This window comes from Chironomus tepperi, unplaced genomic scaffold, assembly GCF_022539635.2.
Source record: "Chironomus tepperi strain 1889 unplaced genomic scaffold, CSIRO-AGI_Ctep_v1 contig_479, whole genome shotgun sequence".
NCBI lineage: Eukaryota > Metazoa > Arthropoda > Insecta > Diptera > Chironomidae > Chironomus > Chironomus tepperi.
This window is the reverse complement of record NW_027226601.1, coordinates 662,229-950,586: the sequence shown is the minus strand read 5'-3', so window position 1 is coordinate 950,586 and position 288,358 is coordinate 662,229. Positions and strand designations below refer to the sequence as shown.

The 288,358-nt window shown below is 32.4% G+C and overlaps 28 protein-coding genes and 1 long non-coding RNA gene across 36 annotated transcripts; 12 read left to right on the top strand and 17 right to left on the bottom strand.

Moving 5' to 3' along the window:
- Positions 1–22,254: 22,254 nt before the first annotated feature.
- On the bottom strand, positions 22,255–27,923 carry LOC139099665 (short-chain dehydrogenase/reductase family 16C member 6-like). 2 transcript variants are annotated; one of them, XM_070652190.1, is made up of 5 exons: positions 24,030–24,061; positions 23,719–23,970; positions 23,153–23,501; positions 22,720–23,083; positions 22,255–22,664 (listed from the first exon to the last, which is right to left on the bottom strand). In XM_070652190.1, exons 3-5 carry the CDS (start codon positions 23,434–23,436, stop codon positions 22,368–22,370), a joined length of 945 nt encoding a protein of 314 aa, XP_070508291.1. In that variant the 5' UTR covers positions 23,437–23,501; positions 23,719–23,970; positions 24,030–24,061; the 3' UTR covers positions 22,255–22,367. The 2 variants fall into 2 exon arrangements, with proteins under 2 accessions (XP_070508291.1, XP_070508292.1); XM_070652191.1 differs by lacking the exons at positions 23,719–23,970; positions 24,030–24,061 and adding an exon at positions 27,757–27,923.
- Positions 27,924–30,455: 2,532 nt separating this feature from the next.
- Positions 30,456–41,977, bottom strand: LOC139099615 (short-chain dehydrogenase/reductase family 16C member 6-like). Its single transcript, XM_070652127.1, has 4 exons — positions 41,829–41,977; positions 31,533–31,850; positions 31,083–31,446; positions 30,456–31,018 (listed from the first exon to the last, which is right to left on the bottom strand). The coding sequence occupies exons 1-4, from the start codon at positions 41,852–41,854 to the stop codon at positions 30,758–30,760; spliced, it is 969 nt and encodes a 322-aa protein (XP_070508228.1). The 5' UTR covers positions 41,855–41,977; the 3' UTR covers positions 30,456–30,757.
- Positions 41,978–47,249: 5,272 nt separating this feature from the next.
- LOC139099681 (calaxin) lies at positions 47,250–50,622 on the bottom strand. Its single transcript, XM_070652209.1, has 4 exons — positions 50,260–50,622; positions 47,868–48,215; positions 47,537–47,566; positions 47,250–47,475 (listed from the first exon to the last, which is right to left on the bottom strand). Exons 1-4 carry the CDS (start codon positions 50,475–50,477, stop codon positions 47,250–47,252), a joined length of 822 nt encoding a protein of 273 aa, XP_070508310.1. The 5' UTR covers positions 50,478–50,622.
- Positions 50,623–58,320: 7,698 nt separating this feature from the next.
- On the top strand, positions 58,321–107,060 carry LOC139099610 (uncharacterized). Its single transcript, XM_070652123.1, has 5 exons — positions 58,321–59,210; positions 105,299–105,874; positions 105,942–106,412; positions 106,478–106,547; positions 106,606–107,060. The coding sequence occupies exons 2-5, from the start codon at positions 105,348–105,350 to the stop codon at positions 106,714–106,716; spliced, it is 1,179 nt and encodes a 392-aa protein (XP_070508224.1). The 5' UTR covers positions 58,321–59,210; positions 105,299–105,347; the 3' UTR covers positions 106,717–107,060.
- LOC139099647 (sodium/potassium/calcium exchanger 5-like) lies at positions 80,661–84,089 on the bottom strand. Its single transcript, XM_070652171.1, has 6 exons — positions 83,615–84,089; positions 83,216–83,548; positions 82,479–82,814; positions 81,903–82,355; positions 81,124–81,326; positions 80,661–81,052 (listed from the first exon to the last, which is right to left on the bottom strand). The coding sequence occupies exons 1-6, from the start codon at positions 83,769–83,771 to the stop codon at positions 80,825–80,827; spliced, it is 1,710 nt and encodes a 569-aa protein (XP_070508272.1). The 5' UTR covers positions 83,772–84,089; the 3' UTR covers positions 80,661–80,824.
- A 473-nt stretch (positions 107,061–107,533) lies between the features above and the next one.
- Positions 107,534–108,319, top strand: Bin1 (histone deacetylase complex subunit SAP18). The gene is made up of 2 exons (XM_070652085.1): positions 107,534–107,681; positions 107,746–108,319. Exons 1-2 carry the CDS (start codon positions 107,610–107,612, stop codon positions 108,214–108,216), a joined length of 543 nt encoding a protein of 180 aa, XP_070508186.1. The 5' UTR covers positions 107,534–107,609; the 3' UTR covers positions 108,217–108,319.
- Positions 108,237–109,682, bottom strand: LOC139099576 (mitochondrial amidoxime reducing component 2-like). 2 transcript variants are annotated; one of them, XM_070652084.1, is made up of 4 exons: positions 109,549–109,682; positions 109,416–109,469; positions 109,261–109,327; positions 108,237–109,209 (listed from the first exon to the last, which is right to left on the bottom strand). In XM_070652084.1, the coding sequence occupies exons 1-4, from the start codon at positions 109,553–109,555 to the stop codon at positions 108,333–108,335; spliced, it is 1,005 nt and encodes a 334-aa protein (XP_070508185.1). In that variant the 5' UTR covers positions 109,556–109,682; the 3' UTR covers positions 108,237–108,332. The 2 variants fall into 2 exon arrangements, with proteins under 2 accessions (XP_070508185.1, XP_070508184.1); XM_070652083.1 differs by having other exon boundaries at positions 109,261–109,339; positions 109,549–109,673.
- A 1,627-nt stretch (positions 109,683–111,309) lies between these two features.
- LOC139099670 (synaptonemal complex protein 4) lies at positions 111,310–141,255 on the bottom strand. Of its 2 annotated transcripts, XM_070652193.1 has the most exons (8): positions 141,059–141,255; positions 134,056–134,217; positions 127,568–127,669; positions 117,783–118,036; positions 117,630–117,717; positions 116,444–116,611; positions 113,272–113,448; positions 111,310–112,585 (listed from the first exon to the last, which is right to left on the bottom strand). In XM_070652193.1, the coding sequence occupies exons 2-8, from the start codon at positions 134,167–134,169 to the stop codon at positions 112,520–112,522; spliced, it is 969 nt and encodes a 322-aa protein (XP_070508294.1). In that variant the 5' UTR covers positions 134,170–134,217; positions 141,059–141,255; the 3' UTR covers positions 111,310–112,519. The 2 variants fall into 2 exon arrangements, with proteins under 2 accessions (XP_070508294.1, XP_070508295.1); XM_070652194.1 differs by lacking the exon at positions 116,444–116,611.
- An 8,061-nt stretch (positions 141,256–149,316) lies between these two features.
- Positions 149,317–150,943, top strand: LOC139099673 (lipopolysaccharide-induced tumor necrosis factor-alpha factor homolog). 2 transcript variants are annotated; one of them, XM_070652198.1, is made up of 4 exons: positions 149,317–149,415; positions 150,177–150,308; positions 150,373–150,592; positions 150,667–150,943. In XM_070652198.1, the coding sequence occupies exons 1-4, from the start codon at positions 149,412–149,414 to the stop codon at positions 150,710–150,712; spliced, it is 402 nt and encodes a 133-aa protein (XP_070508299.1). In that variant the 5' UTR covers positions 149,317–149,411; the 3' UTR covers positions 150,713–150,943. The 2 variants fall into 2 exon arrangements, with proteins under 2 accessions (XP_070508299.1, XP_070508298.1); XM_070652197.1 differs by having other exon boundaries at positions 150,370–150,592.
- Positions 150,911–151,884, top strand: LOC139099674 (lipopolysaccharide-induced tumor necrosis factor-alpha factor homolog). The gene is made up of 4 exons (XM_070652199.1): positions 150,911–151,044; positions 151,107–151,253; positions 151,455–151,659; positions 151,724–151,884. Exons 1-4 carry the CDS (start codon positions 151,041–151,043, stop codon positions 151,767–151,769), a joined length of 402 nt encoding a protein of 133 aa, XP_070508300.1. The 5' UTR covers positions 150,911–151,040; the 3' UTR covers positions 151,770–151,884.
- Positions 151,885–152,007: 123 nt separating this feature from the next.
- LOC139099675 (uncharacterized) lies at positions 152,008–155,401 on the top strand. Its single transcript, XM_070652200.1, has 6 exons — positions 152,008–152,985; positions 153,043–153,101; positions 153,168–153,288; positions 153,881–153,903; positions 153,969–154,028; positions 154,193–155,401. The coding sequence occupies exons 1-6, from the start codon at positions 152,067–152,069 to the stop codon at positions 154,544–154,546; spliced, it is 1,536 nt and encodes a 511-aa protein (XP_070508301.1). The 5' UTR covers positions 152,008–152,066; the 3' UTR covers positions 154,547–155,401.
- On the bottom strand, positions 153,968–157,605 carry LOC139099593 (putative fatty acyl-CoA reductase CG5065). Its single transcript, XM_070652101.1, has 7 exons — positions 157,316–157,605; positions 156,499–156,632; positions 155,734–156,446; positions 155,241–155,363; positions 155,058–155,177; positions 154,730–154,994; positions 153,968–154,669 (listed from the first exon to the last, which is right to left on the bottom strand). Exons 1-7 carry the CDS (start codon positions 157,380–157,382, stop codon positions 154,580–154,582), a joined length of 1,512 nt encoding a protein of 503 aa, XP_070508202.1. The 5' UTR covers positions 157,383–157,605; the 3' UTR covers positions 153,968–154,579.
- A 6,997-nt stretch (positions 157,606–164,602) lies between these two features.
- On the bottom strand, positions 164,603–173,166 carry LOC139099656 (protein stoned-B-like). Its single transcript, XM_070652181.1, is given in 8 exon segments — positions 164,603–165,739; positions 165,798–166,008; positions 166,068–167,429; positions 167,487–167,552; positions 167,607–169,762; positions 169,765–171,013; positions 171,072–172,170; positions 173,055–173,166. Coding segments are annotated over 7 exon segments (6,258 nt in total). The 5' UTR covers positions 172,144–172,170; positions 173,055–173,166; the 3' UTR covers positions 164,603–165,597.
- A 2,005-nt stretch (positions 173,167–175,171) lies between these two features.
- LOC139099660 (uncharacterized) lies at positions 175,172–175,806 on the top strand. The gene is made up of 2 exons (XR_011545333.1): positions 175,172–175,372; positions 175,520–175,806. It is a non-coding gene; the product is annotated as an uncharacterized lncRNA (long non-coding RNA).
- A 226-nt stretch (positions 175,807–176,032) lies between these two features.
- Positions 176,033–179,639, bottom strand: LOC139099689 (phenoloxidase-activating factor 2-like). Its single transcript, XM_070652215.1, has 2 exons — positions 179,259–179,639; positions 176,033–177,225 (listed from the first exon to the last, which is right to left on the bottom strand). Exons 1-2 carry the CDS (start codon positions 179,600–179,602, stop codon positions 176,178–176,180), a joined length of 1,392 nt encoding a protein of 463 aa, XP_070508316.1. The 5' UTR covers positions 179,603–179,639; the 3' UTR covers positions 176,033–176,177.
- On the top strand, positions 177,395–179,233 carry LOC139099690 (mitochondrial import inner membrane translocase subunit TIM44). The gene is made up of 3 exons (XM_070652216.1): positions 177,395–177,513; positions 177,643–177,759; positions 177,819–179,233. The coding sequence occupies exons 1-3, from the start codon at positions 177,511–177,513 to the stop codon at positions 179,001–179,003; spliced, it is 1,305 nt and encodes a 434-aa protein (XP_070508317.1). The 5' UTR covers positions 177,395–177,510; the 3' UTR covers positions 179,004–179,233.
- Positions 179,640–180,681: 1,042 nt separating the features above from the next.
- LOC139099672 (speckle-type POZ protein-like) lies at positions 180,682–182,115 on the bottom strand. Its single transcript, XM_070652196.1, has 2 exons — positions 181,862–182,115; positions 180,682–181,803 (listed from the first exon to the last, which is right to left on the bottom strand). The coding sequence occupies exons 1-2, from the start codon at positions 182,020–182,022 to the stop codon at positions 180,876–180,878; spliced, it is 1,089 nt and encodes a 362-aa protein (XP_070508297.1). The 5' UTR covers positions 182,023–182,115; the 3' UTR covers positions 180,682–180,875.
- Positions 182,116–182,285: 170 nt separating this feature from the next.
- LOC139099686 (NCK-interacting protein with SH3 domain) lies at positions 182,286–185,822 on the bottom strand. The gene is made up of 6 exons (XM_070652213.1): positions 185,642–185,822; positions 185,499–185,559; positions 185,303–185,426; positions 183,555–185,121; positions 183,289–183,461; positions 182,286–183,215 (listed from the first exon to the last, which is right to left on the bottom strand). The coding sequence occupies exons 1-6, from the start codon at positions 185,694–185,696 to the stop codon at positions 183,024–183,026; spliced, it is 2,172 nt and encodes a 723-aa protein (XP_070508314.1). The 5' UTR covers positions 185,697–185,822; the 3' UTR covers positions 182,286–183,023.
- An 83-nt stretch (positions 185,823–185,905) lies between these two features.
- On the top strand, positions 185,906–189,234 carry LOC139099688 (arginine/serine-rich protein PNISR). Its single transcript, XM_070652214.1, has 7 exons — positions 185,906–186,702; positions 186,765–186,860; positions 186,925–187,027; positions 187,283–187,318; positions 187,953–188,044; positions 188,104–188,347; positions 188,503–189,234. Exons 1-7 carry the CDS (start codon positions 186,016–186,018, stop codon positions 188,988–188,990), a joined length of 1,746 nt encoding a protein of 581 aa, XP_070508315.1. The 5' UTR covers positions 185,906–186,015; the 3' UTR covers positions 188,991–189,234.
- A 185-nt stretch (positions 189,235–189,419) lies between these two features.
- Positions 189,420–190,840, bottom strand: Tango14 (transport and golgi organization 14). The gene is made up of 2 exons (XM_070652142.1): positions 190,410–190,840; positions 189,420–190,188 (listed from the first exon to the last, which is right to left on the bottom strand). The coding sequence occupies exons 1-2, from the start codon at positions 190,735–190,737 to the stop codon at positions 189,686–189,688; spliced, it is 831 nt and encodes a 276-aa protein (XP_070508243.1). The 5' UTR covers positions 190,738–190,840; the 3' UTR covers positions 189,420–189,685.
- Positions 190,841–192,295: 1,455 nt separating this feature from the next.
- On the top strand, positions 192,296–193,565 carry Xpac (DNA repair protein complementing XP-A cells homolog Xpac). Its single transcript, XM_070652132.1, has 2 exons — positions 192,296–192,490; positions 192,654–193,565. The coding sequence occupies exons 1-2, from the start codon at positions 192,387–192,389 to the stop codon at positions 193,345–193,347; spliced, it is 798 nt and encodes a 265-aa protein (XP_070508233.1). The 5' UTR covers positions 192,296–192,386; the 3' UTR covers positions 193,348–193,565.
- Vps8 (vacuolar protein sorting 8) lies at positions 193,356–197,847 on the bottom strand. Its single transcript, XM_070652133.1, has 6 exons — positions 197,665–197,847; positions 197,360–197,587; positions 196,351–197,293; positions 195,443–196,224; positions 195,171–195,389; positions 193,356–194,956 (listed from the first exon to the last, which is right to left on the bottom strand). The coding sequence occupies exons 1-6, from the start codon at positions 197,764–197,766 to the stop codon at positions 193,436–193,438; spliced, it is 3,795 nt and encodes a 1,264-aa protein (XP_070508234.1). The 5' UTR covers positions 197,767–197,847; the 3' UTR covers positions 193,356–193,435.
- Positions 197,848–199,219: 1,372 nt separating this feature from the next.
- Positions 199,220–201,635, bottom strand: Dph1 (diphthamide biosynthesis 1). Its single transcript, XM_070652136.1, has 4 exons — positions 201,448–201,635; positions 200,709–201,053; positions 200,329–200,651; positions 199,220–200,144 (listed from the first exon to the last, which is right to left on the bottom strand). The coding sequence occupies exons 2-4, from the start codon at positions 201,025–201,027 to the stop codon at positions 199,440–199,442; spliced, it is 1,347 nt and encodes a 448-aa protein (XP_070508237.1). The 5' UTR covers positions 201,028–201,053; positions 201,448–201,635; the 3' UTR covers positions 199,220–199,439.
- A 415-nt stretch (positions 201,636–202,050) lies between these two features.
- On the top strand, positions 202,051–203,285 carry eIF3g1 (eukaryotic translation initiation factor 3 subunit g1). Of its 2 annotated transcripts, none has more exons than XM_070652164.1 (3): positions 202,051–202,171; positions 202,296–202,653; positions 202,714–203,285. In XM_070652164.1, exons 2-3 carry the CDS (start codon positions 202,302–202,304, stop codon positions 203,175–203,177), a joined length of 816 nt encoding a protein of 271 aa, XP_070508265.1. In that variant the 5' UTR covers positions 202,051–202,171; positions 202,296–202,301; the 3' UTR covers positions 203,178–203,285. The 2 variants fall into 2 exon arrangements, with proteins under 2 accessions (XP_070508265.1, XP_070508266.1); XM_070652165.1 differs by having other exon boundaries at positions 202,123–202,205.
- LOC139099641 (monocarboxylate transporter 2-like) lies at positions 203,283–244,860 on the bottom strand. Of its 3 annotated transcripts, XM_070652161.1 has the most exons (10): positions 214,396–214,994; positions 209,519–210,134; positions 206,103–206,214; positions 205,797–206,033; positions 205,308–205,535; positions 205,132–205,237; positions 204,903–205,074; positions 204,736–204,839; positions 204,499–204,668; positions 203,283–204,416 (listed from the first exon to the last, which is right to left on the bottom strand). In XM_070652161.1, the coding sequence occupies exons 2-10, from the start codon at positions 210,042–210,044 to the stop codon at positions 203,804–203,806; spliced, it is 2,268 nt and encodes a 755-aa protein (XP_070508262.1). In that variant the 5' UTR covers positions 210,045–210,134; positions 214,396–214,994; the 3' UTR covers positions 203,283–203,803. The 3 variants fall into 3 exon arrangements, with proteins under 3 accessions (XP_070508262.1, XP_070508264.1, XP_070508263.1); XM_070652163.1 differs by lacking the exons at positions 209,519–210,134; positions 214,396–214,994 and adding an exon at positions 244,085–244,860; XM_070652162.1 differs by lacking the exons at positions 209,519–210,134; positions 214,396–214,994 and adding an exon at positions 228,155–228,993.
- Positions 244,861–246,638: 1,778 nt separating this feature from the next.
- LOC139099679 (serine/threonine-protein kinase Nek5-like) lies at positions 246,639–247,885 on the top strand. Its single transcript, XM_070652206.1, has 4 exons — positions 246,639–246,759; positions 246,819–246,858; positions 246,920–247,441; positions 247,506–247,885. Exons 1-4 carry the CDS (start codon positions 246,710–246,712, stop codon positions 247,770–247,772), a joined length of 879 nt encoding a protein of 292 aa, XP_070508307.1. The 5' UTR covers positions 246,639–246,709; the 3' UTR covers positions 247,773–247,885.
- A 6,481-nt stretch (positions 247,886–254,366) lies between these two features.
- Positions 254,367–255,382, bottom strand: LOC139099592 (sphingolipid delta(4)-desaturase DES1-like). The gene is made up of 2 exons (XM_070652100.1): positions 255,081–255,382; positions 254,367–255,024 (listed from the first exon to the last, which is right to left on the bottom strand). The coding sequence occupies exons 1-2, from the start codon at positions 255,380–255,382 to the stop codon at positions 254,367–254,369; spliced, it is 960 nt and encodes a 319-aa protein (XP_070508201.1).
- A 1,761-nt stretch (positions 255,383–257,143) lies between these two features.
- Positions 257,144–259,188, bottom strand: LOC139099611 (sphingolipid delta(4)-desaturase DES1-like). The gene is made up of 3 exons (XM_070652124.1): positions 258,797–259,188; positions 258,350–258,726; positions 257,144–258,286 (listed from the first exon to the last, which is right to left on the bottom strand). The coding sequence occupies exons 1-3, from the start codon at positions 259,096–259,098 to the stop codon at positions 258,000–258,002; spliced, it is 966 nt and encodes a 321-aa protein (XP_070508225.1). The 5' UTR covers positions 259,099–259,188; the 3' UTR covers positions 257,144–257,999.
- Positions 259,189–259,786: 598 nt separating this feature from the next.
- Positions 259,787–285,562, top strand: Hecw (Hecw ubiquitin protein ligase). Its single transcript, XM_070652178.1, has 8 exons — positions 259,787–260,039; positions 260,106–262,347; positions 283,128–283,325; positions 283,484–283,608; positions 283,675–283,834; positions 283,913–284,025; positions 284,330–284,915; positions 284,993–285,562. The coding sequence occupies exons 1-8, from the start codon at positions 259,919–259,921 to the stop codon at positions 285,081–285,083; spliced, it is 3,636 nt and encodes a 1,211-aa protein (XP_070508279.1). The 5' UTR covers positions 259,787–259,918; the 3' UTR covers positions 285,084–285,562.
- The last annotated feature ends 2,796 nt before the right edge of the window (positions 285,563–288,358 follow it).

Below are 288,358 nucleotides of genomic sequence, written 5' to 3'. Positions count from 1 at the left end.
AATTCAAATTTTAAAACATTTGTGGGATTTAAATTTCAACAAATTACTAGAATTCAAATGTTAACTGTTTTCTAGAATTCGAATCTTAACGGTTTTCTGAATTCGAATTTTAAAAATTCATCAAAATTAAAATAAAACGGTTTTAATGAATTTTAATTTATTGTTAATGTACAAATTCAAATTTTAACGGTTATGTAAAACAAAATTCAAATTCTATCGTTCTTTTTGTAGTTCAAAAAATGTGTATAATTCTTAATGTTAGATTTTAAGAAAAATATTTGTTAATTATGACTTTATGCTGATAAAATATTGTGTCTTGAAAGTTGTGAATTAATTTAAGAAAATAAACCGAACAGACAAGGTGCATGTTCATGATTAAATGAGTATACTCATTTATAGCGTTGTAGCTGAGTGAGAGAAACAAGCTTGTTTTACTGCCCTTGGCTGGAATTTACAAAGATAAAGGCGTCCTGGTACTCCAAGTGCAACATGTGCAACAGGAATGCCAATTATATGTCAAAGCTGAGAATTTAAACAAGTTTTGTGATTCGGTCAGCAATAGAGTCAGAAGGAAAGCCTTTTGTAGCAAGCTAGACTCAAAGTCGGTGCATGATTAATTTCGATGAGTATGCTCATTGTCTGTTAGGGTCAAATGATCTAATCTCTCCATACACTAAACATACCATCCAAAAATCAAGATTTTCCAATAGAATTTGAATTAATATTTAAAATTCCGTTAAATTTCATTACAAAAATTCATTTATTCACTTCATTAACTTCCTCCAAAACGAACTTAGCGCTCCATATACTCAAAAGAATAAGACATGCATTCCATAAGACGAAAATAAAAAGCTATCGACTGTTCAAATCACAGCGAGGAAAAAATCCGATAAGAAAATGCTTCTTGAAAGCTTTTATAGTGCCATCATAAAATGTGCTTCATTCAGTCTTCCTCACAACACAAGACGGATACGCTGTGGAAATTGAATTTCATCTACAAAAAAGCAAATTATGAGTTTTTTATACAACAAAGTCTTATTATTAGATATTTTGGAATTTTCATAATCGAATTTAGTTCCACTTGATGATTTAATATCTCAACATTTCCAATTTTACTTTCATTGGCACTTACTTGACTACATTGTGCACTATAAAATCTATTAAGCTTCAAACTGTGGGATTCATTTTCATTGGAATAGGTCTATAAATAATGCAAATAGCTTGGCATTGTACATGATATAAAGCGTATGATAAACAAAAGCATGCATGGATGTATTTCACATCCTGTGCTATAACTGGGATCCATTAAGGATCCTGTGAGTTTTAATTGAAACAAAAACTATAGCACCGAGTTTTTTATGCAGCATAGAAAAAAAAATATTTTGAATTGAACCATTAAAATTCTAATTGGAGCAACACTTGACTGTCAAGCACCAAAATAGCATCCTCATAGCTTCATAAAATCCATCCAAATAGTAACCTTAATTAAGTTGTTATCTCAAGTTTAATTGATATACATGACATTGACGTTAGGTTTCCATGACATGTGCAGATATTGAATTGCTTATTATTAGTCATCGAGAGATATTCAGCCGAGACATATAATGTCATAAGACATGAATAGAAATTAATATTTAATGTGTTGTGTGAAGGAGCTTAAATTTTGTTATCGAGATATAATTGAACCAAGAAGGAAATTAATTTTAGCAAATTGTGTGATTTATGTTTTTGGCTGTTTGTAAATGATGATAGTCTTTGCCTTGGGGAGTTTGAAGATTCAACATCTGAGGCATCATCATTTACGCCGTCTGACACTTGTGGCTGCGGGATGTTTGGTTAAGTATACTTTGAATTAGGAGCGAAGCCCGAAATTTTAGAGATTTTTGAATGGAAAGCAATAAAGCTTTGCCATTTTTGAATGGAAAGCTTTGGTTACTAGATCGGGATAGCTGCTCGATACATGGACCCATGTGTATGAGCACAACGTGTTCGATTGAGCACCGCTATGTCGCCGTATCAACAGTAAGATGCAAACTGGCCCTGATGGCTGATTTCAACCTGTTTTAACTGCAAATTACATTTTATCGTTTGGGAAATCAATCGACCATAGTTGACTTGGCCTAAAATTTGTATACAGATCAATTGTGATCTATAATCTACCTTAGTTCCCCATCAAACTGGCCAAGCTAATATTGGCCATATTATGGACAGCAACGTATCCGATCTCAAACTCTTCATGGCAATGTTCTCCATTACAACTTCCGGAAGGATGAACATCATTTATGAACAACCCCTGATGTAAATTCCTGAAATTATCAATCAATATAAATGAACATTTTAATCCCTTTAGTTGGTTATTTGAAGATACACAGCTTGTTTATGTTTACAACAATATTGTTATTAAATTGAATATTGTAGTAAATCCCAAAGGCTAAATTTGTACTTTTCAAGGAAGCTCATTCAACCGAATGAAACACAGTTCTGAAAACTCCTTTATCTCCTTTTGGAACATAACAAATTTTACCCAAGCTCGCTTACAACTGTTACAGCTGTTAATGTCAAAGCCTGGGAGAATTTTCTGTATTAATAGAATTCTACTGAACAGCTCCTGGATATACCTGTTGAAAAATTTTTGTTATTCTTTTGTTCTGATGAAATATTTGTTCGGATGATAATAAATCTTTTCATCTAGGCTTATCAAAAGGAATAAAAAAGTTTTTTGTGTCATAAAAATTTAATTTTTTCTTGTGAAATTGAAAAGTTTATTTAAAGGAAAAAGATGAGGATTTATGTCAGACTTTAATAATGTCAGCTAATTAAGAGGTTCTTATGTACTCAGAATCTTTCAAAGAGACTAGGTCATGAAACATATTTGGATTCTTATACACACTCAGGTCTAAATTGTCTTAGATGTCATTGATATGAAGCAGTGGTGGGAAATCTGTTTGCCGCGGCACACTAGAGCGTCGCCAAAAACTTTTAGAAATGCAATAGAAACCATATGCCGTTTCCAATTCTGGTTGAGACTTATTACCAAGGTGTGCCGCAAAAGAAAAATGTTGATCACCAGGATATACTGAAATAAAAGACTAAGAAACTCAAAATTTTACAATATTCTGGGTTTATTGGCAATAAAGCAATCATTCTTGTAATAAACCAGGAGTGTACTTACACAGTGCAATTCTATGCGTCGGTTAAAAAATATTTGCGTGTCATGCTTGCGTCAAAAAGTGCGAATATGCACCTTACATCAATCAGTTACCAAATACCCAGAATTATCCCAAATCGGCTAAATTTCGGTTATTGTCAAATTTAGAGCTTATTATATCGATTAGCGCCAAAAATCAGGCTTTGATCCTTAGGTTTTTCTGTTTCTTTATTCCTAAACTCTATCTAGCTAGACATTTGAAATAGAAATACTACATGAATCCTTATTTCATTATCTCCAATAACAAAAGTCGGTTAATGGATTCAGAATCCCGCGCCATGTGTGATACGGACATGGACGAATTCAGTTGTAATCCAACATCATGTTTGAGTCAAGCAGGTCTTTGCCCGGATCTTAGATCAATTAACTGGCTTGTGCTTTTCAATAAACAATATTACAGCGAGATAAAATAAAAAAATGTTAACATAAACATAAAAATTTAGATCAAAAAATTGATGTAATTAAGCAATGCTTTTTAAATAGAAATTCATACAAAAATATTTGCTTTTAAAAATTGGTACAAACAAATATTTTCATGAAAAACATCAATTTTCCTTTAAGATTTTTCTACAATTTATTTCAAACGGTTTGTTTTTCTGATGTCAAAAACATGAAATGTTTAAACATAAAATTATATTTAGAATCATGTGAAGTAATTGAATATTAAATACGACATCATATAAGTTGATTTTCCCAATAAATTTTCATTAACTTCAGATGAAAATTCAATAACAATAAATTTATATTGAAAAAATAATTTTCCAAGCAATAAAATTTCAGTACGAAAAGAAGCCAAAATTAGAAAGACAATTATGCTTCCATTAGCATAATTGACAATCAGTTTTCCTAATTAATGAGATTTTGTGCCAAAAAAAAGTCTTCTCTTGGGCAATGACAAACAGGAGGAAGTTGCCATTTCCTTCAATTAGGATTTTTGTAAATTACTGTTAATTTAATTGACGTGATTCAATCAGATATGATTGCAGTTGTAGATGAGAGGAGATATTGATAAGTTTTTGGCAGGAAGAAGGAAGGTCGTACTTAACCTTGAGATGATCGCATTTTACGATGTAAAAATTGGTCAATATTAGCCTTCATGGTGTCGTTAAAGCAACTTCGCGTCTTATTGTTAACCATGTGACGTTGCGACAGCTTAGCAATCACGTTGAGTTGTTAGGTATGTCAATTATTTAATTTACGCCAATCAAGGATGAATCTAGAAACAGTTGAGAATGAACAATGCAACCTTACAAGAAAGGACACACTCTATTATGAATGAGGGTCTCATCCTCCTTAGGCTTCATCTTCAGTCTTTATTACGACGAATTACGGCTCTGGCATGGAGGTCACCTTTATTTGCTATTCATATGGATGCCACACGGAGACGGCTTCCATTTGGTGTTAAGTAAAACAGCTTTAGTCGAACCTTAAAAAGCTCGATTGCAGAGCCTTCTTCATGTGTGTCACTCGGATGACCTTAATATAAAAAGATAGACACTCCAATCGACAATAGTGTACTTACTGCACTTTCATATAAATTCAATAAGTACAGCACTTGTGGAGTGTCTGACCCTTGCTTAATATCGATCGCATTCCAAAAACGTTCATTAATTATCAGAAACAATTAATAAAACTTACTCTCCAGACCTTCAATCTATCAAATTACATCATTTTTTGCCACTAGTGTTATATGCATACGCACATGTAAATATATTTGTAATTGCAACCTTTTGTATTCAAACTCAATTCATAATAAAATAAAAAAGTTGAAATATGTTGTATATCTGCTATTGTTAACACTAAATGCTGTAATCATGCACGTTAACTTTGTATTCATATGAAAAATTTATGTTCTTATTAAAGGATGTTCATTATGTAAAGCTATTGTTAACAGAAAAAATGCGAGAGAAATGAATAAACAACTTTTATGATAAATTTAATTATATTTCATTAATTATGTATAATTATATGACAATTCAGATATGAATTGTGGAGTTTTAATGTTTTTAATTGCACTGATGATGCACAGTATCCATTTAATTAATCCCTTTTATATTGTCAGAGATGAGATGAGGAATCAGCTGTGAAAATAAAAGCTGTCGACATTGTGAGGGTGTTATGAGGTTTTCCACATAATTGATTGTTATTTCAGGGATCGATGTCTTTAGAAGTGGCATAGTGCAGTATACGTGTAGCATTTTATCATACTAGGTGTACCACTACACTGTTCTTCCGGTAGTGTGGACAGAGCTGAAGTTAAACTCTGAAACTGATCAATGGTCAAATGTATATAATGGAAACAAGATATCTATAGTTGTGGAGATTGATGGGATTCGAAGATAAAAGTTTATATTAAAAGCCTATCAACACATGCTCGCATGTAGAGAACGATGATATGGATAAGGGATGAAGTTTAAAGCCAACTACTTCAAAATTAAACTTGAACAAAGTAGAGTTGACAATTTGCAGACGACAATCAGCAAAAGCCCGCTGAATATCACCTACCGTCGGCGATCAGTCATCGTCGATATTTTAAAACAACAAATGGCCGAAAGCAGATTACTAACTCTAGTCCAAAGCAGCGATCAACTACAAATTAAAACTGAAAGACGCCAAAACAGCATAATCCTTAACCTAAATAATCAGTCAACACCCCCAACTTCCACCAAATAAAATAATTAAATTTACAGCAAAACAAAACAATACATTCACATTACTATAACTTTACATCATCAAAGTAGCCATAAAGTCTACTGCAATACTATCTATAGACTAACAAATCGTTCCAACGTGAATGGAAGCAGATATACGAATTGTTAATGCTTATATGAATTCAAATACATATAAAAACCCGAAGATGAATGACTGAACAGTGATGTGAAAATTACAAATTGAAATGTATCATAGCTGAAAGACACTTCAGGCGACTCAACTTCTTAACTGCAAAAGAATGATTCCGCAGTTACATTTTCACACAATCTCTACAAATTTTATAGTGCAATGATTCACAATTGTTTTATTCCATTGAGGTAGATTATATGCTTTTCTTATCTTAATCCATTCCATAATGAATTATTATTAGAAATGAATGAGATTCAGTAATGAAGAAATGAGCATTAAAAGTAAATGAAATGGAGCTTTTTATCATTTTTCTTGTTCTTGCCAAGTTCTTGCATTTATAGAGGTTTTATGTCTGATTTTCTCATGATGCTTGTTAAGCTATTTGAATGTTAAATCTCTTGATAATGGAATGATTTATTGGTTATACGGGAGGTGATTGAGTTTAATTGATTAGGTATGGTAAGATTTGAACTTTGATCTGAGGTTTTTTTGGATATTGGATATTGGGAAGAATAGCTTCCCGACTAGCACAAGTCGATTAATAGATTCATAATCCTGTCTTAGGTCTGCGTGACATTGAATTGATGCTGAATTCAGTTTAAATCCAACAACATGCCAGAGTTATACTAGCTTGGTACCAGAACTTAGTTCGATTAATCGACGTTTGCTATTGAGGCTCTTGGTCGACTTTGAGAATTTTATAGAGCTCGACCAAAAATCACAAGCCTGCAATTTTCGGCTATTACTTGATGTTCTTCCAAGACTGCAGGCAAGGAGCAAACCTATAATTTTCAGCTGTATCTTACAGTTCGTTCAAGGCTACAGAAAAGCTGCAGGCCTATAATCTTATCTTCAGACAAGCAGTTTTAGACGAAACCTTGAATATTTTGTAAGGTTGAATTGAATTTAGTCAATTCCGAATTCTGAGTATAAGAATCCCAAACTTAGCATGCATCAGTAAGTAACAAAATAAGAATCTTTGATTGATGAATTTTTAGTTTTCAAGCCTTTTTGATGTCGGATGAAAATGGAATTTATAACACTTTAAGAGACTTTAAGCAACATTGAGGCAGTAGATCCGAATTATTCCGAAAAACAGAATCATAAAAGAATCATTTCATGCCCAAATTCCATCAACAACAAATACAGCCTCAACACCAGCAATACGTCAATATTAATAAGAAGATTTGTCGCAACTTTCAGACAACATATATTGGACATACCCAAAAAAAACAATCTCCGCACCAAGCCAAGGCAATTCACGAGAGAATTGACAGAATTGTCAATGATATCAAGGCATCTGATGCATAAGCTATACTTTTTATGCCGACAATGGCATCACATTGTGCAAAATTAATAAAGCAGTAAAGCTATTGTGTTTAACATCCAAGTCAACCGCTGTCACTTCTTCTACTTCTTCCAAAAAAAAAATACTCTTACTTAATAAAGATAAAATACGAGATTTTAATACCTCTAACCTTTGTGACAGTTCCTGTCTTATGGGAATGCATAATTTAATTAAAAGAAAACCGGAAAATTAATTTGTGATTCACAAAAAATGATGAAGAATGTCTGTGGATGAAAAGTCGATGCACAAAAAGCACTCACGTACTTGAGCACGTAAGAAGCACATTGAGTGTTTGAACTCAATATCCTGTAGAAGAATTCAATAAGTTCAAGTAAATATTTTGAAAGTAAAGTGCCTGCCTCAAAAAAAAAGCTCAGAAGTGTGCCTTTTTTTAACAGTTGCCACTTCCAACTAAATAAACATGAGTGCCTTCGATCGTTATTTATTCTACCAAATTGTTATTTGACATCAATAAGATTCCCTGTAGGTCTTTACTGTCTATTACTTGAGAATGTATTTTTATCAGGCCATCTTCGGGGCTCATTTTCGCATGTGTGTCGCCTACAGCTTCTTCATTAGAAAATTAAATCTCGTGTGTAATGCGTCTAAAACTTTTCTATTTCCTTGAATGAAATTTAATTAAGGAACTCTCGTGTTCTAATGCTAATGGAAGAGTTCAACACGTTAAAATGCTTTTTTCGCTTCAGGATGAAATTTTAAATGAAGAATGGAATGATAATCTGCTTACTTTCTTCTTCTAGGAAAAAAGCTCCACTTTTGATGTACAACAATATAGTAATTAGGTATGTGGAAGTAAAGAGTGATGAAGAGGATTTGTCAGATTTGATTTCTTTGAAAATTGTAAGACTAGAGTCTTACTTACTTAATTACTGTAACCGTCCTGATTTTATGTGAAACTCAGGTTGCAAGAAAAGACTTTCCATCTTACTCTGTTGCCGGCTTTGTTACCTAGTTCGTACAAATTTATTGCTTTACTACAGGAAGCTAAACGAACTAAACTTCTTAAGGCTTCTTCAAGAGCGGAACTGAAAGGCACATTATTGGGGTGGTTAATGCAGCGTTTAGTTTAACTGCACCATCTGCAGCCTCACCTTCTCGCAGTGAAGACTATCAGTTCAACGCACATAGTGTTTTGGAATCGAACGTGGCTCGGGCAAATGTAAATTCAAGCGAAGAGTACTAAGAGAGAGCTGGAACAAGTCAATTAATCGATCAAAATTTCGTAACCAGACTGTCGTGACTTTGGCTTGGTACCTCATTCGTTTTAAGTCCAAAAATTTAGAGTCTTGCAAATTCGGCACCAAACTGGCATGTCTCTGGTTTGATACCGGATTCGGTTTAAGGCCGAAAAATTCCGATTAGGATCGATTAATCGATTCAATTTATACTATTCGAGACTATTGTTGATGTAGCTTTACTCAGACTGAAGGGCCCAGCCTTATGAGCTGGAGGCACTGCGATTTTTAAATCTGTTGTACCACACCCTTTAGACCTACAGTTTATAGTGGGATCCGAAGCACTTGCAAGCTCTGCACATTGCAAAGACACGAGTACGTCATAAGACCTGATGTACCCTGCAATGTACCTAGTTACAATTCATGTGCGCAAGATTTCGTAATGAAAGTCATCCAAATACTAGTATATCCTTGTATACCTAGCAGTGGAGACACATTGTGTGCCAAAGACCTCAAAACTCCACCCAACACACGAACCGAGCTTCATAACTAGAACGGTGAAATGGAAAAAGAGCTTCGAAAATTAGACATGGCCTGGGATTGAACCCAGGACCTTTGGCACGTAAGGCCAACGCTCTACCATTTAGGCCACTGATGCCATTTCACTCAATATACACACATGCATTATTTTTGCTTCGTAGAAAATCAGAACAGTCTCATCCAAAAAAGTGAATGTAATAAATGCACGACTCCTATGTACGCCTATGTCGAAGTTGTCAAAATAAAATCAATTTCATAAGAAAAGTCTGATTAGTCCTAAGTAAATAATGAAAAAAATCAACAAGTTCCATAATGTTTCTATTTATAGAAGAAACCAAAACTTTTCAAGACTTTATAAATTCTTCAAGTTCCTCAAATTCTTCATCTGTATCATTTGTATCGTAAAAGTGCATTCACCCATAGTAAAATTCAGTCAAGTTAATCTGGATTCATTCCAGCATAGAAATCATTCAAATAGCATTCAATTTTCTATTTTCATCCCCAAAAGCTTTTATACTGCACGAATTTAGTAAAGGATGAATCAGAGATATCTGTCGGAAATATCAGCATTTTCTCACTATTCAGTCTTCTATTGTTCCTGTCATATCCACGTTCTACAGAAAATATTTCCATTCTCCTTTTGTTTTCTATTTGCCATCCTTTATCCTTTTTCATGATTCGTGCAAATAGTTGCCATTACCGCTTGGTTATGTATGTTGTTATTACCTACATAAAAGTGTTGTTTACTGTACACATTGAATTGTGCTGAATTGTGATGGTTCTTTTACACTTTATCATCCATAAATATTTAAATACATCCACTTTAAGTAATGAAGTCATACGTGATGGTTCTCAACCCTTTTTTTATTAATATTCGATTGGATTTTAAAAGAACTATTAAAGTCTTTTTTGGTACAATAGAAATTGATTACTTTTATGGATGTATCACATTGACTTATCTGACAGAGACGGCAAAAATGAAGATTAATGGTAATGTTGTGACATCTGAAACTAAAAAGATATCTGATTTAATGCTACAAAAGGATTCAAGATTTTGCAGAAAGTGTCTTGATGGAAGAAAAAGGATTCAAAAATTAAAGTAAGGAAAGATTTTTTGAGGTTGGGTGACTTTAGCTCTTAGTCGTAGGGGTTCGAAATTTTGCTACGTTTGTGATTTGAAAATGCGAAAATTTGGAGCAGACATCTGTCTGAATTTTTGAGTAAGTTAGTAAATGACTTATTATGCACAGTCCAATGCAGAGTTGTCAGGATTCTAATGAAGAGATTTCCTCACTAGATTAGGGACTCCTAAAATTCTAACAATTCTTTTAAAAAATAATTTCTCAAAAGTGCCTAAGATTGAGTCTAAAAGTTATTGTTTGTTGATCTCAAAAAATAAGATGCATGACCTTTCAAACCGCCAAAATTGCACTTGCTTACTTATTACGTTTTCTGTACACATCAACTGTGATTCATGACCTCCCCCAGATGAAGCTTAAAGCAGGCTCTCTCGCTAGCTTCCGTCTATCAATTATCAATATTAAGTGCAATACTGTCTCTTTCAACCAGAGCTCGAAATCGATTCGGATTTTGTCGAATTTTGGATTTTTTCACTCATTCTAACTTCGAGATTTGCTTTCAACTTCCAAGAGTTTTATCGTCTACGTTAGCCTTTACCATCTATAAAGTCGGAATTAAACACCTTATTCAATTGATCCAGACAACTCTGGAAATTGGCAAGTAGAAGCCGGTGATAGCGCCAGTCTTAGCCGACTCCTGTGGGAGGTTATGGAATACTGATCTGTACGACCAGCGAAGTAAGTAAGTATTCAATTAACTTCTACAGGTCTTGTGAAAATCATACCCAGACCATCGAAGCCTGTTCACTTCAATTATTGCACGTATCACCTTCAATTTATTCAAAGAAAGAATCGACATACCCGAAATAGATCCCAAAGCATTAATTAAATGAAGTATGAAAAAAATATTTCCAAAAATTCAGCCAATGCTGAAAGAGAAAGATAAAAAAAATCCTCAAAAGTCTCATTTCATCTTCAACAAAATATTCACCACGTGTACAATAAAATCGAAAAAAAATTGATTTACATCTTAAGCATCACCGTTCCATTGGGCTGCATTAAATAATAAAAAAAGGAATGAAAAGGCAAACATGATTTCTATACCAAATACTTTATTTTTCAATTTTATTGTGATTGTGAAATGTGTACAATAACATTCATATAGCTTTTTAAAAGGATTTTTACTACTCTATATTGTATTGATCTAAATTTTCTTCTTTATTATCAAGCTACCGTCACTAAGGGGTCAACATTTAGAATTCACATACAGTTTTTCCTTATTTGTTTTTTATTTCTTTTAGTGTGGTCCATCGATGTGGTTCATTTATAAATATATATATATGCTTATATGCTTTTTAGACTAAGGTATAAAGTAAGAACGAGAAAGTTAAAATCCGAATACATTTTTGAAGGATATGAAGGAAGAATAGAAATGTGAAACTTTTTTTTTTATATTGTATAAACTTTTCCTTAATACCAGAACCATTAAAATTCAATTTTTTTTTCTATACTACTTCCACTGACCTTACAATCTTTCAAGATATGACGACATAATAAGCGGAAGGAAAGAGAACTGAGAGAAATTTTATTAGGAAGATAAGAGGACAGATGTTGTGACAAGGAAGTATCGAGGATCATTTTTGAAATTGAAGCTGAGCTTTTTGATAGTCTTATGCTGTATTTTATGAACACTTTAGTGATTAGTTGGTTGGTTAAGTTTGCTGATTTTTGAGATCAATTGCGATTCATGGCTTTTAGGGATGAATTTTAAATATTTTTGGGGTTTCCTTAATTTTCTTCAAAACTATGGCTTAGATGAATTCTTGAGGGAGAAGTTCTTTCTTGGATGGAACCGAAAAGACCAAAAATGAGGCTCATAAACATCAAAATCGACGAAGTCTCCATATAAAATGTACCGATTATAGCCTTAATTGAATATTACGCTGCTTGGAGCCAGATTTTGGATCGATTCACCGATTTGAGCTATTCAAGCTGCTTGTTGTTTAGGATGTGTGTATTTTGATGAATAAGACTGCTCACAAAATTGAACATGCTCAATTATATTGATTGAGTATACTCATGAACACTCCCATTTAGATGAGAATGCTTATTATCTGTAAGGAATAATTAATTTACTTCCTCAAAAAAGATTACCTCACAAGCCATGACTTATCAACCTATTTCTTGGTGTTAATTTGAAATTGGTGTATAAATTGATCTTAAAAATCCCTTCCATTTCAGCCCGATTTTCAAAAATCACCCATCAAACTTCTCTCTCACATTTAGTAAAACAGCAAGAATAGGAAAAGTTTATTAGATAGAGAAACATGAAAAGACAGTGGAATATTCATCCATTTTCTTATTCAAAAAAATCATCTAAACATTAATAAAATATTCTCGTTTCTTATGATATTTCTCGTAAGCGATGTAACACAATGCCAATGTGATGAGGATGGCAATGAGAGATGCCATAAAAATAGACAGATAGTAAATTTCCTCATTTATGTCATTGTACGAGCGTCCTGTATAATAGAAAAAAAAAAATCGGAAGTTAAAATGGATGTTGGAAATGAGACCATATTTAACTTAATAAATTACCTCCCGTAGCATAACTATTTGAATAACCTGTCTTTCCCGCAAGCCGTCCGCCAACCTGTAACAAGATACAGCTATAAAAGTCTTTTGCGACAAATGGCAACAAATGTTTCGTACCGGCATTTTTATAAGCAATAAATTTTAACACAATTAACTCAATTTTTCTTTCCGTCGAGAGTTGCTTCCAATAACACGATGTGCTTCACATTCTCTTCAAGGATCTATTCAAATGAGAAAACATATATCATGGTAAGATTAAGTATGTAAATACGCACTGATATGTGACAAATACAATGATTTTTTGAGATACTGATAAAATATTTATATTGGAATTTTTCACAGCAAGTGATTCAATATACGGAATCATGTAGATATGTTAAAAATAGGAAAGAAAAAAGTTGAAGGATTTTCTTTTTTGTGTGTGCATGAATTATGGATGAAATATTCATGGAAATATGAGAATAAATTTCAATTTATTAAGAGGTTCTCAGTAAAGATGCGTACGAGATTTTTTCAATTTTAAGAAAATTGTAATTTTTAATGCAGCTTGATTTTGTGGAGTCAGATTTATTTTTTTGGTACGTACGTCGACCTTAAATGATGTTTTACGTAGGATTTTGGTTTACTGGTATGAATTATCTAGGAATGAGTATCAGTCCTACAAATATTCATTTTGGCCCTCAACCTGATTATACGCTTTAATGTGCGGCAGTCTAGCTTTTTTAGACGATACTCCAAACTGGAAGGCACAAAACGTCGTATTAGTCAAAAATCCATTTTCAGGACAGCGTGACACTGACTCCAAGCCAAATTCGATGAAATCCGACCTCAGGTAAAAGTCAAGTCGACCTATGGCTGGAGTTTTGGTCATTTTCACGTCGTGTGCTTTTCTGGTTACATCTCTCTATGAACCAACATTTCCTACATCTGTAGAAAAAGTTAAGCGATTTCAATGTACTTTTGCAGCTTTTTCAACAATTCAACGAATCAATTAAAATTTGCGTACATCAGGGCGTACATTTTATCTGAATTTTTGACATCAACGACATACATAAAGTCGACTCGCACAGCTCGAAGTCGACTCAGAATTTCTATTGAAAAGTTAACTCGAGACGGCTCGACTTCATGAAAAATTCAAATTACTTTAATGCAAACTATTGAGATGTATTCCCTCTAGAGAAGCACATATGATCCTGCATATAGAGTGGAAATGACAAAAAAAAATCTGGCGCCACTTTGGCGGAAATCATGCCTGGAATCAGATTCGTTGAAATTCAGCCTCTCTAAGGTCATATTTTTTGTCTTTTCTACATCATACGCCTTCCGGTATTTTCTATAATAAGTAAATAGCCCATTAACAAGTGAAGCAACTCTTCTCTCAGCAACAAAAGGACTTTTAACCCCGCTTAATAATTTTTGTGGTTCCCTCAACATAAATTTAGACAATCGAATTTTTCGCTGAATTTGACGCCATACTTATTTTAAACATCCTCCTTTAAGCTTTTTTCGTAATGCCAAATAAATTTCATTTTACAGAATGAACCGTAGGAAGGTGTAACAATGAATAATACTTTGAGTTTAGGTATCCTTAGAAGTTCATAATCAAAATTACAAAGAAGATTGAAAAGGTTTTGTAACGTGAGTCACGAGGTTTTATTTACTTTTGCAAATTTATTAAAAAAAGATCATTTGGTTCAAGTTTCATAATGGTTGGATGCTGTAGGCTGACCATCTAAATTTCACAAGATATCGGTTACAGTCTTTATGGACAGATTTGATTCATTTTACTTTGCTGGCCTTACAGATCAAGTGTGATCCATGGCCTCCCTCAGTCGGCGCATGAAACTGGCTCTATCGCTGGCTACCGCTTGCGAATTATCAATTCCAAGTTTGAGACTTAATATTCGAATAACTATTTTAGGAACTTTCAAAAAGTATCCAAAATGATTGAGATTTCTGACTCAGAAAGGAGTGCAAAGGATGGTGATGCGCAATACAGATGTTCATCGCCCTTCAACCACTCCTCCCCAAGTACCAACTCCACCTCTCTTTGGTGCATTCTAGCTTTGCCAAACCGAAGATGCTAACAGAGATGGTTAATTGTGATTGTGAGTACTGACGAGCCAACTCCTTCCAAATATCACGAAACGTAATAAGAATAGTCAACTGATAGACGACAAACGAAAATCTAACTGACAGAAGTCCTCGAAGAAAAGAGCCGGCTTTAGACGTTCTCTCCTAGAATCAAGAATTTCACCAGCGTCTCGGATAAAATACAGCAGATATTCACTCTACATAATTGTCATGCCACCCACCCAATATTTAAAAATCCAACAAACAAATATTATTATCAAAAGATATCTTCTAAGAAATTAAATCTCGCAAAAATCATCGTTTCCAAAGTATCAAAAATGCGAGTTGTCTAGACGTCACAACCAACATATCTAGCCACATTGTCTCACGTTTATTATATCAACATACGACGTAGTACACGAGTCATTCAAGTAGATAACATTTAAATTCACCCTGAAAGTAATATAATATAGCACTGACATGAACGTCAATCTTGACAAGAAAAAGGCCCACGTATGATAAAAGATTTTACATTTGAATAACTCAAGGACATTGTTGTTCCTATTGTGAAATTTATTCACTTATGTGCTCAAACTGTACTTTGTTCCCTAGAGAAGAAAAATCGGAAGTAAGCAAATGAAAAATATTTTTTATGCTTATTTCCGTATATCCAATATCACGTAATAATGATGACTCTAACATGAGAACCAAAATGTAAGCAATAATATGAAAATTTACAGCATGTTTGTCATATAAAGACAAGTCGAAGGCAATATTAGATATATTCATGCCTTTTAAATATGCTATGTATGTAGCATAAGAGCAATAATAATACTTAAAGCACATTGTATGACACATTTCATTTACTTCTTCATAACCTTTTTTTATTTTCATAAGAAGCTCAACTAGTTCTGTTGTGTAAGGCAATTTTCTGGTTATCATGCGATGAATAAATTTGGAAGATGTAAACAAACGTAAAGATGAAGCTTCACATATGCTGATAATCTGGTGTGATAAAAATCACTTTTTAAGTGCTTTTAATGCTGAATTAAGGAGGATGGGAAGCTGTATAGGCTATAAATAGCAATTCCGAGAAATCATCATCCATGTTGAGCAGGAAATTGACTGAATAATTATATCATGCTCTCTCTGGACAGTGCTTTTATGGTATTTGAATGTTAACAGATGTGTACAATCATCGACTTCTCAGAATTTTGGTAACAAATTATGGAGCAGTATTAATATATTTCCTAATAATTCATAAGTTCTATAATATGTTCAGACATGATGAATGTTTTAGTAAAGTTTTCTTGACATTAGATCTAGTAGGATGAAATTCATGAGAAATTTGGTTATAGGAACTTTATATGTTTGTGTATCTTATGCATATATGTCTATTTTTGAGGAGATAGACTTTAAAGTAGACTCCTGACTCTTACGCCGGAGCCAGTAATTGGAAACCTTTTTTGGTCCACAGCAGAACTCAGTGAGGGGAGTGATTCGTAATATAGGTGTTAACAGCCATTCAGCCTCTCCTACATAAGTACCTTCTCCCACCTCAAAGATCTCAAAACAACACCAAATACACCAAACGAGCTTTGTGAATAGAACGGTGAATTTTTGGTGCATTCCTGTCTATACCAAACCGCCAACCGAACCCACTCTTGTTAAACATTCAATAGCCACGAAACTCAAGAAGAAGAATCAACGGACACCTTAAAGAGCCGAGCAACACAGGTTATCCCCCACTGCGCTAAGGTATCAAAGAATGAGTGTAAGTAAGGATTCCTAATGTCGAGACTTCTCAGGAAGTCGAGAATTTGAGAATTTGTCGGGAATCCTTAAGTGAAAGCTAAGCAAAATGCCATCTTAATTTATTAATATATTCTGAACAATATCTCTGGTATGGTTCCATTGATCCTGCTTTATTTACAAGCATTTCTTTAAAATCACAATTTTTTAAAAAATGATAAACTTTCCATTTACTTTAAAGCTTAAAACCACAACAATCGCCATTATTTCACACTTATCTGTACAACTTTCCATCAACATCCATCACTATCTCACCATTAAATGGATTGAAAGTGTAAAAGAGATCGTCCCAACAGTGACAGTTGTGGGACAACCCCTTAATCGTTTAATCTGTTGTTGAAAAAAAATCTGGGTGGAATATATTTATCGTAACATTTTAAAATGGACAGAAAGGAGCACAAAAGTAAAAAAAATTACATTCACAAAACATAATGTAATTGTATTCAAGAAGTTTCCTTTGATATTCTTTCTGTGAATGCAAATGCTTCGGGTAAATACTTCCGTCGTTATTAGTGGTGTTGTTGGAAACTTAGAGATCATTTTGAGCTTGAAGATGATGGTTTTTAGAGATGTTCTTTTGAAATTTAAACTTGATATTGTTCTTGTTTAAGTTGTGATTTTTATGAGTATTTAGGTATTTAGATTAAGGATTCTGGATAATTAAAGACTCATCCTGTCATATTCTGAATAGAGCAAAAATTTCTGTAAAGTATTAAAGACAAACTTAAATTAGTCCTTAAGATTATTCAAGCAAGTTCTTTCATCTAATTTATCAAATTTTCCTAAAAACGTCTATTTTTGACTAGACATTTATGAAAAGTGATGCCTTAATTTTTCAATCAACAAATTCTCTAGAAGAAATTTAATCAAAAATTATGAAAAAATCCTCCATAATTTCACTTCCGAGCGACACAGTGAAGAAGGTACCGTCACAGATAATGTCACTAAAGACGTTTTGAGACCTGATGTATTCAAAAATGAATCTGGTTACAATTCGTGTGCCCAAGATTTCACCAGGAAAATCATCCTAAAACTAGTTCATCCTTGAGGATAAAGCAAGTAGCGTAGACACATTATGTGTCAAAGATCTTTTCTCAACACTCAACCGAGCTTCGTGACTAGAACAGCAAAATGGAAAAAGAGCTTCAAAAATTAAACATGACTTGGGATTAAATCTAAGACCTTTGGCACGTAAAGACAATGTTCTACCAGTTAGTCCACTAATGCTATTTCACTTGATATCGGTAATTTACAGACGAAAGTTAGCGATAGAGCAAGCTTTAGGAGACGTCTAAGGGAGGTTGTTGAGGTGATGGATCACAATCGATCTGTTAGATTGGCGAAGTAAGTAAGTAATAATGCTATTTTACCACCATACCGGACAATTTTAAGAAGCCTTCCATTTGGTGTTAAGAACCTAGCTTTGACGAAGCTTCAAAAGCTCCATATTACTGCATTCTTCATTTGTATCGCTCGGCACTTCCTCCCACCTTGACACCAGCAACACATCAAGACAAAAAAATGAAATTATTTCTGATAAAAATAAAACAACTTACGAAAGTTGTTGAGTTTCTAAGTCTATGTCTTTTGTATTTATTTTCGAAAGGTTGGTGCCTTTTTTTATGAGCACGCAAATTCTTTTGGGAAATGAAAATTCTTTCGACTTATTTTCGCATCTATCTAGGCAATTATCATATCCTTTTTGTCTTGTAAATTTATTCAATAATTTTTTGTGAAACTTTATGTTTCTGTAATGAGTCGATGTTGGAGGAAGTTTAAGATGTGGGGATGGATTGTTGATTTATTTGAACATAATTTACAATAATTTATTGTTATCTGATGAACAATGTTGTAAAGTTCAAGAGTATTGGGGGTTACACGTAATTTTGTAGACACCTACTTATTTTGACATTAACTGACTAAATTATAGAGTGGAAATTGTCGATGTAAATTATGAGAATGCTAATTTTATGTACAAATTAATAGGGAATTAGATCCAGGGTGAAACAGGATGAAATTATTAAGGTATCTATGAGTGGAGCAAGCTGCAATTATTCAAATGCGTGCCGTAAGAATATTCAAAAATTACTGAGTTTAAGATTTTGTTATGGAGCTCCTGTTTTGGTTCATGATTAGATTACAAAGCGTGATGTTGGAGATGTGGCAAGGAGGGTAATAAGAGAGGGAGACATGGAGAGGAAGTAGAGTGGAGGGTCGGATATAAGGTCTAAAAAAGCCATTTTTAGCATTACTTAATTTCAAGTTAATAACTAGATATGTATGCATATAGTCGACTAATACCAGGCCTGTGCTAATTTCAGCCTACTCATGATATCTTAATGTAGGATCCAAAAACCGAACCCTGAAAAACTCAGAATTTCATCACAAAACTGTATTATTGTCAGAATTAAAGTGTATAGGAGGTTCCAAACAGAATCATATCTTATTTTTCGGTCAAAAATGTAATTCAAGCTGCTCTAGAACCTTTAATAGGCTAGCTTTTCAATCTAAAACTGAACATCCACAAGGTCCACACAGATCTTTAAATTAAAATACTTGAAGCAACACTCATAAACCTAAAGAAGTAAGCCATTAAAGCAAAACATAATTCTAAATTACCCAAGGTATCAACATTTGAATAAAGTCAACAATACTTCTTAAGATATCACATTCAACATCCCCAAAATAAATAAATTAAGCACAGTAAATTTGAATCTCCGCAAAGCAAATTTACTTTCTATTATCCAATAAAAAATCTTGTTAACCTTTGAAGAATCCAAGGTAAATTAAATTTGTATCCATCTTCATTACAGAGTTAGAGCTGCATCACAACACTTTTAATTAATTCCTACACATTCCATCGATATGCTTCCAAAAAAATTCACTAATTAAGCATTAATTTGTTCGTTTAATTTATTTGGAAAGCAACAAAAGTAAATTGAATGAATTTTATTCCTAATTAGACCCTTTCTACCCGAAATGTATGTGTGTATGTAGAACCGACGATAATTTCTTATCTTCTTAATCATGTAAATTTTTTTGCTCATTCTATGTGAAACTCCAACACCATGCTTGTAACTGCACATAAATTTTGTGGTAGAACAATCTTGATTAGGAATTCTGATGAACTTTATTTAATTTTGTAAAGTTTCAGTCTGTGGATTTCTGGTGTGGTATGACATTGGGGAGAGGAAGTGACACTTGCGGTTTGGATTTATTTTAAATTACTTTGTATATTTACTTGAAGTAGTTATTGCACTTTCAAGCATGATTAGATTGTAATATTGCAGTGTTGTTCAAACTGAATGTGTTAGCACAGTGCGGTGCTGTAGGACAAGCTCAAGTGTGCCGAGAAGTAATGTCAAGCACGCCAAAGTATGCCGTGGGTCAATGTAGTTTTAATTGCCCTATTTTGATATTGAACACAAATTAGAGATCCTTACAAATTTAACTAGATTTTGGCTATATATTTGAAAGATTATTAAGTTCTAGAAATTGAGTTACAAAATTGTATCCAGGAAGAGTTTTTGGTGTCTCTTTTAGGACATAATTCTCCAAAATTTAAGGATCTTTCCAACCTTCCCTCATTTGTTTAGGCATCTCATGTTATCATGAGTAACACAAAATGAACAAGGATCCGAAACGGAGCTTTTAAGACTCCGATAAGCCTCTTAGAAGGAAGCTGTCGATAGAGACGGAATAACGCTTGGTATTGGAAATTGGCAAGTGAAACCAGCTATAGAGCCAGCTTCAGGCGACACCTGTGGGAGGTCATGGATCATAACTGTTCTGTACGCCAGTAAAGTAAGTAATTAAGTAAGTAAGCCTATTTTAACACCACCAAATGGAAGCCGACTTCAAAAAAACGTTAGCGGAGCCTTTGAAGCTCACACTTATATCGCTTGGTATAAAATTCAAATATTGGCTTCGCTAAGTTTCATATTTGTAGTTTGTTTAGAAATGATCCCGAGCGTGACAATGCGGCAATCTTAATTTTCCGTCATAAAAATCGGTCGAAACTGTCCACACAATCTCATCAGGGCAACTTCGCAACTAACTGTTAATACGACGACGCAAAAATACCTTAGCAATACCCTGTGCTATTCGGGGTTCCTATCCTTTTCAAATAGAAGCCAAATGATCCAAAAAAATCCACCAATTTGTACTTTCCAACTGAATAAATCTCAACAGACAATTACAACAGTTAACTCAGCAATACAATCAAGATTAGAAAATGCTGAGTCTGACAAACAACTTCCATAAATGAACTTATTTAATTTTTAAACTTTAATTTCCTTTTTTTGTGCTTCTCTCAGCAAGTCACACGCGAGATTGAAGTAATAAAAGTTTCAAAATTTAATTATATCGATTGGATATACTGTATGAATAAGCAAATTATAGTTAACGTCTGATTGAAAAACTTTTGTGTAGCTTCCGTTCGGATCTATTCAATATTTAATGGAAGTCAATAGTGAAGTTGTAAGTTAAAATGCTGATTAAATCGTGGATGTAGCTTGAACTTGATATTAAAATATTCAATAGCTATTCTTATCACTAATGGATATTGTAATATCCATCACCAACCTTATAATAGATGTAAATTTCATTCAACTCAATTTCACTTTTTTTACGAACGTGAGTAACGGAAATTGGAAATGAAATAAAAATCCAGCACGAAAAGAAGTTCCAACTTAAGCTCACAGATTGTAAATGAAAACTAAAGTTTGAAAATTCTTCGGTATTTTCACACAATATGTTTGATTCACTTCTGTACAGCATCACTTCCAAAATCAAAGCTTTTCTGTATCTTTAAAGCTCAGGAAATGTTGGAAGTAAGGATTATTTTGGAACATTTTTAAAAATGGAACGAAGTTGAATTTGGAATATTTGAAATTTTGTGGAATTGTTTGAGAATTTGTGGTAAAATTTGAAATTCAAATTTTAAAGTTTGAAGATTTTTGGTGAACATTTTGAAGATTGCTGGAATTGAGTCATTCGTTCCATGTTTCGAATTCAACTTGAGGCTTTTGCTGTATGAATACTTTTGAATTTTCAAATATTATGCTTGAGATTGTCAAAGTTTATTAGGAATTTTAAATTTCCTGTGATTGTTTGTGGAACCACCACTGATTCTTCAAGGTTTGTAAGGTATGAACTGTTACATATGTGCACACAGGAACATGTTTATAGAACTGAATTAAACCGGAAAGCACAGGACGTAGAAATGACCAAAAATTTAGATCTAAACCAACTGAACTCTAGCTTGAGGCCGGATTTCAATGAATCTGATCTGAAGCCGAAGTCACGCTGGCCTGAGATTTTATTTTCAGTCATTACCACACCATGTGCCTTACGGGTAAGTAACTCGAGCAGGACAATACGACGAATTTGCTGTAAAATATTTTAAAATCTGTCAGTCACGGTGACATTAGGCTATTTTGCGTCTTACTGGTAATATAGAGACTTCCCGTACCCTAACAGACACTCTATGCTGTTCGAGTAAGTAACAATAAAATTGAAAATCCAATTCAAAAGTCTAATTTATTTCACATAAATTCTTCATCAATTAAACTACATTTCCTCATAAATAATTCCATTTTTTCAGCCATTACATCCTTTCAATACAAAATTGCCAACAGGAAATATTAAATTTCATCATCCAAACTTCCTCTTTTCTATTTTGATACTTCCGCGAAAGCTTCTTCCTTTCCATTCTTATTCAATATTGGAGCACTATCCAAAAATTCAGTAACAAGAATATTTGCGGCGTTTGGAAAAATTCGAAAGAATCGAACGATATGAAAGAAGCTTCTTGGAACGGAAGCTTCCTCCAGTTCTCTCCTTTGTGCTGAAATAATTGATGCTGCTGTTTCTTTTGGGTCTAATAAAGGCATGAGACGTGGAAAGCGAACTTTCGCTTGCTGAAAGAGTCCTGTCTTGACCATGTATGGGAAGACTGTTGTTCCTTTAATCTGGAATTAAGTAAGTGAGTAAGAGTTGTCAAAAAATATACAGGACATGATTTACTTTAGATTTTCCATTGGAATTGAGTCGAAGCTCCTCAAAAAGACATTCCATTAAGCCTCGTACAGCAAACTTTGTACTACAATATGGAACCAAATATTTAATTGGAAGTAATCCATTAATACTCGATACAGCCACAATATGTCCATAATTGTCCTCAATCATTTTCGGTAGGAATGCTTCCAACATCCAAAAATGAGCAAGAATGTTTGTCTCAAAAGTTTTACGAATTTGACCTTCCGTATGCTTAAGTAATTCATTGTGTGGCATAATTCCGGCATTGTTGACTAAAATTGTGACAGTTCCAACATCTGAAAGAACTTTTTGTCCAACTTCCAAAACTTTATCACGATTTGTAATGTCGACGCTGAATGAAAAATTTGTTTTTCAATGGATAATTTTGATTTACAGCATGGAAAATTGTTAAGGAACTTACGTATATCCAGTTGCATTTCCACCATTTGATTTAATAATGTTTACAGTCTCATGATTCATTGCCTCATTTATATCCCAACAAATAACAATTGCACCAAGTGCTGCATATTGTATTGACATTTCCCTGCCAATTCCATGTCCAGCACCAGTAATTAAGACTATTTCTCCAGCTACACTTTTTTCTTTGAATGTTAATGACTTGTAAATTGCTTTTATTGACGTGAAGATGTAGTTGAGTACGAGAACAATTATTTCAATTGATAATGATAAATATTTGAGAACCATCTGTGGAACTTCTGCTGTTTTATTTTGTGCGAATGTATATAGACTCAACTGCTGTCAAAACTTTACTGAATTATTAACAAAAAAAGAACATTTTTTATTCATTCAATAAATTGTTGCAAATATTGCTTCATCAGCATAAACAATTGTGCATTGTTACTGAAAATTTGATAGCTCGACAAATATTTTATTGGAATATTTGTGAAGAAGTTTTTTGTTGAACAGTTAAAAAGTACGAGGGAGAATTGAATATATATTTTGAGTGTTCGTTCAGAAGTTACTTACTGGCTTATTTTGCTGGTTGTGCAGATCAATTGTGATTCATGACTTTCTATGATTGTCGCTTAAATCTGCTTTTATCGCTGGATACTGCTTGTCAATTTGCGATTCTGATACCGATACCCGAACAGTACTGTTCGCGAGTAGAAATGACGACGCGGAAACTTTGAAACGCTGAAATAAAAATCATCCAAAAAACACCGAAATTCTACTAATTCCAAAATAGATTTATTTCAAGGCGTATCAGCTAACGTTTCACTATTGAAAACATATAAAATAATTAATTAAAAGCATTAAATAAAGCAAAAATTGCTTACAAAAATTTAGTGCGTCTTCTCGCTTTCACGGTCAGGACAAAATTTGCGTATTTCCTGTAAAATGGGGTAATTTTCGTACGGATTCATCAAATTGAATGCAAAAAGTACGTTAAACAATAAAATACGCGACAAGTATAGAAATTAAGCAAAACTTAATAAAATTAATTACGCACGTTAGTAATCGACTTTCATGAAAATAATTCGTAATTCAACGTTATTGCTCAATCAATAACATTCTCCGGGGAGGAGGACTGTTCGCTGACATGATATCCAGAACACCTTTATTCATGTAACCATCAATTTCACGATTATTGCCTTTGACTAACTGTCTTTGCTTGCGATGTATTGGTAACTTGATAGATGAGGGAGGTTTTGGATAACGAATATGTGAGGGACGTCGAATGACTGAATGATCTGGAGCTATACGACTCATTGTTACTGCTGTGGATATTGGAACTTGTGGAGGAGACGACCGTCTGGCATTTTGTTTTGCCGTTGTTGTGAATGGATGTGACTTTCTTGTCTCAATAAATTGCTTCAACGCTAACAGCGGTATATTTTGCTTGTCTAATTCACTTACTTTAACATCCAGTGAATCTTTCGACTTAAAATTAGAAAATTCCTGATTAGTTACACCTACATGTACTGCTAAAGCTCGACTACAATTACTACTGCTGGTTCCAGTTGTTCCTCTAATCTCTGATGATAAAGAATTCTCAATATAATCACCACCATAAACTGTTATACCTAATTTGGTTTCTAATGCAACTGGTTTTCCTGGACCACCTTCAATTAGTCCTTTGATACTTTCAATACAGTATGCATGAGGGCTGCCAATCAACATGACTGGTTCCTCATTAAAATAGCTGTCAAAGTTCACGTCTTTCAAATAAGGGAACAATGACTTCATCTTATCCATGTCCAATGATCTAGCTGGCAAATTAAACTCATCAATTGCATAACATCCTTTCAGAATTATTGGCTCAGAATTTTCCAAAATTCCTTGCAATTTCATATCAAATTTAATTGCAACATATTCTCTAATTGTTTTGTCTGTCCATGTAACACTTAGAACTTCAATTCCTTCAATTCCTAAAGCTTCTCGCAAATCATTCCTAACAAGTGTAACTTCTGAAGCTGAATCTCCAACAGCATATGCGACAACAAATCCATTAGATCCCAAAAATCTATTTTTAAACATTTTAACAGTGCGTGGTAATTTATCGGCGACTTGATTAATTTGAACCGTTGACACAGAGTTTGGAATTACATTATAAACTCGTGCTGGTGGACCTCTGGATGAACTTGCACTCGAAAATTCATTAATGCTCTGAAGCTGCGCATTCGCTCTCTGAATTGCATTTGCTACTTGTTGTTGATTTGACATTTCAACATCCGGTTGGCTCGGATTATTTTGTGGTGCTGCATTGTTGACTTGTGTTGGTGCATTATCATTTTGCGTTACAGCATTCATTACTTGTGATGCGTGGTCTGTATTATCGCGCGTATGTGATCGTCGCTTCAAATAGCCACCACTCGATCTGTCACACGCAAAATGTATCGATGCATGATGTTTTTGAGAACATCTTCCAAATTTGCCTAACTTCATACCGCAACTTACTTTAAGTTTGCACTCATTAGCCATGTGATCTTTCGATATCACACAATTTCGGCACAGTCGTTTATCATTAATTGCTCTTAATCGTTGTCCTTCTGACAGCTCTTGATACTGGCTGCACTCTACCGAATAATGACCAGGTTCATTGCAAAATTCACAATTTTTGCTAACTGCCTTAAGTAATTGCATGTCGTATCCCATAAAAGGAGCAATTTCACGATCTCGAACTTCAAATTTGTAGCCTTTATCATTCCAAAATCCAGTTGAAGTTGATTCACTACTAATAGACATAACTTGCAATGTTTTTGTCTTCTTATCATCCTTCTTGCCTTTGTCCTTTAATTCATCAGGTTTCTCATCCAAAATTAATAATCTCTCCGTTAAATAATCATAAATAGTGTTGAGACATATAACAATTTGCTTTCCTGGATTATTTCTGACGTACATCTCCTTACATCTAGCCTTATCTTCATAATTAAATTGTTCATAGATTAATTCCGCTAATTCATTGGAATTCAAATATCCCGTTTTAGCGTATGTACAGGCTGCAAAATATCCCTGCAATACAACTCGAACTTTGACTGCATCCTCTCGATAAAGAGTTCCAGGCAATAATAGACTTTTAATGTCATTGCCTTTAAGACGTACCATTGTCATTGGATTACCAAATGACTCTTTCAAAATATCCATAACTTGCTTGAGTGTAAATATGTCAAATACATCCTTCACAGCATCAAAAGCATCTCCTTTCAGTGCTCCACGAACATGTAACTTAATTGTTGGATCATCATATTTACACACTGTACGATATCTGTTGACATCCTGTTCGAATTCAAGCCATTTCATCACGTCTCCATTAAATTCTGTAATCTTTGGCATTGCACGACGAACGGTTGCTAATTCCTTTTCACTTTGAATACGTTCCTGACAATCAGTAAATCTGGACAAAACTTCCAACGTGCTCGTATCTCCTTGAGAATTATTCACTGATATTTGTGGCGGTCGATTATGATTAACGTCCTCAGAATTGCACTTCCAACGAGTTGATTCACTATCTGGCGAATTGACGTTTGCAGCATAAAATGTGCTCATAGAAAAGGAATCACTGGGAACTGCTGGGTCTGTATTTAAATTAAACGATCGACTTGACTTGTCTGCATTCATTTCCTTACGCAAATTCTGCATTTCATTCATCATTGAGTCAAATCTCAATTTTGCTTCGTTCCTTTCTTGCTCAAGAAGTCTCATAAGCTGCTTACTTTCATTATTTGCCTGCATCAAATCCCTTTGTAATCGTTCAATTTCACTACTGGATGTTGAAAGAGTTTTTTGCTTCACATTCTTACTGGATCTCTCAAATGAGTCCAAATCACAAGAATCGAATTCACCATCCGTGTCAAACTCATTCTCAATACTGTCAATTGTCGTGTCTCTCATAAATCGCTTTCTTCTTGTAGCCATTGAATTCTTATATCCAGATGCTTTATAATACGTGACAGCCTGTGGATTCATAACATTGTCTCGACATGCCAAACATAACCACGGAACTGCTTCCTCAGCAATTCCTTCTTTACTTAAACCAACACATTGAACATGATAAACTTGATTACATGTAAAGCACAACATCATCGGATTAAACTCATACTTTGCCGTCGATGGCTGTAAATACTCAGCACTTCTTACAGGAAGCTTGCATTGTAATGCACTACACTTGAATTCCGGCTTAATCTTCGTTCCTGGTAGATAATAAGATCGAATTCTAGACATCAAATTGTCTTTTTTATCGACTTCACTAATCCATTCTGGATTCAACTTTCCATCCTTAAAAACTTCCATCGTAACAACAAAATTCCTTGAATATCCACTTCCTTATAAATCACTCAAATCCAAAATCCTCTCACACTTCCTAAAAACTGACTTCAATTCCTCAAATGGAATAAATTGTATGGCTCAAATACCACCGATAACTATTCGCTCAAATACGAATTAGTTAACGCTTAATTGACGTGTTTTCAAATAAACAGCGGTCAATTAATAAACTCAAAGTCAAATGCTCTAACCTCACCAAAGAAAAAAATAGAAAACTAGTTAATTTAACTATTTTCTTACCAAAATTACAGGACAGCTAAAATCTTTCAAATGCTCTTAAGTCACTCCACGAAGTACTTCAGCAGCAAAAGCTCAATCACAAAGCTTCCAATAAATTTTTTGAAAAATGTTCGCGAGTAGAAATGACGACGCGGAAACTTTGAAACGCTGAAATAAAAATCATCCAAAAAACACCGAAATTCTACTAATTCCAAAATAGATTTATTTCAAGGCGTATCAGCTAACGTTTCACTATTGAAAACATATAAAATAATTAATTAAAAGCATTAAATAAAGCAAAAATTGCTTACAAAAATTTAGTGCGTCTTCTCGCTTTCACGGTTAGTTTCAAGAGGGGTAAAACTATGAAATTATGCGAGGGGATTGAAACTTTATAAAATGGGGTAATTTTCGTACGGATTCATCAAATTGAATGCAAAAAGTACGTTAAACAATAAAATACGCGACAAGTATAGAAATTAAGCGTAAAACTTAATAAAATTAATTACGCACGTTAGTAATCGACTAAATTCATGAAAATAATTCAAAAATGAATTCAACGTTATTGCTCAATCAATAACAAGTACAATGCGGTGAACCGCAAAATGAGTCAAAATCAACCGTCAAGATGGTACCTTGATGGTACAAGACAATTCGCGTTTTTTCGGTAAAACGACGTCACGACACCATCAGGACAAGTTTGCGTGTTTTCGGTTAATTCGCGACGTAACGGTGCCCTAGTGAAAACGATGTGCTGCTCAGGGAGTTCAATATTGTCTCGATCAACGGCTTCTTTCCAATAGTTTGTTGACCGCCAACGTTTGATCAAAAATAAGGTTGTTGTTAGATATTGAGAAGTCTTATCTGGTCATTAACTTATTGAGTTCGCGGTTACTTTTGAGAGTGCTTTAAGCAGAATTGGCCCATGAATTTTCTGTATTTAACATGCGCGGAAATGCAGTTTTGGAGAACAATAATTTGAAGTTATATAATGCCATTTGCTTTGCTAAATTAAACAATCCCGAGCAGCACAATCGAGTCATTAGGACATCATTTTGTCCTCGTTGTTGGCAAGATGCAAATGTGCCATAACGGCAATTTAACTGCTGATTGCAATCAATTTTCAAGCCGAACAATGCAGTTCGCCACAATATGCCGCTCGGACAACAAACAGTTAATCAAATATAAGTTGACAAATTTACTCATAATATTTACGCAGGCATGTTTATGTCTGCAAATGAAATAAATCAATACTAATTTTAAAGTGTTAATCAATTCTTTATTCAAAATAGTCTGTTTACTCAGACTTTTTGCAAAGTCATTATGAATACGCGTATAAACAACGTAAAGTTCTTAAATGCGCATTATTGTTGACACCTGAATAATTGATATTAAATGTTTGATATTGGTTTGGATTTCCCCTAGATTTCCCTAATAAAAAAGCTACAAAAAACCCAAAAAAACATCTGCAGAACAATTTGTAAATTGCTTAGAGGTCTAATGAAAGATGAGTCTTTTGTTAAAAATTTGGGAATTTATGAAAGACCAGTCCGAACAGCAAATGGCGGTGAATTTGATATTTTGTAATAGCGTTCGACTGAAAGCTGCCATCAAAGCTTCTTCGGATGGTCATCCCGAGCGGACAGCTTGAAATAATGTCTAGTTAATAATTAGATCTACGGTCGGCTCCAGAAAGCTCCATAAAATAGATCATTAGTCGACCAAAGCTCAACTTAGTTAAATGGCAACCAGACATTTACAAAGTTGTCCTATCATGAATTGTTATCAGCTGCCACGCCAATATGTCTGTATATCAACCTCTTGTTCGTCAATGCGGGGACGATGTGGCGCTCAAACGGTGCAAATTCCTCAATTCGATGATTTTATTCAAAATATGTTGGAATATCCACAATCCTAGCTGAATAAAAATTTTACAAAAGAAAAAAACAAGAAGAGATTTTTTTTGAAAAAATGTTGGGAATTCCCCTAAAATGTTAAGTAATGACTATTGAATTCAAAATGATCTTTAAATGCCTTTGATGTTTTTGTTAAAATATCGAATGATGACAAAACTGGCTGAAATTATTAAGGATTGTTTGGTTTTTCAGAAGATTGACCTCTTGATTTGAAATGTGATCTTTTAAAATTTAAATAACATCCATATTTTAAGTATACGAATAACTCACAAAGTCACTTAGTTTGTCACACATTTATCATTTATAAACATTTATCATTCTAAATGTTCACCTTGTTGACTAGATTTTTAAATTTTGTGACTTTATTTTATATACCTAAAAAATTTTTTGGCAAAAGTCGCAAAAAATTCCAAATTTGCAAAATTTATAGGACACAGCAAAACCCGAGTGACAACAGAGTGGACAAAAATACGCTGTAACAAGTTGAGGGCTAACCAATGTCCAGCTCTAACATACGATCATAAGCTCAATGAGATTGTTACAGTACCTAGTGAGCATGCTTTTGGTATCGTAAGAAGCTGATTGAACATATGCTTGCATGTTAGGGCAGTTGATGACTTGTACTACATTTGTTCCTAACATACGAGCATAAGTATATTCATTGGAAGTGTAAGATGCTCATTGAGCATATGATTGCAAGTTAGGCTGGATGCAAATGAAGAAGGCTCCTCCACGGAACTTTTCAAGGCTTGGCAGACATATGGACACTAAATTTGTATTTGCTGTTAATAAAAGACACAAACATTATTTTTCAGAATACAGAAATCTTTATTCCTTAATTATTTCATAAAATTGCAATAGATTCACATCCAATTGCTATCGATAGACATACATACCCACAAAAAATGCAAAAATACTTTTAATTTGTGATTAACATTAAAAAATTTGTTAACTTATAAAAATCTTTCCTTAACTAATATTTTGTAGATGTGATGAATAATTTCTCTAAATTGTCAATTGTTTGCTTGATATTCTTTAAATATCACCAACAATAATAATTATAGATCCTTCAGTACATGATATGATGAAATTACAATAAATTAAATTTACATATCCGATTCAATTCCGCTATCGAAGAAATCTCTAACTAATGCACTAGCTGTAGTTGGGAAATTCCTAAGGAAGGAATTTAAGAAGAACATGTATCTAGGCACAGTAAGTTCAACAATTCCACGTCTTTGAGCTGAAACGATTGAAGCAGCAACCTCTGATGGCTTCAACAGCTTCAAGAAATTCTCAAAACGGATTTTGACGCGTTTGCAAAGTCCAGTGTCGACCATGTATGGATAGACTGTCGTAAACTTGATCTATTGAGAGAATTTTGTAATTAACAATCAAAGGAACCAGACAAAACTCAATAATCATCCTTACCTTTGACTTTCCATCTGAATACAATCTCAATTCTTCACCCAAAGCTTCCATCATTCCGCGTACAGCAAACTTTGATCCACAATAAGGCACTAAATTTTTAAATCCAACAATTCCAGCGATACTCGATAAAGCAACAATATGTCCACGATTTTTCTCAATCATACGTGGCAAGAAGGCTTGGAACATCCAACAGTGTGCGACTGTATTGATCTCAAAGACCAAACGGATTTCCTTTTCTGAATGCTTGAGCATCTCATGTTGTGGCATAATTCCTGCATTGTTGATCAAAATTGTGACGTCACCAACTTCCGTAAGAACTTTGCTGGCTGTTTCCAAAACTTTTTCACGATTTGTGACATCGACGCTGAAAAATGAGTCAGGAAATAATTTTTAAGTCAACTGACCGTACCTCAAATGTCACTAAACTAAAGATTGATGTCTAATACTTACGTATATCCATAAGCTTTACCGCCTTTCGATTTTATTTGTTTAATAGTCTCAGCATTCATCGCTTCATTAATATCCCATCCGACAATTGTAGCTCCAAGAGCTGAATATTGCAATGCCAATTCTTTACCAATTCCATGTCCTGTTCCTGTTATGAGGACAATGTCATTGGCGACATTACGCTCTTCTGTGCCTAAAAGTCCATAATAAAGTTCAACAAAAACACGGAACCAAAATTTGACGAGCAAAAATGCAAGGTCGACGACAATGATGACTGAATTGTACAGTACGGCACCAGGTGTGCTGTTTGTGTCTCGATTTCTAGATGGAGAAATAGAAAAATTTGATGAATATATTTTTCTAAGAACAAGACTAGACGATGTTTCGATCATGTTGACTTTTTTTGTGCGACTGAATTGTGGTACTCAGACTTTTTCTGCATTAAGATAAATTTAGCATGGCACTGCTAATTGGAATGCTATAATTTTTATGAATTCCTTAAGATATATTTTGTTAATTAAGTTAAATAATTTTAATTTAATTAATTTTTTGGTATATTAACCTGCTAAATGTGAATATTTTTAATTTGATTCTGAGAAGACCCAGAAGATTCTCTGTTCCGGTTCCTCGTCTAGTCATGGTCTATATTATGACTAACATGGTTGGGGTAAATGACTTCCCGAGTATCTTGAAGTTTGATTTTATTTGATTCATTTGGGTATCATCGAATTGGAAGGAAAGTTTAGTTATGTTCCGAAGATCCTGAGCTCAATGCCAGGCATGGGAATATTAGAGTGCAAGAGTGCGTCAAACCATCATTTGGGTATCATCAAATTGAGACCGAATTTTAGGAACTTTTGGCATTATGTTCTGAAGATCCTATGCTCAATGCAAGGCATGGGAATATTAGGGGGGAGGGTGCGCCAATGAACCTGGGTTCAATTTCTGACAGTTTTGTATTGAGATGGGAAGCAGGTTTGTGAAGATAAAGCTTCTCTTTTTCGAGCAGAAGCCGACTCAAAATTTATATTGAATCAAGTCGATTTTTGCGATCCACAAGGAGGAAATTCAACCACACGCTCGTATATCCCCCTCAATAAATGTCTGCCTACACCACCGACCCCGGGTCATGTCTAACTAACGAACCATTCTCTTTATTTTGTAGTGAGTCCTACTCATGACAGACTGAGCTCTTCGAATATTACATAGAAGGTAATACAGATATAATTATGGAACTCCTCCTTACCTAGACCTTTAATCAGTGATAAACAACCTGTGTGGCCTACTAGTGAGCTGCTCAATTATTTCGGAAATGCCATGAGCCATGAGCCGTATGCCGCGAGCAGTTTCGAGGCTTACCACTAAGGTGTGCCGCGAAAACTTGCAATTTTTCCATTACTGCCTTAAATAATCCACAAGACTCAAACATAACCATCCGATTTAACATTGAATTTCACTTTCATTTTAAGGTCGATGACCAATTCCATCAACAACTTGTCGGCATTATATTCCGTTCAATGTCAATGATAAATTTTTATGCAAATTATTTGTGTGCTAAAAACCTGCTTCATATGATTGTACTGCCACAGCTTATTATGTGAATTAAATCTATTGACTGCACAAATTATGCAATAGACAGTCACACATGTGCAATTTTGCAACAACAAAGTAGAAAATTTTATTACATTTAATTAAGTTCAATATCGAATGATTCAGCGGGTGTTAAAGTGCATTTCTGTTATTTTATAAAATGTTGCATTAATGCACAGATGATGATATGCATGATGTGATAAGTAAATCAGATGGAACGTGTGTGATTCATTGACAATCAAATCAGTAAATAGTGAATGGATGTGAAACAGGCGTCTGAAGGTTACTTAGCTGACTGTTCTTGACGTTGTATAAAATGGTATAAAAATTGATTTTTAATTCTATATGCTATAAATGGAAGGATAACAAGTGATGAATCGACACTGAGAATGTTGTAATAAAGGAGGTGACTAGCTCGACGGCATTAGATTCACTTTTATGGCTTAGGAATTTGCAGCACATTAACTTTGATGATTTATATGATTTCAATCGACATTGTGCTTACTCAGTGATGGGCAATCTGCCACTAAACATTTTTGGATATTCCACAAGCCGTATGACATATGCGGTTTCGGTCGAGGCTTACCACCAAGGTGTGCCGCGAAGAATAAAATGAAGCCCATCACTAAACCCCACTAAACAAACTCAATCTTAACTTGTTTACTTCAAAAATCTTAATTTAGACATTTAAATGCAATAATAATGTAAATTAGCTTTAAAGCTAGAATTGGCTTCGTCACAGCTAAGTCACAGCAAGTTTAGTTTCCCATTAAAGTTCTTAAAAATGGATTTTTAATGATTAAGAATTTAAATTAGTGTTAAATACTTTAAACAGATTAGTAACGTAAATAAACTGGTAAATAATGTAATTATTTGAATTAAAGGTCATTAGCACTCGTTAGCCTATGATAAATATTGTTTTTACACATTTTTCTGAAGAATTTTTGAGAATTTCTTAAGTTTGGTGGGATTTAAATTGAAATATTAGATGTAATTTAATGAAGATTGTACTAAGAAGTGCCAAAAATAGCTAATCCACGATTCGGATTTTACTAATAGCTTAAAGACAGCATATAAACACTCTTGCATTGTTAGAATCCCCTATGAATGGTTCAATATCCTAAATTACACTTTGCTCTAACCTTTGTGTACCAAAAGATCAATAAAGATCAAAATCAACTAAATTTTGCTTACGTAAAACTTTAAAGACGGATCAAATTCCAAATCAGCAAATGTTCAAACCAATCAGACAATACAATCATTTAACATTATTCCAAATTTAATCTTCAACACATCGAATCAGTTAAACAATCACTTCAAAATTAAGACCTGTGATGAGACTAATATGATTTTTTCAAGAATCTCACCTTACTGTCTGATTCAACAACGTCAATGTTATTCAATATTCAAGAAATGGAATTCAAATCATCCTCATAATAGACTTAAAATCTATCTGAACAATATGAGGAACTTAATAAAACCAGAAATATTTCTTATGAGTCTACTTCCATCATTAACATAAAATTGATATTCAAAATTAACAGTGAATTGGCGAATCATAAACGACACATGTCATACGTGTCTAACTTGGTCATCTTTCCTTATTAGTAAAATAAACTTAACTTTTGTTTAAAAGTTCCGAAAAGTACGCGGTACTCAATTATATTAAGTGATTTGTAAATACCAGAAAAACTGCGGATTGACATCCACATAATAATTGATCTTGACCATCATCTCTTTTAATTCTAAGCCGCTTCTGATTTTGTTTGTTAATTAATGATTAACCTTAAGTTTTAAAATGCTAAATGTTATGTATATGTGATGACAATGGTTTGAACGTAATAAAAGACAAGGAATAATTTGTTGAAGTCTTACTTTATCAAAATACTATGCTGCAATACATGTTAATTACAGGCAGTTATGAAATATTTTATGTAATTAAAATTTTAATGTATAAGATTGTAGATAACACTGAAGATTTAGAGTTTAGAGATATGGTCTGATACTTTGATGTAAGATAAACTGTAGATAAACATAAAGATGTACTTAAAACATGTGTAATTCAAGTAAGTAAACATACATAGATCTTAATTGAAGACAAAACATTGAGAAAGTCTCCTCACTAATTAGTGCTACTGATCGATTCAAAGTCAGCTAGCTTAATTAGAATCAGAATGGTCAGATAGACTCTTAGCTTAGTATCATTGTTTAATTATTGATTGTCTAAGCATCACCTAGTCCAAGACATGCTCAGACATAAGTCAAAAATGTCTGTCTATGCTTAACCCGGCTTCGTCAATGCATGTTTAGTTTTTAAAAGCAGCCATAAGCTATTCAAACCAGCAAAAAATACGGTTCGCTGCATTGTCCCATTCGAGAATATTTCTGGAATAATTAAGTAGTCTTGGAAATATCTCTACTTCTTTATAATTTGATTCCTAAGTCCGAAATCATTACTAAATGTCAGAATCTTGATCCTAATTAAAGTCTTATTGTTTCGTGTTGATCATATGGCATTCAAAACTGTTTGTCTATCATTTTACGCATTAGACTTCACGATCTATAAAAAGATCTGTCTATTAATAGTTTTGCTTTGCTTAGCAATTCGTTTTTTGCAGATTTTTATATTTTATGAATTTTCAGAGTTTTTTGCAAACTTCCGTTGCAATTCTCAAGAACTAATTTTAATATTATTTCAATAAAAAGATTATAAGTTTTGTCTATTCAGTAGAAAGATTGCCAAATGTTCTTGCAGATGTTCATAACTGTATTTGAATCCCGATCATTACTTATTGAAATATAGATACTACAACGACAGTGAGGTAGCTTACCTAGAAGCAAGTGTCAGTCAATTCGGCATATTTAATCGATTTCAGCAAATTTTGTTACATTCTCTAAGTTAGCACCACTTGATTCTAAGTATATCGCATACTTGACACCGTGATGGCATCATATCAACATGTACAGATCGTGTATGAATATTGCAGAAGGAGAGTTTGACATTTTCATTTTTCACAGATTTTGCAAAAATTTATAGCTCAAAGTCAGATACTATTCGATTAGCATAAAAATTTCAAATTTAAATATTGGCCTGTAGGCTGACTTTGCTAATACTAAATTAATTCCTACGACCTCAAACAAACCACACTAATTTATAGCACTAAACTTTTTCAAAGAGCCTTTATATTCATGACATATACCACAAAGGTGAAAATTTGTCACTCAGTTCACTTACAAATTAGGTATTCTGCGGTTCCAACACAAATAGAATTTTAAATCCACTAAATCATCAACACTCCTCAATTAGTTGATACTCCTCGTGATCTTCAAGACGAGAAGCAGCAAAACACTTTTTAATCTTTAAAGTTTCTTCTTTAAATTCTCAAAAATTAGCATTCAGTTACGCTTATGATGAATTTTGCGCGAATTGGAATGACTTCAATATTTTGAATGTCATTAGCACCAACTGCTTGTTTTCGTAAACACAAACTATAATTTCTTATTTACTTTACTGCCGGTACACATGCTTGTGCAGCACATGATGATTGAAACGGAAAGTGCTTTGCATTAATTATAGACCTACCTCAATATGAATTGAATATTATTAAAGCTTTGATCTTCGAAGCTATCGCTATCGCACGTATACACAGTGCCTAGACAGCATAAGTCTGCAGGGCATATGATAATCCAAAAGAAGAAAAAAAAAATATATTTTTGTGAAGGCTACGATCGTCGTCAGACATGTGAATGAACTTGAAGATTTATTTCCGAATTTTTGTCTGATTCTGTTTTTGTTTCAGCATTTTTTTCAAGCATATTTAGTGCCCTTGCCTTTAAAGAACTAAACTCTTTTAATCGACAATTTTTATTGTGCCTGTAAACAGCTATTGTAACTACATATCAATTTGTATTCGATCGATGAGTTAAGATTGTATAAAAAATATGTTCAATAATATAGCTACTAGGCATGCATCGAGTGCACTGACCTGCCATAAATTAAATTTGATCGAATGCAGGTATGAAGCAATTGTTTTAATTAGATGGCAGTTGATTACTTAATGTGCATGCTCAACTTGATCACCTTGAAATCTGCAAACACAATCGTTCTTGTAATGAATACTTGTTGCTGTAATGGATCTGTTATAATCGATAGTTTTCAAGACTGTTTGGAATGGAATCAATTTTTTATGGCAAAATATTCGTAGAGAATTTGTGATGGAAGCGCTGCTGTTGGTATAAAGTGTTGCTGGATTTTGTTATTTAATGTTTTGGGTTATGCACTATAGGAGTGCCTTAAGAATGGCCAACAAAAATGTTTTGTCTAGTTACTGAATCATTGCCAGTTCGACAAACTCACTAACCAATCAGCCTGATTCCTTAGTAGTCAGGCAATACGCAAACTGGTCAACTAAGTCACTAATAAGTCTATCAAGTAACTGCATAGTCAACTAAGTCATCCATAGCCAATTAAGTCACTACATAGTCAGGCAAGTCAATAACTGACCAACTTTGTCACTAGAATTTCAGCTAATCCACTATAAAGTCAATTTAGTCACCATTAAATCAACTAAATCACCAATGATCAACTAAGTCACTATCTAGTCAATGTAGTCATTGGTAAATCAGCTATGTCACTAGGTAGTCTAGCAAGTTATTATCTAACCGGCTGAGTCACAAGAAAGTCTACTAAACCACTAAATGTTCAGTCAGATCACTAATAGATCAACCAAGTCACAAAAAACTCATTGAAGTATCCCAAAATCAGCATACCCTTTTTAGCAACAAACAACTGAACCTGCACATGTGCATGCCTTTATTCGCTTTTTTACGATCCGGTTTGTAGGTTGAATTAATGCCTAATATGAAAATATATTTACAATCTTGACTCTTGAATATTTTGTAATATTTAATTTCGTAACTCAAAAATTAGAACGAAAACAAATTGTGAAATAATTCTGTGACCTTTACGCGTGTCGAAACATGGAATTAATTAATTCGCATTCTGTAGCTTATTTCGATGATAATAAATGGATAATTAGATGTTTAAAAATGAATTAATTATGATTCTGGCAATGAATTCCATGAAGAATGTTGAGATGTAGACTATGCAGCATTATTCATATTTAATTAATTTAATTAACTCATTTATAATTTGATTGTTACGATCGAATCAGTTTCAATTAAAGCTATACTAAATTGAGAGCTTGATCTATTGCTCAAGATTTGATGCGGTTGATGAACTCGATGAATTTTTGTTTCGGAATATATTGAGCATTTTGCTATCAAGTTTTCAATTGTTTTCACAATTTAGTCGTCAAGGCGCTGATGTATACATAACTGCATTAACGACCAGGCATAAAGATGCCCTGAAGACAAAGTATCAATTGATTTTGGCCAATTTTTAGCATGTTCAACGATATTTGCCACAAATTAAACAATTTATTGACCCAAAAATACACTCGAGGCAACTATCCTGCCTTTATATAATAAATAATCGACCCCTTTATGTGACCTTTTATTTGTACAACCTTGCCTTACGTATGTCTAGCCAACATTCCAATCTAGCAACTTCTATTGACACATTATCCCCCAAGCATTCATTAAACAATCTTCTGGAAACCTCTACGTAACTTGGCATAGGTTAGTTCCTCTTTTGGAGTACCCTTGATCATGGAAATTGCTAACGTAATGCTAATAATTATTAAATTATAGGCAGTTGCGTATAGTCATTGAAAAGAGTCATTTGTTTGCTTTCCGGCTATACTTAAGACCGCAAATTCTGCTGAGAGGAATTTTTGTATTCATTTTACGTCAATTCATTTTCAATCCAAGACAGAATTATCTAAATTGTATTGAATTGAAACATGTACAGGTAATTATATTAGAGTACTTTGGATAGAGTACTATGTACAGAGATGTTTCTGGCAAAAATAACATTAATGAAGTACAAGACAGAATTATCTAAATTTGTATTGAATTGAAACATGTACAGGTAATTATATTAGAATTCTGATTGAAAAATAATATGAATGTCGAGAAGGAATAGAAGGTTTGGACGTAAACATTAAAATTATTCAATCTGGAAGTAATCTATTCATTAAAAAAAAAATGTTCTTGAACTTTAATTTGGTAACGTTTTGTAATTAATTATGTCCTTGATTAATGGCATTTTAAACTGACCAGATTTGTTCTATAAAAATTAACGAAGTGTCAAAGTAACAGAACTTGTCTTAGAACAAGTTCTTAAACCCAATAAGAAGTTTGCATAATGCAAATAGATAGGTAATACCTGAATTAATTAAGACTGTCTTAGAGTCTGTCAAATCAAGAATTTAATGTATCAAAAATTCTAATTTTATTCAGTTTATAGCAAAAACATTAAATGCTGATTTTTTGGAAATTCCTCTGATTTCAATGTTAAACTAGAACAACACATGTCGATTAATAGATCCAAACTCAAACATCAGTGTGGTTCTGACTTGGTGCCGGATTCCAACCGAATCTAAAGCAAATCCTGCACATAAAATGGTACCGGATTCAGTTTAGAATCGATTTGAATTCGACACCAAGTTAGAATCAACCCGGTTTGGAACCCAATTTTTGATCATTTAGTCTATTTATAATAGTCGGGAAATGGCTTTTAAATGGACATCATACCATGAACAACCTAGTTTCAATGATGCATTTAACAATAATTTGACGAATTTTTGAGTTTTGAAAATTTCATACTCGCTAAGTGTTCCCGATGCGGAGATCAAGACTCCCCAGATAGTCTCGGTCTCGATCTCTGTGTAAAGAATTTGATGAAAATTTGTAGAGATCGAGTATTCGGGATACTTCAATATTCGCACACGCATTCGAATAAATTCGAACATTTGTTGATCACATTCAAATTATTTTCCAACCCCACTTAAATTTTGTATTAAGCTCTTCCATTCATTACAAAAATTAATGCTGATAAATTAACCAGTCATTCTTTTATCCTATCATTATTAATTAATTTAGTCATTTTTTTTTCAATACTGCGCAATTCAGTTCAAAATATTCTATGCAAATATCCACAAAAACAATGATTCCAGATTAACGATTAACACGTTCCATTCCACTGCATAAAATTTAATTTTGACAATGTTTTCATCCAAAAATATCTTTCCAAAGAAATCAAATTTGCATTCTTGTTTAATCTTGGTTTAATCACTATTGAAGATCAAGGCATGCTTATGGTAATTTTGCAATAAACAGCACATCTCATTTTATCAAAATTGCCTTCTTTTGGCATGTAAAATCAGAGTTCAAGCAGTTGTTGAATTAAATCGTAGTTAAAACACATTCAGCACTTAATAATTAGTTTTTAAAATTCTAATGGACGTTGAAGGACAAACATTTAGCTTACGTCACCATGTAGACACGCATTACTGTTCCTACTTTGTAATTACAGTAACTAAAAATAAATTTTTTATTGTCCATCGTGAAGAATTTTTTTATGAAAATTTCCATCATTAATAATTTAATTTGTTAATATATGCACATGTCTTTTGTTTCTGGACTTCCTACATGCACGAATGCGAATGAGTATTTGTGTTTTTAAATCTTAAGCTCCGGAAAAACGAGTTGAAATTCATTTTAATGTTAAGATAATATCGATGAATGCAGAATGAATTCTTAATAATAATGAAACAACTTTCAGGATCTGTGCAGACTGTTGAGAACTGGATTTTTTTTACTATAAGATGGTTAATGAACGAGAAGTTGGGAATTTAGAATGTTGAATAAGAAGCATTGGAAGTGTGTAATAACAGGTGGATTTGCTTAATTACAAACTTTAGGTACAGTAGTGGTATTTCTGTAATATATATGCATACAGTGTTCCTGATAAGGTTACAGACAATGAGAACACTCACTTAAATGAGCGTGCTTATGAGTATACTCAACTAATAAAATTGTGCATGCTCAATTTTATGAGCACACTCATATGCATTCTCCTTGAGTCTGTTTGGAGAAATTTTTAATTTTGCTACGGCACACCTTAGTGGTAATCAATGACCAAAACTCCACAAGTCATGCAACTCATGAAATTTCAAGCAAAGCTTGCAGTCGAGTCGACTTAATTCCTATTTTTCACACAAAATCCGAGTCGATCTCGAGTTCTGGGACTGGAATTTCTAGTGAGTACATTGTCTTGCATCACAGGTCACCCACAACAGCTCTATAGCAAGTTTTAGTTCATGGCCAACAGAACCATCAAAACAGAAATGCATCCTTGCAGCAATGCATTAAATATTGATAATACTTTCATTGCCATTCTAGCTTCCAATAACAAATATACACTTGAACCTTTTCGACGTCATTTCTTTACGATAAAAATTAAATAAAACTCCATGACACGTTTTAATTGTTAAACATCAATAAATTCCTTGATATGCTATACAGCCATTAATAAGTGGTTTTCAGTTTCATGTGTCCACTGTTCCATATGACTTATTGCTTTATTTTTAATGATAATATGGTCGAGCAGATTTAGTCAGTTCCATATTGTATTTCAGAATCTGAATTTAGTCACAACAGGAAGAACAGGCAGCAAAAAATAGCCAAAAGTTAAGCACCGTGCACAAAAATATTTTTTTAGTTCTAGTCCACTGAGAAATAAGAATCGATCGATAATTTGGAAGCACTTTAAATGGCTTCATTTGGGTACTCATAACTACTTACAGACGTGATGAACTTTCCGATTCCATTCTATGATGAAATTTTAATCTATTTTTGTAATTTATTTGAAATGTTTATTTTTAAGCACGCGAGAATTTTCTCAAAACTGTCTTGTGCCGCACACTGTTTCGACTGAACTGACTCGTGCTCGATACTGCATCGAGAAAAGAAAGAAAAATATTGTAAATAATTCTCATGTGGTGAGTTTTTTTATTAATTTTCAACACATGTCGCATATTCTCACCACAGTCAGCGTGTTTACACTCAAACTCGTTGTCATGGTAAGCTCTATTCTATGTTTGTATGGACTTCTGCATTTGTGTACAAAAAACATATGTTTTGGCCGCAGAATTTTAATTTGAGTGGTTTTTTTGTTGTGTTTTTTAAATAATTTTTTTTGTATATATTTTCAGGTGATGGTTTCGATTAAGAGTTTTTTGCTCTGTTTGGCGACACGTTTTGTGTATCCGAAAATTGGACTTTGAATAACAGGCTTCGTTTAATATGAATTTATTTGGAGCTAATGATAGTAACTTACTTTATTCAAATTAGAGTGATTTAATTATTTAAATATTGAATTTTGTCTAGTTTTTGCATAGATTTAATAAATTCAGTCACAATATTTTTAATTTTAAATAATTTATTTTATTTAGATTATAACTAGCTCTAAATGCTTCTAATTTAACCAAAATATTCCATATATATTACATGTATTAAATATTCCTTAGGAACGCTAATGTAATACATGTGGAACATTTTGATGGCATGAGCTTAAATGTCATAAGCATAGCTGTTTGAAAAGTGGAATTTCCAATGCCCTTGATCTCAGTATTAGTCTCGAGAATTTTTTAAGACCAAGACATAAGAGAAAAAAGCAGAATAAAGTCACAAAATATAATTAAATTTCAATATTTTACAAGAACTTTGGAGCATTATTTCTGCAATATCGTTCATATTCAACTAAAATTCTTTATATTTAGCTATTGTTCTAAAATTATTCTATTAAAATTTTAAATTATTATTAAGCTTATAAATTGTCACTACGCAAAAAAGGATTGTGTCTAAATTCAAATTCGAGTCGCGTCCGTAAATTTTGATGTATCATCTCTTAATAATCTCTGATTCTTGATCAATACATTTACCATTTTCAATAATGCTCAGATTAGAGTATTGCAAAGTTGATCTAAACCAGTAGTGGACAACTTTTTTTGTGTTACGGCACACCCGTGAATTTTTTTCGCGTTTCATCACATCAAACTAAAGTGTTACGCATTCGTTTAGCCGAGACAAGTTTTTTTAGAATTTCTTCTTTTCTATTAATTTTAACGAAACAACTTTTTTACTATATTAAATCTTATTAAAAATGTCAAATAACAAGCATAAGTTAAAGACTGTTAAGTTAGGATTTTCACGGAAAACTGAAAAAAATCGAAAATTACAAAACAACAATATTCGTTTAATTCCAATTTTGAAATTTTGATGATTGCATAATCTAACAACGTTTTATATTCTTACACTAACTATGAATCAACAATGCTTAATTTACTATAGCAAAACTACGTTTATGCTAAAAATTTAAATTTCATGGCGGCAAGAACCTCATGATTTTTCAAGATTTTGGCAAAACTGTATATTTTCTTGAGTTTCTTCAATAAATCTTACTGCGTTTTCATTAATCTTTCAGATTATATAATTGTTACTATTTATGTAGATTAAAGGGAAATAACAAAAACTTTTAGTTACTTGATAGTTTTATTAAAATTTTTTTCTTTATCTTAAATTTTTTGTTATATATCAATTATGCAATTAAAACTAGCTTTTTCATATAGTATTTTATTTGAACTTCAATAAGTTAATCAATGATTAATGAGGGATTTTTCAAAAAAAAGTAAAATTCTAGTGTCATGGTCTATACTTATGAAATTTAGTGAGTTTCCTATGAAAAATTTTTTGTTTCTTCCATGACACTAGAATTTTAATTTTTTTTGAAAAATCCTTCATTACATCATTGATTAACTTATTGAAGTTGATTTATTAGTTAAAATACTATATGAAAAAGCTAGTTTTAATTGCATAATGCTGATATATAACGCCAAATTTAAGATAAAGAAAAAAATTTTGGAATAAGCTTCAAGTAACTAAAAGTTTTTGTTAAATTTTTCCAATCTACATAAATAGTAACAAGTTATATATTATCTGAAAGATTAATTAAAACGCAGTAAGATTTATAAGAAACTCAAGAAAATATACAGTTATAGTGCCAAAATCTTGAAAAATCATGATTTTGCCGCCATTTTGAAATTTAAATTTTTAGCATAACTACGTAGTTTTGCTATAGTATTAAATGATTAAGCATTGTTGTATTCATAGTTAGTGTTTAAGAATATAAAACGTTAGTTAGATTATGCAATTTCATCAAAGTGCAAAATTGGAGCTCGAGTCGAATGCGTATTGTTGTTGTTGTAATTTTCAATTTGTCTCAGTTTTCCGTGAAAATCCTTCTTTTAACTTATGCTTGTTATTGACATTTTTAATAAATATAAAAAAGTTGTTTCGTTAAAATTAATAGAAAAGAAGAAATTCTAAAAAAACTTGTCTCGGCTAAACGAATGCGTAGCACTTTACTATGATACACAACATAATGTTTAATAGATTGAATATCCCGAGCGAAATAAATGAAGAATGTTTCCACATTAAGCTTTCAATGCTCCACTAGAGCCACCGAATGGAATCCGCCTCTATATGGCAGCCAAATGGATTGTTCCGTGCTATTAAAAAACCAGGCTCCGCTAAGACTAAAATGCTTTGTGAAAGAGTTTTCTTCATTTGTGTCACACGCGGTTCAACAGTTCAACATTATGTTGTGTACCAAAGTACACAGATTGCCCACTAATAATCTTGGCTTCAAGTTCTAGAAAAATTTATTCGTTATTTTTAAAAGCACTAAAACTGATGGAACATTAATTTTTGCAAGCTATTTGCACTTCATGGATAACTTACGCATTAAAACTTAATTAATGAATCTTAAAAAGCTGCACAAATTACTGAAATACAATAAAACAAGCCTAAAGCAATAAAAAGAGTCCATCAAAAAGTCAATGGCAATGAAAAAATTACTTCCAGTATAATTTACTTCCAGTTATGCGTATCGGATGTTTCTTGGCATCATCAACGAAAACGAAAATGTTTTAAGAAGGAAGAAAATGCTGCAAAAGAAAGAAGACGACCTTCAATAAAAATAAATCGATTTCCTTAATGTTTATTTTATTTATTGGAAGAACATTCTTATACAGTATTAAGCTATAAAGGGGTTGTTTGGATGTTATGTAAGGTTAGAAGTGGATTTTTGTGGTCCCTATATTTTTTGTGATGTATACTAACGTTTTGCAGCATAAATAAACTAGTACAATCTCTAAGCGTTACATAATATCCGAACGACCAAATCTTAGACATTGAATTAAATAATCTATATAAATGCCAGAGGACGAAGTCATCATAAAAGTTTTAAATGCAGATGCAGCAGATACTTTAACAGAGCTTATGCGAATGGAATTTAAACGATTTTTAAACAATTTTAAGCTATTTTCAATCACTCCCAAATAGTCCTAGTCAGCTTTTTGATCCAAAATCAGACACTAGATCGACTCTAACATGGTGGCAGGTTTAAATCCAAGCCAAGTCATAGTCATGCAGATCAAATCCAACACTATAACAGAGTCACGCCGACTTGAGGCCAAATTTAACATCCATCAACTTATTCGTGTCTGATAAATGCTAAATAAATTTACTCTAGCCACCCTAAACTATTCACTTGCCTTTCACCACGCTCGCGTTCATTTTTGGAGATTTTTATTGTATTGTATTTATGTTTGCAACAAAAGAACACGAAATTAAACGAAAAGCTCATAAAAAGCGCATTGAACTTTACGAGGATTTTATTATTCAAATTATGACAATTTGATTATTTTATTTTATTTCCAATATCACGAGATATTTAAATGAGAACTACTTTATGTCCTTCTTAGCGCGATTTCTATGGATGAGGAAATTCGGAGAAGATCCAAAAAGACTTTAGAAATCGCCAACTTTTGGGGATATTACTCCCGAATCTTAACGGGTAAAGAGACCACTTTTAGGTACCGTAGTGGTCTGTATTATGTCAGCATGATCTTTGCCTGTTAACGAATAGCATAAATCGGGTTATCGATCAATAATCCGGCTCCTGATAGTAGTGGCTCTGCATTGACCTTGGATTTGTTTTACATTCGACACAATGCAAAAGTCATGTCAGCCTGAAGCCGGATTTTAGATTGTCTAACAGACATGTGCTAATCAGATCTACCTTATACTCATTTGAGTATATTTTGAGTTTAGAAGGAGAAGGAGAAGTCAAATGATTGTGAGAATGTAATGTCGTGAGCAATGTGCGTGTCATATCGACAACACACTATACTATTACTGAAAGACCGGTCTCTCTGGTGAGAATTGAACCCAATTACTTCCAAATAAAGTGATAAAGATATCATGTATGTTAACTAACTACTCGACCACATAGACTTCATTCTCGCTTCGTAGGTTCGCCTATTTATCGCTTAATACCCCAGATTATACTCTGCTCAGACACCACAGAGATATATCCACGGGTATCTACTGTCATAAAGTATTCTGACTAGAACAATGACACAGAAAACAATGATTCAAAACAGCTATTCATAAACTCCATTAAATTATGTTCCAAAATAAATTATAAAGCCTATAGAATCTAGATTCTAGATAATCCGACAAGTTTCCTTGTCAATGATAACATTTATTGCCAACAAAATATTCCATTTCATTTCTGACCCGATTCTACAAAAACTTTGCGTCTATTTTTACACGCTCGCATTTATTCATTTCAATTATTTCATAAAAAAAGGCATTTATCAGAAATTATTGGCATGAAATACAAAATAAAAATAAAAAACAATTTAAATCATTTCACGAAATCAACAAACAAACTCAACTATGTTGCTATAATCTTCACTAAACATTACTAAAATATTTTCTAAACGATGATTAACATAAATGCAAATCTAATCGACCCTCGTGTACGATAAAATGATAATGGCGTTTCCACGCTTTTTCTTTTCCCCCTTTTTTATTGAGTCAGTGATAGCCAAACTGTACTTTTGGATTTGTGGAGTCAAATTTGTCACGGGAAATACCCAAATGTATGTACATGTCTGATGGGAAAACTTGTTAATTTCCTTAAGAGTTTCCGTAGTTTCCGTAGTTTAACTTCCACTGCTCCAGGGGGTATTCAGGGATAGGAAGGGTTTGGGGGTCAAATCCCCTCCCTCCCTTATCGACAACATATTTTAAATTGCTTTTGCCTGACTACACCCCAGCACTGCACCATATTAACAAGAATTTATGAAAGAATTTTTACTGCAATGTAGATAAAAAGCTATTTACAGCACCGTCGGTGGGTAGTACTTGTCCAAATGCTTCCAATAAAAGTATATCAGCTTTTACTGCCGTCGTATAGTCCAAAAAACTTACTTTACCGTCTTTATCTACATCGAATTTTCTAAGTGCAATTTCAACTAAATCTTTGACACTTTCTTCTCTCGTTTCATCATCGTCACCAGGGTGTTTCATTAGTGAGTTCCTGTATTAATCATAGTAGATAATTGTCATGCTATACAGCAATAATAATTAATATGTTTTACCTTAATAATGCAAACATTTCGTCTCGCGTGCTAAGAAGTTCATAAAAGAAAAGTATTTTGATTAGTTTTGGGTGGGAAAATATTCCAGAAGGGTTAAATGGGGGGAGACGTTTGGAAATGATGTCACTATGGAATTTTGAGGTTTGATTCCCAAACATCCCCAAACTGCCAAGAAAATTCTCAAAAAACAGTCAAATTTGACATTTTTGAGCTAAAACTGCTTAGAGATTCTCCAAACAGTTAGACGTCATTTGCAGTCTATCCCCCCATAGCCGTCTTCTTCGTGAATTGAGTCATTAACTCACAATGTCATTTAAAGTATCAAACTTACATAAAATTATCATTATTAAGATCATAAATTCGGAAACAAAACTGAAGTTTTTCAGTCAGCGTTCCTTTAAGAAACACAGACAGTCCACAAATCCATCCCTCAAGACGTATCGGAAGTCCTTCAAAGCCTTTATCCCACGTACAAAAAATTCTCTCCATCAGCGCTTCCTCCGTGACTATATCGAATGTGCTATGCAATAACTCACGAAAGACAGACCTGTCAATTCCCTCAATCGATGTACTTTGCTTGTTGATCATCATGCCTGGATTCATTGCAAGTTGTCGGCTTGTTATTGGACAATTTGATACTAATTTACGGTATATCCTTGATAAAGTTTCTAACTCATTTCTAGACAGCAAAAGGGAGAAAAAAATGGGGAAAAAAATTAGTTTTTTTAATGTGAAAAGTTTTGCGTTTCATAACTTTTAATTTGGATATTAAGGAACAGATTGTTTCCCTTCCCGTGACTCAATTCTCTATTTTTTGTAGAACGCATAATGATAGACAGAACGGATAAATGATATTCCATTAAGGCAGAGGTGGACAACCTTTTAATTTTTGTGGCACACCTTGAGAGTAAGCCTTGACTGTACCTGCACAGGACATATGATTCATGGAATTTCCATGCATTAGACACAAAAACTTTCAAATTAAAATGTTTTATTGATGACTTTTAAGAAGTTTTTGAGCATTTTGCCGAACAAATTTGTAAATGATCATTAATATTAATAAAATATCCTCAATTAATAGGGACGTCCTTGAAGTTTGCAAAAGTTTATGTCTTCCTTTTTGTTGCAAAATTTGTATGTCTTTTGGATTCTTAATGATCATGATGAAAGGGAAGGGTTTGTAATTGATTTAGTTTGGAAACTTTTATTTGAGCTATAAGATTGATGAGTAGTAAACGGAACTATGTGTGATATGTGATGAGACAAACTTCATCGTCATGCAAAAAGTTGGGCTTGTAGTATATATTACTAGGAGTATAGTAATATATTGTTTGGGGTCGTACACTTATGAAGCTACGCAATAAAATAAAGAGAAGCAATCAGTTGCAGATTTTAGGATTTTTTGTTTCTTTCAAGTAGGGACTTGCGACCTGTATGCGGAATATTATAAAATTTTGACAAAATTCACAATTTCCGACACAAAAATAGACCAAAACTGCCATCACCATGCCACCAGGGCTAGTCCACGTCTTTTTTCAACGCATCGATATGACGGATCGTTTAAGTCTCTTTAAATAATGCACTAACTATCCTTAAGCAGGCCAAATATCTGCTAAATGTATTGGACTTCCATTAAGTGTCATAATTACTTAAATAATCCACAGAGAAATATTTTTCATTTGTATCGCTCGATGTCTAAATTGTGCTGCTCCAAATTATCATTCCTATGTTAAGGATTGTCCAAAATTACTTCGAAATATGGCATTAAATAGTCATCGGAACACCGCAGCATTCTTATATTATCAACAAAAGATTACAAATTCTAACGGTGTCATGACAAGACAATAAACATAAAATGAGATTTGCAGTAGCATGTCACTCGATGAAAAGATCACATGACAGTATGAAATGTGTAAAATTAAATTAGAGCATTGCATTCAACTCCAAATACACCTACTAAAGCTCTGATTGATAGTTCTTTTCTTTTTTTTACTGCTTCAATTTCCAGTTCAGTTTTCAGTTTTCAACACACATTCTGTAAGTTCCATCACTCGATATTACAATAAATTCTCGCTTGAACACATCCAACCCTTTATTCCAGAAACTAATCCTTTTCAATTCAAGTCAAGGACCTCTAAATATTATTTATTACTCAATAAATACTCCCAACATATGTAATCACTTGCTCCAGAAATAAAATTGTCTGATTCTAAGAACCCATCGACATAAATTCACAATAAAATCACAATCCAACTTGTCATATTCCATAACAATCCATAAATATATATATCCACAAACAAACAACTTGTACCTTTACATGATTTTGACACATATTTACATGTAACATCGATATAAAATCACAATAAATTTTCTGATTACTTTGCCCTGGGTAATGATACATAAATTACGGATAGAATGATCGTCCCTATCCTTATAATCTAAATATATGTCATATCTTGCCAGAAATGAACATACATGCAAGACTCAAATTCGCACACGACAACTGCTCAGTTAGAAGTAATGCAAAAGTAAACGATTGTTGAAGCATGAAAACTTTTTCTTTTTTATTCTATGTCAATCAATTGTTTTTCCAGCTCAATCAAACATTTTCCCGATGAGTTTCCGTTATGCTGTACGTGTCATCAATTTTAGTCACAAAGAAGCCAACGGCAAGCAACAAAAAAATCAATTCTTTTAATATTATTTCCATACGCAATACTCACTTATTAAAATGTGTCTTCCGCTTTAGACTCTCGAGTACTTTTGGCTGTAGCTTGCCAAGCTGCTCATCCATTTTCGTTAATTTCTTACCCTTCTTTTTCTTTTCACCTTTCTCAGCCTTCTCTTTAAGCTGCTTACTCTGACGCCGATTACTTAAAAATATGCTTACCGATCGCAGCAAGACCGTGCCTGATGTTAATGCTTGACTCATTTGATCCATGGTTTTTTTTTCGCTTTTCTCTTTCTCTTTTTTTTGTAGTTTGTTGTTGTTGTTGTTGCTAAGTTTATAGATTATGGATAGGGTTGAAAAGTAGAGTTTGTGTGCTCTATTTGTGAGATAGTCGCTGTTTTTTGCTGCTTATACCTTTTTTTTTGTATTATGTTTCTCTGCCTTTAAGAATTTATCCTTTCATTTCCATCGTAAAGCGGAGCGGAATAAAGGAATATGTGGAAAAGAAATAAATAAAAAATAAAAAGTTTCTTTTGTTATTAAACAAAAAAAAATAAAACTCATTTTTTCGTGGCGTGAATTGTAGGAAAAATAAAACTTTTCTTGTTCCTTTCCTTTACGTAAAAAAGAAAAACTGAAAATCATTCTTTGTTCCATGTTGTGTGAAAAAAAATTGCTGAATCGCTCATAATTTTCAGTTTTCTTTTTTTGCTTTAAGAGTGCCTCATTACTATAATATTAAGTTTATTGTAAATATTTGCAAAGAACTTTCGAAAAACTACTTCCTGTGTTAAAGTAATTAATTTGAGTTTTTAAATTCTTGAATCAACAGTGAATTTTTAATAACCGTAGTAATCTATCAAATAATTCAAAAATAATAAAAGTTGAAAAATAACATAAATTGTTAATCAAAGTGTTAAAAGAAGGCTTTCAGGAGACTTTTCATAGATTGAAGCATTAATCATTGAGATAAAGACATGAATTCACTGGCTAATTCATCAATAAAGGTACGTACTTAGTTAAATAAGCTTAAGAACTAGTTAAATACTCCGAATTCTCACATGTCCGAGCGACACAAATGAAGAAGGCTCCGCAACGGAGCATTTAGAGCTCCGCTAAACCTCCTTTACTAATGCCAATAGAAGCTAAGAGATTTAACGGAGCCTTGAAAGTTTTTTTCCGTGGTGGAGCTTTCTTCATTTTTATCGCTCGAGATGACTCTTAATTTGACCGATTAAAATGCATTTTTAGAGTAACAATTCAAAAAGTTATCTTAGCACCCCGGGACAGAACTTGAAAAGGCTCGGATTTTGCTTCAAAATTCGACTCACGTTGAGTTGACTCCGTATACTATTCTAGTCTACGTCGAGCCAACTAGGATAACTATTTCCCCAATACAAGTATCTGATTAGGTATCTAAAAGCAAGGACAGACTATGACAGACTATCTATTTGACAGAAATTTGGAAGCCAATAAAAACGGCTTCCATTTGATGTTAACAAAAAAGCTTTAGATTCTTCATTGCCCTGGTAAGCTCCATCATATTTACCGGCAAAACAAAAATTTGATGTCATGACAAAATCACCCATAACCGATTTGTCACAAGTTTGATCTTATCATTTCCATTGCAAAGATCTGCGCAATTTATCCTCAATATCCTCTAACATTTACAATTCCTGCATCAATTTGATTGATGACATACAATGTCTATACCGCTATCTAACCTAGACAATCTTGTCCCCAACCTTCAAAATTCATCATTTTTATGGCTTCTTTTGTAGTCGTCAATGTCCCCTATCCATTCATTTTGTCTGCATTAACATGTTCACAAAAAGAAGTCATAAACCTTAAGCCATCAATATATGCCAATTATAAGTTAAGAAGTAAGCATTTTTAATGTATTCTAGACCGATTCTAGACATTAAACAAAATAGTTCTGTAATCACTCATTCATGAATAATTGACGAATGTTAAGGAACATGTCTTTACATAAAAATATTTATTGCAATATCTGATTTGATTAGATAAATAATTGAAGTCTTTTCATGAGAACAAACATGTTGCGTGATTCAAAGCATATCCGCTGTTGACAGGCGATTGAAATTCAATGATTTTGTGTAGCGAGGCGTTCGTTTGTGATGTAAGACTTAATGAAGGAAGGAATTCGAGTGGAAAAAATAAGTTATAGGTTGTTGGGAGGTTAGTGCCTATGTGATGCCTAGATCTAACTTATTTTTGTCCACTCAGGGAATGTAGAATTTAACAGACATTGAAAGTGCTTTCAAGAACAAAGTAAGCTGAGAGCAACGCTCACAAACATGCTTATCTTGTATATTTTCGGTGAGTAAGCTCTCGAGAGCATGCTCTTGGCTTGTTATGAAGAGCTTAATATATATTTTTGCATGATATTACTTGACAGAAGGCCCTGAGGGTAGGGATTGATATTCAGCTCATACTCAAAACTTTATTTGGGACTGAACACATTGTTAGAAGACTAGATGAAGCAAACAGACAAAGAGATTGCTTTTAGGTACAGTAGTAGTAGTGGTATAGTTTCTTCATCAAGGAAGCATGATATTTGTCTGTTAGGGTTATGTCTGATATTGTTGTTGCCAAAAGAATATAAAGCCTCGCTATGTCACCCAAAGAAATCTTAGAAATTGGATGTTGACAGAGACAGTGAATCATTTGATGTTGATAATTGACAGCCAGCCATAGAGCCAACTGTAGACGTCAACTAAGAGATACTATAGATTATAATTGCATTGCATGGCTAGTGATGTGAGTAGGTAGGTAACCAATACTCAATTAATTCGATGCTCAACATTCGAGTATTAGAAAATCGATCAAATATCAATTCCTGGCTCAGGTGATCCAAATCTATCAGGTGATTCTAGAGACGTCATTTGCCAATGAACCTCAAAAAATCAAAAGTGCCTCGATATTTCCGTTTTCCCCTTCATTAATCGCTTGAAACCACAGACAGTCGTAATAATTCTTTTTATGTTCATGTCTCAATGTGGTTTGCTTCGTGCACCTTTTTTGCCTTTTTGCTACCCCTCATTCTCTCCCCTTATGCTAATTCTTTTTAGTATCTGTGAAATGTGTTTATTTTTTATGATGATAAAACATGCAATTGTGACTGCTTTAAGTGGGTTATGTGAGTAACATCCGTTGCATATCGTTAGGTCACGAATTGATCAAACGTAATAATAAGTCATTCAATCTTTTTTTATTGCCACAAGTCATAAAATATTGGAACTAAAATCCATTAACAAAGATAACTGATTACTATTAGTGGAAATAAGCTCATTATTGAAAAAGCTCATAAAAAAGCTCACAATCGATAAACTTTTTGCCAGCCAAAAGCTCACTGCTTGTTGATTTTAAGTTTCATTGTAACTAAGCTTTTAGTTGCTACGATTCACAGCAATGACGTCATTAAAATCACACACAAAAAAAAAGAGCAACACTAATGAAATTAACAAAAACTTTTAGACACTTTTTTTGGGGGAGATGGATGGGATTTATGGATACACAGTTGACTGATCTGCTGGATTGTCACTTTCTAAATTTTAATTTAATTTAATTAAATCGCGTCAAGAACAAGAAAAGTTGTACTTCCTGTCAATTTAAATTTATCTCATTTTAAAATGTGGAACAGCCAGAAAACTTTTGTTCCTGACTTTTTTTGAGGGTGGTAAGACTTTTACATGGATTTCCTCTTAATGCCACTCACTTTTCTTACCCAACTTCCTTTATTTCCACCTCAAACTTTGTTATTTTTTCACTTTTTTTGCAACAGCAATCGACGTTAGTTTGTTGGAACTAAGCAATGATTTTTTTTAGCCAAGGAATTATCGTCTAAGTCCGCAATGACTTGGGTGTAAATTTCTTATGCAAGAAAAATATTCACAAAAATTTCTTTTTACCTTTCGTCCTTCCTCTATTGTCTTGAGAATTGGCAAAATAAAAAAAAATTCTCTGACGTCGACTTTTTGTTGATTATTATTTTTTACGGTCGTCATGGAATCGTCAATCAAATGCTCCACTATTTTATATGTTTGCGATGGCACATGTTGAACATAAATAAATACTGATGATGATCATCATCATTTTATAGTATCAAGGTAGATAAAAGCTTTCCACTTTTGTATGCAGAATCAATAGCAAATTCATAAATCGCGTGTGATACTTTAATATACATTACTTTGTGGATGTATAATATAAACAGATAAAAATAGAATTTGTGGCAAATGTAATTGACTGTGCCATGGTAGAATGATTCTTTGGTAAGCTCAAATTTATATGCAAAAAAACATCTGATGCAATTTTTTTTTGTGAGTCGAAAACAATGGCAAGTAGTCGCGCAATGTGCACATTTTATGTAAATTTTACTCAATTAATGAATTGTTGACATAAATCTCTTCGTACGAACATAAACATTCGCATATTTTCCAAATAGGATGATTGGATCTATTAACATGAAATTGCCCTTGTGACGTATGCAGTAGAGTATGTCTTTTGAATGGCTTGTGAAAGTGAAATTTAGATACATTAGTGCAGTTGGGGGATAGTAGGATTGAGATGAATGTCTCTGACTGCAACATACATCATAAGACTGACACATGACTCACTTTTGTCCGTCATTGAGGAATTGCTTCAACTTTGTATATGCAGCATTATCTGCTGTTTATAGTTTGGGACTAATTCATAATCATCCTACACCATGTTGCTTATCGGGTTCTATGTAACTGCAGCCACCAAAACAAAAATCTGTGTCACTCGATACTTTTTCAATGAGCATTACAATAATAGACTTCTAATGCGTGAATACATTTCAAGTAATAATTTCTTAATTAGATTTACTGTTTAATTGTTGAACATAAAAACACAATTTTTTAGGTCAGTCATCAGTTTTATGGGCATTTTATAGAATAAGGAATTTTATGGCACATTTTCTTATTGTTGCCTCGAGAAATGATCATAAAATTTTGTTAAATATTAATAAATGTTATTGTTTGAGTCTTCTGACTAACTTTCTGGAATGGGTAGAGAAGAATCGAGTTGTGAGTAAGAGTATGATGACATAATCACTTCTTTTATGGACACTTGAATGTTTTTGAAAGTGAATTGATTGTTATCCGAAAATAATAAAATTTCTATTGACCATAAAAGGCTTGGGAAGCATCTTAAGAATTGAAAATTGAGAATATTTGAGTTCTAAGTTTGTAGCACAAGTTTCGTTTTCAGTCGCAATAATGGACTGAAGACAGTCATCGTTCTGAACAGCACGACTGTATGACAGAATGCCTTACTAGCCATTAGGGCGTAAAACAGCCTCCTTGGACGCTCAGGCATGGTGTCGTCAGAGCTCATCTACGTAATGATCTCAAAACGGCAAGTAACAGTACACTAGCGACTATATTGAGCTTCCTGTTTATCATGGCTTGTTTGCATTAATCCATTCCCTTCCGTTCCTTCGAATATCATCAAATAATCCCTTCAATCCCATCCAAAACCCTTAAAATAGCTTCATGACACCCATGAAACAGCAAAATTCACATGCGACATAAAAACTTTTATTTTATTTTCCTACAAAGTCACCAAGTGCACTCATCAAATCAATTTTCAAGAACAAACAACTTTCACGTTGTGAATTCTCAAGCATCAAAACTCACAACAAACATTTCACGTGCATTATCTCTTGACAAACTTTTCTCAATAAATCTCAATCCTTTTTGTTTTGTGCTATCTCTGAACATAATTTTTTGATATGGAAATCCCTTATCGCAATGTTTTTCGTCATGATTTTTATGTAAAATTGAAGCACGTGTTGTAAGCATTAGTCATAAAGAAGGAGGTAGAAGATGTTTTATTTCTCATCAGGCTGGATGATAAGAGAGTAAAAAAGATATAAAAATTGTGCTGTGATTTATTGCTGAAAATTAATAAAATATGCTGAGGAGCATAATGTAGTCATGAATGAGCTACTTCATCGACGACCCGAACAGTACAACTTGTTTTCTAAGGTATGTCGTCATATTGACCTTAGATCGAAAATTTGGGCTGACCGCATCATGATGGCTGATTTAGACACAGCAGAACAGCACAGCGTGTTTGATAGGCAACTGATGTGCCGCCGAAAACGAGAAGATGCCTCAATGACACACTTGTTAGCGTCAACACGCGAAGTTGCCCTGATGGCACCACATTATATTGCTCTGGCTATTTCAATGCCAAACTTGTGGTTCACCGGATTTGCCACTCGGGCATGAGAATGTTATAATTTAATTGAGGCTTTAAGTGCTCTATCAGTACTATGGCAATTGTCTAATGCCAAAAAATAAGATTTGTCGCAGTTTACTGCTCGGGAATCAATCAAAAGTGATTACTTTACCAAGAATATTCACAGACTTAATTACTTAAAGCTACCATCCATATCCAGACATTAAATATCAAAAACCAAAAGAACCACCAATATGCTGATAAAAAATTATCTCATTTAATCAGCTTTTGTGGCATAAAATTTTAATTGAGACTCGCAAAGCAGCATAATGTTCATTAATAATAAGCGACAATAAGAAAGTTGTAAGAATTTTATGGGGATTTACGGAAGAATTTTCAACAGTCTGATGTCGTGTTATAAAATACCTGAAATTAATTTGCGGTATTTGCTCGCAATTAAAACTGTTGTGTCTTATCATTTTTACTCTATTAAGCTCACTTGAGACAAACGCGAGACTCTTCATAATCAATTAAATTTTTTTATTTCCAACAAAATTTTGTGACTCATCAACAATCAAACGTGTCTTTTATTAGTATGTGCTTGCTACCGCATCAGAAATGAATCACTTATAAGCTGGTAAAATCAACAATGATGCCGGTAAATTAATGAGAAGTATCAGTGCCTGTATATTTTGTTTGTAAATAATTTTTTTAAGTCGTAAATAAGGTTGTGCTTTGTGATTTGTTTGGTCAGAGGTATGTGCCGAGCTGTGGATGAAGGACAGTGGCTGTGGATTAGCAAATAGAAGTTGAACCTAGACAAGACCTAAGCGTAACCTAGACAATAGTCATAAGCGTAACCTGGGCGATCCTATCCGTAACCTAGACGAGGTCTAAGCGTAACCTGGGCGAGGACTAAGCAAAACGTATAGGAGCAATACGTAACCTAACCGGTCTAAGCGTAACCTGGGTGAGGACTAAAAGCAACCTAGGCGAGGTCAAAGCGCAACCCAGGCGAGACATATGCGTAACTTAGGTACTAGACTTATCGCGTTACCTAGACGAGTCCTATTTTAGATGCACAGGTTGTCCGTATCTTTCAGTTGTATCTCATAGCTCGTCCAAGTCTGCAGTTTTGGACAAACCCTAACAAATTGAAGAATTTTGTACAATCAATAGGAAGGGGAGGGGGAGGGGTAGTTGGTTTGACCGCAAACCCTAAATACACGTTTAAATGTACTCTACCATAAAGATCCTTACTTTACACAACGAATAATTGCATTCAAATAAAAATAAAGACAAGTCGTAAATAGGCATACAATAACAAACAATGCGTCACTCGGTCTCACCTGCCTACCTTTAACATCTCTTATTTTTAATCACTCTCCTCACATTGACGGACATTCCATTTTTATGAATTAATACTTTTTTTTGTGAACATTTCAATGAGCAATTCAAATGAAAATGAAAATTTATTGTGTGAAAAAAAAAATGAGGAATCAAGCAAAATGTCTTTAAGTTCAATGTAAAACTAAAAAAAAAAAATAAATTTGCAATTATTAGCATGGCTGAAAAGAAAATAACAACAATTATTCATCAAGTGTCTCTTTAAAATAATACAAAATCCTCAATATTACTGACATCAACTTGTATTTGAGTTGCGCAATTGCATTGTTATACGTCCAACAACATGTAACAGCTGAAAAAACATTGATAAAACATTGGAATTTCAATGTTTTAATGAATGTTTTTATCAATTTTTTTGCCGCTCAACCATTTATTTTATATATTCTCCATTTACCAACTGCCTCAATGCTTTTGCGTTTTGCTTTTTTTGTATTTTTTTTTATTTTGTATCCAACATTTTAGTTTGCATTCGCGAGTCAAGTGTGTTTCACGGCTAAAGTATTTACACCTGGAATTTAAAAAATATTGTAATAAATTGTGTATTTTTTTCTATATTCTTTTAAAATACATTTTAGTGACTATAGTCAAGCTATATTGTGTGTGAATAATAAAATATCAGTAAATAATGACAGAATAAAGCATTTGCTATCAAAATTTAAAGAAATAAAAAATCAATATCAATTATAAGAGAAAAAAAGAAAAATAAAGGCAGAAGAGAATATTATTGTGTGTATAAATCTATAACTTGTGAATTTTTTATTACGTATAAAGGCACGACACAACAAAATAAAAATTTTCCCAATATTTTTTCATTGTGCAATAATAAATTCGATAAGAGAATTATTTTTTTGGAAAGGGGGAAGAAAGTAATTTTAAAACTGTAAAGTTTATTGACATAAACAAAGTGTGCAGTCAGGAACAAAAGAAAAAACTTCCAAGAAGTTATTAGACATATTGAAAGAAGTAGAAAAAAAATCGATAGCATATCTGTGAGACTGTAATAATTCTAAGATAATGTGCAGCTGCACTGATTAGTTTTGCAAACTTACTCACCTTATAAGCTACATATTTTTTATAGCTACAAAGTGAAACGGACGTTGAAATAAAGGTTATATTGCAAATCAAGAATGAAGAAAAGAGGAATAAAAGAAAGAAATAGAGAAGAACAGCATTAACCGACATCAGCGAAGGAGAACCATAAGAGACAATAAAGACTTTTTCAACTATGTTGTGCTGCTTAGAACAATGCTCGGTGTTATTTCGCATGAATAAATAAACTCTTAAAATAAATAACAAAGCCAATTTGCAAAATTTTTTTGGTGCTTTTTGAAGACAATTCTCGATAACTACAAGCTGAACATCATTTAAGTAAGTAAATTATTATTCATGGCACAAAGATGACAAACATATAATTGAATGAAGCGCATCTAATTTTGTGACTAAAGACACGGACGGATCGGTTTGCCGTCAAATATGCTTCTTGACTATTTAGTACGTCGATACTGTTACATCAATTACCAGACTTTAACCCAAAAAATAAAAGAATTTAATTACGATTGTTTCGGAAAAAGCAAATAGCCAAGCTGCTCGTTATCAGGTTGAAACATAAAAAAATATATATATTTGGGCAATAGCACTAAATCACTAAAATAATTTACCGAAATTGTATGAAATGGGAAGTTAAACATTAAATTGGGAGATGGATGGATTAAAGCGAATTTTTTCGGGTTAAAGTGTTTTGGGGAATTGCTGATTGTGGTAATTAGAATGCCTTAGAATATCTGATTCTGATGTTGGTTGCTAGGGTAAACTGGAGGCAACAACAAGTGCTCACCATATCAAAATTAGATACAATACAATGAAAATGCACCTGCAATATTAAAAGCAGTAACTAAAATAGTGATGAGCAGCCTGTGTGCGTCCAAAATATTTTGGAAATCGTAAACCATATGCCGTGTGTGATTTCAGTCAAGGTTTATCACCAATTTTTCTAGCGAAGAATAAAAGATTAAAAGAAGACAAAACAGAAAGAAAGACCACCACCGAACTTTGGTATGGCAAACTGTTAATAGGGTACATCATAAACATACTCGAGACAATACTAACTAGGGAAACATATCCGAGAAACTAACCGAGCCCCAATCGTCAGCTTAATGGAAACTAGAAACTTGAAACTAAAAACAGAACATTTTACCGTCAGATACTTGATAAACTCAAATTTACGGAAAAAGAATTGTGATGGTCGCAATCTAGGTTCGAATCCTTTAAAATTCAAACAATTTTATATAATCGGATATCATGAATTTGTATTTTTTGTCAATTTAACTAGAATTTTTTTGTGATTAAATGTTGCGGGGCGCCTTGTTTCAATTGCCATTTAACTACTGGACACAGTAATACTTAGAGAACGTTTGTTTCGACCATCTCATCCATCATAATGCTTAAAACGCAATCATGAATTAAACTGTATACTTCTTAATGTGTGTTCCTTAATAAAGTTCTAAGTGCCCCTTTAAGCGCTACGTAATTTTCGAACGCTCCTTTAACAATCGAGTCAAAAAATTTAAAACCCAAACTTTCTTCAAATCTACTAATTTATAAAGCTAATTCCACAAATTTTTATTGTAAACGCAACATAATTTTCATCCAAAAATCATAGAATTATTATTAAAACTAACAAAAAAATATTTGTGTCAAATACCGAGCGTGATATTTTCTCAAATTTCAATAAAAAAAGAGTCATTTATTCTGTTTTGACTCAATTTGACGTCATGGTAGCCGAAAGAGAAGCGCGTAAAAAAGAAGAAGAATGGAAATAAATGGATGTGGAAATGTCGGTGCGACAGAACATTTTAAATTCAATTTTAGGTCTATTGAAAATTATTTATTTGTCACTTTTTTTAACCAAATACACGACAACAATTCACAGCTTAACAATTTACAAGTCGCTTCTTTTTAATTCACTTTAAGTGCCTGCTACCTTTTTAATGATACGCTATCTGATAAGCGATCTTTTTCAAAATTTACGACATTCAAATGTACGTATCAGTATACAGCACGCATTCGGGCTACACAAAATGTGTAGAATGACTCATTATGTTCCATAAAATTGCCTTATAGCCTTTTTCATGTACTCGATATAAATTTTGTTGTAATTTGTCTCCAATGAATCACTTTGTAAGATTCGATGATGTAAAAGCTTGTTTGCTTAATATTTAATGGGGTTATGAGTGAGAATTGATAATTGTTGGGAATATTTTGGAAGTATTTCAATTGTTTTTTGAAAGTGTTTTTTTAAACAGATTTTTTAACGAAAATTACATTAAAAATTTAACGGTTTTTCAAAATTTTAAAAATTCAAAGTTTTCAACGGTTTCTGAAAATTCAAAAGATTCAACGGTCAAAATTTTTAGAAAAAATTTGAATTTTTAGAAACCGTTAAAATTTTAAAATTCCTTTCCAACGAATTTTTGAGCATTAATTATCTTTATAATATCTAGTAAGCCTTCATTCAACACAAATTTATGCTGAATTGACAATTAATTCCATAATTAATTTCCATCTATAAAATCCCAAGCATATATTAAGGCATTAAAAAAGCAAATATTTGCACATGATTTTATCATTCAATTTTCCCTCAAGTCCTTTTTAATCCCTCCCGCATCATAATTTTATGTGCAAACATCTGACCTTGCATAATGAGGTAACAACCGATATCATGATAAATAATACATAAGTGAAATAAAATGTGTAATAAAGCCGCGAGCTGAATTTACTTCTTCATTTCTTTTACTTTTGTTTCCATATTCACATTTATGCTTATTTCTCTTTGTGTAACATAAATGACGGACGATTGCGGTTGAGGACGGGTGTTGTGTTGTAAAAGATTGCAGTATTACATCACGTACATTTTAACCCAAAATATGATAATGTACCGCAATGAATTATATAGAAGTTTTTTTTTTGTTGAGGAATTGACTTGATAAATGATCGAGGAAGTTTTCGGGTTCCTTTTTCGGGTATGGAAACATGGGAATTCCAGCTTTTATGAAAATTAGAATTTTTTGAATTTTACATGACGGTTATTTTCGGCATTAATTTCAATTAATTTTATTTTGGCAATTAAGAGTCAAAAATTGGCAATTCCTGTGCTGCTCAGGTACCCAGACCAACTATTGACTCAGACATAGGAATTCCAGCCTTTATGGTAATTGCCATTTTTTGAATTTTAAATGACGGTTATTTTTGGCATTAATTTCAATTAAATTAATTTTGGCAATTTTAAGTCAAAAATTGACAATTCTTATGCTGCTCGGGTACATACACCAACTTTTCAAGATCCAGCAACGATAAAGTTTTGACACAGCATCAAAAACTTTACAAACTGTCTCAATGAACATGTTAAAGTACTTACAAATTGCCTGAACCAGAGAATGTCATTTCATGCAGCACCAAAGATTATCAAAATCAGATGAAAAAGCATAAAGAAGAATTAATGCTCGTACAAGTTTAGCATTCGCTCATATTGAGTCATTTATTGCATGTAATTTAAAACTTTTCATGTCATATAAATAAATGTCTAACACGTACAAAAATATAGTGAACCTCAGGTGTAAAATATTCAGACTTATGAAGCCTTTTAAGCTCAATTAGGAATGAGCAAGTGTCAATCGTGAGCATGAGCATTGAGACAACTTGACAACAGAATTTAATTTCAATTCAGTCATTAAATGAGACAAATTTAGAGACTGGCAACATGAAAATTTGGCAATTTAGACAAAATTGAAATGCACAAGAAGGAAATTGAATTTTTGTCTCGATTTCCTGAGTAAATTACACACATGATTTTGAAATTAAATATAAAAAAGTTATTTTTTGCAATATTGTACAATGTGTTAAAGCATAATATACTGAATTTTTTGGGGGCAAGTTAGGAAGTTATTTGAGAATTAGGATTAAAGCGCATTATTTTTAAATAAATTGGGAAATAAGGCATGATATGGCTAATGATAAGTAATTTAATGGATAGTTGCAATATGTGTAAGGTCAATGGAAACAGTCCATCTGCCATAGAACGTTATCTTTTGCAAGTTTCCTCTAAATCAAGTAGATCAGGTAGATTAAGGAGAAACCTGCGACAGGCAAGTCCTGGAACATAAATCAACCTGTCAACAGGTAATGACAGACAAAAACCTGTGACTGGTCATCTTCAATCAAAACCTGTCACTTCCACCTATATTTAATAGTAATCTATTCCACATATACGATCTTGTCATATAGATCAATCGTAATTCATGACCTCGATTATATGACGAAAGAAGCAAGTACTATAGCTAGCTTCAGACTGTCAATTGACAATATCAACCGACACAGATCAAGCTTGAGTACATCCGAAGAACTATGTGATCTCTTGTCCACTTTAAAGTCTGATTGGAACCTAGAAACATACCCAATGAACTTCTCGCTCATTTTATCCAACTTAACCCCTCATACCACCGACTCACATTAATTCATAATCGATAATTCAGTAAACTAATCATGCAAAAAAGATCACTTAACCACACTCATTTCAAAACTCAGTGTTAAAAGCTCCAAAACTATGTTAGTTGCAGCTAATTTCCTAAACCATAGAAAATCTTTAAAAATATCCAATTTTTAATTATGCACAAAAAAAATTTTTGACATTTTTCTCGGTCTTGCTGAAAAATAAAATTTCATGCGCAATTTATGTGGCTTACTTAACGAGATTTCACAAATTCTTTGTGGTTTCATAAAAAAGAGTCCTAAAGCATTTTAATTTTCTACAAAAGGAATTTACAGCAACACGCACATCCGAAACCAATGTAATGTAACTTTAGAATGCAAACAATGAAGAAGATTGTGGAATAGCTTAACAGGCAGTGAGCATGAGCAATTCATTGAGCGTGTTCATGAGTATACTTCAGTGGTGCACAATCTGTCTGCCTCGAGATATTAGTAAACTGTCAAACATTTCTGAAATTTGTCATGACAATTGAGCATGCTTAATTTTATGAGCATAGTCATGAGCATATATGCTTACTTACTTCAATGGCTGTATAGATCAATTGTTATTCATGGCCTCCTTCAGATGGCGTCTAAAGCTGACTCTATCGCTGACTTTTGTTTGCCAATTCAGTCTATCAATCAATTCTTAATACAATACTGTCTCTATAGACATGCAATAGCCAAAGAGACAATTTTTAGGTACCGTGGTGCTATTCCTTTACCATGAAAGCATACCTGTTAATGGACATGCTGACATCTTCCATCCAAGAGTTCTTTGGTCGTCTACGAGTCAGTCTTTGTTTATTCTGGAATTGTATATACAAGAACAATTTAACTTCCCGTATTTTACTTTTTACATCATCCAAGCAGACAGTGCTTGTTGAACACAAATAACACAAAAAATTTTATATATAATATGTGATATTCTTTTTATTCGCCAATAATATTGATTGATCGTCTTATGAATGGGAGGGAAATCGATAATCACATTTTTTTTATGTTTCTACAAACTATACTTATATATTAATAACGATCGATTTTCATTGTTTCCATCCTCATGTTCTTCCGCTGGTGGGAAGAAGATAAAAAGTCAAGGCACTATTTTTTGTAAGCTTCAAGTAATCAATTTAATGAAATTGTTTGGAAGATTTTTGAAGATTATTAAGCATTAATGGAATATTTATCACCGTCTTGATTGCTTCTTTGGAAATATGAGAATGATGGAGGAACTGGGGCAAACAAGAGAACAGCATGAAGAAGTTTAAATGAGGAAAAATTAATTTTCAAAGTTTTTTCTGTTTGTGGATAAGTTATTAGGTTTCCAGAATATTCATTTAGCAGAGATGATTAAATTAGGTTGAAAAACTTTTGATTTTTTTGGTAAAGTATTTATGGAGCTTATGCAGGTTGGATTGTGTAAGACATAAAGTATTGAAGTTAAGATCCAAAAGTTTTCAAAACCTTGAAATTAAATGATTTTGTAATTATATGAATTGGTTGTAGCAACTGAAGACTTCAAGACAATAATCTTAATATAGACGATGTAATTGTATTGATGAACTTAATATAATTTACTTCTAATCAATTTGTTTAAAGGTTCAAATCCTATCAGTAAACTAATTTATTTAATTGCTTGCTTCAGATCGATTTTTTTTAGCACTCTGAATCGTAAGCCGTTCATAAAGCGGTTTCTCCTGTTCCAAGCTAAATCCAAGTTCAAATGAACCGTTGCATTTAAATCCTGGATACTTTCGGTTGTCAATTTTCAACATATTATTCATATTAGAGTTTAAAACTCGACTTAAGACTGCTAAAATCGATTAAAATTTGTTGAAATTGTGTGAAGTATAACATTTGATACAAATTCCAATCAATTTTCAAATTTAATTCAGTTTAGCTACGACCAGTGATTTAAACTGTTCCAAAATCTTGAATACCCCTCTGAAAGTCCAAACCTTCTAAATTCATCCAATAATAATGCAACTATGACTCAAAGCCTATGTACATCCGTGGACAACCTGTGTGCCACCAAAATATTTTGGAAATACCATAAACCGTAAGCTGTGGCCGGTTTTGGTAGAGGCTTATCACCAAGGTATACTGCGATAAATAAAAAGATGCACACCACTGACCTACATAATACCTCTCTTCTTTAACTTTGTTACATTTGTGAATCTTACTTCATTAATTCTAATTTAAGAAGCTTTATGAAATTCGTTACATATACATTTTAATTTATGTAAGCCATCATTCTAGAACAACCTTTAAAGTCCATCATTATTTACGCAACATTCCTAAACCATAACAAGACATCACGTAATTATCATTAGAACCCTAACGCGTGCCCTTGTCTGCTCAATCTCAAAAACTCAATTCCAGTGCAAACAAGCAATTTTACAGCTCAATTGTAATGCGATCATCATTAAGACGATTAAAAGTTTTGTTTGTAAATTGAGCTATAATTAATGATTTTTTTTTTTTACAACTGAAAGAAAAGACTGAAAAAGTTACAATTGTACTAACTCACGACTCTCATGTTCCAATTGTAAATTATAAACAAAAAATTAATAATATTAATATAAAATATAGGTATGCTAATTAAGCGATGAGTGTGAAAATTTCAATAATAACGTAAATAAAAGAATGAATAATTCCCACACTAAAAATCACGATATATATTAATGACTGGCCCGAGCAACACAGTATGGCTCAATTTTGTGCAAGCTTTGAGAAAATGTCAGTAATGGAATCGGTTGGAAAGGTTATTGTAGTAAGCTAGGCTCCACATCGGCCCATGGTTCCAATATGTAGTTAGCAACCCGAACGACACCAACTGTTCAATTTTGTACAAGTCTTGTGATATGGCTAGCAAAAGAGTCAGATGGAAAGGCTTTTGTAGTATCCTAGTCTCCATATCGCGATAATACAACCCGAGCGACACAAATTTTTGCAATGCAGTCGATTATAAAGGTTATTGCAGAAAGCTAGGCTCCGAATTGAAGCATACTTATTTGCTTCCTTGGCTGGGGCACATGTGGCCTATTACGGCCAGAACGTCTCAAGTCGTCTCGAATTATAGTTACAATAAGTAGTAAGTACCCGATCGAAACAATTACGGCGAACTGCATTTTTCACCATAAAAATGGGTCAACCAGTCATCACGATGTCGTTGCAACTTCGTGTCTTACCGTTTATACGTCGACGTAGCAAAGCCCTCCCGAACACCATGTGCTGTTCGGGGTTAACCCATGTAAATCAGCACAATAGAGAGGATATATAATTAGGTTGTGATACATTTTTAATTAAAAAGATACACACACGTACACATCATTGATGAGTGCCATGAGCCATAAAATCCATAAATTTAGTCATTTCGAAAAAAATGCTTAACGCACCTTTAAAGCCACCAAAAAAAAAATCATGCGAAATTCTTCACAGATTTTAAAACTCAATTTTATGGTTTCAATAAATCGATTTTGTAAATATTTCGTTGTCGCAAGTGCATATCGTATTACCTTACGTATCTATATCCATTGTGGCTTGAAAAATTTAAATCACGTTTTTTTTTTTATTTCTCTCTCTTGTGAGCTTTACGAAATCTTTTTTTTAAAGCTTTATTGCCTTACTAATTATTATAACATACATAATAAAAAAAAATGCTATGGCAATTCTTATTGTATCTAGTCTAGTTAGATAGACGTGCATGTGTGATTTAATTGTAAAAAATTAAACCATTTCGAATATTCTACAATTCGTACATACATGGTTGTATCACGCATTTATCTAAAGACTGCTATAAAATAAGGTTTCCGTATAAAGTCATAACTTAGTTCGTCACATCGACCTTCGACTAGTCAATAATGGAAGTCCAATGCTAAAAATCGTCAACTTTTTTTTTGATGGATACTTTCCGATTTCACTTCACTTTGCTGGTCACGCAGTCAATGACATCGACATAAAAAATTTAAAAAAAAAATTTCTTCTTTCCTTTCTGTAAAGTCATGGCAATTTATCCTTTCATAAATAAACAATCAATAGATTGACTGTTATGTAGCTATTCCCGATCTGGACATATATTGATATGTTGCCATCATGGTGACATTGTGCCCGGTTGTTTAAGCCTAGTGGCTATTACTTGGTTCTAAAGTTACTGCCGTCTAGTTGCTAAGGAGGCAACAGTTCAATGTATGCCTGTCTGATCATGTCCCGAGCAACACAACCAAATCCCAAAATCAGACGACAATAAACAGTCACGATAAGATGCAACCCTTAATACCAGCAACTTAGTAGTGTCCTAGCAATCACCATGTGCCGATCGGTATCATGTATTATACTCAACTGAGGGATGTGATATAAAAGGCTTGTGGCTATAAAAAGAATATAGAATTCATGACATTAAAAATGATTTTATATATTTTATTTTTTCATTATGGGAATTGTGGTGATATATTGTTGATGTAGATAGGTATGTGCTTGATTCTTGACTATTTTGATAGAGCTTCACTTTAGTGACTTTATAAATTGGGATAAATGATAATATTTGCTTTAAACCTTAAACAATGCTTATCAAATGCTGGTCTACCTTTAAATCACTTTGAGAAGGCTTTAGGCTTTTTGGGTTCTATCTTCAGATCTGGGAGGTGGGCAATAAGTGATTCAATACAACCCCTACTTACTTTGTACAGAATTCTAATTCTATTCTATTCTTCTATTCCTGAAAATACTCAAAAATTTCAGACTCAAGTACGAAAAAAAGTTACAAGCGCCATAAAATCAGAATCGCGTGCAAACCTTTTAATTAACTTTTATTGCTAAAGTTCAAATCACGATTTTCCTGCGAAATTCACTCCAACCAGCCAAACGGCACGTTTAGTTCATTCTACAATACATTCCCCTAAACTGTCTCTTCATCAATTTCCTCATTAAATCACTCATACGGTCGGTTCTATAATCCTCAATTAAAGAGAATGAAAATCACCTCGAGCAAGTCATATGCATCCCAAAATCGTCCATAACAATGTTATTTAATCTTCTTACAATATACATTCCATCCTTCAAAATTTATTAAACTTCCCATCTATAATACCCATATATGCATCATGCAGACTTACACTACACTTTTACATTCATTCTAAAGTTTTATGACCGTATGATAAATGTATACAGGAAAAGAAAGAAGACTTCAAGTTGAGATTGATGATACCATTACTCTCATGACATTGGAAATTGAATGATGTTTATTCAATTAAATCAGCAATTGAACTTCACATTAAGTAGTCTTTGGAGATTTTTTTTTTTCATTGATTTATTTTCACGTTAGTCAATGCGCTGGACAGTGTTGTTGACTAGGAGTGCCTGGTGTTCAATATACTTTGAGGTATACAATGCTCTATGATATGACCTAGGGCACTACAACAATGAGTGGTTGGATATACTTTTGAACTACTAACTGGGTTGAACCCTATCAATACTCATGGACGGCTAGACTATAGTAAATTTCTGGGTATACCTTTGTCTGAGTAAACCTTACTCATACTTCAATCCATATCCTAGGATAAATTGTTCCAGCATAAAACATTGAATTATCCAGGTCCAGTCACCCAAAAGAATCTATGGCAATTTAAAAAATTACACAAATCTGTTAAATGATCCAATATACGTACCCTTGTCGTCATGATTCTAGCTTAGTTCCAAAATTGATTTAAATCTGCCAACATGGCAGAGACACTAGGGTCTTTTTGGATCAATTGACCGAATTATGCTTTTTGGGTTTAGACTTAAAGCAAGAGTAGGAAATGAATCAAAATTGTTAAAACTGTGATTAATTTGTTCTGTAATCTTGACCTGGACATTTCTGAGTATTCATACTAAGTCAGTATCTTGTCGTCTAGATGTCTGCACTCAGAGTGACATTTTATTTCGATCCTGGCAAGCAACTATGTGTCCATTGAAAAGCTTGAGTCTAGACTTGGTCTAGACCACAACCAGTCAGATAACAACCCTGCATGCACATTTACAGATCATCTTCATCATTTTGAGATCAAATTTGAAATTAAGCTTCGTGCCGTCATGAAAATTACAAAAAGAACTAGCAACAAAACGTAAACAATTTGTTTTTAATAACATGATTCATGAATGAATATTTTTTTTTTCTTTTTCGGAACAAAAGCCTTGAAATACACATGAAAAAAAAAGAAATTGTATTGAAAGCAGACAAATTAAAATATGTATGAATGGATATGAAAAAGAAGTAAGCAAAATGTCTATTTTAAAAACCATAACAACCGACAAATCGGAAACACAACTTGTAGTAGTTCATAAAACTATTGAACTTATATTTTTTTTCGGTATATGCTTTACATTCGTTAATGTCATGTTTTCTTTCACCTTTTAATTGGATTTGATTTCAGTTACTGACTGTAGTAGATTACTGGTTTGTTGCATTGTTCGAAGCTTTGCGGATAAGATTTCTGCGGTTTTCGGTTTCGTAAGATATTTGGATAATATTGATTCAATAAATTTAGTTGAATATGTAAGAAAGTTGTGCGATTTTTTGCTGGTCATGAGTAGCTATTGACGTCATTTTGATACATTTGTCAATTTATTTGCAATTTATTGATAGCAAGTTGTCACAATTCAATCATATTTTAATATTTTTTGGCACATTCCTAGGTGATAATAAGCTTAGAGAGAAGAATGCGAGAAGAAGGCGTTCAAACCTCATTAGGGGTATGTATACCCGAAAGGATACACTCGTGAGTTTGGTATTGTGCTGGATTTTACCAAATCTGGCGATCCTTCTTAGAGTCACGTCGACCTGTTACATTTTCACCCTTTTCTAAGCCGTGTGCCTTTTGTGCTAGAGCCTGTACCCCTGAAGTGGCATTTTAGATTGACATCAGATATTTCACACAACTTCTGTCAAGTCCATGAACCTAAAACTTAATAATTACAAAATTCGTCCAAAAATAACTAAAAGCTCACAAAATATATCACATCAACGTGCTCAGGATACATAATACTTTCATTTTTGCGACGTCATGTCATTCGAGAATGATGACGAAAATAGCACATATCGACAATGTGTCGCCAATATGTTGTTGCCAAAGGTATCAATCATGTACACTTGGCATTCATTATAAAGTCTTTGAAAGTATTAATCCGTATTTATCAGTTTCCTAACGTTTGCTTTAAATTTGTCCGAGTAGCCCAATTGAGGCGGTAGGGCCCCACTTGACTTGGAAGGGCGCAATTGCATATTCTAGTCGGTTTGTACAAAAAATTGAGTTTCCTGCATCATCCTGCATTCTTCCTTTAAAAAACGTGTCTTTTTACCCGATTTTTACAATATTTAAGGAATTTTAGGCCACCCTGCCCTAAATTATCCATAGAAACCCTCTTATAAGATACAAGTCCATTGACTCCAAGTCACAATACATCCAAAACTTCTATTCAACTTCGGAAACCAATTAAAATCCCAATAAAAAAGTCGAAGCAGAACAACATCAAAAGGAACTTTTGAATAGCGACGATGAAGTAAATAGTGCGAAAAGAAAACTAATGATGATTAATCAATGAAATGATCATGGACAAGCTCTTTTGACTGTATTTCTTTTGATAAATATTTGGTGCATGAAATGCTTTTGTAAGGTGCTGGTATAGAGTTAAAGTTCACGAGTTTAGTGAATAATTGTGGAAGATTGGCAGTTAAATTAAATTAGGAATTTATTGACTGAGGAATCTGGCATGATGTATTTAACGAAATTGGTGGAATCAAGGCTTAATTATTGGCAATTTTGTAGCAGAATTTTAATTAAAATTGCTGAATTTGGAATTTTGGAATGTCTTAATAATGAAGAATATTCGAGTTAAAAACTGCTGAGCTACAATGTCACTACGTGCTAGTCATTCTCAAAATCATGTAGCATGACACATGCTAAATCTAATCTGACCATCAATTCAATCAGACTGTGTGAATAATTCAAGTTTTATTGCCTCTGAGGATCAATTTAACCCAGATTAATTTCAAAAATAACCCAAATTCACTCCGATATTTTTCGTACTTCTTACTTCATACTTTTTTAAGCACTGCTCATCATTAAGACGTTATTTCAATCCGTTAATGCGTGGGCATGAAATAATGCATTATTCAGAAATTAATTTTTTCATTCATTTAAGTGAAATGGTTCAAGTTTCTATAGCTAACTTTAAAAACTGTTAATGGAGATGTCCTCATACTCTACATTGGATATTGTAGGGCGTTTCAAAAGCTTCTGAAAAAGGCAATTAATATTTTTTATTGTCCATTCAGTTAAGTGACAGATTTCTTATTTGGAATTCAGATGTGGTAAGGACATGATGCTTTTTGTAACATGCCCAAATGCTGGTTAATGGAGAGTATGGTATGATGGGTTATTTAATAAGTGATGTCATGGAAATTTAAGACTTTTAGTAGGATTCAGTTAAGAACTGTAAACCTGCATTTCTTTCATTTTAGACACACATGCCTGCAATTTTAGGTTGTACCTCAGAAGTCGTCTAAGACTCCAAACCTTCATTTCTTGCCTGTTTATCTGCAATTTAGTATGATTCCTAGATTATCAAGAGCTTCTCCTCAAGTATAATGTGTAATAAATATGTGACAGCCTCAGTGGAAAGTGGAGTCTATTGGGATGAGTTTGTAGTATAAATCCTGATCTAAAGTAAGGCATTTGACTGCTGATATTTGTTTAACGAGTGAAGGTGCACCAGACTTTTCGAATCAGTATAATTACAGTTTATAGTGGGATCAGAAGCACTGATTTGATGATATTACAGATTGTAGCCTATGTAGAGATGGGGGTATTGAGCTTGACAAGGAAAAAGACTGTACGGCTCATATTTACTTCATATGATTCAAATGAATTACCGAGTCTCGATACTCATGAACCCAGGATCGGTATTCCAATAATTAAATACAGTAGTACTAAACAATTCAGTCACTGACCCACTTCAACTCACGTGTTGCCCTCGATCTCCCTCAAAATTAGACATGATACAAATATAAACCTTCTAAGAAATTCAATTTTAAATACCATTTATGCAAACAGCGAAAACAACTTAAAAACTCATTTAGTAAATTCACGAAACTGCATTAAATTTTCATCGTTGAATTCGTCCACGGTGTTTTGTTAATGCCAGGAAGTAGCAGCTCAAGCTTAGTATGAAAAATAAACGAATTTTCATTTAACAAAAAAAGCTATATGCAAAATTTATTGTTTGGTGTGAATGCCTCGCATAATAACCTGACCCACATAAATTATAAGCATTTCGGAACCAGCAATTTAAATATCCTTTATGTAGGAAGCATTCAGATGCTGGGATTGTTGGTGTGTTTTTTTTTTTTGTAAATTTTTCATTAACACAAATGGAATTCATTTCAATTTTTTATGGGTAATAACTTACAAGCTGTTAAGCATTAAGATTCACACATTGTGCTTTTGTGTTAATTTGATTTTTTGTGCTTATTTGGCAATAAATTTATTGTTTATCATCAAAATTGACTTATTTGTTTTTATTGACCAATGTTATTGTATATCCAATAACGTCCATTTCTTACTTCTGTCATGATGCAAGCTATAATGAACAAATTTTTTTAATTAAATTTCAATTCACATTATCTAACTCATTTACATATAACTTAATTTTAAATTTCAACAACATATTTTTGCAATACCCTGAAGCTTAATTTTAATGAATAGGATATACAATCAATGTAAAATTTAAGTCAATTTGTGCTTGTCAATTTTGCAAACTTTTTTGGCTTTTTTTTAAACGAAAAAATTTTTTCAACATATTTTATTCATTTTATCAACGACGCAACGAGATCAGAGTTGATGAATTTTTGAGTAGCTGCTGGAAGCATAATGACAGTCGATGTCATTTTTAGCTTTTATTTCTGCCTGCAGCGAGGAAAAGTGATGTGATTTTCAGCTGCTGAGTAAATTGTTGCTAAGTTTGTGTGATTTTTAGTGAAATTTAAAGGTAGTCAGAGTTGTGGAGTTGTTTTTGGTGTAAGAGGGACTTTTAAGAAGACGGGTGACTATAATAACAAATCCAGGGCTGAGATTTTGTATGAAAAAGTCGACTAGAGTCGACTTTGACCTCTGGACAAAGCACAGTATCAGAAATGCAATTATAAATTTGTAAAAAAAAAAATCATGTGAGGGTTTAGGAGTAAAATATTGAAACTAGTTGAAAGGTTTAGGATTATTTGAGAATTATAACGGTAAGACGCAAATTTAACCTGACAACACCGTAACAGCTATTCAATGAATGATTCTTTAACCAGGTAACTTGCTAAAACTAAATATATGAGTGTAAAATTAAGCAAAAATTTATAATTTTGAACCATACAATTTGATTAAAAAATGGGTTCGATTCCCAGCTATAACATCTAATTCTGATCAGATTTTGTTCAGCATCCGTAAAGGTTTATTTTTTAACTTAAAGATTTTTTTGCAAAAAATTAGACATAAATCTTCATTCATAAATTAGAGGTCGTTTGCTTATTAAGTAATACTAGGGAGGAAATGAAGGGTAGGTCCTTAGTTTAGATATGCTTTAAATCAGTGGTAGGCAATCATTTATGTTATCCAACTCACTTTAATAGTAATCCACGACCAAAACCGTGTACGGCTTGCAATTCATTACATTTTTAGTCAAATTTGGCAGCACACTTGTAAGCCGCGGAGCACAGGTTGTCCACTATCTAGGGAGGATGAAGATCTCAAAATTGTCCATACTTCGCATCTTACTTATTATGGTAAACAACCCCAAATTTACTAAATTTATCCACAAAATCACATCCATCAACTCTGCACAGAAAAAGAAGTAATTTACATAATTTCAAAAACAGAGCTTTATGTACATTTCATTGATTGCGTCAAACTAAGTAAACAAATAAAAAAGTATATATACACAGCAGAAAAAAAAAATCTGATGTATGCCTTCTCGTAACGCTCGGACTTACAATGTTAATAAAACAATTTTTTTTTAAGTAATTTATTTTTTGTTGTTCAAATAATTTTTGCGCAAAACAGCATTTAAGCGCCATGTAATATGCTGCGGGTATTGTTAAACTATTGAATAGAAAGTAGATCAATTTACAAAAAAATTTGTTTCTTTAATTTTACCGAAAAAAAAGCTTTAAAAAATGCAATAATTTTTTCTGTGTCTTTTTGGTAATTTTTAATGCTTCAATTGTTAATTTTGGGTCACTTTTTACTTCATCTATTGTGCCGCATTTCTTGTTTGTTAAAGCTTATTTTTTTTCACATAGTAAATTATACATAAAGGCTTTTGTAAAATAAGATTTGCACAGATTAACGTCTCTTTGGAAAACAATCAGACAGATAAATCTCTCATTTGTCATTAATTCTTTGACTCTCTCATGTGTGTGTCCACGCGACACAAATATTCATTAAAATTAATTTCCTCGCTTGAATGAAAATTTTTTTATTTTTTTTTATCTATCGTAAATCAGAGAAAAATTAATGGAAATGAAAAATCTCACTTTTTTACTTGCCTATGCGAAAATTGAATTAATTTTCAATTTTGTATGTAGTATGTGTGACCCGGGGAGTATATAGTTTGTTAAAAAAAAATTCGAGGTAAATTGTCAATTTATTTTATATACTTGCTAGGCTATGAGTGTGAACTGGTCAAAATGATGAAAATTGATGAAAAATTAATAAAATGGAATTTTACAGTTCTTCAGGCTTTGCGTTCAGGGCTTGTAATGTGTGTTCTATTTTCTACAGTATGACATAGGATATAGTCTAGAATCTCTAGATTATTATTACCAAAGCCTAGTATGTTATTCCTTAACAGGCAAAGCTTGCTCACCTTAAATACACTAGATGTGCATGCTCGCGAACATTGCTCTTACCCTACTCTTAATGAGCACGCTCTTTACTTTTAACAGCAGTAAACCACTAGGTTAATTATTCCTAAAATATGCCCCTTGATGTCAAATAGGCAAATATAACGTTAAAATTTGTGATTTAGATAGCCTAAAATCTGTAATTTTATGGATTCAGTCCCTAAATTTACAACTTTTTGGATCATATCTGAAAGAGTGCACAACAATTTGTTGAGAATCATTCCTTAAACTGGTAAAAAGTAAACTTTTTTTTATCGCCCATCAAGTTTATAGTAGGACTGATGCATAAAACAGTAAATTTTAACTATTCAAATCTAAGAGATCCGGAGCTTTGAGTTATATGCGTTTTATGGCTAATGACAGTTTAACTAATGAGGGTTCGCCAAACTAGCGCATTCAAATCTAGGCCTAAAATTTATGGTTAGATCCAAATCCCTTTTTTGACGACATTACTGTCTTTAAACTACAAACAAAAGGCTGTGAGTCGCATTTCTCGAGTCACTTCAGTTTACCAGGAGTAATGCATACTCTAAAGCATTCCTTTATTTATTTTCCAACAAAGTCCACAATTCCCCTACAAATATCCACTCCTTACGCATCCACATCTCGGGAACAAATATTTTTTCTGCATTTTTCAATTTTTTTTTTCACTGTTCATTGCCTGACTACGAGAGATCGATAAATTTAATTTTACTTTCAATTACTGAATCATGAAAACGAAAGAGCTGTACATCAAATAATTCAATCAGAAATTTACTTTATATTCGCAATTGAACAACATTTTTTTTTTATTTTTTATTTCTGTTGTACATGAGTGGAATCAGACGAGAGCAATGCACCCATATGATGTAGTGAATTCAATGAATCTCGGCTGCTATTCACAGCTATATGTAAAATAAGCAATAATAGACTTATTTTACTCGAGACCATGATCAGTTCCTTCCTCTATTAACAATAGCATGTCACTGAAATGGACAGAGATAGAATAGGAATTGACACATTTGTGATGAAACAGAAATGATGAAAATTACCGGGTATAAGACATAAGAGCTGTGATCCATTGTGATTAGCAATGATTATTCTTCAAAACAAACTCATAACACGATAATAATGATGATTATCACATTAGTTTTCATGGTCAATTGCGAGCAAGTGAATGGAGACTAAGTCGTAGTTATTAACGAGAAGCCATTAAAAGCAGATTCAATCTGTATTTAAAAATAATTTAACAGAAATTGCTTTTATTGTGCGATTGTGCCAAAAAAAAAAATTGTTTTCTTAACTTTACTTTTATGTAAGATTGATTTTGTCATCATCCATAAATGTGCTGTAAGATTTAAATTTTAAGTAATTATTTACGATGAATTTGGCAATTTGCATTGGCAAAATGTTGTACTTGAAAGCTTTGTTTTTTGTTTTTGGTGAATTATTGTGATTTATTGTGCAATCGTGCTCGATTTTATGTTTTTTGGAGTTGACAGAATTATTTCAGTATGACTTAATATCCTCTTTGGTAGCCTTTGTGGGATATGTGTAGCAATGCTGTGGAACGTTTTAATGCAAGTTTAGAGCTTGAACATCTAATTACTGTATTACTGGTCAAGCTGACTTAGGTTTAATACCCATCAAAGTAAATTCAGTTATATTCTACTCAGTATGCTCCCTTGGATGACACTTGCTTGCTTACTTCGCTGGTTCAAATGTTTCGGATCCCTCTATAATCTGTAGGTCTAAAGGTTGTAATACAAGCTATTATTAATCGAAATACCTCCAGCTTATAAGGCTGCGCCCTTTAAATAATATATAATTTGTTTGCTGACTTCCAATTATCAGTTCCCAATGCCAAGTACATCACTATTTCTATCAACAGTTTCGTTCCATGTGTTCTTAGGCTGCCTACATGATTAATTCGATAATATGACACCATATTTGTGATCCAAAAGTGTGATTTCAGCGAGAGTTTAGAGATGTGTCACCACGACAATCCGACTATATCTCGACCTACAAAGACTACTTCAAAGTTGTACTAATGAGAGTCTTTTGGGTCAAAGCCCCGTTGGACAAAAATCCTATATTGTCTATTATTTGTTGACACATCTCCAATATACACCCCTAACCCTCATATTTTTGCTTTTCCAAGCTTTTGCTGATCAGAGCTCGAAATCTACAAAGAGCTCTGCTGAATATTTTCTATATGTTGTTTCTAGCCACAAAACCCATTTCTAACATTGAACAATGCGTTTATAAGAACTAATAGCTTTAAATTCGGCTAATTACAATTATCAATGTCCATAATTAATCAGCACAACACTGAAAAAGATTTAACAAATTACTTAGATAAATTCTATTCAGCCTCAATTCCCCAAACCACAAAAAATATCTTTAAAATCTCATTAACAAAATTATTGAAAAACTTAAGCAATAAATAACCATTAATAATACTGACAAATATTCATTGTGAAACCAATATTCAATTGCTAATGTCTTTTTAATTTTCAATCCAAAGAAGCTTATAAATCCATAAGTACAGAGCTTGATTTTAAATTACAGATTTTCCAAGCTAAATACTACAATTTCACACTAATTTTGCAAAAATATCAAGTTGAGGTTGATTACATCTATAAATTATAAAAGCACAACAAAAAAATCAGCGAGAGTTTAGAAATCATCAGTTAGCACTAAAGTGACATTTCACGCAACATTTATGTCATCTTTTTACGCCAAATTATTTCAATTTTTTTGAAGCTCTTAAAGGCTCATGGCTGTTTGAACAAGATGACGTTTAGTAGATGTAATAACATGATAGGCGTATGATGTGCGATAGTTGATGATTTTAATGCAGGGTCAATATACTTTGGATGTGTGGAAATAGAGGTAAAGTTGAGTGATTGACAATGTTTTAGATTTTGAGGAAGATTATTGAGAAAATTTTGTCAGTTTTGAGTCATTTGAAGAGTTTAAATTAGTTTAGAGACATTTATTACAGATTGAGACACTATTGGCTGAATAAAGCTGTGAAATTTTTATATTCACACCGTTTTCACGTGTGAATGTATTGAATTTGTTCAGATTGAAAAATCAGTTTTTGGATTTTTCAGCAAAACTAAGCACAATTGCAAGTTTTGTTCTAGCGCAAAAAGTTTGTGCCTGGAATTTCTCACCATAATCAAAAAACAGATTTGAAATTGGTTGAGGCATTGCTGAGAAAATCGAAAAATTCACTTTCTGTAAGCAAGCAAACAAACAAACAAACAAACAACCCGCTGGAGACTGATTTCAAACATGTGCCAAGCGAAGCTTTGATGAGCCTGATTCCTCAAACATTTGCCAAGCGAAGCTCCTAGTTTTTATGGACGGTGTGAATATATCCGCATTGGGTTTCTACCCGATACACTAGTTATGTTTGGGTATCAATCGAATTATAATGATATTAAGCCTTAAAATATTGAACAATTTAAAGTATTTTCATCTGATTTACGCTTAATTTTGGGTGATTTTAAAGCACTTAAGTGACTTAGAGTAGTAGCAATGATGAATTAGTCAGAATGCAATCATGAGTGACCTCCTACTCCAGTTCTAGACAAGCAACATACTTTATGTGATATACAACGACATTAATTGTTGCTAAGAAAGATTTAGTCAGATTTAGAATGTTATAGCTAGTCCTAAACAAATTGCATCATATGAAGAATGTTACCGCATGTCATGTTATGGAAAATTTTGATTTTTTCCAGTATCGTCTGCATACATTCCTCTAACAAGCCGTAGTTGATAGGTGCCAAAGTAATTTTCTGGACTATGCAATCTAGTTAAGGCTCATGTCATACAACCGACACAAATGTGCCCTGGAAACTATATTGTGCTGCTTAGTTGTTGATTATTAATTACTTGCATACTTAATTCAATGGTCGTACAGGTCAATATTGTGATCTATGGCCTCCTTACCTAGCAACTGCTTTGCAATTTCCAATACCAAATTGCAATACTGTCTCTATCATTAACTTCCGTCTATGAGTTCTTTGGCCGTCCACGTGATCTTTTGACATCTACATAGTCAGACTTAAAGACATAAATTAGCCTTTTACGGGAGGCTCTACAGCTCTTGTTTATTGGTTCAGCAAATATCAGATCAGCACAAACTCTTACATTTCATCATCAACCTTTCTGAAGCAACTCATGCCAGCACAAACCAATTCATATCATCTTACATATCACTTACAAATAACCTCCAAAGAATCTAATTTACCAAAAGAATAAAGCCTATTAGTTCCACCAAAAAATTACGTTGCAAACAGCTCCGGAAGCTAAACAATCATTAAAAGCATCTTGAAGAATTTTATAACCCACAACAAAAAAAAAGAAGTATTTCTTTGCGTTTACTTGAACGGAAAAGGGAAGCCAATAAAAATTATTACCCAACCTACTCGTGTGTAATCACATTTTTGATTCTGCAAAAAAGAAGTCACTCACAACCGTCATCGTTAAATTGGTAAAAAGTAAATTGAGTCATCAAATTGTCTCTGGATAGGAAATCAATTATTTTGTGCAATCGAGTCATTTCGGCTCCATTAGGTTAATGACTCGAGATGATATTGAAAAAAAGAAGTAAATTTAATTTTTGTGGTCATGGAAACAAAAGAAAGCATTTCATTAATTTCACTTTCATTTGATTTCCCATGCCGCAATGTTTTATTGTAATTTCTCAATAATTTGATGAGTATGGATATGAAAAAAAAAAAACAATTTGTATAGACATTCCACAGAAGTTAAAGAAACCACCGACTTTATCAGAAAAATGAAAAAAAAATGTAATAACAATTGTAAACATTCATTCATTAAATACAGTATATTGTAATATCTATGTAATATGCAATAGCTATGTAATATGTCAGAGACCTAATTTTCATTTCGATAAGCATAAACAATGGAACTAAATTTGTGTGTGCGATGATTTCCACGTACAAATGGTCTATCAAGTTTAAAATTTATCGCAATATATTCTTGGGGGTCATTCGTAAGTGATGTATGTTGATGTATTCATGTATTGACCTCTTGTATTGTCTGTCATGTGATGCTCATGCAAAATCATTGTCATATAAGCTCTAAGTCATCTCTTTATGAAGTAAATGACGTCATTACTAAATGATCCCCAATCCGCTACATGTGCTCCGTATCTCGGTAGATGTAGGTCATCAAAAAGTGACAAAGGTTGATGTTTTGACTCCAATGTCCTCTGTCATGTGAATTTCAAAGCTCTAACTCCACCTAACACTCTACTAAGTCATGGACGTCATTGCTGAACTATCCCTACAATACGCTACATGTGCTCCGTATCTCGGTAGATGTTGTATTTTGTGAAACAATAGACAGTAATTTATCATATTTTATTTTTTCCTTCTTTTCTGGCCCACAACATAAAGAATAGCTTATGCATACATAAGTATTATGTAGATTAAGGTTATCATCGGTGGGGTCATGTGCTGAAGTCAGCATTTTATAGCTTCACATTCTAACCTTATTTTTGCATTCATATTCAAATTAAGCCATTAATCGCTGCAATGGATGGAAAATTCATAGGAATAAAAAGATTCATTTCCAGCATAAATGTGAATATGAGAAATATTAGATAAAATACTGAACAGCTGATGCCAATATTTCTATCCAACTTGAATCTGTTGATGATGAATAATAATATGAAAATAAAGAGTGTGGCTAGCAATGAGATTGCTGAATACGTGATTCCAGTTGAGGCGAGCGTGATCTAAAACAAAAAAGAATAAAGAGAATAAGGATCATAAATCCATGATACACAAAAGAATTTTTAATGCTTACCGATGGCTTTCCCGAAATCAGCGGAATAATCATTGTTCTTGCTGACCATGGAAGTCCCAAACACAGCAAAATATCAAAGATATTCGAACTAATCGCATTACTGATTGCCATATTGGCATTTCCTTTTGTCGTCATAATCACTGATGATACCGCTTCAGGTATGGATGTACATGCACCAAGAAATATTATTCCCATAATGCTGTCTGTAAAATTGTTAAAGAGAAAAGAAATAGAATTAAATTAATTAAAGTTTTTTCTGTACAGCACTGCTAAAATAATTAACTAAATTGCTCTGAATCACGACATGTTGATAAATTCATCCTCACTCAGACACACAGACATGGTAGGAAAGTTTTTAGACAATAATAAAAAATAATTGCTGGATCTGTAGATTGGAGGGGCAGGGTTGGGGTTTTGGGGACTTGGTATTGATTTTAAGAGAATTTTTGGAAAAAGTACGGACAACCACAGGATATACCTTAGTCTACAAATGCGGATAGAATACACTGATAGGCAGTGAACGCTTGGCAGTCACTTATTAACTACATAAATGTCACTGTCAGCATTATGGCCATTGTGTGCTATTTTGGCTTACCCTACTATCTTAAATAATCAGTACTTAGAAGATACCCAAAGAGTCTATATTGACCATTCCATCCTAATACACCCCTATGGAACTTTATCAATGCCTCAATCTCATCAACATGTCATCACTAGGCCTACCCAACCACCCAACTCTGTCTCACAAAAGAGCAAAAAAAATATCCCATAAAACTTACCAACATTAGCAATCATTGAAGCAATTAAATAGCTTAAGCAGAGTATCCATGCCACACAGTTGATAAATGTGACAACGTAAAACTTTTCATAGCGTCTACAATCGGGTATTGTACACCACAAAATGAAAGTTATTGGCCATTTTAGAATGAATAGAAGAAGACTAGATTTTCTCGGTAGTTTCCATGGATTTGTTGCACAGTCATCATCATCATCGTCTAATTTTTCATATTCCACAACTAAATTGATGTTATTCGCGTCTAAGTCTATGGTGTATTTACGATTCTGATTATGAATTGATTCATCACGCACAAAAAGTGGACTGATTTCCGTTACTTTATCGTCATCGTAATCATCAGCATAATACAGTTGTGATGAAACCTTTGAAAATTGTATCTTAATTATTCGTGCAATGAGCTTCATTTTTTCAGGTGTTATATCGCTGCTGTACATCACTAAGTGGAGAAATAAAAGAGTAAATCATCAGTTTAATGCAAGACACAAAAGAGAGGCGAGGAAAATCATAAAAAAAAAATCGGAAGTTATGGTTTTCTCGCTCTTTTTGGATTATTACTTACTGATTAAGTAGATGCCATATCCAGCGACCATTAAAGCAGCTTCATGCCACATTATGAGATGATCATAAATCACAACGATGAGTCCAATGATAGACAGAGCATAAAAAATGCAGTCTCGGCTGAGTAGATATACATCTATTTTGTGAACTGACCGTGTCAAGATTCCGCAGCATGCTGTGATGACTAAAATATTAAATATAGATGAGCCAACGACTGTTCCTATGCCAATACCACCGTCCGAGATGAATGTTCCTACGCAACTAATGCACAATTCTGGCATTGATGTTGCCATTGACATAAATGTTCCAGAAGCGAGTTCATGTCTGATATTTAATTCTGTGGATGAGGATATAAATGGAAAATGTTAGTAATTGGTTAAGAAGGCGCAGTTTAGGGATTGTATGAAATGTTATGACTGTTGGCATGAGGGAGATAAGCAATTTCATAGTCTAGAGATAAGAGACATGAGTTCGAATCCCATAAAAAATTCAAACGAATTTTCAATGATTTTCTGAATTTCAAGCTTTCTGAGCATTGACTAGACATCATGCTGCTTACTTCAGACATGTCTGTTTCACAGCAAATCAGTCAAGCCTGAACTCAGACACCAAATTATGACAAAAAGTAAGCAACAAATTGCACAAAAAAATCTTTGTCTCAAAGTCCATACAAGTGCGGCTAATAAATTGGAAGCCATAAATAATATATAAAATAATATAAAATAAATTAATACATACTATGACAAAAAACATGAATCGATGCCATAAAATATTCGTCGCAAATTATGGCTAGCATCCAAAAACAATAACATGACACCAAAACTTGTGCTATTATCCTACTGGTATTCTTCTTTAGAGCATTAGTACCATTTTGAACAGACTCATTTATTGCTAATTCAAGAACTGCTTGACTTCCATAATAATTCAATTCTTCCGGTTGTGTAAAGGTATCATCAGTTCTATTATTATTATTTTGTGTGTATAAAACATGCTGTGATTGTATGGAATATGTATCTTGACTATTTTCATGATCACTCATACCCAACAGTCGTCGTTGTGATGATGTAAAAACTGGTAAAAAGTAGATTATAGTCACTATGACTTGATTTTTATAAACAATGAGCAATTTATACTTACCAAGAGATTTCTTATCGTCGTCACGATTGCGTTTAATGCTCACTTCATCTTCCGTCACATCATTTATGATAAATATTCGTGTAAGAATGAAGAAGAAGCATGGAATCAGTAACAATGATATCCGTACGCAAAGTGAAATTTTGAGTTTATTTAACATTTTTACTTTTTTGTTGATGATTGTCTTTCCTGAATGAGTTGTGTAATTTTTATGGTACTTAATGAACTAATTTACTAGCCTTAATATATTAAAACTTTGTTGACAAACATTTTTGAGATCTTATGAAAGAATCTCCAAAATCTGTTTATTGAGATTCACTTGATTTATGTCACAATCCATATTGACATAACTGATTCTCATCGATTCAGCCTACACATGACGCACTTATATATATTAAAAAGATGGAAACTTAAATCTAAAACACGCGCTGGATGAGCCTTAAATGCTCATCACATTCGAGTACGAATGACACTTCTGGTATTATTAATTCTTAATACTGATTTCGTTTTTTGAAAATGACGTGCATTTATACTGCCTCAATACATTCATAAATTACAGTAGATGACATATACGTTAAAAGGACATTGTATATTTTTTGTTATCAGTGATTCTATTGTTTTGATGATTTATTGTAACGGTATTTTGGAATTTGAAACCTGCAAAAGTTTAAATGATAATATTTTTGGGATGGAACTTACTCAGGTAGAAAATTGAGGTAGGATTATTTAGATTCTGAATTTTCCATGTGTCAACATGCTGTAAAAGTAAAGTTTACATTGTAAACAAGCTTTTAAAGCGCATTTTAGTCAAAACTTAATATTTTGCAACTTTGAAGTTCAATATTGTTAATTTAATAACTTATTTACATAACATTCGAGTATTAAAGATTAGAACTATGAATCATTAAGTTTTCACAACCAAAATAGTAAACAAAATTATTTTCTTTTGTTTACATTCTCACATCAAATGTTTATCATTGAAATTTACTCTAATAATCTACTCAATTGGTAATTATTCATTCAAAAACTACTTCATATGTATGAGCAAAGAATAAAGTGCAAAAATTACTTGCTAAATCAGCTTTTAGAGTGATTAATTCAGACAATTACTTTAGTTCTATAAATTTTATAGCTATTGTAAATAAATGCGGGAAAAAATTCGATCCAAAAGTGCGGGAAAAATTCAAATCTATGAAAAAATAACTGTATTTACATGTTGTCAGGTTTAAATGTTCCTGACTTCATTCTCAAAGCACAATCATGCTTCATTATTGTCATATCATCACATTTAGCGATAATACTTGACATTTTACTACAAAACATACAAGAGATGAATCAAAAACTTCCAAATGTTATCTCGAAAATCAGCAAACAACTTGAACTTTGTTGAATTTTAATTCTCACCGTAATCAAAACATTATTAATGTATTTTAAATTGAAATGTATACAATGAGACTCTTCAACACTGATTCAGCACGTCATTAAAAACTTAATGCTATACTGAGAAAATAATTTATCAATATTAAGTGATTTAAATATTTATACATCGTTACCTAACGTGCCCTATTTCCTACACAATGAGCTAAAGGGGGGATTTCCATCAATTCTCGCACTTGAGCATGTGTATTTCAACACTAAGAATGTACTTATTATCACAAGAGATGTAAATAGAAACATAAAGATACATTTCATTCATAACATGACTAAGAATAGGAAGAAATATTGCTGGAAGTGCAAAGTGGAAAAAGAAATGCGATAAGAGGTTTTTTACTTTGTTTACTGTCATCTCTTCTATTTCCATCCTAGAAACAAAACAAAAAATATGTATCTTGTCACACGATGCTTGTGTGATTCAAATAGATGTTCCCAACAGTGTTGGTTGTTGGGTGGCTGTAAGCATGTTTCTGATATGAATCTACATATGTAGCACAAGCTGGTGTTTGAAAATTCTGATCACAGAGTTCTAACAGACTATGACTGTACTAACATTGTGCCATGATGTCATGTTGCATGTTGCTTAGTAGCATGATAACATGTTGGCATCATGGTATCATATTATCGTCATTGTCTGTTAGGTTTCTGCGATCAGAATGCGTCTAACACTACACCGTGCTTTGTAGATTCAGATTAGAAACATAGTCACAGCTACACAACAACCAACACTGTTGGGAGCATCTGTTTAAATCATACAAACATCGTGTGACAAGATACGATAAGATGGTACCATGTGACATACGTTGCATACTTGCATGTTTGCATCATGTTGTCACGTGATGTTCGTTATCTGTTAGGTAATGGTCATGTTAGTATGCTTAATGTCTGTTAGGAGGATTTAATCTGAAGTGTATATCCCACATATAACAAAGAATATGATAAGTTCCATTCATAAAAATCGGATGCAACATTATGTTGTGTTCTTAGTGTGACGTGGTGCGCATTATCTGTTAGTATGCATTTTGTAGATGCATCCCTGACTTAGGCATCAAAACTAAAATATGTCCAATACCTAGAAACCAACTCTGTCTCCTCCATATGTAGAACATGAGAATTTTCATAGGCACTAGAGAGGCTCGTGCTATTTTAATTAGAATTGCAGTTTTTCTTTCAGGAAATAATTATTTTTACATACTTACTTAGCTTTTGTCATTCTTAGACTCATGATTTCAAAAAAAAATCTCAACTAATGCATTTGTCTCAGCTTGTTGACTCTTAAAGCGGCCTAGTAACAAGACATGAGAGAAAAAAATGTTTTGTGTCTGTTTGCATATTAATTAATTACGGGTTTCAAGATTTTGCTGATAATATCTCAGTTGGATGTTCCAACAAATTAATTTTCTCTTTATGACACTTTCTGTGTGCTTTATCTTTTAGGTCGATTTATTGTGGGTTTGCAAAAAAGAAGACATTTTGTGACTTCATTAAGCTCTTTGTAATTGTAGGGAAATTTTATGATGTTTATTTAAGAAGTATCACTGTTCAGCTTGATTGTTTGCAATTTAAATTTTGATTGTTTACCCAAATTGACCCTAGAAATGTAGATTTCTAGGTTTATAGTCATTTTTCCGGTATAGACATGCAAATTAGCCACTTTTGTATTTCTGTTGACGACACAGATGACTCGATGTCACCCGAAAGACACGCAACATCCAAAACATGCTTCATTCACATTTATGTCCAATATTCAATAGTGCCTCAACCTTTGAATCACAGATAACCAATATCAATCACTCAATTCCGGATAATCTTCTTCTCACCGGATTACGTAAACAGTGATTAATGACGACTGTAAATTACTTGGGTACTGAACTGTACATCAGCATATTCTATTGTCAACTTGATAATTACTTTTCTTTTATAAATATTTTAATTGTCAGCATTAATTTGAATTTGTAATTTTTATGGAAATTGAGGCTATAACAATAGCTATGTTCTATTCTAGTTTATGCAAATTAATAATGGACATCAAGGTGAGGTGACTTATTTGGAGTGTTCAAGTTAATGTTAGATTCTGGGGCTTTTTTAACGCTTTTTATTGACTTGTAGATTGTGTACGGGGTTGGATGTCATATATATCTTTGAAATCTCTGCAATTATATGCTTATTTATTAGATTTGCTGGCCGTACAGATTAATTGTGATCCATGAACCCTCAGATGTCACCAGAAACCAGAGCTCAAATTTAACTAGAATGTTGTATGAAGTCGAGACGACTTGAGGTGATTTTCAAATACAAACTTCAAGTCGACTTCGAGCTCTATCTGAAACTAGCCCTATCCTTAGCTATCGCTTGCCAATTTCCAATATCAAATGCAATACTGTCTGTGTCAACAGCTTCAGACAGAAGGATTGCAAAATTAGATCCGATTAATGCATATAATGTTCTTAATTATCTGAATTTTAGGTTAGATTAGCTAGGCAACTATTGAGTTCATTTTGGAATCAAATCTCAAAAATAGAAAATTGTTCATTTTGGTAATTTACAATCTAATACGTTTCCTTTTACATCCACAAAAACTGCTGAAAATGCCAATCTTATCTGAAAGTAATCATCGTCCATCCATATCAAGGCATCCCTCAAAATAGCACAAAAGAAAACCTCATCAAAAAAAAAATTACCCATCCTGCTAACTAACCCACTTCAACGATGATAAAAAGTTTTAATATTGAAATTTAAGCATCACCACACAACAATGAAGCAAGTTTGAATGAGAATCAAAAGTTGTCCTTATTTTCCATGATTAAAAGAAAAATTTATCCGAGCATGAAATTTATCTAGTCTTTTTATAAATAAGTATGCATAATAAGGATATGACATATATGTATGATGACGATGACAAGCTATAATACAAAAAATCCTTTTCATTTCATCATTTATCAATTTCACGAGCAGTATGAGGAACTAATAAAAAGAAAACAGAAACCTTCAATTGAGTTGTTGATAAAGCACAGCTTCACACAAGCATGTTGAACATTTAAAAAGAAAAAAAAAAAAACACATAAAAAAGGTTCTTTCCTGCAGAAAAACAAGCACGAACTCTCAAAAATGCCAATGAGAAATGATTATATTGCGAGGTGAGCAAAAGTATTCAAATACTCATTCGGTATTTATTTTGACTTGTTCACACGTAGTTTTAGTGCTGTGTTTGGCGAAAAAATAAAGGCATGACTATAAATATGAATAATAAGGCGCATTTTTTGATGATAAATGAGGTATGATAAAGTCACAGAAATGAATAATATTTGCTGTCATGTGAAATTTATGATTCATGGAAGTTAACGGTTTTGTAGAATTCAAATATTTAACTGTTTTTGTAGAATTTGAATTTTCAAGTTTTCAAATTTTTAAGCAGAAAAAATGTAACGAACTTTTAAAATTTGAAAATGAAACTTTGTAAGTTGCAATTTTTCTATTAAATCTCACAATTCTGGTTCCAAAAGTCATGTATTAAGCATATTTTGCCTTAACCCCGAGCAGCACAATACGGCGAACAATAATAAAATCCGCCATTAAGCTGCCGCCAGGGTAACTACGTGTGCTACAGTTAATACAGCGATGTATCGGTGCCATAACGGACAAGATGTACTGTTCGGGAATTTTGGAACCTCCCAGTCAGTTCCAATTACAAACTGATCACATAACCTTAATTCATCACTTCTTAAAATTCACATAAAAATATTTTCATTGCCGCCGGAATTTGAGCATGATAAATACGGAAGTTTTTCGCACCTTCAAGTCTATATCCAACTATAAACACATTTATAATTGCTAAAAAGGATGTGAAAACAAAGCATTTGTGTTGAGTAATCCCTTACTTATGCTAAATAGCATTTAATTATTGTCATTTCTCTCACTTTTATACCTTTTAATCCATTCCTCTAAGACTAGTTACATAGTTATAATATCAAGTAAAAATTTACATATTTTCACGCCTTTCGTTGCCTTTTTCTTTTCTACTTCTTTTCATGCTTTTAATTTGACACAAATGAGATTTTTTCATGTCGTTCGCTGTCTTTTGTTTCAGTTCCACTGCGTTGTTGTCTGCGTCTAGATGTGAAATTTTTAGCGTGATTAAAAATTCTTCATCACTCATTTCTATTTCTATTATGGCTATATAAAATTACATGTTGTGGTTGGAGGTGCGAAATAGACTAAGATACACAGCACAGCACAATGACATAGAAAGAATTTTTGATGAAATGGAAGTGAAATCGTGTGATTAAAAGTGAATATGCAAAAATGTGCATTAGAAGAAATTAAAATTCAGTCTGATTCTGTTCTGAGAATTCAACTGTGCTGTACATGAAAGGTTTATGGGATTTGGGGAGAAAAATTCCACTTTGCGTAGGTATGTACATGTGCTGTCTGACGTATGTACATTGCTCTTTGTTTTTGTGCTGAATAAATAATGAAAGAGAATCCTAAGCAAATGGGGATAAAATGTTGAGGCTTTATTGAGTTTTTGGATTTGGATAGAAATTGTTTGGAATCATATGGATCTTGAGCTTTTTGGATTACGTAGGTATGTAAGTTTCTAGAATGTAATGAGGTTATTTGAATTGAAACAAATATTGTTGATAAGTTTGAAATGTTTTTGGGATATTCAGTGATACTGAAAATTGCCAGAACTGCCTTAAATCTCAAATTCAAGATGATTATTACCTCCACAATCTACATAACGTATTCACCAGGTTACCGTCTGGTTCACGTGTTAAAAAAACGTCACGCAGTCTTCCCGTACAACCTTAGTTGCCATGACGGCATTTTTTTGTCTTACTTCGACCCATGCTCTCGATATCTTTCGTTTAAGGAGCAAAGGGTCATATAGTTGAATAGATGCCACGGTCAAACTAGTTTTTAAGGCTAGTCAAATTTCTAAAAGCACTGCACATTGGTGTAACCCCAGAAAGCACACGACTTAGGGTCAGGACGGCGAAATTCAAGTCTTATCCCAGATTTAGCTGAATAAGCTTATCCTGTTCTGAGCTAGATTTTCTGCAATTTCTATACCGTGTGCCTTCCGTCTTCACAGAGCATAATTGAGATCCACTGCCCTAGAGTATGACTATAGTTCATCCTATAATATCCAACAAATCAAGCAGAAGAATCAACCCGACAGCAAATTAATGACACTTAAACTTTTTGACTATCCATCTTCAAATTTGAAACTGTTTTTTTTTTTTTATCAAGCTACACGTCTCGATAATGCAAATTTTTGCCTAAGAGGCTTGTTAAACATGCTATGCGGATCATTTCAATAAGAATACTTGACAACAATTAAAATGAAGTCTATTTGATGACTCTTAAAAATACATAATTGCTGACGTACATTTTTTTCGTCCCAAATGGTTCAAGATTTTATTGACATTTAAAAGGTATCCGGTCGTGTGGCACAAGGGCAAAAAAATTTTTGTACATAAATTGCTGTAGGAAGACATGGGTCTTAATTCTGTATACCATTAAAAATTTATGCTTTTGAAGCTGAACAATTTTGTTGTTTAAGGAGATGGAAATGCGTGGATTAACGATGGAATTTCGGTACGAAAGGAGAAGTGTGAATTTACTATTGCATATGGATTGCAGAAATTCTAAGATTTTGGAATAGCTGAATACGGTTTTTAGGTCAATTTAGTAGCTACTCTTTCATATGACAGCCGTATAACCTAAGAATTGAGTAAATTAGGTACCAAAGTTAGTATCCGAAAATCACAGAAAAGCACAAACCATCCAGTAAGCAGCAAGCATATCCGAACAGCACATTATGTTCGCTAGACCACCTGTACGCCGTCGTATTAACTGTAAGTCTCGAAGTTGCCTTGAAGTCACTTTGAAGACTGATTTCTTTATGCTACTCGGAATAGTAACAAGCATAACAGACAAATCCACACTTGACGACATGTCAGCATCCAACAACATTGTACCAAAGCATTATAATACTTCCATGTTGTCAGTACAAGTGCTACTTAGAAATACTTAATAATAATATTACAACTGATTCAAAGAATAACAAAACGAAACAGATTCACATCGTCACTAATTAAGCAAAGACTCTTAAGAACTTTAGTCTCCGTTGAGACGACATTTTTCTTATTTTTTTCATGAATTGTCTGTCGTTCTTAGTCATTCTGTCATTTGAATATGAGAAAGGGAAAGTTAATTAGAGTTAATGGAAAATTCGAATGGGTTTTTGGAGATATTTTGGGAAAATAATGAGGGGGTCGTTGGTAAGTGACGTCTGTCAATAGAATTGCAATTTTAGATGCTACCTTTAGAACAGGGATGGGTACTGCACAGGTTGCACATCACTGATAGAAACGATTTATCATTTACGCGCATTACACGCATTACACGCATTACGCGCATTACGTGCAATACGCACATTTATCGGAAAATTGTAATAATCTCGTTGCAGCTTCTCTTAGTACGTAAAGCTCTTAAGTACGTAGCCCATACATCAAAGACGTCACTTTCGAATAATCTACCCTGAATTTACGTTATAAGCCACTACCCGTTACTAAGCCACTGGCTTAGTAAAGAAATTTGACTCTGGAAAAATTTTGTATTTGTTAATAAGCCACTACCAAAAAGTCATTAATTAAACTAGATAAAATAAATTTTCCGATTTTAAATGACATATTTCATTATGAAAAATCTATAAGGACTAGAAGGAATTAATTTAATGTATTTAATTTTTAAGATTTTAATGAAAATTATCGTTTTTTCTTCATTTGTTTACATTTTTTTACTAAGCCATTACTCTTTATTAAGCCTTTTTTTACGATTTTGAAAACTTTTTTCTTCCGATAAGCCACTGGCTTATAACGTAAATTCAGGGTACATATCAGCCCCATTCAACTAAAATAATGAGAATCTCATTTCAAAACACTTTCATGTCATTTTCCTAGAAGATTCATACCCAAAATTATTCTCAAACTTTTTCCATTTTAATCTCTCTTTTTACTCTCTCGTATAAAACTAACTTTAAGTCTGTACTTTATGAGTCTGAAGATTGTTGTCATTGTTTTATGTTTCTGTGGATTATGGTAGAATTAATTCAGTATGAGATCATTGTAAAGTGATGACAAAGAAGACATAAATAAATATATAAATAAATAATAAAAGTCTCATTAGGGGGATCCATAAATTACGTCAATCCATTTTTTTGGGGTGATTTGGGATTTTGTCTCGAGAACATACGAGCATATGCTCAATGTGCATATCCTCAAGTGTATCTTACCCTTAACATACAAGCATATGCTCAATGAGCTTCATTGGTGTCGTAAGGTGTTTAATTCGTACCTTAAGGTGCTTATTGAGCATATGCTTTTATATTAGGGTACGCTTCCAATGAGAAGTTCACTAGGTACTGTCAGATATTTATTGACTTTGTGCTTATATGTTAGGACCCCAGGGACGGTTAACTTACTACCCCCACCTCATGATTACCTCCTTACCTTCAATATTAGACGTCATTCATGAACGACCCCCTAATGAACGTAAAGTCACACAGGCACACAATGCACTATATTGCATTAAATTTTATAGACATGAAAAATGTCCCCCGACTTAATTTTAGGGAAAGGAGCAAGAAATTAAATTAAATTTTCCGTCAGTTATGTACATAGACACAAAAAGAAGCAAATGTAATTGAATTATTTGCGAGCCAAAGAGACTGAATACGATGTGGCAGAAGTAGCAAGATGAGATTGTCATTGTTGAAAAATTATGCTTTACTGTATAATGTGTCATGTTTTCATCTTAATTGAATTATTAAATGTATATATGTATACATTTATGCACGAGATGGAAGATATTTTTTAATGTAATTTTTATGATTTCTCATTTATCATTTCGAGAAAAGACGCATGTCATGTGAATTGTAAATAGCAATGGCTTCTATGTCACTGCATTTCGAGGATTTTGAGAATGTAAAATAATGTGGGAAGAATTTTGTAAATTCATTAGGAGTTGGATTGTTTTGTGATGGAGGTAAATTAAGATATGAGTAGGTAGGAGCTGGTAGGAGCCGGTAGGGGCTGATAGGAGCCGTTTATGGCCGATATGAGATGTTGTGGGCCGATAACTGATGGTTGCGGTCGACAAGAGCTGGTTGAGGACGATAGGAGCCAATTGGAGCCAGTAGCAATTGATAGGAGCAGGAAGGAGCAGATAGTAGTCGGTAAAAGCTGGGAGGAGCTTAAGAGGTCACCTAAAGGAAGGTCTTAGTTGGAAGTCACTAGTAAAATTAGAATATTAGGGATTTAAAATCCTTTTATGCTGAATAAATGCGAACTTGTTGAACAAAAACGATTAAAGGGTCTAAAAATACAATAAATATCCTTAATGACGTCATTTATGAATAGCCCCTAACTTAAGCATAGATTGCATAAACATTTCCATACATACCCATCAATTCTAATATCCCAAAAAATTACTTCCTCAGATCACACAATTCCAACAAAATCAACAACCATTGCAATTACACAAAACTCAATCCGAGAATTGAATTTCCATGTCGTTCTTGTCTGTTTTACGATGAAAAACAGCAAAGACATCTTAACGTCGCTCGATTTAATTTACAGGAAATCGTATCATTTCTAACATTTGCATTTTTCATTAAACAACATAATGTTGATACCAGAATGTGATTGAATGCTTCATGTAACATGGAAATGTACAAATAAAGAGAGACGTAATCTGAAGCCTTTGATGTGGAATCAAATGATTTACAATGAAATTTTAATTAAATCACTGTATATTATTATAATAATGTTATTTTAGGAATTATTCATTGATGTCGATAGAGATGGTTGCAGGGAGGTTTGATAAAAGTTAGAGATGAAATCATTTTGACCTGACAGAAAAAAGTCGTTAAAATTTTCAATTTCTAAAAAACGCTGAAGATTTTGAATTTTGAATAACCGTTGAAATTTTGAGTTTGAGAAAGATAAAATTTGAATTTTAAAAAACCGTTAAAAATTTGATAATTTTTACTGAAATCTGCGCCGTTTTCTCCACCTCCAAAAATCATTTCCAGCTTATCCATAATATTTGATCATTGAATTAGATTTGTGTGCGGAAGTAACATTTCAAATTGCTTCTATTTTGTGATTTAAAATAGAAAACAAATGTTAATGAAACCTTAAAGATATAAAACATTAAAAATGGAGCAATTATGTTATGAACTTTATTCACTTTCACCGTCATTTACTCATTTATTATGTATCGTCTTCATGTGTAACGATGTGATGATATCATTTAAAGGTTGAGTCTTACTGCAGTTTATTTTTAATGACTTTTTAAATGTGAGAATCAGTGAGAATGAGCATGAAGATGTAAGATTGTTGTCATGAAAGTTATTTTAATAAATTGTCGTCGTTTTTCAGCTCATTATGCTGAAAGATTTGTTTGCTCAAGGCAATGATTTGTGGATCTTAAGGCAGGAAGTCAAAATTGACATAATTTATGAATTTTAATTAAAATTATTTAATTTTGAATCAACCTCGACATCAAAGTGACCTTAGAATTCAAGATCCAATTCCAATTTCATCGCGAATATTCCATTTTGATCTTCTTTGTTCCTTACTGTTTACCAAAAATTTAAATTAGCTTCTGTGACGCACAGGAAATTCCCCAAAATGTTGGAAAGAACTCAACTCATTCCATAGCTCTATAAATATTAATTCACATCAAATTCCTTAGAAATGAAAACACACAGTAATTATTGTAATACAACTTGAACTACCGACAAAAAGGTCTTCGTAAAGGAAGTCCATTAATTGCATGTATTACATTCGTTACAACAACAAATTAGTGCAACTTTTCTTTTTTATTTTGTAGACAAACTTCTTGTAAGTTTTGGATATACTTAGACTTTTTGTACTTAGTAAAAAATATCATAAGTTTGCGTTTTATTCGTCAATGTTCATGAATTTTTCCCACTTAGCAATCAGAGCATAGATTATGGTTATTTGTGTGCTTTTGTGAGCTTAAAGATATGCGACAAAAACCGCGAAAAATATTAACAAGAAAAAGAAGTAAGATTGTTTTTAAATGTTATGGTTTAGAATAAGCAAGGCTGTGGATTATGAGATATTGATCTTTCGGAAGATTCAATTGGATTTTAGTAGATAAATTATAATTAATTTTTGTGCTAACAAAGGTTTTAATGAAAATTATAATTTAACGGTTTTTTCTAAATTCAAATGGTTTTAATAGTACGTTCAATAAAAAACAAAATTGTAGAAATTTAGCCGTTTTTTGGTTTGTTCAGTAAAAGATATTCAAAAATTCAGCGCTTTTTGTTTCGTTCAGTAAAAACTATTCAAATTTTTAACGTATTTTTGTTCGTTCAGTAAAAATTATTTGAAATTTTAACGGTTTTTGATTCGTTCAGTGAAAAATTCAAATTTTTCAATTTACTACCCCAAGACTCCAGATCATCAAACTCATAAAATTAAACTGTACTTAAATGAAGTCAATTCCGATGTGGATAATAAAATTTTTAATCCAAATCTTTGATTGCATCATTTACCACGCAATTGGTGGTCTATCCAACTCTATCCAATACCAAAAAAAATCCCTCAAGTCAAATTCTTCATTCATGGATTATTAAAACATTTTTTTACGTAATTCACATAATTGAGTTAAGCTTAATCCACCGACCAGAAGTATGAATGTCTCATTATGTCTTGGTAAATTAAATAAAACCATGAACTTCCTAAAATTATTATTTTTTTGCGAATGAGAATGAGAATTTGACATTTAATTGTCATGCACCATGTCTACTTAAGTCACATATACATTATGTCTAAATTATTTTATAAAGTATACATTTCATATTGTATGAATTACTAAGCAAATGGGTATTTTCATGTCAAATTATGAACGGTTCTATTGTTAAGTAAAAATGGGAAAGAGAAAAAAAAGTGAGTCAATGTAAGTATTTAATAGGCTGTTAAGTTGACATGAACATGAATGTTGGGATGGAATAAAACAATTTCATAAAAGAATTAATTTTTGGGAAGTGTCGACGAACTGTTGAATTAAATTGAAAATTAACTTGTTTAAATATTTACTCATTTTGTGTTTTTGAAACTTTTTTATTATTGTAGAAACTGTTCATATTTAGATTTTTGGGGTGCGTTCATAAGTGACGTCGAATTAGGAATTTGATAATTGATCATTTATCCTGTCCTTATTCGCCTTTGGGTTGTGAAGGGGTATGAAACTATGAAGATTATCTATATCAGTGGTACCTGTGCCGCGGTACACTAGTATGTCTCCAAATATTGTTGGAAATATTATGAACCATATGTCTTGTGCGGTTTCTGTCAAAGTTACCCCCCACTGCCCTAAATAGTCTTCAAAGTTTCATACCCCTTCACAACCCAGGGACCTGTCTTTTGGTTTAGTTTGCTCGAAAAACCTTAGCAAATTGAAGAATTTTTCCAAAAAGGCAGGGTATGGAGGAGTTCAACCTTCTTCCAAAACCACTCAATACAAAACAATTCACATCATCACCAAATACCCCCCAATTGATTTCAATTTGTTAAGTGAAATACGAACTCGATCATTGTTTATTTATATTTATATAAACTCTTTTTTTGTGTTGTTCGAGTCTGGTTATGGAATGCGTGGATGTTTTAAAGTATGCCGATAGAGGTGAATGAATATTTTATTGTTATTGTTTTGAAATGCAAAATTTAATTATTTTCTGTGATGATTTTTTGGGATGTTAACAGGTTGGATAGAGTTTTTTTGATGGAATTTACCAGAATTTACTTTAATTGTGGTAATTTTAGCCGGGTTAAGTCAATTAATCACGAATAATTAGAAGATTATATTGTTTGAACAAAATAACGGTCATTTTGAATCTGAATTTTTAATTGAAAAGATACTGGAAAATTTAAAACTTCAAAAACCGTTAAAATCATATTTTGCATTAAATTTACTGAAATTCACATCAAATCATTCAAAATCAACACAAACTTTAAATCCTTTGTGTATCCCTCTTATTTACTTAACAAACATGATCCAATCAAGCACCAAAATCATTTATTCATCAGCATACTTGCCAATTATCCATTAAAATTCAGCATTCACCAACAAACATGTTTAAAAATTAATTTGCTGACGAAACGATTTCAAAACAGACTAGTCGTGTCCAATTTTTCGTTCTTTGCCAAACAAAGCTTTCGTCTCAAGCTCAATCTGGACGAGAAATAATGAATATTTAAGTAATTTTTCACAGAAACTCTTCAAATGATTCATTATTCATAATTTAAATTAAACTATGAATAATAATCCAAATTCATCCATAAAGAAGCATCAGTTGATGGAATTGGGGTTGTTATTGAATGATGTGTAACATGAAGATGGAGCCGTTAAAAAACTTTGAAATTTTAACGGTTTTTGGTGCGTTCAGTAAAAATAATCCAAAAATTTACCGGTTTTTGGTCCGTTCAGTAAAAAAATTTCAAAAGTTTAACGGTTTTTGGTGTGTTCAGTGAAAATTATTCAAAATTTAACAGTTTATCGTTAAAAAGCTTTCAATTTAAAATACGGACGTCATTTATGAACAAAACATTCGCATTTTTTGAATTTTAACGGTCAATTCTTGCGAAACGAAATTTTAAGTAAAGTAAAACTGGAATTGAACAGAGAAAAAAAGAATGATCTTAATGGATGGTTGAGAAACGTAGGAGTATGATTAATAATAAATTATACAATGACTCGACTGGCACAGATATTAATGAGCGTTTCTCAGCACGTTCAGATTAGTGTCTAAAAATATTTTAATTTGGCATTTAATGCGTTTTCACCATTAATAAATTAATTAAACTCATTTATTATTAACAATTAGAATTCGAAACTATATTTTTATGTGCCATACTATATCGATTTATTATTTTCGTCCGAATAATCTCAGCACAGCTTAGACAGCAATAAATTTTCTCTGTGATAACAAACAAAGCAATAAACTTATCGAAGACAATTTTCCATAATGCAAATGCTGCATGAGAAGAAAAACTTTCCCATTGCGTCATCAAATTCTCATCTTGTTAATTTCTTTCTCTTCCTCGTCGCATCTTTTTGCTGTTGTCAATACAGAGCTTGAAAATTGCGATGCTTGCATGTACTGTGAGAGTGAATATAGTGATAATTATTGTTAAGAGATGTGTGAAAATTGATATTAAAATTAAGTTTTTAGATCATAAAAATTCAAATTTTAACGGTTTTATAATTCAAGTCAGAATGAAGCTGAAGAATGAAGCAGAAAATTGTCTTGGTATACAGCAAATCAAAAGGAACACCTGGTTTGATGATGAATGTGAGCAAGCTGTTCAGCGAGTTATCGATGCCAGAAAAGGGAGAGTGACGAGAGCCAAGTCAGAAGAAATAAGGAAGCTTCAGAAAGAGAAGAAAAGACTGCTTCAAAGGAAGAAAAGAGCGTATGATTTAAAAATCATAAGCGATGTACAAGAAGCGCTCAGCTCAAATGAGTCCAGGAAATTCTATAAAGCCATAAACGAAGCGAAAAAGGCATTTCACGCAAGAGTTTCGGTATGTAGAAGGAAGGATGGCAGTTTAGTATGTGACAAGGATGGAGTCCTGGAACGATGGAAGGAGCATTTCAATGAGCTTCTCAATGATGGAGTGGAGGACACTGCTGTACAGTCAAGGCACCCGTATGATATTGATGATGGGAAGGAGTTCGAGCCTCCGTCACTGGATGAGGTAGCAGCGGCAATCAGTGGCCTCAAAAATAATAAGGCACCCGGTATTGACAACCTGCCAGCAGAGCTGTTCAAAACCGGATGTGATGAGCTTATTGATACACTTCATCACCTGATTGTTAAAGTTTGGACAGAGGAGAGGATGCCGGATGAATGGATGACCGGTGTGATATTCCCGATACATAAGAAGGGATGTAAGATGACGTGTTCCAACTACAGAGGGATCTGCCTCCTCCCATCAGCGTACAAGGTGCTCTCGAAAGTGCTAGCAATGCGACTTGAGCCCCTTGCGGAAGCGTTCTTAAGCGAGTATCAGGCTGGCTTCCGACGACAGAGATCGACCTCGGACCAACTATTTGGCATCAGACAGATTGTTCAGAAGAGCTACGAGATGAAGGTGGAAACGCATCATCTCTTCATTGATTTCCGAGCGGCCTACGATTCAATTGACCGAGAGGGACTGTGGCACATCATGGCAGAGTTCAACTTTCCGCATAAGTTGATAAGGTTGCTTAAAGCGACACTTGCAAAAGTATCGTGTGGCGTGAAGGTCCAAGGCTCAATTTCAAGCTTGTTTGAGTGTAGGACCGGACTGAGACAAGGTGATGAGTTGTCCACTAAGCTGTTTAATATCGCTCTTGAAGGTGTCTTTCGAAGAGCTGGCCTGGAACTAAAGGGAACGATATTTACAAAGTCAACGCAGCTACTTGGGTTCGCGGACGATGTGGACATTGTTGGAAGGAATATCAGGTCTGTTACCGACGCCTTTTCCAAAATGGAAAAAGAAGCCAACAAAATCGGCCTCCACGTTAACGTCGATAAGACAAAGTTCTTGATGGTGTCTGCTTCGGAAAGAACAAGGAAGCTAGTCGGCTCACATCTTGTCATTGGAGATAAGAGTTTCGAGGTAGTCAATGAGTTTGTCTACCTGGGAGCTATTATCACCAACAACTTCGACACGACTATGGAAATTAAGCGAAGGATTTTGGCAGCCCAGCGTGCTTATTTTGCAGTCAGACACCTACTAACGTCCAAGAGAATCTCGAGACTCGCAAAGGTAACCATGTACAAGACGTTAATCCGCCCAATTGCTCTGTATGGCTCGGAATCATGGAACATGACTGTTGCGGATGAAAATGCTGTGGGTGTCTTCGAGAGAAAAATTCTTAGAACCATCTTTGGCCCTAAGAAAGAAGGTGACCTGTTCAAGTGCAGGAGTAATGCAGAACTTTATCAGCTCTTTAGGGATGCTGATATTGTAAAGCGAATAAAAGTGAACAGGTTGCGTTGGGCTGGGCATGTTATTAGGCGACCTGAGGAAAGCCCATTAATTAAGGTCTTCAAAGCTGACTTTCTGGACGGTAAAAGAGCCCGTGGACGCCCAAAGAACTCTTGGAAGGAAGCTGTCGATAGAGATAGCAATGCACTTGGTATCAGTAATTGGCAAGTGGTCGCCAGCGATAGAGCCAGCTTCAGGCGACTCCTGTGGGAGGTCATGGATCACAACTGATCTGTACGACCAGCGAAGTAAGTAAGTATGAAGCTAACTTCATGTGAGAGAAAATTTGAATTTTTGAATTTCGTTGATTCTAAATTTCTAAACAACCTTAAATTTAAATTTTTGAATTCCGTTAAATTTGAATTTTTGAATACCGTTAATTTTGAATTTTTTTATTCCGTTAAACTTTGAATTCTTCGTTAATACATGAATTTCAAGCTCTAGAAGTGCAATTAAGTGCCATACCGTTTAAAAACAGATGAGTTTCATGAGTAAGCACATCCAAAGCTAGACAAAGCAACCGAAAATTGCTCAAAACGATTAAAAGCCCTGAAAACTGTCACCAACTATGCGACAAGTTCATCATTACAGACAATTACAAGTCTAGTTAAATATTTTTATTGCACTATTGTCTTCATCACTTTCATAATGTCTCGTCATCATCCACATACGCAAGCACATTTCTTACAGATGAATTAGATTTGATCAGAAAGCGACTGAAAAATTGTTGACTAAGTAGAAAAAAATTGCGATGTTAAATCCATTCCATGAATAAAACAATGGAAGAAGATGTTATTCACGTAATCGAGTGCCCGATGAGCATATTGTGCAGACATCGTTACTAATAACATTTTTGAAGTGGCGCAAAATTTAATAATTTGTGCTTTTAAATAATTGAAATATTATAAAATACGCAATTAATAACTATTTTGTGTAGTTTAAGCAGCATGATGGCTATGTCGAAAATATATTCATGTAATTCTCACTGTTGAAGGGAGAAACCTTCTTTCAGACGTAACGAGTCGAATTGATTCTGTGACCTTAAATACATTAACATCGCTTACCAATTTGATTATTGTTATTATAGGATTTTACTGTACTGGTCGATTGGATAGTTGAATATAAATTTAATTTTTTTAATCCGAAAATTAAATTTTAATCCTTGGGTTAAATTATGATCGTCAAAAATAAACCATGATGATCAAATTCGATTCGCAGGATTAACGTTAAATGTATCTAGGGATCAAATTTAAGTCTAATAATCAATTTCGATTCGCAGAATGAGATTTAAATGGATTAACTTATGAATTATCTTTGAACCACAGGATTTAAAATAAATCTCAGGATTTAAATTTAATTCTTACAATTTAACCTAAAAATTCTGAAAATGATTCCAAAACAGACCAATACTCAATACTATACAGAAGATACCTTAATAGTAAAATTCAATTTAATCCATAAATATTCCATAAAATTATTAAACATTAGTTGGATACGCGATTTTTCACATCATTGAATGTGGGCAGTTTTACTCATTAAACCTTAAAAAATAAGCATTTTGGATATAACACCATTTCACCATACGCGTAATGTTTAGAAAAATAAGGTAAAAACCTCATCATTAAATCTCTTTCATCATTAAAGTTTTTCTTAACCCCACGCAGATTCTCCAAAAAAATAAAGTAACATCAAAATCGCTTACTTAGTTCCATCTTGGATGTCAAGTAAAAATTCTAGGCGTCTATTTGACATTAGAAAGATTCATGACCGTAAAACATTGAAAAAATATGGAAGTTGTAAGACGAAGTCTGATTCATTGCAATGAAAATAAAAATAATAACATTGAGTCTTTGCACGCACTTAAGTTGATGATTTACGAAAAATATGAAAAAATTGTCACATCAGTCAGATGGTTGAGACGCTTTTCTGTCGACTGAGCTTAGTGCAAAACAATTTATCAAAATTAGAACTTTCAATTTTAACGGTTTTTGAGTTTTCAAAATTTAACGACTTTTTGAGATTCAAATTTTTGGAAAGTTCAAAAAAGTTCAAAAAAAATTTTGAAAAATTATTTGATTTTCAATTTATTGCCTATTTAACTGCAATTAAGGCACGATGTAAATGCTCTTAATGCACAATAACCATCAACCCACACAAAGTAATCAAAACAAAACAATCCAGTCCACAAAATCAAGCTAAAAGAGACAATACTAACAAGAAAAAAACTCAATCATAAAATGAAGAGCAAGCAACTGTCAGAAACAATGAGTTAGCTACCTTTTCGCTTGCATGAGCTCTTCAAACTCATTCGAGCTTAAAATTTGTGTTAAGCCCTGAAAGATCTCTGTCGCTTAGTATTGTTTTTTCTATGTTTTGTGATTATCAGTGGAAGCTTCTGTTTTGTGCTCATAGAAAGCAATTTTTGAAGACTTGAATTGTTAAATAAATTTTATAAATTCTCTACACGCACAATTTTTTTGTGGATAATTCTATTTAAGATAAACGTTTTATTTTATTGTTCCATGCGAATCACTTCTTGAGCCTATTTATTCATGCCTTCATGGCTGTTGTTATTGTTCCTAACTTTTTATATCAACAAAAGTTGTTTTTTGTTTGGAGAAACTTTCGATGCCGATCTTCTGAAAAATTGTGCTCATTTCTTGTCTGTATATTGGACCAACAATCGATTGAAGTGCATATTATTGGTGTTATTTATTGCCATGATACAATAGCTTGCTGTTAAGGGTTTATTGACGCATTTTTCTTATCGGAAATTGGATTTTTTGAGAGTTTTGACAGTGCTGGATCTTGAAATTGATAGCTATGACAGTAAATTATGAGAGGAAATTCTAAATTTCCTGGAAATTACAGTCATAACCTGTCTGTGAACAAATCATAACCTCAAAAATCAACATCCAGAGAACCTCAAAAAGTAACTGTCTCAAGTCAAGCCCCTTCCAGACATCCAGTTCATCCTGTTACTTTTACTTTCATAACGCCTTAAATGATACAGTTCGAAGTAAATTACCCGAATGAGCCTTTCAGTAGCATTAATTTTAATACATACAATAAAAGTCTACACATGATGATGAATTGCATAATTTATTTTGGCTGTCTTTCGTACATTCAGAGCGTGTTTTGGATGATTGAAGTTCTTCTTCTTACTCACTCTGCTTTTTGATTATTCCGAAAGAAAATTTATGTTGTGGAAAGAAGAAAAAGTGACGTCGAAATGAGATAGGTTACATGATTAAACTGATGGTTCATATCATGCAGTAAAGTGGATTTAATTCTTTATTTACTTCGTGCTTGAATTAATCTCGTGTGTCTTAAAAATCAAAATGAGATGGAAAGCAATGGAAAGTGAAAATTATATCAAGATTTTCTAATAATTATTGAGCATTAAAAGCTGAGAAGTTGAGAAAATTGGAGGAAGTGAATGGATGTTAAGTTTTAAAGTGCAAAATGCACAATTAAGTGATGTAATTAGCAAGAATTTGTAAATTAGAAAATAACTGCTTTTAAAATTTTGAATTTAACAATTGAGGGGTAATTCACTTATGTCATAATGAACTCATTAGTTGCAATACCCGCATCAATATTTTTATTCAGTCTCTTTCGAGACTCTGAAGAGTAAACATCAAAAAGAAGCACAAACTACGTAATTAATCAATTTTGAGCCATCTATTCAATCAAATTGAAAACAAAATCCACTCACCAAAATATTAATGATCGTAGTAAACGATTAAAAATACTCAAAAATAATTTGTAGCACATTTTCCACCTTTTATTTATATCAATCAAAATTGGCAAGAATAAGAAGTAATTTCAATGAAAGTAATTTGTACGTAAAAATCATTATTATGTTCAGCACGTATAAAAATTTATTATATTTAACAAGTCATAAATCAATAAGAAGTTTTCTAGCAATTTACAATTTCATGTGCATACAATAATCAAAATCAGATTGCATAATTTTCCGTGATTTATATGACAATATTTTATATACAGACCGGTCGTGCGTAACATGCTTTCATTTAAATTATATTTAAGATTCATGTAAAATTGACTGTGATTTATCTGTATGAATGAGAATGCGGAGCGAATCTGAGATTGATACATGATTTATATGCGTGAATGACGTGGATTATGTGATATGAGGCTGTGTTGCTGAGCTGATTAGAAGGCTGTAGAGAGTGTATCGAAATATTTTGTTAGTCTAAATTGAATTTAGTCTAATACTTTAATTTCTTAAGTATAGGAGTTTTTTGTCGGGAACTAAGAATTAGGGAATGTAAAATTTTAAAACAGGCAAAGAGCGTGCTCATCTAGTATATTTAAAAGAGTGAGCAAGTTCTCGAGAGCTTGCTATTTGTCTGTTAGGGGTAAGTTTATACTGTAGAGCTTTTATAGAACGGATCTGGATGTATTTTAACTGCCTAAATAATTGGAACGAGAGCTTACATTAATACTGGATCTAAGATCCAAAAGTTTTCAAATGGAAATTACCCATTAGTACAGAAATGAGATTATGTGCTGTATTCTAGAGATTATATATGCATAATATACCATGATGTTGATTAAAGAATTGCTCTTAAGGACAAAATCAAAGCTATTTTCGAGTTATAGAAGCGCTGTCGCTCGATTCAACAGAAAAGATAAATAAATACTAATAATAATGCAAAGTCAAACTAGAAAATGTCATGTAAACAGCTACTTCCAATCAAAATCAAACAGTAAACAATGCTACTTTCAAGTCAAACCTCCTAAACTTCCTGCAAACAATTATAAATTTCCAAGTCATAACCTTATCATTTTCAAGAAGCATAAAGGATGTCAGCATTTATAAATCCATTGTCCGTGTCGCTTATATTACATTTAAAACACTCAATTTCAATATAAAAGTCAAAACCGCAAACCAAAACAATCTACGTTATTGTTCCTCACACCTACAATTAGACACTTGTATAGCATACAGCGAAGTATAATTCATTAACAATGCAATGCACAATTAACAATTTTAAAGGTCGGCTGATTTAAAATAAATAAGCTTTGTCGTGCATCAAATAATCAAAATCAATTAGCAAGTGGCCAATAATTACGCTGCTGTATTTTTATATGATTAATATAAATTTAAAGCTTAATGCAATTCTCATTATTGATTCATTATAGGCTGAAAATTTTCCACATCAAGCTGAAACGATACACATTGAATTATAAAATGACATTTTATTGGTGGAATCATTGGTTCTGGATAACATGCTGCACATTACTTCTCATCCAGCAACAGCATCAGTCAGCAATTTATGCAATGCCAGCGTCATTTTCATCACTAGAAACGATATCGACATCATTAAAGTCAGCATTAGTCCAAAATGATAATTCATTCCAGCAGACAAATGAACAGCAACAGAAAGTAGCGTCCGGTAGTAAATCCGCTCCAATGACATTCGAGACATCTGACACTGATGATCTTCATGGTGGTGCCAGTGAAATCGATGCAGAAAAGATTGCAAAAACGAGTGAGTGGCTTATAAAGCCGAGCACGAAAAATGAATCAAGTAATACAGCAGATAATAAGCCAAAATTCGTATCCGTAAAATTAGAAATGAATGTGAATAGCCCAAAACCCGAGGATATAATTAAGTCATTCAAATTATCCAATGTAAATAGTACAAATGAAAATATTTCAACAACAATGCCAACTACGATGTTGAGTAGTGTGACAGATTCAAATGCCATTTTAAGGTAAATTTTCCATTTATTTTTTGGGACACATTCCATAAAGCTAATTTTCCCCGCATTTTATCCACAGTTCCATTAATACATCAACAACTCAAACCACAAAACTCATAAGAATTAATGAAGAATCTACATCACCGAATGATGAACATATCCTTACAGTAAAGTCATTAAATTTATCAACGACAGACGTAACAGAGCCTAGTGATACGAATGATACAGTTGAAATCGTCATGACTGATGACGAATCTAATTCCACTGAAATTGCAGAGCTTTCTGAGAGAAAATCGAAAGGACTTTTGGGTGGATTTAGTGAAGATCCTAAAATTGTCAACAACATCAGTTCCAGATCAACATTTCAAGTGACCCATTTGAGTCAAAGTTCAACAAACGATGATAGATTATCGTCGGAAGCTTTATTCGATACAGATACGGACAATGGTGGAATCACAATGAATGCTGGTATCATATCTATTATATGTGTAGGGATTATTGGATCCTTATCAGCATTTAGCATCATGTTTGTCTATGTGTATAGGAGGAGGTTTGTTATTGTCAACAATATAGATGATTTATGTTATTAAAATGGAATATTTTCTTCATTGATAGATTTCTGAATAAGCCACAAGCATTAAGTGAACCTGATTCCAGTGGATACATAGATGACAGTACAATACGGGTAAGGATATAGCTATTGTAAGCTACTTATGATTTTAAACAATATTTTTTCATTACAGGACAACTCAGATGAACTGTACAGCTTGGACAATGACTCATTTCTAAATTCACTAGAGGCAATGACAATTCAAAACTATTGGACTGATAGTGTCAAACATACCAAACTTTAAATCAGCAACAACTATACTCTTGATAAAAAACAAGATTTGCGTTTGAAAGCGAGAATCAAAGTAGTTACTTCGTATTAGAATAAAATTTTAGACTATAACAATAATTTCCAGATACATATACATTATATATCATGAAGGAACGTGTAAAAGACATACCTAACTATAATTAATATATATATGACTAGATTTTTAAAATGTTAATTGTATAGTGAATTAAGTTTATAATTTCATTTCCTTAGTACTTAATGATAGTAGCAAGAATATTTACATATAGTGTTAACTGTTATAAACAATTGGAGTGAGTTTTATATCTCTTTGAGATTACTTCAGCAAGATGTGATTTATGTTTTAAAATTAAGAATGAATATCAATGAAACTTTATATTTTGTACATAATTGGAATCGAATATACTTAAATTAACTAATAAATTAATGATTTAGAAAGAAATTGCAGTTGTGTTCTTCTTTAATTAATTAAAGTCTATCAAAATGTTTCAGCTGACCGTTACAAGCATGACCAAAAATTTTACACAAATGTTTAACGGTTTCTTGAAATTCAAATTTTTGATTAGCACTTTAGCACTGCTAAAATTTGAATTTTTTCCGTTAATTCTCATTTTCAAAAATCTTTCAATTATCCAACTTATCTCTCTCAATGTAGACTAATTATCAAAGATTTCCATCATAACTATCTCTATAACTCAAAATAAACACGTTAAAACAGCTAGAATTAACAAAAATATCAATTTGAAAAAAGTTTCTAAAATAACGGTTTTCAAAAATTCAAAAACTTTTTTTTCCTTTATAAACTTTTTTAATTCTGTAAACATTTTATCGATAAAAATTATTGATTAAATTAATAACAGAAATACAGTATATTGAATACCATTGACCATGGCAGGAGTTGAATCAATGATTGTAGAAGAGAAACCAAAAGAAAATCGCTCAGAAATTGACCGAGAAAAGGTAAATTAATGAAAAATTAATTATTTCATATCAAAATTTTCATTGCCGCATTTTACGTTTTTAGACATGTCCGTTGCTTCTTCGAGTATTCTGTTCCTCATCAGGCAGACATCATTCAATGAATGAATATTCTCATGGAAGTACGCCATCAAATGAATTGCAAATATATACATGGCTTGATGCATCATTAAAAGAATTAACACAACTGATCAGAGACGTTAATCCAGATACACGAAAGAAAGGAACTTACTTTGATTTTGCACTCGTCTTTCCTGATAATCGTTCTGGATCATATCGTATGCGTGAAATTGGTGTTACATGTAGTGGACAAAGAGGCGCAGATGATAATAAGACATTAGCTCAGGCAAAGTTCCAGATTGGTGACTATTTGGACATAAACATAACAACACCAAGTCCTAATTCTGGAATGAGATCGAAGGATCAACGAAATGATAGACGCGATAGAGACCGAGATCGTGATCGTGAGCGAGAACGAGATAGAGACCGTGACCAACGAGATCGACGACCATACTAAATTTAATTAATTCATTTAAGTATTTTGCATTTTTCTTATAAATTTTCTCCTTTTATTTTGTAAAATTGAAAGTTTTGAGTAAAATTTCTGGATTTCCTGTAAACTTTTTTTGTCATTTAATATGAAACATAAACGGAATCGCCATTTCTGATAGTTCCAGCTTGTCTTAATCCCAAATGAATCCCAAGTACTGGAGAAGTAGGGGAAATATTAGGAAATAGTCGATACTTCCTCAATGTCTTGAGTGGCTCTTCATTTTTGTTCCTTTCACCACTTGACGGATCGATAGTAGTAAGCGAGCATCGAGTACATGGTTGAATAACTTTAAAAACTGCGTCATTGCCAATTTTTACAAACTTCCAATAATCTTCATCCCAAGCATCTGGTCCTTTAACAACAAAATTAGGACGAAATTGTAGTGGCGTAACTGACTTTTCAAGTCGAGAGTTTAGTTCCTCCACAGAATTAACATTCATAATCATGTACGATGTTTCATCATGCAATGATCCAGTATCAATTCTATCGGCTGTCTTAAATTTATATCCTTTTGGCACAATGTGAGGCTTTGGTTCCTTTGATGGATAGAAGATAAGCCTGAATCCATCATCCTTATTGAGTAGGAATTTTGAGAACCATTTAGCTGCTTCATCACCACAGTCTATGACTGTTGCTTCGTCTTTCCAAATTGTCACAGTCAAATGTTCCTTGTTATTGTACAGTTTTTCGATGTCAATTTGAATCTCGTCCATTCCAGGTGCTAGAACTCTCATAATATTACCCTTAATTCTTGGGGTAATGAGGACCATTCTCGGGTAAGTTCTTGCAGACACAAACTCATTGTTTGATTGACGGATTACCATGAATGTTCGGTCTCTAAGATGCCCATTTTCAGGTCCAAGATTGCTACATTCAAACTCATTTAAGACAATCGGTCCACAAGACTTGATTGGGAAGATCCATAGATTATGAGATATTACACCGACTTTCTTCCATCTGAAGCATAAATACATGTTTTATAGATAACAATCACCTCAATATACATACTTCTTAGGCTTTTCCTTGTAGAAGCACAGCTGATTCTTCTTCATATAGTAAACAACACCGCCGGCAACTACGCAAGCCGCTTAATATGCAAAGAAACAACAAAAATCTTAATGATATTTAAATTATCAAAATCTGATGTTGACCGATGTCACTACCTATTGTGGCTATTGTCATTTTAGTATGCGGATGGGACAGTATCTCAACAATTCCTATAATAAATGATAAAGTCAAATTATAAGGCAATTGATGATGAAATAATTATGCAATTTAATAACTCCTGGATCTTACTTGACATTTTAGAAGAGCAAATACGTGCTTCAGCCTCAACAAAAGTGTAACTCAATACTAAAATACGTAAATAGTCCGCCGTATGATTTTACAATCTGCAGCTTGTTATCTATTAAACAAAAGTGTTCGTAGCTTATTCGGAGTGTGTTGGTGATATGCGCACGAATATTAACGAGTATGTGATGAAGTAAATAGTAAACACATTTGACCTTCGAATTCGGCGTGAATTTATGTGTTGGCGGTGCTGAATAGAGAAATTGAGCATATCTTTTAGAATCAATGTCTTATCGGATGATACAGTATGTAGGAAGATAAAGGTTTCGGAAGAATAGATACTGATTTTGTGCTGATAAATGAAATTTAGTGTGATTGCCTTTGTTGCCAAGTTGATAAGATGCATTAAAGTACAGATTAGCTATAATAAAGGTGAAGGAACCCAAAAAAAGTCACATATCTATTTTTAAAACCTTAAAACTATTAACGGAAATTTAGAATTTGAAATTTCTGGAAACCGTTCAATTTCTCAATAACTGTTGTATAGTTCTCACAATAAGTAAACAAAACATCGTGCATTTTAATTTGTGTCCGTTTTAATTAAAATTTTATGTATAATTAATCATGTCGGATAGAAACAACAATCAGGAACTGAGGTTCAGAGATAAATTTCCAAAATTGTTTAAATTATTCAATAAAAAACCACCAACGCCACCTCCACCACCATTTGTACCAATAGAAATAGAATCCAGTGATGAAGATGAAATTATCGAACCTAATGATTACGGCATAAAAGGATTAATTAGTGGATATGAAAGATGGAAGTTTAGTAGTAAACAAGGATTAAAATGCTTACTTTCGATTCATAAGCTAAAGGAAAGAGCAAGAACATCCGAGACGTTACTTCAATGCACCGATTTTAAGGTTAACTGCAAGAAATTACAATCCATCGAGTACATATTACAAGCCATAATAAATGATGTATCTCTGGTCCAGGCACGCTTACAGCATGAATTAAATTTTCAAAGGGCTTTACCACGACCCTCTACTGATCAGATAATTGAACAGCTCATGTCAATGGAAGGCTTCCTCGAAGTGCTTAAACTAGCTTATGAAAATGATCTGGCGATTAAGAAAAGAGTTATTGAAAATATTGCCAATACTGTCTCGCATCAAGAATCTCACATGCTGTTAGCATCATGGTATTGTCATTTAAATACCCATGAAATTCTCAAGCTTATTACACAATTAGAAATTTCTTCAGATCTTTATGGCATTAAATAATATTAAGTTTCTAATTTGTTATTCGTTATTTGTTACTAGAATATACCTAAGAAGGAAATAAATATTTCTTGTTTGTTCTTCAAAAAATTCAACGGTTTTTATTTGAATTTTAAAAAATTTTCAACGGTTTAAATTTGAATTTCAAACTTTACTTTTTCGTTAAAATTTAAAGTTAGAATTCTGAAACATAAACTAGTTATTGTTCAAATCATACATAGGAGATCACGGATACGGTCGCAGAATTCATAGAATACAACGCTAGATACTGATGTGACGAAATAAAGTTTCAAAAACGGTTCGGAAGGAACGTTCAGTAAAAAAAATTGTGAAAGCGACTGAATAAATTTCAAAGAATATTTAAATCTCAGAAAACCGTTAAAAGATTTTTTTTAGATAAAATAGAGTTAAGGTAGTTCCTGGATCTCAAATGACCTGTAAAATCTAAAAATTGAGCTGCAATTATTCAAACTAAAACACACATCATCCATTTAAATCATCACGCTTAATCCAGCATGATTTCATTTGAAATTTAGTTTTATTTACACTCGAAAAAATAATTCATTTTTTTTCTTACATGCATGGCTCTTTAAATGTTTTACAATTTTTCTTACAAAAACATTAAATTTTTGTAACATAATAAAAATTTAAAATGAATTGTCAAAAAATAAAAGTTCTTTTTTTAGCAATAAAGCTTCGAAAGTTGATACAAAAAAATAATAAAATTAATAAATTATTCTAACAAAAGTTTTACTTTAATTGTAGCGAATTTTCGTAGGTTTTTTGATTGATGGTAGTTGGCTGATTCTTAGTAAGATGCTTAAGATTGGGTATTGCATTCAATTTAAGTGTGACTTAACCTAACCTCAATCTTAAGCATGATACATATGAATACTGAGAAAATCCCTAGACAATGAAAATTTTGCGATATATTGAGGTACGAATGAGTATTTTTCATGGATATACCACGAAAAAAAGTCAACATAACCTCAAAAAATCTTTAAAATTTCCATAATCCAGGGAGAACCTATCTATTTACAAATGTCATATTATCTCAAAATCAAGTAATCTATTTAAGGTGGAAACAAAAAGTGATGCAGGGTAAAAAGTTGATTCTCCCCTGAACACATAACCTCTCCCAATTTATTATTATCTTTTTACATAATTCATATTGCTTTTTTTTATCAAATCCTACACTTTCATTTGTTTCCATTAGTTCGAACAATCATAAATTTCACATGTTGTCCTTAATTGTTTTCTTTTTTTACATAACACCACAGTCATTGTATTGAGCAAGAGGTAAAATACAAAATTATACAAAAATGATAAAAAATAAAAAAAAAAATAAAATGCGAAAAAAACCACTTTTTTATAAAAAATTTACAATAGTATTGATACTTTTTCGGCAGATGTGCAAAAAACTTGTGTATTGTGATGTAGTTCCTAATTATAATAAGCATAATAGAAAGATAATAGTTGTGCATGATGAAAAAGGAATAGGCAATGAATACAAAGTAAAACATATAAATTCTTCAGCAATAATTAAAGCTGATCAGATGAAAAATAGGGACAGGAGTTAAAGGCAAGAAGACGTAAAAGATTGGTTAGTCTAATGAAAAATAAGAGAATTTGAGCAAAAGAAGATTCGTTGATGGATGAGCATTTTTGCTGAGTATGAAGATTTCAATGTCATTTCTTAAATGAGTGCTGTAATTAGTCGGGCTTTGAAGTTCACGACTCGTTCACTTGTTTGGGCGATTCGCTAAAATGAGATATTAAATTTAATTAGAGTTTATTGCATTTTTCAATTATTTTTTTTGTGTTTTTGAATGAAATTGTTTACGATTCGGATGAGAATTGATTTGAATAAGTTAATCACGTAGTTCTTAATTGCTATGTTGCAGTTATAAGTCGGAATTTGATGAATCAGTACTTAATTAATGCTTGAGATTCTATTTTATTCGAAATTTAGACATTTTGTACTAGAGTTTTGTCAAAATTCGAAAATTTGTACTAGATTGTTTATTAATTGAGTCAAAATTACAAAATTGTACTTCAAAAAACTAGATTACGTCAAAAAAGACTAGATTATACCGATTTTTGCCTAATTGTACAAGATCAATCTAGTCCAAATTTTGAACTTATCTTAGTACTAATTAATCTGGTACAAAACGAGTTTATCAGGATCATTCTAGTACAAAACAAATAATTTAGTATTAGATCTTACAAAACAAAACGTACTAGATTATGATAAAGTGTACTAGAATATGTGAATAATGTACTAGATTTTACACTTAATCATTCAAATCCATTAAAAATGAGAAGAATAACCAACAAATTCAAAATGGACAAGCTCAGAGACTAGCTTATGCTTCTCAAAAACCTAAATATCAACATCCAAATCCGAATCCCATCCAAAAACAATCAAAATAGTCATCAAAAACTTACGAGAATCAAGTCTTGAATGAGATTAGATAATCCACGATTGGCAAGAACAAACAATCTTGTAACAGGTCCGGGAATACCTTCCGTATATCCATCACCTTTACCAACATCAGTTGATCCATCAACAGGTGCATTTGCTCTCTCATCTTGTTGCTCTGATCCACTGCTTCCACTCACTAACTGTAAGAGTAAATTAATGCTTAATTTAATAACATGATTAATGAGATTCCAAATAGACATGAAGGTGCATTATCTAACTCATCATTCAGAGCTATATCTGTTTAGATGTTTTATTTATTAATAAGACGGCATTCAATTGTAGCTTGAGAGCTTGTATGGAATGCAAATTATTTCTAATTCATAAAAAAACACTCAATGTTGATTAAATTTTTCGTGAGGTCGAAATCGGAGGCCTCATGTGGATGCATGAAAATTAAATACCTGACCTTTAATAATAATGGAAGATTCCACCTTTCTTTTCCTTTAATATTCATCACATGTTATGCATTATTGTTTATTTATTTTTATAATATCATGTCCAATTCAATTTATTGTGCACTGTGGATTAATGTATTCAGCCCGATAAACACAATGTGTTGTCAGGGTAGCGTCATTCTGAACTGCACAATGCCTTAAAAGTGGGTTGAAATCAATCACTACGGGGCTGTATGCACAATTTCAGTCATACCGTTCATACGGTGACGCAGTAACAGTGTCGAAGCAAACACGATGTGCTGTTCGGGATCTCTAGCAGACAAAGAGACCGGTTTTAGGTACCGTAGTGGCATTTCTTTGCGGATGGTAAGAGATCTCAAGGAAGACCGAATAATTCCTGAATTGGATGTGTAGAAAAGGAACTTAAAGTCCTTAACATTCCGAACCGGCAGAAGTTGTCGAAGGGTAGTGTCGGATATAGACGTTTTCTTCTCATGGCAATGGGTTCATATGCGCCCAAACCTGGGAAGTAAGCGGTATTTCTGTATCATGAAAGCAGGCTCTTCACATGTTAGAAGATGTACAGAATTGACGGAAAAACATCACTGAGTTGTGGGGAAGAACTGTGAAGCTATGACAGCCGTAGTGTGTTGCCAGGGCTATTTGGACATTTCATATTCCGACTTAAAAATAAATCACATCTGGCTTGCTATCACAGCAAATTTAAAATGCTATAAAAATTCAGTATTTTCATTGATTCATAAATAATGAACTTGATGTACTTGTCGTCCATGAGGAGGAATTATTTTAACAATGTCCCGAACTGATGTTTTATTGAACCATTTATGGAAGTCTTAAAGCAAGCACCTCTTGGTACTCTTTGTGTATGTTCTCCTTGAACAATTAATTTATTAGAGCAATTAATCTTCACATAATGTAGCTTAAAAGATCTCAATTATGAATCATTTAATTTAATAATACTTCCATTTTTGGCAATGATTCAATTAACGGAAACACTTAAAAGCCTTTAAACTGCTTAAAAATCGCTCATATGTGAATTACTCAAAATGAAATCCAATAAAAAAATTGACGGTCGGTGATTTATTTGTGGATTTTTGAGAGATTTATGACTGACTTCAGATGACAACAATTAGTAAATTGTGCATTTTGTGGCCATCAAAGTTTTGGCAGCTTGTTAATTTTTATTAAATATTTTTCACCTTGATTGTAGATTTTTGGACTTTCAAATTTTGAATGTCACTTGACATTAATCCTAATATTTCAACATTTAGATCAATAATTATTATTAGATAACATCCAGCATATAGTCCGAGTTCAATGCGTGATATATGATATTTAATCGACTATCCTTCATAATAATCGAACATTTAAATAAGGTTTTGTTCCAAATTCGTACATTTTTGAATAATATTTCATTAATCAGTCGAATATGGGAAAATAAATGTACGCTTATGAACTGTAGGTGAGAGATAAGATGAAAGTGAATGCACGACTTGTTATGTAGAATTACAGTGTTGCAAAATAACAATCCGTATCTTATACATACGTTGTCGAGAATTTACGAAGTTCATTTGAAATCTCAAAACATTATGCGTAATCCAAGCTGGCTTAATCATCTTGGTTCGTCTGTTTTCTCAGACATAGCATACCCTTGCCAGACTATAAAGTTATTTTCAAGTGTGGCATGGTTACTAACAAGGCTCTGTCGAGGGTTTTAGTCCTTAAAAACAAGCTTGAAATTGCCCTTAACTTCACAGAAATGATGGGATTGTTGCGATGGAAGGCTTTCAAAATTGAGCATGTTCAATTATATTGATTACGTTTGCTCATGAACACGCTCATTTAGGGGAGTAAGCACTAGGGATTTCCCGGGATTCCGGTATTGAAAAATCGTGCACAATCCCGGGATCCCGGTATTCGGTTTCGAAATCCCGGTATTGAAAATACTAGTAGACACATTGTCTGTTAAAGACAACTATCCCTAATTAATGGTAGGCAGATAGTGGTCATGTAGTATCCAAGAAGTAATATTTACATGAATTACTACGCCATATGGTACATACTTGGAAGCAACCAATAATATGGCTACCAGTTTCCTGTCATGAATAATTTGTATTAATCGAGGGATCACAGTGTCATCGGAGAATTTTTATGTCATTATGACATTTTGATATCAACATAGTGATGTAACGATGCCTTTCCAATTATTTTGTTTCTTTTGAACTATTTATATCCTAGTCATATTAATAATACAGTTTACTAATGTCATCAAAATCACCGATATCAATAAACATCAATTGATTGCTTCCTCAAAACACACCGAAAAATTGTAGGAGTGTGTCTACATTTCATAACAATCACTGCCTAAATTTAAAATTCAAATTATTTCCCACACTAGACTGTGTCGTGCCAATTTTGATGAAAGTTTTTTATCGTAATCAGCAATATGTAACAGACAAACATATTTAAAATAGCAATAATGCATGTACACGATCATGTAAAGGAAAAGAAATAATAGCTACACAAAATCGAGTGATGCAATGAAAAGGTTGAAAAAAAAAATGAAGAATAGTGCGTAAAAACGTTTCAAGCATAAGCTAATACAACTCAAATGACTTAAAAAATAAGAAGTAGAAAATAGAAAAATTTAGGACAGGAAAGTTCCAAAAAGAGAGCTAAAAATAGAGTATAGACCAGACATAAAAATTTCTAATTTTACCGAACTAAAGTTGCCACTTCTCGCTGATCGACTCAGACTCGAATCGTCATCCAAAGTATCACCATGTGCATCAATATTGATATTTTTAATTGCTGAATCAAGTGATTCTGTGCCAGCAACTACACGAAATGCACTTCCAGCACCGCGTGCAACTCGATCTGCTGTTTGCTATTATTTAAATGAATTTTATTGATTTTTTTTTTGTTTTGCATTGTGAAAGACATATTGATACTAAATAGCAAATGGTTTGGTGGTTTTATGGACCATAATCACAACACCATTAATGAGAAAAAAATCATAAAATTTTATTAATAAAATAATGAAATAAAAAATCCTGGTCAGTTGGTGACTTTATTTTAAGTTTTAATAGACAAATGAGGAAGGAGAAAGAGGATTAGTACCCGTCAAGTAAAGCAAAAAGAAAGATAAGAGATAGACAAAATAAATCAGTTGATGAAGAGAATTTGCCAATTGCATCACTCACGATTATTTGATTTTATTAAAAAGATTCCAAACAGTTTTTATTAATTTTTATTATTTGAGTCATCCTGGATTGGATGATATGAGCGCATTTTCCGCTGAACTGATCAGTAACTCAATAATGGTTTTTTGTTAAAAGGATCAAGATTCGTTAAGTATGCATTTTAATTAAAAGTATGTATTTAAAACATTTTGGAAGATAATACGAATATTTCCGAAGATAATACGAATTCGTATTATCTTCGGAAATATTCGTATTATCTTCGAAAATGTTCGTATTATCTTCGAACATTTTGAAAGATAACATGAATATTTTCAAAGATAGTACGAAAATTAATCAGATGATTTTTGAACAAATCAAGACAATTTAGAAGATCGTCAAGTGGGTTCAGAAGGTATTCTTCGAATATATTTTAAATTTTTCGAATATTAAAATTATTTTCGAAAAGCAATTTAAGCCATTTCGAAGATAATTTGAATATTTTTCAAGAATTCAATCTTGTCCAGAAGATTATTAACAAATAACAAATAAATGGATCCAGTCCAGTTCATGCGCCGATGAATTAACATGATTATTTATGACTGACTTATGTATCATCAGCCACAAAAATTTATAGAATTTTTTTGGTGCACATAAAAAATTTTGGTGATCAATGAATGAGAAAAATCATAACAAAAAAAAGACACACAAAGCATTAATACTTACTCGAATGATGTCAAAGAGGAAATTTCCAGAGCCACCGCCTGATCCTGAACTTCCACTTCCACTAGCTTGTGCACCAAAATTAAGGAATCTGTTTGGATTCATAATTAATTAGACTTATTGAGTGTCCCACAATTATTAATTATCAATACAAACCTTTTGCCACGATTCTCATCATCCTCAACACTATCAAGTGTTAGCTCATCAACAGCTGATGATGAATTTTCAGCTGCTTGTGCTTGTTGATCTTTAACTCCTTCCGATGCCACAGCCGGTTGATCATTGTTAATTTTATTATCTTGGTTATTGTTAAGATTAGTAGTTTCACGTGCAACGCGAATTGTCTCAAGGAATGCATCTGAACCAGCACTACTTGGCTCTAATATATTTTGTTCTTCAACAGCTTGCACCTTGAGTTTATTTATGTTACAATAATGTATGTAATAATTCAATTTAGGATTTATTTTTGTGTATACGTCCAAATTGATATGTGAAGTGTCGGATATATGTGTGTGGATAGAAGATAGAAGAAAAACACAAAAAATGAGAATAAAATACATGAAATTAAATTTAAAAGGTAATTATAAAAAATGCTTAAGCTTATGAAATCTCAATAGCATACAATGGCCATGTCTGCCTGCCTATCGAATCACATATTTAATAAAATAGTCATTGTTTGCCATTAAATTTCTTCCTTATTGCTTAATATACATTTAATATGCTCGATGAATGATATTAATAACAATTGAGAGTAATTAGAGGTAGCAGAAGTAATAATAAGAAGACAGAACTAATTGCTCAATTCTACATTGAGAATTGCGTGAGGAAATCGAGTTGATTTATAGACGAGACAAAGGATGTGAGAATAGAATTGAATAAGATGAAGGAATAAGATGAGGATGTAAATTATTTGAATAATTATTACAATTAATTCTTACAGCAAGCTATAAAGCTTAAAAGAATATGTTTTTTAAACCCGAGCAACATTTTCTGTAACTTGTAGTAATTTTGAATTTGTGGAATAAGAAGTACCTAATTTATAAATTCTTGATAATAAAGTGTACAAGATTAATATAACAGAATTAAGTCATTCAAGACACATTAAAATTCTAGCTTGTCAGAGCTCGAAGTCGAGTCGATCGACTCAAGTTGGTTCATTTTTTGTAGGACTCATTCGAGTCGACACATATCCACTTGAGATCTTTGCTTGTAATATGACTAAGTCGGTACAACCTCAAACAGACAAGGTTCACGTTCATGAGTATGCGCATAAAATTGAGCATGCTCAACATTATTGATTGAACTTACTCATGAACATGCATTGTTTGAGAATGTTGCCCCACGCGACATAATGAGCCTTTCCGGATCAGCAAATATTGAAATGATGACACCACGCCGAGAATGCCGTTTACTTAGAACCAAGTGGCAGCCAAGTGGTTGTTTCGGCCAAATGGCTGCCACTTGATTCTAAGCATACTACCGCCTCATCGCCGTGGTGACAACGTTTCAATATGTGCCGATCAGGGTTTTGAATGTCTTTAGAAAGTATGAATCCAAAGCAATTTCAAGAGATTTCTATAGAAATCTAAATATTCAACTTTTTGTCATGAATTTAAATCTTATTTTGCGAATGTCAATCTTGATTTACCGCAAAAGTTTTTTTAAATGCCAATTGCCAAATGACTCGAAGGACTCGAAAATAACTGCAAATTTGTTGATATTTTACAGTTAATTAAATTTGTTTTTTTGTATGCTCAATGTAAAGCAAATCGATGATGGCCAAAAAAAAGTTATGCTTGCTCAATAGAAACTTATAAAAAATAAATGATAAATGTGCGTCAAATCACCAAAATTAATATCTAAAGTGCTATTGTTAATTATTATTTGATCATGTGATTTATATGAGTTAATGCTAATTAGACTAAAAATATTAAAAGTCATCTAATGTGTTATGCGGAAATAATTAGTTTGAAATATTTGTATTGTGTATATATGTGTGCATGTACTTGTGTCACTTGATATTTTTTTTGGGTATATCCATCAATCTTCAATTATTTCTAGTTTCTTAAAAAGATTTTTGTTTGTAATTTCTTCATAAAATAATTTTTTTTACATTTTATTTCATAGAAAATCTATAAAGTATGATTAAGGAAGTATAAAGCAATTATTCGTGATATTCGTTAAATTCGTTCAATGATTTTTCATCTGTTTTTTTATGTCTAGATCTTGAAAAGTAATTTTTTGTGTTTTCGAATGCCGTGCTTAAAAGATTTGTTTCAAATTGGATTTTATATCCACAATTGTGATATAATCAAAAAATTAATAATCTAATTTCAAGGTGAGAAATTATGATTGAAATAATTTATCCAATTTATCACATTAAATCCTCTCTTTGATCTGATAAATGTCAATCTCATAACCTCACCTTGACACTTGGTTCTAAATTATATATTCAATATGTCCATGTTTTTCATCTTAATCATGTGTAAATATGTTTAAAGTATTAATTATATACAAAATCTTGGAAGTGTTGATATTGGAGTTCCAAAAACTTCTGAAATTTGCCGAATAATGTCAAATTTCTAACGGAAAGTTTTGAATTTTAACGACAAAAATTCAAAACTTGACGAAGAAGTTTAACGAAACTTGAGGAAAAGTTTCAAAATTTTACCGGAAAAATTTTATAATTTTGACAGAAAATTCAAATCTTGACGAGAAATCCGAAGCTTTAACGGAAGCTTGACGGTCAAAACTTGACGAAAAATTCGAAAACTTTAACGGAAAATTTCAAAATTAGACGAAAAGTTTCAAAATTTAACGGAAAAAATGTTACAAATTGACGAAAAGTTTCAAAGTATTATCAAAAAAATTCAAATTTTAACGAAACGTTTCAAAAATTTCTACAAGATTAGAACTGAAAAACTCAAAATTTGACGAAAAATTTCAAAATTTAACAGAAAACTTAACTAAAAATTCGAAAATTCAACGAAAAAATTTAAATTTTCATAAATCTCCACATCAACACTTCCATCAGCATTCCCAAATGTCACACAAATAAATTATCTAAATGAAAAATCATCATCCTCAGTAGTCTGTGAGCCAACAGTCGATGTCGACTGATTAAAATCATCTGAATCTAAAAGATTAATGCGTGCAGATTCTGTTGATATTTGTGATGTGCTTGTTGCCGATGAGGCGGTTGATGTGCTTCCATCGTCTTTCTCTGGTGCAAATGTCGGAAGTGAAATATTTACTTTATCCTTTGACTTATCATCATCGACCTCATTATTATCATCATCGTCACTATCAAAATCATCGAAATCATCATCGACGTTATTTTTACTTGTCGGCGTTGCTGTGTTTCCACCACCCAAGCCTCCACGCAAAAGTATCGGCCCAATTGTTCGTACCACAAATTGTATAAGCATTTGCAATTTCTGCTCGAATAACTATTTATGTCCAGGTATTATTTATGTACATGTGTGTTTTTTGTGTATTTTTTATTTACAATTTATAATCGAGACATCGAGTATATACATCGAAATTGTTAAATAAATAAGAAAAAGAAAATTATGATTTAATAAAACAATATTTAGTTATTTATTTTTATTATTTTTTTGCTGCTTGAGATGTGTGGACATTTTGTAGTCTTTGACATAAATTTTATGGATGAGTTCTCAGATTTCTCGCTAATAAATTTAACATTTTTATTGTATTTAATTAGTTGTAAGTTAATTTAGCCATTGTATTAATTACAAGATTTACAGTTAACATTGGAAGCAGTGGGAAATTTGGAACTACGGTGAATGCTTTATTTATATTCACTGGATTAAGATTTCAGCAAGAAATTCGGAATTTCCAAGTGAGGAAAACTTGTTGTGAAATTCTATTGAGAAATAGCGAGTTTGTGGACGTCAGGAGACTGATTGTCATTAAAATAGCTACAAAAACAGGATTATGATCCGTTCTGACGTCAATTAACTTCATTTGTTAACAAAATATCCAAAATGAAACCTTTCAATCAAGTTCAATGCTCAACAGAATAGCATGTATCGCATAGACTTTGTCAGAAACCACATAGACTTTGTCGCGTGGCGACACAATTCTCAGCATGTTCACTGTAAATCTATAACCAAGTTACTGGAACAAACTTAAAATCAGCTGTTCACTATAAACAGCATTCAATTGAAACTATATTACTAGGAATGAGACTTGCCAATTTTCATATAAAGTACTGTCATAACCAGCAATTTGCAAAATATTTTATATTCACAAATTAGTTAGTTAACACCCATCAATAAACAACAGGAATCTCTTAATGTAATACTCGCTAATCTTTCAAAAGAGAATGTAAAACATTTTGCAAGTCTGGGCTCCGATTCAGACAAAAAAACACTGCAGTTTTTTTAGATACAAAACTGTCATCTCAATCTGAGTTTCATAACAATTTAATTAAGAAATGCGGTAAGCCACAGTGAAAGTGGTTAACATTTGGAAATGGCTTATTTTTTTGCTTTACTAGGAATGGTGTTATCTGAATGTTGAGATTTACATTAGATTTATGAACGACAATTTGATAAAAACTGTTATGCTTAATATTTAGATGCAAAGATAATATTAATTAAGCTTGAAAGTTAAAAGCAGTAAAAATTGTTACTTTATTCGTAAAGTACGCAGTATTACATGTATTATGCCCATTTTCACATACATTATACACAAAATATTGATAAACGTTTGTATGCGCATTGAAATTTGTATTGCACTTTTTCTTGTACATAAAACTAACCAGTGCGCACATAATGTAAGAAAATAAGCAAACTTGTTGTATAATGCGTAAAATTATCACACAATGCGCACATTGTCTCATAGTACGCAATAATAAAACATAATACGCATAAATCTTCGTGAGAATACTTATAAATTATCGCATAATACGCGAATAATCGACTCATTCTCATCCACAAAAGCATTCCACACATCCCGAAGCATATTAATTAGTTAGACGAATTAATCAATTAAATTTTACGCAAACAAATCATAAAACAATATTTTATAAAAAGGCGACAATTTCTAATGAACAAACCTACATCAACAATTATTACAGAAATTTTCGTAATCGACATTTTTCGTTTTGAAAAATAATAAAAAGTAGCTCGAGTTTAGTGCAATAAGCTTTTATTATTGTTACCTCATTTTAATGCCATATGTATATCCACAAACGTATAGACAATAATAGACACAACAATTGCTTTTCTTTTATATGCTTTTGTTTTCTTCTCTTTATTTTTTGGACGTCTTATGCTTTGTTTATTAGCATATTATTTAAATTTGGAAAGTACAATCCAGTCAACCGAAAATATAACGTCTGTCTTTATATTTTTTTGGCAGTAATTAAGATATTAAATCTTTTGTAAACAGTAAGCCACAATGCAAACTCGGTTACAAAATATGGAATTCTTCTTGAGTTGAGTTGAAGAATTTCTTATCGAATAAATTCCATTAAAATTCACTTTCTCTTTATGCTTAATAAATGGCACAATTCGTATTTAAGAAGAGCGCATTATGTGAAAATTATGTATATTTCGCATGTAAATTTTAATCGAAAGGTCATGGATTGAGTTTTTGGAAATTACATAATTGAGATCAATTTCACTTTAAATTTTTGACAGACGTTATATTTTGAATTTATGAAAGTCGTTATTTTAAATTTTTGAATGATGTTATTTTTTGAATTTTTGAAAACCGTTATTATTTGAAATTTTGAAAGTCGTTATTTTTATAGAAAACAAGTCATAAAACTCAATTATTTGTAATAAGCTTTTTGCCATAATTTTGCATTCCAAACACACAATAGCTAAATTTCACCAATCCATAATTCCCCTTATGCCACCCACGAAACCACGATTAACGATGATATCAATACATGCCGCGCCAAAAATTATCCAATCCAATAAATCGTTTCAGTTTCATTCAAAAAGTAACACAAATCTCATAAAGCAGCATTTATGTAAGTTTTGAGGTTTAAAGGAACTCAAAGTTCGGTGACCTTATATGAATTGACTTCGAAATGATCGCAATCATAGCCAATAAACATTAACTTTGGCTGAATATATAAAATTAGCATGACAAAAGTGGGTCAATTGTTATCGTCGTATGCACAGCACAACATATGTGCATATATACAGCACAAAAAAGTTGAATATTGGTAAGACAGTGCTCGATATATTTCCAATGTATAGTCATGAATATGAATAATGGACAGTGTAATTTTATAGGTACGAACATAGTAAAAGTAATCTGGTTTTTCCATCATAGCACATGCAAATACGCTGAATTTAAGGCTGCTATAAAATTCTGTGTTTTAATGTTTTGTTTCGAGTAAACAAAAAAGTTGTTAGTCATGAAAGTTGAAGTCTGTATGCTGTATATTTTGCTATTAATGACAGTAATTAAATCATTTTATTTTTATCACACATTCTTACTTTAAGTAGGCTTGGTAGTTATACTTTAATGGATATTCAAATTTTTTTTGACCTTTTCTTCGTAACGTACATTTTTATTTTAAAATAAGTTGAGTTCGAAATGTTCGAATGTTATGTCGAAAAATTGGACTTTGAGACGGGCACACTCTGATGCTACCTTTCATTAGTTGCATCCCTTATTAGATAACAATTGACGTCAAATTGAACAAAGATTAATGACTTAATTACATCCACACATGAAGTGTCATTAAATGTTAAAAATTACTTCAAATACTGAGAAAAAACAGGATAATTGAACTTGAAAATTCTGAAATTTGTTTAATGAGTTAACAAGTATTAATTAAGGTTTAATGATCTTGTGTTCTTTATATATCAAAATGCCTTGATAGCTTAGTTGGCAAGGTGCGGGATAGAAAATTGTTGTTGAATTTGGAGTCATGGGTTCAAATCTCACTACAAATATAGTGATTTTTCAGAAGTTTAGATACTTCAGCTTATAAGCAGCAGCAATTTAAGATGTAAAATAAAGAATTGAGCAACTTGAAATGTTGGAACCGGGATCATGATTCATGTAGTTAATAGACGGAGAAAGATACAAGAGCCTTAAGTTCTCCAGATACTGGATCGAACTTGAATATTTTGTAAATGAACTGAATAATTCGAACGAGACCTAACATGGACACAAGTTCAAATAACTGGATAATTAGCTGCTGGACACAAACAAATGTTGCTGACGATAGTGCTCTGTAGATCTAGGTGCTGACGTCATGATCACTAGTGTGTTTACGTAATTTTATAAAAATGCCATGAACCGAATGTTGTGTGCGGATTTGATCTATTTATATCATCAAGGTGTGCCGTGGCGCTAAAAAGTTTAAACAGCACCATGTTACGTAATTTGCGAACAATCCCTCACCAGTTGATTTTGGAAAAAAAAAATCTGATCATAAATTCCAACTCCTAATTAAAATTTCATCTTTTTTTGCATCTTTGCATCTCAATTTACACATTTATGCAATTTCTATAGCCAACCAGATTGTACACGGACTAGTGTATCACTTTTGGAATTAATTTATGTCCATAAAAAATAGAAAGATGAGAAGAAAAAAGCACCGTTCACAGGCTATGATTCAATCTTATCCATCGAATTGCATAACATGTCCGGTTCTTATTAAATCTTCAATTAAGGCAGTTTAAGTGGATTTAAGTTAATCTAGAAAATTAATAACTCAGTTCTGCATAACAAATTAAGGCACAAGTAATTACAGTAATAACTTTTTAATGACTGCTCTAATTTTCGTAGCTTTATGTCTTAGCCTTTATATTCAAAGAATTATTTTTGTGCTTAATTAAGTTGACTATTTCTTCTGTTTCAACTTCCATTAATACCCAAAAAATTCGAAGGTCAATTATCATTTTTTTATTGTATATCCAACATATTGTCTAATTTTAAACCAATTTTGTGGTAAAAGATTTTCGTAACACATTTTATAATAATTTTTTTTTTGTGAAGCTCTCAATTCACAAAAAAAGGCACCAACAAAAAAAAAAAAAAAACAATTTACAAGTTTATGCGATATGCCGTATTTACTCTCCAACGAAATCGAAAGTTTTATTTTTTGCATTGCATTGGAACTGGTTTTTTTTTATTACTGCATTATGCATTAAGAAATAAGCTCAGGGGTTGTTCTTATATGATGTCTAAATGAAGGGTGAGGAAAGGGGTTGTGAAATTGAATGACACAAGCTCCCTTATATGAATCCTACCCAAGCTGCTTTTATAGTTTATAGCTTTTATAAATCGCGGCACACCTTGTTGATCAGGCTATGCAGAAACCGCAAACGACATTCGATTAGTGGCACACTTGCGTTAGTTGCTCACCACTGTCTTATAAGAATCCTACCCTAATAGCACAAATCGGTCAATCGATCCAAAATCCAGCACCAGATTGGCGAGACCCTGGGCAAAATCCTGGCATGCTCCAAGATTCTAATCGAATCTGTCACCAAGTCTGAGTCGTGGTGGCCTGGGTTCAAATTCTTGATCGATTAATCGACTTGTGCTATTCAGGCTATGTACGACTGTTGCTGACTTTCAATAACTGTTGCATCAAACAGTATCGATTGCCCTAACAAGTAAAGATACCGCTATCAGGTACCGTAGTGGCATTTCTGTATCATGAAAGCATGCTCTTTGTCTGTTAATGATAAGCCTAGTCAACTTCAAATGACATAGCAGGAATAAAAATTGAAAGCAAAAGTGCCTTTATAGCTCACTTAGAAATGTGCGGGTTACGAAAGTTGGTGTTGAATTTAAACTCTCGGGTTCAATTCCCATCACTGACCTAGTGATTTTTCGGAAGTTTTAATACTTCGGATCATTAAATTCAACTAACTAAGGAACAGATTTATACATCACTGACGCACATCCCCTTACTACCTCTTGTATATTTCTTTAAGGAGATCAGTGTGCGAGTATGTGTCATAAAAACTAGTTTACCAGTTACTCGATATGGCCCTTTCAGTGATGGCAGATCTCAAGTAACCTTAACCTCTAACCTTACCTCATGCTGCTTACTTTTTTATTAGCAATTAATTTTTATACTAATGAAAAATTTCACGGTTTAGTGAATGCAGCACTGTCGCGGATTAATAAAATTTACTTTTTATTATAAAAAGTCAACGTAACTCCGCTCAATGACTAAATACATTCATTTGTACTTTAAAAAAGTCAAGGATTGACAGCAAATGTCCCAAAAAATTCAATTCATCAAAATCATCTTGACAATCATCAAAGTTTCGTTACTACCCATTAAGCATTAAAAGGATGATCTTTAAACTATTGTGTTTTTTTGCAAATATTTAATGGCACAAGCTTTTAACAAGTTACAATCAAGTGTACAAAAATATACAGAGATGGCATTTTATGACGCAAAATATCACACAGTCGATTATTTCAGCTTTATGCTTGCTTTTTTGTCTCGAAATCAATTTGTATACCCTTCTAAATCCTAACAGCTAACAGACTTTACATAAGAAATACTTAAAAATGATTTAAATATCACAAAATGGTTTTAAATTAATGACAGAAAATTAATTAATTCGATGACTTTTGAAAGGAAATGTTTGAACTAGTGACTTAACGTCCCGAGTGACACAAACGAAGAAGGATCCGTCACGGAGGTTTTAGGGTCTGTTAAAGCTCTTTATTAACACCAAATAGAAACAGTCTATTTGACAGATATAAGGATGACAAACATAGTCAGGCTTCCATTTGTTGTCAATGAAAGAGCTTTGGAAGAGCCTTTGAAGCTCCATAACCGACCCTTCTTTACTTGTGCTCCTCGGGTACAAACAAATTGATTTTATTATATATACACAATCGACTCTACTATTGTAAATATCTACATATTATTAAAAAATTGTTATTAATTAATTGGGATTAGTTCGGATACTCACTTTTGATAGCTGAGGGAATAACTCGCGAAGAATTCCAATTGTTCTCTTATTTCTCTCATTTATTGTTCCATCGCTTTCGGCGAGTGTTAGAATATCTAGTTCCTGTGGGATAAAAATAGAATAGAATTAATAACTTGTTTGGGAATTTTTGAGTTTTTTGGATCAAGTTTTCATTGATTTATTTGAATTCTAGATTCAGTTTTGAAAGATAAGGTCTATGGTCAGAAGAACTGTCAAGTTTATTTAGAATAACTGATAGATAAAGCAATGAACTTTACTTTTCCTGTAGATAACATTTCTAGTTATAACCTTTAATTTACGTAATCAAAAATCCAGTTTCAAGCAAGTTTCTGCAAGTTAATTCTCAAATAGAACAGGAATTTTAAACTATGAGCTTAAGAACTGATTCTGAATAAGTCAAACATCAACTCATACTTCCAAAATTAGATTTAATGATCATATCATGATCAATAATTCAATTTAAATACAAACATCATGAAATATTCACGGTTACTTAGATCTTAACCACATTTTGAATTGCATGAAATAGTTCTGAATACTTCCTTAAACATTCTCATTCAAAAACCTCAAGAGCCCATCAAAATGCGTCAATCTTTAATTCTTCGGAGCTGTTGAAAAGTTTACGAGTGGTTGACGAATTCTTGTTGTTAAATACAAACAAGATTCGTAATAATCTTATACATTAGTTTTTAATTTGCACACAATTTTAATCTTTCTAATTTTCGTAATTATTCACGCTGAATTAGTTGAAATGAATATGAAGCGTGTCTAGTTTGATTTAAAGCTACTGTTGAGAATTGTTTGTATTGTTTTCTTTGTTGGTATCTATAAATCTACAAAGATGTAGATGTGAGATTGATGTTTATTTAATTTTCTGAAGCAATCTTGATTTTTAGCAGCTGATTAGGTAGTTCTTTTGATATAAGACTAGGAATTTGATTATTGAGACGTAGAATTTGATGTTTTTACTTTTAAATTAATTTATTTATTCACAATAATGTTTATTCTTAGGAATTTAAAAACAAACTTAATGTTTATATGAAGGGGCCAAAAACTATGAAAGGGGAAAATCAACTATTTCTAATTATGGATACAATTTAAATATTAAATGACAGTTGATAAATTCTCAACACAACTACATATTTTTGTGGTTTTTGGGGAACATTTAAGTATTTCCACAGTAACTAGTGGTACTGTTGCTCTCAGAATATTATATTTGATGAAATTAAAGTTCCTGAGCTTTAAAAATAGTAAAATTTGTCTAAATCGGATCATTTTGACAATATTTGCTAATTAAAGACACTCATATGTCATGGCTTACAGTTTAATAACTTTTCTTAATAAAAACTCGACAAAAGATCAAAATGACATTAAATTTAAATACCAAAGTGTCAAGTCTGATCAGGATTAAATGAGATTCAAATTATTTCCGTCATTTTGATCTCCTGATGCTTAATTTCGTGAATAATTCTCTTGCAGACTCCAACAACAATCATTGCTAAATTCCATTCTAAACAGTCTCTAAATCAGAACGAATTCGCGCCTCAAAACAGTTTTTTAATTAATTGCCGTCAATTGAAATTCAAACCTTTAATAATTTAGTAGTTTTTAGCCTGTTTACATATGTATCATGGAAAACGAGATTATAATTTAGTGACATTGACATGCATTTGATGCTTACTTATATACTGAGAAATGATTAAAATTACCATTATAGGAAGGTAAGTACGTATATAAGGCATCTTTCTGCCTCGTAAACTCAGCTGCTGTAGCTACTAGCTAGCAACAATAACGCGCTTGAATAATAAAAATTATAACTTACGAAATTGTATTTGAGCTTTTGCATTTTACCCTTGAAAATTTATATTTCACATGTTGATGATTGCCTAGCAATTGATTGCATCAGATATGCATAATAATGATGATGCATGTACTCGTGGGAATTAGTGCAAATTTCTTTTTAATAATATTATTTTTGTGGTATTTAAATTATCCAATATTCATCTTTAAATTTACAAACGATCATGCACAATAATACAAAGCATTATGGGATCTTTCTCATTCCACCTTAATCGCATATTGTACCTGCTGTTACTTCACTTGATCACACATCTTGATTTACGTAAATATTTACACATCATTAATGAATATCAATAATTGCATAAAGAATAAATTGCATCTTCAATTGTGCTGCTCATGTACATATATACAGTTTTGCTAAATGGCATGAAACGGCAATCAAATAATTAATTTTTTATTGCAGTTCCTGATCATAAAAATGCAATGGATGAGTTATTGTTGAAACTTGGAATTTTTAAATGTGATTTTTAAAGCGATTAGGGTGAATTAGAAGTGGGGACTGTCACTTAGAAGAGGTGACTGTCACTTAGAATAGAAAACTGTCACTTAGATGAGGAACATGTCACTTATTACGAAGACCACTAGACGAGGGGACTGTCACTTAGACGAGGGGGATTGTCACTTAGACGAGGGGTATTGTCACTTAGACAAGGGGGACTGTCACTTAGACGAGGGAACTGTCACTTGGACGAGGAGATTGTCACTTACACGAGGGGCATGTTACTTAGACGAGGGGCATGTCACTTAAATGAGGGACTTGTCATTTAAATAGGGACTTTAGAAACTTAGATGGACTTGTTACTTAGAATGAGTGTGTAGTTTAGTTAAAAGTCAAAACTTGTTCAAAATAAATATCAACCTCAATGACCTCACCTCCCAAAAATAACCATTCAAAACAAAGGCTTTTCTGCCTCCCATCCCCATACCGAAAACAAACAATGCTGTTAATTCCAACAACTACACAGCACAATAATGATTTTTATCATTTAATTTAATCCAACATATATCCATTACGTATACGAAGCGTGACAAAATGAAAGCGAGAGTGAAGATCTCTTATTGCCCCAAAAAATATGATCATGGCTTGTACCTCGTCTTTTTAGGTCACTTTCATTCACTTTTTTTTTTGTTCTCTTGTTTCGTCTTTGTGTGCCAAGAAAACAACAAAAAAAAAAAATAATCAGGTAAAAGACCGAATGAGAAAGAAGAATATGACCGCTTACAGCACATTATTACACAATTCATCATAAAGTATTGTGCACAGTGGATATAAAAAAAAAACTCGTTAATGCAATTGAATGAGGCTTAAGTGATAGAAAGAGAAAGAAAATTGCGACTTAAGAAGGTCAGGCTTTATTTTTTTTTTTGCGTGTCATGTGAAATGACTTCCGATGTCACGTTATATGACTGAACATCATATGATCAAATAAATGACAGATACATGCTTATTGTTGTATGCTAAATAGCCAAAATGTGATTTTCAAATTAAAATGTTAGAAAAAATGAATGCTCAAGGCTTGACTAGACCTGAGCATATCAATTACATCGCCCTCAAGGGAATTATTGTTGTTGTTGTTGCATGATTAAGTAATATGGAATCAGCACTTGATTATGAGAAGCATTAAACCTCAAGACCTTTAAAACAATTGGCTATTAGACTTAATAAGATGGCTCTTAATTCATATCAAAAATATGTTGGACTAGACCATCTCGAAATATGAATTCAATTGACATTATGAATTTTTTTGGAAGGTCCATTGCACATTACATGATGATGGAATTTTGCTTCAGGTATTATGTTGATATTTGAAGGTTGATGAGACGTCTAGACCAGTGATGAACAACCTGTGTACTACGAAACCCTAATGTGCCGTTAAAATGCCATGAACCGTATGTCATGTGCGGTTTTGATCGAGACTTGCCACCAAAGAGTGCCGCGAAATACAAAAGGTTGTCCACCACTGACATCTAGACCCAATCATTGTCCAAATTCAAAACCGTCTCTATTAATTTTTTCCACCTTCTTCATCATAATTATACATTGTAGTCAGTATGGCAATAAAAAGTTTCATTTATACCTAGTACAAGTTGTCGACATGACATAAAATTAATAATAATTACTTAATCATTTAAGTGTGCAAATTCCAATGCAGAAAATATAAAGTATCAACAATATAATGTAAGTAATAATAATTATCATAATCAGTAATTTCCCACTCATTTCTTTTTTAGCTGTAGCCAAAAACATGTAACAGGCAATTCCAAAAATATTGTAAAAAAAAAGTTTCGAATTTTTTGATTATTTTGAGGAAAATAAGCAATATTTATTAAGGAAATGAATAGTTTATAGTTGGTGTATAAATAGTTTATGGCTGGCAGTAAACAACACTTTTTAGATTTTTAACTTAACCTGACTTGCTGAACAAACTATTAATTGGTTTACTTAATGGATATGTAATTTCTAGAGGAATCTACTCAATATTCAACATGTCATGGTCTTGAAACAAGACTGATTGATGTGATTGGTAGGAGTGTGGATGAACTCTGATAAGTCAAGGAAAGATACAGAATGGAAATAGGAATGGATATTAAATGGACTATGAACTCAGTTATAGATTGAAAGTATCCAGAATATTACAAATCTGTTATTCGACTGAAAATCCAGCTAAAGACTGACGTGAATCTAGATTTGGTACGAGGAACCGAGTTTTAAAACGACACCATCTTCGTGGTCATGTATCTTTGAACTAGATTTAAAACAACTTTAGGGAATTTTGATGTTCGAAAGCCATAAAAAGTCCAAATCCTGATTTAGACACTTTCCCATAAATACCTTAGCCAATGTCTATTATCTATGCATGCGATGAATGTTTATTTCTATCAATTTAACTTTTAATTGGCACTAATTCGCTTTTAAACACTATAGTATCCAATTTAAAAATTTACAGCACTGTGTATTAAGGTTTTTGTTTACAATTTTATGAAGTTCAAAATTTGAACCTAAACTTTGTAGAATTTTCAAAATTTAACGGGTTTTGTAGACATTTGAAGATTTTAAAATTCTCGAAAGTATTCTCATTCTAAACTCCTGAATTCATTGCCATAATTCATATTATACACATCTACATCTGTGAAATCATGATCTATCCCAACATTCAAAACGTGTACAACTCATGTGATGTAATACCTATTAATGTCCATTTAAATGATTCTCAAAAATGCAAATATTAAGCTTCATTCTCATTTATCGATAACATACTAATCACAAAAGTCATGACTTTAAGTTATTCCACCTATTTAAACCTTATTAAGTCAACAAAATCAACAGTAGTGTCATAATATTTACCGAATCTAGTCAGAATCAGAATTTATAAAAAGTCAAACAATCCCCAACAATGACTATTAGGATTCAATGTTTGCGAAACATGACTGATGTAAAATAAGCTATTAGGTAAGCGATCTGATCAGTTATCATTCATCATCCTCACTTTTACTTTCAATGAGCTTACGTGTCTTGCAAATAATTCAAATAAAAGACAGAGAACCTCCATAATAAGCTTTAATTCTTCATTGTATGCAGAAAAATCACTTAAAATTGCAATAGACGGAAATTTAGAAAAAGAAGCACAAGCAGACAGTCTACATCGATGTTAGTATTCATCATTTATTGCATAAGTGAAAGTAAAATGATTGCTTGTATGCGCATCATGATTCACATTCTGCTGTAATCAACAATCATCATCATTTAAGCCTTTATGTCTATTTTGTTCCAAAAGCCATAAAATCGCTTTGCAATTAAAGCACAAAAAAAATGTCTATTATAAGTCATCTCATAATAGAAAAAAATTAAAAACAATAGACTTAGATGTGCCAATAGACAATGTACATAGATCACAAAAAAAAAATGAGCAGCAATATGTGGAATGTCAATATTTGGTATACATCAAAAGCACGCGTATGTGTGGACAGGTAAATAATGACAAATTGCTTACATATAAGCCAGCTGAGGAGCTTGATGCTTACGCAAATGAGGCTTCTGTCCAAAAAAATCGTCAAAAGTACTTTTTTGATCAAACAAGCTTGTTGACATAAATTAGATAAGACAAAAAGTCATATGACATAGTTATGTTGCCGACATGTGAATTATTCAAGTAACGAATTGTGTTAATTAATTTGAACTTCAAGCTACCGGCTATACGCGAAATTGTTTTTGAATAAATATTTGGGAATTTTGGTGATCTCAAGGTAGTGCCTGAGCATCTACATCAGTGGTGATCAACTTGTGTGCCGGAGCACACTTGTGTTTGAGCATATACATTAGTGGTGCAGAACACATGTGTCGCAGCACACTTGTGTCGCAGCACACTTGTGTCACAGCACACTTGTGTAGCGGCACATTAGTGTCTCGCCAAAAATTGTTCAAGATCCAATGAACCTTATGCCGTGTGCGGTTTTGTTCGAGGCTTATCACCAAGGTGTGCCGCGAAACATTAAAGGCTGTCCACCACTGATCCATGTACAATTAGGGCTGACTCAAAGCTTGATCAGTTTCAATCCAACTGTCGACCTTAATTTTATAAATATCAATAAATCAATCATCTACTCACCTTATTGTCATTAAGCGGAATATTAATTAGGTCTATTGATTCCTCTGGCAATGGCACTGGATTTGAATGTGCCATACAGAAAATCGCAGCTAGTACAAATATCGTCAATTTCATCTTTGTATTTATTATGTATAAATTTTTATTAATAAACTAGATTAAATGCTGTAGAGGAGAAAGAGAAATAAAAAATGACATTGAGTATGGTATGGAAGGTCGTGTCTTGCTCTTTTTTTATCTTAAGGGTTACAATGCAGTAGCTTATATTGAGGTTTAATGTTTCAGAAAATAAAAATTGCGTGATTTTCATTTGCAAGTATTTAAATAATTGTAAGTATTTATTTAAAGCAGATGGGGATGTAGTCTTAGTGCTGAGGTTGTGAAATTCAGACAAGACATGTGTGTAATCCAGTGGTGGGCAACCTGTGTGTCGTGATACAATAGTGTGTCGTCAACATTTTATGGAAATTCCATGAATTGTATGCACATGTGTCGAGGCTTATCATCAAGATGTACCGCAGGAAACAGGTTGCCCACCACTGCTGTAATCCACACCAAAATTGCTAGTCTACCGCCTCCCCTTGTCCCAATTTCTTATGAAATTTCATTGCAAAATTTCTCTTATTAATTGCACAGTCCTTCGGCAGGATATTGACTATGCTCAGCGCTAGGTCACAATAAATCAATACAAAAAGGCAATAAACAGGTAAAATTCAAGATTGAAAGATTCATAATTGCATAAAAAAAAGGCTTCGTAATGCATTTTAATCTTGAAAACGATGCTTCACTCTCACCCATAGCAATTATGTCCAACAACTTTACACTTTTAAGATTTCCACAGGTAATGACTGAAATTATTTGCTGGACGTGTTGATGCACGTATGAAGGAATAGTTATTGAATTTATTTCTATAAATCATATTAAAGTGTGACATAAATCTTTAAATGTGTCTTGTGACACTGACAAAAGGGAAGTTTCTTAAACCTGCTCAACTTGTTTTCGCATGTAAGACATTCTATTTTTAATGGTGGAATGTACCATTGTTGGACAATGTTATTGCTGTGTTAAAATTGTTTTTTTTTTTTTTGCTACGATTTTTTATGCAGGAAGATTAAAATTGGTACTTGGCTATTTTGACATGTTTTAAGTAGTAAATGTGCTGGTTGAGACTGTAATAGGTTGTCTTATTTAGCAACAGTCTCATTGACTTAGTAATAGACTGTAAAATTGATACAATTATAAGAACTGACGATTTTTTGCTGTGTTTTGCAGGTTAAGTAGGATCGACAGCAGTCGGAAATGTCTAGTAATTTTTTTTACTGCTTTGTTTGAATGGCACGTTCCCGAAAGTCAATTAGGCCTGCCTGATGGCGCCTGAGGGTGTTTATTTCAAGAGCAAGTAAAGCGTTGACTGAAAGGCAATGTTAGATTGTCTGAAAGAAGTTCAAACTCAAGTTGAATCGTTGTCCGCAAGGCAACCGTTAATTTTGGCAACATGACAATATGAGACATTCAGAACAGAACCCAAAAATTATTGAAATTTGACATCTAAAACAGTTTTTAAGTTTCTAGATAAAAATGAGTCAAATCTAGTCATCAGAGCTCAAAGTCGACTAGAATTTTATATGGAAATTTCGACTTGGCTCCATATATTTCGAGATGACTCTTAGTTCTCCCATATAGCACAAGTCGGTTATTCGATCTAAAATCTGGCACCAGGCTTTCTTGACTTTCTCATGGTGCTGGAATTGAACCGAGTTCGGAACCAAGTTGCCTGATTTTTGATCATTTGCCCAAATTGTGCTGTTCGGGTCAGAAGTCGCGTTTAGTAATATTAAAAGTCAATCTAGTAAACTCTCCACAGCTTAACGTAGCCGCAGCAAGCACAAACACCTGGAATTCCAGAAATTTCCACTAGACTCAAAACATTTAAAAGTAATAATTTTTTTTAGCAACTCTCAATTGCCTTATAAATTGCATGTTACATAACACATCACCTACATTTACTGACTAATTGTACCAACAGTCTCATTGACTTAGGATCACAAAGCTTAACCATCACTGTGCAAAAAATTTAATGTGTACATGTAGTGAAAATAATTCAGAAGGTCAGTCTTTGTGCTATCGTTCAAGATCCTAAAGCAGGTAATTTGATTGAAATATCTTAAAACACAAACTATACAGAATTGAGATTCAATGGCAATGGAACTGGATATCTTAATTTTTTGCAAATTTTTTAAAAGCACACTTGAGCAACGGCTTTTTGTTTTTTGGAAGCCAACAACAGCTAAAGCTGTTTAATATGCAGCAAATATTTACTGCATTATTATGTTTCATGCCGACCATAGCTGCTGCATTGCATAATCGTTGCGCTCTGGGGTTAAAATTAGATTAAGATGAAAATTGAGATTTTCTAAATTCAAATTAAAAGAATTTGAAAGTTTTTTTGTTGTTGTTGGTTGATCCCATTTTACAGTTTGAATTTTACTTTTTGCCACTTCTTGTAGTTACACATTATGGCATTCAGCCTTGACTGAATTATAGAAAAATTAATATGAAAAGCTTGCCCGAGTATACAAAGAGCGTGCTCAGTTTTGTGAGCACGCTTCTGAGCATGCTCAAATTCATGTTTTACGTGCTCACCATAGCATGCTCAACTGAGCACGCTCATGAGCACACTCTGAATGTGCTCTCGAACAATATAAAATATTTTTGAGCGTGCTCAGGTGAAACGTTCAACTGAGCATGCTCATGAGCATACCAAAATCAAAATTTTGATGTGCTCACCTGAGCACACTGCTGAGCATGCTCTTGATCACATTTAAGCATTGTGCAAAATGGCATAAATATTAGCAGGATTGAGCTGTTCGGGTCAGCATGCTCGTGTTTAGTAATATATAACAAGTCATTCTCCAAAACTTTTTACAGCTAAAGCAAGCTACAACAAGCAAAATCCACCTGAGAATAATCCAGAAATTTCCACTAGACTCAAAACATTTCAAAGTAATAATTTTTTCACTCTGAATTGCCTTTTAAATTGCATGTTACATAACACATCACCTACATTTACTGACTAATTGTACCGGATCACAAAGCTTAACCATCACTGTGCAAAAAATTTAATGTGTACATGTAGTGAAAATAATTCAGAAGGTCAGTCTTTGTGCTATCGTTCAAGATCCTAAAGCAGGTAATTTGATTGAAATATCTTAAGAATTGAGATTCAATGGCAATGGAACTGGATATCTTAATTTTTTGCAAATTTTTTAAAAGCACACTTGAGCAACGGCTTTTTGTTTTTTGGAAGCCAACAACAGCTAAAGCTGTTTAATATGCAGCAAATATTTACTGCATTATTATGTTTCATGCCGACCATAGCTGCTGCATTGCATAATCGTTGCGCTCTGGGGTTAAAATTAGATTAAGATGAAAATTGAGATTTTCTAAATTCAAATTAAAAGAATTTGAAAGTTTTTTTTGTTGTTGTTGTTGGATATTTTACAGTTTGAATTTTACTTTTTGCCACTTCTTGTATTACACATTATGGCATTCAGCCTTGACTGAATTATAGAAAAATTAATATGAAAAGCTTGTTGGTAAAATGAAGTTTGTTTTTACAAGCCTGATATATTGAGTTGATTCTGTCAAAGGTAGGCTGACCAGAGGATTTTCGTGAAAAATTGGGAAACTTTTGGGATATGTTGGATTTCCTTAATTTGTATTAAGTTCTTGACTTGTTGGAATGATAGGGACCAGAGGATTTAAGGCACTTTGAGGCTTTGTCGGGACACAGCAGTAAGCATCCATCATCCCGCTAAAATACAGCAGATGACCACATGGCCACCCTAGTCAAAGGTGCAGTTTGTACAGGAAATATTAAGAGATGAAATGCTATTGCATTACATATATCAGGCACGTGTTCATACAAATTACATTGTAGCTTAATTAGAATTCATTTGAAAGCAAAACGAAAATCACGACTTGTTGAGAGCTACTTTGAATCAAATTGAGCTATTTTGAGTCAAAAGATTGATGGATATTAAAGTTGAAGTCATTGGCAGGTGCTAAAAATTGCATGGTGCGTTTCATTGACTAAAGAATAATCTTATGAGAATTAGACTTAATTGATTGATCTAATAAAGTCCGTCGAGTTCCGATTAATTTGACAATTTAACACATAAAATTAACAGCTTTGGATTTGGTATTTAAGATGCAAATGGAAAAGTCATATATTTGTGAATGTGAAGCGAGTCTGAATTTCTTTTATGTAAGTATCAGAGTCAGGTAATCTGATAATTTGGTTCGTAAAAGGTCAGATATTAACGATTAAACATATTCACAAGTTGGACATATAAAATGTGAACATTTTGCAAATTCATGAATCATGTAATCAATATTAAGGATCAATACCCCAGTCAAACCCCAGTAAGTAGAAGATCTTGAATGTAACTCAAATAATATATGAAGTCGAGTCAATTTGAGTCAACTTTTTGAGGTTCTTGTCGAATTTAAGCTCTGCTAACCAGAAAATTCAACAGACAACAAGCAACAGATCTGCAACAGTATTTGCCTGTGAATAAGCATTGTCTGAAAACAGGTAAGACTTGTGGCAGATACGGTCTGCGAAAGGAATTGAAAAAAAAATTGCCTGTTCGCTGGCAGTGCCTTTAACAGGTCGCATGCAAAAAACAAGCCTTTTGACAGGCTGCAACTCTGGTTGGAATATTTTGGGAGTCGCGGCCTTGCTTTAGTGTTCTACTTTTTGCAATAAAATTCCCAAATTTTTCGGACTTCACTTGCCAACACAGCTTAAATAAATCAATCAAATCCTATTTTTAAGATCACTTTAAATTTCGTAATTAAAGGAATGTTATTTTAGATTCAGCAATACAAAGCTCATGTAGGCGTTCTTACCAATCACTCTGCAAATTCACCACAATTATGAGTATCTGTATTGACTCAGAAAAAATATAATATTATTAAGTCAATTATTTTGTATCACAGCGATCTCTGTTACCGAATGACTTGCACACAGAACACGATATCAACAGACTCTTGCTGCATTTACAGCAAAAAAAAAGTTGACTGCCTTGTCGTACGTTGAAAAAAAAAATCCAGTTTTCTCAATTACACTTATATGGAGCAATTTTTGATTTACTTAATTCTGACTGTGTTGTGCCTTACATTGGGTCTTAAAAATATTTTTTTTTTTTGCATGTCTGAAAGTTTGCGGAACTTTGGCAATTGCTTCTTATCAGATTTAATCGAGTAATAAGTTTCATTAATTTACGCAAACTGACCACAAGGTCGTGTAGTTATTTTCATTCTTATAGCCAAAAGCTGCAAAATGCAAAGTTCATTTTAATTAAATTTAACCTCGACTAAGCTTTAAAGGCACTGTTTTTATAGAAGTGAATTTCTTATGAAATCATAATTTTTCGCGCATGATTGAAGTACTTTTTTGGCTCTCATAAAAAAAAGAAACGAAAAAAATGCGGAAGCACAGCAGTTAAAAAACACGTTCAATTCACTTCATCAAAACTGTAAATTAATTAAATTATTTTTTGCCGGTTGTTGTTTATATCTTAAAAATCCAAAAAATAGTGCAAATTGCAACATTTTAAGTGAAATTTTATATCAAATGACAACTAATTCACACGGATGGATGTCAGTCACGATGAAGACGTTGCGCAAATAATTACGAGATAATAAATAATAAAAAAAAAGTGTGACATCGTCCGAAATGGAGAAAAATAAAGTTTGTCGCACGATAAAAAAAAAAAACGTAAAGACACAAAAAAAAAATATAGAGTGGATTTAAGCAATTAACGACACAACTTGCAATCACTGCTTGCCTGCTCATCATCTGTATATTTACGCTGGACTCATGTTTAATTACGAAAAATTTATATTTTTTTTAAGTCACGATCCCGAGTGGCACTGTTGGAATTGGATTTCGTGATGATGATCCCTAACAGGAAAGAGACTGCTTTTAGGTTAGCAAAGAGACTGCTTTGGACTTTCAGTATCATGAAACAATGATTTATGCCTGTCTTTTTGAGGTATATTAAAGAAACTGAAGCAGTAAGCAGGAGATACAAAAAATGCATAATTTGTATAGGCACTTTGCCATATACTCGAATAACCTCCGATGGCACAGTGGTAGAAGCATGCAACCATATACTGATCAAATCCTACTAGGAATCCGTAATTCCGAATTATACTTTTTTCTGCTAAATCAACAGTCACAAATGAAGGAAAACTGTGCCACAAAGTTTTAAAGGCTCTGATTAACTTCAATTATTAATACCAAATGGAAGCCACTTCCTTTTAGCGTCCATATTAAGCCAAAATAGATGACTTAAATTTAGCTTAATATAGCAGAAATAGACGGCTTCACTATGACGTAATAATCAATTTGACTATATGGACTGCATGGCTACCAAACAGATTAAAGCCATCAAATTCATCCGTATGGACGCCAAACGGAGATTGCTTCCATTTGGTGCCTATAAAAGAGGTATGTCGGATCCTGAAAAGCTCCGTAACAGAGACCTTCCTCTGTATCCTCTGTATCACTCGGGCATGAGATTAATTTAATTACTCAATATATGTCCCCATCGTTGGTAGGCATCCGATGATACTTGAATGCAAAATGGTAATAATTTGTTACCGAGAAAAATTAGTTAAAAATATCACGTTGAAATATGAGACTGAGCAATGAGCGAGCACATGCAAAAAAGAGGTTGATACTTGCTGCACACACACTTGATACTTATTTTTTTTTTATTTATAATTTTAGTTATTCAGCTTTTATTGCATAATTGCTTGAGTTTTCATTTTCTGTTCGCATCTTGCATTTAACTCAAAATTAATAAGGCAAATATATATCCAAAGTCAATATTTTAACATTGATTTTATTTTTTTTTTTTTTGCACTGTTATTAAACCTCATTATAAGCTACATCATTTTAGTCACAGACAGTTCATAATCCAAATTTTATCACCTTTTTCAACACCTTTCAAATAATTTTTTTTTTCTCAGAAATCCAAAAAATTTCTTCACCGTTCACAACATTCGTGTTAATCCGTCAGCAATCACAATTCAACTGAACAGCCTTAAATTGTAATTAAACTTTAAGCACTAAACAGCCAAGATTTTTTTTCAAAAAAATATTTCTTGTTGTTGCCTGTTGTCTGCACCACTACTCGAATGAAAATGAAACTTAAGACAGTTTTCTGGTAAAGCAGCAAGCAAGCAGCTATTGAAAGTGAGATCGTGTTAACATTTTTTTTTACTTCACCACAAAGCTTTTTTTTGTTGTTGTGACGTAGACAAAAAAGCTTTGGTGAGTTTTGTGTGTCTGTGTATGGTGGGGGCTATAAAACATTTTTGATATTGCCTTCTCGTTCTTTAATTTTTATGTAGTTTGAGCACTGCTGACGTTGATTTTAGAATATTTGTCGTATGAAGAATCTCACGGGAGAAATTTACGTAAATATTTTTATAGAATTAAGCATAAAAAAATCCCAAAAAAACTTGTTTCTTGCATAATTTTTCTGACTTGGAATCAGTCATTGACTTCTTTTCTAAATTTGCTTATACTCTGTGCAGGAATTCTTATTTAACGGAACAGGTTTTGCGGTGCCATTAACCAATGCCGCTAATCAATTATGTGTCTGTTGCATTCATATAAAACTTATTGTCCAAAAGTTCCTTGAAATTGCTGAATTTACAATCTAATTTCAATTATTGAGTGTATCCTACTTGAGATACAAATGGAAGTTGTTCAATATTGCTATTGTCAATCACAAATCTCAACGATAAAGTAAATAGATTATTACTTAATTATTTGAGTAGATTCAGGGCTGTTGTATAGCTATTTTGGGTAAGTCATGATAATCTGAGTTGATAGCTATACGGTCAACATGACTGTGAGTCTTGCAGTAGCTTAGTAACTGAGGTTATATCCTAAGGGATCAAGAATCAAGTTACGCGATACTAATTCCAGTGTAGCTTTATCCAGACATCATTTAGCCTAGTCTCGGCCTATTTCTAAACTAACAGGCAAAGATCATGACCTCGAGAGTTTACTAACTATAAATATACCACAATAGTTGAGCATGCTCGTGAGTGTTGCTTTCAGCTTAATCTGCTCGTGAGACCACGCACTTTGCCTGCTAGCTAGGGTTAATTACTACGGTGGACATACAGATCAATTGTGATCTACGGGCATCCATAGACGGCGTTTGAAGCTGACTCAATCGCTTGCTACTATTTGTTAATAACCAAAATCAAATACATTGTATGGCTATCTATTTATGTAAAGCCATGTATTCAGAATAGATCAAACCTTGATGACGTTAATGTCGTCTAGACCTTAAATAGCGCATAACTGTTGTATTGCATAATGTGAACTCCTTGGCTTATTTTGGTTCAAACTTGTTAGTTCTCAACAGCACACATTGAAATTCTCGTGGCGATCAATCGAATAATAATATTAGAAAAAGCGACGCCCGCATAGTAGGGGCTTTAATGCTGCAATAGTCATGCAGCTTGATTGTAAATTCCAAGCAGACAAGGAGCATGCTGATGAGTATGCTCACTAATTTGAATATGCCCAATTATTTAGATTGAGGATAGACATTAATACGCATTTTTAAGTAAGTATGCCCATTGTCTGTTAGAAATTGCGATGTCAGCTTATCTCCATGTAGACCTTACCTTGATGTGAGGTGATCAGGTAAGAACTTCCTGGGCGTCTTCTATAACAACTCTGAATTCCAAAACCATAAAGCTTCGTCGGAGCCTGCAAGTCATTGAAGTTTTTTAAACAACCGAAAAGGATTGTCGATTGTTAGTCTCGAGTATTCTACATTATGTGATTTCAATTAGCCTAACAGCGAATAAATATTTGTTACAAAAGTCAGAGATTAAGTAGAATACATGTCAATAATCTTTGTGTATTATGAGACATGTTGAACAAAAGTATGTTGAAAATGATTAATGATAATTAATATGCGACACGAGACGTATCCCACCATCAAGAGGTTAAGCTTAAGCCTTATTCATTTCAAAAGTGAACTTTCGGGTCGCAAAAAAAAAAATTGTGCATTTTGAAAGTAATTTCAAGTAATATTATTTTATCGCCCATTACTTTATGTATTTAATCACATGTTACAAGACAAGCTGCTTTGAAAATTACTTTAACTAACTGCTGCCTTAGTGACCGATTAAACAGTGTAGATAAATGTATTTAAATTTCTTAATAAAATGATCTAATTAATTGTTTGACACAGTCAACGTCGATTTGTCGGCACTAAGCATGGACAATTGGCTTAAACAAAATGAATTTGCAAGCTGAAAATTCTGCCGAAATTCAATTTCGAATTCAATTCTTGTCAAAAGAATTGCAGTCATTTATGGCCACGTACAAAAGATTAAAAGCTTATTGATTGTTCACTTTTTATTACAAAAAAATTTGCATGCAATATCAATAAAGCGACTGTCTGTTGCTTCATGTTTATTGCATTCTTTGCGAATTTATTTGGTAAATCCGATTTGATATGCACAAAGGAAGTACTGCAATATTTTTAACAAAAAAATTTGAAAGTGGACCTTGTGAAATGTTTAGTTTAATTTAACTTATTTATGCTGTTTTTTAAGGATATGTCGATAAACATTTAATTCAGCATGTGGGTAATTTTTGAAGCAAATGAAGGCAAAACAGGAATAAGAAGAATTGAAACTTAAAAAAGTAAAATTTGGGTTTGTTTGAGTTTTTTATGACAAGCAATTAAAATGGCTATTTTTAAATATTTTCAAGGATTTTAATGAGTTGATTCTAGTCATGAATTAGTTAATGACTTGATATTGGCCATAAATTAACTTTTGATTGATTATTATTGGTTGACAGTATTTTGGATGTTTTGTTTACGTCTTTCTGGATGTTTACTGAGAACGAAGATATAAGTCAATAGCAATATCCCCTAACAGACAAAGAGCATGTCCTCGAGAGTTTGACGCTCTTTCCTTGCTAGGGAATTTGATAGAATTGTGTATTTCATATTAAATAGGGCCGTTCCTTTAGCTTGCTTACTTCGCTGAAAATACAGATCTTTTAATCATTGACTTTCCATAGATGCTAGGGTTGTATTTTACCATAATGAAAAGCGTAAATTTTTCAAAATTTTTTTTCCGTAATTTCGAATTTTTTTAACCGTTACTTTTACATTTCATTGTATTAAATAGGGCCGAATTTTTCGACAATGGAATTTGATCTTTGAGAACTTCATTTTATTTGTTCTTTGTAACTTACGTGATCTATTGATCCATAAAGTTTATTACGTTATTCAAATGGGGCGAGGACGGTCCTGAGTTTTGTTATGCATAATATAGAGGCTCTTCATCTATTGTATCTCTTCAAGAAAGGATGTTCCCTGGAGATTTAGTTACGCAGAGAAGAGGAAGTCGAAAACTCTATATTTGACGTTACGTAATAAGTAAACGACACCTAGGTAAATGTCCAGCAACAATGTATAAGACGCTATGTTTCAAAGCTTACATTCATAGAAAATGAAAAATCCAGAAATTCTGACGCAAACAAAAAAACTGGTTAATTACACTCCTGCATAATAAACTACTTTTTTTTTCTCGGTACACATAAGTACGATCTTAGTCATAACAATTTTTTCGGAAGCTGTTTGACTTGATTGCAAATCAACTCGATGTTTCTACATACATATATGTATCAATAGAGTCAAAGACACAGACATCAATAATTACACAGATTTTTTAGATGTCAGGGATCATTACGTGAGGAAAGGTGTTTGGTGTGCAAGTTCAAGGGTGAGTGCATGCAAACGCTATATTTAGCACTATGGCATTAATTAGCAATTGTTTTCAATTCATTCAATATCGCTAACTTCAATCGTAAAAGCGGACGTAGTTGCTTAATTCATGCGAATAACAAAAACTTCTTTCTGTCGAATTCTGAACTTGAGATTAGCGTGAGAAATTCAACTTTCGACTGTCTATTGTCTGACTGTTATGAGTTAGAAATGCGCAAGCCTTAATGTCATTTATTTGTAATTTCATTCGGCAATTGATATTTTGGAAGAGATAATTTCACATACGCGCATAAATTTCATAACAATATTAACGACTTGCTACTTATTTCATGACTAATGGATTAATATTCCATATTTTACAGTCAAGCAAACCTCATAACGATCTGATCATACTGTGGAGCACTATCGATGCACCTTCTACACGCATAGTCAATTAATGAAGAATTATCAAAGCCTTCAAATGACTTATTAAATTATTCTTGGTAGAATGACTTGCTGGCTACGATTCCAAGCAAATGTCGATCATTGATTTTTTATTTATTTATTTTCTTATCGTTTATAAGCAACTGAAGGTCGTCTACAGTTTCACATGTATGAAAATAAATATGTTTAAAAAAAAATTCCTGTGAAGGTCGTCAGTTATACATTCTCTGCTAAAAAAAAAAGCTTATTAATCTCTGGTCGACTAAAATAAATAAAAATAACTCAGACCATGTTCATGAAGTTAATTTGTTGTTTTTTATATGGATGAAATGATTGAACGTACAGGATGGCTTTGGTGTGAGTTGTGTAGCACTGAGAACTAGAGTTTTCGATTATACATGGCTGTACTTGCTATATGTTTGTGTTTATATGCTTACTTTAAAATGTTTATACTTTAAAGTGTCCTAAAGAAGCATATTTGTACTGTAGTCTAGTGATTAGGTTCTTACTTACTTACATCGATAGACGTACAAATCAATTGTGATCCATGTCGTTCCACGGATGACACCTAAAGCTGGTTCTTTCGCCGGCTTCCGCTTGCCAAAGTGATTAGTCTAGATTAATTTAGATTTTAATTCAGGTCCCTAGTTTCAGGTCAAATACAAAATACTCGAAATTATATTCTAAGACTTGCTAGATAGAGTAGCCCATACCCTTAAATGTCATTCCAAGATATATAGATGTGTACATACAAAGTATACTCGACCATACTTATTAATTAAAAATATTGTAAAATTACATTCAAAAATTTTCTTAGAGATTCAGTTAGATTAGTATACGGAAGGGGGTTGAGTCCCACACTATGCAATTTTTTTCCAAGTTTTGTTCCGATGATCAAAAAATTGAAAGATTTTGCGTTACGTAATAATTGAACGAACCTTCAAAACTTGATGTCTTAATTTTAATTGATTCTAAAGATGTGGGTAGAGCTTAAAATTTCAGTTTTAATCTCAGTATTACGAATTATATAATCTTCAGTAAAAAAATAGTATAAGTATCCTTTCCCGAGCGGTAAAATGTGGTGAACTGCATTTTTCGCAATAAAATTGAGTCTAAATCAGCCGTCGTGGTGTTCAAGCCGCAGCATGCAAAATAACCGGTTTTAAGTACCGTAGAGGTATTTCTGTTCCTGTGTAGCTATGCTATCCAAATCAACATCGACCTCTGCAGTCACAAAACCTTCCCAAATTGATTTAAAGTGGTCAATTTGTCATTAAAACTACGAAAGTGTATAAGTGACTAAAGCCGACATTCGCAACATTTGAAAAAAAAAATCGACACAAAAAAATAAGAAGACATAAAAAAATATTGCTGTAGGTTAGTTCAAATGGAGCAAATTAAGGTGGACCACAAACAAAATAAGTAAGGTAAACCGCACCATCACGATGTTCCAGAAATAATTAAATCAAAATCACCGACACGTCTAAAACCACTAACTGATTCCGCCACAAAAGAGTGAGATGGAATGAGATTTATGTTGATTAGAAAATTGTAAATGAATTCATAAGCATGACAGCAATTTGCTTTGTTCCATAATACGCCAAATATTAACATGTCAATCTTTATGATGCATGTCGCGGTTTTGTATTTAATTCTTCATGAATCTTAATTAAATTTTAAAGTTAAAATTGAATTTTCTTATTTAATGTTGAGCAATACTTAAAATTTAGTGCCTAGGACAGTGGTGAGCAACCTGTGTGTCGCGGCACTCTAGTGTGCCGTCAGAAATTCTTTGAAAATGCCATGAACCGTACATCGTGTATGGTTCCAATTGAGGCTTACAACCAACGTGTGCCTCGAAAGTAAAAGGTTGTCCACCACTGACCTAGTACGAGAAACATTCAATCATTAAATTTTATTTTTCAAGACATTTCTCTAGAAAAAATATTATAAGTGATTTTTGTGGCTGTTGTGTCATATTTCGCAAGACGAAATTGCAAGACGAGGATGTGAAAAAATTGTTACATAAAAAATAATATCGAGAGCATAAATGGGTCTTTCCATCATTGATTTATTGCCATTCTTACGACAGTTAATGTTCATTTAATAGTGATGGATGATGTCCAATCAAGAAATTGTCTTTGGACGCTCCCTGAAAAGTTTATGCTTAATTTAATCGATTAACAAGGCGTAAATTATCATGTTGATGTAAATTACTTAATTCGTTCCCATTTGCAAGATTTATTAAAAACTTAAAAAGTTGTTGATATTGATAATAGACTTAGCATGTTCACACATACAGAAGTAAAGAGTTTTATGAACTTTTTGATTGCCCTGAGAGATTAAATTTTATTAATCGTGATAATTGTTTTAAGTCTGGCTAATCATAGCTTTCTTGAACATGATAAAGAATTTAGTGGGGATTATGGAGCTTTTAAATGTTGATGCTAACATGATGTATTGCTAGGTAGTCCATCTACACTCTTAAGCAGTCTTTGACCATTTTTCAAGCCATTACTTACTTATTTACTGCTATCATGTTCCTATGTGGAGCTTAGGTTACAACAGCTTTTTCAAGCCGTGACACTCTTTGATTCAAAACTGTTTAACTGTACATCTTAGGGTCCTTTACGGCACATCAGTATGCCGTAGAAAGCATTGCGAGTGAACTGTTAAAACAAGTAATTAATTGAACATTAACTTGACTTTAACTGAAACGCAATTTTGACCACTTGGGCTAATTAGGCACTAATATCTTAATATATATTTTGGACTATCACTTTAATGCTTACACATGTAAAGCTTGGACAACATTTCCGCAAGACTCTAAACTTTTTCAAATCACTCGAGCGGCACAATGCATCGAATCGCATTTTTCGTCGTAAAAATTGATCGAAATATCTCGTCCCGAAAAGACAGGAAGCATAATCTTGAGAATGTTCACAAAACTGTGCATACTTAATTATGCTTACATCTCTATTGTACGCTCAATGGCTCTTAGGGCATCATAGTTTCGTCCTTACGATTACGGTTACTGTTCAGACTAAACATTCAAATTTTGAGTAAGAATTTTTAAATAATCTCAATTTCTACTTAATGTCAAAAATGAGCTATTCAAGCAACTCTTTATTCAAACTCAAATCACATACCTGGCATATACATACAATGCTGGACTTCTATTAAACACAAATCAGGATATTTATAAAAATATCAAATGTCTTAATTACTACTTTCAATTAATAGCTTTAGTATACAACTCAACCTAGGCAAACAAGTCAATAAGAAGTTTAAATCAATGAGACACAATGAGCCACACCTCCTACAAGCAAAAATAATAAGCAATAAAAATGAGTGAAAAAAAGAAAGATTAAATAACAGATTCTGCCGTTCATTTACTTCATACTTACCTGTATGTTATGTAAATCCATTTGCAGAAACTAAGTCAACAATTCATCTGCTTCAAGTGCTGGTCATAAAATGTGGAACGCAAACTGTCGTGTCAATTGCATGGATACTTTGCACTATATCTAAGACATTTGCCGCACATGGATTAATACTGATTGATGGCGATAATGAGATATAGAAGAATATGTTACATGGAGTGGCTTAGTGTGTAGGCTTTTCATACAAATTGCTGACCAGTGTGTGTTTTGATGTTGACATATCAAGTGCTGGTCATCTATTACTTTACAATAGACAGGACGATGAGTTTGTTTATATAATTTGTGCTGATTACTCAAGGAATATTACAGGATTATTAATTAGCAAAACATCAATAAATCACGATGTTTCCATGCAGGTCCTGATCCCCTGGAAATGATCTATTAATTTCTAATAAACATAATTAAAAGCATGTGACTAAATAAACATTCAGTATGTACAAAAATTACCTCTTATCATCTTCTATTTTACTTATAAATAAAGAAGGTCACACAGATGCGAATTGATGATTAATCTCTTAATTCACTGTCATTTATTTTGAATATTGTTCATGAGCTCTCGCAGATAAGTTTGAGATTTTGAACAGAACACATTGGACATTCAAGTTTTTCATCAGAATTGTGAAATATTTTAGACTGTAATAAAATGGGTTAGTAATTATTTTTACACCACACGACTAGCTGGATTGTTCCAGTATGAAATAATAATCAAATTTGATAATTTAATAATTCTTAAGAAAAAGTAATTAAGGAAGAGATTAAGATTATTTGGGGAATTTTTTGTAAATTGAAAATATTCAATCAACAAGATTAAAGTACCCAAAAATGTAGAATAAACACTGCAAAGTTGGCAGGAATCTATTTTGAAATCGAATTCAAAGAAGTCTGGACTCTTCGTTTTTGAAGTCCCGGAAGAAGAAAGTCCGGACTTCCCTGGAGTTACAATTTGATTAGAGTCCAATGGAATCCAACTCCCAGGGTCTTACCAACTCAGAAGCAATGTATTAATCAGGGGTATAGCTTGTAACAAATGCAAAAATTGTGCGAGTTTTGGATTTTTGGCTCGAAAATCCTTAGTAAACTGAAGTTTTTTTTGCAAAAGAAGGGAAGTAGAGGGTTAATAACTAAACCATTCTCTCCATCCTCCTGAATCCAGGTACCCCATGGTATCCATGCTTGCATGCAGAAGGCCAAGTCGGGCGTAGCTGGTTATAGTCGACTAAGATCAACTAAGTCGACTAAAGCCACCTTAATGAAATCAATCAAATTCGTTAATCGACTGAAGCCAGCTAAGTTTTAGCCGATTCTTAATCTGCTATATCCAGCTAAATACCCTTCGCTCTCTGCTAGCATGTCTTTAAATGATCACTTTTGCAGAATTACTTTAAAAACAATTCAAATTAAATTTCAGACCAAATTACACAAAGCGTTGCCATTCGTGACGAATCAAAGCCTCCATCATACAACAATGTTGTCAAAGCAATTCCAACTCAGTTGCATACTATACCAGTTGAACAAGAAACTAAGCCAAATAAGCCTACATGTAAGTCAGAAATTGCGATAAACTAAAATAAACCCCTACATAAAAAATATCATTCTAAAAGCAGCACCAGCAACAACAATTATCGTCCAGCAAATGCATCCACCATGTTATGGACCAGAATCACAAAATGTGACATGTCCATCATGCAAGTCACAGATAACAACAAAGGTCAAAGATAGAGTTTCATTTCGTACGCATGCAGCGGCATACTTGTTATGCTTAATAGGATGCTGGTCATGTTGTCTAATTCCATATTGTGTTAGCTCATGTCAAAATCAAATGCAGTAAGTGAAAGGGGGAATTTCCATTAAAAATCAATTTTTATTTATTAATTCTTTCGTCAACTTTTTTATTGCAGCATTTGTCCAAATTGTGATGCATATTTGGGTATTTATAAGAGCTGAAAATTTAATTAATCAAAATGAATTGTTTGGCAACTTTGGAATGGATAATTTAATTTCTACTGGCACCGACAACACCACATACACATATTAGAGACTTGCGGCAATAGACATATAGTATTTAGTACATAGAATATGGAAATTATGAATATGAGTATATTATTTTTTTCATACATACTTATAGCATCCTTATCAGTACGAAATAAAGTAACAGCTGAGAGTTGAACAAAGGAAGTGAATTTCTGTATTTTGTTTTATTCTGCATCAGTTTGAAATTATAGTCTGTGCAGTTAATACATTTAATTTTTAGAGAATCTATAAAAGCTGAAAAATGGGTAAGCAGCCTTGATGCCTTGATACACAAGCATCCAATAACTATTTATATCCTCCATCCAAGATAAAGGCAAGCAAAAGACGAAATTTAATGAATATGACCCTCCAGTCATGTATCCAACTACTTCCTACCTTCCACCACCTGCTTATAATCCCGACATGACACAACAGGCAGAACCACAAAAGATTTATACAGTATCTCATCAAACTGGTAAGTTCCTTAACTTTTTTGCTGACTCAGCAAATAAGATGCAGCCATGAACTGCGCATATTTAATTCCCATCGCTTAAATGTTACTTTAATGTCCTGACTGCAATGACATTTCTGCAAGATTATTAGGAAATAATTAAATTTGCAGACAATAAAGCCATTTGCAGACAGGCAATTTTAATCAATTATCTTCAAATTACAGGAGTGCAGACAGTCATGATTCAACAATCACCAATTACTTATGGACCAGACACAATTCCGATGAATTGTCCATGGTGTAAAGCAGACATTTCTACAGAAATCAAGAGCGTACCGACAACTAAAACTCATATCATAGCTGTGCTCCTTTTGAGCGTTTGTTGTTGCTTAATTCCCTACTTATGCAGTTCATGTCAGTCACAGCATCAGTAAGTGATTGATCTATAGATGATTATTCAGCAGATTTAATCATTATCTCATCTTTATTTGCAGTTATTGCCCTAATTGTAAGCGATTGTTAGGTTCCTATGATGGTTAGGCTGATGATGACGAATAATGGAAATTCCGCAGTTCCAAAATCATGTCTTATCAAAATTTTGTGTACGAAAACAAAAACATCGGAAATAAAAAGAGACTTATTAAGTTATTATTAATTCAATTTGCATAATTCCTACATCCATTCATGCTTAGAATGTATTTTTTCCATAAACGAGTCACAAAGTGCACTTGTGCATTTCACTGATGAAAGCTTGCAACATTGTATGAAAACCCTTAATTAAATGTACTTTATAAAAGTACCATCAATGACTCAAAACTCTTCAGTTTTCATTTGAAAATGAAACTTTACATTTACTTTCATGTGCTTAGTGCACTTACAGTGATTATTTTTAGTGCACGAATTAAAAATTCAAGTCCTAATGTCAGTGATATCTTACAGAAGATACAAAATGCTTCAAATGTTAAAGATTTAATGACAAACTTACAAAAGAACATAAAACGTGCAGCATCGATGGGAATTGTCATGGGAACTATAAAAACAGCTAGAAAAATGGAAACAAATATATTAACAATAATTCACGAGTTCATTAAGACCCTTCAAGGATCAAATATGCGTCAAGCAGTTGAAAAGTACCAAAAAATTGAAGACACAATTGAGCGAGATAAAAAGGCATTGGAAATTCTCACGAGTGCCATGAATGTTGCAATGGGTACTGAGACAATCAACGACTACCGACAAGCTCTACATAAAATGTCCAATAATCTTTCAAAGTCGGCCAAGTCACAGATCATACCAAAAGATAAGAAAGAGTTAATGAAGCAGGCACAAAATAATGTAAACAGTCATCTACAATTTTTACGTAAAACTATGAATGCGACAGTCCACGAAACAATTACTCATATGCAGCAGCCAAAGAAAAAGTCGGAAATCAGTTCCACACCGTCAACTATTACATCGTCATTGGATTCTCATGCAAAAGATATTTTTAAGCATGAGACATATAATTTGCCACTTTTGTACATTCGCATGCCCATTTGGCCAGTTCACCAAAGCAACTTAGAAAGTTTTTATCGCTTTCGTAGGCAGAACGACGATGATGCAACGGCCAATGCCATTGATGGTGATAGTCCAAATGAAAATGAAAAGGTCGACGGTGATAATGATGAGGATGAAGAATTTGGTGATGGACTTGACTCACCACTCGGTGGAGGTGGTCTTGCTGGATTAATTGCTGGTTTAAGTGGTGGTGAAGAAGGTTAGTAAGCTGTTGAATAATTAGATTCATTAATTCCTCAATGGATATAATTTTTAGGGTCAGACGTCGGTGCTCTTGTCGGAGCTTTATCTGGAGTTGTTACTAACTTATTTGGCGTAAATAATTTGATTTTCATTACTCAGTGAACTTTCTTAATAATCATAAATTATGTAATTTGACAGCCAAATGGATTAGATGTGCCATCATTGATTAGCACAGGCACATCACTTCTCGCTGGATTATTGGGTGGTGATGAGAATTTTGGAAAAGTTCTCGCTACATATCTTGGAATTGCAGTTGAAGGTTGAATAATTTATTTTAAATTTCTAATTTTTTAGCGCATTTTTGAAAAAGGGCAGCTTGATATTACACTTTGGGAGTAGACAAAAATAAAGTGGAACTAGAAATCAACTGGATATTAACTCGACATTGACTAGTTCTGATGTTTGTGCACTCGGGCTTTGTTCGGTCGGCTGGCTGGTTGAATCAGTCGTGAAATCTCGACATTTATACATCGTTGCTTGCTCTAGTTTGAAGCATCAGCTCTGTGCTATAGAAATATTACGTATCGATTAGTCTGGAAGCACAAAGCCATATCTAAACAAGTTAATTAATGGTTTTTCATTTCATAAACAACGAAGTATTTTAAAGCGTTGCTTCAATCCATAAAGAAATTTGAATTTGCAAAATCCGTTTAAATCATAAAATTCCTTCATCTTAATGAAAGTGACTTGAATCCTAGTGGACCTGACTTTATGGGCACTAATGTGACTAGGAATTTTTTGGATCTTGGTTGATAATCAGGGAAACTGATTTTCACTCCCACAAAAATGCGCTTTATTCACTCAATTAAGTCAAGTATTTTGTAATATTTTAACATTAATTATATTTTTAGGGCTCTCGGGAGGTGGAGGTGCTGTAAGTAACAATAATGAAATATTTAAAAACCAATAATAAATACAGTTTTTTTTTTTAATTTCAAGGACAACAACGGAGCATTTTTCGGTAACTTTGTCGGAACATTATTTGCTCAATTAAGTGCGGTAATTACATTTCTTTATTCCATAAACATTTTTTAAGTTTTCATCTCAATTATCGTAATTGATTTTTCGATGATCTGTAAACAAAAAATTACACTTTTTCAAGGACCTTCCACATATTTTATGTCTAACTAAGCATATTAAATTTGAGAAATTTGTCTTTGTAGGATCCAGAAGAAGACGACGCTCCACCAAAGCCAAAGATATTCTTTGAGAACTTTTTGAAAGGATTCGATCAGACTAAACAGAAGCGCGGAACTAATGAGCCATCAAGCCATAGGAATTACATATTTGAGTTTCTATCCAACATCATCAGTTCCGTTGTTGGCGGCATCACAAATTTGATATTAAATTCATCACTTGGATCATCTGGTGGCAGTTCTCAAGGTGCTGCAGATCTTTCAGCTGGAAGTTCACAAGGATCACATGCAGGGTCAGCATATGCATCACAACAATCATCAATGAGTAGCATGAAATCGCCAATGCATGGGAAACCAAAATCACATGTTAGTAGAAATTAGGAATTGTTAAGTTCTGTTATAGTCAGCATGAAGTTATGAAAATATTGACAAAATTATGGAAAATAGTCCATAAAGTATAGCACCAAGAATTATCAACTTCAGCAGTCTGTCAATGATAAATAGCTAGAAAATAAGAAGCACACATCAATGTCAATCACTTTACGGATGTTTAAATGCTCTTACGATCTTCATCGTCGTTCTTCCATTCCTAAAATCTTCATATTTACTTCCGTCACGTAGTAAATACATGTGACCACCTAAGAGACAATCTTCCATATATTTCTCAATATCAATTCCATCTGACGATACTTTATACTTCATCAGCTCATATTCATTCATTCTCGATCGTATTTGAATGACATTCGAATTGTCAAAAGTCCATTGATTGTTTGCAAATATTTCGATGGTTTTGATTCCTTTTGATATTTTTTTGTGTACTCGCCAGAGGCTGAAAATGTATTTTTAATCAATTTATGTTAAAAACTTAATATATAGCAATAAAATAATTTACAATGGTTTAATTTTGACACAAAAGAGCACAGAATCAATTATAGCGGCTGGTATCCAATGGTAGAATAGACATCTCGTTTTGTGTAGCCATCGATACTTTGTCAATGTTAGATTTGGAAACCTATTAATAGACAGAAATGTTTTACAGAAATAAGAATAACAGCAATCAATGCGGAAATCTTACCACAATGCCTGACTCATTGGGTATTTGTCGATACAAATTGTTAAGCCTTTTGCTAAAATTTGTCCCCATGACATAACAATCTCATTTGATGTTGTAAAGTTAAAGATGTATTTATCTTGATTCCTGTCAAAATAGATGTTTTTAATTAGTAAGTTGAATAGTTATTTAAGTTTTGTGATAAAGGCGCATTTTTTGGATTTTGGACAACTTTTAACTTTTACTCAACCGCAATTTTTGGCTCTTAAGTACAAGACATCCCGAGTAACACATCATGAACATGATGATCATAACTCGATCGACACAAACTGTTCATGACAATCAATAGATTGCCAATTTAAGGTTAGAAGCTAAGAAGCTATCGTTTGACTGTCAAGTGGCTGTCAACCAAATGCCATAAAAAACTTGTACCGATCGAGTATCACATGCCGCAACAAAACATACATTGCAACCCAAAAAATCCTAAAAAATCAGCAAATCATCAACAAACACTTACTTCAACGACAGATAATTCCATGTACACATCATCATCCCATGTATCGCAACATCCACCGGTATAAAGTCACCATAATATTTGTCATTACAATGTATACTGCGTATCACACCTTTACCAATTCCAATCAGTAATCCACCAAGTCCATTATAATCATTAACCCAACCAGGTTTTGGATCAGACAATGTTGGCGTGATTATTGACGGACGTACGATCATAACAGGTAATTTATGAGTCTCAAGTGCTTCGACAACAATTACCTCAGCAAGTGATTTCGTAAGCACATAAGTGTTTGGTATGAATTTGTTCAAATATTCATTTTTAATGAGTTCTGCTTCATTTTCCGTTAATCGATCAACAATGCTCATTAACTCATGTGGATTCACTGATGATGGATAAGGTATTTCAAGTAAATTTGATTCATGTAAATGACAATACGCTGTAGATATATGACAAAATAATTTTATGTTTCTACATTCACGAGCAAGCTTAATCATCTCTGATGTTCCACGTAAATTGAGATTTATTGCTGTCTTCAATTTCTCATCAAATCTTGTCGTAGCCGCAAAATGAAAAATCATTGTCAATTTTTCACAAAGTTTCTTTCTAATTTCAGCATCAATTCCTAATTCTTCCATCGAGCAATCACCATCAACTACTGTAATTTTTGTTATAAGTTCCACATAATTTCTGCTCTGTCGTAATGTGTCAAACAGCTATAAGGACAAGGTATTATTGTTTGTATTGTGAAAGAATTGAAATGCATACCAAATTGTCCAAAAGTTCAACGAGTCTCTCTTTTGATGCCTTTCCTCTTTTTGGTCTGATTAGGATGTACACTTTTGCTACTTTTGTTGCTCGCAAGAGTCGCTCGAGAAATGCTTTACCCATGAATCCAGTTGCTAAGGATGAGAGTAAATGTTGAGAATATATCGGAAGCAATTAGACATTATCAAGAATAACTTTCCAGAGTGAACATAAAACTGTTAGAATTAGTCATCAACTAGATATTAGCTTGCCTTTGACTAGTTCTAATGTCCACTCGGGCTTATAGTTTGAATGAGATTCTTATTATGGACTTTCAACGGTACATCATTGGAAGTGCAGTAGTAAGCAGGAGATACAGAAAAATGTATAACTTATGTATAGTACTTTGTCATATGTTCGTTTAGCCTGAGAAAGCTCAATGTTTGGAGCATGCGACTCGAAATCGTAGGACCTGGGTTTGTGTCCCACTCGGGATCCGCTATTCCAAATTGCATTTCTCATGTCATGTCAACAGATTTGAAGATATTTCACTGCACCAAAACATTTATGACAAAAATACAGCACTAATTGACAATGTATCAACCAGGAAGGTATGATTAGGCACTTTTGCATCAGAATTGGAAGGATCATCCAAAACTGCAAGCTTGTCCAGCCTTAATTTAAACGAGCTATCATGACGAAGATTGCAGACCAGACAATGCAAACTTGCAGTTCTTGGTCATTCCACTACAAAATTGTCATTTGCCAATTCACTTCACATTATATTGTAAGCCTAATAATTAAGCTATGTGAAAAAGAATCAATTCTAATTCCTTACCTCCAGTAACAAATACATGATGACCTTCAAAAACCCGTGAAATTCTATCCTCATTGTTGTTCTCCATGTTGCAAAAATATTTATACCTAACAACAAGCCAAGAACGTAAACAAAACTTCAAAAAAATAAATAAATAAAAAAAGTTATGAGCTCTTTACTCCTCAATGTGATTCTAACAATTAAGCAAATTTTCTAAACTGTTCGCAACTATAAAATACAAAAGAGCTTTGCAAACTGGAATGCCACAAGTGCCCTCATCTCAAATTTGGTGAGAAAAAAGTCGTGAAGAATCATTTACGACGTCTTTTTTGTGTTTTGTCTTGGAAGGGCCATTTTGAAGGTTTTATTTCATATTTTTTTACGTCTTTGTCTGATCACATCGAATGACTGATTAAGTAGCTACTCTTGTAACTTAAACTAACTGTTATTGCACAGACTAATCAGTTGTTTAATTAAAATACTGCGTAACTCACAATATGCGGTCATTCATTCATCACTTTTTTCTCGTAATTCTATTAATGAATGCATCATTTCTTTGAATAAATGAATAGATTATAAGATCAGACGATGGAGATTACTGTTTATTTAATGCTTCGGAGGAAACGACTGTATGAATTTTATTATCACATTTTGGGGGCTATTAACAGCTGTATGATTTATATTGTGGGAATTTTTCACTTAAAATTTCCTTGCATTTTATGAATGCTGTAAAACATAATGATGAGACCTTGCAAGGTTAAGTTGTAAAGATTGACACCTTTAAGTAGGTCAATTACTTGCAATGACCAGCATTACTCTGTTAACTGTACTATAGAATTCCATTATGAATTTTGATAAGTTTGGAATGAAACACTGGAAAGTTGAACCTTAATTTTTCATTCCAAAAGAGAAACATTTTTGAGCATTTTAAGACTCTTAAGCCTCTTGTCAAAACTTGTTTACAAAAGTAACACAACAGTAACAGAACCACTGTAAGAAGTTAATAACAAACAAACTGTCATTAGAATTACATTTGTACTATAGACATAAGATTAATTATAAAGGCAGAGTGGAATCGATGGTGACGAGTCATATAAAGGCGTATCTGCCAGTGTCAGAGTAAAGGTTCTGTGCCCAAATAGTTAAGCAGAAGCTGTGTCATTATCTTGTGAGCAAATTAGTTCGATTCCCACGAGAAACCCAACGTTCAATCATTATATAGAGTGATGTGGATATGACAACGATTCGCACAATGCTTACGCAATTACACCAGAAGTATTATGGTCCAAATATTGACCAAACAGCAGTAGTGCATGATTAATTAAATGATATTTTAGCACTCGTACTTACTCGGGTACATGCCTTTGAATGACAAATACTAGAACAGCAGTGCGTGGTCATACGGAGGGTATCACAGCGTCGCCGTTTAACGGTAAGACTCACAGATGACTCATAACACTGACAACACCGTAAAGGCTCATATCGACCAATTTTTACTGCGAAAAATTCGGTTTTCCAAATTGAATAGCTCGGGATATTTAAATAGCAATCAAAATAATCTGCAGATTTTATCAAACATCCAAGAATGCTTATTAAGTGCCATAAAGAAACCAGCAATCATAGCCTAAAGACGAATGTTTCATCATTTAACTCGAAATACCAACCAACGACCTTTTTCAATAACACACAATTTCTTCATAATTAATATCGTCTTAAATCAATTTAAGATACAATTAACATGTACATCATGCATGCATTCAACATCCCCAAACAGCAAGAAATCAAAACATTTATGTACATACCTGTTGGTATTTACTTAAAGCTGAAATAATCAATCAGTTAACAACATAAATTATTGATTGATGTCCTTTAATGGTGTTATGATTGCAGCATACTTTTGCGAGTCACTTTAAGCGTTGAAATTATTTTTTCAGCACCAATGAGTTCCAAAAAATAAATCATTTAAAGTCATTTTTCATAGATCATGACGTATGAATCAGAGAACAATGTATAAAGCTCATGCGTAGATTGAAACCATCTAAATGTTAAATGTGGTGTTGAGGATATAATTGATTTTATCATTGATACTGCTCATGCTGATTTACTTCACATGCTGTATGAGCTGAAAGTTATGAGATATGATGGAATAATTGGTGTATTGGGTCGTTAATAAGTTACAGACATGAAACAAATAGGATATTAGGGTTAGATTCCCATTTTGACACATGATTCTCGGGTATGATCTATCAAATCTATGCATGTCAATCCAAATCACCTCAAAAATTTTCCCAAAAAGTGAATAAGAGTCAATGTCGTCTCCTTTATTGCCAATCTCCGTAGTTCCTGTCATAGTCTAGACAAATTACAAGACAAATCTTTAAGAATCTTGTTTACAGCTGTCAAAAATACCGAAAATCATCAATTCAAATGTTCTGCGTCAGAACAAAAATAATAAATTTCCAGGCACCGAGACTTTGTGACTCCAAAACATTTTTTCAATTCAAAGAAGAACATTGATTCATTATTAATAAATCGTCAGCCAAGTGTACACTAGAGAAATAATATGCCAAAAATAATTATGTAATTTAATAGAAGAAGCTGCTATATGTCATGCATAATGACATTGAGCACATCTTTGACATTTTGCTGAAAATCCAATTAAAACTTTCACAAAATTGGGCAAATTTAATAGACGATCCATTATTTGTCTTTAATGAAATGTTCATAAATTGCAATGCTTAAGTCTCGTCTATTAACCTAAATATTCATTGATTGCAATATGTTCATTACCAAATAATAGACCCAGGCAGCACAATGCTATGAACCGCATTTTCAATTGTAAATGGCCATAATGGTGTCACCTAGCTCAACGTGTGGACGGAGAATTTGTACAAACTATGTGACATAGCCAGCCACAGAGTCAGATGGTAAGCCTTTGGTTGTAACATGTGCTGTTCGGGAAAGATGCTTGAGTTTTTGATGAATTTACGGCAATAAATAACAAATTGATGCTACATCCTAAACTAAATATGCAAAATTGCCAATCGAGGAAGTTTTGATGCTTCACTAAATGGCAGTAAACCAATAAAAATGCAGTTTGATTAATTTTATTTAATATTTCTTTATTTTTCACTTCTCATAGGTTCTCATTTATTCTGGGCAGATATTTATTTAATTTATTTATTCATTTAAACTGTCTTCATATTAATATCATTATATATTATTTAAAATTTCATCATTTTCTAATCTTTGCATTCCTTTAAATTTTTTTTTTTAAATACATTTTTAACATTTCTTATGCTCTTATGATTAATGATAATATGTTTGATGAAATTAGTTTAAATGTCGAAATGGGGTTGGGTTGAAGATTTTGTTAGTTGAGTTGGTCGTTGACCCAATGAGCATGCTTACTAGGTACCGTAAGATGGTCATTAAGCATGTGCTTGTATGTCAGGGCTAGCTGTCAAATCCTAGCGAGCAAGGAGCGTGCTTTCAAGAGCAGAGCAAGCTGAGTGCAACGCTCAATAGCATGCTCATCTAGTACATTTAAGATGGCCATGCTCTTGGCCTGTTAGGGAACGTCGGATTCTGGATGTCGATCTTAATGCCAGTGTAGATAATTTTTGGTCATCTGAATTAACAATTGCATTAACACTCAAGTAATTTCTACTTTCTAATCAACAGAATCAAACTTACAAGCTCAATAGAATGTCATCAACAAGTTATTGCTATCCAGCAGTTTGATTTATCCGGTCTTGTTAGGCTATAAATCACAATAATAAATAACAAGACAATTGTCTACGTGTTTAACTCCATTAAAACTGCTCTAGTTCATGACTTGAACTTAAAAAAAAATCTTTTCTTTCGTGCACTTGGTCACTTCCTTTAACTTGTTAATTCATTGCATGGTCACAACTATTTATAAATTCTACAATTAAAATCGTGACTCTAAATCAATTCTCAACTAACAAAATCTTACAATTCACCATGATTTTGAGCTTAAGAGCTTTCCAATTTTAACTCAAATAGCATTTTTTTTAGTTCCATTCTCTAGCAGCGCATTGATCATGAGTCATTTACTCATTTTATTCCTTTTTTTTTTTGTTAAACAATTAAATATGTATGCATTATCATTTATTGCAATGTTTCTTAGTGTTTTACTCGATACACCACGCGAACCGCTCCTTAATAAATTAGATCACGTAATCACACAACATAAGACATTCATAAATTTCAAAATTTTAGTTTTTTTGGTAAATACTTTACGTGATTAAATGTCGATTATTATTCCTTTTTTTTTAAGTTATTAACATTAAGAAATTAAATATATTTTTGTTTAATTATAGTATAATTATAATGTGAATGCATTTATATATAGATCATGTATATGTACTCTCTTAAATATTCTCATTATTCTTATGTCTTGCAATGATTTTAAATTTATATCTTGTAGGTAATTTAATGATAATAAATATGACGATGATTCATCTTGTTTCTCGTATTTTCTTTAACGATTATTATTGCATTTATTTTCTATTTTTTTATGGAGCTAAAAATTACAGTCACAAAATCAACAGCATTTTATCATAATAACTTCTTTTTTTTTGTTTCATTCACAATAGATTTATTCTCTTTTTTTTTTTAATTCATAAATTGAACAACAAAAGGAAAAACATTTCTCATTTTATATGGTGATTTGCGGATTTTTGGGTTTGGGTTTTGTTGATCTGGTGCAGCGAATGCTGTCGGAATTTAGAAAATATTGAGAATTTCAGCAAAATTTCTACTAACATAACCTCAAATCTGATCCAAACCTTAAAAGATATGAATAGATCAAAGGTATACCTAAGTGTCCATATAAGGTGTATCTAGGGTAGCTTAGGTCCTTATTTAGATTCATACTTAATGTAAAGCTGATTTTTAATTAGGGATAGTTCTAGTTATCATATGTAACATAGATATATCCAGAATAGACTAGACTACGATAAGTCGGTCTTATGACTAGTAATAAACTTGACATTTGTGGTACTTTCCATATAATCTGAGGTTAATAACAAGACGTAAGTTCCGCTCTCAAAATAATTAAATCACGCTTAATCTCATATAAATTAAAGAGCAAATCTCACATATTTAGTACCCAATTTCCGTGTCATAATCCTGTCACTAAATCCTCACTAGATCTAGACAAATTTTCCTCATATTGCTGTAATCCTTCAATACTTCCAAAACCTCAACAACATCCTCTCCAAACCAACATTAATTTTTCCTTTATTTTAATTTTATCACATCAACAACAAAATACTGATAAATTGTGTGAATTAGGATCGAGATAAGAATTAGAATAATAATATTACGAGATTATCGCTAGTATTTATTGTCAAAACTAATTTTGTTATAAGTAGCGAACTTTTTCATCATCGTAGAATTCCATCGACATTCATAAACATCTACAAATAAATATTATTCCATCGTTAATCGCCGTTCGTAATGTGTTTAGAGATATAATAATATTAAATAAAGCAGGGTGGTTAGGTATATAGGTAGGGTCATGTGGGGTTTCCCGAAGTCTCGGTATCAACGAGTTTTCGAGATCAAGATCGACACCGAGACCGAGAATATAAGGGAATTCTTTGAAGCTTTGAAACCGGATCTGAGTCCGACTAAGTCTCTGTCTAGAGGACTGAAACATACTAAGTCTCGGTCTGGGTACCTCTCTATAGGACCCCTAAGGTATAAGGTATATAAAGCAATTAAGATCGCGGATTGTGTTACTTTATAAATAAATTGCTTTCCTGAACAATAAATTTAAATTTCCTATGTAAATTAGTATTTTTTTCTAGATTCCATGCAGAACACGGAACTGTCAATGATTCTTAGTTTTTTAGCAACAAAATTTATGTTTTGATTGGAATTACTTTAACTACTCTCATAAGATAACTTAATAACCGTAAATATATCTTGGGTATGTCTTAGAGTTTGAGGACTTCTTCTCATCACATCTCTAAGATTAATCGTCGAGTTTGTGTTCCATTAAATTTGGTTACATGAATTTTTAAATAAATTACGTCAATTAGCCTTTTACAATCTTACTGCTCACAAAATAATTCAATCAATTTTAATTAACCAAGCCTAACAAACCACAGACTCATTATTTTCATATCACGCACAATTTTCTTTTCATGATGATGCTTATGATTTTTTTTACTGAATTATTCTTTTATAGTATAGGTAATGTTATGTATTACTATTGCAAAAAGGCGATTCTAACTAATAAAATTTTTATCGTGTGACGTAGGATGTGGATCAGTGGTGGGCAACCTTTATTATTCGGGACACACTTTTTAGTAGACCTCAACCGAAATTACACACTGCCGTGTACAGTTCATAGCATATCCATCAATTTTTAGTTTACCGCGTCACACAGGTTGTCCACCACTGGAGTAGATGAAGATTAAATTTTTGAATATTCTAATACTTTAAATTTTTTAAATACTTTTTTTGAGTGTCATATTTCAAAAAATTTTCGAGTTCAGGTGCTGCTCGTAATATGAAGCTATCACAATGAAATTCTAGAGCACACCTGTGATCTTCCCACTCAATGACATTTTTTTGATAAAGGAAAATTTCAAATCAATTTTTTAAAAGTACTCGATTTCAAGCATTAGATTATTTTATGTCGGTGCTGTGTTGAAAACTTTTCGAATTCATAGCTCTATATTGGATGTTTAAGGGAGAGCTGCTTTCTGTTGGTTGCTCGTAAAAAGACTTTGCCTGCCACAAAAGACTTCTTGTGTGTATAGTCTATTGAATTTGGGTTGGATATATAAAAGTTTATACCTTGTATAACTGTTATCTCAAGAGCATTGCACAACCTGTGTCATTTCAACAACATTCTTTATAATGATTGTGATATCGACTAGTCGACTGTGGGAATCATACAGACGTCATCAGAAAGATAGTTACAATTTTTAATCCAGCTGCAGATTATCTAGCATTTCGGCATACAAAGGTCTGACATTCTTAATGGCTTATGCACATGGGGGTGGAACTTGTAAATGAATTCATGTAAATACTTGGAAATGTTGGTAATTGAATGTAAATTCTGATGAATTTTCAAGTTCCTCCCTCTTGCTTTTACATGGCTTGATACCAGGGCACTTGCAAGGGTGTAGCTAGAAAAGTTTTTTATGGATCTTTGCCTCGAATAATTCTGGTCAAATGAAGCCGAGAATGATTTCAAAGCCCACTACCCTCCTGAATGTGCCTCTGTTTAACACCTACGGATGCTCCGATTCTCCAAAAAGCCTCTTCACAGCCTTCGCAACTTTCTACATAAAATTCAATGTAATTGTTACACTTTTTCTCCTTAACTTCAACTAATCTTCACAAACCTACGCATTTCAAGAGGATTCTCGAGAGATTATGAGAGCAAGATATTGTGAATTATGGAATCATATGGCATTTTTTCGTTAAACAACGTCACAGTCTCCTGCCTTTGTATTTTAAAAAATTTATAGATTTTTACGAGAACATTGAAATGTTTTCAGTCAACGACATTTCAGTTATTGATTTTATAGCTTTAGAGGGATTAATACTTGAGTATTGTACTGCATTTAAATATTCTATTGAGGAACAAAAATCAAAAAGGGTTTTGCCGTTAAAAATGAACATTAATCCCTGGTTAGTAGTTTTTTCTGTCTGATAAAGCAAAATAAATACTATTTTTTATCACTCAAAAATAATCGAAGCTTCATATAAGGTAGATATAATAATCTTCTTCGTTCCTTTTTATAACATTTTCTTTCTCTATTTCCATTCTTTATGGTTATTGATTTCGCTACATAATGAATATAGTATGAGTGCATAAGTATTTTATTACATCAGCATTTTTATCCATCTACTCGTGTATAAACAAGCAGCAGAACTTTCTCATTATAATGATCTTTTAAGTTAATTTATATAAGATTATTTTCACTTTAAAGTTTCCAGAATTATCTCAAAAAAATGAGCTTTTTTTAGCAAAAGCTTTTTTCCAAGAGCTTTTCAACACAAAACTTAGTCAATCATATTTCTTTACAGCGAGACAGTTCAGTAGTGAATGGTTTATAGTTTTCAACAATCTTGATTATATTTTCAAGCACAATAGGTTGTTTTTTCTCACTAAATGTTTATAGTCTTTCCATAATTTTAACTTATTTATAATCATTTTTTTCTTCTACTATATATCGAATTTTATCGGTAAACTTAGAGGCAAATTAAGTATATTATTTTCATAGTTACCATATACGCAAGATGACTATTGTTTAGTTTGAGTCTGAATCAGAATCACTATGTGTTGCCATTGGTGTTGGTGCTGCTGGTTCCTCACGTATTGTTTGCTTTTTTACAGTTGTTGCAGCTAAATATGCATTTTGACTTTCGCCCATTGTATGCTCAATGCCCACTCTGTTGGATATCACAATTAGTCATTAAGAACTACAGGATAGTAAGTCACAATATTTACCTATACTCATGTCGTGCAAGATATCGAACATATTTCTCTGGTGGATCATCACTATCTGATTCTTGTACACTAACCGATCGACATGTTGTATGTGACACTTGAGTAGCTGGCATTGTAAACTCTACATAAGCATATGGTGCTAGTTGATCAGGAATCTGGTCGAAGCTTGTAAGTGCCAGTCGACAAATAAGTTGATGTGTTGTATAAGCACCTGTGGACCAAAAAGATAAGCCATTAATACTTAAATTAATCATGTATAATAATCCATACCTTGACCCTCCTTTGGTAATCTTGGGCATCTCCATACAATAGCACGATGATGATGCTCATACTTTGCCTGACCAGACGTTACTTCAATTAATGACTCTTGAAGTGTTTCTACAGTTCCTAAGAATCTCTCAATGCCTTTTATTTTTCCAGTTCGTCGATGTGTAGACTTAACTGATCCATAACGGAAATGCTTTTCTACACGAAATAGATATATCCAACACTCAGGTATAGGAAAACGAATAGCAACGTCTTCACATGGAATTTGTCCCAATTTACGAGACGTAAAACCAGGCACAAGTACATCAGCTCTAAGTTGCACTTTATTTCCTGTAACTACCCATGTTGCTTTCAATTGTAAAGGCAATTCACGATTCTTAGGAGGTCGTACACGGAATCTCATTAATTCAATATAGCATGCATCCGGTGGTTTGAATCTAATCGTTCGTAAACGTTCATATTGATCTTGTTGTACGCACGCATGAAACTCAACACCCTCAAGTCGTATCCATTCTTCTGTTGCAACGGGTATAATATCATGTCTTCCTACAACTTCTTTTCCCTGCCTTATCATATCATTTAAGCCCAACTCAATGAGTGGCATGCCAGTGAGAAAGCCAAGGAAAAATAATCTAACACGTGCAATTTGCTTCTCGATATTTCCTTCCGCATTCTGCTCAACATAAATCTCATCAACGGTTGTCACTTGAACTTCTTCCATTTTATATGTCAATGCACGATCACGATGAACATTTAATTTAAATAATGCTTCTTCAATGCACATTGAGAACTGCTTTAAATCTTCATAGCTCATTGAACCAAGCTTTAGTAGTTCCGATATTTGTGGTGCATGCTCAACAGGTAAGCCTAACTTTTTCAAATCACTTCCAAATTCTTTGACACCTTGATAGTCACCTTCAATTGCATACTTGGCAAACAGTCCAATTTTATTTGTAATTCGTTCAGCTTTCGTCACTTGACCGGGCCTTATACCAGCTCGTTCCTTATAGAAAATGTATTGAAGCTTAAGTGTGAATATTTTACCAAAATTATCAAATTGTTGTGCAGCAATTTCCGATACTGAGTAACATGCTTGTAATGGAAGTTCTTGGAATGGTTCCTTATCAGTGTCCTTATTTAATAGCTGCACCACGGGATTATCTCCTTGATATACCACTCGGATGAAGATTTTCTTCCAAAATCTTTGTCCGGTGATTTTCTTTTTGTTGGGCTGTCTAAGCTGCATCTCCCAACCCGGACCAGTATAGAATATTCTTGGAAAATCTTCAAGTGGCTGCGATACATCGTCATCGAAAAGTGGTGTTCCTGGACCAGAGTCTTGTGAATCTCTTCGTTCTGACATTTCTGTGGGGAATTTAATCAATTATTATAAAATTTCATTGTTCAAGGATTAAGGCTTACTTGGAGACATTGTACGCTCAGACTCATCAAATCCTTTATCAAATGGATTAACACGGGGAGATGAATCTAGAATAATAAAATATTAAAGACAAAGTTTTTCAATTAAAGTTCATCGCATACCTTCAGAATAAGCAGATCCAGAGTATGGAGATTTAGGTGCTGGCGGTGCCAATGCTGGTGCAGTCACATAATCAAAATCTGTTTTTGGTCTAATTGTAACACTTAAGTCTTTTTCCTCGATTGAACCAGAAGACAATTTACGTTGTGCATATGGTGTGCTTTCCGGTGCTGCTGGAACATCCCAACTATCGAAGCCATCTTCATTTCCAAATCCATCGGTTGCCGTTACTACTACACCACCGCCACCGAAAGCGTCGGTGGAATCACCCCATGCATCACCAGAACTTTCAATTGCCAAACTATCAAGAAAAGCATTTCCTGTACTTTTTACTTGTCCAGTACTCTCGAATTTTGCTGCAAAATCATCAAATTCATCAGCATTCTCTTCTTCTGGAATGATAGGATTAGAAACATGATGATGCTGTTGCATTGGAACTGATTGTTGAACGGTTGTTAGAACACTACCACCTCGAATTGGCGGTGGTGGTTTAGAAGGCTTTGTAACAATAGGAGTAGGACCGACATTAAATATTGGTGCGAGTTCGGGTTGAGCAACAATTGGATCAGGCGTTGTGGGTCTTTGAGTTTCATAGTTAACTGACTTTTGGGTAAGAAATTGTAGCTGCTCATTTGTTGGTGTTGGTGTTTTGTCAGCTGCAAATGGATTTACATCTACTACTTGTTGTGGTTGCATTTGAATGTCATTAGTTTCTTCCATTTCTGGCATTGTCATATTTAAAATACTGCCTGATGCTGATGCAGGAATTCCACCTGATGTTATTCCCGATTCTGTTGGACTATGGTCCGATGATATTTCTGATGGAGGCTGAACAACATTGTCTTCTGGTGGATCCATAAAATCAGATTGTGGTCTATCCTCTGTGAGATCTTCCGTAATTGTCGGTATAGACCGACTCAATGGAATATGATTATGAATATTAAGTTGACTGACTGCTTCAATCACCGTCTCCTCTTGCTTTTGAATTAGAGGTTCAACAATAGCTTGTGGAATACTTGGCACTTGATCAACAAATGGCTGAACAACAGCAACATTTGATGGTGGTGTTTGAATCTTCGGTTTCTCTTCTTGTGGAGGTTCTGGCTCTGGTTCTGGTTCAGGCTTGTGCTGTTGAAGCGAGAAGTCAATATCATCACTTAACAAATCTTGTTTCTTAGGCTCTAAAACTGGTTGAGTTGGTGCTTGGAAGAGACTCAAAATGTCTTCTTTTGTTTTCGGTGCAGGAGGCTTTGGTGGTGGCTGTGGCTTTTTATGTCCAGTGCCAAATAGATCAAAGAGATCATCTTCTTGTTGATGTTGTTGCGGATGTACATGCTGCACAGCAGGTTGCGATACTGTTGTAGTATTTACAGCTTGAATAGGTGTTGAAGCAGTTACAGGAGGAGTTGGACGAGGTGGAGGAACTGGTCTTGGTGGCGGTGGTGGCCTACTTGGCTTTTGCGCTTCTTTTACATGATTGTTTTCAATTTGTTGATTGTTTTGAGCTTGTATTTCAGCTTCCATTGCCGCTGCAAAAGCATCAGAAACATCTAATAAATCACCAACATCGGGTGTTGGGGATGGGGAATGTAAATCACGCATCGACACAGGACTTGGACTACGAGTTAAAGGAATTTTATTTAACAGGTTCTCACTGGTTTGGTCTAAGTGATCTGTCAGGGTTGTAATCATTTCTTGTGTTGTAGCGGGAGGAGGTCTAGGTGGCGGCATAGTTTTGGATACTAAGTCATGGGTATCATTACTATTACTATACTGAAATCCATCTTGTTCATTGATTGTTGTACCAAAGAAACTCATTGTAGGATCCATATGCTCTTCTTGCTGCATATTCTGCTCATGCATTTGCAGCTCCTCTTCCTCATCATCATCTTCTGTTAAAAAGAAATTGGCACCAGACTGTGACATGTCGGTTGCATTATTATTTGCGTACAAATTATTGGTATCATTATCGGATGCATTAAATGCAAATGGATTCGATGCCGAGAATGGATTTTCACTTGAAAAATCACCAACTTCATCATCATCATCCTCAACTAAAAATGGATTTTGAAATGCGTCATTTGGTACAGCGGCCACAGCTGCTACCTCTTCTTCCATAAATAAAAATGGATTAGCCATGATGCTGCTGTTGGTCACTTAATTTAATTAATAAGCTCGCTTTCAATCAATTTAATTTCTGTTTCGCCTGGAGCTAAATTTGAGGCAAATGATGTATCAAATGGATCAAAATCGTCTTCGTTGTCTAAATCTAATGATCCAGTTGGTTGTGGCGTTAGGATTTTTACGTAAATTGAATTATCCTGAGTATCAGATAGAATATCAGTCGGTGGTGGCGCCTCAGGCTTTTTCTCAATCAATTCGTCTTCTAAAAGCTTTAACTCAACTCTTCCTGGTTCAATATTATTGGCTATTGATGTATCAAAAGGATCAATTTCAGCCTCTTCTGGTGTACTATCCTTAGCCGGTGTTAATACCTTAATGTCGTGTGAATCTAAAGTTAAAAACAAATCTGTTTGTTTTTGTTCTTGTTGTGGTGGTTCCGGGGTTATTGCTCGTGGATCAAAATCAGGATCTGATAAGCTTTGCTTTAATGTTGTTGGCTTATGTTCTGCCTTTAAAATTTCCTTTTCGATTATATCTAATTCAACTTTTGTTGGTGCAATATTTGGAACAAATGAAGTATCAAATGGATCTTCTTCTTCAGCAAGTTCGTCCTCAATTGATGCTGCTTCACGATAGTATGGTGTTAATGGTTTTTGGATCTTGCTACTTGTTTCAGAATCAACGTGCAATAAATCAGGTGATGAGATAACAAATGACACAAGCTTATTTCCAGATCCTTGAATGTGTAAGCTTAATGAAGACTTTCTTTGCTTTAAAGCCTCTGCGGAAGGTCTTTGTTCTTCTTCAGCACGTGGATCAAAATCGTCGTCACTAAGTGATTCCTTTTTCTTTTCACTATCAAGTAATTCCTTTTCAAGATACTTTAATTCAAACTTTCCTGGTGCTACCAATGAATCTACAGCTGATGTATCAAATGGATCAACTTCCTCTTCAGATTCTTCTGCTTTTGGAGCTAATGTTGGTGCAATACTAGCAAGATCACTGTGACTTGCACTTAATAAATCGTTTTTCACTAAACCTAATGTTGCAGTGCTTTCAACTGTCTTTCCTTTTGAATCAAAAATATTTTCTTCCTCGGCACGAGGATTAAAGTCGTCTTCTTCCTCTTCTGCTCCACGTGGATCAAAATCGTCGTCGTAATCAATAGATTTTGGGACGATTTTCTCAACGTATGCTGTATCGAATGGATCGTCAGCTAGATCAAATTCGTCGTCAGATACTTGTTTGTTGAGATTTACAGGAGGTGGTGGGCGAAGTGGTTTTTCTGTTTGGAATAAAGGATTAAAATAGGATATCAAGTTACAATTTAACAATTTACATACCTCTTTCAAGTTCAAATTCAGACCAATCAACAGTTTCAGCAAGTTGAGCTGCTCGTTTCTGTGCTTCTTCTTCGGTTTCTTTGATATTTACTGTATCTGTATTGAATATATCATCATCATCCTTTTTAACGATATCAAATCCTTCTAAATCCTTGTCAAGTTCTTCTTCACCCTCGACTTTAGGTTTTGGTGGCTGTAATGCTAAATGCAATGATACACTAAGATCGATTGGTACGTCGTCAGCTAATTCTGGTGGCTCATCCAATAAAGTCTTTGGTGCTATTACTTTTGATGTATCGTCGTCTTGTGATCCTCCTTCTTGGTCTAATTCAAAGCTTTCAAGCAATAAATTTTGAATGCCACGACGTTGCCGGCGGGCTTTTGAAGCAGAAACTGGAGCTTCAACTTTTCCTGTTAAAACTTCTACAGCTGCTCCGATATTAACAAGACGTTTTCCTCGTTGTGATACTTCAGGTCCTTTGATGACCTTTTCTGCGTAGCCTGTATCAAAAGGATCTGGTCCTAAATCAGGTTCTTCTTCTTCAGGCTCAACGTAAGCTAATGGAAGTTCTCCAGCCTCAACTTTTTCAATAAAAGTTGTATCGAAAGCAGAATCGTCGATATCAGAGTCGTCGTCAGAATCTGAAAGTTCTACGACTGCTTTCAATAATAACTTTGCTGGATCTTTTTCTTCCTCTTCTACAGGCTTTTGTTCTTCAACAGCAGCAGCAGCAGCAGCTTCTTCAGCTTTCTTCTCCTCTTCTTCCTTCTTCTTTTGACTTGGTGGCTGAACGCGCTTAAAGAATGAAGTTTCCTTTATTCGTGTTAAGTCTCCTTGAGTTTTCTTTAATATTGAATCTACACCAGTTGTAAGTGCCGCAAACTTCGACCATTCGTCATCATCACCACCGCCGTGTGCCTTATCAGGATGTTGTTCCTCACTTACTTCCGCTGGATGTGCTTGATGTTCTCTTTTATATTGCTCTAATTCCTCTTCGGTAAAAAGCTCTTGATCTTTCTTCGATTTTTTCCCTTTTTTCTTCTTCTTTAAGCCTTTTGGTAATTTAAGCATTATCTATTAAGCGAGACATCGACATGTCTGTTGTATAGAAAAAGAAGAGAATGAAAGGATATTGAATGATAATGACTTTTGAGAAATTGATGACTTTTCAGCGCTTTTTTACTGAAATCAATGGTTGCTTGGTTTTCATTTTGTACTAATTCGATGAAGCTAGATATGACTGTAAGTCTAGATTTCAATTACTTTGGATTGATCGAAAAATGAAAACAAAGGAATCTTTTGGAATTGCTAAACTTGATATGTAGCTTGACATCCTTTTCAGTAAAAAAGCGCTATGATTGTTAGCCTACGGCGATTAATTCTATGATCTTTCTATTCTTCCTCTTCTAAATTATTTTTCTCTGTATCTATATACTCTTCTGATGTAATCGATTAACAATATTTGGTCTGAGTAAATGGAAAGAACTAAAATACAACCAAAACATTCCTAAATTGCCAATACATAAGCAAAATTGTGTACATAAGAAGTGTGGAAGGAATTAATGGAAATGTTGGTGGAAAGCTAATTTTTCCACTGTGGGAAATCTTTACTCATACTAATACAAAAGCTCAATAAACAGAATATAAGCTTTTTACTGATACATGCAACTGTATTATGTACTAAAAATTTGTTGGAAAAACCAATGAAAAGAATAAGAAAAATGATAAATGAGCAAAAATGAGAAAAAAATTGATTAATTTTAATAAATTTTAATTTGATCAGACTTTCTACATGAACTGATCAGAATTTAAGCGCGCACCTCACTTTTAATGCTGTTCCACTTAGTCTTGTGCTTCAAAGTTGTAAATTTTTTGAGCTTTTTCTCAACTTTTTCCTATCTGAATTTATCGAGGATTTTTTTTTTCTTGTAATTTCCTCTTAATTAAATTTAAGCGTAGATTTATGCCGAAATTCTACTTACGTCTCTTAAATACCACTGTCAGATATCAGTTCTATAAATTTGAACTCTTAATCTTGGATTTTTCCCGAAATTATTACGAGAAAAATTTTCACCGACGTTAATGCTTGAAAACTTTTGAAATTGTATGAAAAATCGATATCCTGGACCTCTGGAAAATGGAAAGCTCTGGAATTTCCACTGGAAGTTTATTGGACTTTCCAGTCAAAAGCACGTTATTTTTGAATTGAGGGGAAAAACCGTTAAAAAGTTTTATTCGATTTTATGCATCATCTTTGAGTTTGTTACAGCTTTTTGGCACATACTCGATGTCTATTCTGCTCCTTTATTGATTTCCTCAAAAATGACAACAATCTACATCCGAAAACTTTGAAATCAAATTTTATGGAAATTCATCCCCTCCAAAAATTATGGAAAATTCAAATAAGATGAAAAAATCAATTGGAAAATGGAATTTCCATAAATTTTCCAGGCATGCGCACACCATGATTACATAACATAAGGAATTTGCGTAAAGCTTATGTACAATCCCTATGTACAGTCAAAAAGTTCCACAATTTCCAATAAGGAAGAAATGGAAAATTGCTGGGAATATGCCACGAGGTTCTCATTATTTTGCCGTCTTCTGACGTCATTCATCAAAACATCAACAGAGTATGACATCATAACCACGGTACGAAAACTTTTATTGTTCCTTGAAAATGTCACGAAACAAAATAATGCCAAATAATCTCAACTAAGCTACTTGATATCGATTCTTTTTATACATTTGCGTGTTTGTTATCATTTTGAATTTCAGATATGGTGTAAATAGTGGTGAAATCATTGGAACTACCATTTTGGCGCTGTTTTTAATCATATCAATCCATATCTATAAAGTTTAAGTCTCGTGAGAATCATAACCATTTGATTATGATTTATTTTGGTTACATTTTGTTTGTGGATGGAAGTTTTATGATTTATGGTGAGGAAAGCAGTTAAAGCAGTGACATTTCCATAAGTTATTGCTTGGGGGTAGCTGTTGTGATACGCCCAGGAGTAGTATGCATATGACTCTAAGTTGTGGAATATGACTGTACAAATAAAGGAGTGATGTGAAGATTTATCAGCTGTTCTCTCTGTGGTTTTGAAAACCATGTAGCAGTATAGTGCCTTGTTGGTCACATAGGTAAGTACTTGGATCAAATTTGGATCAAATTTGGTATGCCAATCCGTAAATTGGGTATGATTCAAATCCAGACATTACCAGATTCAGTGGTATTGATTCTTCGATTGCTAGAGTATGAGATCAAGCCATGGCTAGGTCTCTAGGCTTAGTTGAATAAAGGAACGTATCAGGAATTTAATATATCATTGCATGGATCATAGTAATCATCGAATTATATTTCAACTTTTATATTTCATAAAAACTTGCGATTTCTGTAAATTTCCCAAATTTGAATTTAATAAATTGATATTTCCTCTAAATGTGCAAGTGTATTAAATCAGCATGCTCCGGTTGTTTCAACCTGTAAGTAAAAGTTTAGTGCAACTTAAGAAGCTTTACTATAAGCTTGCTTCAAACTATTTTTTTAGTAGTCTGATTCATATCGTATAAGTTTAAGGTGCGCTAAAGTGAACTTCTTACTCACTTGCTTCCTTGGCTGGGGCGCATGGGGTCTCGGTCTATAGGGGTAAAGCGAATATTCATACCAAAACATACATTTTTTTCGTTTTGTTCCATCCTTAGATGCTGTTCATGTGTTACAGGCACAATTAGAACAATCTGCATGTGCATATTACCGCCACTTATTATTTTGGCTATTCTCGCTTTCTGCATATTTGCCCTCTATGTATACATTACAGGACAAGATGAATATCGTCAAGTTTTCCCACCAAAAGACAATAATTTTATTTTCAAAATTTCCAATGATACTCAAGCTGCACTCTTCGGAAACAATTAGCACATGTACTGCAAATCAACTCACGGTCATTATCATCTAACGCTGAGAAAAAGTCATATCAGTAGTCTGAAAGTCTTAAATTTTAGTCTATAACTCATGGAAATAAAATCATCAAAAAAAGTATAAAATTTGTATTTTATGAATCATTCATTAAAGCTGTCAATTTACCTCATTATCTAATCATAAAAACTTTTCTTATCATTATTTTTTTCTGATTCATTGATACGCTAAAATAATTATAGTGATAAATGCTTGTTAGTCGCAAATCGATAGTCAAACAGGAAGAAAGTGCTAAGCTTTATAGAAAAAAAAATCATAAAGTAACTAAGTCAATATGTGTAAGTGCCTAGGAGATTGTTGTAGCTGCATTACTAAGACGTAAGTGAATTTGATACATTTCCAGGCCAAGGACTAAGCCTAATATAATCAGGAAGACTTCTAAAGTTTCCCGACTTCCAATAATGCCCCAAATCACATTCTTCATACTTAATCCAATCCTAATAAGTTTAATTATTCTATTACTAGTGTCTGTGGATGTTGCAAGTGCTGCACGGCAACGATTTGCATGCTTATCGGAGGGCCTCTGCTGTTGATTCTTATCATAGGATTAATTGTGTATTTTGTGTGGTTCTTCTGATCAATTCGACTGATTACGCATGCGTCTATTTTAGTGCTTAAAATTTTTTTACGACCTTATCATCCTTTGTGTATTATTTTGCTACTGTTTTAATGAAATTTATTGCTACAAACTGATACTTCTCAATGGAAATTTCAACGGTTTTTAGGATTTTGAAATGATTTTCATGTTGAGATACATTGAAATTCTTTGAAGGTTAATTTTAAAGCTAAACAGCTGTATTTCTAAGTCGATAGGACTGTCAATGTGTTCTATTTATTATCCAACATCGTATTATGCACATTGAAATCCATCAACAAGCACGAAATTGAAGTTATTCAACAAATAAATTTTGAAATTTGGAAATGTACTGAAATTTGTGCTAAAAATGTACTAGAATTGTGCTAAATCTACTCTAAAAGTGTGCTAAAATTTGAAAATTTAACGTAAAAATTGGCAAAAACCATTTTATTGAGAGTTATTGGAACTTAATCCTACTTATACACTAAATATAATTAAGTTAGAATCTTTGGAAATAAGTCAATAAATCAAGAATTAATGAAAAATTTACAAATTACTTTTAATCCATTTTAATAAATTGAAGATATTTGTATAAGCGCCTGAAAGGTCCTTAATACCGCATTCAAGACCCCATGACACCAAACCTGCTAAAACATATGAATCTGAGTTTGGTCTTTTGCATACTAATGGAGATCCACCGTCATTATTGCATGCATCAAGACCCTCTTCTCCACCAGCACAAATGAAACTTTCATGCAATCTGAATCGAGGTCCCAAACGGAAGTCACGGAATTGCTTTTGACATGTTGCATGATCAACGATTGGAACTCGAACAAATTTTAAGCGATCTGTTGTTGGAGAATTTTCAGCTGTTTTACCCCAAGCTGTAACTATGCATCTCGTTCCGGTTGGTATGATTTCATTTTCTTCAGGCAGACACAGTGGCTGAACATTAAGTTCCAATTTCAATGGGTTATTCCATTTAAGTATAGCAATGTCATTATATAAACCACCAGCATAATATTGTGGATGTGAGATAACTTTAGACACCGAACGATCTTGATGTGGTAAGTATTCTAAGGTTGAACTTCTGTCCCATTCACCTGCTCTAATTTGGAAGTTTGAAGGAACTTTACTTTTTAAACAATGATTTGCAGTCAATGCTGTTGTTGGATTAATCAAAACAGCACCACATTTGTATTCGTATACTCTTGTCTTTTGATTTATTTTAAGAAGTTCAATCATCCATGGATATTCAGCAAATGTCGTTTCCCCGACTTGATCATGTTCATCACCTTCTTCAGCATCCTCATCAATTAAAATCCTTTCTTGTAATCTCCTTCCTTTCTTTGAGATACATTGATGATTTGATACAGGACGAACTGATGGTTTTGGCTTGACTGTCGTTGGGTTGAAGTCTGTCGATTCCACAGGTCTTAAAATTGTGCTGATTAAATTCGTAATATTTGAAATATTGAAGTTTAAGTAATTCTTTTGAGTAGTTGTTGTAATTTTTTGAGGAATTGGTTTTGGAGATGTTGTGGTTTTCGGTAGACGACAACAGATATTTCCAGTTCCGCATAAATTGAACGATCTATAAATAACGGTTAGAAAATTTTTAAATTCAGTATTAACAGTAACGGTCAAATAAAATTTGAAATTTTACAGGGTGCTCATAAAGTCATTCACAAATGATGTCAAGCATATTTTTGTATTTTATGAGATATTGAAGGAGGTCTTAGTAGCCCAATTTTTTGAGTGACATAAATTGTGAACGACCCTTAAGTCACACAATTTTTTCTAAAATTTAATTCTATCTTGTAAATTTTTAGATTTAATTCTTTAGATATAGGGAGAAATAATTAAATAAATACACATAATGGTAAGGAACACAGTTCTTCATTGAACGAAGCAGTTGTCACAAGAATTCAGTTCTTATTCTATGAGAATATTGAATATTTATGATAATAAGGTTAATGTTACGAAATTGATAATTTCTTTATTTTTCTAGAATCGATTACTAAGGATAAGTCCCCGAAATCTGACACTAATTAACAATAACAGCATTAGGAATACGATTTTTTTGAATCAGAAGATCCAACAGAGTCATGCAATTGAAATTTGTGCGGTAATGAATGTCTAAAAAATATTAATTTCTATGATATTCATAATTTGTCTTATCTCTAGTGCTATTCAACTGGAAGGAGGCCTGGATTCTTTTCACAAGTACTTGAAAATATCAAACAGGAATATGACAAAAATAAGGAAATGAAAGACAGTGTCAAAAAGTTCCGAGAAGAAGCAGAGAAGCTTGAACAATCGGAAGCTCTTAAAAATGCTCGCCAAAAGTTCTATTCCGTCGAGTCTGAAGCCTCAAAAGGTACAGATGCACTTAAAGAGAAACTTGGATCAGTAATTGATGAAGTCGGAAAAACAGACATAGCAAAAAAGGCATCTAAAATCACTGAAGATATATCAAAAACAGCCAAAGAGACCGCAAGTACTATAAGTGAAAAAACAGCGGAACTAGGAAAAACCCAAGCATTTCAAAGTATTTCACAAGCAACAGCTGCCGTCAGAGAAGAGATCGGAAGTCAAGGAATTCATGCAAGAGTTTATCGTGCACCAGCAAAATTAAGGAAACGTCTAGAATTTGCTGAATTTATGAATGATGAAAGGACATTTGAAGCTAATGCAGATGCTTTAGGTGTTGAGCTTCATAAAGATTCAAAATTCTATCAATCATGGGAAAATTTCAAGAACAACAATACATACGTGAATAAGGTTCTTTCGTGGAAAATGCAATATGATGAATCAGAGAATCCAGTGATAAGAGCATCAAGATTATTGACTGACAAGGTTAGCGACATAATGGGTGGGATGTTCAGCAAAACAGAATTATCGGAAACACTAACAGAAATATGTAAAGTAGAACCAGATTTTAACGAGAAGAACTTCCTTAGAGATTGTGAAACAGACATTATTCCAAATATTCTTGAGGCAATGGTACGCGGTAATTTAGAAATTCTTAAAGATTGGTGCTTTGAAAGTTGTTATAATGTCATTGCCACACCGATCGCAGCTGCACAAAAAATTGGATACTTTTTAGACTCGAAAATTCTCGACATTGAGAATGTTGATTTAGCTATGGGAAAAGTTATGGAACAAGGACCTGTGTTGATTATTACTTTCCAGGCACAACAAATTATGTGCGTTAGGGACAGAGATAATAAAGTGATTGAGGGAGATCCAGAGAAAGTTATGCGAGTGAATTATGTATGGGTACTGTGTCGAGATATTAATGATCTTAATCCAAGAACTGCATGGAGATTAATGGAACTTAGTGCAAGCAGTCAAGAACAATTCCTTTAAATATTACAAAACAATTGTCTACTTAGTTTGTATGTGTATATTTTAAGGAATTTGTTAGCTGAAATCACAAATCGTTATTAATTTTGTGAGTAAGCTACGTGAGTCAAGTCTACAGGATTATTTAAAAATTGACGAGAGAGATCACCGTGTGATGCTGAATATCTCAACGAAAGTTAAATAAATCGATGCAAATTTTATTATGAATAAATTTGTTAGTTAAACTATGAAAATCAGAATTTTAATATTGTTGATTACCTTTCATCGATCAATCCATTGCCATCAGTAATTAGCGTATTATTGCTATCGCAAAGGTTTTTTGGAACACACACGCAATCCGGCTCATTGTCATATTTATACTCTGCATGGTTATCCTGTGTATCATGTGGATCACGTTCATACAGCGACACTGCCTTTTTTGTAGTCACTTCTTCTTTTTCATGACGATAACGTGGTGGCAATGTTCTAATTTTTGCTGATGATTCTTTCAGACTACGCGATTGAGACGCACTATTTACTAAGTCCTTGTTCTTCCACCAAAATGTTCCGCTTTCTTGACATTGTGCGATTGTCAACATAAACAACAACAAAATTATTTTCATTTTTTATTTCCTATAAGATTTCACTGATAGACACACACCAAACAACTTTTTTCAAATGACTTGATCGATTGAGTAAACAGCATATTTTATATGTGAAATCTCAACAAAGTGCAGGCTATGAGAAAATGTTCTGAAGGTCCTGAGAGAGAATAGTCTTTAAGAAAATAAAATAGTAAATAGAAGCAAATAAGAGAAGAGAATCAATGAATCGGACTGAATGAGTTAATGACCAAGCAATATAATAGTATTTTCAATTATTTTAAATATTGTCTCAACACGTAATCAGTTTGGATATTTTTGAATTTTACAAAATTTAACTTTTTTCACAAAATTCAAAAATTTACCGATTTTAAAAAAATTCAAAATTTAACGGATTTCAAAATTTTAAATTTTGACTCCTAAATTTTTCAAAAACTTAACGAAGAAATTATTCAAATTTTTGAAAACCGTTAAATTTTCAAATTTTGAAAATTCGTTATTTTCAATTCTTCAAAAAAAAAAATGTTGAGCAAGCATGCGTTTACTGCATCAACAATCTTATATTCAATCATTATTACTTCTTCAGCACTTCTCTCTTCGAGTAGTTTCTTGTCTAAGGTCAGGGAATTCCCTTCTTCCACACACATATTTTCGATTCCGGATACAAATTTTCTTATTTAGCTCATCTAGTCATTCCGTTGCATTTAGAAGTGTACATAGATTATTCCAAGAAATAAGTGAATCACTACACTCGTTAAATCTGCCGTAACTTGCAAGTGTGATAAGATAGTAAAAAAATCAGGTGAAGACACCAATTACCACCAATAATTTGTAATTAAGGAATGACATGCTTATCAGTGTAATTTATGTTAAAGATAGGAGAACTGGCAGTCTAAAATCAAATGTCATTGACTGAACGTAAAGCAGTTCGATCACGTCCGATATAAAGACAATATTTTTATTATTAATCAACGACACAAATTTACGATTTGACATTCATGCAGAAGCTTAAACTTATGACGTAAAAATATTCATTTTTTCAGCAGAATCGGAATGAAGAATTGAAGAAATGTTCCGCATATAGTATGAATGAATCACAATTTCAATGTTAAGGTTAATGGACTTTCCGAAAAGCTATTTTTTTATTAAACAGTAAACATAAGACTAGCTTGCGATCGATTATATTTAGCATGGGAATTCCCCAATAGAAAAATCTTGTGCATGTGATCATTATGCTAGATTAAATAAAATTATGCAGCACGAATGTAATGAAAATACAGTTACATTAAGGTATTTACTGGGCAGGATTAGTATTGACAGTATGTGAACGCTTGATATTTGTGATGATTGTGTGATCTTCAGTTTTATGCCCACTTGGTGCCATGACATAGTCTAGAATGTCTTTCATTATATGATGAGATAGATTTTCCCATCCTGGTTGATCCTTAATTTCTGAATACTTGAACTTGATGAAATCTATTGCAAATTTCTTTAAATATTTTTCTTGATGCAAATCAGCCAGAACAAGAGTTTCAAGTGCATTATTAACATCAATATTGAATGCTAGTGACTCCACACATAATGGCTTAAGATCTTGAAGATCATACTTGTTTGCAGCATAAATTAATTCTGTTGCAATTGAGTCAATTTCATTGACTTTCCCAGAATAAACGAATCTAATTAGTTCCATTAAAGTACGGCCATCAATATCATCAATTAAAACTTTCTTCTCTGTGCCTTCTTTCATTGTTGAAGTGATCATTGCCTCAAATACTGGCGATCGAATTGATAAAATATTTCGATGGACATAAATCTCTTTGCCATCGGAAGTAATTATTTGGAAATCACTGAATGACTGGTTATTGAACATTTTTTCATAATGACTTGATAATGTTGAATTTAAAGCAGCCGATATGTCTATATCTCTTCGTATAATTTCTAAATGGACAACAATATGGATTATTGAGTTTAATAATATTCTATAAGATCTTGGACGTGAACAATCCTTTTCATTGACAATTTTCCCTAGTTTTTCCTCAAAATTATGAAATTCTACTTTTCCATGTGTTCTCTTGAGCCATTTATCATTTATTTGATCCTTAATTTGTACATCAAATTTGACTATGTAATGTCCATACGATGTGTAACATCTTCTCGACATATCATCGACTCTTTTTAAATATAGCGTTAGTTCCGATTTGTTTCGGGAAGCTAGGAATTTCCTGTAAAGTCAAAGCATTTAATAATTGATGTGTAACATAATTGACTGGATATAAATACCATTTAGTTGTAAAATGATTGGAAAGTACAACACGAAAATCTGGCGAATACAACGGCGGTAAACTAACAACATTCCTTGAATCTAGCAAATCTTTATTAAAGTTCTGTAGCTTCCAGTTGATTATAGCTCTTCCATACGTAACAAAATTATCACAAAACATTTTTAACTAGTTTTTATAAAGACCACACAATGTTTCTGACTCTACTTTTCAGGTTAAATTATGTCCTTGACAAAACAGTAATTTTAATTTTTGAAAAACTAAAACCATACAATTGTTTTTTTTTTTTTTTTGTGAAAACCATTCAACTGCAATAATTTTCAAATATTAAAATTCCGTTACAATTTTTGTAATTTTTCAAATCTGAAATTTCCGTTAAAAAAGAAAACATGTTTAATTAATTTTATTAGTGGAAATTTAAATTTATTATCATTTGAAGTATAATACTTTTTTCTATTAAATGTCCTTTTTTCAACTAATCAACATTCATAAAACTTGAATAATGATTCAAAATAAAATATTTCTTTTTATTAAACATTCAATAAATCTATCTTTGTAAATCTTTTAAAAACTCATCGGATATCCAATGGAATTAAACATTTTTTTCTTTTTAAAATGAAACATGAATCTTTGGCAAGAATGTAAAGAAACTATCATATAGTTTTGGCAATTTCTGAGGAAATTTCGATGATAATTCGCACCAATTAATTTAATTAAACTTCATCAATTTAAAGAATTTCTCTTTTGACAAATATTAAGCATATACTTAAAATAACTTGAAACTATTTGCTTTCATACCATCTTAAATGCGACTCTCATCTAATAACTATTTGTAGTTGACAATGTCCAAAAAATTTGATTCTCTTCAGATTGCTATGAATTAAAGTAAGTAACATCAAATCGAATAATACCTTTTTTAAATGCTATAATTATTAAGGAGTAAGACTTTATCTCAAAAGTTAATATCCATTAAAGGCTTTAAAATTTTTTTAATTTTAGGATTAGTTGCTTTGAGAATATTTTTATGAATCTATACCGAAAAATTGTGCTTCGTTTCATCCATTTTAATGAGTCTTATTATTCTACCAATAATGACTGATTAATCAGTAATCCCTTAAACATTATTACACCAAAGTAGATGTATGAACACCATCATTGTCTCTTTAAGCTTTAAATATGTGTGGGAATTCATTTGAAATCTCACGAACAATTTGCTGATCTCCTGCTGACTCGACTGTTTCCTCGCAAAAGATTCTCGTAAAAATTTTCATTAAATCCAATGCACGATGTTGATGTTCTGCATAGTCTGTGTTCCTTAAGATTCTGCGGCACAATTCGAGATACCATTTACGGATCTGTATAGAATATTATGAAAGGATTAACATTAATCGTGAGATTAAAATAAATCCAAGGATTAAATAAGCTTACAGGATCACCAGCACAAAGATCAGAGAGTTGTCTTACGAGTATATCAATAAGCACCTTGATGTCGTTGGTATAAAAAAGATTTGTAGTCTCCGGAATGGAAAATAAGTCCACAAGCATTTTTAAAACGGAATTAATTGGTGGTTTTGTATGTTTTAGTACGAACACTGGATCCTCTATTAAGGCAGAGAGTAAAGATGAAAATGTCAATGTTAGAAAAATAAATAAAAAACTTTTTAAGGAACAAGAAGAAGTGAAAAAACTTTTACCTTCTCGATTGATGAGGAGGAGAATTTTCTCGGTAAAAGATTTTGATGTCTTGACCTGTTGCATTGCTTCCAAAATTGTATTTTCAGTAAAATTGTCAAATTGAAGATTAAAAGCGAGTAATAAGTTAATCATAACGTCTGATAAAAATTCTGTTTGGTCATCTTCTAACGGATTTTCAATTAGATTAAGCATAAACAGCACAAAATCATGTTTCATTAAATCAAAATGAGCAATTGGCATTTTGTGTCCCGCACTAAAGATCATGATAAGCATTACAGACAATTCACTTAATTTCTCTAAGTTTTCAGGATTCGGGAGCATATCCTGCACTAATTCAAGTGGTAATACAGATCCAATTAGAATATCCACACACGTTACGTCCAATAAGCACATTGCTTTAAATGTTTTCAACAAGAGCTTCCTTATATTCCATCTTGTTTCCATTTGATAATAAAGTACGAGATTATTGACTGAATTGTATGCATCACATGACATCTCATAGCGACAAATTTTTGGATCTGCATCGACTAGTATACGTATTAATTCAGTTAAATAATTTGTTAAGTCAACTTCATCCTCATACAACATCCAGCTTCTCTGTTCCGAATCATTCTTAGCATCTGCTAATTCCGAGAATAAGTTACGTAAACGTTGAGCATCATGAGTTTGTCCCAAAAGATTATCAGGAACAGTGAGAGGATTTGTCAAATGAATTGCAATTGGATCGAGATATTTGGCTGATTCAGGTATTAAAGCTTCCATCTCGTCAATAACTACACGTAGAGCTAATTGAGATAGCTCATGACTTAAATTTGTATTCTTTCTAATAGATTCAACGATTTGATAGACATCTTGTTCCTCAACTATAATTACATCGTGCTTGTCGACATTTTTACATCTACCATTAGCCACGACTTTTTCATTACTGGAACTTTTTGATGCATCAGATTTCTCCTCCTTAATATCATTTGAATCACTTGCGGGCGCAGTTGTGGGTTGCATTTCATCATCATCTAATTCTAATTCTTTTGTCACGATTGTTGCGTCATCTGTAGTGCTTGTTATTGTAATTGTAGTGATTGTTTCACCAGAAGATACTTCAGATAAAAGGCTTGTGTCAGGATTGCTTGGAGATGTCAATGATACGTCTTCTAATTTTGATGTCAATACATTCATACTCGGACTTTCTTGTATCATTTGAGGTGGTTTTGCTTCACCAACACTAGATGTTGACATGGATTTCTTTGGAGCATTTTCAGGTTTACTTTTAGTATGCTTAATTTTTGTATCTTGAGTGATATCTGGTTCTTGCTGTTCTTCAATTTGGTGTTTTACTGAACCATTTCCAACTTTTGATTTATGTTTCTTTTCTTGTGGAAGTGGCTCTTCTGGTAAATTTCTCAATTCGACATCCCCAATCATAAGCTTTTCCAAATTCTTCTTCTTGTCAATTAAATTTGATATCAATTGTTCACGACTTATAATATTATTAATTTCTTTTTCATCAGAATGCTTTAAATTTTCAATTGCTGTCTCAATAAATTCAAGAAGATAAGCTTGTTCGACCTATACAGAATGACACAAAGAAAATATGTAGGCGATGAGTAATTTGTTTGTAATTAAATTAATGACATTTTATGAAAAATGATGCATAAAATTTTATCGATTTTTCACGTCTCATCTCTTATGTCTTGAGAAAATTGGGTGTGTAAGAATGACAAAAAGGATAATAATTTAATTTAATTACCTTTATTTTCTCAACATAATTCGATGGAACAAAACCAATATTGCCTCGTTCATTTACAACTTGCCACCAATTTCTTTGCCTTGCAGATGTTTGATGAAGCAAAAACAGATCTCCTTCTTCGAATCTGGATGTTGTGAATTAGTTAATTTATGTTAATTAATTTTATGTAATATATTGAAAATCATGTGACACTTACGATATCGTTTTCGGATAGACAGCTTTAAAGTCATAAAGTGCTTTGAGCATCTCGAAATTTTCTAAGGAATATGCGAAAAGTAATCATTGCAAAAAATCGATATTCAAGGAAAAACTTTTTCATAAATTGCAAAAATAACAAACCATTTTCCAAGATGAATTTTTGCTCTTTAACATGAATATCCTTAATGTCACTCATTTTCGTCTTGATCCACTCACTTAATACTTCCGTTCAACACATTTATTAATTCTAATAACAATTGTTTTTACGTTAAAATAATTACAAATTGTTTTGACTGATAATAAAAATTCACTCTTTAGCGAATCACGTTGGTCGACAAAATCGATGGCAACTTCGTTAAAATCTTAACGGTCAAAAGAATTTTGAAATTTGTTTCGTTAAAGAAAAATAAGAAGACAATAGAATATCAATAAAAAATTGAAAAAATTAATTTTACTCAATATTATTAGCTTAAACAGTGATGTTTGTAGATATATCGATAGTTAACTAGCCAAAGATGAATCAAATGGATGAGAATTATTGGAAACAGTTAGCACAAGATTGGATTCGAAAACAATCTCAAGCGAGTGAAAATTTATTGCCAAAAGATTTGCAAATTCCAGAAGCACCGAAAATAAGCTTCACAGACAACACTAATTATGATAACTTGGCGGTAGCTGATATGGATATTGAGGATGTGAAGGAGGAACCAGCTCAGGAATTATGGAATTCTGTTCAACAACTTCCGAATACAATTGCTTTTTCAAACATCCAGCAAACACCATTTATTCAAGTTCCGGCTGTGCAACAATTTCCAGCTAGTTCTAATCGATTTCAAAAGAATCATGATGCACCTCGTAAAAGCCATTTTACTCCTCAACAACCTTTAATTATTCCAGATCCTCCATTAATTAACAATATTGAAGATCAAATTAATACAATAGATATGGATATGGATGATTCCGATAATGATGATAGTAATAGCAATTCTGCCTCGTCTGTTAGCATGATGGATATACAAAAACGTAAGAAATTGCCAATTTGGATTCGAGAAGGTTTAGAAAAAATGAAACGTGAAAAGGAACTAGAAGAAGCACGTTTAAGAGAAGAACAACAGCGAAAAGAGGATGAAGAGAATAGGAAAAAGTTGATGGAAGAGGCACTTAAAGAGATTGAAAAGGAAAAAGTTTCTAAAAGCAAATATGTAAGCTGCATGAAATTAAAGCACAAGTTTGATTGATATATAATTTAATTGATTTATTTTAGGAATCATCTGATTCTGAAACTGAAGAGACTGATAATAATGTACCCCAAAATCAATATGAGCCAATTGAAAATGATGAAGAAGCTTATGAAAATATGGTAATTGTCATTAATATTTATCAAGTTGGCATTGCATAAATTGAATTATGAACTGCATTTTTAGATGCTACTTGTTCGGAAAACTCTCACACAATTGTTATTAGAAGTAACTGATGAAAAAATTCAAGAGATAAGTACTGAAACACTGTCAAAATATCGAAAAAAAGGTAGTTGTAATGATAGCAAAATGTTAATTATTTTTTATCAATTTTTATTAAAACAATATCTTCTTAATCTCATTGAAAAATGTGATATTAATAAATTTCTAAGGCTAGAAATTCATGAAAAGAAATTAAATCGAGGCATCAATTTCATTTCTATCAATTTATAAAAGAATTCAAAATTTTATGATCATGCCTCGTCACATATTAAGGTTTATTATGGTTGATATCTTTATATTAATTTGTTAAACAAAATTAAAGCTTCAGCGACCACAAAGCCTGCACTCATTGGACTTGGTAAGTGAACCAATTTCTTATTTGATCGATAATTTTTTTTAAAAAACGTTTTTATCATAAAAAAGAATATGAAAAACCTTTCGTTTTTTGGCTTCAAACTTAATCTTTGCTTCACATTCCGATACAATTTGACATAAAAAACTGTGCTTTCATCATCCATTGTCACTCATTATACTTTATTAGACATAGATACTCAATAATCAGCTCGAAATGTATGAAATTGACAAAATTCTCCAAAATCATCATTCTGGAATTTAGAGATGTAGCTTTTTGGTCTGCTAGATTAGCCTCATGTAGGATGAAGAGTTAGATTAAAAAATAAATCCAACTTAAATCCTTGGATTAAAATTAAATCCTTTGAATTTTTGATCAATTCCTACTGATGATTTTGGACAAATCTACATGCTGTTGAATTTTGACAATCAAATAGTATTGAGCTGACGTTGAGGAATTATTTTACTCATTCATCACATAATGGAAATTTGCATGCTCTCAAGAATAATGTCCTTGAACGCAGCTGATTCCATATTTTCTTTTCAAAAAAAATAAGTCTTCTTTCTTTCATGACTGTATATTATATGCTGATTATTTCACAAGAATCTTTTTCTCTTTTCTTTAATTTTTGATTTCTTAGGACTAGGTGCCTATTCGAGCAGCACGGATGAGGATGATTCTGATAATGAAAATGGTGAGAATAGCGATTGGGAATCTGAATCAGTCTTAAAGGTGAATATCGATAGTTTTCATGTGCTTCAAAAAAACTAAGGAACAATTTGAATATTCAGGAACGAATCCACAAAAAACAAATAATATTTGAAAAGTTGGTCAATGAACGGATCGATAAGCAAAATGCAGAGGAAGAGGAGAGATTAAAAAAGCGTTCATCATCAAAATCTGAAGCAGAACAAGTAAAGCATGCAAAAATCAGGCATTCAGATAGTGATGATGATAGACAAAAGTTCAAAAGTTCTCGTAAAGATGGTGAGGAAAAATATGAGACAATGATTTATTCCATATCCACATCATCTGGTAAGTTCTCTTTCGTGCTAATAATCAGCATGGAAGGCGATTAATTATATTTTATAAATGAGACGACATTTTATGAGTTTTCGAACTTTTTTCGGAACTTTTTCTTTTTCCTTTAAACTCACTCGCAAATGTATTCTCGAATAAAATAATGTCAGGGCCAATAATGAGAGTGCCACGGGAAAAGAAGACACGTTTTAGTGATCCAAAAGACGGACGATCGACGACTCAAATGACGCATCTTGGTATGGTTGATAGTACTCGATCAACAAGTGAGAATGGAACTAATTCAACATCAAAAATTGTTGTTCCACAACCATCGCCAATTATTGAGAAGGCAGAGAATAGCTCAAGTCCAAAGAAGGAGAAGAAAAAGCGTCGTGATTCGTCGTCAAGTTCGTCTGATTCTGGCCGTAAAAAGCATAAGAAACACAAAAAGTCAAGTAAACATAGCAAAAAGTCGAGTAAGAAGAAGGATAAATCACGATCTCGCTCAAGGTCCCGTGATAGAGAAAAACGACATCATTCGAGTAAATCAGATCGTCGGTCAATCGAGTCAAAAACGTCAATTCGTAGTTCAGAATCTAGTAGACGTCGATCAAGGAGTCGTTCAAGAAGCCGGGATAGGCACAGACGTAGGTATTAAATTATGTGAATTTATGTATCAATTTAATTGACCCTATTAGGGGTTCTAATAAAAGTCAAATGCTCTCCATTTTCGGGGATGCTCTTTTCGGTGTATAGTTAAGAATATAAAAAAATCTAGAAACTTTCCCCCAATTTTTAGCATATTCTGAGTAAAAAAACTTAATTAAACATCCCCTCTTTTTGTGATTATTTCTTTGTCAAGCTCTGAAATAAAACAAAGTTTCCATTAAAAATCATTTAAATATTTTGTTCATAACGGTTTTATCAAATTTAAATTTGAAAACCTTACAAATGTTTTTGAAGATAGAAATTGTACGGTTTTCCAATTCAAATTTTGAATAACCATTACTTTTTCATCTCAATCTTGAAATCTTTTTCAGCAGCAACTGCAGGACCAGTTGTACTCAAATTAAAAGATTCTTGAAAATTCATATATTTCATTGATTATCGTTTTATTGATAGGTATTAACAGCATATCTGGGAATTGATTCTTTCATAAATCGTCTTAACCATGTATTTACTTCCTTTGCCCTCACAATGAGGATCTATTAAGAATACTTCATATTAAATAATTAATTCATAAAAATTTGTTTACTTGAACATTCACGCAAAGCACACGTAAAATTAATAGTTTCTCTCAATAACAAAAGGACGTCCTTTCCTTTAAATTGATTACATGCTAGGATAAAAATTTCACTTTCCAAATCGCTGCTCACATCGTGCGTATTTATACAGCACTTTCAGATATTTATCAAGTGATAAGTGATGTAGCTTATAGGCTATTTGTATGAATTCTGTAAGTCTTATGTGCCACGGTAAAACACCAGCTGTACAAGTAACATTTCCAAAGTAAATAGCCAATTCTGGATCTGGTACATTTCCAAATAGTTTACTCAATTTCCTATCAACATTATCTATCGTTATATTCCTACTATTGAGAGTCTCTTCATCATCAACATTGTTCGTCTTTTTACATAGTTCGCTTGTAAGTAGTTCATTGAACTTGCCATAACCATCATCAGATGAATATAAATTGATTACTATATGTCTCCTGTATCCGTTTCGATGAGGGAATTTAATTCCTTCAGAATTGTTTTGATAATTCGGTCCCCATACAATGTTTTCATTATCACTTATGTTGAGCTTTTCGCGGATTACGTGATGTAATGATGATGCAAGTTGGTGTTTAACAATGCCTAAAAAAGTAGTTAAATTTTAATTACTATATGTCAGTATATGTGGTTATAAAATATTTAATAATAGTAGAAAGTAATTAAGGCATTCGATATCATGTGACTGAATGCATTGACATACAAAAAATACTTTGTCTGGGACGAAAGGTCAAGTAATGAGAAAAGGTTGAATATTAAGCTGATTAAGAAGAATATAATCATGTTGTAGGCATGAAAATGCTTACCTTTGTAATCATAGAAGCTTATGAAGTTTACTCCACTGCTTAGTGACCAATAAATTAAGTTTGTCAGCTGTGATAGGTCCACGTCTTTCTCATTATTTATATTCAATATGACGATAATATGTTTGGGTATTTTCTCTAAATCTTGTAAACTGCTTTCAATAAGCTGTAATTCATTCTCTTTTGTGCTTACTGGCTGATCTTTAGTGATATTTTTAATGAAATTAAGAAAATTTTCTCGAAATTCAAAGCCGAAATAATAAATTGACTCGAATAAATCCACAAGTAAGTGAACGAAATACCAAAGCACTTTTAACAGCACTGACTCCATCTCATCATCTAATTTTGATTAATATATATCTACTACTGCCAATAATATAACCCGAAATTAATTAAAAGAAAATTTTTTATAAGATCTTAATAATTTGCCAACATTTCGTTAAATAATTTAACGAAAGTTTTAACGAAAGTCTTTATTTTGTAAACAAAAACTTGCTTATTAAATAATTAGCTTTTCAGATGGTATCTCTTGATAAAATTTGCCGGTTGTGCTTAATTAACACAGAAAGTGACTGTCACAAATTGTTGATAAGACTGACAGATCCTCAAAGGTGCAAATTTGAAGAACTGACAGGATCAGAGGTAAAAAGATCCAGGAATATGTTTGTTAACATATCAATACATTTAAATTACTTGCAGCTTCCTTTGACAAGTGAATATCCATTGAATGCATGCACAGACTGTAGTGATCATCTGGAAAATTTCTATTTCTTTAAGTAAGTGTGTTAATTTAACTTTCAATGTCAACTGTTTACTTAAAATTTCGTTACATAGAAATCAGCTAATACGCAAGCAAAATGATCTCAGGCTATTCCTAAGTACAATAAATACTTCAGAATCTCAAGAACAAGATGAATTATTGCAGGAAGTGATACAGGATGATCTAATTGAGTTCGACGAAGAAATTGAGATCTTTGATGAGAATAATGGACTTCTGTCCAATGGAGAGAGCTTTGAGACAGAGAACTTCATGAATGAAGATGATTTGATAACAGATGAGCTACTTCCAGAAGAAGATAAACAAGAATCAACAATTGTCTGTAGAGAGGAACTGAAATTTGAAAAATCAAAGCCTCAGTTAATTCTTACACCAAAATTTCTATTTGCTCGTGAAATAATTAAAAATCCAGAACATGTCTCATCGGAACTAGAATCTCCTTTAATTGATGCCAATGACAAAATCAATTTTAAATGTACAGAATGTAATATTTCATTTTTAACTGATGGGGAATTGAAGCTGCACATAAAGGATCACAACGTGATATCCAAAACTGATTTTTATTGTAAAGCATGCAGCATAAATCTATTGAACAAACAAGCTTATGAAAATCATATGAGTGAGTGTCACAATCAAAAATTCATCTGTCAAACTTGTGGAAATATATACGATAATAGACGAAATCTCAGATCCCATCTCCGTTCACATAATTTAATTAAGAAATATAAATGTACAAGTGATGGATGTGACAAGTCTTTTAGACATCATCATCATCTAACTAATCATTTGAGGGTACATACAAAAAATAGTCCATTTGTATGCACTGAGTGCGATCAAACATTTAGACAGAAGTATGCCTTAACGTTGCATAAAAAGAAGCATGAAAAGGATTTCATTGAATGTGAAAACTGCAAAAGTCAATTTATTAGACCAATACAATTGACGAAGCATAGAGTCATATGTGATGGAACGTTTCGGCCATACATTGTAAGAACTAAAAAGAGCAATAAAAACTCATGAAATTTCAGTTGCAATGCAGAACTGGTTCTTAAAAATCAATTTCTTAGGCGTTTTCCGCTACAAGAAATTTTTGAATCACCTTTCGTTAAGTTCCTCGTCAAATCAATTGGCGCTTCGTTAAAAGATAAACAAAACATCCAGTGCTCGTGAACTTATTTAATTATTGTATCAGTGCTGTCGAAATGGAAGAACCAAAAGCTAAACGTGAACTTACAGCAGCTGAAAAAGCTCGAATTGAAAGAAATCGATTGAAGGCAATGCAGTTAAGAGAGTCTAAAATTGCTGTGTAAGTAATTTTAAATTTAAAGTTATGCTGATTATTTCTATGCTGCCTATTATGAAATTATGAAGTGTCTTAAACATATTTGGTGATAAATGACATTTCTGTTAAAAGATGTTGACTTCCTATGCATGAAAAGCACTAATTTCCTAATATCACTTAATTCCAGTTCAAAAGAAACAGAATGTGGTGGGAAAATGATCAAGGTCGATGGACACAAGTTCAAGGACACAAATGGAGGCTTTTTATTAGACGAAGTAGATCATACAGTCGAAGAAGAAGAGAGAGCAGCAAAGATCCAGAAACTAGCCGAAGAAGATGCTATGGAAGTTCCAGTATCATACCAAATATGCAATGAATGTTCTGAGGAGTTTGCAGACTCCTATTTGTACAAAAATTTCGACTTTTCGTGTTGTGATAAGTGTAAAGATTTGGATGAAAAGCATGAATTGATTACAAAAACAGATGCAAGGAACGAATTTCTACTCAAGGATTGTGATTTTGATAAAAGAGAACCACCGTTAAAATTCATATCCCGTAAAAATCCACACAAATCAACATGGGCTGAAATGAAACTTTATTTGAAATCACAAGTTAAGGCACGAGCGATGCAAATTTATGAGGATGAAAAGAAGCTGGAAGAAGAACGAAAAATTCGTGAGGAAAAGCGGGAAATATCCAAAGTAAAAAAGTACAATAAGCAGCTATCCACACTCCGTAAAAATGTCCGAGCAACTCTATATGACAAAACTTACAAGCCACACGAGCATGAATATGGTAAAAGCACATACAACGAAGAAACTGAAGAATATTCTCATACCTGTAAGACCTGTGGATTCGTAGAAACATACGAGGAACTGTAACTTGTAACTTTGTTCAACAAAAAATGCATTTGTTTATTGATATATATACTTTTTGAGGATTATCATATTTGTTACACAGTATTTAGCACTATAATTTTTTATCAAGACCCAATCGTGTCGGCGCCTTCAACTTTAAATCAATCGATATATCATTTTTGGGTATCAAACTCCAATTCGTCTTGCTTAAATAAACTGAGTCTATCTCATTAATAATAATTCCACACTCATTGCATTGTAACTTATTTAAATCTTTATCACATTGTTCTTCATCATTACTCTCATTCGTGCCTTCATCTTGTGACTTTTGATAGCATGAATTGTGTATGGAATGTCCACAAATACTGAAAATTATAATTTGATCACTTCCACTATCATTTTGTGATGTATTAGTTACAGAATCTGAAAGCTTCCTTTTACAAATTGAGCATTTAAGGAATTTACAGTAAATTCCAGCCTCTGCCTGTTGTTTCTCTTTCAACAACTTTGAATGAAGATCACGTCCCAAAATATTCTGTGTAGTTCTGAGCAACAACGATTCATACTCAAAATTCGTCAACATTCCAATCAGGATGTGCTTAATGTCACCAAAACTTTTTTCAGATCCTTGAACGTCATTTTGCATAATTAATTGGACTAATTTTGATAAATCAACATAACTGCTGGATAAATGAAGCACTTGCTTGACTATGGAACTTAAATAGTTTCTTGACAGTACAGCTTCAATGAGCTCAAACCAGAATGCTTCTCTATCAGCGTCAGTTAAATTATTTGATATGCGGACACACATTGAGCAAACTTTTAAGGCTTGATTTTCTGCTGTACTTTCCGGTGATTCTTTTAGACTTTCCATGCCTAAAGTAAATGCTTTTTTGTAGTCACACTTCTTTTCATATAAATAAATCATCGAGGATGTCAAGTTCCTTTCTTCGCATAAATTGAGGGCATAGTCAACATCATATGAATGGGCTTGATTCTGAAGGAACTCCAATACATTTTCAGGATTATAATCACACAACAAATTTAAATATTTATCATATTCACTAGAATCTAAAGCAACAGTTCCACTATTGATCAACTCTTGCAGGAACATATAAGTTAGTTTAGGAACATCCGCAACATTCTGCAAAAATTGTGGAATGCATATTGGATAGAATTCAATGATAAATTTAGAAATTTTGTCGCAATTCATGTCAAGAAGTGACTGAAAATGTTGAAGGATTTGTTGGAAGATTTTTCTATCGTCACAGTTCTTATATTCCATAATGTATCTAAACAATTCATGGCTGTTATTGCTCAATACAAATGTCTCGACTATTTTATCATATTTCTTCATCTTTTCCAAAATATATCTTGCCACTGCGTAGCATTTTGTAGCATAAGCAATCTCTAACATCTCTTCAAACGTAAATCTATTGCTCAATGTATTTGTTTCTAAAAGATTCATAAAAGTTTGTTCCTTTTCAATATGTTGTCTTGATGATATTGGGAGATCATCTTCTGTTGTGATGTAGTTAATAATATGTGTTAGATATGTTGCAGCATCAGGTAAATGTTGTGTTATTATTTGTTGGGACATGAAGTTACATAGTATGCCGAACTTTTGATTGTCCTGAAATAATTTAAAAATAAAATTAATTGAACGGTCTTTTGAAATTTAAAATCAAATCAAAACCATACAAATGTTTTGAAGCAGTTGAAATTTTGACATTGTATGGTTTCAAAAATTCAAAAATTATTAAACCGTTACAAAATTTAAATTGTTTGAAAACCATACAAATTATCAACTAAACACTTATACTGTTCTTAAAAAATTTTTCACTTACATCTTCATCGTCAGCTTTGATTATTTCCAGTAAAATATTTATTATTCTTTGGCGTTTTAAAAATCCCAATTCTGAAGTAAATTCTTTCTCCATAAAAGCCAATGAAAGAACATTTAGTGTTTCTCGAGTGTCGAATTTCAAGAGTTCTCTCAAATAAGGATATATTAGTTCATTATCAGCTCCATTCTTTGAATGTTGGGCAGTCAATATCTTTATAATCTAAAAAGTCATAATTAGTTCCAGTTCAAAAAAACTATAAATCTAAAAATTACCTCTTGTTTAACATTGTACATCATATCTTCAGGAATTTCTCCAGTTGGATATCCACGTCCAGCAAGGCAACTTGAAATGTAGACTAAAATATCAAAGCCTAAAGTTCTATCGCCAGACTCATTATTTTCATTAATTAATGGTATAAGTTCAACAAGTGATACAGCATAGTCATTTAATGCTTTTGTATTTAAATGCATAAGAGCTTTATATAATTGAAAGTTCTTGACTAAGCTGAGTGCTTGATGTAAATCAAGGCAAGGCCATTCTAATTTTAAAATCAGTGCTTCCAATTTCTCGACAGAAATTTTCGACCAATAATCCAATAAGGCTTGCGAAACGGTTGGAGATATTAATGTTAAACTATCGTTCATTATATGCTGCGTGATGATATTCAAGTAGGTTTCTTGGGAATATAATCGATCCCACAATTCTTGCCATAACAAATCATGACGATCAATCACAATTAAACATTTAATAGCACTTTCTAAATATAATTCTGGACATCTATTAGTTCCATTCAAATAATCATCAAATAGTTGCAAAATACGCTCTTTAGTTATTACGTGTCTACGTGGCTTATCAACAGTACTCTTATATCCATCAATTGCTAAATCAAAAGCGTCAGCCCATTGTTTTTTGGCTGTCAAATATGACAATCGATCACTCCAGCTTCTAACACTAATTCCATGTAAGCTTTTCTTTCCTAATATATAAAGTGTTGAATTGTAATCATTTGCGACTATCGTGCTATAGCATGCAAACGTTCCGGCTAGTGCCAAAGCTGAAAATAACAAATTAAGAAATGTTTTAATTATTAACGGATTTTCAAAATTCAAATAATCTTTCGTTAAAATTTAAATTTTTTAACGGACTTTTTAAACATTTATAAGGTTTTATCATTAATTACCTTTTGAGACATTACCGCCTGTTGCGATTCCTTTAAACTGTGCAGACGAATAAATAATACCTAAATTTGACAAATCAGTAGACTCAAGTTCACGATTCGTTCGAACATCGATCAAATGAAGAGTTTCTGTGCCTCTTTCAACACACGCAATATTTTTAGATCCTAACCAGTGGAGTGACAATATATTATATCCTAATGTTATTTGACGTAGGAACGTGACATTGATGCGACCATTATGGTAAGTGAGTTGATGAAAATAAAGTGATGATCCACGAGCAGTTGCCAGAACTGGATCTACGCTTCGACTAGAATCTGCAGATTGAATTAGAACCATTTGCCATGATAACAATGGTAAACTGTCTGCTGGACCCGACAGCATATGATATTTAATTACTTTTAATCGTGGTCGGATCATAAGAATGAAGAATTTACTGAGAGTCGCTAAAGCAACCAAAGTGTAATTATTTTGGAATGGATGTGTTTCGTCATTGACAATTAATGGTTCAAATGTGCAGACTTCACCTCTAGCACCACTAAATAAACATCTTGAATCACATCCTCTGATTCCCATTCGTCTTGTAAATGACAAACTCCATACACAGCCGCCAGTATCAAGTGAGAGAGCTAATGTTGGCCTGGATGTCCATTTTATTGCAAGAACTCCAGCATTTGGTGAAATAGCGTCTAATAAAGTTCTTAAAACATCACCAGTCTGTGTGTTAATCATAAGAATTGCACCTCTGGAAAACCCAGCAAGAAGACGTGTATCATCAACATTAAATGATAATGCAGAAACAGCTCCTTGTTGCTTCTTTTGGCCTTCTAAGCAGCACCACTTAAGTGTTTGGCCTCCATCAAAAGCAAGAATAAATCCATGAGACGTTCCTACAGCAATCATACGTGATACACAAACAGCCGATGCATGTCCTGCTTCAATTCGTTCCTTAAAAAGTATGGACAATTGACATTAAATAAAAGTTAATGAAATTTAAAATAATGTATAACATACTGAAGCCGATGAAATTTGTGCAGTCACACCTTGAAAGATAACATGCCTCAAAATAGATCCCGATTGTTGTTTTTCATCATTGGAAGTAGGTGTGTAGCTACTTCTTTTATCATTTAATATATTACTACTATTTATACTGTCAATATCTAAATCACTATCTATTTCGTTCATAATAGCATCCAGCGATGGAAGTTCGGCAACTGGCGGAATTGATAATTCATCGTCTATCTGTTTTAATTCACAAAACAATGGAATTATTTGAAAATATTGATAAGAAAAATTAATTTAAATATTTTTCGCAATACCTCGTCTAAGTCTAAATTTAAAGATCCTAGAAGTGAGTCACTTGAACCGCGGTCTGTTCCAGATATCAAAGATGTCAAGCTAGGTGCCTTAAGAGAATCCATTCCTATTTAATTAAGGAAAATTTGATTATTTTTGCTAATCAAAAAATTCCTTTTAATTTTTTTGAACTCAACGAAAATGAACTTTTTTCTGGGATTTACTGAATAGCAATTTAACGAAAATGAATAGAATTTTTGCTATTTGAGCTTATGCTTGTGATCTGTCTGTCTATCTGTTTGTTGATAAAAGAAACGTCTCTAAAGACTAATAATTTTTATGTCGAACAAATTGTTCAAAAATCATAAAATTCATGAAAATATTCAACCGTTATTTTTCAAAAAATATAATCAGGTACAAATAGTTTTTGACCGTTATTATTCAAAAATATTTTGATCGTTATTTTCCAAATAGATTTTGATCGTTCTAAAAGTCGCAATTCCTTCTAAACTCTTTGCTGTGAAATGCGCCACTGTCAGTGATCACGACTATACTTTATTTACTCAAGAGATGAATAGACTTTTTGTTACTTTTAATTTAGCTGTAATTTTTGTAGCTTTTTCGGTGTATTGGATACGCGGCGAGAAGAAAATGTCCTGTATATTCTGTGATATCATAAATAAGAAAACAGATACTGAAATTCTATTTGAAGATGACAACTTTGTGGCCTTTAAAGACATTAAACCTGCCGCAAAATTTCATTTCTTAATTATACCGAAAAAGCATATAATGAACACTAGCTCACTAACTGTAGATGATAAACCAATGCGTAAGATGAACAGCATAAAGTATTAATAATCAAAATGTATTGAATTTCCCAATTTTATTTATAGTTCTGGATATGAAGAAATACATGGTGGAGCTTATGGAGAAGAATGGTCAGACAGATCTTGCGGACATCTCTATTGGATTCCACATACCGCCATTCAATTCTGTGAAGCATCTCCATCTACATGGAATTAGTAAAAAGTCAGAAATGAGATTTTTTGGTCGACTGATTTTTAGAGAAGATTCCTTTTGGTATAAAACCTTTGATACATTTTATGAATCGTTGCCGGCTTCCAAACCCTAAATTTAAGTACTTCCAACATTTGTCAGGCGATAATTTTGTACCCTTCCATTCCAATTGATGATGTTGGAATCAAATTTATTAGTTCAATATAGCTTAATTTTGTGGATAATTTGGAGCTTAATTTAAATTAATTACGGGTTTTTTTTTGGTGTCTGTGCAATCATGAATTAAGTAGTTCCTTTAAGAATATACACCTTATAATTTGGGTTTTTTTTCGGTTTTTTAAGCAGCTTTTTATCTTCAATACTCGAATATTTGTATATTTGCGTCTTTAAAAATAGTCAGGCATGGTTACGTAGTCACGACTTTTGTTTTGATACCAAAGTTCAATATTGGCTTATCTGCGATGCTCACGATCTGAATTGATTAATGAGAGTAGATTGAATATATTTGTTGATCTTAACAAACTACTTGTTCCTTATTGTTTATAACGATAGCACAGCTGATTGACATTCTCAAAGCAAATACTTTATTCACTTTTTTGGATTTAATTTTATGAAAATTCTATTATCTTTAATACAATTTAATTAATTAATAATTTAAAGATAAAAAAATAAAATCAAAATTTTTTAAAGCAAATTCCTCATATCGTACCGAATGTGATCTATACCTTTATAGTTACTTCACATTAAATTTCCTTTATTTTTAAACAGCTACTTGAGTAACTTATAATTCTATTTTCAGCTCTGGTTCTTCGCCATTCTTCTTCTTTTCCTCAAATTCGTCCAAACATCGTCCACAGCACCCACCATTTTGCGCATTTTCACATGAAATATCAGCTGGTTTAGGCTTATAATTTGGTGTCCATTCTCCTAGAGAATATGTTGCATAAAAGTCCATTGGATAATTTAATCCTTTATCTTTATCGCTTGGTGCATCGTCGATTCTCCATTGAATATCACCTAAAGTGACTGACAATTCATAAGGAGTTAATAGTGGCTTTGAGAATGCTGTTCCCCAGTCAATTGATAATCGTGGACATGCGATTTGAACAAATGCATCAATGTCTTTGAATAACTCTAATTTACTTGGAAAGATTTCTGAGAGTAAAATCACTGAACTTTCACGTCCGTGCATTTTTAATCTTTTTTGAAGGTAGCTTAAGACTTTTGTTGAACCTTGACGACCGAGAGTTCCAAGAATTAATCCAAATCTCTTTGCTCGTCTTGCTTTTTCAATTGCCAATTTTCGGCCCTTCCGCATTGCTTCATGATCATAAAACTCCTGAGTAAACTTCTTGTCGTATGGATCGTATTTGTAGGCTTCTGCTTTTGGATTAGCAATCATAGCTGCTTCTAAATGGAATCGGCCATCACCTAGATAGATTAGTGTTGCGTCTTCTGCTACACGAGGAGCTGTGCAGCCTAAAATCTAAAAAGAAAACAGAATTAATATTTTTGAAAACCTTACAAATGTTTCACAATTATAAAAACAATTATATAGTTCTTTTGAGAATGTTGACCATAAACATGTGTAATACGTAGTTACTATGTGCTGAACCTACGTCACATAGATAGTGATCAAAACATTCAATATTACTCAGAATAATACTCACTTCTCCAGGACTTAATGGCTTTGTTTGAGGTATTGAAACATCATAACCAGCTTCTCGTAAATCATTGGCAACGCTATGTAAAGTGGCAACAAACTGTATTGTGCTGACTAAAGCAAGTTTTCTGCCAGCAGGAATATTCAACTTAATTGTATCAACAAAATGAAGTGAGTCAATCTTGATGTCAACAAAAACATACAGTACTTTAATTCCATCCATTTGATCAATTGGAACTAGACAACTGTGTCCATAATGAATTAAAAGATCAGCACCTAGTGCTCCAGCTGTATAGTCATCGACACAACATGCTCCATAAGTCACATCGCCTAGATAATTTAAATAAATAATGAGATGAATTTAATTTATTAATAGCATTAAATTACCCATTATGATTGTGTCAGCGTCAGTGAACTTTTGAATGATATCAGAAATTGGACATGCAAACATTAATAAGCCTTCAGGAAGTTGTAAAGCTACTCGTTTAGCCTTTGTCTCTCGAATCTTGTGTATTGTCTTGTGAATTTCAAAGTTATAGTTATTCGGTAGTGCAGAGATTGCTTTGTTAAGCAGTTCATCGTTCAGGATCGAATTTGGTATCTTATTAAATGTCTTTGTAGCACCTTTGAATACTTTACGTGTTGGTTTGGCCTTTACAACAACTACACCTCCATTTCCATTAGCTAAATCGTCCGTTGCTTCCATTTAATCTCCCCTGTTGTGCCTTGATTCTGCGACGAAGAAGAAAAGAATTAAATTAAAGACAATAAAAATGTTATGACGCAGCGAGAACCGGAATATTGATAATGATATGTGTGTCATTAAGTATATTTTTGACTGTCAAATTATCTCTTTTATGTGACCTTGTAAATCGTCAAATTTATTATCTGTCTGCTGTGACTGCACGTCTAACTAACAATGTTATGTTTATAAAATGAGATCCAATGATTAAGAAATCGAGTTTATTTTACATAATTTGTATTAATGTCAAGAGCAGCAATGCTCGGATTTTTTTGTCATTTCCTACACATACCATTGTCTTAATTGTATCAATTCAACAATACTTTCATGAATCATTTGAGGATTTATGTAAGTTTTTAAGAGAAAAGTTATATAGATATTTACCAAATTTTCTCAATTGATAATTTTCCCTCCTTACAGCTCCTATCACTAAACCTTCGATGATCACAATGAACTTTCACTTGATACTTCTCGAATATTTTCCAATCCTAATGATATTTTGCTCGCAGACTTAAGAAAATTAAATAGTTTTTTCTCACTTTTTTTTGCTTGAAGTATAAATACGTGAGAAACACTAAATTACCAATACTTGCATAGATTCCCACATGTTTCTCTGAGAGGTAGGTAGTCTATATTGTCCGAAAAGTATTTGTGCCAATATTGATTTATTTGCATTCTTAATTTAATTTAATTAACAATTTTTAATGAATTTTAATATTTTTGTTTACAAATTTCAATGATAACTGTCATTATTTTTTTGAAAAATGACAAAAAAAATTGCAAAAATTTGAATTTTTGGGAAGCGTTAAATTTTGAAAATCAAAAATGTCATTGCTTACTTGATATTTTAAGTCATTCATGTACAAAATCATTAAAGTTTTTATGTTTTTCTCATTTTATATAACATTGGGCTATATTCTTTTGGACAAAACAAAATATTCCAATTTCGTTGAAAACTTAACGAATGTTTACAAAAAAGTTTCAAATTCTAGGATTTAACGAAAGAGGTCGCGTCAGTAGACTTTCGTTAAATATTTTCACGCGAATATTTACTAAAAAATAATTTTTCTTTAAAAACATAGTTTAGAAAACAAATTTATAATCAGTTGTAAGTTTACTCGAGAGTTTTAAAGACATAAAAAGTAGTTATCATAATTAAACACGTAGAAATTACATATTTATTGTTAAAAATAGTGAGAAAATTTTGTCAATGTGGAACTTTTTTCTTGTAGGATAAAATGCCAGCATTAGACGAATATAAATCATCCTGGGCTGATGAAATCGAATTAGAATCGGGATCTTTACCTCCACCAACAGAGGATATTGATGAGCATGGAGTTAAAACTGTTACGGAATATAAGATTAATAAGGACGACAAGAAAGTCAAAGTGGTTCGAACCTATAAATTACAGAAACATGTCGTATCCAAGTCCGTAGCCAGTAGACGGCTTTTACATAAATTTGGTGATTCAGCAAATGATGAACCAGGCCCGAATTCTCAAACAACTTTCGTTTCTGAAGACATCAATATGCAATTAATAACTAACAAGGAGGAAGAGAAATCTAATGATGCAGTTGTTGATCCTAAAAGTAAGTACTCAAATAAAACATCCAGGAATACCTTTGCTAATGTTTATTATTCTATTTCAGATCAATTCGCTAAGTGTCGTTTCTGTAACGGTGGACATTTCACCACAAACTGTCCATACCGTCATACAGCAGCATATATTGAGAAGATTCTTGATACTAAGCCAGCAACATCGACATCGGCCGCCGAGACATCATCATCAAAACCAGGAAAATACGTGCCACCATTCATCAAAGATCAACAGAAAAATGCTGGAAACAAAGGCAGAGATGACACAACAGCAATTCGCATTTCCAATCTATCCGAGGCAACAAGCGATGCTGACTTGGAAGAGCTCACGAACAAATTCGGAAAGAAATCGAAAATGTATTTGGCTAAGGATAAGAATACTGGATTATGTAAAGGTTTCGCCTACGTTCATTTCTATAGTAAGGAAGATGCAGCTGCTGCTATTGAGACACTCGACGGTTTTGGATATGATCACTTGATTTTGAAGGCTGAATGGTCAAAACCTCAATATAACTAAATTACATTCTCATTTGATATGATTGATTATTTGTTTGACATATATGGCAAGTAATTCTGTAAAGAATTTGAATAAAGTATCAAGGAACAAAAAAATGTTTGCGTGAAATTTTTCTATTTTATTTTATTATTTTTATTAACTTCCACAGAAGTTACTTTATTTTATCATACAAGAATAGTCTCATCCTACAAAATTATTCATCTTTCAATCTCATCAGTTCCTCAAATCTCAAATGTTTTTTGTAAATGTAAAAATGTCATCAACTCGTATATAAATGGATTTTCTACTCTAATTCGTCTACTATAATATATAATTAATTTTAGTATATTATCAGATTCTAAGTAATCTTTGACTTTTTTTATTGAAATACTTTTCAATTCGTAAGAAATTTTCGTCTATAACGTCATTAATTATGCTATGTTATTGGAAATACGTTAGGATTAGTAATGGAAATTGATCTCGTCACACGACACTAGCTATGCAGTTTCTACATTATATGAAAAGTTTAGAGGAAAGAGGACTTAAAAATTTAATTATTATTATTATTTTATCATATAAAATACATCAGGTACAGTCTTGTCAAACTGTTCTTTAAGAACAGCATCATATTCAAAAAAATTATTTAATTAAACCGCAGCCTCTTCAATCACAGAAATCATTCGATTATTAGCTACGGGAAATGCTGGGGCAGTGAAAGTTTGTTCTGAATTGTTCCTTAAATGCTTATTGACATTGCAATCTACGTGATGTCCATTTATGAGTATACTTTTCTCCTCATCTTGAGATTCATGTGAAAGCTCTGGAATCACTTGTGCTGTTAGGGATAAAAAGTTTTTATTATTATTTCGTATCGTTGCTCCACGCTTGATCTTCTTTCCATCAACCATTCCAGTTCCATTATTTTCCATTTCACTCAATGAATATTTTATTTTATTGCAGGATGTGATGTCATCATCATCATTATCCTCAAGATTATTAAAATCAAACTCATCTAGTAAATTTTCTGGAAGATAATCCATATCAGCTATTCCTTCTTCAGAAATACATGTCAATTCTGGCTTATCAATTCCATTCACAGCATTCATTAAGACATCATTAATGTGTGGCACAAGTATTTCTGTTCCTAATATTAAAGCAGCTGTTCCTTGCAATGCCGGCTCATGATCTTGTTCATTATCGAATGAAAGCTTCCGTTTTTGGCAAGTCTGACTGCATGTGTGGCTTCCAGTTCCATTTTCCCTGTTAACGACATTTTAGAATTTAAATTTTATGCTATTTTTTCAAAATGAGTTTTGAATTTTTGAAAACCGTTAAAACTTACTTGGTACTTTTCTCCTTGTGTAGCCTAACATTTCTCTTATGTACATCAACAAGGAATAAAGTAAGACTTCCAACAATGGAACATCCAGCGCACATGTAATATCCAACTTGTCCAGGATACTTAAGATTCAAATAGCCTGCAAATGGAACTCCTAATGCTATTGGAAGTGCCTGTATAAATATCAAAAAAGTTATAGCATAAATGTCAATTTAGCATCAATACTCAATAATTTATTACTTGTGAAAATTGCACAAATCCCCATGCACGAGCAAAATTTCGTGCTCGAACCTTTTCGAATGTGAACATCTTAAGTGAGTAGTGATAGCCACCAAGAAATATGCCTGTCATGATAAAATAAAAGGAAATTTCAAACCATATGAAGGATATTAATCATTTGAGCATACCATAAATCCATACGAATAGTAGATAGGCATGATAGTTTCCTCGAATAGTTGTCAGTGAAAGCATTGTTAATCCACACATAAACATCGCCGTCTGACACAAATATTGTCTAGCTATTCGACATTCAACACTATTTTTTACAACTAGCAGACCGAATATCACACATCCAAGTACCTAAATAAAACAGATTATTACTTAGATATTAAGGTATAGAATTATTAATAAGCATACCCATGAGCAGCCGAGATAAACTTGCAGCATCAAAACTTCATCCGATAAGCCATCAAGTGTTATTTGATGTGCTAAATAAAAGAGTGGCGTGTTGATTCCAAATGCACTAAATAAATAATCATGAATGTAAAAAGTTTTTATCCAGTTCTGTGAATGAAGTTCAATATCCAACTCACGTAATTGCTGACGAAAGCAGTAAAATCCGAACAGTCTTGCTCTTCAACGTTGAGAAATCAAAGAACGGTGGATTCTCAAACTGCTTCGTCTTGTCCTTGATTTTCCTCTTTTGATTCTTTAAATGCAAAATGGCACGTCTTTGGGGATGATATAGTGATGCAGACCGATAGCATGTGCCGAGTATAAAAGTGCTAAACACACAAACGGTAACAGCTTGAAGACCCAATCTGTAAAAGGAGAATAATTTCAAAATAATTAATTTAGTTTGGGTAAGGGAAATTTTTTGTTTGTTGCTTAATGTGGAATTAAAAGTTCGAAGATTATGAATTTCGTTTTAACGTTTTATTTGAATTTAAAAATGTACGAATTTCGAAAAATTTAAATTTATTTTGACCGTTAAGGATGTTTCAATTTCTTAGCTGTTGTATGGTTTTGAATGGTCAAAACGATTTAAAATTCAGTTTTTCATAGCTAAAACCAAGACATACCTCCATCCTACTCCTTCAATGGCACTTTTAATAAATGTAGACATCAAGGCGATTCCAGCACCACTACCAGACACAATAAAAATCTCAACAAATTCACGTTTTCTCTTAAAATACTGAGCGATCATTAATGTTGAACAGTCTCGACACATGCCGACACCAATTCCCACGACAGTTCCATAACTGAAGAACATTTGATGAAATTGAGATGCAAATGAAGTAAATAGACATCCAAGTGCACTAAAGTGTAATAATAAAACAAATGCAGCTATTAATAAATGTTCAAGACATCTGATTCGCATGACTTACGTCACAAGACCACCAATAACAGCCGTAATTCTCGTTGATTTTCTTTTACAGACACCAATTGTTAGCGGTGAAATAAATAAAGCGACTGCCGTCGAAAGTGCACCAAGCCAGCCTGCAAAAATAAAAAGAAATAAGAGAAGATTCATTAATTATCATTTTTCATATTGCGTGCTGTGACAAGTCTTGCTTTAAAAAAAATTAAAATATGTATCGTGTGCCATTGTCAAAATGTTGCTGGATTTATGGCATGTGAATTAAACTTGTCTGAAAATAAATTTCCATTTTTTTTAATCCTTTTAATGGATCATCAAGAAGAACTGAGTAATTGATTCTATACTTTTTAAGTGCCAGTTACAATTTGCCACATTTCCCTTCCAATTTGTTTACTTAAATATATCTTTATTTATTTTTTTCGTTTGGAAATAGAAACAAATATTTTAAAAACAATAGAAGCTGAATAACTTTACAGCTATGAAGTTCATTGAATCACATTTTCTGAGAATTTATCGATTGAATTTCACTGTTTGTTGATAGGATGTCGAGATTCACTTTTTTTAACAGTGTTTTTTTAAGGCATGCTATGTAGAGTCTATTTTATAACGATATAGAGATTTCACAGTTGAAGCTTGAAAGTGAACATTACAGACTTTGCTAGATTAAATCCAAAACTATAAGTTGAAATCCATGAAGTGGCAAGTTAATGATTAGTTCTAACAGTTTTTGTCCACTCTTAAAGAAGGCTCAACCAAGTAACTTTTAAGGTTCCGTCAATGCTATTTTATAGAATCCCAAATGAAAACCGCCTTAATATACAGCCATGTAGAAGGTAGACGAAATACTTGATGGTTTGTAGGAAAACCATACAAATTATCAAGAATTTGTACGGTTTTTGCCTGCCACAGGCACCTGTTTTGCAACTCTGTTAAAGCCTTATTTATGACCCTCGAAAATCCGGTTTGACTTAGGGTGGGAAGGAAATCCAGTATCGTACGCTCAACCACGTTACCCACTCTTCTGTTAGACAATGGACGTCATAATTGAATGACCCCTAGCCCACCTCCCCCCTTTAAGTTTAATTTAAAAACTTTGCAACAAATAAAACCACACAGCGATATCCCACAGACAAACATGAACAACCCCCTCCCGTCCAAATTCCCCACCATTCTAAAAATAAAAATAAAATAAAAGCACAACAAATTAAAAAGTGTGAATGGATAAAAGCTGTAGACGACACTTTCCATTGTCACACAATAAAGCTGTTTCCTTTTATTACAAAACAATAGAAATTATTTCAGTTTTTTATTATTATTCTAAGCATAAAGGAACCGCCATAATAACTTAATTAATGTCTACAATTAAAAGAATAATAGGCACATCATTCATATTTCTGACATCATAGACTTCAGCGACCTCAAAACGAGTCTAAAACTTATTTTTCAATTCATCCTTTACATTAATTTTTCATTTCTGTCGCCTTTTTTTGATTGCTTTTATATGCCTGCTAAATTAATGAAAGGAGTTCAAGCTTTACATAAAGGAACACTGCGAAATGATATGAATCAATAAAAAATGAATAAATGCCTTAAAGAAAGGCTTAATAATAGCCAAGCGGTACGAAGGGAAACTATTAATTATCAATTTACTTCTGTGTAGCTATTTTCTTCGTTTCAGGAGTCCCGAGCTAGTCTGTATGGCTGATAATCCGATAGTCCTAATATGAGATAAGAATGAGCTTGGAATGAGCATAGTAACTGGTATATTCACTCAAACGAGCAGGCTCATGAAAACTCAATCAATATAATTGAACATTCTCAATTTTGTGAGCATACTCTTGAGCAAGCTTCTTTGTCTACTCGGAATTGAGGTTAGATTTATAATATAACCTCAAAATTGTCAACATATTATTCTTTGAAATTAATTAAATTTGATGGACCATTCAAATTTCAAACCTACATTTTAGATTGTGTCTAAGCTTTGGCATGTATTACTATAGTCTAGACAGATGCCATCCTCACCACGGCATACCTTGATGGGAAGCTTCGACCAAAATCGCATACGACATTCGGTTTATATTTGGACAACACTGGTCTAGACGATTCTTGAATTAGACTATATTATCAGCTGGATTTCATGACAATTGTCTACACATTGAGATCCAGTACTCTCTTAGAGAAAGAAAACTAAGCATAAATTCCCGAATAACACAACGTCTTATCTAGGGACTATTATGTCGCCATATTGGCAGTAAGACGTGAAGTGACCATGACAACACCGTGTTAACTGATTTCGTCCCAATTTACGGTACTGCATTGTACCGCTCGGGATAGTCAACGCAATAACATAAAAAATTATTACAAATTAATTGAATTTCTCTCTCTGTTTCCAAAGCCATAATCGTTATCGATGGATTTTAATGTTGAAAATTTCCATAACTGCGTTAATATTATTTTTCATTCGAATGTCATTGCCATTGTTCTGCACGATAATAACAATGATACATGTAGTTTGATAAAAGAGGAGAAAAGTCTTAAGTGAAAATGAGATAATAATATGTGGAATTTCATTGGTATGCAGCATAAACGTGCAATTTTAAATGGATAATAATATTTACATTAAAGTATCATAAATACAATTTATGTTTTTGTCTCGTTACGAGCTATTGGATGTTCTTTCTTCATTGAGTCTTGGTTTAATCGTGCAGAATATTTCATGTATATATCCTTTTATCAGACATGCAATTGTAAATTCAATTATAATCATTTATTAAAGGTTGCATTTGTATTTTTACTCAAGAATGATAATAAGGCATTGGCGACTTTATATCTTACAACTTGCTATTAAAAAGGTCTTAAGTAGCTAGTACGAGATTGTTAATTGAAAATGGGCTCGAATTTCAGGCATTTTACGAATGCTGCCTGCTTATCATGAGATGAAATTAATGGATATTGTCAGTTCCTTTGTATTTAAAGAATTACAGTCAATTTCTCAGCTAATAAGGAATAGGAATCTGAAGTCACAACCCCTTCCAAAGCAGAAATATTAGAAAGTTTAATGGCATTTTATGGAAATTGAAATCGATATTCAGACTTATCATTGATTTATGTTCTAATGCAGATACTCAGTAAAGGGACTGTTCACAAGATAGGTTTATATCCCGAATTGACAATTTAATTGTCGCAGCCTTAACATTTCTAGAATTCAAATTTAGGCATTAAATGCTGAAAAACTCAATTTTAAGACCTTAAAGTACAAAACTACTAGTCATGCTGAACATCATAAGTGAACAACCCCAATATTCAGCCACAAAAATTCATCCAGTCAGATAGAAACCATTTACGTCATCAAAAAAATAGATAATATGGAAAATCGACTGAGAACACAAAAGTTTGTCATCTCAATTACAAGTTCAACATTACCATAAGTCATTAATTCCGTATGATTATCTTTGAAGAACACTTTGGCACAAAGGAGAAATATTCCGAAGGATAATTGAAGGCCATGTATCAAAATTTGAACTGTTGTAGTTATGAATACAATGACATAACTCCAGAAGATTGATTCCTCTGGATAATAATGAATGTTGATTGTTGCATTGCTGTTGATTGAAAGACTTGGAATGCTGCTTGTGGCTTTACTTTTTTCAAGTATTCCAATCTTTCCAATTTTATCAATTGCTTGCCGACTACCATGCTGAATGTGAGAATGATGAAGATGATGATGATGATGTGTAGGTAGATGGGAATGATGATGACCTCCTAAGGTGGCCGGAGGTGTTGTCGGCAATTGATCATCAAATTCCAATGAATGTACATCATTGCTTGTTGCAATGCCAGAATCTTCTAATCCAAATAAGAAATCATGTCGCACTGTAGTATCCGTACTATCGTTGCTAACATTACGTCCACTTCCTTGATTCATGCGTTTGTTTAATAAAAAATTCATTTTTTGTTCTTCCAACTTCCAAAAGTTATCAATATAGCAGCACTCATTTTTAGTTGCTTATTATTCACTGTACACAATTAATTATTTGACCTAAGTCAATGAGACTGTCCATCAATACATATGTATTAACATCAAACGGTTGTGGGTAACTGAGCTCTTTATGTCCATCAAAGTAACTTTCTTATGGGGTTAATTTAACTATTTGCTTTCTTTGTATGCTGTAAATATTTTCTTTCATTAAAACGTCGACACGAGCGCGTGGTTAGTCAAACTACTTCTTACTATTATCCATTCATTCCTGTCTACATTTTTATTTATTTTCTGTCTTAAGTAAAGCATATAGAAATAACAGACTGACTGTAAGCTGTCAGGAGAAACAAATGTTTCAATTTCTAAATTGAAAATGTCTAATGCTGTATAAAGCATCTCGTGAATCTTTTCGCACTTAATCATCATAATCAACATTTTTTCGTCTCATGTGGTGCTTATTAATGAATAGAAAATACCTTTCTGATCGCACTTCATTTAGACAAGATTATTGCGTTGAAATTGAATCAATTTTCTCAATCAGGTAGCGATCTTTTTGCAATGATGGTGATGATGATGATGATGATGATTTGAAAGTAATTTCAGAGGCGGAAATTGAAAATTATTGCTGATTGAGTTATGGTTTATTTACGTTTTCGTGGTGCTTATAATTTTAATGGTTTATACTTTTAAATTCATTACTTTTTCATCATTAAATTGTAAGAAATTGGGAATTTTTGTAAAGTTCCAGAATCTTCAATGATTCAGAGGTTGGAACAGGGGCTGGATTTTGATCAGAATATAATAACGCCAATTTAATATTTGAAAAAAAAATTAATTTAGGAAAGGAATAAGGAAGGGCATGGAAAAAGAAGGTACAGCAGTGGTCTTTCTGTACCATGAAAGCATACACTTTGCCTGTTAGGGAATATTGCATTTGGCATTGGAAATTGGCAAGCGGAAGCCAGTGATAGAGCCAGTTTCAAGTAGCATACGAAGTAGGTTTTGGATCACAATATTGGTCTATACAGCTTCTGAAGGAAGTAAGTAAAATAAAACATTCTGACTTGAACAGCATGCAAGTTTGCTATGTTACCGCTACGTCGCCGTACTAACTATAAAACGCAAAGTCGCCGTGACGGAAACATGACAGCTGATTTTGACCCATCATATGGCATAAAAAGATGTACCTCTAGGGTGATGAACATCTAAACAACCTCAGATACATACACGCAAACATGACTTCGTATTTATAAACATAATTTATAACTCAAAATCAAAACTAAAAAGTAAATACGTAAATTCCTTTAGCATCGCTTTATAAATTCCTCAAATCGGAAAAAATACGTTGTTTATTTTGCTAAAAACGATCTGAAATGCTCACAAGAAAAGTCGACATTTCCCAGCATTCACACATGCGATGACAGATAGAATGAAAAATTTACTTCAAATTAGCTTAAATTTATTATTACGAGAGTGTAAGCCATGACATCAATCTTTATGGATAATCGCAATATATATTTTTATGTATTTTATGGTGAATCATAAGAGATTTATGGATGATTCTCGTAAAAAAATCTGGTTACTACATGACGTTTTTTTGTGCCATATATTGAACAGGAATAGGAAGAGCTTCTCATGAGTACGATGAAAAAGAGATTTATTTGATATATTAGATAAGCAGATGTCTATCCAATGACTATTTTAAAGACGACTGCGGTCTCGATGAGAGATGCAAAAAATAAGAAAAACTCACAGACGTTGCTGAACTTTCATCATAATCGTAAAAAAATTATTATTTAAGAACTTTGTCTTTACACATGTGTTATTGCTTCATTTCTCACTCACTGCTATTTAATTTCATAATAAAAATGAGAATGTCTCCAAATATTTTTCCGCGTGAAATAAATTAACATACATGGCATGGCCTCATCGCGATCTTTAAATTTATGGGAAACATTTTCATTATAACATAAAGGTGTCACATTGCTACTCCTTGTATATAGCAGATATGTTGTCATTTAATTAAGCGACATGCGTGATGCCTGGTGCTGGGAAATGTTCGTTGGACATTTTTTTTAATGCGAGAATATCCAAAAATTAATGAGATTCTGTGTATGTTTTGACTCAGATTTTTTGGTGAATTTGAGATTTGAACGTGTGTCAGAAGATGTTCATTAATGACTGAGTGTGTTTTGAGAAATTGACGGGGAGTTGGAGATGCTATATGCTGAGAAATGAGTTTCTTAGTGGACGTTCTCTAACTTAACGCGAAATACGACCATTTTAAAGACTAGAGAAACTAGAGCGTTAGCTATTAAGTGAGCTACCCAAAATTTTACTCAGAAGTCTTAAACTGCTCATTTGTTTAATTAAAAAATAAGAAGGTTCATCTTCATTCCTTCATTTACATATTCCATCAATTATGCCAAACAACTAAATCTTCGTGTCCATTACTCAGCCCTGAGTAACAACTCTCGATTATTTATTCGTGAAACAACAAGATTCCAAAACTACTGATAAGAAAAATGCGCTATAATCCATAATTTTAAAAAATATATTGTATCCATTGACTTAATTTAACGACACTGTTTCTTTATTATTCGCTTAACTCACAAAATGACACACTTTCAGTAGGTCTCAATAATAATGATGATGTTAAGAAGAATAAAAATTATGTACTTTAACACAATAAGAAGGAAGGAAGACGAGAAAGGAATAATTTTTCCATTCAAATAAATAAGCAACACGAGGAAGATGTAAAAGTCATATTTTATCAAGAGAAATGGCTCAATTTTGACATCCTTAGCGGTAAAAAAATTAACTTTTCTTTGATCATAAAATTTCACGACTTTATGATAGAATTTTACAACATTTTATGCAATATTAGGATGTTTTTATGAAAGAAGTTCTGTGATGAAATTTATTGAGAGTGAATTTAGAATTTCTGATCATTTTTAGTGATGATTTATGCTCTAGTTGGTTTGGTGAAGCTGAAATCTGACCAAATGTTAAGTTGTCAAATAGCTGGCGTCTGAACTATGTGCCGGGTTGGATACGCAAAAGGATTAAGTAAAAGACTATCCAAACCATCTCATCTGAAGGGTGGCAGCCCAACAATCAGACTAGAGATGATAAGATTTACAAGCGACCATTCCCGATATCAACTTGTACAAAAAAAAAAAAAAACAACAAAATATTATGCTCTTGACGTTGAAGAGCTTCAGTAGAAGTTAATTCAAAGATCAATCACCTCAATCTACCTAATTGAATAATCCCTAACTAAGATTAATTTTCTAAGATATTCCAAAGAACAATTGAATTAAACTTGAAAAGAAAAATTGATTTTAAAAGTTTTCCTCACTCCAATCAAAGTTCAATATTCATTCATTACTATGGTTACTCAATTAATATTTTCTTCATGTTTTCACACTTAATACAATAAAAGTTAAGCAGAAAAACTTTGAACAATAAAACTAACCTTATAAATTTTTGAACGCTATGTGAAAAGTTCTAATGGAGTGAATCTAAGGTTTTCTAGAAAGTTTTTCACAATAATCTTTAGAACTATGACAAGCAAGGATGATTGTTGGAATTAACCTTTTAAAAGGAATGTGTTCGCGTAACTTTATTTTTAAAGGATTTTAAAACTAGCAAAAGGAACTTGAATTGAGGATTTTGATCCTTCTTTCCGGAAGATTTTGATAGAAAAGCAGGAATCTGGGATAAAACTTAGTTTGAAATTTTAAGTAAAGCCTCTTAGAGCACTCAAAAAATTCAGACTTTTTAAACAGTTTTTCTTTTAAAAAATTTTTAAGTTCAAAGCAGAGATCAAGTTTGACTCAAATTTCATATGGAGTTGAGTCGGCTTTTCCATACAAAATCTGAGTCGACTTTGAACTCTTGTTCAAATTTTTGAATTTAAAATTTAATACAAGAAAGGATCAGATTTCAGTGCCGACAGTAGAGCAGGACACAATCTTAAACTTTCATTAATCCCGCTGTTTAATGACATAAAGAGAAACTTTTTTACAGATATTTTAATTAAATTTATCACGATATTAAAAACGGATATTATTTCATGCCAAAACAATTGCCACCTCCGATCATATTCGGATAGTTTTGAGCACTAAATAAAGAGTTTCTTCAAGAGATCATCGAGATGCTCAGTTACCACACTTGTACGTAGATCGACTTCATATTCAGCATAAAAATATTTTTATTTACGTGCGGTCAATTAACAGGTCACATTTCTCTCATTTTTATTTCATTTCTGATACTTAATAGCGAAAGTAATTCCACAATTATTCATTAATGCCAATACCGATCAATTTAATAAATGAAATCACTCAACACAGCATGAATATCAATGAAGACGGAAGCTATTAACAGAAATTTGACTTTTCACAAGCATGTGCCTTAATTTGATAAGCTTTAATTCACGTAACTGAATGTGTTATTTGTCAAATATATCACTATAGTTCACTGTATGACGTCTTAATTCCTCAGAACGATGAAAAATTCACAATTTAATTCATAAATCATTCTTGCTAATTTAAGTTATACACGAGACTTCACTTTTTGTCATGACTAACTGCCTCTTCGTCTCACTTTATGTTATCTTTCTAATATTTTTCATTTTCCACACTAAAAAATTGTGTACATCAATATATTTTGCCGGGTCATAATTTTTCTCGCACATGTGAACAAACATTCGTAAAAATTTTGATTGAATATGTAACTATAATAAATTTTTTTCGGGTGACACACTCTATATCCACTCTTTATTTTATTCTCGGAAATAAGAAGATATTGCTATGTTTTTTATTAAACATCAAAAAAATTTATTTATGTAGAATTAAATGAGAGACAGGCAAATATCGAGCTACACACAAAACTCTTTCACGAGGCACGTCCGTTCGATTCGCTACCGAAAATTAAACTGCTCCAAAATCGCTCTATCAACACAAAAAATATTGTGTGTACGAAAAAAAAGTATAAGTAAGAAAGAACTCGCAAATAAAAAAATAAAGCATTTTGGGGGGAAAAGCGTTGTGTGTATAAATGCTGGGAGATGGAGAGAGCGAGAAAAGAAAGAAAAAAAAAATTGTGGCAAATAACAACAACAAATACGGCATCGATGAATATCATCGAGTTTGAGTATCCAGAGTGTAAAAGGAATAAGATGAACAAAATGCCGTCAGTTATTAGTGTTCTTAATTCATCAAAGCATGATGAATTGCTGTCGCTGGACTGTATATTTATTTTGGACGGCTCTTTGCTGTTATTTTGAACATGAGTGCTCTATTTTTAGCGTAGGTTGAAATTTACTCAATAAAATTTCCATCTACAGTGCGAAACTTTTAAGCATGAATGAAGTATCAACAGTGAATATGATGAATATGAATAAATGATTATGTTTACGTCCATTTCGTGATCGTCATCGTTAAATGGTTTATATGGCTGTTAATGCTGTCTACCAAAACATCTTACTAAACTCTTTTATGGACAGTCTTCCTCCATTTTACGAATTCAATTTAAATTTATTGTCAATTTTTATGAAAATTTTAAAATTATTGCCAGCATCCTGAAAGTCAATGGAATGAAAAAACATAAGGAATCGATATATATTTCTCATGACAACTTCCATATCTTCCTTTTTAAATCCAAAACCATCAAGAAAGCCCAAAGCAGTGTCAATGAACTCTATGAGTCCCAATATCGGACTATTACGCACATCATTATAATTTTTGGTTGATAAAAAGGGGTTTCAATTTGCTACTTGGTAGATAAAATAATTTCCAACTATTTTCACTTCAACATCCATTCCGGCCAATGAATTTTTATATATCTGAACTTCAAATAAACAAACATCATTTTGTGGTGCTTAAGATACATTCAATGAGAAGAGAGCTTTCTCAATGAAAGATTTTCATCTTGAAGTGGGATTTTTTAAGGGAATTTGATTTTAGAGAAGAATTTAGAAAAGGATTCGGAGACTAAAATGAAATCAATTTCGGATAAAAGATCCAGCATGGATTTCACAATCGACGCTCAAAAGAACATGCTTTTGAGAGCTTCCTTGAAATACTAGATGAGCATGGTCAGGACTTGTTACCTAATCTGCACTTGAGAATACGCTCTTTGCATGCTTTGGTCAACAAATTGAAGATTTTGGATGAACTCTACTTAAATACCACAATTCGGATAATCGATCTGAAATCCGATACCAGGTCGACGTGACTCTTGCATGGTATTTAATTCAAATCTAACTCTCTGGACTGGTGTCAGATTTTTGATAGATTCACCGATTTGTGATATTCGGGCTAATCCTTTATGGCTAGAAAACCTTCTATTCTACCCTCCAAAACACACAAGTACCAAATCCCATTCAAGTTATCATCTCTAGCACCAAAATCTCTTCACTATCACAACACAATATAGAAGTATAAAAGAAATCGTTTTCTCTTTCATTTAAAGAGACAAGACAAGAAAGAAAGAAAAAAATTCATTCATGAATGAAAAACTGTAAAGACAAGACTCGAAGGAGAAAAAAATTTATTTCAGGCTAATTTACGTTCTGAGTGTGATGCAAATTTTTGCAAAGATTAAATTGATAAAAATCTAACTTAATCGAGCATTAGTTAAGATTAAAGATGTTCGTACTTTTTTACAGATTTTTTATCCTTAAAGTGGCTTTTGTGTTAAAGGAACAGCTTTAAAATGTTGGCTTGTGGATGGAGAAGAATCAATAGGGGTCAAAGCATTAAACAGCTTTATATCCAATTTTTTAATTAGTTTTTCCTGACACATACATTTCCGAATAGCACAGCATGTTCGCTATGGCATTGATACTTCGTCGTATTAATGGGAAGACACGATGTTGTCCTCATGGCACCGATTTGCCATACTGTGCTGCTCGGGATTATTAATCGCTCATTAACAAGTTATTAATCACTGGATACAGAGGCATTCAACTTTGAAAAAATAAAATAATTAAATGCCAATCACTCAACATTTTTAGGTCTGATTGAACTTATCAGTTGTAAATTTGTCAATTGACATAAATTCACAAATTGTCAAGATATATATTTTTTTTGCTTCCATCTTTCTGTTTATTATCGACACTTTGCAATCTATAAATAAAGATATTTATTATTTTATTTGCGCAATATTCAGCTTTGAATTTTTCTATATTCGTATTGCGGGAATTTCACAGTTTCGTCGACGACTTATTTGAATTTTAATTATGTCTTAATCCATAACTTTCAAAACTGTCAAATTCCTTATGTAGTTCTCTCTGTTTTGTTTGATTTCCCGCAAATGTTTGTGACGAATTACGATCAATTAAATTCCAATTCAAATTTTTCATATTTTTCGACTTTCTTTCTTTTTATTCGCAAAAGAAGAAAAGCATCGGCTAACATGGCAAGTCTTTTTTTCCGCATGTGGGTTTTTAATCTTTTTTACAACATTCCTTTTTCTTATTCAGTCTTATTCAAGTTACAACAACTTTTTTGTGCATGCCTTTGAGCAATAAAAAGCAGACAGTGATGTAAAATGAAGAAGAAGAAATGCAAAAATTAAAGAAATGTTCTCATAATTCAGTCCCATAAAGTGTGTCAATTATAACATAAAGGAAAGCCTATAATTTATCAAAAACTAACATGAACCATGAACAATCAGACACTCAAATTTATATTTTTTTTATATTCTGTGCTACAGGTTTTCGTGCAATAACTCGGTGCTGAGTTAATAGGCCGATTTAACACACTTTGGTGTACTTAATTGGCGGAACATTTCAAGTTTGAGACGATTGCTTTAGGGAAGTTTATGAAATTATTGAATTTACCCTAGCAGGCAGAGAGCGAGCTTCCAAGAGAAAATAAAGTAGAGTGTATGCTTACAAGTAAACTCAACCAGTATAATTAAAAAGAGCATGCTCTTGAGAGCTTTATATTTGCATTGGATAAGATGGTCATTGAGCCTATGTTTGTATGTTTGGGATAAGGATTTGATTTAGACGTATATAGGAACATCGAATACATAAAATAGACAAGATCCATGATTTTCTGACCGAATTCCTGCTATTTATTGAATTTAAATTACAAATCTACTAAAAAAATTTAATTTTTTTACTTTTGAAATTTAAACCGCGCTCAAAGAAATCAAAAAGTGTCCAATTTGTTGCCTAATAAATTAATTTGAGGCTGTTAAGTATTTTTTTTTGCCACAAGCTCATTCAATTGTCATTACGACGAACCATGAAGTCATCAAAAATAAATTAACGTTTTCATTAATAACTCAAATCTCAAAAAAGAAAACAACGAAGGAAAGCAGCATATTAAGAGATAGATATTAAATTACTTATTAGCGAAATGTCTTCTTGAAAGAAGTTTTTTTTTGTGCTGAACAATCGTAATTCATATCAAGACATAAACGGAGATGACAAGATGCTTCTGCAGACATTAGGATTATTGAAAGAGACACAAGAAAAAAAGAGCTTTTTTGTCGCTTTTAAATCACATCGACAATAAAGTGTATTAATGTTTATTGCTGCCGTTAACGTTCCCATGCAATGAACTTGATTTTTATATATTCTCCTTTGTTTTTAAAGCTTTGTGTTTTTATTTGCTTTGTATATTGGTGGATTAGATTCTTCTAGATTCCTTTTAAAGCTTTTTAATTGCATTTAATGTTTCTGAAGTCAAAACTCTGTGGAAGCCTTAAAAAATAAGCCAATGAAATTTTCCTAGAATAAAGGCTTTATGGATGTTAACAATCTAGCCTAATTCAATTATCCAACCCACAAACATTCAGAGAACGTAAAACTCTTAAATTTTTCAATTAAGAGGAGGTAAAAATCTGTGGAAGTTCATAACAACCTTCTTTATGTCTAATTTAATTAAAGCCTTAACATTTCCCTAAAATCTTTTTAAAGCACAATTTCTCGTAACTTTATGAACTTCAGAACATTTTCCCATAAGAATCGCAACCTAAAAGTGATCCACAACGTAATTAATGAGCATAGAAGCCACAACAAAAAGTTTGATGCCCTTTGAGTGGTGTCATAAAATTTAATCTTAAACAACAAAGCTACTTAGTATTATGAGAGAGTAAAAGGCGGTAAAAATGCCGCAATGATAAATATTTTTACTCTCAATTCTCTTGCTGCGAGATATTAAGATATATTATATGAAGCGTATGGCGTACTGCTTCAATTGGAGCATATACCATGACGTACGAGTTTTATTTTAGGCAAATATTGTAGCTTCAGTCAAATTTTTTTAGATCCAATAAGTTCTACTTTTATTTGTCTATATTTTCGAGACAACAAAGATGAAAGAATCCCGAATAGCACAAGGTGGTTAATAGATCATGAATTCAGCCCTAGACCGAGGTGACTGACTTGATTTCTAAATTCAAATTAACCACCGTTCTGAAATCGATCAACCGACGTGTGCTGTTCGGGAATACAATACGAATAGAAACGCGTCCACCCCTTTTGTTTCTAAAAAAGCCTCCTTTGTTGTTGTCTAGCAAAGCTTTTATTTGAAAAATGTTCTATGAACTGTGTTTGTTCTGCCTTATTCTAGTTTATCTTCTTTATTCTTAAATTGAATTGAATTTTTCTTTAAATGAGCGACTTGGGAGTCATTTCAGATCCATTGTGTCTACCTTCCAATAGATTTAAAATGAATAAAATATCAAATAAGCAGTACATTTCAATTAACAAGCATGAAAGCTTAAATCGAACAATATTATCTCTATATCCATATTTTCATTCATAACTTCAAACAAACATGGTTCAATAGTCAATTCATGTAATGAACTGGGAGTTTTATATCAACATGTGTATCAGCAATTTAGTCATATAATGTTTTAGCTTTATTTTTGTTGTTTAATGTAATAAATCAGCATTCAATTGGATTCATTCAGATTTATTGGTATGCGAATTGTGTTATCAAAAAGTCAATGGATATTAGATATAAGAAAACAGCACAGGCTATGGAATGAGGCTAAGTAGATCAATAACTTAATAAATTCTTAAAATTTGATATAAATCATTTAGAGCATCAGGAGAGCTTTAATATATTCTAATCAAATGTCCATCATTCAAGGGATGATTTCATGAAAAAGTCACTAAATCATTCAAGCTTTTGGCACAGCTCAAGCGGAACAATATGGCGAACCTCATTATGCGCCCTAAAAAGAGTGGAAATCACGGTACCATCAGGACAACTTCACATCTTACTATCAATACGCCGACGAAGCGATGGCCCAGTGAACAAGTTGTACAGTTTGGGAAAGGAGACTACAATGAGTTATTCCCAGGGCTATTCCATTAAAACTGTTCAAGTCTGTAAAGATTTCTCTTTTGGAAGAAAAAAAGTCCTCATTCACAATATCTTTATCTTGATAAGACTTCACAGCATGAAATTATTTCGCGAAAAAAAAGAGCAATTCATTCAATTGTAAAGTGTATGACAGCAGACAGTACAATGGACGAGCGAGAAGTAAATTGTAATGTGGTGGATTAAATTGGAAATAAGAAGGACTTTTTTTTATGCGCAATCAATTTCAATTTACAAAGATTTCATCCAGTTGACAGTTAAGGTAAATTTTTATCGCTTTTTTTATGGTTCTTATGTCGGCTTTTGTGAATTGTATGAATAATTTTGCAGTTATGGTGTGATTTGAAGGCAAAGAAATGATTTATGGAAGTTATTTTAGTATTGATAGGATACAAAGTTGCAAATTGATTGACAAACGATCTTGTGACAGTTTTGGAAATATCTATATTTGATGATTTATCATCTGATGTACATCAGAATTTATCACAAATAAATCTAGTGTCAATTGTGTTCCACAAATGTCAATTGCCATGAGGAACAATTTCAGTCATGATCCAAAAGTCATATCGTGCCAATTAATCGGCATTTTCTCACGAACTTTTTCAAGTAAATAAATAACTTCCCTTTCCAAGCCATAAAGATCACTTAAAATTCGAAATAAAGAACATCATTTTCAACTGTCATTAGATACGATTCGAAACTTTACATCCAATTTATAATCCTTGATTATTAAATAAACCATGTCGATAGCAATCGAAGAACTTCAAAGAGACGTAAACATAAAAATTTCATCTTAAATAAAAAAAGATGTCAATTGAAATCCTGTTGCACTTGAGAGATTCTCAATATGTGTGTAAATAAGAAGTGATTCCGAACAACAATCGAGATGACTATAGCAGATATAACAGAAATCCGAAGAACTTTAAAGAAAAGTGAGATCAAAATAATTTTCCAATGAGAAACTTTTCCGATCAAATGAACGAATAAGGAGAAAAACTTTCTGTTGTTTCACATGCTGCATACAAAGGAAGTTTGAGGAAGATTTGAGTGTTTATTTTAGAACGATTTTTAGGGAAGTATTTTGGATTATTTTTTTTATTAGTGGAACAAACTGGATTTAATAGTTAGGAATTGCATTAAGCCATTAAGTCACAAGATGCAGCTAATCCACATCCAAAATGAAAACACTCCCCAATTGGCACATATTTAAATGTTGCCACCATTGAGACGTGGCGGCTTTATTAGACTTAGACTTAATAAAACAACCAAATTTGCCCAGTAGCTGACATTTAGTTCCAAGTATACTGCAGCTTCGTCTTCCATGATGGAAACATTTCAATATGTGCAACTCGGGCACATTTGCATAAAAATCCTGTCAATTGATACAAAAATCGTTTGTAAATTTATTAACTTATTTTTGTAATGCATCCATAAAATACAATATAGTCATGGAATTGAAAATATTTTTCACTCATTTATTCAGTCAGTCATTGAAAAATAACACACAAAAAAAAGTATGAAGAAAGAAGTCTACAAATGATAAAAATATAGAGAAAACTTTCAAGTCGAATCTTTTATTCGGTCGATATGAACTCAAAAATAATAGCAATAATGAAAACTGACAGAATGTACACAGAAACTTTACGTCTGGTGGAAACTTTTTTTTTTGACACTCAATGAGCTTCAAAACGACTAGTATACGACCAAAGTTTTAATAAAGTTTATGATTACCGAAATGCTCTGTTGACTTTTTTCATTTTAAAATAAATAAGTGAGTGCAAAAACTGGAAAAGTAAAGTTTGCTGGATGTTTGGAAACTAACTTAGATAAATAATAGGAATAATTGATAAATACAATACCTTAAAAATAAGAATATGAATTCTGTTGCTAGCCGGCTGCATTGCATTTGCAATAATAACATGGAAAATTTTTCCAAGGGTAAGAAGTCAAGCGAACAGATGATTTCAGCCTACACAAAATTACAATTACGAAAGGAAAATGAAAATGTGTGAAAAACATTAAAATTGCCAGAATTGACATGACAAACCTGTTGGGAAATCCACTTTTTAATAAGCCATATACAAAAATATATCATTTACATCCAAGATGCTTTAATTGGAAGTATGCATTAAACTTTCATGAGAATTGCACTGACGAAAGACTTATTGGGTGAATATGATACATGGCATGTATTTAATAATTGTATAGCAAATTTGCCAGACGAAACAAGTGGAATTAATCAATCAATGAACCCGTTCATTTACCATCACCCATTTATGTCTTTATTGTTTATATATCGTGCAGCTATCCTCAAAAGTCATTATGAATTTTGAGTTATTTATGTACCAAAGAAATAAAAGGATCAATTTGCATTAATCTCAATTAAGGAAAGTGGAAAAAATGTTTGAATTGAAATTTCACAAGAAATGCAAGACTTTAAAATTTATGAAGCACTGATGTAGTCAATTAAATTCTACAAAGGCATTAAATGAACGGCGCCAAATATTTATTTGCCATCCATTGAATTGGCATACCTAATTAACATATTAAGTCATGAACATTTGCAAAATTTATTTATTCCTGTCATGCTAATTTATGTTGCTACAACTTTCTTCATTCAATTTTATTTGTTTTATGAATATAGATCAATCGATGATTGTCAATAACCTCTTATTGTTATTTGGCACTCTCAGCTTTATCTTTTTCTTATAGGCCGTTGCTGAGTTGACGAAATAAAAGGAGAAAAATTCTTATTTGGGGTCACATAGCTTTGAACTTCTATGCGTAGATGGATGATAACTTTTTAAGAGATTTTTGAGATCGATTGTTCTTGGTCTTGATGTATGGAACCTAGTAGATGTTGGATATTACTACGTTGGATATCATACCCGATCGGCACAAAGCGGAGAACCGCATTTTTCACCATAAAATGGATCGAAAACAGAAGTCAGAACAACTTCCAGTAACGAACACATTGTGCTGTTCAGGATAAACATTCAAAAATTCTGTGATTTAAGCTAAAAGTTCCCTCAAAAAATAACAAATTTCCACCCAGAAGTCAAACCATAATCATTACTTTTCCCTTTATCAGAAAGAAATGAATGACATGAATTTTATGGGTCATTGCTTGTTTTCTCATTTTTATTAATATCCCTTCATCGGCTTATCGGTTGACATTTTCTGTAGCTGGATATATCTCATCGTTATTTGAAGTGATGAAGCAAGTAAAATCCCAATCGTTTCATAAATAAATACATCAATATGAAGAATCATCAATTGAGTGGAACAAGATAAAAATTATTTAAAGTGCTGATGATGCTTTTGCGAAAAATCTTCAGACAATTGAGAATGATTCTCAATAAAAGTGATTGAAAAAAAAAGTTAATTGCAAAAAAAATGAAATTCAAGTAGTCGCTTAAATAAAAAGCAAGTGAGGACCAATAACCTATTTTTAGAGCTGTGCTGTGTAATTATATTCTCATTATAAACAATGTCTTAAGATGATTAATCCAAAATGTTTAATTCATTCATTTCTCAGAAACGTTAATTATATCCGAATGATTACTTTTAGCGCATTTAACTACTCATGTGATTTAACCTCAATCCAGATACTAATCTTTAGATTTCATGAAGATCCAGGAATTTTATTTTGAGCAGCTTCAAGCTAGTTTGTAGGGAGAATTGAAGTTTCAGACATGAAAATCGCGCTATTCATCTTTAAATTCAAAATTATTCTATATTAAAACTTTATGTATTCCTCCCAAAATATTATTTTCACTTCTACAGATTCTCTCGTTCGCGATAATCATTATTGATGATTTTGCAATTTTTTTTCTTGTAATTCAAAAGTTGAATTGCTTCATCCCGCGATGAAGAATAACCATACGAAGCATGTAATTGAATAACGATATGTGCCTACTATAAAATTGGATGTTAGTTTAAACTGAATAAATTTACTTTATCCAAATATGTATTAAAGATGGATGTTGAAAATTGTATCAAGTATGTGCGTAGGTCAAGGCCATTTGAGGTCATGTACCTTTTTCGTGTTTCTATAATTGAACATTTTTCAGATTGATGATACTTCATTCCTTATGTCGGCATATTATCCGATGAATATGATGAAAATGTGAATATGACACACATGGATTATATTTCTGACAGCCTATGAGCACACGCAGCTCATTTAAAAAGCAAATTATATTCTTTTTTAATTGAAATTGAAGATTTTTTTAAGACAAAATTTATTTTCTTCAAAATCATCGTTCAACAGCTCTTAAGTGTTTCACTTAAAAGCAATTCACAGATTGAGAGTATGTGATGAACAAATATTTTAGAGAAATAATGTTTCTAAAGCATGTCAGTATTAATTAAAAAAAAATTAAAATTGTCTCAATTACGGCTTGTTCCCTTCTGGTGTGGTTTTTTGAAGAAGTCGACTAAATTTGGTTTGGACCACTAATGTCGACTGGACTTTATACGAAATTCTATTCGAATTAATAAATTTTATAATTGTAATACTTATATTTGCTTACAATGATAACCTTTTGCATGCTGATAAGTCCAAATCTAAACTTTTATACAAAAACACACAAACGCTTATAAGTTATATTTGTTTTGATCATTTTCAAATATTTCAGATTTAGATTAAAAATGCCAATTGTGACAAATTTGATATTTTAATTGCAGGTGTGTAAGTTCGAGGTTTTGTACACAAGTCGTCTTTTCAATTTAATTATGAGAATTGCTTTTAAGCAACACTTTTAAATGTGTTTGATTTAATAAATGGTTTTTTATGAACCAAATTTTGAATTTATAGATGCTGATAACGTTCTAATCATATAAATAAGGACGCAAAAAATCTAGCTTTAGTTGAATTCCAATTATCAAAAGAACAACATGCAAATACTTAAATTAAACTTATTTTTTATTTTGACTTGTTTATTGACATTTTTTACGGTTAAATCAGAAGAATTTACTCCTATTGAGAGAGTATCCGGTAAGCATGATAATTCATAATATTAATAATTATTAAATTTGACACCAATTAATTTCTATTTATATATTTTGATGAATAATTAGTTTGTTATGAAGATGGAAGGTGTGAAGACCGTTGCTCAGATGATGACGAAATAAGAAAAATTGGAAAGTGGTACACTGATAAAGGATCTTGCAGTGGTTACAGGTATACTCATGACTGCGGTATGGAAGGAATATTATGTGATGTAATGGGAGCGGACGGATATCGATTCGAGGATGACCTCACACTTGATTATCCTTACTGCTGTAACAAAATTCAAATCAAGGTTTATTAAGTGATACTGAACAAAATCTCAAAAAACAGGAATTTTAATATTTGTCTGTTAGAGAATTTGTAACTGCTGACTTATTGCAATAAATTCTTATTTTAAGTTTTCAGAATAAAAATCATAAATCATTTATATTAAGAAAAATGTTAAAGAAAGTCGTTCAATGATAAATCAGCATTTTCTTTTTGGAGAAATAAAATATTTATTTGAGCGTCTGATGAAGAAGAATCCTTCCTTTCCACACATAAATAAAAGTCTTTGACGAAGATGAGTGATGATGACAATAACATCGACGGTAGTTCTTTACATTTCTCTACATGAATGCTTGTTCAAGTGTAATGAATACTCGGCTATAACAAGCAATTATAGAAATGATGAAATTTCAAAGAATTCAGGCATGAATGTTCACACTGTCGTGTAAAATCTTGTAGAAAATTTACAATCATTAAAACAAAAATCAAGTGAATAAATAATATTGAGGTATGGAATATAAAGGAAGGATTTCAACAAAGAAATTTTCGAGACCGGCATTAAAAATGATTAATGTGCACTTAAAATGTATTGTGATTAATTTATGTTAAGAGTGTTTTTCAGTCAATTCCAATCTGCGATCTAATTAACATATGAAATTTGATTAAAACTGAATTTTAAGGTTCGAATCACCTAGGGTAAGTCATGGGTCAAGCTTGATAGATAGGTTTGAAAAACCAAAGAGAACAATCCAGTTGTTTTTACTTAAAATTTCAATAAATCAATTACTAAACTTCTCCAAGACTTGCTATCAAGTAAATTAAGTCCAAAAATAGCATCAAACTCATAAATTTCCACCAAAATGCAAATGAAAATTTAATTCTATATGCACAGTTTTGATTTATTGAGTGAGACAAAAAGGAATGAAGAAGAAAAGATAATTTACGAGATCATTTCACCAAGCCAAGATGCAAAAAAGTGTGAAACATGAAAATTATTAAAACAAAATAATGTAAATGACTGACAAATTGAATGTGCGGTAATATTAATGTGATTCCATTTTTCCTCCTTTTTGGTCTGACTGGAAAGATCGTGTGTCATATCCATTAAAATATTATGACAAAGTAATTTGCAAAAACATCAAAACACGGAGCGCAATTGCATCTTTAAAATGGATATGTTTCTCCCTTTTTCATAAAATAAATTTACAAATTGTTTCTCATTTTGTCTGCTCCACATCATGATTGAGTGAGTAGCTATTAACTTTTCATTCCATTCCCTTCCATTCTTTCAATCAAAAAATTTAATTTCCTTTTTCGTTTCAATAAAAAAAAGTTACTTTTTCCATAAATGAAATAAATTTCGAAGAACTTGAAAAATTGCTGATAAATATTTGTGACTCTTAAAAAGCGATTGTTCCTTATCATGTCTCCATATCTACATAAGGTATTAAATTTTCTGGTGAAAATTGGTTAAGGTGTATTCACAAATGACGACCAGTATTTGGGATGTTAGCAAGTCCAAGACTGAGTGTTATTCTTTAAAATCTTTATACGTATTGACCTCATTTATGCATAGCTCTATGCTGTGATATTCGGACTTAATTGGCTCGTATCAATCATAAAATGCAGCAAAAAATGCTGAATTACGTAAAATTGGATGACATACAAATTGACAGGAGTGAATATTTCAAGGGGTTTGCAATCCAGCACAAGGACGTTTTACATTATGAAGATAATTCAATAAATCATGAAAAGTTTCAGGCGACATCTGAAGGTATACAAGGATCAAAATATGTCTGCACTGCCAACGAAATAAGTCAGTAACTATTCAATAAATGCCGTTAAATCACAATTTAAGTGTTAAAGAGAGAAGTTCCCATCCCTTACTGCACTCAAAACATCACAATAAAAAGCAAAAATATTTACAGTCTTGAATTCTGAAGAGATTGCAAAAATGGAAGCAGATAAAAAAAAGAGAGAAAAATTAAATTAGCCATCGACCTGGAATTCGTGACTAAACTGATTATTTTGTGCCACAGAAGGAGTAAACATGATATTTATTTTAAATTATTGGAGGCAGTTACCGAAGGATGAATAAATTTTCATAAAATATTGTCTCGATTCCTCTTGAGCTGCCTAGTCAAATATATTTGACTTAATAGTCATTTAAATGTCGATTTAAATTCACAAAAAAGCAGATTTTTGACAGACATTGAATCTTAATCAGTTCCATATGTTAATTTAGTTATCAAAATTTCAATCATAAATTGTCAACTTTAAGACAGCTTCTGTCTGACAAAATTTGCCTAATGGGCAAATCAACTCCTGCTTTTCAGCCTTTAATTATATTAAATATACAGAAGCATATCTAAGTCAATTATCTCAAATCAAGCTATGACTTAATTTCGTTTAATTTTAAATTTATTATGAGAAAATTATAAATTCACCTGCAAGCGGTAACTTAACGTCGTTTGAAGTTTCAAAGACATTAAATATTATGACTAGAAGTAATCCATAAGAAATTTGTAGTCCATGATCGATAATTTGGACAATAGATGCGATAGCAACAATAACATAACTCCAACACTGCTCTTCCGGATAATAGTGAGTTCTTAATGTCTTTAATGTTTTGGGATCACATGACGTTAAGTTTGGAAAATGTTCATTCGAATGTCTTCGGTACTTTTTTCTGTCATTTTTATTTTTACGTTTATTGTTACTGTTATTTTTATTGGACTTCAATGTCGACGAGCATGAATCGCCTGTCTCTAAATAAGTATATGATGTACTCAGACTGCTCACAGTCACCGTCGTATCTTGTCTGGGCAACGTGGCTGTCTGCCTCGAGCTTTCTGATGATATTGACATTATAATCCGTTAGTATCCTTACACATTACACTTTTGATTTATACACTTAATTAAATGAGTTTGCGGAGTAGAAAAATAAGCTTTTTTTGCATGATTGGCAATTCCTCATTTGTTCAATTAGCATGTCTGTCTCTTTAAAATAAACACTAGCCACTTTGAATTCACTCCGTGTTAAACACTACTGCTCGTGGATGAATGAAAATGTTAATTCTAATTCGATTGGAGTTGCAACTCAAACTACAGAATGCCAATGAACAGCATGACACCTTTAAAATGCGACTATTCACACGATCGATCAACAACTGGCACTTGAGCTGTTAAAATATCGTAATTCTTATTCAATCAACAGCATTAACCATTAAATTTCAATTTATTTAATTCATTTTTTGCCTTTTTGCTTTAGAATGGTTGAGCATTGAGGGGAGCAAAAAATGGATGGAAATGAATTAAATAAGGTAAAAGTGAAGCTAATGGCTGGCCAATAATTTAATAGTCCCTAAAAAAAAGAAGGAAAATTACGTAATTTTAAGAGCATGCGACCCAAAAGCTTTATGCTGTATGTGACATCATTTGCCATCGACCCTTTACATTCGAATCTGTAATATTTTTCCGATTTCAATTTCGCATGTAACTTTGCATTCACTTCTTATTAAATATGATTTAAGTCATTGAACGGAGCTTGTGGAATATTTTTTATAAGTACCAAAAAAAATTTAAATAGATTGAAATTCAGACAGTTGCCCAAATTGAATATCCAAACACATTATCCAAAAGAAGGAATTCCATTTAAATTATTTTAGTAAGAAGAAGTCCAACATTCATTTCTGACACTTTTTACTCATTCTTTCATCCATTTGTGAGTGCTTTTTTTTGTAAGAAGTGATTTTTTTCGCATTCTTTTCATTTTTATCTAACTGCCTGCTCATGTCGATTCCATTGCGAATTTAATTGATATTTCTTTCGGACACATTGTTGAACTCGTGATTATTGTAAATTCATGAACTACTTCAAGTACACACAATTCACCTGATCTGCTTTATTAAATTACATTACTCACATAACATATTAATGTTGATCCTATATATTATTAAGTGAATATTTTTTTGAAATTGAGCCATTACTCATGCTTATGATGTAATGAATTTTAAGCTCGATTAGCATTCAAATAAATAGAAAATAATGAGATTTAATGTAAAAAACACGCTTCCAATTTGTTATGCCTCATAACTTATGTGTTATGTTGATTCTTAATGATTTATTTTTGCAGAATGGTTTGGAGTTAAAGTTTGTCGAGTCTGTGAATCAGAAGTAATTTTAAGGCAGTATGCAAATCATAAGATTTCAATAAATAGACAAGATCACGAGTTCATGTAGCTTTGCATCCAATTCAAACGGATCTGTTCAAATTTAGCAATGACAGTGTCAGCAAAAACACTTAAATCGAATACAGCAGGTATGCGCAATAAAATAATAATAGCATTAACCACATTAACATTGCTTTAATCTTGATCAGCATCAACTTTAAAATTAGACTTCGATTCTCTATATTCAGTCATTAATATCTCAATATCAATAATATAATAACTGACCGTGTGAGTAAACTATGCGAAATCTCGAATTTCCATAACACTTATGCAGTATATTTTTCAACTGTCACAAGTGCTTCGTGAACAATCTTGTTCTCAGAAATCAACAAATACAGCACGCATTCATTTAACTTGTCAGGAATTGTCTCAAGTTTTTATGTTTTAATATTTACTTTTATTGTCCGATCAATGCTGACCATATTTAGAAGTTAAATTATTATTCAGCAGTAAGATACTTAAAAGTATTGTCCATTGAGTTACAAGAATTTATTTGTCAGTTATTTTAATTCATTGATGATTGTTTACAAATTTCAGTTGCATTTTCAAACAGGTAGATTGCTATTTGGGGCTGTTTAATTGTTACGTAACGCAAATAACTAACTTTAGGCTCATCTTCCTATTTACAGAATTTCCATGCAAAATGTCTTATTTTGTTTAAAATGTTACAAAAATCCAGACCCCTCCCCTCAGAGTATGGACTTAGTAAATGAACCCGAGGTCGGAAATGTTGATGCTGTTCAACCGGCTAAACTATATGTTGTTCCCTAGATTGAGTTGAGCTATCTCAAAGTGTCCATCTATCACTTCTAAGCCATTTAATCTAGAAAATTGCCAATACAAGAATTTATTCGCAAATAGAGCAGAAAAGCGCACTAGTCATTCATCCATGAACATTTAATCCACAACTTTTTTCTTGTCTACACAAAAGTTGAATAACACCACGTGAGCAGTTACACACTAGACATTCTATAACACATAAAAGCTAATAATAATGCTCGGAAATTTATTACACAAAAACATTTTTATGAGCTTTTTTTTTTTCTTGTGTGTCTCAAAGACTCTCTTTTTCTTCTTTCATGGCACTTGTCATGTGAGAAATGAAATTCACTTTCATTGTTATTCCTTTCTGCATACATTTGCATGTAAAATCAGGTTTTCACAATTTGTTGACTGGATGTTAGTCATATTTTATACTTTTTTTCACATGTTTACTGCACTTTTCCAGCACTTATAAACATTCTGTTCTTGACGCACTTACGAAATAAACTATTTCAAATCAACGACAACCGGGCAATGAGTATGAGAAGAGATGAAGGAACAGAAAATGTAGAAGAAAATAGAATTTAATGAAAAATGAAATACACAGAATCTATACGTGTGTAGCTTTTGATCTACGTCTTGTTACATTGGACTTGAGCAAAAAAAAAAAAAGTAAATGGTTAAAAAGGTCATTGGATGTGGATTTAGGCGCTTTTTGAGATTCATAAAAGGTTCAAGGTAATTGAGGATGTGCACAAATTATGGAATAAAGTTTCCCAAACTCATGACATCCTTCCATCATGAATAATTCTAGATTCAATCTTTAGATCCCGCTTCTTATTCTATAATTAATTGCTCAATATTTAGTCAGCCATAAAATTTCAGCACATCAAAAGCGCAACTCCGGCACTAAATTGCTAAAAAAATATGGATATAGATACATAAATAAACAAACAAACAAACACACGTTAAGATACATTAAGAAGTCACTCGCAGCATCAGAAACTTAGTAATATACATCAGAATTTCTCTATGAATACAGCATAAATGATGTGTAATGGAATTTGTATGTATTACTAATGATTTTGTATGGATCAATTATGAACGTTTTAAGTCTGTTGTATGAGTAAAGTGATGTAATTTATGGACGATCGTCAAAGTAGAAAAAGAGTAATTCTATTCTATAACCAATGATGAATTCAAAAAGAAAATAAGAATACGAAAGGTTGGCGTAGAGGTTCCAATATTTAGCGATTCTGTTCTGTTCTGAGGAATGACATCATAAATCATTTTGATGTTTCACGACTCATGCGTCGTTTATAAATGATGTCTATACTTTATAGAATTTCATAAAGCTCCACATTCATCCCTAGAAGTTGCACACCATTTCCAATCAAACTCTCAGCAGGTTCAAAGTTTCTTGAATATAAATTTTAATATGTCGCATATACGGCATGATATTTTAGTAAAAACAGCATTAACGATCACTCCAAAGGCAATAAATCGTCCAATTCTTGTCATCAACACACACCTCTCGACAAGAAACCTCTAAACAGAGCAGCCCAAGAACCAGAACAGTTTGGAAACAAGTTTTCATGTGATTCAACGAGCACAGCTAAGTGTAATGATATTATTCTCTTTTACTCCTTTTTACTCTATATTCTTACTGTCCATACATACAATTTCTTTTTTTTGCTTAGCAACTTTACATACAATTGTTGTTACTCTTAAATACTTCTTAGACTAGATGAACAGAATCGCATGCGATAAATCATCTCGTCTATAGAAAAGAAAAGTTATTTTTTTTTTTTGTATTCAGCATAATAGAATAAGAAAGGAATATAAACCACAACCATAAACGTGATTGTATTTGATAAGTTATCTGAAAATATTAACTGATGGGATGGAATAGAAGGAAGATATACTTTTAAGATTCAAAAATTCTTATGAAGTAATGTTGATGTTTTTGTGGTGATGTGAACAAAGTGTACTTTGTGAATTATAAACTTTTTTCTGCTGGAATTTTTTTAGTTTGTAGTTCAAGACAGTTTTGAGTGTTTTGAAGTAAGTTCACTGTCCACTGTTAATTGATCCATTAAGTCTGAATGTCCTTTAGTGTTCGAAATCAGCTCAAATTTCATATGGATCGACTTCGAGCTCTGATATTCAACCTAATCAAATTTGACATTAAAACCTTCAAAAATCACCAATTAACCCAACTAATTAAAATTAACAGCTATGTTGCTCAAACTAAATACCCCAAAAAATGCTTACAAATATGTTCCACTAAAATAATATCACTTACACCCAAAAAAGGATTTATGATTCATTTAATCATAAGGAGAATGAGAGAAATGGGTACTAATAACTCTAAATTACGTGAGACAATTTCTTTTTTTTCGGTCAACATGAAATTAATTCGACCATAATACCGCTTAAAATATTTTACTCAGTTCAGATTTTAATTGGCAATGATTTAGTGTCATTAGTCTGAAGTTGTTTGTTTCTGTCTTCGTTGCTCATGTGTTTTTATGTCGATGATTTAAAAAAGAGTTTCTTAACGAGATTTGCTGGAGGATGTTAAGGTCTTGTATTTCATATTGACCACTTGAATAACTATAGACCTAACAGGCCTAACAGGTGTACTCATTAGTATGACAATGTAAGTTAGGACTAGACTAATTTCCGTAAAGAACATGGTCTTCACTACAGAGCCAAGTCGCCTTATTAACGATAAGATTTGAAGTTGTCCTGACGACTGATCTCGACGAATTTTTACTCTAGATTTTTTAGCCACCACTCTTCAGCTCTTGATTCAATAATTTTGTTATTAAGTCTAAAGAACATCTCATCAAACAATTCCCATGGTCAAGTGCTAGTCACCCTCTTAAGTATGATAATAGCCACGCATTTCTCTTAACTCGATTCACATACAATGTTTACGAAGTAATTGAAATAAATTGAGTGCTTTTGCACAGAAAATTAACATCTCATTAAGTAGGCATAATAAGTGAATGATATATTGAGCTACGCATAATTTATTGATTTGTAGTTAATCGATACTAATTGGCTGTTCTTGGATTATTAAGTATACACTCTTTAATGGGTGTTAATTTACTGGCAATGAATTATTTTGAGGAACTGAATTGTTTAGTATCCTCAAAATAACTCAGCAATAAATTCAACATAATAAATAAAATAAACAGCATAAAAATCTTTGATAGTCTAAAGAAACCTCTCAAATGTTTCGTGATGAACATTTGCACAGCTTTCTTGTGGTTTGAGAAAAAAGAAACCGCTTCTGAAGCATAAATAAGATATTGAGCTTTACAAGATTGGTACTAAAGATGGTATCTTTATGATTATGACGTTTATGATTATGTATTTTTTCAGTACTACAAATGCTGTTTTTCTTTTGTAAGGAAATTCTTTGTTCTTTTTGAATGGCACTTAAGGATTTTTGGAAAAAATTATATGGATGTGGATGCACAATTGGAAATAATTTTATAAAATTCTAAAGGAATCTTGGCGTTTGCATTTTTATGCATTTTGGTGCATAAAATGTTGCATGATGTATGTTGTCTGGATATCAAGTTATAGCACGCAAAATTTGTTGTTAAAAATCAACATAACTTAGCACATTCTCCATCAAGTAAGCCCTTAAAGGATCAGAGATTCATGTCAAGAGCAAACGTCTTGTAGCTTCTTTTGAAAATGCAATTAATCCAGTTCATGCCCATAGTAATTATCGCAAACATGCGAGCTATTTATTTTTGATATTCAATTATTCCTGCCACTTTACCTACCCTCAGGATAAATGGTTAAATGAAGTCATAATTGATTTCGTGTGTTCTAAATGTGAAAATTATCAAAGTCACTCAACACATTAATCAAGCTGTATTTAAATAGTTCAATGACCGATTACAATATTCTCGAGTTACATAAATACATAAATGAAAGCTCATCATGATGTTCAAACAATAAATCATATCACAAGAGGCAATTAAATTCCTCAATCACAGGACTATTGGACATCATTTATCATAATTCAGTTATGTCATTCTAAATCTACAATGACTGATCAGAACATCCGGAATTTTTTTTTCTATTTCAAGGACAATTTTACACACACTCAGTCACATGAAATATCGATATGTTGGAGATAAGATTATTCCTAAAGTGTTGTGATTAATGACGCAATGAAATGATGTTATGAGATTTATACATTTTTTACTTGAGAATGATAGATGATGATGTCTTTTACTCAAAAAAAGGGTTAAAAGGCCTATTGCGTACATGTTTGCGTTGAATTTTTATCTTATTATGTTCTTTTGTTTAACAAACTTTCACATAATGTTGATTATGATGATGGATAAGATGCTTTGTGGGAACTAAGATATTTTTAGATTTTTCATTGATTTTTTTCTATCGACACAAAAATGCTTTTAAACATTTTGGCAACAAATGAAATTTAAGACAATTGCAAACAGATCGAAAAGTCATGTTTACCAATAAAAAGATTCCGCATCTAGATCAGCGATTCCTTGCAGCACACATCAACATGTACTTCAAGTTGCAATAAAAGATTTTATCCAGTGGCAAAAATGAAAAGTTCAAAAGTGTTTTAAGCTTCGAATGATTGGATGTAATTTAAATAATTTTAATTCAAGTCTGTGCTGCAAAGAGCGCTGCCATTTATGGAAATGTAAAATCATTTAAAGAAGCAATAAAAGCATGAAAATTTCATTAAATTTTTAATCATTTTTATGACGCCTTATTCCTAGTTACAAGTTATTTGTAGGAAGAATTATAGTCAGGTTGCCTATACGGTTTGCATTGTACATGTATTTCACAGCATTAAAGTCTGTTTTGGTAGAAAAACACTAATTTTAATTATAGCAAAATTAAGGAAAAACCATAAAAGATTATTGGATATAAATTCTCAAGAAAAAGATAATTCGCTTTTTCGAAATCGGTCGTTAAATTTCTTATCTGACTTCACATCTCAAGAGTCTTACTCCACTTGAATATTACAAACTTTCATCTCCTTCACAGCACAAAAAGAATAAATTTAAGCAATTTAAATCAACACTTTGTGTTACAATCCATTAAACAAGTTAAATGCATAAGCACGTCCTTAATTTTAAATCTTTGACTTAAAAAACACAGAGTCTGGTTGGAATCTGGTAAGTTAAACACCAACGAAACTAAAGACATCAATTTGTTATTTCAATTGTATACAACATAACATGTAATTACACGACATTCATCTCTTACAACTCCAAATTGTAGACAATTTACATAAATCTTCACAAAGTAAGAATGTCTTGAACTACTTAAGTTTATAGAAAATATAAATAACATCAACAAGCATGTTAAGGGTGCATGTGGTGTGAGAAATTGAGAGAGTAACATACAGTGTCAGGTTGTAAAGCAGAAAAAAACTGTCACTGAGCATAAAGATGATTGATTGTCACTTCAGATCGTATTGGAAACAATTTATCACATTTTTAAGATTTATTGCGTAATAATTAGGCTCGAATTTTCAATTTCTGCTTTATAATGAGGAAAATGATATTAATTTAGTCGATGATGGGTTGATGCTGTTCTGTTTATATTAGGAGAGGTTAAGATTGATGAATGTGGTTGAAATTTAGTGGATCAAAGGCTTTAAGCCGAGCGGATCCATATGGCGAACATTTGCAGTAATTGTGTCGAAATCACTCGACAGGGTGCCGTCAGGGCAACTTTGCGTCTTTTCGTTATTACCACGCGATGACCTATATAACGCATCTAACCTTAAAACACAACAAATTACAACTTGATCTCAGTAATTTAGAAGCTTTTAAGCTAAGAATCAATCGGAATTCCTAGTAACAAAAACTCAATGAAAATCCGAAATTCTACAATTTCAACTTCTTGTTGCTTCCACTAGCTAACTATACAAGTAATCGAATGACATGACGAAAAGATACCATCAACAGAGAGTCAATAGCAACATTATAAATAATTCATGAATGAAAAATCGCAATAAACAATACAGTAATTTATCAATCAATCAATTCCCGTTGAAAACGAATAAATAAGCGAATGATCAAGTTGTAAACTGGCAGTGACTTCCAATTTTTTTTACAACATCAATAATTTATGACATATGATTGATAAGGTTTTGTGCAAATACTCATATGTCAATATTATTCTCATCTCTAGAACAACAACATGCTTATGAGATTGGACTGAATCTCTAGCCTCGCGAAATAAAACTTTTCATATCTTTTTATTGTTTTCATTTTTAGTACAAACATAATCTTTTATGGGCTTTTAAGCTTTCTTTATATCTTATTTCATGGGATTATTGATACACATATATAAGACAGATTTGGCATTGAATTATTATCGATAAATAACTTATTTCTTTTTTTTTTTTTATTTCGCAGACCTTTCTCAACATGGAAATAAAAACATACAACGTAGTGAGACTTACATCATGTGGAATGGCAAGAAGAAATATAAAAATTATGCCAAGCAGAACAATAAAATGAAAAAGAAAACAAAAACGATTCTTTATCTACGCATCGAATGAATTACTTCCATTTTTGGGAGCGATTTATGAGCAATAAGAGGTGGAAAGTTTGTTATGGTCAATAGACTGGATGTTGTCAATTGTACTTAAAGTTCTTAGGATCTATCGTTGAATTGAATGAATTTTGATCTGAATTGGACGGGAAGTGATCAAGTGATGATTTAAATATGAGCTGTAGTCGTCCTTTACTTCATCTATAACAGTGGATGACAACCAGTGCATCATGGTACACCATAGTGCCGCTTAAATTCTTAGAAAATGCCATAAACCGTATGCAGTGTGCGCTACTGATTGAGGCTTTCCACCAAAGTGTGCCATGAAAAATGAAATTTTGCCCACCACTGATCTACATCCTCAATATTTCATGCTCCTTTCGAAAATTCTTCAACATAACTATATCAAGATCAAAAAACCACACCTTCACGAATGTCCATTCAATTGAATTTAATGAAATTTACTCAATTGGCCTGGCAATCAGTAATCGATGGCAGTAAACACGAACAAATAAAATTGATTGCAAAAAAAGTTATTATCTCGTTTAAATAATTCGAATTTCATCATGAATGACATGCTGAATGATTGGAACGAATTGAGCAGTATGGCATGCTTTGGAATGAACTCTTGGAATTTCTTAAGTGCCTCTCTTTTAACATTCTTATTAAAATTTAATCTTTTCATATTCAATTTTACTGTCTCCTTTATCAAAGATGAAAAATTTCAATTTTCTGTGGTGATCAATCAATTTATTGTGTGCCTGTATATCTGGATCTTTCTCTTTTATGCTAAGGAATGTAGGAGTGTAAAGTAATGAAATTTATTAAATTAAAATGATGATCGAAGGAAATTAATTTGAGGTTACTGTTATGGATGAGGAAATGTCAAGTAGATTTACAGCATCAGGTATTAACCGACTTATGGTTTTTGAAGATTGCCAACATTTTTCATCCCAGATTCACGTCAGATTCTCATAAAGAATGACTTTGCGCTTTATAAGTCTTTAAATAAACAAAATTCTTGAGGTTTCTACCTTACATTAGCAATATGACAAGCAGAAATAGATTCATTTAAATTTATTTGTTACGGATGACATGACTTGAAGCTTTCTTTCTTGTGAAATTCTTTCCGACAACCGCATTTGATTCCCTTATTCCAACAAAAAAAGAACTTTCATTTTCTTTTTGAGCACATAAATTGATTTAAAGACTGAAATGATCAATTTATCTTTTGTCATTTGGCTCCTTTATCATTTGTCATCGTTACGGGCAGTTTTTTATTGTGACGGGGAAAGAAAATGAAGTCATCAACTCAATTTAAATTGATTGAAATCTTGGAACGAATATAAAAAGCTATCTTTTTTCATCGTCATAGCGGAAAGTGAACCTTTGGGGTTGAAACTTTTTTCATGCTTTAATATTAGCAGTGTCTTTGAAGTTCAAATGTAAGCAAATTCTCAGTGGAACAGCTACTTATAAATAAATTTCTACAATTTGTTTGATAAGTTATGAAGTCATTAGAATTATTTTAGTTGTTTCCATAGATTTTTTAAAATAAATATCATTAGCGTGGGTTGCATTGTTGACCAGAGACACTTTATTGACTGAAATTGTTAGCAATCTGTCGTTTGCCACAGCTTTTATATTTAGTAAAAGGTCAATAACAGTGTCTCGACAGGTGAAATCTGGTGAAATTATTTTAGCAGAGCTGGTAATTTGGATGCTTACGTATCATGACTTAAGTCATGTAATCTATATTACAGCCATGACTCTACGATACTGCATCAAATTTTCCCTAGTTCCAGCATCAAGTAATCATCACTGAATGTGAAATTGATTGATTTTCTAAGTATTCCTAACCAGAACCAAATTTAGATTCAATTCCAAAGAATCTAATTCAATATCTCTTTTGAAACCCCACAAAAAAGCACCGGATATGAAATATTGACAGAAATCAATATCACGTTAGATCATTCAGTCGAAAAAATTTAATTCAAATAAAGCATATATCACAAAAAAAACTTCAAACATTTGATCCCATAAAAAATCTACATTTCAAGGCACTCGTATCGATGAAGCATAAATTTACGCTCACAAAGTGCCAAAAAAAATGTCATTGCCATTTCCCATTAAAATGATGAAATATCTTCAATTCTCCTGAGAAGATAACGTAAATAGAGAGACATGACGAGTTATGATGACTTTTTTTTGTCCTCTCTACACAGTGACAGATGATTTCAAGACAAATTTATCCTTAAATTGAATCATCTTTATGTCTACTCAGTCAGTCTACAGTGATAATAAATGTGAAACGACTTCAAGACGCAAAAGATCTTAAAAATGCACGAAAAAAGTTTCGAATAATTTTTACATGCATAAATTTCAGGAATTGTGATGCGTTAGAATATAAAAGTTGACATAACATGACCATAAATTGGCAATTTATTCGTACCCTTCAAATTCCTAGCTATTTTGGGACAGACAAGATGATTGAGATGGGAACATAGACAGGATATTGTGAGATTAGATTGTTGATAGCTTTTGAGTACGGATTGGATCATTTTAATATTGTCGAGTAGTTTGGTGCTTTAAAATTGGATCAAGCAGACGATAAATTTAGTATATCTAACAAATTGTTGAATATTAAGGTTCCTTCTATATTTACATAACTCTTAATCAGACAGACTTCATAAGCAGTCGAGCCTAAAATTGTTCAAGCTTTTTTCCACGAAAAGTCCCAAAAATCTCCTTAATGAATTGATCTACAGCATCTACCAATAAATTTTACGCAGAATTCTTTTATTTACATCGTCAGCTTATTACACTTCCTTTACAAATGTTTATCATTACTGTACATATCTAATAAATTTCAACATTATTTCCTCATACAAGATGAAATTGAAATACCAAAGAGATTTATGACTTCAAGGAAGGAAGAATGTTTTAATAAACAAAGGAGGAAAGAAAAAGAAACTTGCTGAATTGTTTTTGTACGAAAAAATGTGAAGCTTCCTTTCAGTTATGCCGACTATTTTTATGAATGCCGGCAAGTGAATTGGCTGTTCATTCTGAGTAAAATCAATAAAACTTAATTAACAACAACAATTCATGCTAATGAACTTCTTTGGATGTAATCAATATTAAATGAGTTCCAAATAGGATGTGATTTGTGGTTGAATTGAGGATATTTATTGCTGCTTGATTTAATCAGAATCGATCTTGAGTTTGAGTATTAACTTTGGTTGCTTGGAAGTGTCCAAAAACTTTATTTCTTGGCTTCAAGATCCTTATTTATTTCACTATCTGGGAACAAGCTTCACGATCTATCATGTAATGCAAATTACTCATCCGTCTTGTTAACCGAACAACACACCGTGTTCGCTAGGACACCAGTATGTCACCGCATTAAAGTGAGTTACCAACCGATTACCAATTTTTTTATTTCCCAAATATTTCCATGAAAAACCATCAAATCTATCATGTGTTATACATTTTTGGATAGGCAATCTACTTTTCTATATTTTGGCAGTAAAATTTTTGGAAAATTTTCAAGTAAAATAGTCATTTTGGGTATAAAACGCATTTGATTTACGTTAAGTTTCAATATTTTTGTGATTTCTCAACAATGGAATTATGAGAAGCCTTGGCAAATCTATTGCTTATATAAATGTCAAAAACTTAGTTTCAGAATAATTTTTGTCCTGAAGTTTTCACTTCAATTATTTTGATAATCTTATTTTATGTTATTTGATTTTTAATAAGCTTTCACTCAAGGATAAAGCATAGGAATCAATGGAAAAGTTCCAAAAGAATTTTTTGCAACTTTTCCGCCATTTGAATTTTTTACACGATTTTTTTGTAATCAGAATGGAAACCGCATGGTTCTGAAATGAACACAACTAAAACTAGAAGAACTCAAAGTTGTAGTAAAATGAAATATTCATGTGACAAAAAGTAAAAGTTTGATTTTTTGAGTTTTAATGAAGAATAATATTTTTAATTGATTGAAATTGCAATAATATTGCATAATTCATCATTTTATTACATTAAAACATAAATAGAAGTCGAATTAAGAGTTTTTGAAAAATTTGATTTTGAAAATTTGGAATATTTCACACCTTTGAGCTCTTCTAGTTTTAGTTGTGTTCATTTCAAAACCATGCTTTCCAGGACAAGATGGCGGAAAAGTTGCCATAAATTTTGGAACTACGTCGCCGTATTAGCGCAAATTTGCAAAGACGACCCCGTGACGACGTACTTCAGCCTATTTTTATTACAGTTTATTGACATTTATATAAGCGAAAATGTCAGTACGTCGTAATTGTACCTGTTTTATACCCAAAATCTATTTTACTTGAAAATCGGGCTATGTAAAATAATGTAATATTGTTAAACGTCAACACTAAATCTTTTAAATTCACTCTCGAAGTCGTCAACACTAAATCTTTTAAATTCACTCTCGAGTCAAGTGCCATTTATACAAACATTTTCATGTTGAGATGTGCCCACAGCAATGAATTGATCATTTAACATGGTGTTCCTTTTTTGTCTTATCTCATTTTACATGCGATAAAGACAGACGCTTCATGAATTATTTTTTTACGCTTGTCATTTTCCTGTTTTATCTGCTTTACAAGAGAACTTTGACTTAAAGAATTGTGTTGTGCTGAAGGAGCTATGGTGGTTGTATTGTAATTAATTAAGGGTTTATGTTGAGGCTTATGAAAGGTTAAGGTTTCAGTTGCGAAATTTGAGAATTTTGACTTTATCCAAGATATTTAAATGTGGTGTTTAAAGAACATAAGCGTATTCAGGCGATACCCGAGTAATCGTTATTGCTTTTATACTATTCAAGATAGTGAAGCATCTAGTATTGGTAATTGGCAAAGGACAGCCTTCTTTAGAATTTCAGACGCCAAATATGAGATACCATAGATCACACATGATCTGAATGACTAGCGAAGTAAGTAGATAAGTATAATTCAAGCTTGACAGAAAATTAAAATTTAATCGGTTTTAAAAAGATCCAGAAGCTCATCCAAACTATAAATCAGACATAAAGCTAATCACATCAATATTCCAGGTGATTAAAAGCAGAAGGAAAAACTTTTCAGCATAAGACATTAATATTATCATCATATGAAGCGTATGCATTTAATTAATTGCAGACATTTCAACTTGTTGGTATGTCCTTGAGAAATTTCTTATTATTTTTTCTCGATTGAATCTAGTCGCTTCCATATAATTGATTAGTCAATCAGTGTACAAATTGGTAAGTGGAAAACAAGTTTATTTAAAATTATAATGAACTCCTGCTATTTCCATAAACTGATAAGGCACCGAGTACAAATGAGACTTTAAGATTCTCGACAAGTACAAATTATGCGCAGGAATTCTCAGAAACAATTCGCTGATAAGCATTCTTGTCGAGATTTTTATATCGAATTTTATGCATAAGTTCTGCATTACTTTTTTTCTGCTACTTCCAATGCGATCACATTAAATGTCCATAAATAGAATGAGCATAAAAATGATGAAGTTGTAGAATTTTGTTTTTATTTGCAATAAAAATAAGACAGAGGCAATTCGTAATCGTCTTGTACTTCATACTTTTTCTTTCCTGTCCATTCCTCTCGTCTCAAGGAACTGCAAAAATTATTACAGCATTAATTTTTTACTCTTTCAATAAATTTAACATTTCACATAAATAAATATAAAAATTATATTTAATAAATCAACTTATATTAATGACTAAGACGCATTTCCTCACGCAATATGGCAGGTGATGCAACTTTTGTTTGTTATTGTCTAGACATCGTAAACTTCGAAATTGTTTAACAGATTTCAAGAATTATATTCAATTTACAATTAAACTTAATTATTTGAAAGGTCAAGCTGATCCCTTAATTAATCAAAATGTACAATCCAAAGCAATCGAAAAGCTTGCAAAAAAGCAATAAAAGAGCAACCACAGCACCAAAAGAATACAACTAGGGGAGAAAAGATGTATACAATGAGCACTGAGCTTGTCTGTCTCAATAAATTCCATGCTTCATCTTTTTGCTTTAGCTTTATATGCCTTCATAACTTTAATGATATGTCTGTTCGAATTAAGAGAAATATTTTTTTAATTGTCCTTAACCCGACCCGTAATCGAGAGCTTTTACTACGATAGGATCTTCTTAGGTATATCAAAATTGAAAAGTTGACCCAAACATCCTAGTTTCTAAAACTGTCTTGTACGTTCATGTATAAATATGAATTATTATGCTAATCGGGTTAATGTCGTAAGTGTAGCAAAGTAGTGTCCCAATTGGAATTGCAGAAAAGCTTCAACCATTAATCGTCAAAATATTAATCAACAGGATGAATAATAATTCAATTAGATTGAAGTCATGATAAATTGTAGTGTGTTATCCCGCTGGGATTAGATGCTCATTAATACGATGCTGTTAGGTCTTAATCATATTTTTTTTATAAATATAATACCTTTCAATACACGATGGACGATCGCAAAGCGTAAAATAGTTTTTAATTTCATTTTTTTTTATCTCCTTTTCGCATTTTTTAAATCTTATGGATTTTGACATTTTATTTGTACTCTTCGTATCTAATCGCATCAGTGGGCATTACTGGCCAATTCCTTTACATTCGATCGAATTCTCAAAAATATCCATTTTATGTGAGTTTACATACAGTCATGTGAGCTATAATGTTTAATTTAATAATCTACAATTTGACTTGACACATTGATTACTACTACTCAACATTTTGTGTCATAATTAACTGACATAAGGAGGCACTTACCGAGACAGTCAACTTCATCGGCTTTAAAGCGAATGACGGCAGGTAGGAGGAAAAAAATTGCGGATAGTTGTAATCCATGCGTAAATGTATTAACAATTAATCCAACAAACATAACTATCCAACCGAATCCAGCCTCGGGATAATAGCGTCGACAGATGAGACGACGTGCAGCCATAAGTTGTTGAAATGTCGGTGTATGTTTTCTATTTTTGCCATTTGACAGATTATGGCTCCCATTAGAATGCTTTTCATTTGATTCAAGCGGTGTTGTTGTTATAAGAGGCCACGAAAGGGCTCTTATGAGCGATGCCATGTAATATGTTCTTATGTCTCGCACTTGAAAACCTTATTAATCCATTTTCATAACGACGCATCCATTGCACTTTATTGATAGGTAATTAATTTTTATGGATAGCTTTTGTGTCTGTGTTTATTGCCAACACTCTTTATCGAATACATTATATTTCACTTTATGCATGAATTGGCATGAATTAAAATCTTTGTATTTTTATTTTATTTTATTTTCACAAGAATAAACTTTTTGTTATTTTAATTCTTTTTAAAGCGCTATTACCGTAGTAATTAATGAACTGGCTATTAAATTTGATTGAGTAAATTTATCACACGAAAAATATTTTTCTTCTTTACAATTTTTCACTTTTCTTTGCTGTTTTATTTTGCACGTATGCTTTAGATTTTTAATTAAGTTGCCGCACTTGTGTTTTTAATGACTAAAGTGTATCTTGATAAAAAATTAACCCAGATAATTATCTACGAATATGTACACTAATCACTTTGTTTTAATTTTTCTTGATTTGCAAAACTGATAAGAAATTTTATGATTGTTTTGATTAAAATTTATTTTTGTTGCAAAACCTTTCAATTCCTTGAAACATAAAACATTTGTATGGTTCAACGCCAACTTCACTTGTAATTTGAAAGGTTTTATCAATATTCAAATTTGACACGTTACAAAATTCCACAGAAAATCAATTTTTCTATAATTAATAACGTGTTCCATGAATCCAATTGATTTAAATCACCTTCAATGTGTCCATATTAATGATTAACAATAATTTCTTCAAGATAAAATCTTATCATCATTAAAAATAAGCATGTACACATATATTTTATAAGTGTGAAATTAATTATACTTTCGGAGAAGCTTTTCTTTATTTGATAATCGGATTAAATCAATCTTACATGATATTTAGGTACGCACTTTAAGTCTGTATACAATAAATTTTATGGTCTTTTGTAAGACTCATTATTTTTACATTTAATTAGTTTTTGACCAAGCATGGGACATGTTGATTGATACTTTATCATTTCACAAAAAATTTCACTTTACAAGTGATGTTTAATTTTTCACGGACGATATTTTATTACTACACAAAAGATATCCAATGGAATGTTTTATTGTTAATCAACAAATGAATGCATATCCCCTCCTCATGTGATCCAAAAATGGTCACAGATGCTCGTAATTTCACGATATCATATATCATATGTCATCAATCACAAGTTGCGACAAGTGTCTTCTTGCTGTATGCAGCTTATTATTCTTACTTCATTCAACATTGTCTTACAGCATTTCACTTAATTTATGTGAGAATGGTCATTTTCTGCTATCACGATGCATCCATAAGCACTTTTTTGTTTGCAAATGATTATTGGTATAGTCTGTGTGGACTGTCCAACGATTATAAACAACCAATAATTTACATTTATAATTAATTCGTATGCTATGAATTTTCTTTAATTCCACACATTTGACTCACAGTATATCATTACTTTATTGTCTTATTTTTACCACAATATTATGACTTAGACAACATTCGCATAAATCAAATCAACTTATTGGTATCGTAAGTAACAATAATGAGCTTTTAAGTGCCTGATCATTGCCATATTTATTTGAAATGATTTGTAATTGAACAAAAAAACACGAAAAAAGCCGGAGAAAATGGATAGAGATGTATAAAATCTTGTCTTATCCCGAGAGCGTCTGCTTCGTTTCGAAGATATCAAGAGACTGAAGAAAAAAATTTACTTTTCTTCGTTCCTTATTTTATTTTTGCCCAACGTAGAGCTGTTGGGACTAAGAAGAGGAGAAAAAAAAGTGCTGAATGAAAAATATTGTGTACACAAGCTCTTCACGTTTCGATGCCTGACAATAAACTTTGAGAGTACCACGTTAAAATCTCCTCTTTGTTTTTATTATTTTGTTCAAAAGCGACATTAATACTTGAGATGATATTACGATGCCACTGGATGTTTGTACTTGAGATGAATTTGTGTATTTAAGGGAGAATGAATTGTTGTATAGGATAAATGAATTGTCTGATAATCACATTTTGAGAGCGATGATATACATTACGTGGAAAAGATGTTTTCAGATTGACAGATACGATTAAGCATGATGTATCTTCATAGTCATGATACAATCATGAACTTTTAACGGATTTTAAATTATTGAACTTTTAACGAAACTTTCTTAACTCAAAGTATCGTTAAATTTTAAATCTTAGAAATCCGTTATATTTGTGTTGTTTTTCAAATCACATTGATGTGAAATATTTATAACTTTTAATTTAATTAAGAAATCAACAACTTTTGAACAAGATGAATGAAAACTATAAAATAATAAGTAAGATTGGACAAGGAGCATTTGGGTAATGAATTGAATTTCACCAGAATCATGAAAATCGCATTAAATTTAATACTTTTTCAGAAATGTTTTTTTGGTTAATAATTCACGCAAAGAAAATCTGGTAATAAAATTATTAATTATAGTAATGAAGTCATTAATTAGAGATATTTTAATTTATTCAGGTTATTAAAAGCATACCATTGAAGCAATTTACTCGTTATGTTAACAATGAATTGGAAATTCTTAAAAATTTGGATCATCCTAGAATAATTAAATTTATTGAATTCTTTCCGTCTAAAAACGATTACAATTTTGTCATGGAATATGCTGAGAATGGAACATTAAGGACACTCATTTTTAGGTATCAAGAACGTAAATGGAAAATGACTGGTAGTGATCTCGTCGAAATATTTATGGACATAGCTTATGGACTAAAATTTTTGCACTCTAAAAATATAATTCATCGTGATGTTAAGCCAGAGAACATTTTAATGACTTCTGATTATAGAATCAAATTAGCTGATTTTGGTGTTAGCAAGATTGTTAGTGATTGTTTCCCACAAGTTCATACTTCAATTGGATCTTTAGCATACATGAGTCCGGAAGTTTATCTACATCGTCCATACGGTAAAAAGTGTGACATTTGGGCACTTGGATTAATATTTTATGAAATGGCAATGATGAAATATCCGTTCACTCAAGTTGTAAGTAGTCGCTGCATAAATTATCTTAAAATACAAAATGTCTTAATATTTTTACTTCTTATAGGATAGAGCTCGTATCTTAAATTCAGTATTGACTTTCACATGTCCAAAAGTCGATTGGATTAGCCGTAAATATGATCCAAATTATCAACAAGTCTTAGAAATGATGTTGCAACGTGATCCAGAGAAGCGCAAGGATATTAGCACAATTTGTAGATTTCCTTCCTTTGCTAGACAATTAATATTGTTGGAAAATGAATACATTATGTACTGTGTCGGAAAGAGGAACGAACTTGCTAGCAAGTTGAGACTTGAACATGGATTATTGTAAATGAAAATTTGTTTGCTCTGTTTTAGAAGCTTAATTGTCTACTTTTAAATACCTATTCTTAAATATGTTAAGTAACAGTTCATTATTTTAAAAACGATTTAACTTTAGTCAATTATCACATAAATTAATAAATATCTAAGACTTTATGCATGGAAACGACAAAAGTTGACTTATGAGAATAATTTTAGTACTTAAGCAGGCAGTTCTATTTTACTTCTCGCGAACTCACGTTCACAAAGGTAAACATCACGTTCTACATTAGCTTAAAACTTTTTCACTTCCTTGATAAATCTTTTTTTGCTTTTTTTCATATTTTTAGGATTCTGGGGTTGGAAACATAATGGAAATTTGGAATCGACTGACTAGTGAATGTATATGGATTATTGGATGCATATGTATTACCGATTGAACCGTTATTGTGAAGGCAGTAAGAAGATAAAGAAGATAAGCAGTCATTGTGACAAATTGGAACTAAATATTGAAAGACATAAAAGGACACAATTCAAAATTTCATAAGCAATGTATCAGTTGAATCACTAAGACAATGTCAATAACACAAAATAACCTCAAGCACTGACAAAATTCCGACAACATTGTTGGCCAGCAACAAGATTTTATTTATACTTTGCTTAATATTTCTCAGTTATTGTTGCTAAAACTCATTACAGCATGCTGCTGGTACCTGAAATTAGAACTGCAGAAAATCCAAAAATAACCCCTAGAGGAAGTGAAACTTTTGACATTTCAATCTGGTATCATCTTGCCAAAAATAAGCATTCTCATCCCCTTCTCAATAATTTTCAACAAATTTGCTGAGCACAGCAAAAGAAATAAGAATTTCCATTTCAAAAATTGAAATTATGATAAGACACAAATGTCGAAGAAGAACGAGCGAAAAGAACTGAACAGCCTTTATCAGCGTTCAATGATTAAAAGCTTTTCGTATTTCGTGTATGTTATTAAACGTCATGCATGCGATATTAAAAGGCAACAACGAAAATCACTTAAATTCCTCTTGCCTTAAAGTAATATTTACATTGACTGATATGGCATGCTTGCTGTGTGTGCGAATTAAATTCATCATCTTAATGTATTATTATCTGATTTGTATTTTGATTCGACTGCCTGACTGTCATCCAAAAATGGGTTAAATTAAAAATGCATTTAAGATGATTTTGTAGGAGGTATGACAGCCAGCAACAAATATTACTTATCAGGGATCGGACACCTGCTATCCAGAGTACCTTAAAAGGCTTACACATTTGGTACCATAATCATATATACTCAGATCAGTCATAAAGGTTCCTTATAGTGTATGTCGCATAACCGACTAAAGAAATCCATTCAAGCTGCCTGCTTTATCATCATATTATGTTGTTATAATTAATATAATCTATGACCGCTTATAGGTGTCTGACTGCTTGCTTGCAAACAGATGCAATAGTAGCTGACTGCATTTTTACTGTCAGATCAATTTTCAATTTACTTAATATGACCTTAATACCCTGAAAATTGTCAATAATAGCCTTTATCGGAACGGCTGGATGTTGTTGAGGAGAAGAAGTGATAAACCGCAATTATAAATAGCAATTCCACATATTAAATTATTATATATGCTGGTGATGATGAAACTTGAGATGGAATTCAAGGCATTTAATTTTAACACTTGATTTATACGTGCTTCTTCCATATCACCGAACTTTTTTTTCCTTCTTTGCCTTTTTTTTTTATTGATCTCAATGAATTGCAGAAAAAGCAAAAAAAAAAATTTAATTGTAGAAATGGACATAAATACAAAAGAACTTCAGCAAGACAAAAAAACAAGAAGACATGCAATAACTTTTATGGCAAATTGAGTTTCCAACTGGGAATGTTTTATGTATTTGGAATCAAGAGAAGCTATTTAAGCATCGATATTTATGTAAATTGATCAAGATCAATTAGGAGTATTGTCAAGTTGATGCTTTTTTTGCTGGATCATATTACAATAATACAGTGATGGTCAACCTGTGTGCTGACAAAAAATGTTGGAAATCCCGTGAGCTGCATGTCGTGTTTGGATTCGGTTAAGACTTACGATCAGAGTGTGCCGCGAAAAATAAAAGAATGTTCACAACTGGAATAACATATTGACAGAACTGAGCAACATTGTGTAAATTGCAATCTGCTGGATGTTACTTGAGGTATTTATTGGATGCTGATTCGTTTGGAACGGACTCAAGCTGACTTTTCCATACACAATTCGAGTCTATCTCGATCTCTGATTCGTAATCTTATGCCGCAAGACAGAAGGAGTAATTTAAAGAGTTAAGATGGAAGGAAAACGTTATCTGCTAGCAACTGGTCCACTAGATTACTAGATCACTTGTGGACAGCACAAAGTTTGACTTAAGTCAATCAAAATTCAACTCAAAATAGTTATCAAACCTGAAACTCTATTAAAATACCTTTCATATGTCTGGATGACTTACGATGTATCAAGAAAATAGACATTCAGTCCATAAAAATCATTCCAATCTTGTAAATTAATAAAAATTCATGAAGCCTCACGTAGTTTAATTATAATTTATAAGCGTAAACTACAGGAGTCGACCTGACATACGATTAGTCATTAATTAATTACACATGACTTTACCAACCATAAGTTAATTGTTTTAAAAAGTTATGCTCTACATTCTATGCTATCATTACATCATTAATGACTGATAATCGACCAGTATGCAGTGCCAATTTATGTTGTAAATATCCTCAAACCATAATAAAATATTCAATGTGTGAGAATTTTGATTAATTTTCATCCTTTTTCATCGACATCCAGCAATTTAAGTTCATTGTATACAGTCATAAATAAAAATAACATGAGAAATTGCTTCATTATCAATTACAAGCTGATTGTAGGTAAAACATGTTTCATATTCAACAGATCTTGATAAATGTTATCTCGAACGTACGACAAACACATAAGTTCTTGTTCCAGCTTCAATATTCTTGCTTTCTTTACGCATTCTTAATTTTTCATTTTTGCTGGTTATCATTAAGGCGTAGAATAAGCACATAAAAAGGAATGAAATAAAATTAACACGCTGTTATATTGCAATTACGTACTCATATTGTTGTTCTGCATATTATGTAAAAGATTTGCATTGAGACAATCAGTGTGATATTGCTGATGTTGGTACTTTTGATTACAGTAGAAGGATTGAAGGACACAAAGCCTGCTAAGTCGTCGAATTAATAGTAAGAAGCAACAAAGTTGCTTGGGAGAATTGAGGAAGCCAATTGTCAAGTATGTACCTCCTCTTGGTATTCACTTATATCGCTAAATACATCACTGGCAACCGAGTTATGTGTCGCGATAAGTACTTGACTACCCATCATTGCCTGGAGGGTAGAAGCACCACAATCAGGGTAGTAAGGCTTACAACCGACCATTTAAGAAATCAACTTAAGCAACAAATGCGAAGTTGCTTTGAATGTACCGTCAAGTCTGATTTCGATCAATTGTTACTGTCAAAACAAGATTCGAAGCATTGTGCCGCTCGGGTACATTTTAGATCGCATCCCAACTCCCAGTAGCCAATGCTTTATGTGTTTTCTGAGAGTCAATTAAAGTTAATTCTCTACGGTTCTATTCGTTTGGATCTACTATATTGTCGTGTAGTATAGTTTGAGTAACTTTATCAACTTTTCCTTTTAAATCAATTACGACCCACTCATTTTGAGGTTATGTATTCAAATTTATAAGTCGATTCTTGAATTCTAAGTCTTTTGACACTTAAATCTGACAAATAAGCCTTATTTTTGACAGACTTTATTGAATTGAGCATAAAACTCTCCATATACAGAACATTTCTTAGCTTCATCAAAACAGCATGCCTTAATGATCATCAAATAGCAAGAAAATAAGAATATGTTGAAAAAGCAAAGTTACTGCCGTAGTTACGATTTTAACTTTAAATGGTTGTAATTTCAACTACAACCGTAAATCATAAGAAGCTATAAATTATTCAATAAAAAAGCCTCAATACCCTACATGAATGTTTATATCACTTTAATCATATGAAATGATTTTAAGAAAGAAATAGGCAATGAACATTAAAAAGAGTGAAGCACATTGTGAGGGATATTTTAAAGGGGTGTATGTCAAGATCATGATGATATCGATTATTGTAATAATTGCGTGTTTAAATTGCACTTAATCATAGGTTATTTAAAGAAACACTCTTTATTGCTTGTACTGCCCACTGAATGTTGATTGTAATGACTAGCTTTTAATTTTCACTCATTAATTTCTTTAAATCTTGCTCATTTTCTTATTTATCATACATATCCGTCCAACATAACACGTTGTGTATGATCGAGGTAATGAATAACACCGAGTTGTACAATCTGACTGATTTTAGGGAGCGACTTTATTTAAAATCCTGTGTTGAGTTGCTGAGCATTAAAGTTCAAAGAAAAATAAAATAACGGTCATTCAGGATTTAAAAAGTAACGGAAGTTCAAAATTCAAAAATAAAGTTCAAAATCTGAACTTCAGGAATTTGGGCGGGAAAACGAGGAATTTTTAGAGAGAAAATTCAGTCGAGTTTGAACACTAAAGGGTGAAGCATCTAAAAGAAAATAATACTAAGAGCATGGTTGTCTTAGATTCAAACTTACAAACTGCGATTTCTACCTAATCTCATACAGTTGCTGCTCGGGACATCAAGAAATTTTTATACGCAAAAATATTTTAATAAAAAATCACTAAAAGCAACAGTTCCAACAATAACAAAAATAGCTTTAATAATATACTTCGTACACAACATTAAAAGGCGAAAAGTGGAGTTATTTTTAAATTAAGTTCGCACAGCAACTTCTCACGAACTGTCGAAAATTAGACCGGAATGATATTTTGATTTCGAAAGGTCGATATTGAGTTAATGAAGTAATCATATTCGTTCATACATACATGTTATTCGCACTTTATTATTCGTCATTATGTCTAAGCTAATTGATCTAATTTTAGCTAATTGAACCGCGCAATAAGATGAAAGGAAGAGGCAAAATACGAGAATGAGAAATTCTCAATAAAGAAAACATTATCATAGTCATTGTGAGCGATATATTTAGCATATGAAAGACTGAAATCAATCATTTAGTTCCAATACTCAGGAAGGATTGGAAGAAAAAGTTTATAAACTCATGTTTATCGCAAAATGCAAGTCATTGCTACAAAAAATTGGCTTGTAATTCGAAATTGGAATGTATATGAAGAGGTAATGAACTTTAGTCACGAGATGTCTTAGCACTCACTTATAGAGTAGCTTTATATAAAATAGCAACTAATCATATTTTGAATTGAAAATTAAATATTAACTGCCTTTGAATTCCATTCTGCTTAAGTCTTAATACAATGTTGAATAGTTTATAATTTAATTTATGTATGTTGTGTATGTCTGACTAGACACGAAGAATATGTTTCTGTTAGTTTATTTACTGTTTATTTGCTATAATTTTTCAGATACAGATGTTTTTGAAATAATATTGTTAATTCTTAGGAATAGCAAAGACTGTTCAATTGATTTACCGAAATAATCATGTATGCCATGTCACTTCACGAATATGTGGTTTAGTAGAAGATTGTAAACAGATGTTTTTCGGCTTTTGTTGCTTATTTTTGAAGCAATTAATATGAAAACCATACAAATTATAAGTAAAAATAAAACATTTGTATGGATTTGGAAGAAGAATTAACATCAATATTGCAATTCAAAACCATACACTTGTTTGTTATACTCTTAAACATTTGTACGGTTTTCAAACACAAAATGATTGAATTTCTAAATTTCAACACCTATTCGTCATATCCACTGAGCATTGTGTGACACGCAAAGTCCTGATAAGCTTATTAATAATTCAGAATTATAAATTAACGATGACAATTCGTATGCACGCCTTTATTTTCATTTCGTAAAATATTTTCCCTAAAAATGATTCCATTATAGACCAGCTTTTACAGCTTATGCTTAATCAACAGTTTCGATTCACAATTGTTTTGAAAATTTACAATTTATCACATATGTACATAAACATATTGTATGTGTGGAATTAACAACTCAATTTATCAATATGATGATTCACTCTCTGCTGTTCACGTTAATACATTTAGATTGTTTGAGTTGATAAAATACTCGTGTCGAAAATTAACCTTAATAGTGTTAGAATATGCTGAATGGAAAATTTTCCATTTTGAACTTTCTGGAGGAATCAATTCTCTTTCAATTTTAGAGAGTTCGAAAACGATTCGCTCAAAAGGGATTGAAATTTTGTATGAATTTTTTTTTCTGCGAGTTCTTGTGAAGTATAAAATTTCATACAAATTTTAATCGGTTGTTAGCGAAATTTTATGAACTTAACTTGACTTCGATCTCTACATTATCCTTTCAATTTTGTGGCACTAATAAATTGGGTTTAATTATTTTAATTTTGTTAAATATCCGTTTATTTCAAAATTAAGCAATAAACAATACAAAACCTTTAAAATCTCAGTTTTCAAGTCTATATTAAGTTAGTTTGGCTATCAAATAGCACACAATAAAATTCAATATCCTATGAATGTTTAGCCTTCCGCTTGATTCGAGAATAATGTCCCAATGATGGATCAAAAATAAAATCATAAACTACTTTGGTCCACGAATGATGTTGAGGTAGATTATCATAGAATTCAGATGCAATTTTCTTGACAAGTGGCAATTTTGAACCAGGAACTGCTGGAAAATCGTGGTGCTCATTGTGATATCCAACATTAAATGTGATCCAATTCAATGGTCCATAATATGATGTAGTCGAGGTTCCTTTATGGAACATGTAATGTTCACTCAGAAAGTGACCTCCAAGAGGATGTAATCCCATGGTCGAAAAAGTTGCAACGACGAGATATACCAACATTCTACTGCCAAAAAAGTATGCGATAATCGCGTCAAAAATCAGCTGCACAACTATATTGACAATTTCCAGCGTAACTATCGGCTTTGGATTGACAACTAATGGACGTAAAATATAAAAGAATGGCTGTAACACAAGCCAACAGAACTTTCCAAATGTTGTACAGAACAGCTTAGCTTCGAATGGTGTTGGCATGTCTGTGTCTAAATTTCCAAATCCTTGATACCTATGATGGTCTGTATGATACTTTTTAAATGATATTGACGCTGGAAAGACTAAAGGTAGGTTCACAAACATCCCAAAAAACCGATTGGCTAGGAATCTGTGTATAATTTAAGGGATTAATGAACAGAAAAGTCTCAAAATGCAGCTACGCACCTAGAATTCCCAAAACACACATTATGAGATATATCATGTATTGCCAAAGTTAATGAATGATTTATGACACCATTAAAGCAATAGCCAACTACAATAAGCACAGGCCATGACTTATCCTGTAGGAAATACAGCGAGGCAATTTGAATAAGGACTAAAGCTGTACAAATCCACTTGAAATTCGGATCATGTCCAAATAATTGTTTAATTTCAGGATATTTCTTTAAAATTTCAATTCTTCTAGTATTGTGTGGCTGATCATCGGACGTCCACTCAAAGTCTGTTCTTGAGACATGCTGTCCCATTGTGCACTACTTTTAAGAACTATTTAACTACTTGTTGACTTCTTCAATATTCAATCTTTTTGAAATATTTACTAGCTTATGTGTATCTTATTCCATTTTAAGTTTTACACTGATCTGATGACAAGTACCAGATATATATTTAATATTTATTAAAGTAAAAAATTACAAACATACTCGTTCCAGTCAAGTCACTTCAGCGCATTTTTGTCCCAAGTATCTGTAAAAAGTGAACTTTTTTCGAATCATATGCAGTGGAAACGTGGCCTCTTTGAAGGCTAAAGACAATAAGCTGACAAAAACGTTATCAGAGTGGTTCTGATCCAACTATAAACTGTAGGTCTACCGAATGAAGTTCCGATAGCGGTCTGGTCTTAATCAATTATTTATATGAGTAAAGAATTGAAAAGTTTGAATCATTTTGCCTTGATACGCACTTGGTATGTGACCAAATGCAATTTTCACTATGAAATTCCAGTCACTTTCTCAGTTTACAGAAAAATACCGTCAAATAGGATCAAATTAAATCTTCTAACCTACAGAACAAGATCCAGTAGAATATATTTGAATCTAAATCACTTAAACTCATAAATACGATTGATCTTTTAAGATTTTTAAATGCCCTGCAATATATCAATTCAATGGAACTGAGTAATTGAAACAAACCAGAGCTCACTAAGCAGGAACCAAACGAACAAAGTGTATTATTAAGCTTCGTTTTTTGAAAACAAGTTTTTCGAAAATATGCTCAAAATATGGTACTTTAAACTCCAGAGACTTATCTACTCAAAAAATATCTGGATGCGTACTCGTGTTCAACATCATAACAATCCAGCTAAATAAATATTTTTTTTTCTAAATTTAAACTTCTTCTTTAATTTATTCAAAATATCTTTTATTCCACTTTTTTTTATGACACAAACTTCCTTTTTTGTTTAATTATTTTTAAATTACACTTCGGATACAGCTAAAAGGCATGCAATTAATAACGTGCATAGTCAAAATTTTCCACTGTTTTTGTTCATTTCATTAAAAATCTATTTAAATACATGATTCTTTTAAGGATTGTTGCCATAAATACAGCTCATAAGCATTTTGAATCGGAAGCTGCACAAAAATTCATGTTACAATGATTGTAAATAGCATGTGATTTAGATTATTTGATTTACCCTCAACAGACAATGAGGATACTCATGAGGATGCTCCTTGTCTGTTCGGAAATTTGCAAGGACATTGAATCAGCTACTGCTGATAGTATTTCCAATATTGTTGGATATTCCAAAATGCTCAAGGTCGAAAACCTTTTAAATGACCTTGAACTTGATTTTGAAAATGTGCATGTAGACATAGCATGCCAACAGCATATCCACATTTGCTATCTATGATTTAGCTAGTAACACAATTTTTGTCCAGCCCGACATCATGCATTTCTCTCAATAATACAAAAAAAATAGATTCATATAAAATATTTTCCGGTATATAGAAGGTAATATGTCAATTGTTGTACTTAATTGTTCTTAATGAATCAAATAATAAAATTCTTAGGTATTTTAGTTGATCAATTTGTAAAGATATCTATATGATTAACGGTAACACTGTATTGTTGAGTTAGACAAGAATATTATTGTGCTCGAGAACATTTTTGGTTTCAAATTATATGACACTAGCTGTACTACAGCTGCTGTAGCATAAAATGCAGAAGTCGAAGTAGTCTTGAGGTTGCTTCGATTCGGCAAAAACCGATTGAAATTTTGCATTGATTTTTTTCTGCTAACACTTGTGAAGTATAACATTTCATACAAATTTCAATCGGTTCTTAGCGAACTGTGACGAACTCAATTTGACTTCGACTTCTGACAAGAGTCTTAGACTTTCATGAGAACCGATTAAATTAAGAATGTAACTAAACATCTTGTATACTAGATTACTGTGAATCTAGTCGAGTTACATGACAAAGCTTCAAAAAATGTGTCCAGAATGTATGTAAAATTCTCGAGCACGTCAGCAAACGAAAAACAGACATTTAAGGTTTAACGTGGAACCTGTTCATTATTTGAACAATTTACATGTCTCAACCTTAATTATTTTCAATATTCTGTCATGTCAAACAATTTAATCCTCTAAAAAAAGCTACAATATTCGACCAGCTTTAGGATTGTCACTGAGATAAAGTATGTATGTATAAGGTGCATTATTAGCACTTGCACCACTCATAAATTCATTCAACACTGTGATTTTTAGGTGAAATGAAAATATTTTTTGTTCAAAAAGAAGCATGCCATACATGTGTAAACAGTATCAACAAATATTATATACAATTATAAAATTTATGATTCATGATTAAATAAAGACATGAGATTTGTTTAATTAAGGATAAGATAAAATAAAATAAAAATTTTGATCGTGAGACAATTTTCAATATCATATCGAATTATTGCGAATTACTTTTTAATATCCAATTGAGATTATTTCGTTAATTGAAATAATTTTTAAAGTCAATGAGCGTTATCAATTGATTTTTGATTAGATAAGATGCAGAAGTCTTTGAGGATATACATATATATTGTACAAAATAGTTTTATATTTTTGTATATAGTAAAGTTGAGTTAAGTCGAGATTCTTATGAATCTAAACCTTTAGTCTTACGTTTAACGCGAGCATATGGACCAATTTCTGGATCCATGATGAAATCATAAATGACTTTAATCCATGAATGATGTTGAGGTAAATTATCGTAAAATTCGGGCGCAATTTTCTTAACAAGCGGTAAACGAGATCCAGGAACTGATGGAAAATCATGATGCTCATTGTGATATCCAACATTGAATGTAATCCAGTTTAATGGTCCATAATATGAGTATGTTTCATATCCTTTCTTAAACATGTAATGCTCACTGATAAAATGACCTGTTGTAAATAAAAAACATGTGTTAATCGCATGTGAATTAGCAATGAATTTAGTTTAATTACCGGCAACAGGATGTAATCCCATAGCTAATAATGTTCCCATAATGAGATAAGCTAACATTTTCCAACCAAACGTATAAACAATAAATGCATCAAAGATAATCTGAATGATTGCATTGATAACTTCTAGCTTAACTGGAGCTTTTGGATTAACAATTAATGGACGAAATAGATAGAACATAGGCTGCAGCACAACCCAAAAGAATTTTCCGATTGTTGTACAGAAAAGTTTTGCTTCAAATAATGTCGGCAAGTCTGTGTCTATTACTTCATCGCCTTGATATCTATGATGCTCTAAATGATATTTTTTAAATGATATGGACATTGGAACTCCAAGTGGTAAATTTACGAAGAAGCCAAATATGCGATTTGCCATAGGTCTGTAAGTAAATAGATATTACATGCATATTACATAAGCCAATAATCATGGAAATGTCCAGAAAAACTTACCGTGAATTTCCAAAACTTGCATTGTGTGAAATTTCATGCACAGCCAAACTTAAGGAATGATTTATAACTCCTCCAAAGCAATAAGCAGCCAATATTAAAAATGACCATGACTTGTCTTGTAGGAAATATAGTGTGGCTATTTGACCAATGACCATAGCTGTACAGATCCACTTAAAATTCGGATCGTGGCCGAATAACTGTTTAATTTCTGGATATTTTTTTAATATTTCAGTTCTTCTTGATTTATGTGGTTCATCGTCATATTTCCACTCAAAATCTGTTCTCGAGACATGCTGTCCCATGATGCACTACTTTTAAACTCAAATTAATGTCTATTTCACTAAAAAATTAAATTTTAAATTAATAGCAAAAATTTTCCTTTTGCTTATCACGAAAACGCCCGAATAATAAAGGGTAACTAGCTATATTATCCAGTTTTTGGTAATATTCTCCAACCAGTTGATGACTGTTGATATGCACGTATAATACTTTTTGGTAATTATGAATGAAACTTTCAATGATTCCTTGATATTTTTGTTCCACTTTTGATGTTTCAATGACTTGATTGCTATGATGGTGAAATTGCTTTGTACACTTAATAGTATTCGTGAGTTTTTTAAATAAATTGAATTTTGATTCAAAAGTTTACAAAGAACCGTTAAATTTTGAAAATGTGGGCATTATTGAGCAACAATGTTATCTAAACAAAATAATGCTTTTCTTAAAAAATCATATTTTGTGAATGAAATCGACCACTGGATCTAATAAAACTCATTCATAAATCTATTATCTTTGGTTTAATGTACTTCCTGTTGCATGACACTTAATAATTTGATCAAAATTCTTAAAAGTAATGAATACGCTTACAAGATAAAAATAACAGCCATAAAATATTCAAAAATGCAAGTTTGAGTCAAAAATTCTGTGAGAAAATCGCAACGGCTACGAAAAATTCAAATATTTTTGATCTCAAACAGTTATGCAAATCAAGGACCCCCTGAAATTCCAAAATTTTCACTGAATAATCAATTTTCTTAAAAATAATAAAGAATAAAAGGAAAATTAATGATTAAAGGGTTAGAAAATGATGTGTTTAAGTGATGTAAATTGAAGTTCATTGTGATGGAAGAAAATGAAAGCGAAAAATCGGAAAATAATGAAAGTCGAACGGACAACAACAAAAACAATGAAATTTGTGACTTAAGTACAGCAGACGATGGCCATAATAATGAAAATGTGATAAGTATGTTATCTACTATCCAATTAATGCATTAATTGCTAATTAAATCCATGCAATTAATTTTTTTAGCTGATAAAAATGAATGCGGAACTTTAGACGTAAGTAATGAAACAAATTCTAGTCATACGAATTCTGGCGACTGTAGTTCATCTGGATGTTGTTCAGGCGTCAGACGTAAAGCGATTTTAACAAATAATGTTGATAAGGAGCCACGAAATGGCACGAAAAAAAAGGTACGGCCGAATGGATGTTTTGTCAAATCGCCCGTACAAGATTTCCAATTATGGAACATTGGAAAGTGTTCTACAATGAAAGAGACTGATTTGGGTGAAGGAATAACAGCAATAGTAAATTATCATAGACCTCTGGAAAGGTCATATCCTACAAGTAATAGAAATTCAAAAAGTCAATCGGAACATTTCTCAGATGATTTTGGATTCGACATTATTGATATAGATGAGTTAGGAATATCAGATCCTTTAAGTACAGGAATTGATTTAGTCGATATAGGATCGTCATCAGATAGAAAGCATGATAGGAAGCCAACAATAGAGCAAATAATAGAAAATATTCATCCTCCATTAGCAACGCCTGAAACCGATGGAAGCTTATCAGAAAATGCAAATACCCCAACTAAATTGCTTTTAAAACGCACACTAGCTAATTCTAAAGAAAGTTCAATAGAAGGAACACCGAAATCATCCAAAATTCTTGGTGCCATTGATGAAAATGTATTCATAAATAAAGAAGAGATTAACTTTGCTGATGACTTGTCAATTAATTTAAATGATTTACGTCCAAAATCAGCATACTTAATTAAAGAAAGCTATGGTGAAGGAGCTGTCGGATCAAGTTCAAAGTTTTTAGTCGAAAATATTCCATTAGTTAAGCCTCACAAGCCACTTGTCCGTACTCTTTCCAATGGTAAATCAAGGATTCATCAACGTAATGATTTCTTAATGAACTCTAGTGCTGGTGAATTAACATTAGAAGCTAAATTAAATGTAAGAAGAAGTCCAACATCAGGGACAACAACTAGATCTGCATCGCCATTAGAATGTGTCTCTTCACCCGATCGCAATTCTCCAATAACAAATAGTAGCAATAATAATCAAATGTCACGTTCGAGAGCTTTATCTCGTTGTCCTCCAACACCTACACATCACAGACGAATTAGGTCGTTATCTGACGGATTTAGTGGTGGCTCAATTGAAAGGTCACGGACTTTATTTTCACCAGAAACCGTGGCAAATATAAATGTTCCTGAAATTCGTCATGCTGATATTGTTAGCTTATCAACACGTCAAGATCCATTAAGGACAACAGAAATAAGGAACGAAGAAGATGAAACTGATTCTCCAGTAAGACACGTTTCAAGTACGAGATTACCGTCAATTCCAGAACGAGCTTTAGTATCGAGAGGAGTTGTTGAAAATGAGCCACCATTGCCACAATGCTGGGAAGCTCGAATGGATAGCCATGGAAGAATATTTTACATTGATCATCAGACGAGAACAACAAGTTGGCAACGTCCAACAAATGCTGGAGCATTGCCAAGTGGCGCTGATCAACATAGACAGCAATTAGATCGAAGATATCAGTCTATTAGACGTACAATTTATAGCCGTAATAGAAGTCCACCGAGGGAAGGATTTACAAATGCCTCATATTCTAGACAAATGCAAAATAATACCCAATTTGAGGGAATTTTCATTGAATCTCATCCAGCATTAATAATGATCTGTCGACCAGACTTTTATTCACTTTTACATACGAATCAAGAAGCTATTGATATCTACAATAGCGTATCAGCATTAAAGCATATGATATCACGCATTAGACGAGACCCAGCATGCTTCCAAAGATATCAGCACAATAAAGACTTAGTTACATTAGTTAACTGCTTTGCCATAATTAATGCTGATTTGCCATCAGCATGGGAAACTAAACTAGATCAATCAGGAAAGCAATTTTTCATTGATCACGTTCATCGCAAAACGTCCTTTATGGATCCGCGTTTGCCAATTGATTCGCCACGTAGTCGACGACGAATGCAAGAAAATGTTCCTATAATTCCGCCAAGACCACCTCAACTACCGAGATTATCGGTTGGGTCACCAGAAGTGCCGATTGCATACAATGAAAAAGTTGTTGCCTTTTTGCGACAACCAAATATCTTAGAGATTTTAAAAGAGAGACACGGCACAAATTGTTCACGTAGTTTACGTGAGAAAATCAATTCAATAAGAGTTGAAGGAACTACCGCACTTGAAAGACTTGGACATGATCTTCAATTGACGATTTTATTGAGGTGAGTAATTCTTTTTAATTAAACATCTTCCGATATTTCGGTCAGTAGCTCTCATTTTATATTCTGTTATTATAATTCGCTAATTAATATTTGATGGTAATTAAGACAATAATAATTAAGAGATCATAGCCTGAAGGTCATGAAAAATCAAACGTGTATAATTCAACTAGATTTATTTCCGTATTTGATGTTATGGATTTTATGATTCTTCGCGAAAATAACACTACAAAAATGAATTAATTTAACATGAAAGGCCACCGAATTGAGATTAAAAGCTATAAATTGCTACGTTTTAACACTTTTATTTGTTCTGCAATATTACTCGTAAAATCGTGTAAAGCTTATTGCATTTTTCAAATCAGAAATCGCCGGATGTTATAAACTCATAAATACAGCTAAAGATGCTTATCATAAACTAAGAAAATGACCTTAATTACATTAAGTTGAGCGTATTTGAAACGTCAATTGCTGGAAAATTGAAATTAATTTTGCGTACACAAACACAATATTATCATCGTTCATGTTAAGGACTCACATCTCATCTACTACCTAATGACATTTTAATGTGAATGAATGTTGACAATATCTGGTTTTGCGATTAGGAAGACGGAAAAATAAGAAAAGACTTAGCATTGCTACATACATCAATGGTATTATGTCATTGTTAATAGATCAATGCTAGTCTTCTTCTTTTATATAAAATTCTTATGTGTTCTATTTTTTATGGCTATTTTAACGTTAATGATTATGTCTTCGAGTGCAACAATAGAATACTTAATTTGATTCAAATTCGAATTAAGTGCTTGTATTTTTGGACCTAGACAATCAAGCAATAAAAATTATGGGTCAATGGGCAAGAATGAGAGAAGCTTTAAATAAATTGTCTATGGCTATGGTGAAATCGTAATATTTCTATGCTTGCAGCATAAAATTCTTTCATTCTGAATCATTGAAAGGGAAATTGGATATGCTTTTGCTATTTAAAATTGAGAATTTAAAACACGTTCTGAATGGTGATTGATGCTTATGAAAGTTATTGCAACCTGCCATTAATTTGATATTCGTTTAGTAATGTTGAGGTATTTTATAGGATCATCTATATGTATTCTAGGGAAGTTGTGGGTAACCAAAGTACCGCGGCAAATTAGTGAAGCTCCAAAAATCTTTAGCAATGCCACGAACCAAGGTGTGCCGTGAATAATTAAAGCTTCCCAACCACTGTTCAAGGGCATACTTTAGAGGCATTTCGGAAGTTAACTGTATCAAATCAGGATCCCTTCGATCCCTAAAGCCCTACGATTTAAAGTGGATCAATGGGATTTACAGTGGATTGTTGAAAATCAGGACCTGTTATTCCTCAATTTCATACATATATTTTTTGCTATTAACTTTAAAATTGCTAAGTTGTTGATCATAAAACTAAGAACCAGTTCCCGAACGATCAGACTGTCTAGGCAACTTCGCGTCGTACTGTTAATACGGCGACGTACCAAAGCCTTAGTGATGTTCATTCATTGATTCATCCACTAATTTTAAACTAACTTAATTTTTTTGGCTGTCTTCATTCCGAACCATCACATCAAGCAACTGTTTTAATCTGACATAATCAAACGGAATATTAAATTGCCTTAATAGATTTATTTAAAGCAACTTAAATTAATTTTCCTTCCTTTTTAATGAATCAACCAACAACTTCCAATTTTTTTATTTTTGTTTAATTCATTTAAGTGACTCTTTTTTACGCAATTGGTGCCACAGTCCAAAAATAAATTCTTTTATTTTTATAAAGAATTATGCGGGTATAACAATTGAATTGGCAAATGACAACTAAAAATTCAATTGAAAGCGAAATTTTCTAATAAAGTGAAACCCGCAGACGATGGGAAAAAATTTGCATAAAAACCGATTTTTTTTGGGGAGAATTTAACTTGCAATGCTATTGCTGAATTATGTCTCAAGTGCTTTCAAGTGAAATTGCCATTGAAACGGAAAATGACAATGAGACAAGAAGAAGAAAAGGTTATATAAGCATGTACACGCCTTTTGTGCGTCATATTGATTTAAGATAATGTCTTGTTCTTATGATAGCTGTAACTATTTTTTTGGGGATTAAGTATAATGAATTCTAACGAAAAAGTATGTTTGTGGAGTGAGTAAGGTTTGATTTTTGAGGGATCTATAAGTCAATGCTATTTATAATATGTTCCGAGACCTATTAAACCTGAACAGATATGGAGTATGCTCTTGAGTTTGCATCAGAGTTGTCATAAAGCTGTCTGTGAATAGGTGCCTAGCTATATCATGATAGCTTTTGACTTTGTCTAGGTATTACCCAGTCATACCTATTGAAAGGCAAACAAATTTGCCTTCTTGTAGTCTTGCCGAGCCATTTGCCTAGATATTGTCTTTGGCTAGGCAAGACTACAATAAGTTTGTTTGTCTTTCTACAGGTAATGCCTGTGATAGATTTTTGCCTTTGGTAGCAAATCTATAGGTGACAATTCGCTCATTTATATGAGTATGCTCATTGTCTAATTAGAGTAAAGTATCATTAGTGCTTCATATACTTAAATACCAACTTAAAAATGTCACATAAATACGCAAGTGTCAATGAGGTTTGCTAATGAGTCGCAAAATTTAATAAGCTGGTTGATTGTATGGCATTCCAAAAAAGTCCAAGAACTATTGCTATAACTTTTAGAACTATGATGCCGGAATAGCCCGTAATTTTAGGTATTGAATCAGAATAGTGAATCTTCCACAATAAAGTCTTTTTGGCCGAGTGTAATCTTGTCTAGTTAAGACGTAAGTTCTGCACCCAAACTTTTAATTATTACAAGTGATGTCGATATAACAGGAATTCGCTCAATGATCTTGAGCATTTATTTAATCTTCATTTAACAGAAACTTCATAACTAGATCAAGATCTTCCTAGAAATTATGCAGCATAACGGAATTAAAAGTGTCAGCTTACGAAGAAAAGAACAATATTTTGCGAATCCAATAACTATTGCATAAATTCTGCAATATAATGCTCAGTTGATGATTATCAGCCATCGTCATATTGCAAACTATTGTGGGCGGGAATGAAATGTTTGAAATTTCATGAATGAATGAAATTTAATTGAAAAGAAGAAGTTTATTTTTTGTGTGATTTCTTTCTCTTTTCCGTTATTGCTATTATTGCAATCGTATGTGATTGTGCGAGTAATTTAATTTTACGATAATTGCTATTTTTTTCTACAGAACTAGAGTTCAGAAGCGTAATGAGCTTTGCTATATATGCAGAAAATTTATGTCAAACTTTTATTCATTTTTACATTTTTTTTTACAAAAAAGGGCTTGAATTACATGCATAACTAAAAGTTGTTTACTATTAACGCAACAGAATGAATGACTTTGTTGCGGATATAATAATAAATTAAATTTGCATAAGTAAGGTTTAATCAACTCAAATTTAAAACATAAACACGGAAAAGTTTTCAATTTCTAGATTTTTGCGGTGATGAATTTTCGCTTTCATTTCTAAGAAGAGATTCTGTGTCAAGCGTAGATGCACACACATAAATTAAATTACTGTATCATTCATAAATCTACGCTATGCATATGCAGCACCTGATCATAATCCGACTATTAATAAATATCTCGTTTCATGTTTCATTAGACATTGAATTTCAATTCTGTTGTCATCATCATCATCTATGACTGTAATACTATGATGCTGATGAGAATGTAAACTGTGAAATGCACGATTAACTCATAATCTTATTTATTTTACTTCCATATAGCGTAAGCTTATGTCAACTCATTTGATTTCCGAATCTCCCTAAAGATCAGTGTTTATTAAGCTGTGTGCCGCGGCACGTCAGATGTGATTGATTAATCTTTGATCTAAAAATCAATTCCTCGACTCAAAAGCAGAACTTGATGTCGACCCAGATTTTGTATTGAAAAATCGATTTGATGCGACTAGACTATAAAAAATTTGAGTCGACTTCTTGTTCCTCGACTCAAATGTGAACCATCAACCCAAAAATGTTGAGCAGATCCTCCCATAAATCATTAGAATCGAGAAATTTATTAATCGCTGTATTTTTTATCGATGCAAGAGAACTAAGATTGATGCTTCATCAAAATCACTTCTACAATGTCACTTACTTCATTAATTCTTTATTTTTGTCCATTTTTGCGCATAGAATGTGATTTTTATGAGCTTATTGTTAGTGGAAAGAGAATAATTTCCGGCACATTTGTAGAGATTGTTGTTCTTTCTCTAGTTTATTAGCTTATTTTATTGTTCTATAGTATATTAATTGATTATAATTTATAATACGCCCGTATTTACTTTTTATTGGCCGTTAATTGAGTTTTGCTGGTGGGTAATTTTGCTGGGCAGAAAGGAGAGTTTGGAATAATTAAATTGGTAAGCTCTTGTCATACTTGAGGCAATTAGTAAAGATAACTCTCCGAGCAATGCATATGAAGTAGGTTCTGTCACGGAGCTTATGAGGTATCACCATGGCAGCCATTTTGCTTCCAGGTGGAAGTGGCTTTCATTTGGTGCTATTAAAAGAGCTTTAGTGGAGTCTTAAAAGCTCCGTGGCAGAGGCTTCTTAATTTGTGTTACTCGGGCTCGACTTAATTTTACATTCCAAAACCTAACTTCTTTATCGGAAATATAATTAATCAATGACCGTCAATAGACTCCCCTGGCAAGTGAGAGTTGATACGTCTATGCTTGTTCGCCTTCTCAATTAAGACGCTCATCAAAAGAAATTGCTTCATTCCTATACAAAACGCCATCAACAAGGACATTCATGCTCCCCTCATTCCAAAACTATCGTTAACAATTTCCCGACTGGCAAAAATATCATTAAAATTATTATTTGCTTTTATTTAATTCAAAAGCAAGTCATTGGATGAAAAAAGTTTTTGTGTAAATTTTCTCAGTACATGATGCCATATGGCTTCTCGACTGTTTGACCCCATTAAAAAATGATAAAAAAATGCTAATTGTAATTTAAAATTCTAATTATCAAGTCTTTCGAAAAATACAAAAAAGTCAAACTTTAAGTTTCTTTAAGGCTTCATTATGAAATTATTTTATTTTTTCTAGCCGAAAAAGAAGTTTTTTTTGTTTACATTTAAATGTTGATTTAGAGCTGATTATATTACACATTATGCATTTACATTGTGAATGTAGAATTTGTTTATTTATGCTATGTTTATTCATGCAAAAGTGACTAACCGTTCTACTTACTTTTTAAAATAATTAGAAAACATTCTTTTTTTATAAACTGTGAAATTATTTCAACTGAAAACACCGCGTCTATAAATAAACAATTTCTCATTCTCAATTAAATTCCTTTCATGCCAGTACAATATGATTAAATCATTCAGTATGAATAAATATTGCGCCTTTTTTTTTAAATAAATGCTACTCAATTCCTTCTTGAAGCATGCCTCGTTCGGATATGCGATTTCGCTTATTTCGTAATTTGTCGGAACTCTACCCTTGAGCCAAAATGGAAAGATTTTCGCCAGACTTTTTTTGTCCGTCCGATTTTGCCAGATTTTCGCAAGATATTGGACGATTTTTTTCTCGCAAAAAAATCTCCGTCCGATTTTGAAAGATTTTTGGACGATTATGCCAGAAAAAAAATCTTGCATTTTCTGGCAAAAATCGGACGAATCATAAACGCCCGACTTTTGCCAGAATTTGCCAGACATAATTTTTGATAAAACTTACGAAATATCTTCCAATTTTCGGCCCGATTATGGAAGATAAATCTTCCAAAAATCGGATGAAAAAGTCTTTCGAATATCGGACAGAAATTGAAAGATTTATGAACGATTTTGTCAGATATTTTTCGAAAAATAGTTTTGGAATTTTTTGGAAATCTTAAAAAATTCAGATTAATATATGTTTATGTAAATTATGTTAAATCTCAATCTTTTAAAATCACTAATATTCTTTAGACTTAATGGTTTCTTTTATTAAGCAGATCTTGATCATATATCCAAAATGATGGAAGATAATCATATTGCAAAAAAGGAATTTTGCAATTTCCTTGGCCAATTTCAATTCTGTGTTTAGATTATTATGTAGAAATCTATCATGAATTTGTCATTCATAAAAACTGATTTATGAATCTAAACAAATTTAATTCATTTACACTTGAATAAGATGTGAATATAATGTTTGATTACGATTCTTTAATAAAAGTAACTAACAGTAAAAATATTGTGCTTAATTTTTTTAATTAATTGCAGTATACCTAAATATAATTTAAATAGATAAATTTAAAATATAATTATATTTCACGTTCGCAATAAGTTAATAACTTATATATGTCTTTTGCCATTTAGAATAATATATATTTTCAGACAGCGGTAGCTCAGCGGATAAGTAAAGGACTTCAAACAATTTTCAAATCAAGCGTTCCACGGTTCAAATCCCAAGACAAATCTGGCATAATCTGGCAAAAATCGGACGAGTATAAAAGGTTTTAAAAAGATTCAAACGCTTGTGAAGTATATGAGAAAGAGAAAAAAAGATAGAAAAATATAATTTTTAAAATTTTTTAATTAAAAATCTTGCAAAATCGTCCAAAATCTTTCAAAAATCGTCCAAAACTTGCATGCAAGTAAGTCAAGTTATGGACGATTTGTCTGGCAAAATCTTGCAAAAATCGGACCGATAAAAAAAATCGGTCCGATTTATAGCTGTTTTCTTGCATTGTCGTGCAGTTAAGGATTTTCAATGTATGGAAAATCTTGCAAAGTCTGGCAAAAATCGTTCTCGGGCAAAAATCTTGCATTCGAAATCTGGCAATATCGTCCAAAAATCTTGCCATTTTGGCGCTAGGGTAATCATGTATATGAAATAATAATAAATTAGTCACAAATTCAGAGTTGCAAAACAGACACCTGTGACAAGCAAAAACCGCACAAATTCTTGATAATTTGTATGGTTTTGAGGAAAAATTATCCAAATTATCAAGAATTTGTACGGTTTTTGCCTGTTTTGCAACTCTGCACAAATTCGCAATATGCTCACCATATACAGCACTATAGAATCAATATTCTAAGCATATGAATGATCATTGATTGTGTCATGTAAAATAATTAAATTAATAGTTGAAAAGCGCAATGAGTCGAAAAGTAAGAACATTAGAGTGAATCAAGTAGCAACAAAAGGAACAAGATTTTAATTAATGTTCTTACATTGTTTTCTAATTTAAGAAACTTTTTCGTTAATTATTTATGTCTACAAAAACGTTAAATGCATGAAAATCAAGCAAATAAATTAGCTCTGCATCACGTTCCGAACTTATTAGCTACGATATTCTACGGCAAATTCTCTCAAATACTGGGATGTCTTCTGAGAAAGTTTATAAGCTTCTTAAATTCGAATAACAACAGGTCTGAATAATCTGAGGAATCTTGAAGTTATTTAATGCTTAGAAGAAGAAGACAGAAGAATGTGGCGAAAATGAACGAAATTTTTAGATTTTCTTGTAAGGAAATGCAAGAATGTAGACTTTGTTTTCGAGATTCTATAAAAAGAGTTAATTTTGGTAAATAATAAGATGATAGTAGTGCCAGAAAATTTTTCGTTAAAAACAACATCATTAATTATTAGAATTGTGTTAAGCTTTAAGACAATTAAAATTCTAGAGAAATAGGTACACTTCCTACAACATAGATCGAGTAAAATTTGAACCCGCGACCTATTAATCACGTCAAGTACTCTTATCTACTGAGGTACCGAGTGATGATGGAGAGTTTCGTACAATGCTCTTTTAAATATTCTTGTTTATACAATGCAATAAACACAGCTCCTATCGATGTATTGGACCAGGACATAGAATCCAACAGGAGAGGAATTCTCGCTCTGGTTTGTAACCTTATGTAAGTTACTTACTTACTTCACTGTCCATACAGATCATTTGTGATCCATGATCACCCTTAGTTTTGCATCTGAATCTTAATCTATCGCTGGCAACCGATTGTAAACTAAGGATACCGAGTGCATTACTATCTCTATCGATATGCAAGTTGATAGCTCTGTATCAATGTAGTTCAATAGACATTTTGACTAAATCTAGAATCTTTTTCTACTTTAACATAATTTTGAGCATATTTACTTTATTGGTGTGTCGCAAAAAATTATTTATGATAAATGGTGTGCTGCTAATGATTCTCATTCTAATCATTTAAGAACTGATTTATCTTAGCTATTAATCAAATTTTAAATCGAATTTATGATCCATTTAATAAATTTGGAATAAAAAATCAGTTCCTAGAAGTTATATCTTAAATTATTTTGATTCTATATCTTTAAATTTTTCAAAATTCAGCCTTAATGTTTACTATGCACAAGAATTTAAAACCAAAATTTAATCTTTAAAAAGCGAACAAATTTTATGGATCCTAGAAATTCACAAAGAATAATTTTTAATTCATCAAGTTATAAAACACTTGTCTGATCTTGTGTAGTGCAATGAATGATAATGATGATTATAAAATGATTCACGAGAGTACAATAAAAAATACTTTGATGGCCATAAAATTATATTTCGCCTCCTCTCTGACGTGATGACTCGACTGTAGAATCTTTAATTAGAATATTTTTTTTCCTCATGATTTTCTTATTTTTGCTATTTACATAAACACAATTATCTCATTTGTGGCATATGTATGAAATTATATCGCCGCATAATTAAGCAAATGATCGATAACAAAAACTTATTATTTCACTATAAGTCAAAAGAGAACGCTCGGCGCGCTCTTCTCTCCAATATTTCACTATATATTCTCTTCTTAACCATTCATAAAAAAATGTGTGTACAAATATATCCATTGCTTTTTATCGCACATTTGTTGTTGCTGTAGATGTGGAAGGAAAAAATAAAAATATAAACTCAATGTATTCAGACTTTATAAAGTTTTGTTTTCGGTCTGAAGTTTCTGCTCATAATGAAAATAATAAAAAAAAAAATGAAACAGTTGTTAGTTGTCAATGAAGCACTTCACGTTGCATTTCGGAACGCTGCACGATATTAAATGTAAACCGGTAAAAAGGATATTTGAAATGCGTAAAAGGAAAATGTTTCGATAGTGAAAAAAATATTATTTTAATGAGAAAAATAAATGAAAATTTATACAAAATGTGGAAAGTTGACTGACAAGAATAATTTAAAATTATTATTCAATTTGATAAATACAATTGAAGTGACTCGATTTCCTTTGGTCGACGGTTAATGGAATTCTGTCAAAGTTGTTTGTTATTTTGGTTTTAATTGCATTTCATGGACTTTAAGGTTCTGTTTTGTGGATGAAAATAAACAATTTTTTGATTCTATGTTGTGGTTGACAATTTAATGAATTTTGTTGATTCTACTATGATATATAATGCTTATATGCAAGTCAGTAATTAATTAGACTGCCGACGTAGTGGATCTAGGTCAGTGATTCTTAAACTGTGTGTTTATGCTCAATAATGTGCCGTGAGATGGTCTAATAAATTTGAAGAAACATTGATCAAGGTTGAGATTGCTTGCAATTCAAACAAATCTGTTTAATCCATTGAAAAAATTCTAATGAGCGTCTAGACCTTGTCAAAACAAATCAAGCAAAATAAAGCTTGACCCGATTCCCTAATAAATTAGCATAAGATGTATCAGGAAATCGACAAATCTCACACAACTCTTGACCGCGAACATTTTCAATCTCCAATGCACAATGTGTGATCGAGGTACAGAAATATTTCTGCAAACACTAACAAAAGCCAAATCAAGAAGAAAGAGAAACATGGATTTTTGTGCATTTTGTGTTGGAATCATTAAGTCTGTCCTCTATAAATTTAGCCTGATCTCCAAATCACCTTAAGAAGAATTTGATAAAACATTTTGGGATTTTTAATTTATTGCATTTTATGTCAGAATAGTTACGATCACCTCGTACAGAAAATGTATCTTTATTATAAAAGATGACATCTTTCAAGTTCTGTAGGAGTAGAACTACAAAAATAATGTGTATGAAATTCTGTGTCGTGACAATAAAAAGTTTTTATTCTTACAAGCAGCCAACTTTCAACTTCGGAATCAATTTTCATATTTCTTTAATTTTCAACACACTCATTGTTAATAATTCTTTTCTTTTAATGTTTTATTTGCGTTGTATCGACATTTTTCTGCAGGAAGTTGGGGAACAAAAAGGTATGCAAATTAACTATTGATGAATAATTACGACAGAATTATTCAATATTTAAAGAACGTGTTCTTTTAGCTAAATGTTGGAACAACTAATAATCACAAACATGATAATGATTGCGGCAATTTCTGCCTATTCTTATTCATTCCGATTTGATTCAATTAAATTTGTTCACATAATGCATGTCAGCTAACAATGAGTGAAACGATAATGAAATTAAATTGGGAGAGTAGATTTTTTTGGGCACTTGACTATACATTGTGAAATTTAGGTCACAAATGATTACTCTTCTATGCCTTTATTTATGCTACTGCAATTCAATGTACATGCACTTCCTCACTTTTTTTATGTACGAAAAGCAGTTCAAAGCAGCTAAATTTTTCGTGAATCTAATTTTTAATAGCTCATAATGACATCAAAAATATGATTCTAAATTGTCACGATATGACGAGACAGGTGTATGTCATATACAAAGAATTATTTAGATCAAATCGGTTATATTGTGGGGCATAGACATCATAAATAGTCATTTTTAGAATTAAATGCACTTTTTTGAGTTCAGCTTATGGTGAGTGCAAGAGGGATTGAAGTTGGGGTGTGAGGATTTATGGGGAAGATTGTTAGAGGTGAAGTGTGAAAGTTTTTGAGCTGTTTCCTTAAATAAGATAGTGAATTTCAGTAATAATTTTGATTTTAGACTTTCCATAAGGTTTGTTGGGCTAGCTACACTTCTCCCTGCTTTCGTCTATTACAGTATTCATAAACAGACAAGGAGCATGTTCATCAGCATGTTAATTTTGACAAGTATGCTCATTGTCTATCCGAAATTCATTGACTTTCATTAATTTCCCACAACACTGTCTCCGTTCCCAACATTTGTGACACAATTCAGTTCCAAACACAAAAACTCATCGGAAATGCATTTTGATAAATTATTTTACAGTTCATGAAGTGCAATGGCGAAGCTTAAAAGTCTTTATAAAATTAATCGAATCGAAATAAGGAAATTTAGTCATCAGTTTAAGGTTCATTAACTATAAATTATCGAATATCTGTCACATAATTCCAATGCGATCATTAAGAATTTCGAATATTGTTTCAGTTTTGAAATTTGTTGTGGGTCTAAAATCATTTGCTAGTTCTGAATGAAATCATCGTGAAATCATTTTTTGGTTGTTTGTTTTGGTTTGCTTTATGTGAAGTGAAATTATCAAACACATATTTGGTCACCAATGTGTGTAATTTGTGTAAATGATATCAACAAGAAATTGAATTAATCATGAGTACATGCACCAAAAACCACAATAAATGGTCAAGGTCAAGTAATATGCCGGCTGTTTGTTAATGCTTCAACATTGATCTTGATTTTTTATTTATTCCTCACCTTTTGCGTTTGAAATTGAAGGCAATAAAAATTTCCTTTAATTCTTGCCTCAATTTTATAATCGCATAAATTTATTTAACATCAAAAAAGCTAATTAGAAACTCCGCAAAAAGTTGTTTTATTTTTTAAAACATATTTTGATTGTATTGAAAACCGCGTGTGGGAAATAATTCCTTTTTTTAACCTATGGGTCGTTCAAAGTGTAACTTATGAGCATGTAACTGTGGTCATTGACGTTTAATTTCATAATAATACTTTCTGTGGTTTTAATTTCTTTTTGCTATCTTTATCTTTATGGCTTAATAATTGTAATTGTACTTGTGGGTTAAATCAAATCACTGGAACATGGCCTGAATTGAGCACTTATAAGTACAATTCTGATAAGAGAATCTGTCACAAATATTCATCATATGATGCATCTTTAAAAATTAGCATTATTAGCATCACGTGCCAGTCAGAGAAATCCTCAATTTCTTTTTTGCGTTTCACAACATCTTAAAGTTCTGGAAGGTCACTAATAAGGCGAAAATGAAGGAAAAGGAACAAAAAATAAGAAGGGAATAAAAATACAGAAGCCATCACCAAACCTTCCTTAAGTTGAAGTTGTTAATGACATTCGGCATATATTGTGTCAATAATAAATTCATATATGTATAACGAGCCGTGATTTTGTACAATAATGATGGCAAAAAATGACATTATACAGACATTCATACGAACTCTCATATCCTAATAACCCATATAAAATATAATATTTGTATATATGACTTCTCGCTCTCTTTATGCTTATTGTGTTGTGAACATATTTGATGGCAGGTATATGAAAGATCAAAAATTAAAGTCAAGTTTTGGGTCAATTTCATGCCAACATTTTTTATCACGCTATTCGTTTGTGCTGCGATTTAAAATTTATTATTATTGATGAGAGGATCATTTCTTGTTTGAGGCAGATGCAGATTGAAATTCCTTAATGAACGAAATTTGGAAGGAAGGGTAAAGGAGAAAATTAATAAGATTTTAAAGTTCAAATCGAGATTGAGATATTACGCGCATTTCTTTTGGGTCTATTTATGGTTGGAGACTTGATAGTCGCCTTAATGTCTGTAGATTTGTTGCCTTATATTTACTTTTGGCTGTGCTCGAGATCAACTCGAGATCATCATTCTTAGATAAAGGAAATGAAGTGATTTTTGACTACCTGAAGTCAGTGAAAGTAGATCATGCAATATTTTTTGAAATCTAGGTCATTTGGCTATCCTTTCAGCGTTAAGTAATTTCCGACTGCTTCCTGAGAAATCTGGGTTTCTTGAGAGATTGATATTTGAAAATTTTTAGGTTAATGCTTGTAAGAAAGCATCTTCTGAGTACATTAAAGAAAATTCTAGAAGAGACCTAGCCTAGACCTAAAGACTACAATGTCAGATCCAATTTACACTCTGAACCCTCTTTATCTTAAAACATACAAAGATTACAACTCTGGAAGCGTAAAAATTCAATCAAAACATTTTCCATCTCGACAAAATGAAATGAAACCTTTTAGATTCTATCTGAATTCTATTCTGGATTCCATACGTTTTCCTAAAATATCATCTTACATTAAGTCCATATTTAAAATTAATACAGTTCTTTCACAAAGAATTTTCCGGAAAATAAAACTTCAAAAAACTCCAATAGAAGCTGAATGAACAGACAAATTGCGGACAATAAAAACTTTTTCATCTCCCAACTAAATTCAAAAAAACTTCACCGTCTGTTTTGTTGAAAAGAACATAATTTTTTATCTCATGCATGTTTTTCGGAAGGAAATCTGAACTTTTTTAAATTAATTACTAAGCGATTCGATAAATTTTCGAACAGGTTTTGTGTGTGCTGTATGTAAACAAAGTCAAACAAAGCGTGACATCATATAGAAAGAAATAAAGTATACGCCTTGCAGCAACAGCCGATTGATTTGATCACTTTCATATATTGTATCATAGCTAGCAATGAGGTAATGATTAATCATCATAACAAATATAAGAATCGGAGTCACAGTCATGGCGTCATACATTTGTGCAAATTCAATGCAAGCGAGAGATGAGTAAATATTGAAAGAATTTAAGGATCATTATATAGTTTAATGAGAGCTCCGCGATATAATTACAGAATGACTAAATATTAATGAATATTTAGCATTAATTATTGATCAATTAAACGTTATTTGAATTTATTTAATTCACATTTCATGTGACTAATTTGCCACTGGGGCTTATAATGTTTATTCAGCATGTCTGATTCAAATCCTAAATCGTGATCGGAACGTACAATATTAATAAATTTTATGACCCCACGAGAGTCATTCTCATATTTTTGGTGACATAAAATGATGTATTAATAAACACTTAATTGAACATTATTTCATATAATTAATTTATGGATTAATGATCTCAACAGTTGTGCTGAGCGTGCGTGCTAAACACTGTAATTTTTCCTGTGCTGCTAGATTCATTATTTTATTGCATTGGCAATAAATAGCGATTTCAATCGGGAAGTTTTTGGTGCATTAATGTTTTGGTTTGAGGTTATTGTGATGAACATGTGTGGCCTTTGGTGCTGTGTTGCATGTCTTTTTTAATGAAAATTTATTGAATTTTCTGAGATTTCGTTTGTTTTTTGAAGGAAATGAATTTGAAATTCATTTTAAATGCTCAGAAATAGACAACATAATTTCATGATATTGAGCCTTGCTCTAACAGACAAAGAGCATGCTTCCATTTTACAGAAGTGTCACTACGGTACCTAAAAGCGGTCTCTTTACCTGCTAGAATAGGTTACTAAAAAAGGAGTTTCATCTTACTCTGTTGTTGATAGCAAATTGCTAGCCTTATCACAAGGTTGTTTACACTTAATTGCACTTTGAACTAATTTGATGAGTCATAAAGTCGAATTTAAAATCGTATATATTAAGAACCACAACACTCAACTGACAGATTATTCGAATAATTCGAAAAAATAAACTCATTGAACCTTCAATAGCCATTAGCTCATATAATCTTTTGGATTGTTTATTTGTTATTAATCTGAATAATAATTAAAATTATAATGTATTGTGTTTATAGAATGAAAAAAATGGAACTAGTTAATTGCACTCAAAGAGTTGCACAAAAACCGTTGATTGATTTATGATTTGTGAAAGGAAGTTCTGATAAGTGATAATTATAAAACGTTAGTAGACGATAAGCAAACAAAAATTCTGTTTAAAGAATAATGTGTGAAGTCAATTAGCTGATACAAGTTGTGAGGAACTAAAGTGAACATTTATTTAAAGTGCGAAGAATTAAAATGTAGCAGTTTATGCAGAAAATAATGCACAAAACATAATAAGGAGAACATTTATAATCGTTAAAACATAAAACAGGAATAAATGTGTGAATACAGCTTGCGACAGTTGTTCATTTACAAATAATACTATAATAATAATCGCGTGTCATCGTCAAAAATGTAAATTAAGCTATAATGTGAATATAAAGTCCAGATAAAAACAAATAAAAGAGTCAAAAAAATTGCATTGTAAGAAAAGTTTGTAGTGAAAATAAATTTTACGCAACACTTGCTGCTGCCCACATTTCGCACAAAGTCTGCAGTTAAAAAAAAACGGAGCAAAACTCCACGTTATTTTTATAATCGAAAAAAAAAGTTTTTGTTACCAAAGAACAAGTTTATATTATTATAAATTCATCCACAACCCTTTTTTTGTTTTCGTTTGACGACGATCAAGAAAAAGGAATAAATTGTATGTCTGCATATACATAAAAATATCAACTATGGGGGTTATCATTAAAACAATTTCAATAGTCTATTCGATGTAAGTTTTTCATATTTTTAATTTTTTTTTGTAGTCATTCAAGTTCATTTTCATGCTTATGAATTTTAAAATCAACCACTATCATTATGTGATGTCTATAAATATGCAAATTTGTTTTGTATACATAATTTTTTCACTACTAACATAGTTTCTGGTATGCGCAATAGTCTTTTTCAGCTGGTAGAGCTTAAGGTGTAAAAAGAGGGATGGAAAAGTCCCTTTTTAGTAACAATTTGAAAATTTTTATTACGGTCAGTGATTTTTGAGAGAGTTTTGTTTATTGGAATTGGACGATTGATGATTTATCGATGTTTCGAGTTTGTTAGGGATTAACATAAAATGTGTCTTTGTTATCATGAGATTGAATATTTACTTGTAAATCATTCATTTTATGGTTTAAAGAGAGAATGATTTTTAAAGTTATTGTGTTTATTAAGTTCGGATAAGAATGGGAATTGAATGCTTTATGATTCTAAAAGAACGATAAATAGTGGGTCGAAGTGGCTCGATGGCGAAATGGTTTAGCACTTTGGTATCTAATAATTGCAACACTGTCTCTTTGATCTTGAGTTCAAGACTCGCCAGAAAAAAAATTTTTCTGTCCTTTTTCAAATCATATGTTTTGGAAACATGGCTCACAGCTTCGCTTTGTAGGTTACAGGTAGTAATGTAGTCTAAAGAATAATTCTGATTCCTCTTTAAACTGTTTCTACCGAGTTGGTTCGGTGTCAAGAATTAAACAATTATTATTCGCGAATGGGATCTCAATGATGATGAGCCGAAGATTTTTTTAAAAAAGATTTCATGTTGGAATCAGTTGGAACAAAAAAGATATAGTAGCTTCAACGTTATTACCATACAAATATTTAGGTTTCGAACCTTATAATTTAATTTGAGAATTAAGGTTTTAGTCAATTGACCTTTCAAGTGTTTTATGTCTAATTGACAGAATTCTAAACACATACTTACTTAGTTTTCTCAAATAAATTAATAAACTTCAATTAATAATTTTTCCAAATATTCTATGATTTCATAAGACTTAAAACCTTAACCTTCACTTTTGTTTCCACCATATCAGCTCATTTCAAGTAAACATACATTCAAAGTCACAAAATAAATATGGAAACTACCGAAAGCTATATCTAAATAGGAAGAACAAGCAACGATTGTCGGAAACAATTGAAAATTTATCAGAATATGAATCATTAATTTAGATAAGACAATATGGCTTAAAGCGTAAATGCACTTGCCCTATTTATTTTATACATTTTTACGAAATTATTAATCATTGATAAAGATAGACTTGAACCCTCTTGAGGTTTCATATCGTATCGTAATATCATTTTTCATGAATCAAGCTAGTCGAATAGAAGCAAAAAAAAAATCAATGAATAAAAAAAAGTTTCTTGACCTTTCTCAATGTAAAAATCATTTTTCAGACATTAAAGCATGAGTTCTTTCTGTCTAATGGAAATATACTTACAATTTATTGCTTTAAAATACGATATATGGGAAATGAACTGTGAAAATATTTTTATATATTTGCATAACTTACTCATAACTTTTATTGTATTTCATTCTTTATTTCGGTACTTTCCCTTTCATTCAAATGAGCATTTGATCAATTTCATTTAATATAAATATAAAAATAGACGATTTAATAAAAATAAAGTTGGGATTAAAGGGATTAGTTAGTTTAATAGCTCAATGGTCAAGAACTTGATCAATAGTCCAATAAAATTAAATTTGAATGGTCCATAAAGCTTTGAAATTATGAACGGTCATTGATAAAACGCTTCAATGCAATAAAATGTTCAAAGTCGATACATAAATTTTTGATGCTAGACATGCTGTACATGTTTCATAACCATTAATTAAAAGCGATTCTTGATATTTTTATTAGAGCTGTATTGCGATGCGGTCTGTGTGAATTTTGAAATTTTCATGGATTAAGAATTATTAGCTAGACACAAAAGAATAAGTCATGGAAGGTTCGGAAATAATGTGATGCTAAGGAGGGGGAGAGATGACAGTTGGTTTGATAAGAGGTGAAAGGGGGCTTGAAGAAGCTATTGTAATGTAATTTGCAAACGTTCTCGTGTCATCCATAAATGATGTCCAGCAAATAATCGATATTTTAAAGGTCTTGTCTATTTGCTACTGAACTCTGGCATAATAAAATACACATTTGAATATTGCAGAGCTAGAAGAAGACTAGAGTTGTGTATGAAAAAGCTGATTTGATGTCAGATGAAATTTGGGTAGACTTCAAGCTTTGCAATATTGGAAAATACGGTTCAGGCATCAAAAACTCATCCTCGAAAAGCCATCATTCATAAGCAACCCCATTTATGGAATATGAAATTTGGCGTATGAATCATATTGTAATATTTGGAGCAATATTTTGGGCAATAATCCAATTCAAATTACTGCTAATGATCTGATGTATTAATCCATATACATATTTATAGAACATTTTGTAGGCTTTTATGGGATTAAAATGAGAATTGATTTTTCATGCTGAATAATTCTATGAAAAGGAAATCTGGTACGCTTATTAACTTTATTATTACAATGATGAGGATTTAATTTTCATGAGGGAATGAAAAGTTTCTTGAATCAACCCAAAATCCCACATGTATATCTATTTAAAGTCACAAAAGAAGATTTTTTCTACGTGCGAGTAGAGCTTTTACTATTATTACTATTATTAAAGACTTTTTTCGAGAATTTATATGATTTTACATGAAATAAAAAAAAAATTGAGTCACTGTTCTTATGAGTTCACTGCCATTCCTCCCGTAGTCATTTTTTCTCCATCAACATTATTAAATTTTTCATTTCTTTTTTTCTGTCTCTCTATTTTGCCTTAGTGAAATTTTCATTCAAACATTTTGTGCTTTGCACTAAAAATCATATTTTTATGGCTCGCTTGCTTAGAAGGAGATGGAAAATAAAGAAGAACATTTTAAGCAATAAATTATTTGTGACAAGAGCACAGGAATCTTTATATACAGAAAAATTGTTACTCTTTCATTGTGGAAATAATTTGGGTTGTTTATTAATGATGTTCCTTAAATAACAGTCCTAATGATTATTGTAGTAGTTCCACATCAATTCAGGCATATGCAAAGGCCCCTAACAGGCAAAAAGTATACTTTCACTGTATAGAAAGACCACCACGGTACCTAAAAGCAGTGTCTTTGTCTGTTAGGGGATCATTTTAAACAAGAAGAAGGTAAAGAGCTTAGCCGAAGGCTAGTGATGGTCATGGATTTTCTTGACGAAACCCCTACCAAATTGACTTTTTATCCAAAAAAGAGGCAGGAAGGCTAAGGCCAAACCAACCCTTTCCCTTCTCTGAATACACCCTTGATAGCAACCAGGGGTAAAGCAAGGTAGAGCATACTCTCAAGAACACGCTCAATAGTATGCTTAATAATTAGTATATTTAAGTAAACCAAGCTTTTGAGAGCATGTTATCTGCATGTTAAGCATATAAACACTCAAAGCAATTTCTAAGATACACATTAAGATTCCTTTGCAAATATATCAAAATGTGAAACATAAGTTAAATATTTGGGAATGTTAATTGTCATGAAAGTGACTCCGATACAGCATTTACGTCCAATAAAGCTTTTGCCGCTCCAAATCAGCATATAAGTCCAATAAACCACTTGCCACACTAAGATTGCCTTATCTTTTTATTAGCAAGCCAGAAATTCAAGAATTTACATTTAAGAGCCTTAAATTCTGTACATCACTTATGATCAAACCCCATAGTGTCACACATGTAGAATGAGAAATTGAAAAAGCACTGATCCATTGTAAATCGAAAGTGAAATCATTTGTTCAGTTGGAAGTGATGTTTATAAAACACATATAATCGTAAAGCTTAGTCTATATCCAGTGATTCTCAAACCTTTTGTTCTCTCACCTCCTATATTGCTCTCAGTTTTTATTTGATTTTATAAACTTTTTTTTGTGGGAAAATGCATTAAACCGTGGGAACCAATTTAAAGCTGTGCAACCACAAATTGGATTATTTAATTCAAATTGGTTAAATCGGAAATTAGCAGGCTTAACTTGAATTATTATATCTTATTTTACCACAATTTACCATAAATGACGACTTTATTATTATCATATTATCATTATAACTTATGCATTAACAGTCTAATTATTCGCAAATATTTGAATCACTTCAATTGACACTCATTATTATAAACCTTAATAGCTGTCGCATGATATGATGAAAATTAAAGCATTTTGCGTGTAAATACGTCAAAATGATTGCAGATTATTATCATAAGATTGAGTCATTTAAAATAAATTTTAATAGCTCTCATCTACAAGTAGACAGACTATTTATAGTTGAAGGAATAAGATTGAAGATGTTGCTGTACGCTGTAATTAAATTATTCAAATTAATTAGCTAATTAGTTTCAAATGACTTCTGCTGACTTTTTCGTGTCCATAGAAAATTTGAGATTTTGTTTGACATTCGCTCAGTCATCAATAATTAATATTATGCATCTTGAAGGGATGAATGTAGCATCTAAATGCCAAAAACTGATTTCCAATCTCTTTAAGGTTGATGCCTTACAGCTTACTCAAAATATCAGAATCTGACCTTTTAAAACAACTAATTTTGAAATATCGGTGAATATCTGAGTTAGACGGACGACCACACCACCTTCTTATCAGTCAATACCATCAAATGCTCAAGGTTCTGCAAACAATAACTCACATAATCGGTCAATTGCCATTCAATTTACTCATAAGTGACAACTAGCTCTTATCCGTCAGCTAATTAATTGCAAAATAAGATTAAACAAAGAACAATAATCCAAGTAATTGTAATATGAACCTTATTGACTTTAATCTGTTCACTTCCCATAATGACAATCAAGTATAGTCAAGTATGTCAATCATAAATTATTGAACGAGCAATTATCCAATGACATGTCGTGACACCTTTTTTTTGTCTTAAACAATATAAATCGATAAAAATCAATTACTGTGATAATCTTCAATCTACGTGATATATTTCCTCGTGCTTCATGCTATTTCCCCTTTAAGTTCATTGCGGTTGTATTTCCATAGAGACATGAGACATGATTTCAACATTAAATAAGTACATACAATAGATAAGTTTTTTAAAAATTAAATTATCATGTTAATTACTGTTTATCGTGTTTATATTGTCAAGTCCCGGCTGTTTCTTCTTCTTCTCTATACTTTTTGTTGGAATTTGCATATTAATTATGTGCAATTAAATACAATAGCAATAATATCGGAATGAAATCATTTATTTAATTTTTCTCCTTACAGTCTTTTTGAAAATGAAATTATGAGCTATGTTCCGGTTGAAGCACGAAGCAGTCCACCATTGGGATCGCCTAATTTAAGTACCGCACGGACATCACAACGTGCATCTCAAATGATAAAGAGAGACTTTGAGGCGAAGTTAAGGACGTTTTATCGTAAATTGGAGTCAAAGGGGTACGGACAGGGACCTCATAAATTAAAGTAAGTAATTTAATGGATGTCAAGTTTAATTATTAAAGCTTGAAGCGACAAAAAGCTTTGTGAAAACCTCTAATTTTAATTATTTTGTCACAAAAGCTTTAAAAAATTAGTTGTGGTCGGAGAATTTATAGCTAATTATGTACCATAAATTTTCACAGATTGCACATTCGACGTTCACATTTACTTGAAGACGCTTACAACCGCATTATGACAGCAAATAAAAAAGACTTACAGAGAGGTCGTTTGGCAGTGATTTGGGACACAGAAGAAGGACTCGATTATGGTATGAAAAAGAATATTGTGGAAGTAATTTGTATCCTTACTTATAAGTTCTTCGTTATCATTACAGGTGGTCCTTCTCGAGAGTTCTTCTTTCTTTTATCTCGTCAAATATTTTCACCATACTACGCTTTATTTGAATACAGTGCGGTAAATTCATATTCCGTGCAAATTTCACCGCTTTCAGCATTTGTTGATAATTGTCATGACTGGTTTAGATTTTGTGGAAGGTAATATATTTTAGTTTAATGACTTTTTAATAAATTTCATCATATTCCTTCTATTTCTCTATTTGTCATCCTACACAGAGTGTTAGGCCTTGCACTTGTACATCAATATTTATTGGATGCCTTTTTCACAAGACCTTTTTACAAAGCCTTACTACGACTGCCATTAACATTGAGCGATTTGGAATCTTTAGGTATGTTTATCTTAATTATACAATATCTCAGGCAGCATTTGGTGCTTTTTTGTGCTTTAAAGTTAGAAGATGATTCTTTTATGACTGCAAAGATTTTCGTGCGATGTGAAATTAAATTGAATTTATGTTAATTTTTTTATTTTTATTTCAACATTTTCGTCTACTATGTTTCGGTTTGGCTGCCTTTATCTGATCCTTCTGCGAAATCTCTTTAACTTTAGGAATAGAAAATTTAAATTTTGATGCAAATTTTAAAGCTTTTACTAATTATTTACTTTAAAATCACAATTCTTTGATCCTTTAGACATAGAATTTCACCAGTCACTCCAATGGATACGTGACAATGACATAGGAACTGGCAGCTCTTTAGGTCTGACATTTTGTGTGACAGAAGAGCTTTTGGGCAGAGTCGTAGAGAAGGAATTAAAAGCTGGAGGTAAAAATATTACAGTAAGTGAAAAAAATAAGAAGGAATACTTGGAGCGTATAATAAAATGGCGTTTGGAGCGTGGCGTACAAGAACAAACAGAGTCATTAGTTCGTGGATTTTATGAGGTTGTTGATCCACGTTTAGTATCAGTTTTTGATGCACGCGAATTGGAACTTGTTATTGCTGGTACGGCTGAAATAGACATTAATGACTGGAGACAAAATACAGAATATCGTGGTGGATATCATGATCAACATCAAGTCATTATTTGGTTCTGGAATGTCATTGAGAGATTTTCAAATGAGCAGCGATTGAGATTATTACAATTTGTTACTGGAACATCATCGATTCCGATTGATGGATTCGCAAATTTACGTGGAAGTACAGGACCGAGGAGATTCTGTATTGAGAAATGGGGCAAGCCAAATTCACTTCCACGGGCACATACATGCTTTAATAGGTAAGAAAGTTTTGTTATTTATGTTATATCCATTTCCAATTTTTTCCCCTATTATTCTTTTTTATTGGATATATTAGATTGGACTTGCCACCTTACAATTCACCTGAATTATGTTATGAGAAACTTCTGATTGCAATAGAAGAAACTTCAGGATTTCTAATCGAATAAGTTTATTCATCATTTGAATAATTGGAATTGACTTTTTCATTAAAAAGTATATTAGATTGTAGATAAAATTCATATTATTTTTTTGTGAATTGTGACTTTATATAATTTATGTTGTCTTTTTTTATACAGTTTAATAATTGAAAAAGAAAGTTTTTAAAGGAACAAAAATGAGAAAATTTATACAATTGGAAGAAAATTTTCATTTCTATTGAGAAATGTGGAGGAAAATTTGAGATTTTTTTATTCTATAAAAAAACATTCCATTTATGTTGAAAGGAAGAGAGGAAAGCTAAATTTGCATAAGCACCAAATTTTAACAATTTTAAATAGATGTAATTCAGAATAGCGAATAGCTTTGGGGGACTTGGTTTGAAGGGGGAGTGGGTTGTTGATGGTTTAGGGCTGCTAGAAGTGACAAGAGAATTTTGTAGCTAAGATTAAGACAAGAAATGTAATAAGATTGAATTCAGTAAGGAACAAGAAAAATACCCGAGTGACACAATGCGGGGTATCACATTCTTCGTCGTTAAAATTGGCCAAAATCTGCCGTTAATTTGATAACGTAGTTGACTAACAGTAAACACGGTTTTGCTGTTCAGAATAAACCTGCTGGAATCAAATTTGAAGAACTTTTAGGTTAGAAATTTACCATTTTTGTTAAATATGCAGACTTACTACTACATTTTTGGCTAATTCAGTCATTTTTGGACAAAAATATTGAAAATAATTGGTTTCAACAACTTAATGCCTAACCCTTCAAACCCAGGCTACCAAATCAACAAGAATAAGCTTTGTGATGCTCGCATTTAATTTACATGTGTTACTGCAAATCATGTATGAATTTGCAATTATACTTTAAGTAAACGACCTTAATTATTCATTAGATAAGTTTGAACTTAAGTTTTACTTCTACAAAATCATTACTTAATGTTATGTCTACATTATATCGAAGCTCAATGACAGGAATTTTAGAATTTTTTATAATTAGACTTAAAGTCAGAGTTAAGCATTATAATTACTCTGCAGATGCTTATTTAAAGCATGATTTTAGTTCATTTAGGAATGTTAATTGTGCTGGACATTTGAATGGATAGAATTCAGTTCATGGACGAACATTTTCATTGAAAATTGTGGTTCAAGTCAAAATTGAGGTTCAAGCTAATATTAAGGTTCCTTACCTAATTTGCCAGACACATTCCATTAAAATTTATTTATTCATATTCACATAGCAGTTGCAAAATCCACCTGCTCAAGACGTATACCAAAATAATTCATAATTTCCATTTTTCTTTATCAATTGGATCAAAAAATATGCAGCAATCGTCCATTCATGGTTACTTATTTATTTATATATCTGACATTTTAGACAAGTCCATTAGAAAATCAAATGTTCCACATTTTTATATTCAACAGCTGCTTCAGTTATTGACATTATTATTTTCATACATCCAAAAAATCGAAAGCCATTGACACTTTCTCTTTTGAGTGTCACGAAGCTAATTCTTTAACCAACAAGTTAATATCAAAGAACAAACAAATATCTTTTAATCGTTAAATTATAATTAATGCCGAAAAAAAATACAAAAGAACACATTAACACAACGATACATACACAAAATAAGCATAAATTAACAGGAACAAAAATATCCATTTGTAATCAATAAAAGTAATGAGAATGAAGAAATTATTCAGCAACAGTCAATAGCGATATGACACAGACATGTGTTCGCACGCACACTCTCAGCTCTTTTAATTTTACCATAAAACAAAACAAAAAAAAAGACATAAACAAACTAAAGATTTCCTCAAATTTTTCAATTACGCTTTTAAGCAATAGGCCAGTTTTTATTATACATAGAGAAGAATCAATTAAAGAACAAGAACAAATTGAGAAAAAAATAAAAAGAAAAAAAAAACGTATGAAAAATTTAAGTTTTGTGCTGGTTTTTGATTTTATTTTCAGGTTATAGTAAGCTTAAATTACAGGTTTCGCTATTTAAGGTTCATTAAGGATGTCCGTTGAAATCGTGACATTGGTAAAATCAACGATACGGTTACACCCCTAACTGTTATGACGTCAGAGAATGACTAAGCAGATTCATATTTTTGACATGGCATTAAAACAGGCCCTGGACACAGTCAACTGATAAGCATCTCTGACGACAAGTTATTATATTCACACCGTTTTTGTGGAATCGATTTTCTTTTCAGTGGGATGGACTTCCAAATCCAACAACCCTAAAGATTGAACATCGAGTGTCCATACTACCTAATGCCAATTCGATGTGCTTATGAGACTTTTAAATCAAATTCGACACGAATTTTATTAGACTTCAAAAGCTGTCCTAAGCTTTGCCTTAATTTATCCAATTTAAAACGAATATTCAATACCCGAATTTTACTAATTCGGAACTATTCCGACGTGACTCCCTAACAGGCAAATAGCGTACTTTAAAGAACAGAGTAAGCTAATTGCAACACTCACGAACATGCTCATCTGGTAGATTAAAGGTGAGCAAGCTTTCGAAGATATGCTCTTTGCCTGTTAGGGTACACGAATAGTGCAAAACGTCAAATCGATCTAAAATTTTCCTCCAAGCAGACGTGATTTTAGCATTTTAACCAAATTTTAACCTAAATCGCTGTCAAGTCATAGTCATAGTAATGCTAGTATGGAACTCGATTTTTGTTCTATTTACCGATTTGTGCTATCCGGGTAAAATATTATCAAATTTTTCTACACATGTTTTCCCTCTGTACGTCAATTCATGTGACCTAATATTAGCTTTACATGACACGGACAATGAATATGTTAAATGTCAGCCTACTATTTTAGAAAGGAAACAATTGAGTTATCAGAAAAGGTAAAATAGTCATAAAAAGTCGTGTTCGGCACACTATTTACGCGTTACTTTATAGTCCCTTAAGTGATATCAATCAAAATTGTAATTAAATTCGCACATTTCAAAGAACAACCTCAATGCTATTTACTTCCCTGCTAAAAATACCTTACCGTGTTGTGAAAGTCAATAGAGAACTAATTAAATATTTTTTCAGTCAAAGCCTGCTTCAGATCATCTTGGCAATTCCACCCTACCAATTAAAAATCGAACTCTCTAACACTTTATTACCCACACCCTAAATTCACAGGAATCATCATCAACAAACGCAAAAGTACACGAGGCAATTTATTTTTGGAATAGCTATTTGCATATAAACATTTTGATAAAATTTCTCACTGATAATGTGACAGGCAGAAATTTTGTGGGTGGCAC

Excerpts from the sequence above, each read along its gene's own strand:
- LOC139099665 (XM_070652191.1), bottom strand. The coding sequence starts at position 23,436 with ATGGTTCTCAAATATTTATCATTATCAATTGAAATAATTGTTCTCGTA. Across the intron at positions 23,084-23,152 it reads GGAAATGCAACTGGATATAC|CGTCGACATTACAAATCGTG; the intron begins GTAAGTTCCTTA and ends TTTTTCATTCAG. Across the intron at positions 22,665-22,719 it reads ATTCCAATGGAAAATCTAAA|ATTAAAGGAACAACAGTCTT; the intron begins GTAAATCATGTC and ends ACTTAATTCCAG.
- LOC139099615 (XM_070652127.1), bottom strand. The coding sequence starts at position 41,854 with ATGGAATCGGAAAGTTCATCACGTCT. Across the intron at positions 31,447-31,532 it reads GGTAAAGCTTATGGATATAC|CGTCGATGTCACAAATCGTG; the intron begins GTAAGTATTAGA and ends CTCATTTTTCAG. Across the intron at positions 31,019-31,082 it reads ATTCAGATGGAAAGTCAAAG|ATCAAGTTTACGACAGTCTA; the intron begins GTAAGGATGATT and ends TTCTCTCAATAG.
- LOC139099681 (XM_070652209.1), bottom strand. The coding sequence starts at position 50,477 with ATGGATCAAATGAGTCAAGCATTAACATCAGGCACGGTCTTGCTGCGA. Across the intron at positions 48,216-50,259 it reads CGGAAGACACATTTTAATAA|AAATGAGTTAGAAACTTTAT; the intron begins GTGAGTATTGCG and ends TTTGCTGTCTAG. Across the intron at positions 47,476-47,536 it reads GAAATGTTTGCATTATTAAG|GAACTCACTAATGAAACACC; the intron begins GTAAAACATATT and ends TGATTAATACAG.
- LOC139099647 (XM_070652171.1), bottom strand. The coding sequence starts at position 83,771 with ATGTTAAATAAACTCAAAATTTCACTTTGCGTACGGATATCATTGTTA. Across the intron at positions 82,815-83,215 it reads GATTCATGTTTTTTGTCATA|AATTAAATATCAGACATGAA; the intron begins GTATGTATTAAT and ends CCTCATCCACAG. Across the intron at positions 81,053-81,123 it reads TGATTTCGGGAAAGCCATCG|ATCACGCTCGCCTCAACTGG; the intron begins GTAAGCATTAAA and ends TTTTTGTTTTAG.
- LOC139099610 (XM_070652123.1), top strand. The coding sequence starts at position 105,348 with ATGACATTTTATTGGTGGAATCATTGGTTCTGGATAACATGCTGCACA. Across the intron at positions 106,413-106,477 it reads GTCTATGTGTATAGGAGGAG|ATTTCTGAATAAGCCACAAG; the intron begins GTTTGTTATTGT and ends CTTCATTGATAG. Across the intron at positions 106,548-106,605 it reads TAGATGACAGTACAATACGG|GACAACTCAGATGAACTGTA; the intron begins GTAAGGATATAG and ends TTTTCATTACAG.
- Bin1 (XM_070652085.1), top strand. The coding sequence starts at position 107,610 with ATGGCAGGAGTTGAATCAATGATTGTAGAAGAGAAACCAAAAGAAAAT. Across the intron at positions 107,682-107,745 it reads CAGAAATTGACCGAGAAAAG|ACATGTCCGTTGCTTCTTCG; the intron begins GTAAATTAATGA and ends TTACGTTTTTAG.
- LOC139099576 (XM_070652083.1), bottom strand. Across the intron at positions 109,340-109,415 it reads AATGACAATAGCCACAATAG|CGGCTTGCGTAGTTGCCGGC; the intron begins GTAGTGACATCG and ends TTGCATATTAAG. Across the intron at positions 109,210-109,260 it reads TACAAGGAAAAGCCTAAGAA|ATGGAAGAAAGTCGGTGTAA; the intron begins GTATGTATATTG and ends TTTATGCTTCAG.
- LOC139099670 (XM_070652193.1), bottom strand. The coding sequence starts at position 134,169 with ATGAAATTGACGATATTTGTACTAGCTGCGATTTTCTGTATGGCACAT. Across the intron at positions 127,670-134,055 it reads TTCCGCTTAATGACAATAAG|GAACTAGATATTCTAACACT; the intron begins GTGAGTAGATGA and ends TTTATCCCACAG. Across the intron at positions 118,037-127,567 it reads TATTCCCTCAGCTATCAAAA|GTGCAAGCTGTTGAAGAACA; the intron begins GTGAGTATCCGA and ends AATAAACTCAAG.
- LOC139099673 (XM_070652197.1), top strand. Across the intron at positions 150,309-150,369 it reads TAAGCCAAATAAGCCTACAT|CAGCACCAGCAACAACAATT; the intron begins GTAAGTCAGAAA and ends TCATTCTAAAAG. Across the intron at positions 150,593-150,666 it reads TCATGTCAAAATCAAATGCA|CATTTGTCCAAATTGTGATG; the intron begins GTAAGTGAAAGG and ends TTTTTATTGCAG.
- LOC139099674 (XM_070652199.1), top strand. Across the intron at positions 151,254-151,454 it reads TACAGTATCTCATCAAACTG|GAGTGCAGACAGTCATGATT; the intron begins GTAAGTTCCTTA and ends TTCAAATTACAG. Across the intron at positions 151,660-151,723 it reads TCATGTCAGTCACAGCATCA|TTATTGCCCTAATTGTAAGC; the intron begins GTAAGTGATTGA and ends CTTTATTTGCAG.
- LOC139099675 (XM_070652200.1), top strand. The coding sequence starts at position 152,067 with ATGAAACTTTACATTTACTTTCATGTGCTTAGTGCACTTACAGTGATT. Across the intron at positions 153,102-153,167 it reads TTGTTACTAACTTATTTGGC|CCAAATGGATTAGATGTGCC; the intron begins GTAAATAATTTG and ends GTAATTTGACAG. Across the intron at positions 154,029-154,192 it reads TATTTGCTCAATTAAGTGCG|GATCCAGAAGAAGACGACGC; the intron begins GTAATTACATTT and ends TTGTCTTTGTAG.
- LOC139099593 (XM_070652101.1), bottom strand. The coding sequence starts at position 157,382 with ATGGAGAACAACAATGAGGATAGAATTTCACGGGTTTTTGAAGGTCAT. Across the intron at positions 154,995-155,057 it reads TGTGTCAAAATTAAACCATT|CCTCTGGCGAGTACACAAAA; the intron begins GTAAATTATTTT and ends ATACATTTTCAG. Across the intron at positions 154,670-154,729 it reads GAAGAACGACGATGAAGATC|CTATTTATCATTGACAGACT; the intron begins GTAAGAGCATTT and ends CTTATTTTCTAG.
- LOC139099690 (XM_070652216.1), top strand. Across the intron at positions 177,760-177,818 it reads ATGCAATTGAAATTTGTGCG|TGCTATTCAACTGGAAGGAG; the intron begins GTAATGAATGTC and ends TCTTATCTCTAG.
- LOC139099689 (XM_070652215.1), bottom strand. The coding sequence starts at position 179,602 with ATGAAAATAATTTTGTTGTTGTTTATGTTGACAATCGCACAATGTCAA. Across the intron at positions 177,226-179,258 it reads AATGGATTGATCGATGAAAG|ATCGTTCAATTTATGCGGAA; the intron begins GTAATCAACAAT and ends CGTTATTTATAG.
- LOC139099672 (XM_070652196.1), bottom strand. The coding sequence starts at position 182,022 with ATGTTTTGTGATAATTTTGTTACGTATGGAAGAGCTATAATCAACTGG. Across the intron at positions 181,804-181,861 it reads AATCATTTTACAACTAAATG|GAAATTCCTAGCTTCCCGAA; the intron begins GTATTTATATCC and ends TTGACTTTACAG.
- LOC139099686 (XM_070652213.1), bottom strand. The coding sequence starts at position 185,696 with ATGAGTGACATTAAGGATATTCATGTTAAAGAGCAAAAATTCATCTTG. Across the intron at positions 185,427-185,498 it reads GTCTATCCGAAAACGATATC|ATTCGAAGAAGGAGATCTGT; the intron begins GTAAGTGTCACA and ends CACAACATCCAG. Across the intron at positions 185,122-185,302 it reads ATTATGTTGAGAAAATAAAG|GTCGAACAAGCTTATCTTCT; the intron begins GTAATTAAATTA and ends CATTCTGTATAG.
- LOC139099688 (XM_070652214.1), top strand. The coding sequence starts at position 186,016 with ATGAATCAAATGGATGAGAATTATTGGAAACAGTTAGCACAAGATTGG. Across the intron at positions 187,319-187,952 it reads GCCTGCACTCATTGGACTTG|GACTAGGTGCCTATTCGAGC; the intron begins GTAAGTGAACCA and ends TTGATTTCTTAG. Across the intron at positions 188,348-188,502 it reads TTCCATATCCACATCATCTG|GGCCAATAATGAGAGTGCCA; the intron begins GTAAGTTCTCTT and ends AAATAATGTCAG.
- Tango14 (XM_070652142.1), bottom strand. The coding sequence starts at position 190,737 with ATGGAGTCAGTGCTGTTAAAAGTGCTTTGGTATTTCGTTCACTTACTT. Across the intron at positions 190,189-190,409 it reads AAGCTTCTATGATTACAAAG|GCATTGTTAAACACCAACTT; the intron begins GTAAGCATTTTC and ends CTACTTTTTTAG.
- Xpac (XM_070652132.1), top strand. The coding sequence starts at position 192,387 with ATGGAAGAACCAAAAGCTAAACGTGAACTTACAGCAGCTGAAAAAGCT. Across the intron at positions 192,491-192,653 it reads AGAGAGTCTAAAATTGCTGT|TTCAAAAGAAACAGAATGTG; the intron begins GTAAGTAATTTT and ends ACTTAATTCCAG.
- Vps8 (XM_070652133.1), bottom strand. The coding sequence starts at position 197,766 with ATGGATTCTCTTAAGGCACCTAGCTTGACATCTTTGATATCTGGAACA. Across the intron at positions 197,588-197,664 it reads TAAATTTAGACTTAGACGAG|ATAGACGATGAATTATCAAT; the intron begins GTATTGCGAAAA and ends GAATTAAAACAG. Across the intron at positions 196,225-196,350 it reads AGGCGGTAATGTCTCAAAAG|CTTTGGCACTAGCCGGAACG; the intron begins GTAATTAATGAT and ends TGTTATTTTCAG.
- Dph1 (XM_070652136.1), bottom strand. The coding sequence starts at position 201,027 with ATGGAAGCAACGGACGATTTAGCTAATGGAAATGGAGGTGTAGTTGTT. Across the intron at positions 200,652-200,708 it reads CGCTGACACAATCATAATGG|GCGATGTGACTTATGGAGCA; the intron begins GTAATTTAATGC and ends TAAATTATCTAG. Across the intron at positions 200,145-200,328 it reads AGCCATTAAGTCCTGGAGAA|ATTTTAGGCTGCACAGCTCC; the intron begins GTGAGTATTATT and ends TTTTCTTTTTAG.
- eIF3g1 (XM_070652164.1), top strand. The coding sequence starts at position 202,302 with ATGCCAGCATTAGACGAATATAAATCATCCTGGGCTGATGAAATCGAA. Across the intron at positions 202,654-202,713 it reads TGCAGTTGTTGATCCTAAAA|ATCAATTCGCTAAGTGTCGT; the intron begins GTAAGTACTCAA and ends ATTCTATTTCAG.
- LOC139099641 (XM_070652161.1), bottom strand. The coding sequence starts at position 210,044 with ATGAATTTTTTATTAAACAAACGCATGAATCAAGGAAGTGGACGTAAT. Across the intron at positions 206,215-209,518 it reads TACGGAATTAATGACTTATG|GCTGGCTTGGTGCACTTTCG; the intron begins GTAATGTTGAAC and ends TTATTTTTGCAG. Across the intron at positions 206,034-206,102 it reads GTTATTGGTGGTCTTGTGAC|TGCACTTGGATGTCTATTTA; the intron begins GTAAGTCATGCG and ends ATTACACTTTAG.
- LOC139099679 (XM_070652206.1), top strand. The coding sequence starts at position 246,710 with ATGAATGAAAACTATAAAATAATAAGTAAGATTGGACAAGGAGCATTT. Across the intron at positions 246,760-246,818 it reads ATTGGACAAGGAGCATTTGG|AAATGTTTTTTTGGTTAATA; the intron begins GTAATGAATTGA and ends ATACTTTTTCAG. Across the intron at positions 247,442-247,505 it reads AATATCCGTTCACTCAAGTT|GATAGAGCTCGTATCTTAAA; the intron begins GTAAGTAGTCGC and ends TACTTCTTATAG.
- LOC139099592 (XM_070652100.1), bottom strand. The coding sequence starts at position 255,382 with ATGGGACAGCATGTCTCAAGAACAGACTTTGAGTGGACGTCCGATGAT. Across the intron at positions 255,025-255,080 it reads GTGTGTTTTGGGAATTCTAG|ATTCCTAGCCAATCGGTTTT; the intron begins GTGCGTAGCTGC and ends AATTATACACAG.
- LOC139099611 (XM_070652124.1), bottom strand. The coding sequence starts at position 259,098 with ATGGGACAGCATGTCTCGAGAACAGATTTTGAGTGGAAATATGACGAT. Across the intron at positions 258,727-258,796 it reads GCAAGTTTTGGAAATTCACG|ACCTATGGCAAATCGCATAT; the intron begins GTAAGTTTTTCT and ends ATTTACTTACAG. Across the intron at positions 258,287-258,349 it reads GGGATTACATCCTGTTGCCG|GTCATTTTATCAGTGAGCAT; the intron begins GTAATTAAACTA and ends TATTTACAACAG.
- Hecw (XM_070652178.1), top strand. The coding sequence starts at position 259,919 with ATGGAAGAAAATGAAAGCGAAAAATCGGAAAATAATGAAAGTCGAACG. Across the intron at positions 283,609-283,674 it reads AGAAGAAGGACTCGATTATG|GTGGTCCTTCTCGAGAGTTC; the intron begins GTATGAAAAAGA and ends TTATCATTACAG. Across the intron at positions 284,026-284,329 it reads GAGCGATTTGGAATCTTTAG|ACATAGAATTTCACCAGTCA; the intron begins GTATGTTTATCT and ends TTGATCCTTTAG.